The 208750-nt window shown below is 36.9% G+C and overlaps 1 protein-coding gene across 1 annotated transcript; it reads right to left on the bottom strand.

The window, feature by feature from the left end:
• Positions 1–30638: 30638 nt before the first annotated feature.
• CEP350 (centrosomal protein 350) lies at positions 30639–188874 on the bottom strand. The gene is made up of 38 exons (XM_058539963.1): positions 188792–188874; positions 167602–167687; positions 166534–166580; positions 158501–158615; positions 157502–157661; positions 153489–154111; positions 149090–149203; positions 145661–145777; positions 141628–141774; positions 139700–140358; positions 138782–138903; positions 134364–135424; positions 132805–132955; positions 131253–131425; positions 119553–119739; positions 116691–116911; positions 116037–116200; positions 112520–112630; positions 109329–109469; positions 107675–107811; positions 106722–106844; positions 102500–102669; positions 96724–96920; positions 95939–96123; positions 95283–95370; positions 86639–86785; positions 83742–83899; positions 75842–76041; positions 67076–67287; positions 64399–64543; positions 58784–58944; positions 55937–56073; positions 53012–53094; positions 49953–51958; positions 48701–49108; positions 48453–48599; positions 45784–45906; positions 30639–34496 (listed from the first exon to the last, which is right to left on the bottom strand). Exons 2-38 carry the CDS (start codon positions 167672–167674, stop codon positions 34332–34334), a joined length of 9378 nt encoding a protein of 3125 aa, XP_058395946.1. The 5' UTR covers positions 167675–167687; positions 188792–188874; the 3' UTR covers positions 30639–34331.
• Positions 188875–208750: the final 19876 nt, after the last annotated feature.

The following is a 208750-nucleotide window of genomic DNA, read 5'->3' on the forward strand; positions in this document are numbered from 1 at the left end:
ATGAAGAGATATCCAGTTGGGTAAGAATAGAGGGACAAAGGAAGTGCTATTTTCTTTTAGACAGAGTGGTCAGGGATGGGCCCACCACCAATATCTGCAGGGCCAAAGTCAGTAGTACAAATGGAGGCCCACGTATCATATGTCTACATATTAAAAATTATAAACCAAGTTAAAGTGTTGTGTAAAATTCCCATCCTTTCATCTTGACAAGTATACCTTCATAATAATCTGGAAGGCCAAATTTAGGTTTAGAGGTCTTGGGCTCCCCTGAGATGTGCACTGGAATGAGGTGGCTTAGGTAGTAACTGGGCCCTGGCTCTTGGCCCTCCTCCTACTGTTTGCACTCCAGCTCTATCCCATGCTTCAGGGGGGCTCATGCCCGCACCTGTAACATCCTGGAGCACATCTGAGCTCCATCCACACCTCCTGCAGATAGCCGCTGCTGGCTCCTCAGGAGGATAGACCTTGGGAAAAGGCTGATGCAGTCTCCAGAAGCTGGCCTGGCGCTATTGGGGCGATGAGTTCCAGGGTCTCAGGTACCCACAGTATTATCTAAGAAGGGGTGAGCAGCAGGAGCTTTGAGTGGGCACATCCCCTTGGTCTATGGGCTTCTTGCTCTGTGGAAGGGGCATGGCTGGAAGAGGGCCAGAGAGCTCAGAGCCCAAGGTAGGGGCCCTCTTGCCCCAGTCTTAATGCACTTCTAACAAGGTAACATTTGAGCCAAAGACCCAAATGAGGTATGGGAGGGAGTCTTGTGGCAATCTGGGATAAGAGCATTCCAGGCAGAGGTCTCAAGGTTGGGACTTTTGCTGCCTTCAAGTGTTCATATTCTCTGTGCCCAAAGTCTGGAACTGCATAAAGAAATTATATATTGATCAGCTGGAGTGTTAGTACCTCCTCAACTCCCTCAGCCAATTCCAGGTGCTGGGTACCCTCCCTGGAAGTCAGTCCCTGTACAGCTTCTACTACCCCACTTCCCTCACTCCCAGCAGCCACTGGGACCAGGCTTGGCCCAGGGTCGTCAGGAAAGATGATCCCATAACCAAACCTTGGATCCCAGGGGTTGGAAGGACTCCAGCGGCCAGATCAGGTGCCAGTAAAAGTCAAGCCTTCAAATTCTCTATTGTTAAGCAGTGTTGTAGTTCTCCTCTCCAGGGACCTGGGAATTAAGGAAGCAATGTCTGCTTGTTCACATATCTGTTTCAAGAGCATCAGAAACGGAGAATACAAACTGTGTGAATGGAGTAGAGAAAGTTTCTTGGCAATGGGGCCAAAGAAATTAGGACTGAGAGTTGAAAAATCTGGGCTTCAATACCTCAGAACAGGGATTTTCAACTTTTTTAAGTCTTGGAAACCTTTGTTTAAACAGACTCTTGAAAGGAAGCTTAAACAGAAAAAAAGCAAGCTGAAGGGTGTGACCTAGAGCAATGCCACTTCCTGTGGCCTATGGGCCACCATTTGAAAACCACTGGTCTAGAACTGAGAACAGAACGCTTAAGAATCATGACTCGCCCTGCTTGCTCTTCCAGGAGCTTCCTGGAATGAAAAGGTGGCAGAGAAGGAAATTTCCTCAGGAGTGGGGTGTGGAGGGGGAAGGGTGCTGAGGAAAGCGTTGAAAGTGGGGGAACTTAGGAATTCCTACCCAGGTGCCCTGCTCCCCTTCCTACATTCAAGCTGTAGGAACGTGAGTCAAGATGAGCAGATGAGAGAGAATAATAATAGTATTAGCCAATGCTTTGCACCTGCTGTTCTAAGCACTTACAGGTGTTACTCATTTAATCCTCACACCAACTCGAGGAAGTTGATAGTATTATTATCCCATTTGTACAGATGAGGAGACTGAGGTAGAAAGAGCCCTGTTGACTTTCCCACCTGTGAATCATTCATGTGTTATGCGTGAATAAAAGAGAGGGAATTTGGGGGTCCAACAACCAAAAATGAGAGGGATGGTGAGAGGAATGCAGCTTATACACCAATACAGATAATTATGGTGAGCAACAAAATAGTGTTTGGTAAAATATGTCATCGGTAGCAGAGGATTAGATGACTTTCCACTTACGCATTTGCATTCAGGATCAGAGAGGGTGTGTGCAGCTGGAAGGCAAGTGCCCAGCAACAGGAAGTGTTGCTTTGTCCCTTCAAAACTCACCTCTTGGTCTTCCAGATGAACCTTTCCCTAGCTGGGGTTGGTTAGAGTACCAATGCTGACAGTCGGAAGAGAGGTAATAAGAGTCTGTATCCGTTAGGTATGGCAGGAAAGAGAAGGCACATTCAAAGAGTTTGCTGAAGGGGGTTTCATGGGAGGACTGTCACAGAAGTGTGTGCAGGGTAAAGGGAACTGACAAGAGAGGTGATGTCCCTACTGACTGACAACAGCCGGAAGTCATTTTAGCATGCCTCCACTGGAGGAGACAAGAGGAGGGAACTGAGATGAAAACTGGTGAGAGCTGGAATCAGGGAGCGAGGCCACCCAACTGGAGCTGTTACCGCAAAAGGCCGCCACTGCCAGGAACACAGGGAAGCAGGGAAGGGAGCAGGAGGCCCCGGGAAAGCCTCACTTCCACCTTTCTCCTCCTGTCCTCCCATGTCTCGCCACTGTCTCCCATTAGCCAAACCCAATCAAAGCCAGAGGGCGAGGGTGCCCTGATTACAGTCCGTAGAAGTTGGCATCCAAGACAAAAGGCAGATTGGAGGAGGGTGGAGAGTGGAGAATTCTGTACCTAGTACAGGGTCCCTACACTTGGGCCCTTTAACGCCTTCAAAATGAGAATGGAAAACATGAAAATCCCTGAGCGTCCTTCTGTGAGTCTCTTGGGTGGGCGTGGGGGGCTAGAAGCCTACCTGACCGCTGGAGAGAGAAGGCCAGGGAACAGGGCTGCTGAGCAACTGCTTCCCAGCTCCTCATTCTTTCCTGTTCACACTTAGTCCAGTTGCCTTATTCTTTACCTGCAGAGGAGACTGAGGCCCAGAAAAGTGAAGGGTCTTGCTCAAGACCACACAGCATGGCAATGGTAGAGTCCATTTTTTGTCAGGCTTTCCAACATAGCTATTGAAGTATTGAGAAGGGGACATCTGTGAAAGGGATATTTGGGGCAGAACCCCATGTTCAGGTAGAGCTTCCCTGGTCCGCAGGTCACTTGATGGCAATTCAAAGGGAATAGGCATCCCGACCACCACCATCACACACACAAGGACAAGCTAACTATTTCAAGTGGAATGCAGATATAAGGCTATAAACTCCAGGCCTTGTTGCTTGGCCTCTCTGGCCAATGTCAGAGATGAGGGCTCTTGGGAACCTGCAAGTCATCAAATGAGGCCTGAAGTCAGAGGCAAGGAGGCCCCATTGCTGAGTTGCCGGATGGAGGTGACCAGTCTTCCCCATAGAAGGCTTCTGGGCACCGTGACAACTTTGTGATATTGTGAGAAGTTTTATTTGGGGGAACTTTAGGCTTCTGGAGTAGATGACCTAATTTAAAATATTTTCTGCCATGACTTAAGTGTGTATCCTGCAGTTCTTGTGTAACAGATAAATACATATAACTATAAAGTATAACACTATTCCTATGAAAGGGCAGAATTTATGAACTTTTTTGTTTATAACAAGAGCATTCTCAGAATGTGCCTGAAGAAAACAAGTGTAATGATGTCAGTAGATGTCAGAAGCTGCACTATGTGTGTGTGTGTGTGTGGAGGGAGAGGGGTGGGAGGAGTAGGGACAAGTTGGAAGAGGGCAGTCAACTGGCTAGGATGGAGACCCCCCTCTTCTTCCCCAAGGCCACCAGTTTTGGAACTCTCTTGGAAGATGCTGGGGTGTGGTAGATGAGCACTTGGTCTCTAGAGTTAGGATGCTTGGATTTCAATCCTTGGCAACTTCTTTGAGCTTCAGTTTCCTCATCTGTAAAATGGGCACAGAAGTTATTTTAAATGCGGAGTTCTCATCTGTGAATGCTGGGGTGATTGTGTCTTACTCAGCCGTGGTTCCACCAGTCCTCAGATTAGTCTAGTTTCACCAGTCCAAGGGTGAAAAGCAATTTTCTATTTTGAAATTATATTTGTCCTATTTCTTAAATGTTTCTTTTAAAAATGAAATGATTGGGGCTGGCCCGGTGGCGCAAGTGGTTAAGTGCTCGCGCTCCGCTGCGGCGGCCCAGGGTTTGCCGGTTCGGATCCTGGGCGCGCACCAACGCACTGCTTATCAAGCCATGCTGTGGCGGCGTCCCATGTAAAGTGGAGGAAGATGGGCATGGATGTCAGCCCAGGGCCAGTCTTCCTCAGCAAAAAGAGGATTGGCAGATGTTAGCTCAGGGCCGATCTTCCTCAAAAAAAAAAAAAAATGAGGGCCGGCCCTGTGGCTTAGCAGTTAAGTGCTCGCACTCCGATGCTGGCGGCCCGGGTTTGGATCTCGGGCGCGCACCAACACACCACTTCTCCGGCCATGCTGAGGCCGCATCCCACATACAGCAACTAAAAAGATGTGCAACTATGACATAACTATCTACTGGGGCTTTGGGGGAAAAAAATAAATAAATAAAATTAAAAAATAAAAAAAATAAAGTTGGGATCACTGGGCTATTAAAAAAAAATGAAATGATTAAAGGATCAAAGAGCACAGAAAATTTTTAGGGCAGTGAAACTATTCTGTATGATACCGTAGTGGTGGACGCGTGTCATTATACATTTGTCAAAACCCAGAGAATGTACAACACCAAGAGTGAATCCTAATGTAAACTATGGACTTAGAGTGATTATGATGTGTCAATATAGGTTCATAGATTGTAACAAATGTATACCCTGGAGCAGGATGTTGGTGGGGGGAGACGTGTGTAGGGACAAGGGGTATATGAGAATACTCTGTACTTTCTGCTCAGTTTTGCTGTGAACCTAAAACTGCTCTAAAAAATGAAGTCTGTTAAAAAAATGAGGGGCTGGCCTGGTGGCATAGCAGTTAAGTGCATGCACTCTGCTTCAGCAGCCCAGGTTTCACAGTTTGGATCCTGGGCACGGACCTACACACCACTTATCAAGCCATGCTGTGGCAGGCGTCCCATGTATAAAGTAGAGGAAGGTGGGCACAGATGTTAGCTCAGGGCCAATCTTCCTCAACAAAAAGAGTAGGATTGGCAATGGATGTTAGCTCAGGGCTAATCTTCCTCACCAAAAAAAAAAAAAGAAAAAAAGAAATGATGATGATAGAAGATGGCTAACTAAAAAAAATTATCCTTAATGGAAAAATTAAAAGTTGGCACCCTATTTGGTCCCTGAAATAGTCTGGACATTTTGCTGGCCCATAAAAATCACAAAGAGGAGTTTATGTGGTTGACTTGTTGAATGTGTAAAGGCAAGGCCACACCTGGGTGTAGGGGCTGGGTCTTGCTGTCAGAGTGAGGGCATTTCTGGGGCCAGTTACCCACCTGCAGAAAGATGTTTTCCCCAATCTGGAACGCAGTGGAGAAAAGAGGCCCTAGGTGAGCTATGCAGAGGGACTGTGACCCTCATGGATCTCAGCAGACAGCTAACAGTAATCATCTCCCAGTGGATGATTGAGGGCTTCCTATGGGCCGAGCACTGTGCTAAGTAAAGGGGTTTGGGGTGGGGGGATGGGGGTATGTCAGGGACTAAGACCCCTGTGTCCCCTCTCAAATGAGGAACAAGCACTAGAAACACATGGAGTTTAAAACTCCTCCACCTTCTTACAGATAAAGCGGATTGGAGAATGTGGCTTAGATGTGCTTCCACAGAGTGTTCCTTAAACTTCACCCTGGAATTAAACATGCCCCCCCAACACAGGTCTCTCCACAGCAGCGAGCCTGTCTGGAAGGCTGACTGGCTGGATAAAAAGACACCAGAAAGCACCTTCCTGCAGGCTGGCAGATCTCAGAGAAAGAGAATCTGGCAGGGGCTGAGCCACACTGTGGAGTCCTTTTTCCAAACTTACCAACCAGGTCACTCGTCCTCCCTCTGGGTGAGGTGAATGGGGGCCAGAGAGAAGCTGGAAGCGTCCTCCTATGGTTTGCTTTCCTGTGGGGATGGGGTGGAGTGGAATTCCACTTGTCAACCCTGGGGGTTCTGTGTGTTTTATCTCACTTAATCCTTAGAACAATCCTATAATATTGTGATCTCCAATTTATAGACGTGGTCATTGAGGCACGGAGAGCTAAATAACTTGTCCGAGGTCACAGAGCTGTAAGAGAGCCGAGTTAGATTTAACACAAGGTCTCTGAGTCTTCAAAGCTCATGCTTAACCATAGATCTGCACTGCCCTCCAAGAGGTCCTGGAGGGAGCTCCTGAGTGGTGGGCTTAAGACTGGGCCCTCCAAATTCAGCAGTGTTGGTCAAAATGGCTAAAGTACATATTCTTCGACTGTATCTATGACTTTGTTCTGTATCTATAAATATATCTCACAGCTATACTCGTGCAAACGTCTGCAGGCCTACCTCTTAGGCAGGGCCACTGGGGAGGCCACCCTGGGTCCCATATTTAGGGTGAATCATAGAGACCCACTCTTTGTGACTTATAAACCATCCTGAGGATGTCTCTATGTACAAATAAACTTTTTTTGTGTGTGTGAGGAAGATCAGCCCTGAGCTAACATCCATGCCAATCCTCCTCTTTTTTTTGCTGAGGAAGACTGGCCCTGGGCTAACATCTGTGTCCATCTTCCTCCACTTTATATGGGATGCCGCCACAGCATGGCCTGACGAGTGGTGCATCAGTGTGCACCCGGGATCCGAACCCGGGCCACCAGCAGCGGAGCACGGGCACTTAACTGCTATGCCATGGGGCCAGCCCCTGTACAAATAAATTTAATGCACCTGTTAAATCTGGAAATTTAAATGTCTGAGGCCTAGCTGTTCGTACGGGGCCAGGTCTAGCTGTCAGGGGTTGCTGTTCTCTTTCTTATCACACAGCCGTTTAAAATAGTGAGGGGGGCTTATATTAATGACATAGAAAGATGTCCAAGATACTTTAATTGAAAAAAGCAAGTGGCAAGACAATATGTATCATATGATCACATTTTTGTAAATATTTCGAAGACACACATGCTTATATATGCACTATTCTTAAATAAATGTACTTCTAAATTTATAGAAAACCTCTGGTTAACTTACCAGCATTACTTGTTGTGTTACCTCTTGAGAGGCCATGGTGGGAAGGAAACTTTTTATTTTATGACCCTGTTTTATTTGAAAACATTTTCATGCTCATGTAGTACTTTTTAAAAATCAACTTTATTGAGATATAATTTAGATACAATAAAATTCACTCATTTTAGGGCCAGCCCGGTGGCACAAGTGGTTAAATGCGAGCGCTCCGCTGCTGCGGCCTGGGGTTCGCTGGTTCAGATCCCGGGCGCGCACCGACGCACCGCTTGGCAAGCCATGCTGTGGCAGCGTCCCATATAAAGTAGAGGAAGATGGGCATGGATGTTAGCCCAGGGCCAGTCTTCCTCAGCAAAAGAAGAGGAGGATTGGCAGATGTTAGCTCAGGGCCGATCTTCCTCACACACACACAAAAAAAATCACTCATTTTAAGTGCACATTTCAATGTGTTCTGAGAAATGTATATACGTGTATAACCAACAGTTTAATCAAAATAGCACTTCTACCTCCCCATAGAGCTCCCCTGTGCACTTAGAAGTCCAGCCCCGCCACCACCCAGGCCCCAGGCAACCACTGATTTGCTTTTTGTCACTGTAATTTAGTTTTGCCGGTTCTAGAACTTTATATAAATGGAATCGTACAGTAGATACTTTTTTGTGTCTAGTTGTTTCACTGAGCAGAATGTTTTTGAGATTCATTCTTCCTGTTGAAGGTCCTCAAAAAGTTAAACATAGAGTTTATCCACTAATCTGTTGATGGGCATCTGGGTTATTTCCACCTTTTGGCTATTGTCAACAATGTTGCTACAAACATTCATGTACAAGTTTGTGTGTGTGTGTGTGAACATATGTTTCAATTTTCTTGGGTATATTCCTAGGGGTAGAAGTGCTCAGTCTTAGGGTAACTGTGTGTTTAACTTTCTGAGGAACTGAAATAACAATTCTTTTCTTTTTCATTGTGTAGTATTCCATTGTATGAATATACAGTCATGCACCACATGACAACATTTCAATCAGTGAAGGATTGCATATATAACAGCGATCCCGCAAGATTAGTACCATGTAGCCTAGGTGTGTAGTAGGCTACACCATCTAGGTTTGTGTAAGCACACTCTGTGATATGCACACAAGGACGAAATCACCTAACAACCCATTTCTCAGAATGTATCCCTGTCGTTATCCACAGTTTATCCATTCTCCTATTGATGGGCAACTGGGATGTTTCCAGTTTTTAGCTATTATAAATAAAGCAATAATGACTATTCTTGTACAAGTCTTTTTGTACATACATATGTTTTTATTTCTCTTGCAAAAAATACATAGTACCAGGCACCTAGAATACGCAACCTCTACACCCAAGAGACCTCTACTTTAGGAGTGGAATTTCTGGGTCATAGAGTTGGTGTATATTTAGTATTAGAAGTTGTCAGACCTTTTTGCAAAGTGGTTGTACCATTTTATATTCCCACCAACAATGTCTGAGAGTTCAGGTTGCATCGTACATCCTTGCCAGTATTTGGTGGTATCAGTCTTTTTTAATGTTAGCCCTTCTGGTAGGTGGGTAATGGCATCTCATTTTGGTTTTAATTTGCATTTCCCTAATAACTAATGGTTGGACATCTTTTCATGACTATTCTTAAATCTTTTTTGTGTGGGAAGTATCTATTGAAATCTTTTGCTCCTTTTTAAAGATCGGGTTGACTTATTACTGAGTTGTAAGAGTTCTATACATTTATATATATGCTAGATACAAACCCTTTGTCAGATATATACTTTGCAAACATTTTCTATTAGTAAATAGCTTGCATATTCGTTTTCTTAATGATGTCTCTTGATGAGCAGAAGTTTTTCATTTTTATGAAGTCTAATTTATCAATTTTTTTTTTTACAGTTTGTGCTTTTTTGTATCCTAAGAAATCTTTGCCTACCCCAGGTCACAAAGATTTTCTTGTATGTTTTCTTCTAGAAGTTTTATAGTTTTAACTTTTACATTTAGATCTTTGATCCATTTCGAGTTTATTTTTGTGTGTAAGAGTCAGAGCTCATTTTTTTCCCCATACAAATACCTGGTTGTTATTGCAACATTTGCAGAAAAGATTATCTTTTCCTTACTGAATTATCTTGGTAGCTTTTTCAAAAATCAATGTACCATATATATGTGAGTCTAGTTCTGGACTCTAGATTCTGTTCCATTAAAATATATATGTGTATATATGTAAGGATATACATATATATACATATATATCCCCTAAGGATATATATATACGTAAGGATTGGTATATCCTTACACCAATATCATACTGTCTTGATTACTGTAGCTTTATAGTAAGTCTTTTTTTATTGTGATAAATTCATATGCCATAAAATTCACCCTTTTAAAGTATACAATTTAGTGGTTTTTAGTATATTCACAAAGTTGTGCAACCATCACCACTATCTAATTGCAGAACATTATCATCTCCCCCAAAAGAAACTCTATGCTGATTAACAGTCACTCCCCATTGCCCCTTTCCCCCAGCCACTGGCAACCGCTAATCCACTTTCTGTCTCTATGGATTTGCTTATTCTAGATATTTCATATCAATGGAATCATACAATCTGTGGCCTTTTGTGTCTGGCTTCTTTCACTTAGCATAATGTTTTGAAGGTTCGTCCATGTTGTAGTACATATTACTTCCTTCGTTTACATGGCCAAATGGTATTCTGTTGCAGGGATATACCACTTTTTGTTTATCCATTCATCATTTTATGGACATTTTGGTCGTTTCAACCTTTGGACTGTTATGAATAATGATACTATGAACATTTGTGTGCAAATTTTTTGTGTGAACCTATATTTTTTATTCTCTTGGGTATATTCCTAGGAGTGGAATTGCCGGGTCATATGGTAACTCTATGTTTAACTTTTTGAGGAACTGCTATAGTAATTCCTTAAATTAATTAGAAAAAATCCTCTAATTTTGTTTCTCTTTTTCAAAATTGTTTTGGCTATTCTAGTTCTTTGTTTATCTAAATGAATTTTAGAATCAGCTTGTCAATTGTAAAATTTAAAAAAGCCTGCTGAGACTTTGATTGGGATTGCATTGCATCTATAGATCAATTTGGTTTGCTACATTTCAATTTTAAAATTAGCTAATTTTTTAAACGATGCTCTCTTTCTAGAGTCTGACTCATAGCTAGGAGGCAAGGGATCCAGGCTGGATTGCTGAAACCTTTTGCCACATCTTCAGGGTTAGAATGGAGCAATTTCAAGATAGCTCGTGCAGTAGAAGAGGCCTGCAGACCCTGAAGCAGGCTATCTGAAGACGTCTGCTCTGTAATCGTGTCTGTCCTGCACATTTATTACCTCATATTATTTGTTTGCTTGCTGTTAGCCCTCAGAATTTTAGTCAAGTCTTTGAAGAATCCAGCCTATCTTAGCAGTGTTAAGACAGATATTTAGTCCAGAGCTATGAGCTGGAGCCGGTGTGGTGGGGTAACTCTAGAGGAAGTGAGAGAATTTCAAAGGGATGTCAAAACTCAGAGGAAGATGACCTGAGCCTCTTGGTCAGCTGAAGGGGCTGCCTGAGATTCGGAGTTCTGTCTGAATAAAAGAGCACCTTAAGAGGACTCTTGGTTACACTCAACAAAATCCTAAACGGAACTAGCTGAAGTGGGAAAGTGGAATTGATTGCCTCAAAGAACCCAGTCAAGGGCCGGCCCCGTGGCTTGGCGGTTAAGTGTGCGCGCTCCGCTACTGGCGGCCCGGGTTCGGATCCCTGGCGCGCACCGACGCACCGCTTCTCAGGCCATGCTGAGGCCGCGTCCCACATACAGCAACTAGAAGGATGTGCAGCTATGACATACAACTATCTACTGGGGCTTTGGGGAGAAAAAGGGGAAAAAAAGGAGGAGGATTGACAACAGATGTTAGCTCAGAGCCAGTCTTCCTCAGTAAAATGAGGAGGATTAGCATGGATGTTAGCTCAGGGCTGATCTTCCTCACAAAAAAAAAAAAAAAAGTTCTCTCCTGAGATCTTGTCGTAACCAGCCTCTTTAGAGCCCCCTTTCTCCTGGTTACCAGATCTTTACCATATCTTAGCAATGTCATCATGGCAAGAAGTCTCTACCATGAGCTTCTAATTCTATGTTCAGATATATTGCCCCACAAACTGGCTTGAAAAATCTATATTCTAATTTTCCTTGTGGTATTTTCTTTGACCCACGAATTATTTAGAAGTGTGTTGTTTATTTTCTAAATGTTTGGGATTTTCCTAAATATTTTAATGTTATTGACTTCTAATTTAATTTCATCTAGGTCATATTTGAAATTTGTACAGTTTTAGTCGTTTTAAATTTGTCAAGACTTATTTTGTGGTCCTGCATACGGTGTCTGTTGGTGAACACACCACGTGAAATTTAAAGGAACAGGCATTGGACAGTTGCTGGGTGTGGTGTTCTGTAAATATCCGTTAGGTCAAGGCTGCTGATGGTGTTGTTCAACCCTCTTGTCTTCAGTGACTTTTGGTTGAGTTCTAGCAATTGCTGAGAGAAAGAGAGATTAAAAATCTCCCACTGTGATTGTGAAAGTGTCTATTTTTCTCTCCTGTTGACTTTTGCTTCACGTATTTTGAGACTCTGTTATTAAGAACATACACATTTATGGCTGCTTTTTTTGTTTGTACATTACAAAATGTCCCTTTTTATCTTTAGTAATACTTTTTTGTGTGTGTGTGTGAGGAAGATCCGCCCTGAGCTAACATCTGTCAATCCTCCTCTTTTTGCTGAGGAAGACTGGCCCTGGGCTAACATCCACGCCCATCTTCCTCTACTTTATATGGGATGCCGCCACAGCATGGCTCGACAAGCTATGCGTCGGTGCGCGCCCGGGATCCGAACTGGTGAACCCCGGGCTGCTGCAGCGGAGCGCACGCACTTAACCGCTTGTGCCACCGGGCCAGCCTCTCTTTAGTAATACTCTTTAACCTTGAATTCTATTTTATCTGTTATTAATATACCCTCTACAGTCTTCTCATGCTTATTGTTTACATGGTATATCTATCTTCTGTTCATTTACTTTCAGGTTATCTGTGTCCTCATATTTAAAGTGGGTCTCTGAGACAGCACAGAGTTAGGTGTCACTTTTTACTCATTCTCACAATCTCTGCCTTTTAATTGGAGTGTTTAGCCCTTTAACACACAAACTAATATTGATATGGTTGGATTTATATGTATCATTTTACTTTTTATTTTCTGTTTTTCCTCCCTTGTTTGTTTGTTCTTCTCCCTTTCTTGACTTCTTTTGGACTATTTGAATGTTTTCTAGAATTCCATTTTAATTTATCTATTGGCTTTTTAGCTATATCTCTTCGCAATTTTTAGTGGTAGATTTAGGGCTCTTGGTTCTTAAGGGGGAGACATTTGCCCCCAGGGGACAGTGGGCAATGTCTGGATACATTTTAGACTGCCACAAGAGGGGAGAGGGGTGCTACTGGCATTTAGTGGGCTGAGGCCAGGGACGCTGCTCAACACCCTACAATGCTCAGGACAGCCCCCTACAACCAAGAATGATCTGGCTGAAAATGTCAATAGGGCCACTATTGAGAGACAGTGAGTTATCACAGAATCCTTAGAGTTAACATTGTACCACTTCACATAAAATGCAGAAACTTTGCCACTGTCCAAGTCCATTTGCCACTCCACTGCCTTTGTCCCTTGTACTAGGGGTGGCAAACCTATCGTTAGTGGGCCAAATTCAGCCTGCTGCCTATTTGTGTACATGAAGTTTATTTGAAACATAGCCACACTCATTCATTTATGTTTTGTCTTGCTTTTGCACTACAATGCGGAATTGAGTACTTGTGATAGAAATCCTTCGGCCTTCATATCCAAAATATTTACCATCTTGCCCTTTACAGAAAAAGTTTGCCATCTCCTGCTTTATATTATAATTGTCATATGTATTAATTATATCTACTTATATTATAAAACCCATGAGAAAATGTTATTTTTTTTGCTTCAAATAGTCATACGTATTTTAAAGAAACTAAGAGGAAAAAATAGTCTTTTCTATTTATCTCAGTAGTTACCATTTCCAATGCTCTTCATTCCTTCTTGAAGATCTGAGTGTCAATCTGGCGTTATTTTCCATTAGCACGAAGAACTTTATCATTTCTTGTAGTAAAGCTCAACTGGCATGAGTTTTCTTAATTTTATTTTATCTGAAATTGTCCCTATTTGCCCTCATTCTTGAAGGATATTTTTACTAGATGCAGGATTGATGGTTTTTCTTTCCCTTTTAAAGATGTTTCCATGGCTTCTCATGAGAAGTTAGCAGTCATTCATAGCATTGTTCCCCTGTATGTAACGTGTTGTTTTTCTCTGACTGCTTTCTCTTTCTCTTTGCTTCTCAACAGTCTGACTTGGATGTGCGTAGGCACGGTTTTCTTCATATTTACCCTTCCTCAGGTTCACTGAGCTTCTTGAATCTATAAATTTCTATCTTTCACCATATTTTGGAAAGGTTCAACCGTTATTTCTTCCAATATTTCTCCTGCTCCATTCTCTCATTCTTCTTCTGTGACTCCAATTATAAGTATGTTAGATACATGTTCCCCCAGCTTCCACAGGTCTCTGAAATTTTTTTTTTTAAATTTGGTTTTCTTCTCTGTTCTCAGATTTAATTTCTATTGATCTATCTTTGAGTTCATTTAATTTTTCTTCAGTCATCTCCATTCTGCTGTTTAGCCGATTCCATAATTTTTTATTTCAGATACTATAATCTTTTAGTTTCATAGATTGTAATTTTCAGTTCTAGAATTTCCACTCAGTTATTTTTTGTGATTTCTATTTTTCTTCTGAGATTTCCTACTTTTCTATTCATCGCAGGCATATTTTCCCTTGCATCATTGAGGACAGATGTACAGCTGCTCTAAAGTCTTATTTTCTGATTCCAGCATCTGAGTCATTTTGTGATCATTTTCCATTGAGAATAAGTTACACTTTCCTGTCTCTTCATATATCAAGTAATTTTGGATTGTCTATGCTGTGGAGACTCTGGATTCTGTTATATTCCTCCAAAGAATTGATTTTTTGGTTTAGTTTGATTTAGCAAGCAATCAACTTGGCTAGACACAAGTTACAAACACTGTCTCTTGGGAAGCAGCTCAAATTTAGCTCACTTCTTCCTGCTGAAGCCGAGCTGATTTGCCTCTATACCACACATGTGTGGTTTAGGGAGCAGCCAGAGATTTGGGCAGAGTTTATACACAGAACTTAGGACTCTCATCTCTGACTCTCTCTTCTGGAATTCTTTCTTCATTTTTCAATGGCTTTTCATGCCCTAAACTCTGTCCTCTGCTTCTTCAGGCCAGAAAATACTGCTAGTTTCCCGTCAAAGTTTTAGCTGCTCTGCACACAGCGCCAACTGCAGCCTGCTCTCAGGCTAAATGCCATAAAATGGGATCTTTATTCCATATTGTTTCCCTCTTCCAAGTGTTGACTTCCTTCCGGAATCTGCCTACCTTTTCTACTCTCCAATGCCTGTGTGCAGTTCTTCTGTGTGTGTGTGTTTTTCTCTAGAGATTATAGTTCTTTTCTGTGAAGAGATGAGTCCATAGGAGCTTACTCGGTCATAGTGGAAGCAGAAGTCCAGCTTTAAACATTTAAAATTTCTTTTAATATAAGTAAGACCATAGTAATAAACAGAACTCAAACCCAAAGAAATAATTTATTCACAATAATCTTTTTTCAATTTTCCCATATTCCCTTCCAGTTCCTATCTTTATTCATGTCCAATTTTAACACTGTTATGACAATAGTACACAGACAACTTTGTATCCTCTTTTACATAGCATTATAGCCAATGGTGTGTGGGAAAATGTTTAATAACTTGCGCTCTGGGGATGGGGGTGAGACCTTCTTGGGAGCATTGCTAATTTCCCTAGTGTAAATACTCCCACCGTGGCTGATTTCACGCTACTAACATGACGTCACTGAATGTGGCGTAGGAAAGAATGCACACAATTGACTCTTTCCAGTTAGTATGGCCTGGCTCCAGCACACCACTAATTATAATGGTTGTATAATGTTCCATCATGTAAATGGATAACAATTTACTCAGTATTCCCACAACATTGAATATTGTGGTTGCTTTTAACGTTTCATAGTCGTAAACACTTATGCACATCTTTAGTGTTTGTACCTCTTTTCTCAAAAAGTTCATTGGGTCAAACATATAAACAGTTTTATGATTCATGATACACACTGTACTTTCCAAAATTATCGTGCCAGTTTATATGACCACGGCGATATGCGAGTGTACAAACTTTTTTTTTGAAAGAGTACCAACACCTTCTACCAGGGATCCCACTGTGAATATAAAATAAAAAATATTATCAGTGCATTCCCTCTCTTCCTATTTATTTATTAAAATTCTAACATAAAACTTTATGCCAGAGAAACGTTCTGGGCTCAACATTCTTTTCTCCCAGCTCCTTTTGGGAACCTGGGCCTTGAACAATGTAACAAGTCTATAGAGCTGCCCGGTAACTGGCTCATGTCATCTAGAAATATAACAAGTATATAAACAACAGAAGTGAAGTTTTTGGTAAGACATATTGGAGGGGATGTTTCCCTCTTTCTCTTTGTATTCCTTATCTAGTTTCTTTTATACGTCTTTCTCCTCCACCATTTGAATGTTTCTGTGAGATTTAAAGGAGTTCTATTCCACCTTCATTTCCCCTGATATTTTCTTTTGTCTCCTGCTTCCCATTTTGGGGGAAAGAATGGGATCATTTTCATGGCATTAGGGGACTGGGAGGAGGAGTAGAGAAGATGTTTGGAGAAGAGAACATGGTGTCTAGCCCTGTTGTTATTTTCCTGGTCCTTTCGTCTTCGGTGACCAGGACCAAATGTTGAACTCAGCATGGCTTCCCTGCCAGAGCACACCTGCTTCCTGTAGGCCTCCGATTGCCAGTGGTTAATGATGAAACAGCGTCTGTTGCTGTTACACTGAGAGGCTCTCAGCCATCCAGAGGTGCACCTTTCCCCCTCCCATCCTGTAAAGATGGCCGGAGAAGAATCATGACCCTGGTATGCAAGCACTCTATAAATGCTGGCTCCTTCCTTCCTCTTTCCTTTCCTGGGAAGCAGGCAGTCTTGCTGGATCCAGGGAGGCAGTGTTATATGGTGGAAAAAAACATGAGCTTGGAGTCAAATAGACCTGATTTGAATTCACAGGTCCTCAGCTGACCTGTGTCTGACTCTAGTCAAGGTCGTCAAGCTCTGTGATCCCTGCTTTCCACAGGGAGAATGCTACCTCTCTTTGGTCATAATGAGACTTATCTGATTTTTGTAAAGTAGCCCTTTTCCAAACCAGCAGAGTGCTTTTGCAGGGAACCTAAGTTGGAAGACTCATTGCCACTCTGGGGTAACCCCAGAGAGCATACATTCAGCAAGTGGCAGGGCAGGACCAGCCAGATAGCAGCTGCAGATATTATAGCTGGAGGAACTCCCAAGGAGAGCAGCCCCAACACAAATTTTTTACTCCCTTTGCTCTGGATATAAGGAGAGCAGACTGAAGCTTGAGCTCCTCAGGCATCTTGGGACTGGGTGGAGGTGGAAGGAATTGCTCATGCTTTGGAAGGGAGTGAACTCAGAATGCAGAAGCTGCTACTAGACAAACGCCTTTCTCTACACTCATCTCCAGCCTTCGGGAAACCTCCACCTTCCGTGGCCAGGTATCATAAGATGGACCCCACCCACTCAGAAAGAACACAACTCACGCTCAGACAGCACGTCCACGTAGCACTTTGGTACATGCTGGCTCCTTTGATGGAAGGAGGTGGGGCAAGCATGATTAAAATGATGAAGCTGAAGAAACTGAGGCTCGGGCAGGCTAAGAAAGTTACTGCAGGTTATATATCTACTAAGCAACATACTCCGGAGCCTAACCTGGACCCAACAGACCACTCGCAGTCCCAGCGCCGGGGTGAGAAGGAAGAGATGGCAAAGGCCACCTCCTTCCTGGAGGAATGCTGCTCCACTTCTGTATTCGGGTGGCTTCCCACATTCTAAGATAAACTATCTTAAATCTTTTTCTCTCTCCTCAAACCTCCAACATGCCTCCCTCTCCCCATATGCTCACATGAGACCTCACTTCAGTCATTTTGATGACAAACTAGAAGCCATTAGATGGGAACACCTTTTCCTCCCACCATCAAACTATAACCCCCTCGCACCTGTGCTCATCTTCTTTGTCTTCCTTCCAGCTCCTTCCTCCACCAACACCACTCCTCTACTTGTGCTCTGGGTTGGGCCTCTCTTATCACTGAAGGACTTTGCTCCTGATCCCTTCCACCCCACTTGCAAACCTCTCTTCTTCTCTACTAGATCGATTCCTTCAGCAAAGAAACATGTTCTCTGGCTCCCACTAAAACTGACAAAACAGAACTCCTGGATGACCGTACACCCTTTTCCAGACACGGTCCCTTTTCCTTCCTTCTCTTCACAACCAACTTTACAACAGAGTTGTCTGTATTCACTGCTTCCACTTCCTCACCCTGCCCTTTATTCCTCAACACACTCCAGTCTGGTTTCTGACCTCACCACTCCACTGAAACTGCTCGTCAAGGTTAATGACAAGCCGTGTAGCCCATCTGGTGCTCACACCTGTCTTCCTCTTACTCATCCATGTGTGGTCTTTGACACACTGAGGACTCCCTCTTTCTTGAAACACTTTGTTCTTTTGGCTTTTAAACCACATGTATTCATTTTCTATGGCTACAGTAACAAATGATCACAAACCTAGTGTCTCAAAACAATGCAAAATTTATTATCTTACGGTTCTGTACGACAGAAGTCTAACTGGCTCAAATCAAGGTGCTGGCAGCGCTGTCTTCCCTTCTGGAGGTTCTAGGAGAGAAACTGTTTCCTTGTTCATTCAGGTTGTTGGCAGAATTCAGTCCTTGCAGTTGTAGGACTGAGGTTCTGCATCTTTGCTGTCAGCTGAGGGCCATTCCCAGCTTCTGGAGGCCACTACATTCCTTGGCTCCTCCATCTTCAAAGCATGCAATGGTGGGTCAAGTCCATCTCATGCTTCAAACCTCTTCTGCCTCTTCCATCATCACATCTCTCTGACCCCCTCTTCTACCTTTCTTTCCCATTTGTAAAGACAAATGGTTAGATTGGGCCTACTCAGATAATCCAGGATAATCACTCCATCTCGAGGTCCTTAACCTTAATTGCGTCTGCGAAGTTCCTTTTGGTACATCAGGTAATGTATTCACAGTTTCTGTGGATTAGAGTGTGGACATCTCTGGAGTCCACTGTAAGGCCTACCACACTCACCTTGTTCTCCTCCTACCTCACCAGCACCTCCTTCTCAGTCTGCTTTCCTGGCTCTTCATCATCCCATGACCTGTCAGTGTTAGAAACCCTCAGCCTTAGCCCTCAGACCTCCTCTTTATCTCCTACACTTTCTCCATAAGCAGTCTCACCTACTCTTGTGCCTTTAAATTACCATCTGCAAACCAATGCTCCAAAATTTTTATTTCCAACCTTAAATTCACTCTTGAGTTCAAGATTCATCTATCCGACTCCACATTTCCACTTGAATTTGTGACTTCAATCTCAAACCTAGATTGTGCAAATTCTTGAGTTTTCTTTACAAACCCTCTTTCTCCCTGGGCCTTGGCCACGTCAGAAAAGGCATCACCCCAGCTCCTTGCTCAGGCCCCAAACCTAGGCGGCACGCTGGATTTCTGTTTTTAACTCACCCCCTTCATCCAATCAATCCGCCAGGCTCATTGACTTGCTCTCCACCCACTTCTCTCCACCCTCACCACCCCCATCCCGACACAGACCCACCACCTTTCCCCTGGACCAATGCACTTCCCTCCCAGTTGGTGTCTAGCCTTCCCTCTTACCCCTAACGCATTCTCCACACTGCAGCCAGAGCAAGCTTTAAAAATATAGCCAGACTAAGTCATGTCCCTGCTTAAGATCATCCAAAGTCTTCTCAACATAGTTACCGTAAAATTTATTGCTGAAAGTTTCACTACTCAAAGTGTGGTCCATGGACCAGCAGCATTGGCCTAACCTGGGAGCATGTTAGGAAGGCAGAATCTCAGGCCCCACCTCAGACCTTCTGAATCCAAATCTGTACTTTAGCAAGCTCCCCAGATGGTGTGCAGGCATGTTCCATTTTGAGAAGTGCACGATCTGGTGCCTCTCTACCTTTCTGACTTCTGTCTCCTATCACCCTTCCCTTTGCTAATGAATCTTCCTTCTCTCTCCCTCCCCTGCCCCAAGAAGGCAAGAAGAGTGAAGGCAGGGACGCTTGTCTGTCTTGCGCATTCCTGGGACCTGGAAAAGTGCCCACCCAAGACATATTTTTTGAATGAATTAGCAGCAAATGCTCACCCTTCCCTCTATCCCGCTCCCTCCTGTTCCCCGCTTTCTGCAGTTTCCATCCTATTACAAGCTCTGGCCTGAGGACAGATCAGACAGCCAGAGTACCTGGTTCTTAGAATTCTCCAGGTCTTCAGGAATAGCTCTTGCCCATCACCAGTCCAGAAATGAGTTTTTTTTGCAGTGCTCAATCTGTTAACAACTTTGAGGATGACTAAGTCCAAATAATAATTACGCTTAATTGATAGCACTTATATAACACTTACTATTTGCCAAGCAGGGTTCTAAGCACTTTACCCACACTAAATAAGCTCACTTACTTCTCAGTTATTCCTTATTGTAATTATCTCCACTTTGCAAATGTGGAAAACAAGGCAGAGAGACTAATGTAACGTGCTCAAAGTTTCACAAGAAGGAAGTGGCAGTGACAACCTCCTTAGACCCAGATTGGAGGGGCCTCATGCTTTAGAAAGTCCTGCTCTGGAGGTGTCCCTCTCCCCAAGGCAGAGACTCTATAGGGCAAAGGGGAAAGCCCGCACCCCTCTTCTAGACGAGGCTTGGATACCCGAGACTGTACCCTGGGACTAGAATTTCCAACCCCAATGCCATGAGTCTGCTTCCACAGCCTCTTCCCTGGGTTCATCTTCCTGGGGGTGGACAACATCCCTGAGTGAGCCCAAATGGTAGCCAAGTGGCAGCTTTTTGCAAAAGGCATGTGCAGAGCTTGCATATGCAGGCCCAGTGTCCACACACGTATGGGAAGGCTCCTAAAGAGGTATGACAGAGCAGGGCAGAGAAGAGGGGGCCGGCCTTGGGCTGGGGCCCACTTTCCCCACACCTCCTCATTCAGACACAGAACTCTGCTGAGTCCAAGAATTCTACATACAGGTCCTCCCAGGTCCTCATGAAGGTTTATGTGTCAAGATAGGAGGAGAGAACATATTTTACTTGACAGTTTGTTAGCTTGATTGATAACTTTAAAATATTTTAAATATTTAGACACGTGGTCTGTGGCCTCCATTTGTCCTCCGACCCTGGCCCCACAAATGTTGGAGGTGGCTCTGAGTGGGCACCTGGCCTGCGGCTTACTCCCCATGCTGTAACTGAGAAGCCTCCGCGCTCTGAGTTGTGCGCCTTTTCAGAGGACCCTCTGCTCCTGGCAGGCCCTGCACGGTGGCTGTCCAGTTCTGTCTTCAAGGCTCCTCCCCCGGGAGCTCAAATATTGGTCATTTCCATTGTATCCAGCCCTGGGATGCTCTCTCACTGGTGCCCTGTGAGGCTGAAGGCTTAGGGAGGCCTGCTCTTGCTGGTGTCCCAATGCTGCATGTGCCTTGGGTTCAAATCCCAGCTCCGCCACTTGTTAGCTTTGTGACCTTGGGCAAATGACATAACCTCTTAGACTATCTGTGTTCTACCGTCAAGGATTAAATGCGAGAGTCTACACACTCGGTAATGTTGCTCCGAGGCCCAGGGACAATGCCGTGTGGCTCAGCTGCCTCTCCGGGAAGCTGCCCAAGGCTGACCCCAAAGCACAGAGCTGGCAGGAACCAAAATAAAGAGCAACAGAGACCCTAATGGTGAGTGCTGGGGCCAGAGCACAGCTGAGCTGGAAGGCATGTGGGGCAGGTTTTCCCTGCAGGGCTCCGAGTGGGATTCTGTGGGCTATCGGAGCTGGTCCTGGAACATGGATGGCAGGCCTAGCTTCTGCCTTCAGAATGCTCAATTTCCTTTAAAATTCTTCCTCCTGTGAGCCGTGCCAGTCCCCAGCCTTCCCCTTTGCTAATAATGATTGCATCACACACTCACATACACACACACACACACAAATTAGACATGCAAATTGTTATAAGTTAGGTAATTTTTAGTGGCTAAACATAGACCATCATCTGACAAGAATTTCATGTTCTTATTGAGAAATGAAGGGTGCCTTTCAACTCATTATGAAACTCATCTCAAGCAAGATGTTACGGTGGGTGGGGTTGAGAAGGAAAGCATTGGGGGTTTCTAAAGAACATGATGTTGAAGCTGACATTCCTTCCTTTGCCCCATTTGGGCAGAAGTGGGGTCCGAATTCATGCACAGGAATTGAACCTACATGGTCCTAGTCGGGGCCCAGCAACTCTCTGAAGGTCTGGTCACAGTGCTGGCTGCCGACCCAAGTGGTTTTCTCTCTTCTCTGCACCAATACCTGGAAGTCAGGCTTCAGCAGCCTGTTTTCAGAAGAAATCCAGCACCCAAATTCAGGATCCGAGAGCTGATGCTGGTAGGCGTCTGTGGACAGATGCGATAGAGAGCTCTTGGTCCCAGTATTTGCATTCAAATCCAGCTCCACCACTTGCTAGCTAAATGATATTGGGCAAGTTAATTACCCTCCCTACGCGTCAGTCATCTTATCTATTAAATGGGTCTACTAACAGTGTCTGCTTCATGGGGTAATTTTCAGATTAAGTGAATTAATGTACATTAATATGCATAAACACTTAGATGCAAAACATAATGCGACTAGCAAGAGTAGATACTCAGTTGTGTTGCTTATCATTATTATTAACCATCCAAGGGGACCAGGCCAGCAACTTGGGAAATGGTGCCACCACATTACATTTTTAATAAACCCCCCAGTGGTCCTGATGCTGGCCTGAGTGTAGGTGTGTGATGAGGACATGAGCCCAGGCTGTGGGGGCTTTGTAGCCTGTGCTGAGGAGTTTGGTTCTATTCTGAACAAATGAGGGGGTATGTAAAGACTTTAATTTTGCTGTGGACAGTTCTTGGGGTCTTATCTAGGATGTGACCCGAGGCCTGAGATTGCCCTCCCAGAGGTCCATGGGGGAAGATGGAACCCATTCTGAGTCCTGAGGAAGATGCTCCAGTAGAAAGGACAATGACCAAAATAAACATCGGAAAAAAGGCTTGTCTTTGGGAGCCAGACAGACCCAGGTAAGCCCAGGTTGTGTCACTCACAAGCTCTGTGTTTTGGGGCAAGGTCCTTAACCTTTAAACCTCAGTCTCCTCATCTGTAAAATGGGGCCTACCTCATAAAGTGGTTGGGGGACTAAATCCAATGATGTACGCAAAGTACTCAGCACAGAGTAAGCTAGTGCTCAATGAGTCGTCCTAGTTATTGTTATGGTTTTTGTTAGAGAGTCTGAGAAGAACCTGGCAATTGTGAGGGTCCACATTGTCCAGGAAGGAGAGAGGCTGAATGGAGACAGGAGCAGTCCAGGCATGAGAGGGAAGAGAGAGCATTTTCTGGGCCCAGGTCTGGGTGGAATGTCTCTCAAGACTTTGGCTCCTTTCCTTGCTCACCAAACTGACTTCTAATTATAACGATGCAACTTCTGGGGTAGGAAATAGAGGGGGCATGGCCATGGATAGAAGATGGAGGTATTTTGGTCTTTGGAAAATGACACTCTCTGCTGTAAATTAGTAAGGTGGCTTTCTGGTTTATTCTTCCAATTTATGAGACTTATTCTGACTTCTCCAGAGTAACTGCTCATCTCTGGGAGACCTGATGTGTTCTAGTTTCTAAACCTCTTGAGTTGGGGAACAGACTACTGGTTGTGGTAAATTACCCCAAGTATTTAATGCCTCTTAATGAGACCACTTGACAGGGGCCAGGGGACCCTCCTTTGAGGTCTCCCACCATCCAGACATTCATACCTATGAGCACAGTTGTCACCCTACGGTTGCTAAAGAACAGACAAGAGGAATCATTTACTAAATAAAGTAAAAAAATGGCCATAATGTGGTCTCATCACAACTCTCCCACTCTATCCTCCCCATGTGAACACTACTACAATCAAGACAGCCTTCGTTTCCATTTTTACCTCATATTTTCCCTCTGCTTGAAACACCCTCCTAGACTTCTCTTCCTCAAGCCAAATGCTCAGGTCGCACTCCCTTCTGAAAGGTTTCTTTGGTACAATAGGCCACAATCGTCTCCCTGCTACTGAATAACCTTAATTTATAAGTGCCACGAGGCATATTGGCCCCAGCCTTCCTCGTCTCTGTCAATGGCACACCAGCTACCAGATGTCAGGCCAAAATCCCTCTTCCCCTCACGACCTGCATTTGATCCAGCAGCAGTCCTGTAGCCTCTACTCTAAGAGATCTCCCCTCTCTCTCCATCTCTCTCATTTACAGCTCACACTATAGTCCATGCTGCCATCGTCTCCTGTAATAGCTTCTGCATTCATTGTTCGCTTCAACACTTGCCCCATTAAAATCCATTCTGCACCCAGCAGCCAGAGTGAGGTTTTAAAAGTACAGGCTTGATCATGTCACTCCCCTGGTTACAACACTCCAAGGTGACATACTGTACCTTGAATAAATCCCAACCCATCACCATGGACTGTGAGGCCCTTTGTGGTATGGGCCAATCTCAGCGGCCACCACTCTCCCTTGCTCACACCAATGTTTTTCTATTCCTCATTCCCATCTTAGGGCCTTTGCACTGGCTGTTCCCTCTGCCTGGAATGCTCTTCCCTCAGATCTTCTCACAAAGATCTGATCTTCTCATCAGTCAGGTCTTGGCTCACGTGTTAGTTTCTCAGAAAGGCCATCTCTGCCCTTCCTGTGTAAAGTAGCTCCTGCCCCATCCCCTGTCTTACTTCACCTATTCCAGAGTCTTCCCAGATCTTATCACTACCCTCTTTATGCATTGGTTTACTTGTTTATTGTCTGTCTCCTCACGCTAGAATGTAAGCAATTAGAACAGGGACCTTGGTTTCTTGTTTTCTGTTGGGATCCATGGTACACAGAACAGTGCCAGAAAATAGTAGATATTTCTGAAATGAATGAATGGATGGATGAACCTAGTCCTGGATGGGCGTTACCTAATGCTGTCCTTATTAATACGTGTGTGTTTTGTCTCCACCCCGTATCATAAGTCATGCAAGGGAAATTTGAAGACCGTCTGACTAATGAATGAGATCAAGAATAATGGCTTCTTCTCTGGTGCTTTTAAAACTGAAGAAATTGCTCCATTCTGGGGCTATTAGGCGTATGGTCATACCCATGGGTGGAGGGATGGAGAAGATGAGCGCTCCAGGCCCTTCTGGTCATAACAGAGCACACAGAAGGGTGTTGGAATGATGACACAGCAGGTCAGCAAGTGTTACTCAGTTATACCTTTATTTAGTCACAAACTCATCATTTTGCCAAGAAAGTCAGCAGCTTGGGATATATACATTCGCAGACACTGCTGGTTGCGAAATAAACAGCCATATTCCCACTCTTCTTCCTTACCTACGGGACCTGCCTTCAGAAGCTGAAAATTCTGGATACTTGCTTTCTGAGTCTCTCACATTTCGAGTAGGGCACTGTGGCCAACAACACGTAAAGGAAGTTTGCCAAGGACTTATGGGAATAATTTCAAATATTTTCAAATGTTTTAAAACTTTTTTGCTTATATGAACCCATTTCTTGTTTGCTCGTATGAATACTTTCTCAATGAACACATTAATTTTCTAATGTCATTTAAAAAGAATTATCCATTGTAACTTCTGGGAGTAATTTCACTCTCCGATTAAAAGAGAGAATAAGATAAACAGAGGTGCTTCCCACCCTCCTCCCTTTGGACGTTGTTGTTGTGTGAGGACAGGGTCCTGGGAGCTGCTCTGGTCATCTGATCATCATGACCAAGAGAATCGAGGAGGAGTTGACACAATGCTCCAACATTGCAAAGCCACTGACCAACCCTGGCGTTATCTACCTCTGAATTCCTTGTTATGTGCGAAATACAAGCCACTGGTGTTGATCTTGTAACCGAGTTTTCTGTTTCTGCACTGGCCCCTCTTTGAAGAGCAAAACTCTTCAATGGTTCAACTTCTTCTTCAGAAACCAGCAGATTCTCCTATCTTCTATTCTGGGTCTCCCAGAATGATAAAAATAGTGCAGATACTTCTTCAGACAGCTCTCATGTTGTGTATATTTTGGGTAACTCTACTTTCAGGAAGTAGAATTAGCAAGATAATGATCTTGAAGGCCAGAAGCAGGGATTATAAATATTGTAGCTCCCGAGGAATTCTTGAGTAAATGGAGTTTTTTATCCCTTTTCTCTAAGTGAGGAAACTTAACCTTGAGACCCACACTAGGAATTTGGAGTTTTAATTCCATTTAGCTCATCTAATCGTTTGAATTAATTTTCTCAAAATAGTAGCAATAACAGTGACAGACCAGTTAAGGAAGTTATTTAGATGATTATTATTTTGAAAAATATTTTGACTGGACTTAAAATGGGTCATCATGCATGCCTCCTCGTGTTGTGGAAACTCAGAATCCTGGAATGTGTTTGGAGCTAAAAGAGTGGTTTTGAGTTTCCTGACATGCATTCTTAAGGTGGGAAGACAAGTTGCATAAAATGTGTTTTTAAATGATATTCTTGTTCAAAACAAAAGTACAAGAAAATTTGATATCTATTTGCAAAAGATGCCAGTATCATGACAACAAAATAAATTTTAGTAGGTAATAGAGTTACGGTGCCAAGAGAAACTTTGGCCTCCAGAGTGTAGTTCTACGCAAGTTGACACACTGAGGCCACTAGTTAGTGACACAATGTGACAGTTCTTTTCCCTACCCTATCCACCTACCATCAAATGCACATCTTTAATCTTTTTTCTATATGCAAAGGTACTAAAATATTTTTAATTATGTTAAATGAGTCACTTAAATTATGCATGACAGCAACACTTTTTAATTACTTTCACTCTTTCTTACTTGAAATGAAAAATATTTAGGTTGTAAAGCTGTGACCCAAATATAGCTTCTGTAGACAATAGTGTTGGAATAGTTTTTAAGTTATAAGAGGAAGGAAAGTATAATTCTGTCTAAATGTGCCTTGTGCACATTTAGCAGAAAAGTAAATGAAGAGAGGCTGAATATGTCCCTTTTGGCGATGCTTTAGTTTTTGGGAAAGAGAATATTAATTTTTATTATAAGGTGATACTTGTACATAGCAAAAAAAGGCGTTTAAATATATACACACACACAGAGTAGTCGTCAGCCTCATTCCTTTCCTCCCCATCATACAGAGGCACCCATTGCTAATCATCTCACTTCAGCATCTATGCTCTGGTCATCTTCGCCTCTGTAGTCAAAAAAATATGCTCTCTCTTGCTTGAGTCATTAGTTTTATACTTTAGCTGTTGACTTCCTGTATTCCTCAGGGTTTTCCAGAGAAACAGGACCAATGGAATGTGTGGGTGTGTAGAGAGAGAGGGAGAGAGAGAGAGATTTTAAGGAATTGGCTTGTGCAATTAAAGGAGCTGCCAAGTACAAAATCTGCAGAGCAGGCTGGCAGGCAGGTGACCCTGGGAAGAGTTGATGTTGCAGCTCAAGTCCAAAGGCAGTCTGGAGGCAGAATTCCCTCTTCTCTGTGGGACCTCAGTCTTTTTTTCCTCTTAAGACCTTCACTTGATTGGATGAGGCCCACCATATTATGAAGAGTAATCTGCTTTATTCAAAACCTACTGATTTAAATGTTAATCTCATCTGAAAAATGCCTTCATAGAGACATGTAGACCAGTGTTTGATCAAATATCTGGGTACCGTGGCCTAGATAAGTTGACCCATAAAATTAACCATCAGACTTCCTAATGTGGTAGACTTCCACATTTAGCTCTCTGACACCTCCTTTCCCTTCTCCCATCCTCTCAATCAATAATAGTGATATCACAATATTTGATATTTACATTATTGTAACTATAAATATTGTTCGTAGCTGAGCCAAGAAGTGTACCGTAATTGTTCCTTACTCATACAATGCTTTCTTTCTCCTCATTTTTTCATTACTCACTCTTCTTTGAACCTATTACTAAGTCTTTCCTCATCCTCAAACAGCTTCTCAGTTAAAAGCTTCACGTGGTTAAAAACATCAGGTTATTTATTCCCCTCCCTCCCTACCCTCCCTCCTACCTGGAGACCTTCCTTCTGGAGCTTTCTGTCCCCCTGCTCCAATTTGGACTGATGGCTCTCTAGGTGTGCAAGACAGCTGTCATCCTGGGAATGCCCTTCCAAGTCAGACTGGGAATTTCCTTCACAGTCTTCCTGGGGAAGGATCTCATCTTGTTTGTGAATCTCAAGCCTTTATCTTTCATAGTTTATGCCCTCTGAGAAAGGATGCTTGAGAAGAAAGGACTTAGCATTTCCAGAACTTTCCATATTCTACCTTAACAGTTGATTCATTGTTTGGCCAAGTATAGGCTTTGGATGAAAATAATTTTCATTCCATTTTTGAAAATTGTGCTGTATTTTGTTAAGGCCTCTAATTTTCTGTTCAGGAGAATGACATTTTTATTCCTAATCCTTTACATGCAATATTTTATTTTTCTCTTCAGAAACTTTTAGAATAGTTTCTTTACCCATGGAGTGCTAATTTATCACAATGATATGCCTTACTGGGGGTTTATTTATTGTGCTGGGCACTCATTGAACCATTGCCAACTGGAAACTCACGTATTTAAGTTCTGGAATTTTAAGTTCTTGTATAATTTCCTCTTGTTTTCTCTGTTCTTGTTAGATGTCCAATTAATTAGATGTTGGATTTCCTGGATTGGTTCTCTAACTTTATGTTTCTCTCCTATTTTTATCTACCTTTTTGTTTTACTTTCTAGATTTCCCCAACTTTAGCTTCTAACTTTCTATCGAATTTTAAATTATGGCTGCTAGACTTTTCATTGTCAAGAGCTTTATCTGTTCTCTGACTCATTGCTCGTTCAGAGCATCCCATTCCCATTTCATGCACGCAATATTGCTTCAGTTATCTGAGGATTTTAATTTTAATGATAGTTGTTTCTTGTGATGTTTTCTTCTGTGCCACGCATTGTTTCCTTTTTGTTTTTTCCTCTTTGGTTTGGTCTATTTCACATTGGTGGCTTCTCTCAAATGTCTCGAGATGGTTGACTATGTGTTCACGCATGGGTGACGTGCTAAAAATGTGAGGAGCAACTCAGTGTGCATGGCTGGGGATTTTGGTCAACTTCACTTGAAGGAGGTCAGGTAGCAAGCGAACTTTTTCTCTGGAGGCATCTCCAAATGTCGGTGACTAGAAGTCTTTCCTGCATTTTTCCAGAGGAGGGTCCTCCAGTCTTCTTCCTGGGGGAGGGGGTCCGGGGTAAGCCTGACTGGATCCCTCCACTCAGTCCACAGGCTTTAGCCTAATCCTTATTTCAGTCTGTTGCCTCGTTTTTGTGCTTTGTTGTGCCTACAGTCCTCAAGTTCAGGACCCCTCTGGTTCAATTTTTCAGGAGAGTAAATTATCTCCTGAGGGCACTGGAGAGGGGATTGGCAGTGACCCAGATCTTCTAGGTAGGGCTGGTTACCAGGGGAGTCTGATCTTTTCAGACTTTAATCAATTTCTCTGTTTTCATCCCTGTTAGGAAACGCTGTCATGCGCAGCTTCTCGCCTCCTGCATGGTCACAGAAGAATAAGCCTTGGGCCTGAACACTTCTTACCAAGAGATAAAGAGTCCTCACAGCCTATGCTGGGTCATCACCTCGTGCGGGAATACCTGCCCTGCTTCAGACTCATCGTGTACTCCTTTGTTTCGCTTAAGTGCATGTGTCAGTGGCCCCTGATCAGGCACGTCCCCAGCTTTCTGTATTTCAGACCCCACGGAGAGGGGTTGAGGTCCTTCCCCTGCAGCACAAAGTGGGGTGCGTGCAGTCACATCACCTCCTTCAGCTTCAGAGTGGACCCCCTGGCAACGGGGGATCGATGCGTTGCAAGCGGCTGGATCTTTTGCACTTGCTCTCCTCTCTTGCTGTAAGGAAATGCTGTGCCACTTGAGCCTGGGGTGCTCGTCTGTTCTCAGCAACCTTGTATCACACACTGGTCTTTCTCTGTGTGTGGCACTTATCTGCCTTTTAGCCTTGGCCACACAGCCTGGGCACCAAGTGAATGGTAAAACAATCCCCATGCCTCACACCTTTTTCTGTGGCAGTCACTGCCTCCAATTTCTGAGCTTTTCTGGGATTTTGTAGGGCATTGGCTTGTTTGTCCAGCACTAACTTCTGTATGCACTCACCATTGTAGGTCTCACCAACGTGGGTTTCACCAGTTGGCTCTGCTGTGTCAATCGTCATCCTCCTATCTACCATTTTCATATATTTTGATTCAAGGATACAGGTATTTGCTCTATTTTCCAAGATTCAACCTGTCATTACTATCGTGTCCTTAGCACCAAACACAGTATCTGGCACATAGTGGGCATTCCTATATCTGTTTTATGAACCAAAGAATTTCTTAGAATCTGCTGCAATTTGCACATCTTTTTCTCAGGATTTCTTTAATGTTCATGGTTGTATAGGGGTTAAAGGTGTAGCAGGGATGGCCAGCAGGAGGCTACTAGAGGAGTTCAGGTGAGATGATGGTGGTTACTTCTAATCTGTTGGACCAGAGATGATTCATTATCCTGAGCGCCATACATGTCTACCTTTGAAATTCTTTTATTCTCCTATATCTCTAGCTCCATTCTTCTCCAAGCTCATATTTCTAGAAATAAATTATAGCCTCCACACCTAGTCATCAGATAGTTACTCTTCTTTGTGGCCTGCTTAATTGTATGACTTTTCTGTATGTGTTATTTTGCAAGTGTGATCAGAATTCAAGTCATCTGGGAGAAAAGACATTTACCATGAATTACAGGGAAGAAGCCCATCAACAAAGAACACCAAGGTATAATTCATCAGGGAACTCTTCTCTGACCCACCCCCAACCTTGTTGGGTCCTTTTATTACATATTCTCAACCCTGTGTATGCTTCCTTTGCAGCACTTATTGCAATGTGTCATGCATTGTTTTTGAAATTATTTTTTGATGACTTGCATTAGACTTTAAGCTCCATGAGGTCAGGAACTATGTCTGTCCTCTTGGCTACACCCCCGCACTCAGCACAGTGCTCAGAACAAGAAGTTGTGCTCAACGACTGCTGAACCATCCAGTGATGAATGTCAAAACCCAGGCTGCTCAGATGTATGTGGTGAAGGCATTTATGTACAGAGTAAATAGCTCCTACACATAGCTCTCCTTACTCTATCGCCCAAGCATAAGCGTTCTGCTACTGAGTAAGCAATCAGAAATAAGTGAATTTTACGGGAACTGGCTTTCCAAACTTGGCTCAAAAGGGGAAAAGAATAAACACCGGACATGAAATTAATTTATAAATCAGTTTATTTACAGATTTTATCTTTTCTTAAAGTACATTTCAGTTAACAAATCTATTTACACAGGTATACATGGGAATTCCTCCCAGTTATTTTACAGATCCTACTTACAAACCACACCCTAAGTCTGTGCAAAGTTGCACTGGATGTGACTATTGGCTGAAAACAGCCTGATGACCAGGCTATTTACACATACACAGTAAACGGGTTTGTTTTTTCATGTCTGCACAATACAGTACACACAGGGAGGCTGGGCCTCCCAGAGAACGCTTTGCAACATGTTTACCGAGAAGGCTTTGCAAAGTCCAGAAGGAAAAGCTATTAAACATAGGTTAATTAAAATGACAGTACCTCCTTTACATCAATTTACATTTCTTTCTTCACATTTTATAATACAAAGATATTTTATTGAATTGCTGCACACCAGTTTAAGATGATTTGTAAACATGTAAATTCCTACAATTTGCATTAAACATCATTGTAGTTTCTATCATTTGCTCTTTGAATTAATGTTTTATTCACTAGTATTCTTAAGGTAGTAAAAGAAGATGTAAGTTTGAACTTGCAGAAAAGTTGTGAGTCTCTAATGCTGTGCGAGTACACACTTTATTCAAGTATTGCAAAAAGCTAAGGCCACTTTTTTCAAGACAAGAAAGTGAACAAAATTGTTTTTATCAATAGGCCACAACACTCTATGAGCAATGAAATCTCTTTTGAAAGATAATTTCTCAGAGACCTGTAGTCACAGAAGGAATTTTCTTTTCTTTTAGGTAAAAGAAAAATTACCTTCCTAATTAACTACCATTGAGCTCTTCCCACTTTTCCCTAGAGTAAAAATTCCTGTTTAGACCTGAAGAGGGAATCTATACCCTGTACTTATTTAACCCAGAGTTAAGGACTCTGGATAGCACAAATTATTTTGGACTCAGATATAAATCTGATGCCTATATGTTGATTTACTACTAAATTCGGATAGTGCTATTCTAAAAGATATTACTGCTGATGCAAAGATCTTTTTCTTAGAGGAATTATGAAGAACAACTGAAAGAGGATGGGGGTATGGGGAGAAGGAACAAAGATTAGAACGAGGGAATATTTAGATTCTTGGTTAAGAGGCAGAGCTTGATTAAAAGATCACAATATGGAACGAGTGGCTGTGTATCCATATTTATCATTCCTAATCCTAATAATAAACCCCTTTTTCAATTATATCCAAATAGTTAAAATAATAAAAATCTGCTAATTATAGATTCCTTTGTTTTCTGCTACCAAACTATGGATAATCATTTCTAGCAAGGAGTAAGACTGATCTATTCCTGCCTCTCATCTGGAACCCAGGATTCTCAAGACAGTACAGACAGCTGGAGAATGTCAGGACGGCTATTGCCACAGTCCCGGCAGCATTCTTTCCAGGGAAGTCTAAGTCCAGACTGCTGATTCCATGGATTTATATCATTGTTTTCCTTTTCTGGAATCATAATATCACAAAGAGTAAAGATAAACTTTCTTATTAAAAATTGATTTAGGTCCAAATAATGAGGATGTAGAAAAACAACCTATATTCCTATTATATTATTTTCATATTCATTTATAAAAAATTTACAGCAGCTGTAAAGTTTCAGTATCATAAGGACAACGTAATCCTACAAACAGCCAAAGGATGTAGACCAGATGTTTTACTGTCTTCCAGATAACACAAACTGAAAAGCCTTTGCTTTTCCTTGGCCACATGAAAATACTCTCTCCACACTACTGGTTAAGAATCCCAAGAAACCCTAGCTTCTCTTAGTCCATTTGCTCATTATGGCTACAAGACTAGAGCTCAACACCAAAAGCCCAGAAGAAATGCTGGCAACACACCAATGTGAGCATTTCCCGAGACCCAATCACAACATTTCAGTGCTTTCCTTATTTGTCAAGAGCTATCATACCAGTCATTGTGCAAAATGCAAATATTCCAATGATTATTTCAGTAAGTTTTTCATAATGACAAGATGAAACCAAAGAGAAATGGAAGTGTGCATAGTGAAACATTTCAGACGCAAAGGCAAGTTTGGAAGGAAGATGCAGAAATGAACGAACGTGCACACTTAAAGATTATACCATCTTTGGGGTTTTTCTAACACATTTTGAAGCTATAACATTCCAGGATATTTGTATATGTGAATCCAGTGGATGTCTATATCATGCTTCTAATCAGGACCTTCAATATTAAGGCATTTACATTCACGCCTAAGATTATCCACATTCTTCTAGATTACTTGAAGGATAGGACTGATTAAGAGAAACCAGTCGAGAAGGCAGGTACTGAGGTCCCAGGAGAGCATCACGTATGCTCTAATGTAGCAGCTGGAGTCTATATTTTTTCAGATACAGGTAATAGTTGTGAGAAGCAATGCTGCAAGAGAGGCAGAATTGAATTTTACAGCGTCTTTAAATCATTTTATCCCATTCCTGCTACCGCAGGTGATCCTGGAAAAGCTCATCTTCTTTTCACTGAATTAAACTGCCTTCTTCGATATGTATATGGGTTTGTTAAAACCATAGGTTTCCTGTGCAAAGACTATGAACCATAGAAGCTTCAAGACGGAAGTTTAACTATTACAAGACGAATCTTTCACTTCTGAATAGGGACACACATTTTCAACTGTATAATTTATCTTAAAATAAATTAAAAAGTTCCATAGCGCAAAACAAGCACACAAATAATAGACAATATCTTTGTGTCTTTGGTGCACACACTCATTTCCTAAATCATTCAAGTAACAGCGTCTCTGACTTCTTGGGGAGAGATGGGGGTTGAGGGTTTGAAGGCCAAAAGAAATTATTTCCACTTTTGCCATGCCTGGATGCCTGAGATGGTCCTGAGGATCTGTGATTCTGGGAGCAGCTGGTAGAGGTTCATAAGGAGTAAGAAAAGTGCAGGGGTAGACAAGGGGTAGAAGAGCCAGCCCTGCATCAGTCCTTTGAGCCCAGTCTTCAGTGGGACATTTCTTTGTTTTCATGCCCATATAGAGAAAACTAAAAATAATGCAAAGGTTTAAATTTCTTTAGATGGTGCTCAGAAAGCAAGGCTACCACTGATTTCTGTTAACTTGCCAGTCCACTTGGTGCTGCTCAGCTGCAATAATGGAAGAAAATGGTCTTCAAAAAGAAATAAACTCCAGAATGTGAAATAGGCACACATTATTAAACTTGCCTATTTAGAAGTGGTTAAGGGTTTAATACTGTTTAGAGACTATAATGTCCATTTATGACTTTCATGGTGTAGACCAGGATTACATTTCAACGAAGATATGACGCATTTACCTATATACCTCTCCTGCCTGACTTCACACTCAAGGAAGTGATACCCTAGTCTAAGCTAAGAGGTAAGTCTGGTGTTTTCAGCCCTCATCTGAGACCCAGTAGGTGCTAATAAGAGGTGTAGGATTATACTGTGTGTCAACAACAGGAGTGCAACCCTGCCCACCGAAAACAACCAATTAATCCAGTGGACAGTCTCTAAAGGCAAAGGCTGTAATACCAGATATACCGCACTGTCCCGTGAACTCCAAACCAGTAGTCTTGGAGGTACAAGGTCCGGAGGCACTCTTGCTATGATGGAGATGGGGTGTGTATCAGGAGGCAGAAAGGCCCAGGACTCATATTAGCACTCAGTGTTCGATTTATTTGCAAGATGTCACACAAGTAGCATTCTCCCCTGTTTTTCACTGATCTGATTCAGAACATCAATAGTATCTCTGATCAAGCTCTCAAAGATCCCATCAGCTAGCTGCATCTTCACACACAACTCATCCTCATCATAGTTCACCCACTGTGCCTCCTCTTCATGGAGCTCCTGTACCTAGAAATTAGAAAACAAAAAGGTTAGAAAATCACTGTCATAAAAAAGCTAGGAAATTAATTATATTTGCTGACTTCGTAGTCCTATCCATGGGAATACAGCCCAAAAAATAAGCCAGAGAAAAAAGGTAATTTATATAATGATATCAATACCTCTTTTAAAGTTGCAAAAACTTTTTAAAAGCTCAACTGTCAAATAAAAGTGGCTTCAGAACTGTCAAAGTGGCTTCGAATCTGTCAAAATGGGATTTGACAATATTCCAGTATTTTATACATATTAAGGATTACAAGTATGTTTTCTATGTCAACATAAGAGAATATGTATAGGAATTTAAGGGGGAGAGAAGAATGCAAATAATTAAATATATGATTTACAATTATAAAGTGCATATATCCAAAGACAATATTATATATGATTCTGGAGTATTATAAATAAATGAATAAAATTTAATATTCATTACAGTATTTTTTAAATGTACTATTACTTAAGTTTATTTTTAAAAAATCACTGTTAGGGCCGGCCCCGTGGCTTAGCGGTTAAGTGCGTGTGCTCCGCTACTGGCGGCCCGGGTTCGGATCCCGGGTGTGCACCGATGCACCGCTTCTCTGGCCATGCTGAGGCCGCGTCCCACATACAGCAACTAGAAGGATGTGCAGCTATGACATACAACTATCTACTGGGGCTTTGGGGGGAAAAACAATAAATAAATAAATTATAAAAAAAAAAAAATCACTGTTATACAATACTTGCTCTTTTTGCATTTTAGGATTTGGGATTCCTAAGGTAAACCAAAATTAATCCAATTAGAACCAAGATTTTTTGCCTGTTTACAATAAATTTTTAAAAAACCACTTATAAAAGAAACATGTTAGACTTACTATACATAATGATATTGTGAGAGGGATGGAAGCCAGGTGGAGAAAGCAGATTGTAAACTCTGATCTAGTCACAAATTCAGCAAAGTTAATTGCAGTGACGGGCATCTCAGAAGTCTAACTTGGCAAAAAAGCCATGTGACAACAAGTTCCTGACTTGCTCTGATCACAGTTTCACCTTGAAAAAGGCAGAGGAAGTGAAGAGGGGAACTTGTACTTTGGTTCCTGTTATGAGGAAATGAGAAGAGTATTGGGAGAAAGAGACCACATCACCCTGAGTTTGAGAGAGCGAGAGAGGGAAGAACAGCATTGCCCAACATAGACCCCTGGCTGGGGTTGACAAATATATGACAAGGTGGCTGCCACATTCTTTCTCTTTGAGGAGGGTTGTTTGAAGGATATGAAAAATATTCATTCCTTCATTCCCCAACTTACGCTTCATGAACAGATACACCCCCAGAAAGGGTTCTATGGTCAAATAAGGTTTAGAAAACTCCCTCTGGGAGTTTCACATTGTACATTAGCCTATTAAAGAGATGTCCATCAGTAAAGAAACTTGTTTAAATCAGAGCTTCTTATATTTATTTGATCAAAGAATCATTTTGTGTAGATGTATAAAAAATATTATTAACCTACCAAGGAAATGGTGTTCCTTTCTTATGAAGGATGCTATAAACAACAGCCTAAAGCAATACTTCTCAAACTGGTGCTGGGGGAGATCCATGTTCTGGGAAAGCTATAGGTGAGTCCCACAAAAGATTTCATATCTTCCATGAATTTATTTGTTCAAAGTTGCACAGCTTTCCTTTTTACAAGTTCTCTCAGCCTTTAGTATTAAATCTGTTCTTTGATCAATTTCCTCTCCAATAATAAAATTAGTAAGCACTGTCTAACAGTGCCCTTACAGTAGAAATATATGCTCAGACATTATCCGTTAAATCTCTCACTGTATCCTCGATGAGCCCCCACAGTACCCTTGTCAGTATTAGCAAAAGCTCTGTTCCTCCTTAAGAACAGAAACTATTTCCCTCTCAGCCGGTGAGAACTAACACCATGTTTTTGGTTTTGCTTTGGCCATCAGAAAGCACAAGGCCCAACTTGGAACTTCAACTATGGCAAATGAGGGATCTCAGCCTGCAAATCTCATTCGATTTTTTTCTTCTGGTTTTTAGAATCTATTCTAATCTATTTCACATTTCCCCTGCTCTTGCTGCTAAAGATGTATATATGTAGATTAATATATATTATATACAAATTAATTACATTAAAAAGTAAGTCTAACAATAACTTCATTTTCTTCTTTTTTTTCGGCAGGGTACTAGGCTGGTAAAAAAGAGAAATGTGGTAAATAGATTGTGGGCTGATTTCAGTACACGTATGTCAGAGTCTTTCTCCATATCCTTGTGAACCAGATGGGGAAACAGAAACAGGTCAATTAGGTGGATTTGTACTTTTTTGATTAAAGGACAAGACAACTAACAATCTGGAAGGAAGTTTCTGCCTGGAAGACTTAGGAGCTTTTTCCTCTGTGTTCTCAATCTATCTTGTTCATATTCCACTGCAGTAATTATCCTGTGTAATTGTATTCTGTGTATCTGTTCTCCCACTTGGCTGTGAGCTCCTCAAAAATTTTTTATTTATTTATAATTTCCCAGTGATCAGGACAGTGCAAATAGAAGGTATTAAATAAACATCTGGCATATGGGTTTTTTAGTGACTGATAAAGGGATGTCTTTGGCTCTGTCCAGTTCATCATCTTTAGCAATGACCTAGGATGAAAGCAGGTACATCAGTTTTAGAGGTAACATGAAGTTGTGAAATATAATAACTATGTTGGAAGAAAACACAAAAATGTGTTGGTAGCTTGGAATGATGGGCCAAATTTAACAAGACGAAGGAATTAAATAAAGTCCTATACTTGGGCCCAAAAAATAACTACAAATGCACAGGTTGAGATTTTGGTCTTGGGGTTTTCCTAAGCTTTTGTGAGTCCTGTGAGAATGATATAGCTACAACTAAACAGAACAAATGTGATTATAAACTGCATTAATCAAGGTATAGTATCTAGAAAAAGGGAGATTATATGACTGTACTAATCAAACAATACACAAAATATTATATGGTCAATTCTGAGCACTGTATTTAAAGAGGGACACTGACAACGAGCTAAAGCTGATGATGCTGAAGGGACTCAAAACCCCATCAGACAACAGGAGAGAATACCAACGCTTGCTAGGTAGAAAAAGACTCGGGTGAAACATGATAGCTGCTTCAAAGGCATGTAGAAGAATTAAAATTGTTATGTAAAGCCCCAAAGCTGTCAAAGCAAATTATAATTAATTACATGAAAACCAATTTAGGCTCAACATGAGAAAGAACTTAATCAACAGTAAGTAAAAACTCAGGAGCTATCGAGTACCTTATCAGATCTTATGTTGTAAAGGACGTTCTATCATTAGCTAGGGGGTTTCACTACAGGATTTGTCATTTTAAGTGCAATTCTACCTATAATAGGGAGATTTTCCAAGGCTACCGTATATAAAGGATATACAAAAGTTCATCTAATTACTTGTTACTCATGCCACATTACACTCTGAGATGGCATTGCTAAAAATAGCTCATCATATTCTTAGTTAACCTAAGATGTAAACTAATCAATGTCTTTGTGAAGTGGTAAAGGGACAGTGAATGAGAACAAGAGCTGAAAGAAAGATTTCTTTTTTGGCTAACAAAGGCCTTTATGTCTAAAAAACATTCTTCATATTTCACTCACCTCGAATAATGCCTACTGACACATGTATAGTTAGACTGATTAGGGACCTTCCTAGTTCAAGCAACAACAGCTAAATTATCCATTTTCTTAATCTGGAAGAAGCAATGGTTTACTATGAAATGTTTAATATAATAGTTTATCATGTTACAAGTATATTAAAAGGGAAATTAATATTCAGTTTGAGGCAAATCTCTCCACTTGTGTGGGTTCCACCCCTGTCTATTCAGGGATGTTGCTCCAGCAGTTCTCTGTCCTCCACATCATCACATTTCTCTATTGAATTTTTCTTATCAGTATATTTCTTTCAAGCTAAAAGAACCCTCTCGTCACCATTTCCCCCTCCATTTTTCCCTTTACACAAAAACTTCTTTGAAGTGTCCATTTTTGCTCTCCCTAATCTGTTTCTCATTCTCTTGAAACCTATTAAATCAAGCTTTTACCTCATCCATGCCACCAACAGTACTTGTAATAATATTAAGATCAATAAAGACCTCCACACTGGTAAATCTGATGGTAAATTCTCAGTTCTTATCTTACTTGATCAAGTAGCAGCATCTGACACAGTTGATGTCTCCCATGCCTCTCTTCTCCTTGAAACACTTTCCCCTGGCTTCCAGGATCCACACTCTCCTGGCTTTCTTCTACCTCATTGGCTCCTCCTTCTTAGTGTCCTGTATTGGTTTCTCCTCACCTTCTTAACCCTTGAAACACTGGAGTATGTCAGGAATCAATCCTTGGACCTCCTCTCTATTCATCTACACTCTCTTTCTCTCATGGCGTTGACTACCATCTATATGTTCAGCCCTCCCAAATTCATAATTCATAATCCAGCCTAGGTCTCTTGCCTGAACTCCAGACTCATATACCCAATCACCTATTCAGTATCTCCATTTGGATGTTTATTAGACATCTCAAATTTAACATGTTCAAAACAGAACTCCTGATATTCCTTCCAAACCTGCTTCTCTCAGTCTTCCTCAAATCAGTAAATGGCAATTCCATTCTTCCAGTTGCTCAGGCCAACCCAATAGAGTTAATACCTCGCTTTCTCTTATACTCCAGTCAATTTATCAGCAATTCTGTTGTTCTACTTTTTTTTTTTTATGAGAAGATTAGCCCTGAGCTAACATCTACTGCCAATCCTCCTCTCTTTGCTGAGGAAGATTGGCCCTGGGCTAACATTCGTGGCCATCTTCCTCTACTTTATAGAGGATGCCTGCCACAGCACGGCCTGATAAGCAGTGCATAGGTCTGCACCTGGGATCCAAACCTGTGAACCCTAGGCCACCGAAGCGGAGCGCACGGACTTAATCACCACTGGGCCAGCCCCTCTGTTGTTCTATTTTGAAAATATATCTAGAACATGATCACTTCTCACCACCTCCAATACAGCCAAACTGGTCGTAGCCACTATCATCACTTGCCTGGATTATTACAATATGCTGATCTCCTTGCTCCCACCTTTGCTACCCTTCCTTCAGTCTATTCTCAACACAGCAGCCAGAGTGATCCTGTTAAAATGTAAGTCAGATCACATAAGTCTGCTGCTCAAACCTTGAATGTCTGCCCAAATTATTCAGAGTAAAAGCTAAAGTCCTTACAAGGGCCTATCAGACCCTACATGAACTGGCCTTCTACAAACACAAACACATACACCAATACTCCTAGGACATAATCTCCTACTACTCTTCTGCACCCCTCACTCTGCTCCATACACAGTGACCTTCCTCCAAAATGCAAGGCCCAATGTAGCTTTTCCAGAGGATGTTCTTCCCCTGGATGAGTGATTGGCTCACTTCCTCGTTTTCGTCAGTCCTTTATATAAATGCCATCTTCTCAGGGAGGCCTTCCCTAGCCATCCTATCTAAAATTATAATCCCCCAATATTCCCTTATTCCCTCTATATATTTATTTTTCTTGTTTATCTGTTTCCCTCACTAGAATGAAAGCACCTTGCGTTTTGTGCACGAATGTATTCCCAGGGTCTAGAGTACTACCTAGCACATAGGAGGCACATAAGAAATAATTGTTGATTGATTGGATGAATTTAAATTGGCCATAAGTGGTCCTCGGCACTCAGTGGATCCTTTTCAATAATGCTTTAACAGGGAAATATCTGAATAGTTTTCTCTATCTCTTTCTTACTATTGTTATGAAGCACGGTATTTATACATACATACATCAGAGTCCCTTTTCCAATTGGACATTTTTCACATGATTTAATTCCGTGTTAATAATGATCTTGATTGGAATTGGTCAGAAAATTGTATTGAAAAACTTGACAATATGGCTGACATACAGAAAGATGGAGTCACAACATTCTGGGAGTTAAATCTACTAGTAGTGTTACAATCTTTAGGCAGAGGTGACAGTTTCTGCTTGTTCTTAGTCAAAGTGCTTTTATCCTCAAGAAGGCTAAATCAGGCATAGGTGGCTGATTAAAAATATTATAGCTGAAATGGCTTTAAGTGCATATATATTTTTAATAAAAAGATGGAATTTTTACTTTCACACTTCAAAAAAAACAAAAATCTTCATAGTTATATATCTTATAGCACCAAGTCAAATTTCTGACCCAAGTTCTAATCTACATAAATTGGACTCTGGCTGTTTGCAGACAGAAAGAGCAAGGATCAAATGAGAAAACTACTGTAAATCAATGAAAACGATTATATTAATAATATCTAACATTTTTGAGACCTTCCTATATGCCACTTAACACACATAGTATTTCATTTAGTCATAACAACAAGTCTATGAGGCTGTCACTTATAGACAGGGAGACTGAGACATAGAGCGGTAACCTATCCAAAGTCACACAGTTAGTTAAGTGGTAGAGACAAGACTGGAACCTTAGAAGTAGTCTCATTTCCACAGATCTTGCTCCTAACTGCTATGCCATATTTTCTCATTTAGTGCCACGAGAGCATTCTGGGGTTCATTACATCCAAAAATATTAAATGAGGCTCAGAAAATTACAGGGCCCTTTAAAACTAGAAATCCTAAGCAAAATTACCAATAGTCAAAAGTCTAGAAAAACAACAAAGCCCATCAATTTTATAAGAAAAGATGGCTTCACTTTATCTTCAGTATTGGGCTCACCAAAATATTAACCACTGTCTTTTCCTGTTCTTTTAAATTACAATATCCAAATACAACTTATAAATAAAATTTGAAAAACTCTTGGAGTATATTAAAAAAATGAACTGTATAAGAAGAGTAGCTGGCAACACTGTCAGTTCTATCTAGCAAAAATGGTAGAGTAAGATAATGCAAAAAAGTTCTCATATAAATATATAGATATATTGGATAAAATATAATAACTATTCTTGAGAAAGAAGGGAAATCTGAAGTGCCAGAACAAATAGGGATTTAAAAGACTGGCAAGTGCTGTAACTACTTAGGGGAGAAATTAAGGCCATGAAAGAATTAAATAAGGCCAAAGACATGTTTAAAGAAGTGCTATAGGGAACTGGAAGAACTGGGGAGAGGCAATATTCTAAGAGAAAATAGCTGAGAATTTTCCAGAATCAAGCAAAGATATGAATCTATAGATTCAATAAACACAGTGAGTCCAGAGCAGGAAAAACAAAAATAAATCTACATCTAGACACACCCAGAGAAACTGCAGAACACACACACACACAATCTTAAATAGAAACCAAAAAGAAAAGACTGATTCCTCATAAAGGACTGTCAGCAGATTTCTCAAGACCAACAACAGAGGGCAGATAAAACGACATCGTATCTTCAAATTGCTGAAGTGAAAGAACTATCAGCCTAGAATTCAATACTCAGGTAAACTATAATTCAAGAGTAAAAGGTGAAATAAAAACATTTGCAGACAAAGACTGACAGCTTACATTAAATACCTATAATTAATGCAACACTAAAGTATGTACTTTAGGAAGATGGAAAGTGAACTCAGAATGAAATAGAGGGATACAGAAACAATGGTTTTGGTACTATTTTCTCTTCTTTCTTGTACTTTTGAAATATTTAATAACTATACATGTAAAAGATTTAGAATAGCCAATAAATAGGTAAAAAAACAAACCTCATTAATAATAAAATTATATAGAGCAAAATAAGCTTATTCTTTTGGTAAAGATAAAAAAATTGATAATAGCTAGTATTGACAAAGGTGAGAAGAACCACCATCCTCTTATCTCGGTGGTGAGTATGTATAATTGGTACAACTTTTCTGGAGAACAATTTCACAACACATACAAAAGCCTTAACATTCTGAATATACTTTTAATCGGCAATTCTATTTCTAAGAATTTATCCTAAGGTAATTATTGGAAATAGGTGCAAAGAAATACCCTACTGCAAGCTGTTTATTACAACAGTATAAAAGAGCAAAAAAATTACTGACTAGTTAAATAAATTATGGTACATCGACACAATGGACTACTGTATTTCCACACACAAAAAAATGGGATAAAGTTATTAAAAATGATATAAAATAGAGAAACATTTAATTACAAGGAAAATCACCCACATTTTATTAAGTAAAAATCAGATTACAAAGAGACTATGATCCCAATTGTTTAAAAAAATTCTGTGTAGAAAAAGAGACTCTAAGTCTATATATCAAAATATTAAAAGTTATCTAGGTGGTGAGATTATCATGATTATTTTCTTTTGATTAATCAGTATTTTCTAAATTTTCTAAAATAAGCATGATTATTTTATAATAAATATGATTTTACAAACTTTTTTAAAATTTCTATTTTTGAGACCCCTTTCCTTTTGTACTAAAGGAAAAATTTTTGTTTCATGTGTTATAAAAAAAATTGTTTATAAAAAAATGCAAAAACACGGCCAGGCCTGGTGGCCTAGTGGTTAAGTTTAGTGCACTCTGCTTCAGCGGCCCGGGGTTCGGTTCCCCAGCACAGACCTACACCACTCATCTGTCAGTGGCCATGCTGTGGTGGCAGCTCACATACAAAAAAAAAAAAAAGAAGATTGGCAGCAGATGTTAGCTCAGGGCGAATCTTCCTCAGCAAAAAAAAAAAAAAAAAAAAAGCCAAAACATTAGAATCTCCAAATCTAATAGTAGGAGAGGTGATTCGTTTATTTAGCATTTCTCGTTAATAATTAACTCAAGGAACTAACAGTATCATCTCGCTAAACATTAAGAGTTGAAACCATGAAAAAAGTTACATAGGCCTAGGTCTCTCTGTAGACAGCTGAAAAATATTTTATGACCAGCAAAGGGGATCTTCACCTAATATATATTCTGTTATTGTCTCCCAATTCCTAAATTTCTTCCATTCTTATACACAGGTACCACCCTCAACCAAGCTATAATAATCTTATATTTGCAAAAGAAACATTTTGTCTAATATTTGAGAATTTTCTGATAGCTGGAGAGATGTCTCTGCTTAACTGACCCTATTTGGCACTGCTGGAAGCCTCCACCGTCCAAGAACAATATCTTGTTTTTTGGTACATCTAACGAAGAGCCACAAATCGACTTGCTTACTGTTCACTTCTTAGATATATTACCTGTTATTTCCAGTTAATAGTTCAGATCTGAAGATGGCTCCAAATTGTTGCCTTGCCCCCCACCCCCAATATATTTAATCCTTTCACTATTAAGATGACATTTGTACAACCATGTGAAGTAAAAGTTGTCTGTAACTAGCTGGAAGCCTTATGTATTAAACCTCTGCTCTCCATGTCATTTTGAACTGGTATACTATCTGTGCTAGTTTCCTCATTTACTTTGGCATGTGCTCAAGATAAATTTATCTAAGAAATTTTGATTTGATACACCTAAACAGCTACCTTTTACTTATAATGTCCTTTTAGTTGGTCTTTTTTTCTCCATACACTTGTTTCTTTTGAAGCATTCTTCCAGTGATTTTTTTAAAACTGCAAATCTGATCTTGTAATTTCTTCTGCTTAAACTCTTTGCTTTTAAGATAAAATCCCAAATCCTTAACATGGCTTACAAGGCACTGCAGTATACAGAATCTCTCTCTCCAGCTTCATCTTATGCTCCCTCCCCTGCCTCACTCTCTGCCACACTGACATTTCAACTCAAATCCACGCTCCTTTCCCATTTCAGGTCTTTGCACATGTGGTTTGCTTTCCCTGAATTGTTCTTCTCTCTACCATGGAACTCAGTTAATGCTTATTCATCTTTAAGAGCTCAGGTCGAATGTCACTTCCTCAGGGAAGCCTCCCCTGGCTATCCTGATTAGATCAGTTTCCTCTGGTTTATGCTTTTACAACAGCTCCTTATTCTTCTATTTTTATCAATTTGTAATTATACACGTGTGTATATTATATATTAATAACTAGTTTCTGCCAGCAAAGTGTAAATCTGTGAAGGCAGAGTCTATGCCCGTTTTGCTTACCATGGTAACGTCAGTCCCTAATCAGCACAATTCTTGACTCAATGTGCGCAGAGATGATTTCTAGGGGATATGATAAATTTAACTGATAGGAGGGTAAATGAATGTCTCCTGACATGCTTTTTCCTTTAATTCCGAAAGAGGTGGAGGAAGTAACATCTTGGAAATCAATAATAACTCAAACTTTAAACCACTGTAGAAACATGAGAACAAGTTCATCTTCTTGAGAGGCAAAGATCTATGAAGAACTAGATGGTTAAAATGTTGGCTTTTATTTGCTGGACAAGTCACTTAATATCTTTGAATTTAAACTTCCTCATTTGTAAAGCAGAATATTAGTCTTTCCTACCTCATAATTATTGTGAGAATCAAATGACGCATGAGAAACAATGGTAAACTGTAAAACACTAAACAAATGTTTATCTAGTATAGTTACTACTTAGTAAATGAAGCACTAGAGAGAAACATAGTTGGGGAAAACTGATAAATTTCAGCATTATACTTTTTTCATTATATGAATGTAAATATAGACCAGATAGAAAGTTCAGAATGAAAATGTTTAGAGATAAACCTGAATCAAGTAACATCTGAGATTCCTAAGGTTTGCTACGACTTAACATTCTTTTAAGGAAGAAAGGATGAAAGACTTACTACTTTTTTTTTTTTTGATAAACATTTTTCTAATAATAGAGAAATATATTGCAAAATGGAATAAAGTCTATCCAGCTAAAGTTCTAGATAATAATGATGAAATGATAACAGCTAATATTTACTGAGTTATGTGCAGGGAACTGTTCCATATATACATATATAAATACTCATTTAATCCTCTTAATACTTTTATCAAGCAGGTACTATTATTATCATCTTCATTTTGCAGACAGGGAAATGAGGCACAAAGAGGTTAGATAATTTGTCCAAGATTACAGACCAAGTAAGAGGCGGAACAGGGATTTAAACTCAGGCAGTCTGGCCCCAGAGTCTACACTGGTCTCTTTTTGGTTTAGTACCTTAAACTTTGCTGCCATTCAACTTTTTATGTCTCAAATTCTCCACACCCACAAAATACTGTTAAGCTAAACATTCATCTACCGAGTTCAAAAGAAAGCAATTTCCAAAGCTGAGGGGCAGAAATGCAGCAAATGAAGGCTTTAAGACTTTACTATCACACAATTAAGATCAATTATATTCCCTTTCCTTTTAGAATCTAACTGCATTCTGATTTTAGAAGAGATGGTCAAAATAAAAATAGCTCAGTTATACACACTGACCAGGATATGATCCACTCGGTCTCTTTTCTTTCTTCCAAATTTCATCATTTTCTGCCAATCTGTTTTATGGTTTGGCTCCTTTTTAAGACTGAACAACTTGAGTACTTCAGTTGCTATGAAGTTCTGTGAAAATAAAAAGAATGAATGAAACACAAACAACAAAGTTCCTGAGATTGAGTGCTTACAATGTAGTAAACAGATTTATGCCGACAACATATTTATAATAAAAGATCATACAAAGTTCTTCCACTTACAGTTCCACTTAGCAATTTGTAGAGAAAAGCATTCCAAATGCTCAGACTTGATTCGCTTAAAGAATTTTTGTTTTTACACAACCCATTGTGTAAAAGTAAAACCCACTGATGAATCTGCCAAGAAAAATCACTTCAGAGTTCCCTATACCCAAGAACCACCATAGCTAACTTCAAGCTAGCAAAACTACTAAGGAAAGCATAAAAAAAAATCTCTGAACCCAAAAAATCCCACATAAATTTTGGGAGCAATGTTGTGTGAGCAACAAGGCTTTGGCTGGGATAATTTATTCTGAATCACCAAGATTTGAATATGCTAAATTAAAAAAATATTAATCAACACTGCAGTAATAAAAAGCATGATAATTTTACTGCTAACAATATTTGAACTATGATTTTTAAAAAACACTGTACAAAATGCTATTTCAATAATAAAATTAGTGGGCTACATCATTGTATGTTATAATGATGTATGCATTCTGATGATTGCTAGTATATATTATGCATCTTGTCTTATTTCAACTTATTTATTCTGTTATTAACAAAATAATTTGAGTTTTTATTACTTTTATGACTTTTCTGTTAAAAAACAATGTTCTTAATGGGAGAAGGGACACATTTATGAATCAGAATCATTTGAGAAGATTTTCAAACTACCAATGTGCCCCCAGACTCCACCATACCCTGGCCTATATACATACAGACACACAGACACACATTCAAGGATGTATCAACTGTGGAGGGCTGAAAGGAATGAAGTACACAAGTTATTTTGAAAAAGTTCCCCAGGTGGTTCTGATACCCCATTCCTCAAAGTTGAAGATATTTAAAAAGTTTTTTTTTTTTTTAATGAATCAAATTAATCTTTGAAAACTTTTTTTTTGCTGACTTTAATGTAAGCAGAGATCTGCAAACGTTTTCTGTGAAGGGCCAGACTGTAAATATTTTAGGCTTTGTGGGCCATATGGTTTCTGTTGCAACTACTCAACTCTGCTGTTGTAGCAGGAAAGCAGCTACAGACAGTATGTAAACAAATGACTGTGGCTGTGGTCCAATAAAACTTTATTTATAAAAACGGGTGGTAGGCTGGACTTGGCCTGCGAGCCATAACTTGCCTACTTTTGATGTAAGTATACATTATATCTCATTAATATCTGTTGGTGTTCTGTCACTACAAATATTTTTAAAAGCTTTCTATAGTTAATAATACTGTACTGTATATTTAAGTTGTGAAGAGAGCAGATCTTAAAAGTTCTCATCACAAGAAAAAAAAGTTTGTAATTATGTGTGGTGATGGCATTGTTATCCTTTTGCAATATATACAAATATCGAATCACTATGTTGTACACCTGAAACTAACATAATGTTATATGTCAATTATATCTCTATAAAAAAAGGACTAAATTGGTCAGGCAATGCCTCCGTGTTATATACCAGAATAATGTATATATTCCTTTAACGCATTCTGATAGTCCACATACACCCCTGGATGATATAAGAAAATACACCAGTAAGATGAGTAATTGGAGGTATGCTCTCTTAAAAAAAAAAAGCTTTCTATGATCAAATAAGTTTGGGAAACATAACTCTAGAGCCTTGCTACTCAGAGTGGTCCTAGGATCCACAGCATCAGCATTACTTGGGAGCTTGTTAGAAATGCAGAATTTCAGGTCCTACTTCAGATCTACTGAGTAAGAATCTCCATTTTAACAAAATCCCCAGATGATTCATACGCACATTATACTTTGAGAGGCACTACACTGGAAATATAACCTTTGCTGAATTAAGGACACATGTGAATAGGCAGAGAGATTTCCACCAATTTGATTTTAAAGTTAGTTTGTTCGGAGTCCTTGTAGCTTCAGGGTACTTAACCTTTTCAGGGCCTTCTAAGATAACAAATAATATTTTTTATGTATCGTATTACTATCCTACATATTTCAAAAGCACATTACCAATTTGAAACCTCCAAAATCAAAGATGGAGAGGTAACAGCTATGTGTCCAGGGCTGACATGTTTGATACATGACATTTTCAAGTGTACTTCTAGAATACTATACCTATCTCTAAATTACCAAAAAATCACCTAAAACTCCTACGAGTTGCATAACTTATCTATTTCCTAATTTTTTCTTAAATATTATATATTATATATTTTATATATATATGAAATGACTGTTAAAGGTTATGTTTTGTTTTGCAAAAACTTGAGGATTCAGGATTCCCTCTCAACCTCATCCCTCCATTGCTCATGGATTCAGTGAATTAACAAATATTTACTGAATACCCATTATGGGACAGGCCTTGAGGATAGAAAAGTGGATAATAACAGAAGAGTACCTGCTTTTATAGCATTTATGGATCTGTATAAACAAAAAGCAAGTCAAAAAAGGAGATACTCTATAGTTTGCAGTTTACCTTGATTTCATCAAGGTTATTTGGATTTTTCACTCTTCGGAAATAACTAGAGTTGATTCTACATGGCTTCATCCAGACAGGTTGATTCAAGTTGGGATCCTCGGCAAATATTTCCTCAAAAATCTCTTTTGTTAAATCAAAAACCGCCTTGATAGAGAAAAATAAAACAAAATAAAATAACTAAGAATCCAAATTTCAGACAATGGAGCAAAGTTTAAAATTTAGAATTATCCTTCCATGTTACATACCTGTTTGTAGACTCTTTTACTAGTGCTTTCTATATCTAGACCCTTACTGGCACAGCCAAGCAGTTTAGTAGGAATACTGACGCTATGAAGATCATGACCTAATTCTTTCCATTTCCAAAGTTCTTCTGCTGCATTATGCACAAGAATTTCTACTTCCTCTGCAGTATGTGGGACTGCCAATAACGTTTCACACGGTTTTGGGGGAACTCTTTTAGGTTCTGCCATTAGATGTACAATTGTTTCTTCTGCCTTATTTTTTTGGATCTTGTGAGAAGAGCTCAAACCAAAGTCTTCATCAAACCAGTCTTGATCATCTCCTAACACGCTCAGGAACTCGCGGCTGATCTCAAGTTCAGCAAGTCTCTTAGCAAGCTCTTCCTGCCCACTGGCACCAAATACTGGACTCTCCTACAGAAATGGAACCATTCAAACAGAGTATCATTTAGTGACCTCAGATCACTTAACAAGTTTTTTTTTTTTTTTTTAAAGACAAAGCAAATATATTATTTGTATATTTACTATTTCTCTATAAATAAGCACAACAAAAACAATATGGTGGCTACTAATGAACAATTTAAGACAAAGCTATCTTGTTTCCCTTAATTCTGCTTAGATAAGCCTTATAACTGAATTTTTACAAAATGTTTATTGATTAGTTTTTTTTTCTTTTTTTATTATCATTATTCTGTTTCTGACGGACCTGTCTTGTCTCTGGGATATGGAAACTTCTTACCTTTGGTGATTATCTGGCTCAAGGTGCTCAAAATCATTACATTTGTTCAATTGTCCATCAACAGCCTAAACAAGTTGATGGTCTGAGTATATGTCACAGTGGATATATTTCAGTTTTACCAGAATCACTACCATAACCGGTAATCTCTGCAGGGCATCTATGACTGAGTAGATACGTGGGCAAATAATTTCATAGGCAAAAAAGACCTGGGTTGAGAACCACTGGAAAGCTCCATGGAATAAATTTGTTCAGGGAATCTAATCTGTGGACAGTATACAGGGTTTGTAAATCCAGCATAAACCTGTCAGTGTTTGTGACAACCCTATAGTGACCACTCATGACATAACAGAGGGCAGTTATACTTCAGACAGAAAAATAGCTACAAGGCCTTTAAAAACTAGTACCGTGATCTTTATCTAATAAACCATACATCACCAAAAAAACTTATCAGGAGCTACAGAATTAAAATGTACTACCAAAGTAAGGTTAATTGCCTTTTTTTCTAGATAAAATACTTACAGGTCTGGGACACATATCTGGTGAGGATATCTCTTCTTTTTCATCTTCCAATTCGGACCTTAAGAGGCAACCTGGAACACTTGGTGATTGTTCCTCAAGATTTTGGGATAGGCTTTGGAGTGGTACTTTCTTTTGATCATCGTCAAGAAGCTCTTGATTGCTAAGCTGGATTTTCTCATTCCTAGCTTTTTTGATTTGTTGTAGTTGATTGACTGTGTCCTTCACAAAGACTTTTAGTAAACTGTCTGTCAGTAAGCTGACTGTTTCTAGTTGTTGCTTTGACTTGTTTTCCTCACTTAGTGATGACCTCAGTTGGGCTTCCAATTGGTTCCTTTCTCTTGCTAAAAGGTCCAGAAGTGGGGTAGAGAGCTTTTCAGAAACCTCAGGATATAGGTTCTCTTCTTTTTCTGTAAACTGCTGTTGCTTCTTCAATTCTTCAGAAAAGGTATTGTCTAACAAAGTATCGTCTTCTACAGCAATGGAAACCTTTCCTGTGGCACCAGAGACAAGGTCTTTGTTTTCCTTTGAAGAAACCAGTAAATCCACTGAAGACTGCTGGTGAACATGGGCTTCAAGTACTCCAGAAATATCCTGTATATTGTCTGTTTCTATTTTAAGGCTTCTATCAACTGAGGCTTCTGTATCCTGCATACTAGGTAGAGATTTCTCATGAAAATATTCAACTGCATCCTTTTCTCTATCAAACTTGGAACCGTCTGTATCTTTTTGTTCTTGATTATAGTATTGATATTGTTCATCTGAGTAAGAGTCTTCATCTTCATTTATGTCTATATAGTCATCAAAGTTTTCTGGAATGTGAGATATTTTTTGAGGAGGAGCAAAAATACCATGCTTCTCTTTGCACACAAAGTATACAATGCCATCATATGTTCCATTGTTATTTCCTTCAGGTTTATCCAACTCCACTCCAGCCCAAAATCCTTTAGCAAAACTAGTCACACCTTTGAATCGAAGAGTTCCTGGCTGAACATTGCCAATTAATACCCTATCACCAATGTGGAAATCAAGTAATTCATCTGCAACAGAAACTGAAGCCAAGGAAGGGGATTCAGCTACTCCCAGTTCATGTTCTACATCACTGCGCTCCTTATTTTTCATAAGCTCAGTAGGGGACTTGAGTTCTAACAGCCTTTCAGAGTGGACACTGCTATGAATAGAAAGGCTTTTGTCACTGAGGCACTCACTGATTTCATCATCACTACCAAAGCTAGTGGCTCTACTTCTAGAGCTCCTAGTTGGCTGTGACTTATCTCTGCAAGACTGAGAGTCTTTCCTGAGCGACAACAAAGATGATACCTCAAAGTCATCTTTGTACAATTCTGCTGAAATGTCTTTCTTGAAAGAAGACACTTCAAAATCTTCAGAGTATGATATCTCTTCAGGAGCAAACAGATGTTCTGACAAAGATGAGTCCCTTTCCTTTATGTTCTTGTGTTGATGAATGTCTTTTTCTGATTGGATGTTTGGACTGTGATCCATATCTTGATCTGACTCTCTCTCTCTCATCTCTTTTTTATGAAGACTTTCAATGGCTAATCTAACTATGTCTTTCTGATCATTTACGGAATCTAAAGGAAGATCTTTCCTTGAAAGAATTTCACATGAATCTCCCTGTTCCAGGTCTAGTTTCAGTAAGACATCAGACTTCCCAGATTGTTTAGAATAGGCATCTTCAATCACTCTCGGCTCCAATTTTGTATATTCTACTTCTTGTATTTCTGATTTTTCACTAGATTCTTCTTTAACTTTGGCATCTAACACATCCAGAATTCTATTAGGGGCATTTAATTCTTTGAGGAGAGGTAATGAAGGTACATTTTCTAGAGAATCTCCAGATTCTGCTCTGGTTTTCCTTGATGATCTGAGAATTGGAGATGAAGTCTGAAAATGTTCTTCTGTTCGACTGTCCAATTCAACCACTCTCTTTGCATATGCAGATAAAGACCTTTCTGATATTGATCTCTCAGAACCTCCCAGTGAAGCATCTAAAAGGAAAAAAAAAAAAAATCACATCAAAATTATTTAATCAAAATTTTTCAATTTCTGGACCCAAAGTTTAAACAAAAGCCAAATCTTAGCAAGGAAAAACTCTGGTCAATAAATATGAGCTGTTTTGGTTCCAATATAAGGTAAGTTTTCCCTTTAAGAGAATATACTGTAGCAACAATAGATAGAACATTTAAAATGACTAAAAATTTAAAGTTTTGAGTAATTTCTTAAGTGTTAACTTGTAAAGTAAAAAATATGGATCTAAGTTTATGAAGACATTGATTTGCATGATAATTCCCAAATCATGCAAAAAAAACAGAATTGTATGATGCATATTACATACATTCTTCAAAAAGGAAAGCAATGAAAGAGGGATAAATATACTTCTATATGTACTTCTAAAACAGTGAATTTTCTTGGGGACTTCAACTAGCTCTTGAATGTAAAAAAAGAAAAAAGATCAACTATTTCTGCAAATATAGCAAATATAGCACTTTAAGAGCTAACATTGCAAAATAAGAAGAAATGAGTAAAATCTGATGAGCTAACAAAGAACTAAAAGTTTTGAATTCAAATCTATTTTGTCATCGTTGCTAGGTGGGCTTTTCTCATGCCTCAATTATATTTTCTCAGTGAATGACACTGTATTTTTAATAACTCTTATCTTTCTTTGGATAAAGTTGAAAAAAAAATGTATATAACCACTTACCCTGAGAAGTAATATAGGCTGAAAATATACACAATCAGATACAAAATCTGATTAAGGGAGAATTTAGAGATGCTGATGATACACTCAGCCACTTTAGATTAAAGTCTTTATGCCTCAGTTTTTGTCATCCATTTGGGACAATAAAGACTGATTCACATAACTTACACATAACCAATAAATCAATTTAAAATATAAAAGTAACTTAAAATATCAAATAATCTACTATCTTTAAGAAATTCATTTTTTAATCAAAAAGCTGTAGAGGTAGAATTGTGTAGGTATTTGCATAAATCCTTAGTCTGTGTAGATAAAGCCTAATTATTTTTTTCTGGTTACATACCACCATGTTCAGCAATAGACTCCAAGGATCCTCTGGAACGTTCTGACTCTGTTAGTGATTTCCAATTCTTTGCTGTTTCAGATCTGAAGCAGAAAATTTAATGAACAGAAACAAATGTATAGCTGATACTAAAATAACTGGTAAAAAAAAAAAAAAAAAAAGGCAGTCAATTCTTAGACAATTACTTCTTTCTTCTTCTCCACAGGAAGTATTCCAGCCTTTGCCACTTTCATCAAGCCTATTTCCGGCCCTCATCACTCTCAATAGATGATGTTGCCTCTTTTAATGAGAGGGTATCAGCATCAACTTTCTCACCTTCAACTTTTCCACCTACAAATTTATCTATATTCACAGCCATCTCAATCGCCTTTTCTTCTGCCTACAGGGAAGAAAAAGGTGTGCCTCTCACACTTGTTCAAAGCTAATTCTTCGAAACTTTTTCTGCCCCAAATCCCATACATTTCAAAAGCCTCACTGATGGACTCCTCAATTATCCATTCTCTTTCCTATAATCTTTAGTCTTTCAATCTGAAGTTTTTTTTTCCATCAGCTTATGTATATCTCAAGCCTCAGAAAAAAATTTCCCCTTCAATTCTTCATTCCTCCACTTTACGCAACTGTCCTCTTATTCTTTAAGTTAACAGAAAGAGCTACAGACACTATCTTCATTTTCTTGCCTTCTCTCTATTTGCTAAGTCATAATATTTGGCCTCTAATCCTACCTCTTAATAAGGCCCCTAAATGTTACTATTTTATCATATTTAGTACTTGGCTCTCTTTTATTCTCTCTGAATGCATATCCTCTTTGGGTGATGTTGCTATACTTATGGCTTCAACTACCATCTATATGCTGATCATTCCCATATATCTAACCCTGATCTCTTTCCTGGATAATTCTAATTAGATGAACTACAGGCATCTCAAAAATCAACATTTTAAAACCCAAATCATAAGCTTCCCACAAAAGAACACCCGATTTTCCATTTTCCATTTTCAAGTGGAACTCTGACCCAACCAACTACTTAAGAGAAACCTGGGAGTCATTCTAGATTTCCCCTGCTTTCCTACATAGCACTTTAATTAGTCAAGTCTACTTCTCAAATATTCCCAAAATCTATCTCGTATTCTTTATTCTTATTACTGCTGATTATTTGAGATCTGGCTTAGAGTACCGTTCTACCTGCTTCTAAGCTTACTCCTTTCTATCATTCCTTCATTTCGTAGTCAGAAAGATCTCTCTAAACACAAATCTGATTGCTTCATTCCCTGGTTAAAATCCTTCAGTTGCTTGGTTAATAAAACTACAAAACCATTGAATAGTATACTATGTAGAAATTAAACTAAAATTTACAGTTTATAATATAATGGAAAATGTATACATAACAAAAATACACATAAAATCTAAGCATAAAAAATCCTAGAAGGAAATATATCTAATTGCTGACATTTGCTATTTTGGGATAGTTGGGTATGATATGATGTAAACTTTTTTCTTTTTACTGCTTCTCTCAATATTCTAATAATAATAATAAAAGCAACTAGTACATAGTACTAATTGTGTGCTAGGCCCTGTTCTTTTAACCTTTATAACAAGTTTATTAGTCAGGTGTTGTTAGAGGGATAGAAAACCCTATTAAAAAACTGAAGCACAGAGAGGTTAAATAACTTGCCCAAAGTCATACAGCTAGCTGCTACTGGAGCCAGGATTCAAACTCAGGAAATGCTAAATTAATTGTAATGAGCCCGTATTACTTTTGTAACAAACAAAAAAAATCCCAAAATGTATTTTTAAAAAACCTTCAAAGCCTTCACATCTTCTAAAAAGTAAGACAGAAACTACTAAGAATGAGTGAGTACAAGGTGTTCACAACTTAGTTTTTTTTTTGGTGAGGAAGATTCACCCTGAACTAACATCTGTTTGGCAATTTTGCTCTTTTTTTGCTTGAGGCAGATTAGCCCTGAGCTAACATCTGTGCCAATCTTCCTCTCTTTACATGCAGGATGCCTCCACAGCACGGCTGATGAGTGGAGCAGGTCTGTGCCTGGGATCCAAACCTGTGAACCAGGGCTGCCGAAGCAGAGCATGAGGAACTTGAACCATTCGGCCACAGGGCTGGCCCCTCACAACTTGGTTTTTCTTTATTTTTCCAGTCTCTTCTCCTAACTCCAGCAACATCCTATTAAGTTCAGCTTCTACGATATGCCAAGCTCTTTCTTGCTTTTGATCATTCATGAATGCCCTTTTCTCTGAAATGTCCCCTATTTCTCAGTCCCATTGACCTGCCTAACCCCTACTCACTGTTCAAAATTTAGTTTAAATATTACACAACTTGACTTTTTATATACCATGTTAAATATTCTAATGTTGCTACTTAGTATCTTCAGTATTTGCATTTACTGGCTGCATAATATTCTACCTCTGGAAAGAACCATAATTTACTGGGCTATTCACCCTTTTGGGCATAAAGACTGCTTCCAATGTTTTATTAATATAAAGGATATTATGATAAACATATTCATGCAAATAAAGATTTTTGGTAGCCCATATTTTCTCAAGCTAGATTTCCAGAAGTGGAACTATTTAGTCAAAAGTTACAGATTGTTTTTGACTTTTGAAACATTGCCAAATTGTTTTTCAAAAGGTCTATACCAACTTATGATGCTACTACTAGCAATACTGGAGAGTATTATTTTCATTGCACCCCCAGATTTCAGGATTCAAAATATATTTTTAAATCTGTACCTTACTATAAATTTGATTTGTGATATCATACATAACAATTTTACTAGTGAAACTGAAAATATAAACCAATATTTTTACTTCTACAATTTCACAGTTACTTAAAAGATAGCTTCTACTAAAAATCTTTCCTTACTCTTTTCTCAAACAAGGCAAAAGATAGATAAGTTATCAAAAATTTCTACCTGTGTAGTGGAAGGGGCTTGATCTTGGGTTTTTCAGAAGCTGAGGAGAGTGTTTTAATCTGAGGCTTGGCTGTTGGTGATGTTTCCAAATCTCGGCTAAGCTCGGCTTCAGTTTTCTTAATGAATTCATCATATGTCTAAGTTTAGAAAAATCAGAGGAGTCACTATATAGAATTTTTAAAAACTATTTTAAATTATAAAATAGTATATTATAGTAAAATATCAAACAGTGAAGAAGATATAAAAATCTTTCTCCCAGCATCAGTCTCCAGAACTCTAGAAACAGTTACTACTTAATATATTGTATATACAATCCTTCTTGAAATAATCTATGCATAAGCAAGATATATAATTGTAACCCTAATATCAATTAGGAAATGATAAAGTCTCCATCTACAGACGTTTAATACTTATGAAGCAGTAATTCAGGCCCTGCCACATTAAAAAACTTCTTTAGCTGATTATATAATTATTCTTTAAAGGGTGTCCTAATACTGTCATAGTATTTTTAAGAGGTTTAGCCATTACACTGAGTTTCAATGGCAGTAAGCTTCTTAAGGGGTAAGCACTTAGGAATACAAATCCTGAAGAGAGAGAAGGGTATGGTTGGGAGTAGGAAAGCTCAGAATTGCAAAAAATGTTTTCTAGTTATTAGCCGATCTGTAAACAAAACTTCACTAATTTATAACTCTAATTTGTATGAAATCTAAGGGAAGCCCTCCATCTATTATAACTCTCTTTAGTTTTCTGGGCTAAAATCCCTACTTTTACAACTCTCACCATCCATGTTACTTTTCTCTGAATTCTCAAAGTTTTGACAAAGTAATTTCTGCTATTAAACATATACTACAGCTATACGGTCTAGCTAGCTAGGCATGTATGAGGACTATGACTTCCCAGATCTGAAAGCTATACTTCTATGAATGTAGTTCATCTATTAAATCTGTGATCAAATAAAATCCAGAAGTTTTTTTTTTTAACATGAACTACTATGTATTATATATTTCTTCGTCACATACTATAATTTTAAAACCTAAATACAGAACTTTCTTTTGTCTTCATTTAAACTATTTAATAAAATGTTGAATGAGATGGATCCTTAAGGCACTTCTCTAGAGATCTTTCTGGCTGACATATCCATTAATGAACAATTTTTGAGCAATGCTATTCAATCTAATAGTAATTCACTTAGCTTTCAATGGCTCCTCATTACCTACAGTACTGCTTTTAAACCCTGGGCCCCACCCTAGACTAACTAAATCAGAATCTCTGGGAGTGAGCCTGGATATTTGTATTTTTCAAAAAGCTCTTCAGTTAATTCTAATGTGTAGTCAGGTTGAAGATTACCAAACTCATCAGTCTGATTTCTAAGGTCCTGAACATAATCTTTATTTTTAAATTTTATTTCCCCACTACCTTCCAACATGAATTTCCCAGTATGGCCATTGTATCTTAACCACTTTTCTACTTCTAAACATCTGTGCAGGTTACAAGCCCTGTTCCCATCTCTGTATTGTGTACCTGTGGAAATGTCTACTTTCTCTAGATCTGTTACCAGACTTATTTTCTATGTGGAAGATAATGCAGTATAATGATCAGAGCACAGAATTTGGAATTAGAGCCAGATTAAAATCCTAGCTTTACCACATATGAGCTGTGTGTCCCCTGATATCATAAATCTCACTCAAACTCAGTTTCCCCCTCTGTAAAACAGGGATAGTAATATCCAGACTTTGTTTCTTTGATGATAAAATGAAAAATACACGTAATTAGCAGAGTTCCTGGCACATAAATAGGCACTTGAATTATTTGATGGTTAAATTAATAAATGTAGAAGGATCACATGTTTGGTGTTATCACAAGGATAATTAAAAGGAAAGAAATTTTGGCTAAACATAACAAAGAGCTTTCTAATACTTAAGAGCACCTAGGCTCCAACAATGAAACCAACTGCCTTGAAAATTTGAAATTTCCTACTACTGGAAGTGTTGGGTAAAAGTGGAATGATCTTCTCTGGTGATGTCATGAGAAGGGATTCTTGTGATGAGTAGGAAGTTCAGACCGATTCTATAATGAATGTGGTGTTTTAGGAACACTAAGCCGGCAGAATGTACATAAGCAACAGAGAAGCAACTAGAGGCAGGTACATTTAAGAGGCTATGCAGACAGTAGAGGCAACAGGTCATAAAGGTCCCAAACAGCTTGATGGCAGTAGAAACGGAAAGGGAAGAGCAAGCAACTTTATAAAAAAAAGAATCAATGGGATCTGGTCACTGAATAAATAGGAGAAAACAGAATGAGGAAGATATCAAGACCAGGTTTCCAGTCTGGGGTAGAATCAGGGAAGGCTGCTAGAGCTTGGGAGAAAAGTCAAGTTCAGAGTTACCCTTTAGGAGCCATCCAAATAGTACAAAGAGTCGTACTAATAAAACTGTGCGGTATGAAACATCATTCTGTTAAAAATTTAAAAAAAAAAAGGCAGTAACAATTCCAATAGCTAGAATTATTTATGTAACGGTTCTTTGCTTAAGAGGGCATGGATATCAATCTTTCTTTCATAGGCCTAATCTTTCTTATTTAGAAAAAAGCTTTATTTTAATACTTTATTTTAATATTTACTTTAATACTTGATATTATAATATTTAATATTTTAATTCAATATTTAATGTTCTAAATAAGAGTTTGTTTAGATAGCCTCAGAATTTTTTTTAAGACTTAGGATAAAATGTGGCACCAAACTAATATTGAAAAATCCTAATCCATTACTTTATTAACAACATTAAAAACATTTTAGGCTTCACATATACATTAGCCTTGATATTAAACCCCTTTCCTCATATGTCTAACCTCTAACTGTTTGATCAGACTGGCTTCTTGGGCTTTCAGTCTTTCCTTTTGCCTTTTCTTCTGTTCCTTCTTCAACTGGTCCACAACTGATTTTCTTTTCCGCAACTCATCCTTCAGGGCTCTGATTCTACCTTCAATGTCACTCTGGTCAGACGTGGTTTCTGAAAGAGATACAAAATCTTTTATTTAATTTTAACTTAAGAATAAAGTTAGGGCTGGCCCCGTGGCTTAGTGGTTAAGTGCGTGTGCTCCGCTCCTGGTGGCCCGGGTTCGGATCCCGGGCTTGCACCGATGCACCGCTTCTCCCGCCATGGTGAGGCCACATCCCCGATACAGCAACTAGAAGGATGTGCAACTACGACATACAACTATCTGCTGGGGCTTTGGGGAAAAAAAGGAGGAGGATTGGCAGTGGATGTTAGATCAGAGCCAGTCTTCCTCAGCAAAAAGAGGAGGATTAGCATGGATGTTAGCTCAGGGCTGATGTTCCTCACAAAAGAAAAAAAAAAAGAATAAAGTTAATTCCTTAACTATTAATGAAAAGCAGCAATGTAATCCTCATTTTAATAAAGTCAATCTAACACTTAAAATTAAGAAATTTCAGCTTCTGAAAAAAATTTATTTGTGATTTGCATTCCTCCTTTCCCCTAAATCTCTATTTGGGGGGGAGGGGTCCTATTTATTTTCACTTTCTAATTGTACTATTTGAAATTGAAAATAAATCTCAAGGCACCCTGTCTTGGTAAGATAAGTAACTGAAAGTTGAAAAACTTTCAGGTTAGTGAAATTTGGACATTCTGTAAGGAATTATTTCCTGGTGACAGGATAATCATATTTAACTCTCCTTCCTCTTAGTTATTAATAGATAATTTAATAGTTTTTACATCATATTAAAATCAAACTGGAATTTTACCATTTTAAACTGATTGTGAGTCATCAGCTAATGTCCTAATACCACATAAAAGGAGAAATTATAAGAAATATACTCTGCTGTAACCTTTAGAAGCTCTTTGTTTTTATTTATTTTTTTTTATTTTTTTATTTTTTGTGTGTGTGAGGAAGACCGGCTCTGAGCTAACATCTATTGTCAATCCTCCTCCTTTTTTTTCCCCCCCAAAGCCCCAGTAGATAGTTGTATGTCATAGTTGCACATCATTCTAGTTGCTGTATGTGGGACGCGGCCTCAGCATGGCAGTTGTATGTCATAGTTGCACATCATTCTAGTTGCTGTATGTGGGACGCGGCCTCAGCATGGCTGAAGAAGCAGTGTGTCGGTGCGGGCCCGGGATCCCAACCCGGGCCGCCAGTAGCGGAGCGCGCACACTTAACCGCTAAGCCACGGGGCCGGCCCTGGAAGCTCTTAAAATATTTAAAATACCAGAAACGAAGCTAGTTAAATCTTATTTTCTTCCCAACAGTTCATATACACATATGAACACAAAATAGACGTCCAGCCGTAGAAAAACATCACGAGAAAGACGTTTCATTCTAATAAGTTTCACACACATGCTATGAAAATAGGTATCATTTAAAGATACTGCTTATTTCGCTACATGTGGAAATTTCATAGAATAAAAATGACTGCTCCTCACATCTCCTCTTTGAATCACACAATGGTGTCAATTCCACACGCTAATGTTGAAGGACACATTTAACAGTTTTACAATAGAAATACTATTGTATACAAATCTAAAGACTACAACATTACATCATAAATAACCAGCTTTTTTTAGGTACTTCAGATTGAATTACGTAAGATCTAGTTACCAGAATTTATTTAAATGCAAAAAGATTATAGTCTTTTTTTCTAGTGTGATCCAAATATCTGGATTAGAAATAATTAAATCTAAGTTCCTGTCACTTCTATGTCACTGACTTATGGTATACTAGGAAAGTTACACTCATCTTCTACCAGTAGTGGCACCATAATGACCACTTAGCATGGGCAAAAAAGCTCACTATTTATTGGTCAACACTCATAAAATAAAGTAATAATGAAGGCCATTTTCAACTCTGGATTGATTACTAGTAATTAGTCAGGTGTCTGACCCTTACTGATTTCTAGAATTGGTGTGAAGATTAAATAAGGTATGTAAAGCATGTAGCAGAGTACCTGGACTACTATAACCTCAATAAATGGTGGTAGTATTAATACTCACATAAAATAGACACTTTTATGTAGCCACATTTTAGGTAATGTATCTTTTGGTTTAAAACTAAAAAACGTGGTGGTTAGGAAAGTGCAACTGAATATCTCCCTCATGTTTTCTTTTAATTTCTGAAGAAAACAATCAATTGGTTTCAAGGTAAAAAGGTTCTGAACCCTTAGTGGTAGGCTTTATAGAGATTCGACTGATGATTCCAGTACAATCAATCGATGACTGGGGGTAGGATTGTAGGCTGAGCTAAAAATTATAATCTTTCTAGAATGAAGTATAAACTCATACTTTTGCATCTTCTAAAGCTGTGTATTCTTTTAGCTTGATAAGCTGTATGTACTTCCAAAACTCGAGACATTACTTTGATAAAATTTTATAGGCGACCACTACACTCCTACAGACTTACTTTCAACTTTGCCAAAAAAAAGTGATTATTTTAAACTAATATATTTTAAAAACTGAATAAGCTAGCAGTGACTTTTCTAATAAAAATATCTTTACCATCTATAGTTGTGAAGATTTAATAGCAGCTGATGAGAAAGAGAGTTTTTAGATGAAAGACCTTGGGAAATGTGCATATTTTTAAGTACTAAAGAAACCAAAAGGGTACAAATGAAGAGTAATTAGAGACTAAATAAAAGTCTATGAGAGAGAATGGGAATACATTATATATCTGCCAAAATCTAGTATTACTGCATAGTATTTATCATCAATAACATTTAAGAGAATCTCTAGAAATTGTTTTTTTACCCAAGCAACTCTCTATAGAGATATATTGTCTTTGTGGAATTCTCTCCTACGGGGTTTTTTGAAAGGTGGGGGAGAGGAGAGGTGGCAGGTAAATGCTACTTTAGTTTGTTGAAACAGGTTAAGACAGAATAACCTGATAGACAGAATAACTTAATCAAAAAATGAAGTTTCTGCGGGGCTGGGCCCGTGGCGTAACAGTTAAGTGTGTGCGCTCCACTGCTGGCAGCCCAGGTTCGGATACCGTGCGCGTACCGAGGCACCACTTGTCAGGCCATGCTGTGGCGCTGTCCCATATAAAGTGGAGGAAGATAGGCACAGATGTTAGCCCAGGGCCAGTCTTCCTCAACAAAAAGAGGAGGATCAACATGCATGTTAGCTCAGGGCTGATCTTCCTCACAAAAAGAAAAAAAAAAATGAAGTTTCTGATTATTTGACACATGCTGACTATATTAATTTGGTTGATAACAAACTCGCCAACACTTAAGTGAGAAAGGTATCATATAACCCCACTACATTAAAATTTACCACTTCCATAAGTATTACATATAATGATGTCATCATGAATAGGTAGATTGCATCTATAGCTTAGAAATCTCAGACCTATTCTTCTAAAACTATTCTTACTTGAATATGTTTTATCAGTAAAACAATATCTTATAAATATCAACATTACTCCTTAGTCTATAACTCATGCAAGGATAGTTAAGACATTATTCCATTGCTACAAACGAAAAAGATTATCCAATATGGGAAAGAAACTTGAAGAAAGTCACCAGTAAGTAATGGAGCCAAGATAAGAATTCATGTTGCCAAGTATCAAATTTATGTCTACTGACATGTTACTCTGCTGGCAGTAACTTTTCACCAGAGTACATGAAAGCAAATATAGAAAAATATTAATAACTTTCAACAAATACGATAGACAACACTCTTCAACTGGCTTGACCCAGTAATTCCATTTCTAAGAATTTATTCCTACTGAAATATTGAACAAGAATATATATATATATGAAGATGTTCAATACAGCATTATTTGCAATTTTGAAAATTTTGAGAAAATCTAAATGACCATCACAAGGGAAATGGTTAAATAAATTATGGTATATCTACTCTATTAAATATTATGCAGTTATTCAAAGAAGAAGGGAGGATATATAAAAACAGGTGTGGGAAAATCCCATGATTTACTATTGTCTGAAACATTGAAAATAAAGAAGGTATAGAACAGGATCAAATACCCAAAAAAACATTTTTTTTCACTTTTCCTTTACTAAATGTCTACTCTCAAAAGAAAACTAAGGGCCAGCCCAGTGGCGTAGTGGTTAAGTTTGTGTGCTCTGCTTTGGCGGCCCAGAGTTTGTGGGATTGGATCCCGGGCACAGACCTATGTACCGCTCATCAAGCCACGCTGTGGCAGCATCCGATATGTAAAATGGAGGAAGATGGGCACAGATGTTAGCTCAGGGCTGGTCTCCCTCAGCAAAAAGAGGAAGACTGGCAACGGATATTATCTCAGGGCCAATCTTCCTCACGAAAGAGAAAGAAAGGAAGAAAGGGAAGGGAGGGGAGGGAGGGAGGGAGGAAGGAAGGAAGGAAGGAAACTAAAAATGAGCTCAAAAGGCATACACTCAATATGGTATTAATCTTCCTCAGAATCCTACATGAACTGAGCATTGTCTGTCTAGATATGCTTCCCAAGATCAAAACTCCTTGAAGTCTTTTAGAGTAGAGGCCGTTTATTCTTTAATAATCTCTATACTACAGAAATTTATAGTAGGGGGGCCGGCCCTGTGGCTTAGCGGTTAAGTGCGCACGCTCCGCTACTGGTGGCCTGGGTTGGGATCCCGGGCGCGCACTGACGCACTGCTTGTCGGGCCATGCTGAGGCGGTGTCCCACATACAGCAACTAGAAGGATGTGCAGCTATGACACATAACTATCTACTGGGGCTTTGGGGAAAAAAAGGAGGAGGATTGGTAATAGATGTTAGCTCAGGGCCGGTCTTCCTCAGCAAAAAGAGGAGGATTAGCACGGATATTAGCTCAGGGCTGATCTTCCTCACAAAAAAAAAAAAAGAAAGAAAGAAATTTATAGTAGGATACAGGTTATGGGGAAACAGATAACACTCCCCACTGCCATTTGCAGTCTATTCTCTACTCTTCCTCCTTCGAGACTTATGCTATCCTCTTCTACCACCTCCTCTCTCTCCTCATGGTCATCATTAATTCATTCAAGATACTTTTAATAAATAGCCACTATGTACAAAGCAAAGTACCTGCTAGGTCCTGGTGCTACAACTGCTAACAAAACATAGACTCTCCTTCCCAGAAGTCTATATTCTAGTAGGGGAGACCTGCTGGGTAAAATTTGGTTACAACTTACGTGCTGGCTGGTATAACAAGTTGAAGCACAGAGCGCTATGGGAACAGACAGGCAGTGCCTGACACACAGAAAAAAATTCAACAAATATCTTATGAATAAATGATTGTCCATTAACACCTGATCAGTTTGTCACATTTTGTATAATTAGGGATATAATTAATTATCAATGAAAAGCAAAGAATTATGCAATTTAATCTTGGCAAGAAAAAAGCCTTTATAAATGCAACAAAGGATAACACTATACTAGCATGTGGTTAGACAAAGCTTATTAAAGAGGAATTCAAATATAGTACAAAGAAAACAAACTCCTCATTATTAGTCTTACCTGACTGTGTCATAGATAATGACTCGTCTGACCAACTATAACAGTTCTGATGGGACTTGACAGGTAGACGACACTGCCCTCCAGTCCTATGACTTCCTTTGCTGGACTCCTGCTTTGACAAAGATGTGCAGCTTTTGGGAGGTGACTGTTCAAACAGAAAACCAAATGGGAACTGTTTTGTCATACAGCTGTAAGATTCTATCTAAAATTCAAGATACTAACCAGCTGAAGATAATATTTACAAAGAGTTTTAAATAACTCTATGACAAAGTGAAAAAAGTTTACCAATTACACAAATATAAGACCTCCATTTTTTTAAAGGTATAGAAAAAAGTTATTAAAAAGCATGCTTTTAAAGATTGTTTATAATAAACTAGGAGTGGCTATTATATAAGTGATATTTACCCTCTTATTCTTTTTAATTTTAAAAACACTAAATAGGGAGGTGCAGATATCTCTTTGACAGTGATTTCGTTTCCTTCGAATATATACCCAGAAGTAGAACTGCTGGATCATATGGTAATTCTTCATCGACGGATGAATGGACAAAGAAAATGTGTGTATGTGTATATATACACACTATTCAGCCATAAAAAAGGAAATCCTATCATTTACGACAACATGGATGGAACTTGAGGTCATTATGCTAAGTGAAGCAAGTCAGAAAGAGAAAGACGAATACTATAAGGTCTCACTTATAAGTGGAATGTTAAAAAAAAATTTATGAAAAAAGAGATCAGATTTGTGGTTACCAGAGGTGGGGGTGGAGGGCAAGGGAACTGGGTGAAGATAGTCAAAAGGTACAAACTTCCAGTTATAAGATAAATAAGTACTGGGGAGGTAATGTACAACATGGTGACTACGGTTAACACTGCTATGTGGTATATTTGAAAGTTGCTAAAAGAGTAGAGCCTAAAAGTTGTCATCACAAGAAAAAAATTTTTTTGGTAACTGTATAAGGTGATGGATATTAATTAAACGTATTGTGGCAATCAATTCACAATATATGTATGTGAAGTCATGCTATACGCCTTAAACTTATGCAGTGCTGTATGTCAATTATATCTCAATAAAACTAAAAAGAAATTTGTTTAATACTAAATAAGTACTACTTTTATGGGAAGGAAGGAAGAAGGGAGGGAAAGAGCAAGGGAATAAAACAGAGCGTAAGAAGACTGCCCATAACAGATTATTATAAAGGACATAATTTCTACCCTGACGCCACGTGGAAGTGAGAACGCCTGACTTGGTTTCTGGCTATCATCACTTCCTATCCCTGTGACTTTGGGCAAGCTTCCTAACCTGGTAAGCTTCAGAGTGGGGCTTCAAACAGTATCTGTAGAATTGTTGTTGAGGATAATCCACAAATTTGTTGTGAGGATAATCCACAAAAGGCATTTAGCATACTACTTGGCACTTGGTAAGCAAGCACTCAATAAATATTAGTTTTTACTATAAAAACCACTTTAAGACATTAGTTTTGATTTCCTTGATATATTTTCTTGTGAGGGAAAAAAACCTAATTTTTAGCATTTGATCAGATGATGGCTATCCTGAACCTCAATAACGATGCTAGGTAGAATCTAATCAATTTATAGGAAGTAATAAAATAATAAGATTGTGTCAAAATGAGTAGTTTGGTTGTAAATTCCTAGAAGGTAGGAATCATGCTATAAGTAAATTATCTATACAAAAAGCCTATTATCACATAACTAAGAAATCGCTAATGTAATTTAATTAGAAGCTTTTTATAATCTAAAAACTCTGTTTTCAAGTTTGTGCACAAAGCATTGGAATATTTTGCAACATAACATGGAGTAGCCTCTCCATTGGATAAAAAATATTTTTCCTCCAAATCCTTCATGTGCTGTTAACACACATGAATCTGACTGATTTTTCAATAGAGGAACTACAATTCCTTCTTCACATCCACAATAAAAATGAAGATTCTAACAAAGGATATTCCATTCTGAATTTAGGTGAAGTCCTTTTTTTAAACACAGAGGGGTCTTAACAAACCTTGTGTTCACTTAACATTTAATATTGTTATGCTAATCCCTTTATATACTTTATAAAATGAAATTAAAAAGAAAAACAGTTAAGTTCTGAGCTTAAGTTTTTACCAGATAGTTTTTTTCTTTTAATGAAGTATAGAATTAAGGACAATGTGGAAAACCCTCTTATTGTAATAGTGACTATTATTCTAATTTAGAATCAATAACCATTTCAGATCCGCCTTAAAGAAATAAAACCATTACTTTTATTCTGATTATGAGTTATAGAGCAGTGATTATAACTAAATTATAGAAAAGGCACACTGGTATCATATAAGGTCTTGTTTCTATTATATGATAAAACACAGATTTTAATAAGAACTTGTGCTGTTCCCACATACTATCTTTATTAAAGTAAACTTTAGAAGTTCCTATCCCCCCAACATTAATAGACTTAATAGCATATAACTTTATAACTGCCACTAAAGCTATAATTCATATATTTATAAATCTTTAAGAATCAATGAAAAGCTTTATTTCTATTCAAATGTCATATACTATATGGGTGACAGTATGGGTGACAATGTTGTCATCAACAGCAAGAATATAGTTGTCAATAATATACCTTTTAGACAGGTTTTTTTCTAAAGAAGTTTTAAGATAATAAATATACATTAACTTACATGTTTACTAGGAGAGGTAGAAGATTCCAGTTCTTGTGAAAAAACCATTTCTTCAGTAAGTATACTGTGATCTGGACTCCCTGGCTGCTCCTGAACTAAAGACTCAGATGGTATATATTCAACAGCAGGACTGCCCAATTCTTCTGGAACAGAGCTTTCACTGTGTAGATGAGAGTAGGAAGGTACTGGAGATTCTGCTTCACTCGCTATTTCTAGAAAGAGAGGGTGAAAACAAGAAAAAGTATATAATGTTGGTCAAGGGAAATGTTGGTCAAGGGAAATGTTCAACTATTACACTTTCCATTTGTTTTTAGCATAATTTCACTAGTTGCATTTAGGTATAATTTTTTAATCTCATAAATTAATGAATCACATTTACTTCAAAGTCTGTTAGTCTAAGAATTTTGGCTGACGCAAACTGAGAGAAAATATGATAATGATAACGACTGACAACTTAAGCGGTGGTGAACATGCAGAGCAATTATAACTCATATATTTGTTCAGGAGTGGAAACTGGTCCAACCACTTTGGAAAACAATTTAGTAGTACTTGGAAAAGAAGAAAACACTCTATGATTTAGCAATTCCACTTCTAGGTATACATCTTAGAGAAATCTTGTATATATGCAGCAGGAGACATGTACATGGTCATTAGCAGGATTGTTATAATAGTCAAAAACTGGAAGAAACATAAATGTCTACTGATAGTAAAATGAATAAATTGTGGCATATTTATACAAAGAAATGCTACATAGCAATAAAAATTAATGAACTAGAGCTGCATGCATCAATGGAGATACGAATTTTTATTTAGCACTTTCAGAATTTCGAGTACTGTCTCGTCTCTGGAATTTCAGTCCATTGCGGCCTTTGCTCTTTCCAGGAAAATAGAAATATGTTTGACACTAAATAGAAAATTCTCGACATTATAGTTGTATAATCTTAAGAATTTACACTGTTATCCTTCTTTGTCTCTACAGGTATAATGCCCCACAAGGATTAGGTTATATCGCACTTTGGGTCAGTACTGCTAACATTCGATACATTCAATTCTAAAAATATTACTTAAGATCCTGGGCCTGAAATCTGTAAAATAAGTTTATTTAACATAAGAAATACCTATACCCCAAAGAATGTTTCACTTTAATATGCAAGGATGACCTGACATTTAAAAGCATTTCAGTTAAAAATTTAAAAAGGTATATTTTTATATTGTGTATGTGTAGTATAATCAGATGGTTGAATGGACAAAGGAATTCTAAAAATCCTCAAGGATATTCACTTATTCCAAGATAGAATGTAGGTAAAATCTTAAAAGGTTTAGAAAATGATTTCATTTTAGGTAGTGTGGAATAGAAGAATCCTCTACATTTCTGCTTTATACCCTCCAACATCGATGTTTTATTTTTGTTCAATAACGGTAACATATACTCATTTTAAAAGTTCAAACATTATCAAAATTGTATGAAGAAAAAAATGAAAGTTGCCTGTACTACCACCTCCTGAGAGATAACCACCGGAGCTTCTCCAATCTGATGTCTTTGTGGAAGACTTCAGTTTTTTGCCTTTTCCCTTATTTTTTAAATTACAAAAGCAATACAAGAATGTAATAAAAAAACAAAAAACTTCAAATAGTACAGAGGGGGGAAAGTGATTACTTCACACACTCATCCCCAACCACTTTCACCTGCCCAATTTCCATACCTCAAAGATAAACCAATGGCAGTCAAGTATGGTTGGTGTGTGTGTCTTTCTAGACCTTTTCCTATACTCTTTTTTTTAAAATTTACTTTTTTTTAATTGTAGTAAAATACACATAAAATTTACCATCTTAACTACTTTTAAGTGTACAGTTCAGTTGCATTAAATACACTCACTGTTGTGCAATCGTCACCACCATCCATCTCCAGAACTTTTCCATCTTCCCAAATTGAAACCCTGTACTCAATAAATAATAACTCTCCATTCTCTCCTCTCCCCAGCTCCTAGCAACTAACTTGCTACTGTCTCTATGAATTTGACTATTCAAGGTGCCTCATGTAAGTGGAATCATACAGTATTTGTCCTTTTGAGACTAGCTTATTTCACCTAGCATAATGTCTTCAAAATTCATCCATGTTATAGTATGTGTCAGAATTCTCTTCCTTTTTAAAGCTGAATAATATTCCGTTGTATGTATGTACCACGTTTTGTCTATCCATTCATCTGTTGATAGACACTTGAGTTGCTTTCATCTTTTGGCTATTGTGAATAATGCTGCTATAAACATGGGTGTACAGATATCTCTTTGAGAATCTGCTTTCAATTCTTTCAGTATATACCCAGAAGTGGAACTGCTGGGTCATATGGTAATTCTATTTTTAAATTTTTGAGGAACCACCATACTATTTCCATAGCAGCTACAACTATTTTACATTCCCACCAGCACTGCACAAGGGTTCCAATTTCTCTAAATCCTCACCAACATTTTTTATCTTCTGTTTTTCTGATAACAGCCATCCTAATAGATGTGAGGTGGTATCTCATTGTGTCCTTAACTTTTGAAAACAGTTATATGTCAATAAGAGTCTAGCAACATTCACACACTTTTAAAGAAATATGGACAATACTGGCCAACCTCCAACATTCCTTTTTAAATATATCCTATATAATGTAACATAAAACCAATGGAAAAAACACCAAAACTTTGTAAAATGTATAATCTGCATGCATTGTCCAATATGGTAGCCATTAGCTACATGTGGCTATTTAAATATCAATTAAAATTAAATCCAGTTCCTCAGATCTCCTAGCCAAATTTCAAGTGCCACATCCAGCTAGTGGTTACCACATTGGACAGCACAGATACAAAACCTTTCCATCACGAAATATCTATTGGATAAATGTAGACAGACTCTAACAAACTTAATAAGTGAAAAATTAAACTTAAAATCCAGATCGAGGGCCGGCCCCGTGGCTTAGCGGTTAAGTGCGCGCGCTCCGCTGCTGGCGGCCCGGGGTTCGGATCCCAGACGTGCACCGACACACCGCTTCTCCGGCCATGCTGAGGCCGCGTCCCATATACAGCAACTAGAAGGATGTGCAGCTATGACGTACAACTATCTACTGGGGCTTTGGGGGGAAAAAAAAATCCAGATGGATTTTGATACTGGGAGCAGTAGTAGTTACACAGTAAGTAGACTCTTCAAACGGAAAGTAGACTTTCCAGTGTGTGGTTAACTTATTTACTATCGTATACCTACTGTATTCTGTTGCACAACTACAAGCACATAGTAAATACTGAATTGCTTCTTAATCTATAACCTAATCCTATCTACCATGAAAGAATTTAAGAGTCGTCATAGCTATATTTTACATTTCAAATCCAGAAACAAAAGTAGCATTTTTTTTTTGTTTTGGTGGGAGAAGATGGAAGTCATTGCATCTGCAGACTTTAAAAAATCAATCTTTGGAAAAAGTCTAAGAGTTCTTTCCTAACAATATTTTTTACAATGCTTTATGAAAGAAAGGTACATAGCTTGAACTCTTGGACACCTGTCATGTTTCCTGGAGCTCAAGCACATTTTTAATCCCTCACTGCTATTTGATAAATTTCCTGCCACAGGAGTTCCTTGTCACCCAAGATAGAAACCAGAAAATGAAATTCCCAGCCTCCCTTGGTGCTAGGACTTAGGCATTGGAACTAGGTGTCTCCAATCTGATGTCCCTGTAGAAGACTTCATTTTGGAAGTGAGTAACCTGAGGAAGAAGGCTCCACATGGACTCTACTTTAGGTGGCTTTTGGTAGTGACAGTGGATTTTTCAGTGGTTGCAAGGCTGAACCTCTGGCACAGAAGTGGCATTAGTGGGGAAATAATAACAACAGCAGTTTTCTTTAGGGCTCTGCTGAGTAGCAGATGGAGCAGTTTTCTCATCAGGTCAGTTCTGTGGTGTGATTTTGGCACTGCTCCTGGAAGCTTAGTGTGGAGCTTACCCTCCAGCCATCTCAAAAATTTTATGAACCACTGAATATCCTTTAGAAAATTACTTTTCTGCTTGGTCTGAGGCAGCTCTGGCTGTTGCAACAATGTGCCTGAATAGGTACACTGTCATTTATTTCATTATAATGTATTTTTTTTCTTGATGCCACTTTACCTTATTAAGTAGTTAAACTATTCATAACCTATATTTGATGAGATTAAACTTGCATTAAAACTGCCCTTGTTTTACCACAGTTACCCAATAATATTTTCCATGATTAAGTAGGTCAACAGTTCCTGATAAATTGAACAGCTATTCCTCATTTGCCTTCTAGCCATAGTCAGAAGTGTTTTCTATGTCTATTCCAGTCCATGACGAAACCTGAGAAATTGATTCTCTTTTCCAGGTCCTCTTAAATTTCCTTCCAAGATGGAGAAGTCTGTAGCAGAATCTGAGGCTACAGAAGGAGGATGAGGAAGCTGACACAGAAGTAAGCCTCTGCTGAATAAACTAAAAAAAATTGTTGAGAAAAAAAGGAAGACTACAGATGAACTGCATTTATTGCATCACTGGTTTTCTTTATGTATTATTTGGTATGTACAGCTAAATAATATATCACTTAGTTTTGCATGCTTTTGAATTGTCTATAAAGGGACTCAAACTACTTGTAGTCTTCTGTGATTTGTTTTGCAATTCTTGTATGTTGATTTGTATAGCTGTAATTTTTTCATTTTCACCAAGCATGATATAATACGTGACTATACCATAATTTGTTTATCCATTCTCTTATTGATGGACAGGTGGATAGTTTCCTTTTTTCTTTGCAATTTCAAATACTGCTGCTATGAACAATGTCATATATATTTCCCAGTACACAGATATATATCTATATAGGTATTTATAGATATATTTATATCAATCTACATATTCTCTCTCTCTCTCTCTATCCATCCATCTGTCCACCTATCTATGTAAAAGTTCTCTACAGAAGTAGGTTTCAGACTTTTTAACTTTAACAATAATATTTATCCTTACTATATGTGACATAATGATATTTTGTATTTTATTTCAACTTTAAACAATGCTGACTGCAATCCACTAAATGGATTTCATACATCTCTAATGGGACAACACACAACTTGAAAAACATTGCTCTAAGACAGCAGTTCTCAAATATTTTGGCCTCAGAACCACTTTACATTATGAAAAATTATTGAAGACCCCCCCAAAAGCTTTAGTTTATGTGGTTATAGATATGATTATAGCTATCAATATTTACCACACTAGAAATCAAAATGGAAAAAAATTAATATTAATTTATTTAAAAATAACAGTAATAAACCTACTACATGTTAACATAAATAACATTTTCTAAAATTTAAAATAATTACATTTTTCCAAAAAAATGTTTAGTTGAAAGGAGAGCAAGTGTTTCACATTAAATAAAATCTTTAATGTCTGGCTTAACAGAAGATAGTGGGATTCACCTATCTCCTTCTGTATTCAATTTGTGGCTATATGTTGTTTTAGTTGAAGCATACGCAGAAAATCTGGCCTCACACAGATGATACGTAATTAGAAAAGGGAAGACTATTCTAATAGTCTTTACAGATAATTGTGGATGTTCTTTTTTGATGCTACCCCAAAACCCGACAATTGGTAGTTTCCTAAATGTTAGCTGTAATGTAGAATCTGAAACCATATCAATTAACTTTTCATGATCTGTTACCTTAAAATCCATTGGTCTATCTTGTACTTTGAATGGATCTTTTATGCATGCGTGATTTTCTAAATCAACATTGATCATTTGGAAAATAGTGGTTCACTGAGTTATGAAGATCTTCTAAATGTTGACACATTTCATCACACAATATGAAAAGATGACTTTGATTAATAGCATCACCAATCACCACATCAGAAAAGTCTTTTAAGTACTGGAAAGCTTGTCAAGCTCATGGTGGGGGAAACAGCATTTCTAAAACTTCTAATTTTCGCTTGAAAACTTAAAATTTTATCACAGGCAATAAATACTGTCAGTTGTTTTTCCTGAAGAGTCAGACTTGCTTCATTTATTCTGAGAAAGTGTTTGCCAAATACCCAAGTCTGAATAACCATAGTTTGTTAGTTGCTCATTTAAGTAAAAATGGTACTCCATGAAAAAAATGGCTACTTCAGCCTACGACTCAAACAACTGGACTAAGTGCTTTTCTTCAAGACCACCATCAAGCTTCAGCATATGCAAGTGCTTTATGCATACGTCCTATTTTGTCACACAGAATATTAAAAAGATATCCTCATTTTTATTATTTTATTCACTATTTTTAATGTCTCTCCTTTCAACCTGTTTTTCAAACTAGGTTTACAATGAACATTTATACCAGCAGTTCTTTGTTCCACCTACATATCAACATACCCAACAATGCTGGGTATTGTAAATGGGTTGAATGGTGGCTCCCAAAAAGATATGTCCATGTCTTAAACCCCAGAATCTGTGAAGGTAATCTTATTTGGCAAAAAGGTCTTTGCAGATGAAATTAAGTTAAAGATCTCATGATGAGATCATCCTGGATTAGCTGGGTAGCCCTAAATCCAATGACAAGTTTCCTTATGAGACAAAAAAGAAGACAGACATGGCAGAGAAGACTATGTGAGACTGGAGTTATGCAGACACAAAGAATGCCTACAGCCACCAGAAGGTGGAAGAATGAATGAAAGAATTGTCCCCTGGAACCTTCAGAGGGAACACAGTCCTGCCAACACCTTGATTTTGTACTTCTGGCCTCCAGAAATGAGAGAATAAAAATGTTTCTTTAAGCCACCAAATTTGTGATAATTTGTTACAGCAGCCCTAAAAAATAAATACAGGTATGCACTGGTATTTCTTTACAATTTTTATGCCCTGATTACTAATGAAGTTGAACATCTTTTCATATGTTTATTGACCATTTGGAGGTCTTCATTTGTGAAGTGTCTGTTCTTTCACCTATTTTTTTAATGTGGTTTTCATTTTATTATTGATTCATAGGAGGTGCTTACATATTCTTGATACTATTCCTTTGTCAGTCATGTGTTGCAAATATCTTATTTTGTTGTTTTACTTTATGTGTATTAATGAACAGCAATTCTTAATTTATTGAAGACAAATTTATCAATCTTTCTTTTAGTGATTTTTGCTTGTATAACATGTTAAAGAAATCTTTCCCCCTACTTGATGTCATATATTCTCTTATAGTCTTCTAAAAGTTTTAATTTTCACATTTAAGCATTTCTTTCCCCCTTGAGATGGCTCTTTTTATATTGTCATGTAAGGATCCAACTTCATTGTAAGGATCCAACTTCATTTTTTCCTCCCACAAAAATTTATTAGAAAGTCCCTCCTTTCTTTGCTAGTCTGCAAAGTTACCTGTGTTGGAAGCCAACTTTCCATATATGTGTGGGTCTTTTTCTGGCCTGTTGCATGGTCTATTTGTCTATCTCTGTGCAAATATCATATTGTTTTAATCATTATACTCTCAGAAGTCTTGATATGTGATAAAGTAAGTCCTGCATTTTGTTGGTTCTTCTTTAGGCATGTCTTTGCTTTTTTGGTCCTTTGCTCTTTCATATAAATTTTAAAATGAACTTATCAGACCCTATGAAGAAATCTTGCTGGGTTTCTGATTTAAATTGTTTAAACCTACAGATAAGTTCAGATAAGTTAAATCTATCTGTGAATATGGAAAATCTTTCTATTTTGGTCTTCTCTCATGTGTCCTAATAAAATTCTAAATTTTTCTCCATAAAGATCTTGTATACTTTTTGTTAAATTTATTCCTAGGTACTTCATATTTTTTATTTCTATTATAAATGGTATCTCTTTTAAAAATTAGACTTTTCTAACCAATTTCTGCTGGTCTGTAAACATGCAATTGAGTTTTGTTAATGGATTTTATATCCAGCAACCCTGCTAAACTCACTTATTAATTCTAATAACTGACATGTAAATGCTGGATTTTCTACCTCTATAGCCTTATCATCTGTAATAATAAGAGTTTTGCTTCGTCCTTTCACTCCTTAGAAGAAAATGAGCATCTTTGACTAATTTCCAAATTCAAAAGGAAAGCTTTCTATGTTTTATCACTAAGTATGATGCCTGTTATAGGTCTGTTTTTTTGTTTTTGTTAATAGATATCCTATATCGAATAAAGAAAGTTCCTTTCTACTGCTACTTTGATCTGAGATTTATTTGTTTTATTACAAATGCTTTTTGGATTTTATCAAGTGCCTTTTCTGAATCCATTGAGATATGTAATTTTTCTCCTTTAATCTGTTTAAGTAATTCACCACATTATCAATTTTTTAATATGTGTTAACCCGCCCCCCCGCCACCCCGGGTCATGAAATAACCCGTTTCCATTTCATGGGATTTACCCACTTCTTCTAAGTTTTCAAGTATATTAGCATAAAGTTATTCACACTATTCACTTATCTTTCCAATTTCTCTAGCATTTGTAGTTACATCACCTTCTTCACCCTTAATCATTCCCGTTATTTTTTGCTGAGGAAGATTCGCCCTGAGCTAACATCTGTTGCCAACCTTCTTTTTTTTTCGTATGTGAGCCGCCACAACAGCACGGCCACTGACAGATGAGTGGTGTAGGTCTGCACACAGAAACTGAACCCCGGGCCGCTGAAGCAGAGCACGCTGAACTTAACCACTAGGCCACTGGGGCTGGCCCTATCATTCTCATTTTTTAAAATAATGAAGTACATCTTTCAGTTATGTTAGGCTTTAGTTTGTAGTCTGAACAGAGTTAGTATTTATTACCTTTCTGTTCTGTTCTCTGGTCCTCCAGTTCTTTCTTAGGAGTTTTAGGTTTTATTAATTCTTTGTCCCAAGCAGCCAAAGCTTGTTTCTCCATTTGACGAATTTCTGCTTCCTCTGCATCTAAACGTCGCTTCCACTCTAGTAGCTCCTCTGCGTGTTGTCGCCGTTGCATTAGTTTTTGCTCTCGCTTTGTCAGAAACCTACGGTCACACCACGAAGAACAGTGAGAGGACAAATCTATAGGCAGAAATCACTTTGAAAGCTCTATCACTCATTGCCTTATGAACAAGCTGTGTAAAAACAGGACATTCATACTACTCCTCTGAGAAAAGTCTGAGATAATAGAAGCTTTGATGAGTCAACTTATTCAGAAAATGAGAGAATTTATGTTTTGCTTCTAATTGTAAGATTAGCAAAAGAAAAATAGTGGTAAATTCAGAAAAAAAAATCTTCAGAATATCTTGAAAACCACAACTGATAATACTTAACTTATATATTCATTTTTCATAGGTGATTCTTTTTCATAACAGAAGATATAAGGAATTTATTGTGAAGGCTCAGACCAGAAAACACACAAAATCAAAACAATAAAGATGAAAACAACAACAAAAAACAAACCCCAAAGCCCCCAAACAAACAAGCAAAGAAAAAAAAACATGTTCATGTCCCTTCCTGACTTGTATTTTCAAATTCAGTCTGGCTTTGCTTCAGGTATAGTGAGTTTGGTTCCCATTACCTAAGAGATGCAAAGTCAGGTGATAATCTGTTTTTCCTGGAGAGAACACTGAGCACCACAGTCAGATGCCTTATGCACATAAACATAACTCTTTATTTACTTGAGTAAAAGGATGCATCAAATGCCTCAAATTTCTCAATTTAACCTGATCTCTGAAATTAAATAGCCCAATATATCTTAGCTTCAAAGGGTTAGGAGAAATTACTAATTTAGGAAAATTTATTTGAGCAATTAAAAAGCTACTATTAAATTCTCCTCAAATGTAGGTGCCACAGCTAAATAAAAGGTGGGCTGTTCATATTACTGGTGTTAGATCTGCAGTAGTAGCTAGTCGACAAAAACGCATTCACGCATCCAACAGACACTTAATAAAAAGCACAAGAACTGTCACTCCACTTCTTGAACAATCAGCAGGTCAAATTAATGTGGAAACAAAAAGGTAAAATCTCTGGGACATTTGACGAGAGGCTTCCAGGCTGTTAGAAAAAAAAAGCAAACAAAACAAACAAAAAGAACAGAGCATGCTCTATCAAAGAGTGCACTGAAAAAGGTGCAAAGTTACCTGACCAACTGGTTGTAGATATACAGCTGGAATTTGGGATGAAGGTTGGGAAAACAGACACTGAGAGAGGCCCAGTGATGAGACGTAAAGACAGAGAAGAAGTAGTGAACAGGAGAGCAGTGTCTACAAAATAAGGAGGAAGATTTTAAAACCAAGAGATCAAGAGGCAGAAAGAATGAGAAGGGGGAAGCACAAGAGCAGAGTGAAGAACTTTTAATACGCTTCCTGAATAACATTATAAGCTCCATAATTAAAGCAAGTGTTACACTGTGTGTGACACAGAAAACATGTACTTTTATAGATCTTACCAATGATTTCTGAATAAACATGTCTTTCTTCTCAGATGTTGCTTAACCATCATCTATACTTTCAGGTAAATTTACTTCTTTGTGAATAAACTAATGAGAAGTACGGTGTGGAGCTATACAGGTTTTTCCATAAACTTGAACAGAGTACAACAATTATGGCTGTGAACCTAGTATATCAGCAATTCTATATACATACGTAATCCTGAGCAACTGATTTTTATATCTGTACCTTGTCATATATTTTAAGCTTGAAATTAAATCAAAAAGCACTACATTTGCCTTATTTAACCTTACCATCATGACCTAGTTTGAAAATAATAATTTAGAAAATCAATTTATAGTAAAAATACCTTGTTCACCTCTACAACATAAAATTTACTGCTAACAGGACCTACTGGAGGTATCTTGCTTTATATTTAACAAAGGCTCACTTAAATAATAATATTGAAATACAATACTCATTCTATAAAATATCAGGATGCATAATTAGGAATAAACTAAGCTAGTCCCAAAAAATACTGCCAGTAATAAAAAAAAAAAAAAAAAAAGTGATGCTGTGGACAGTTCAATCATAAGGTTAAAGATGAAAATTACATATGTTAAAAACCCCACTAGTTTCTCTTCTTTTTAAATAGTAAATAGATCATTATGTATATGAAAGGATAAATAAGTCTAGTTGGAAAAGTTAACTCTCTTTGACAGAGCATGCTTCTGTTCACATGCACACAACAGTAACTTGTAGATCAAGGCAACATTTATTGCCTTGGAAGGGCAAGGAATAATATCAGTATGGCACAGAAGTGAGAAAATCTAGGTATAAATCCAGCCACTCATTTGCATTTTAAAAAGAATGTAGAATCTTGCCTACACGTATAGCTTTAGATAACAGACTATTTCGATGTCTGTTTCCCCACATACAACTCAATATTTCACCTTCCCTTCATTTACTCATCCACATACACACACACATACACACTCATATCTGGATTGCCTTGATTTTCTACACTGAAGTTCAAGTAAAAACAATTTTGCCAAATTTCAGTAAGACACTGCAATCTTCCTTGCCATTCTTTATGAATGTATAATAAACTTATTTTGATGCTAATTATCAAAATATTATGCAAAAACAAATGTACTTGGCAAAAGATCCAAAAATCTATTCATAGCATTCAAATATCACCCACCCTCTTAAGTGTATAACTGCTAAATGCATGCATGACCTAGTACAAAAAGTAGAATATTGGAACATGTAAAATAAACTGTAAAAAAATACAATTTAAATTTTTTTGTCCAGCCCAATACAGAGAGTAATTTTCTCTATTAGAACAAGTACTGATCATTTATTTTTCATTTATAAAGATTATTAAGCATATTCAAAAGCTCTAGGTTAGAAATGAACATCAAAAGAAATGGCTAATAGAAAAGAAAATAGTTTAAGAAATAGGGTAAAAGTTTAACTTATAGCTAGAACTTCTTCCCAGAAACATATATTCCTTATTTAATATACATACATTCTAGAAATAGAGTGTCCTTTACAAGTTGAATAAAATAAAGTTGAGATAAAAGAAGCAGCACTTCACACAAGAGTTAACAATCCTTCAACACTGCTGCATGAGTAAGAAATAAAATTTGTGAACGATGGAGAAATAAATGTCTACTAATACACTTTATGGTTGGTGTCAAGACATTCCTCAACAAGACCTCTGATGGTAACAGAACACCGGACTAGGATTAGATATATAAAAGACTTAATTTAGTATGGAAATCATTATGTTCCTATAATGTTTAATCTTAAGAAATTCATGAGTAATTAATTCACTTTTAAAGTCACACTTTCACACTCTAAATTTGAGCTGTGCAGCTGTTCAACTCCAGTAATCAGCCATTGAGCACTTTCCAAGTTTCAACAAATACTATTTAGAAGGGTGAGTTTCTACTGAGATAAGTTTAAGTCATCACTGTAGATTTTTTAAAAAACCTATGAGGTTGAAAGCAGATATGCTAACTTAATACAACTTTAACTTTAGCTGGCTAAAGTCCAGAAAGCAGGGTTCTATTTCTAGTTCTGCCATTATGCAACGTGTGTGACCTGGGACAAATTACTTAATCTCTGTGGGCCTCAATTTCCTCCTGTAAAACCAAAGGAGTATACCAGATGACCTTCCTAAGAGCTCTTCTAGTTCCAACATTTTATAATTCTTTCTCTATGCAAGTACCTCCTCACACTTTTTAATACCTCAACACACTGCAAGACCATGTGACATAAATGAGAACCTTTTTTTTCACTGAGCTAATTGTAGACTGTGTTCCAACAGATTATAAAACCACACTATAATTTGAAAGAGCAAAATTATGATCTAAATTTTAAATGAAACTTCCAGTTCTAAAATCATTTGATTCTGAAAGATATTAAACAAAATAAAGAAAAACTTAATACCTTAAATCATGTTAAAATTCTTTCTGGATCTAAATTCTTTAATTCTACATTGTTATAAGTAAAAATGAAACACAGTGCTTTAAATCTTAAAATAGATTAATTCTTTCAAGTCCTTAAGCATTTTTAATGATATTCAAAAAGGAAGATAAATGAGGATATGGATGGTATTGACCTAAAAGAAAATGCAGTCTAGTATTTTTTCCTACAGTAAAATCTATTCTATTACTTAAAATTGTCTAAAAATTTTCATATACTTAAATAAATAAAACAGCACAGGTACAATATTCCTAAACTAGAAAGAAAATAAAAACACATTATCAGATTACCAGGATTTATTCAGCTGCTACACTTAGTCTAGAACCCTAGGAAAATTCTATTTCTAATTTAAGGCAATGATATTTAACACATTACTTAAAATTCTAATTAAAATGTCTTCTTAAATTGAATATCAAAAGCCTTCCCTTGCAAATCCTTAGCTTTTTAAACTCAGCAGATTAATGGTGAAGATTTCAATATTGATCAGACACCATAAATATTTTTAGACAGAGCTATGTCATACAATATTTATCTGTTTAACTTTTTGAACATTTAAAACCAAATTAAGTTAATTTGTTCCTTTAACAGTTTCTAAGCTGAGAATACTTAAAATATTTGAAAGGAATGTTTCAGAAGTTTTGTGACTATAGTCTTCATTTTTCTATGCTACCTTGGTCTGCAATGGTCAAACCAAAAAACAACTATATTGTGGGGTTTTTTTTTTTCACTTCTTCTAGGTTATAAAGAACTTTCTAACTCAAAAACACTGAACACTCACCCACGAAAATTTCCTTGATATACTCTTTTCAGTAAAAATTTCTTCCTCTTCTGAATTTTCTTAGCAATTGATTTATATACACTTCTCTAAAGGAACCTGACACTTGTTCTTTCTTCCACCTAGACTATAAGCTTTTTGAGGGCAGGGTTTACGTTGGATTCATCTTCATATCCCTCAGAACCTAGCACATTTACAAATTTCCCAATAAATAATTGCCAAGAGAATAAGTATATAAGTAATCAATAATATGGAAGAACAAGCTGCTATTAACAAATTAAAAAAAAAAAGCACTGTTTCCTATTTTAACACTTAAAGATGAAGGTAAGACCATTCTTTCAGTGTTTCATTTGCTCAGAAAACAATTTTCCTGAAATGGAACTGGCAAAATAACAGGAAAAGTCGATTGCATGGTGTTTTTTTCATGAATATCTATTTCACAATTATAGGCAATCAAGTTAATATTGTAAATAACACCCCTCACAGTAATAAAAAAAACTCAGATTTTGTTTACCATTATTACCAAAAGACTGAGGGCTATTCAGTCTGTGGTTTTTGCAAACATATTTTCATTATTATTAATCTTTTTCATAGTTTAAACTTCTTTTGCTTTTCACTATAGTAGAAATGGAAATTATTTATAAAATGTCAACTCAATAAAGAGGTCAAGAAAAGCCACAGATTAAAAATGTAAATTTTAACAAAGGCATTATTGTCTCCATAAAACATTAAAGAAGGAAATCTTTCATTGTAGCCAAGAATAGTTTGATCACTTCAGAAAAATATTTGTCATAGAACCAGAGCTCAGAAGGTTAACAATAAGCAGTAATATATAATGAAAAAGTTCCCCCAAAAGTTAGCTAAACTTAATGAGAAGGATGACTACTTTTTGACAGGTGTTTTATATCAATAAAATAGGAATCTCCTGGAAGACTGCCTTTGCAAATCTACAGAACAAATAATAGTGCAAAGGCTCAAATGATTTTGTTAGTAGGTGTCTACTGTAGCAAATGATTACAAAATTAACTACTTATTTATTGAGCTGACATTCCAACATTGTTGAAGGAGATTTAATTCTAAAGCTTTGGTGATCTGAATGGTATTTAAAAACTAGTTTTCACATTACTTTGTTCTGGAGATCAAAAACTATTGCATAACAATAATTTTCCTTTTTAATGCACGGCTAGTTTTGGAAAATACTCCAGTTCATCCTCAAATTTCAGCACCATCATCCTAATATTAAAGCTAATTTCTTTGCCACCACTGTCCTTACTCCATCCCTATCCACAAACACAACTGCATTGCTTCAAACAACAAATCAAGAAGTCACTGAATGCTTCAAGATCTCTGTTTGTACAGTTTGTATAGTTCTCTTTGACAAACTTCTCAAAAATTTACTACAGTAGTTGACAAAGGAAGGTAGAACAGTAATACAAAAATTGAGAAAAAAATTAAAACTTAGAACAAAGTCAAATTCAACCTTGAATTTGTTATTTAGGATTTTTAAAGCTTTAACCAAATCTGAAATAAACACCACATAAACTGACTAACCTCACCGATTAGGATTTGCAGTTTCTTCTACAGATATGATGAAAATTATTAGAATATTATTCACGGAGACCAGCAATGAAGATCTTACTGACATAGACAAGCAAAGGATCAATGAAGAAATTATCCCTGAAGCTGTCTTTCGTCCAATATCTACCATTCTAAGACATTTGGATGCAGATATAAAATGTCAAATCAGTTAACAAAATTTATGAGAGAGATTATTCTGAATGCAAAGATCCCTGGAGCAATAGGGCATGCCTATACCGCTATTGGAAAATTTTATCAGGAAACAAAGAAAGCATCTTTAGTCTAAATTTCAATAAATTTTTATTTGAAAAAGACTGAGTCTATCTTATGGAAATCATCCAAAAGGAATATTCACACATTTGTAAACACTTGGTTTCATCCTCTTTTATTTAAAAAATTTGTATTTATTTTTAAAAATATTTTTGTAATCAATTTAGGTATTTTTAAGCTATGAAATATCACTTTTAAGGTAATGAAATACAATTTCAGTTAAGCAATGAAGGGCCAATATAGAACATTGTACCTACAGTAAAAAAGGTTTGACTTACAACTGCTTCACTGTTCAGAAACTAATTAAATCAAGGTTGATGTCTCACATAAATACAGAGCGTTATTAAATTTGGTGATGTGTGGTACAATGCCAAAGGATATCAAGATACAACTTCAGTTCAATCTGTGGTTCAAATTGCTAACTTAAAATAAATTAGCAGTCAATAAAAATTTTTAATGGGTCCCTCTTCCATATTTAAAGAAGGTAGAGGTTATAAAGTCAGGGATAGGGTCCACGAGCAGCTAACTTACAAGTGTATTTAATTAAATGTATACCTAAAAGAGTAAACTCTCACATAAATGTCATTTTATATGGTCAAAGCTGACATACAACTCAGCTACATCTAAGTAGGAGTAGCTTTCTTTAAAAGAGCCTTTAAAAATTACTTAGAAATGTTTTAGACGAATGGTAGACTGCTAAATCATTCAACATCCCAGGAGAATTTCAGTCTTTCTGGTTTCAACTGAGCAATCCACACTTACTCACAGGTTAAAATTTCACTCTTCTATCTGAATAAGCCTGAAAGCTGTCAGAGCCACAGGATGAGATCTCAGGATATACCATTCATTGCTCCCCCAAGTCAGTAGAAATGTCCTCAGATTTCAGAGAAGGTAAAAATTTCACACTTACTCATAACTTTTAATAAGAGAAAGAAGAAAACATTATCATGGGTATATGTGCAAATACTACTTTGTTTTTAGAACAAGAAACCCCGCTGTATTAAAAACAAAAAAATTTGTTTTATAAATAAGATCTATAGTTAAATGACTTCTAAGTTGATCTAATAATTCTGCTAAAATGCTACTGAATCCATAAAATATTATGTTGTATCAATCTAATCTAATGAAGTACATTAAAAATATTATTTGTTGTTACTACTTTCAATGTAAACAGGAGATATTTATAAATATGAATTACTTTTCATCCATGCGGCTTCTCATTTTCTTCAGTTTCTGCATAATGCTGCTAGTTTCACTGCTGGAGATTGAAATGGGGGAAGGACTGCGGGTCTCCAAGTCAGTTGGACCAGGACTGGTTGCCTTATTATCCTTTGTACCACCATCACTATGAGAGTCCTGCAAACAAAAGGGGGTACAGTGTCATAATTTTATTGGAATTTAAGATCTCAAAGTGATTTTAAACACTGTCATTTCAAAATTAAGTTTATCCTCAAAACAGTATTTGTGAAACAGCTGAAATTAAGCTATTACTTAAAGGACAAAATTATATCACACATTTAAAAATGACTAAAATACAAATTTTATGTTATATGTATTTTACATAAATTTATATACAATCACAAAGTGTAATAATTTTTTTAAATGTAAAAAAAAATCCAAAAAATTTCTTCTACTATAAATCTAGTATCTCAATGTCCTAATTTTTTAAAATTGAACCACTCAAAAGGAATACAAAATTAGACACTATAGCTATATAAATCATACGTACAAACACAAAGAATAAAGGGAACACCTAACCTATTTTAATCATACTGAAGGATGGATCTTTTTCCTTTAAATATTTCCTAAGGAAAACAATATTTTCACAAATTAAAAGTGTACAATGAAAACATCTGGGAACTATTGGTTTAATCACTATATTATTTCTGATGAGCAAAAAGTAAAACTTTAATTGCTTAGTAAGTCTTTCCCACAAATAGTAATTTATTCTCATAACTTTTCAGGGACAATCATGACTGTTTTTATTTTGTGAACAATACAAACAAAGCAGAGTATTTCTCATTCCCTTTTCCCTTCCTGAATGATTCAGTCTTCAAGTCATTAGATGGAACAGAACAATGTAGGCGTCCATGCAGGGGTGGAGGGAGACAAGGTAGCCAAGAGTGGGGTGTCCCAACCTGAGTGGGATGAAGAAGGCATCTAATGCAGGAGGGTGGCCTGTGTGGGGAGACAGAGCCCAAGTGGGGCAAGAGGATGTCCATATGGGAGTGTTCCTACACGGCAAGTTATAAGCCCAAAGAGAGTGAGGTGGCATTCCTACAGAGAAGAGAATCCAAAGAGGGTAAGGAGGGTATAAAGAAGGGGCAAGGAGATGGGGAATAGCCTGACTTGGGAAGTCAGAGCCCAAGTGGGGTGAAAAGGGCATTCACATGAAGAAAGGGGTGGCTGTGGTTATGGGAGATGGGTTACATAGGAGGAATGATCATATCATTAACTATATTAAGGGAAAGGGTAATCAGTTATCTGTCAGAGAAGAAAGTTCTCTGACAGAGAACGGAAGGATCAGTATGAACTCCTGATTTATCAGCATGAACTCAATACAGACACACTATATGTATTATACATACACAAATAAGTATACATGTAAAATGTATGTATTTATCTACATTTATATATATTTATATATTCGTTAAATTTGTTGCTTAGGAGGCACAAAACCTGAATAGCAATGAGCATGCCTAGCACCAGGTCTTGGTTTCTAAATAACTTTCCTCCTTGGAGAAACGGCTGATTCCAAGGCTGGGGCAGGTTTAACTACACGATGACCCTGAAACATCTTGTTCCAGAAAACATAGACGTGCTCAAAGACTGATAGGGACATGTCAAAAGGACACAGAAACCTGCTTGAAGAGGCTCCCAATGGCCCAATTTGGGACAAAGTGAGCATCAAAACAAATAATGATAGTAACAGATTGTAATGCTGAGTAAAATAGGAATCCATGAGTCAATCCTGATATAAATAAAAGAATAAATTTAAGTTTGATGAAGAACAGGAATTTATGCAGTTTCAAAATACCTCCGTGCAAAGTACTTATTAATTACAAAGGGAAAGAAAGTAACTTTACAGTGAAATCTGGTAGATACCACCTTAATCAAGTTAACATCATCAGTAATGGGATAAATCAAAATCAGGGGCCACCTGATCGAATACAATGAGAAGAACATCACATCATTTCTGTGATATTGCTGCCAAAGATGCACAACCTGAATCTAATTATGAGGAAACATTAGACAAACCCAAGTTGAGGAACATTCTACAAAATAACTGGCATGTAATTTTCCAAAGTGTTAAGGTCATAAGAGTCAAGGAACTTTTCTAGACTGAAAGAGACTAATGAGATATGAAAACTAAATGCAATATGTGACTCTGAACTTACCTTTTGATATAAAGAACATTATTATGAAAATTGGAGAAACTTGGAGTCTGCAGATTAAATGGTAGTAATGTATCAATGTTAATTTCTTGGGAACATACTCTCAACTAAGGAAAACATAGTTCTTTGTGTTTGAAATTTTCTATAAATTTGAGATTGTTTCAAAATTTAAAGTGTATTTTAAAAATCAAAGCAGAGAATATCAGAGATGTACTTAACTATACTGCTATATAGTCTGGGTTTCCCAACACTACAGTGATACTTTACAGTATCTTAGAACAGGTCCAAATTTGGTTTTTGTCTGACTATCTCCTTTGAATCTTATATCATTATATTAATATTGGATAGCTGCAATAAGTAACATATAAAGAGCAAAAATAGTCTCTCCCATTAATTCTGAAGAATATATTTGGATTGATAAGCAAGAGCAAGGCTCTCTGTCTCAACTGAGTTTATAAATGGAAAATATTTTTAAACTAATTTATGAACCATGTGTCCCTTTCAAAACTTGAGTATTCTATGAGAATAAAAATAAAAACACTCACTATACATAAAGGCACATACATAGAACTTTATCCTAGTTCATTATTGTATCACAGTGTTAGAATGAACATACCCATCATATTAGAAGATGAGGCAGGGTTAGGTATTAGCAAGAAACAGGAGGCAGAATATAAAGTAATAACTTCATGCAATTTACCAATTTATTCTCCCCTGCAGACTTTAACTTCTCCTGTAGTTTAATGGTGGTCTGTCGGATCCTTTCTATCTCCTCCTGCTGTTTAAGAATCAGTTGTCTTTCCTTCCGAGCCGCCTTATTGGCTTCCTGAAGACGTTTAATTTCTGCCTAAGGTTTAAAGAGTTAGGAGAGGGACTGAGAATTGGAGGAGACGAGTCCAAAGCAATATTTTAAAAAGAAAATCCAATCATCACATATAGAAAAAATAAATATAGTATTTCAAGATAAAAGTAATAACATTTAAAAGTTTTAAAGTAGTGAAGGAGGAAAAAGTCACATAACTCTATCACTCTAAAATAATTTAACATGATCCCTTAATTTAAATAATTGTAATTATAACAGACTGATAATTTCATATCTTTTTTAAATTTAATATACCCTTCACATTTTTCCATAGTGCTACTCCATCTTTACACCGTCTAAAAGTTGCGTATCAAGTAAACTAATTAATGTAACCATTATCCTATTGCTAAAGTGTTAGGCCCCTTATTTTTTACCATCTCAAATAATGCTTTAATACCTATAATTATTTCATACTATGGATTTGTTCTTTAGGAGAGATTCCAAAAAGTAGGACAAACAAGGCAAAGAGAATGAATCATTTTATAGCCCTTAAAATAATTTTAAAAATTGTTTTAAAAAAAGAATTGTCTCCACTTAAAACGCTACCAGATCATTTAAGACTACACTGCACCAAACTCTCTCTGCATAGGATGTTATTAATTTTTCTGTTGCTAATTAAATGGGCAGAAGATGATACACTTCACTGTTAATAACTGTTAAAATTTAACAGAGACTGTTTTTTCTCCAGAAATTTGTTTTAATCTGTTTTCTTATCAATAAAACATAATAAATACATTAATAATTTGTTACTTATAATTTCTTTTAATCATATTTGATTTTTTCAAACTATCTGAAAATGCAGAAAAGTGTATAATAAACATCTAATTTCCAAAATCCCAGATTGACAACTATTAATATTCTGTCATATTTTCTCCTAGTCTTTAATTTTGTAAAGAAAGAAAACATTACAGATAAAACCAGTCTGCAATTCCCTGCCCCAACGTCTTAGAGGTAACCACTGTCATGGTACATATCTTTCCAGCACATTCTTTTTAAAGTCTTCTACAAATATTTGTACTTATCTGCAAAAAAACATGTACTATTTGATGTGTATGTTTTTAAATATTTTATAAATAATATCACACATACATATTTTCAACTATGCTTTATTTACTAGACATTGCTTTTGATATCTCTCTGTGTTGATTTACACCTAAATGCTGCATAGCATTACATTGGAGGTATGCACATTTCATTCATCCATTACCCCTATGGTTGGATAAGATTGCTGTCTACTATTACAAACAATGTTACAATGAACAGCCTTCCACTTTTTGTCTCGTTGGGCACATGTATAAATTTCTCTGAAGTAGCAGTTCTTGAAGTACTCCAAGTTCATGGGCCTTTGGGGGTCCCCGAGATTGTTTCAGGAGACTCTCAGGGTCAAACTATATTCATAATACTAAGACATTATTTGCCCTTTTTCACTTTCATTCTCTCATGAGTATACAATGGCATTGTATGCATTTTTAAGAAAATAACTATATTTTCCCAAAGAAAAAAAAAAAAATTTAGTGAAAAGAGAAGTACTTAGATTTTTGCAAATTTCTTTATTGTCTGGCTTGATTTTTTTTTTTAACATCATGCATTGGTCATTTGGAATGTTAGTTCATTTCCAAAATGTTAGTTCAATCTTCTAAATGTTGACATATTTCCTTATACAATATCAAAAAATCACTTTCACTAATATCACCACTGATCTCAAAAGAAAAATTCTTTAGTGTTGGGTGTTAGAAATTTTTCAAAATTCTGACTTTTGATTGAAAATTTGAATTTTATCATTGGCAGCAAATACTGTCAGTTGCTTTCTTTGAAGTTATAGGCATACTTTGTTCATTTTTGAGAAAATGACTGTCAAATACCCAAATCTGAATAAGCACAGTTTAAGTAATTTTTCAGGTAAACAAAAAGGTATTCCATGAAAAAAAGTGGCTAGTTTCAGCATGCAGTTCAAACAACTGCACAAACGCTTTTCCTTGAGTTAATCACTGTACTCTGGTATCTAGCAAAAGTGTTCAATTGTGGGCTTCCCATTTCTGTCACACAGAACATGAAAAAGCACTCGAAGCTCAACACTCAATAAAATTAATAATTTTTACCACTTAATCAGGACATTCTTCAGTGAAACTAGCTTTTTTCAGCTGCAAGTGTGTGGCAGTGAAAAATACAACTACTAGTACACTTTGGTGCTACTGCCCCAATTCGTGCTAAGGCACCAGCAGTTTTACCCATTGTCTTTGCACCATTTAGTGAAAATGTCAACACATGAGAAGAGCAAATTCATATCCCACTATCATTATGAATATAGTTTTGACCTCCCTGACCCATGAAAGGGTTTCAGGGACCCCCAGAGTTCCACAGAGCACATGATGAAAATTGCTACTAGCTTAGGCCTGAATTTCTGAACCAATTAATGTATAAATTCACCCAATCTGAGCCTAGAAGAAAGAAGAGGGGGATTTCTGAAAGGGATTCTAGGGGGAAAAGGTTTGCTTCTCCCTAAGAATAAGTCATAAGGTTGTACAAACAAATCGTTCACTTTAAAATGGTTAATAGTATAAGTGAATTATTCACTTTAAAATGGTTATTTTATGTGAACTTCACCTCAAAAAGAAAGAATAAGACACAGGAAAATATGTTTTTTAGATACAGTTGTGCAAAGATATGTGGCCAAATTGCTTATAGCCATCTTACTACCAGTCAAAATAATTCTTATTGATACAACTGCAATAAATATCTTATACTTTGGTGCTTTTATTTCTGTAGGGCAACTTTCCAGAGGTAGCCAGTTGGATCAGAGTATTTTTCGCACATTTACTTAAAGAACATTCTGAAGTACTACAAACATAATATGCAGAAAAATTAGTCACTTAAACACCCACCACTGGGATTGAACAGTTTGCCACATTTGTTTCAAATCTCTCTGTTTCAACATAAATCATTACAGATGAAACTAAACCCTACCCCAATCTCTTCTTCCATTTCCTCCCCAGAAGTATATCATTCCTACATGTGCTTTTGTACTTTTTGATGCATGAGTAATTCCACAGAACATATATTACTGTTTGGTGACTTTTAAAAACTTACAAGAATGATGCCAAACTATACATTTTCTTTTGCATCTTGTTTTTCTGTAAAAACGAATATTATGATTTTTGGTAAATGAAGATCTACTGCTGTACTGTTCAATATGGTAGCCACTAGCTACATGTAGCTACTTATATTAAGATTAATTAAAATTAAATGAAATTAAAATTTCAGTTTCTCAGTTGCATTAGCCGCATTTTAAGTACTCAAAAGCTACATGTGGCTAGTAGCTACTGTATTGTATAGCAAAGATACAGAACATTTACCATGATTTCAGAAATCTCTCTTGGACAGTGCTGGTATCTAATGAATTCATTTTCCTGCAGTATTATATTTTCTTGCAGGAACATGCTTTGTTTCATCTATTCTCTTACTGAAGAAATTAAGCTGTTTCCATTTTCCCCTGTACATGTGTGAAAGTTTCTCTAGGATATATACCAAGACATAGAACTGCTGAATCATATATTATATGTGTCTTCATCTAACTAAATATAGTTAAACTGCTTTGAAAGTAGTTACACCAATTAACACCCCTACCAGCTACACAGAACTGGAGCAACAAAACTGGAGACTTAAGAGGCTTCAAATTCACAGTGTCCCCTTCAAAGTATTTGCCAATTCTGAAGCAGCACAGACAGAAAGCTAAGGAGCTAAGCCAGAAAACTCTCAACAGCAGAACAGAAATCTTGTCTCTTGTGCTGGTAAAACAGGTTTACCTGACTTTCAACTGAAATCCCTGGCGGGTGACAACCTAGGGTCAATGCAAAGCAGAAGCAGACTGAGGCTTACCAACTCTGCAACCCAATGCTAACCCAGCCAGTCCTTAAATGGATTAAAGTGAACAGCAGACCACTCTAACTGCATAGCAGAGGAAAGGATAAACTTCTCTGGGGGAAGATAACATCATCTGGAGCCTTTGTAGTTATTTACACATGGTGTCCAGCATTCAGTAAAAAATTACTAGGCATGCAAAGAAAAAGGATCATACAATAACAAAAAATAAAAACCGACAATAGTAGCAGATGCACAGATGTCCAAATATTGGAGTTAGCAGACAAGGAAGTTAAAATGACTATGAATAATGTGTTCAAAAAAAATACAGGAAAAGATAAAAAAAAAGATGAAAAGGTAGAAAATTTCAGCAAAGAATTAAAATCTATAAAAAAGAACAAAAGGGATATTATAGAACTAAAAAAGAGTCAAAAAAAGAACTCATCAAGGGCCAGCCCCGGTGGCCTAGTGTTTAAGTTTGGCGCACTCTGCTGCGCCGGCCCAGGATTGGTTCCCTGGCGTGGACCTACACCACTCATCTGTCAGTGGCCACGCTGTTGTGGCGGCTCACATCCAAAAAGAGGAAGATGGGCAGTGGATGTTAGCTCAGGGAAAATCTTCCTCAGCAAAAACAAAAGAAAACACAAAGAACTGATCAAATGGATTTAACAGTACACATGACAGTGAGAAGATATAACTGATGAATTCAAAGACAGGTCCATAAAAACTTTCCAAATTGAAGCATAGTATTTTTTTTTATTGTTTTAAAGAATGATATCAAAACAAAACAGAGCAGAAGAGAGATGTGCTAAATGGTCAAAAGGTCTAATGTATGTCTACTTGGAGTCTCTGAAGGAAAAGGAGGAGGGAATGGGGCAGAAGCAACACACGACGAGATAATTTTCAAAACCTGATGAAATACAACAAACAACAGATTCAAGCTCAGCAAACCCTAAATAGTATGAATACAAAAGAAACCACACCTAGGCACATCATAGTAAACTGCTGAAGAATCAAAGACAAATTTTTTTAAATCTTAAAAGTAGCCTTCAAAAGAACAAAATTAAGACAGTCAACCTCTCCACAAAAACAATGGAAACCAGTAGACAATGGAAAATAATATCATTAAAAATGCTGAAAAAAAATAATTCCATAGCTAGAAAAAATACTCTTCAAAGATGAAGGTGAAACAAGCACATTTTCAAACTAGTAAAAACTGAATGTGTTATCAGCAAGCATGCAACAGAATATTAGATTCATCAAAATTAAAAATTGTGTGCTTCACATGTATTGGAAGAATAAACATAGTTAAAATGTCTATATTACCTAAAGCAATCTACAGATTCAATGCAATCTCAACCAGAATCCCAGTGACATTCTCCACGGAAATAGAAAAAAGAATACTAAAATTTATATGGGGCAACAAAAGACCCCGAATAGCTAAAGCAATCCTAAGAAAAAAGAACAAAGCAGGAAGCATCACAATCCCTGACTTCAAAAGATACAACAAAGCAATAGTAATCAAAACAGCATGGTACTGGTACAAAAACAGACACACAGATCAATGGAACAGAACTGAAAGCCCAGAAATAAAACCACACATATACGGACAGTTAATTTTTGACAAAGGAGCTAAGAACATACAATGGAGAAAGGAAAGTCTCTTCAATAAATGGTGTTGGGAAAACTGGACAGCCACATGCAAAAGAATGAAAGTGGACCATCTGCTATCGCCATTCACAAAAATTAACTCAAAATGGATCAAAGACCCGAAGGTGAGACCTGAAACTATAAAACTCATAGAAGAAAATATAGGCAACACACTATTTGACATTGGTAATAAAGGAAGCTTTTCGGATGACATGCCTACCCAGACTAGGGAAACTAAAGAAAAAATAAGCAAGTGGGACTTTATCAGATTAAAGAGCTTCTACAAGACAAACAAAACCAGAATCAAGATGAACAGACAACCCACCAGCTGGGAGAAAATATTTGCAAAACATACACCTTACAAGGGGTTGATCTCCATAACATATAAAGAACTCACACAACTGAAAAACAAACAACCCGATCAAAAAATGGGCAGAGGAAATGAACAGACACTTCTCCAAAGAAGATATACAGATGGCCAATAGGCACATGAAAAGATGCTCAACATCATTAATCATCAGGGAAATGCAAATCAAAACAACACTAAGATATCACCTCACGCCCGTTAGAATGGCTATAATCACCAAGACAAAAAACAACAAATGTTGGAGAAGATGTGGAGAAACATGAAGCCTCATACACAGCTGGTGGGAATGCAAACTGGTGCAGCCTCTATGGAAAACGGTATGGAGATTCCTCAAAGAATTAAAAATAGAGATGCCCTAAGATCCAGCCACCCCACTACTGGGAATCTATCCAAGGAACCTGAAATCAACAATCCAAAGAGGCTTATGCACCCCTGTGTTCATTGCAGCATTATTCACTATAGCCAAGAAGTGGAAGCAACCTGAGTGTCCCTCGACCGACGATTCAATCAAGAAAATGTGGTATATATATACAATGGAATACTACTCCGCCATAAAAAAAGACAAAATCGTCCCATTTGCAACAACATGGATGGGCCTGGAAGGTATTATGTTAAGTGAAGTAAGCCAGAAGGAGAAAGACAAACACTGTATGATCTCACTCACATGTGGAATATAAACCAACACATGGACAGAGAAAACTGTGTTGTGGTTACCAGGGGCAATGAGGGTACGGGGTGGGCACAAGGGGTGAAGGGAGTCATATATATGGTGATGGACAAACAAAAATGTACAACCCAAAATTTCACAATGTTAAAAACTATTAAAACATCAATTAAAAAAAAATGTTAAAAAAAAAAATTGTGTGCTTCAAAGCACACTATTAAAGTGAAAACACAACCCCCTACAATGAGAGAAAATATTTGTAAATCTAGTCTTTATTCTACTTTACAAACAGAAAGCTACTGTAACACTGTAAAAAGTTATTTACCTATTTTAACTAAGAAAGAATTTTAAGTTATTTTTCTTTTTTTTTGTGAGGAAGATCAGCCCTGAGCTAACATCCATGCCAATCCTCCTCTTTTTGCTGAGGAAGACTAGCCCTGAGCTAACATCCGTGCCGATCTTCCTCCACTTTATGTGGGACGCCGCCACAGCACGGCCTGACAAGCGGTGTGTTGGTGCACGCCTGGGATCCAAACCAGGGCCGCCAGCAGCGGAGCGCGTGCACTTAACCACTATGCCACGGGGCCCGCCCCAAATTTTAAGTTATTTTAAAACCAATTTTTTTCTGGATTAAAAAGACATAACTTCTTCTTTCAAAAAAAAATCAAGTTCAGCATTTTTTCAAGTTCATATGATCAGCGATGTTTCCTGGGCAAACTTAAAATTATTTAAGTAATAATTCAATATATAACTCAAATGATTAAGTGCACAGATCATCCAACACGGTAGCTAGTACCTGGCAACAGATCAATAAGGTAAAGAAAACTAGAATGCTTACCAGGCACTGTGAAACACATTTTACATATGTTACCTCACTTAATCCTCAAAATCACCATATGAAGTATAATCTCACTCCTACAGATGAGGAAATTAAGTTTTAGAGAGTTACTTAACCTTGACCATGATTACAGCTGCAAGTGACAAAGCTGGAATTCAAATAATAACAGCTAACATTTATTAAGCACTTACCATTGTGCCAAGGTCTGTTCTAAGTTTATCATTATACATAAACTTATTTATTCCTCTCAACAACCCCAAAGTATGCTGTCATTATTATCCTCAGTTTACAGATAAGGAAACTGAGGCACAGAGAAGTTAAATGACTTGTCCATGGTTATGAAACTAATAATTGGTAGATTTGGGATATTAACCCAGGCGATCTGACTCCAGAGCCTGAATTCTTAACCACTACAGTATGCTGCCTCTCCAGGATTCAAATTCCAGGTCTTTCTAAATTCACTAAGCCAAAATATTAGTCAATTTGTAATTAATATGTCTTGAAAATCTATTTGGGGAAACAATGACCAAAAAATTAATCCAAGGCGTAGTGGTTAAGTTTGCACGCTCCGCTTTGGCGGCCTGGGGTTCTCAGGTTCGGATCCCGGGCGCGGACCTACACACTGCTTACCAAGCCATGCTGTGGCAGGCATCCCACATATAAAGTAGAGGAAGATGGGCACAGATGTTAGCCCAGGGCCAATCTTCCTCAGCAAAAAGAGGAGGATTGGCAACAGATGTTAGCTCAGGGCTAATCTTCCTCACACACACACAAAAATTAATCCAAAGAGACTCCGTTATAAATACCTTAATTTTTAAAATAAGCATTTCAAAAGACTATTTTATTTTATATACTAAATGAAGGCAGAAGGTTTGACTCTGTATTGTATTAAGCCAGCAGTGACACACAATCCTAATTTAGGAGAAACACGGTAGATTACCAAGAAACTCCTGTAATTATAGCAGTATAGGCATAAAGAGTGGTAAACACCAACTAAATCTCATTTAAGGCGGTGTATGAAAAACAGATTAGGTAAAATAATAGATTCCACAATCTAACTTCCCTTATGATAAATTCTCTTAAAGGAATGTTTTTCCTAACATACCTTTTCTTGCTGCAACCTTAAGAGCAAACCACGTTGTTTCTTCCGGAGTGGGGGCATTTTGTCATCTTCTCCTTTGTCTCGTAGATGTCTGCAAATATTTCCCATTGAGACAAAGATTAAATTTCTATTCTAATGTCAAGAACTCTCAACCACTAAAAAGTCTCTAAACCAATTAACATTTTCAAATGTGGAAACCAGTTGCTGTAAGCAGCAATTCCTATCCCGAGAAATATTTTACTGTGTATATAATATACGCAAACTTTAGACTCTGTCTTTTAAAGATAAAATAGTTTGAACAGCAACTAGAAGGATGTGCAGCTATGACATACAACTATCTACTGGGGCTTTGGCGGGGGGGAAGATATCTAAAGATAAAATAGTTTGAGAAATTTACAACATAGTAAAGGATTTAAGTATAAAATGACAACATAAGAGTTAGTTAAGTGATAAAAGAGAAATGCAAACAACATGTTAAAGGAGTAGGAGGTCTTGAAACCAACATGATTTAAGGATGACTGCCATATTTCTAGCTTGAGAAAGTGGGTTGATCAAATCAAATTAAATGAGGAAACAAAAATATCTTTAAAAACAAAGCATTTCCTTTAAATGAAAGGAGAAGTTGAACAGTGAAAACTATGTTCTCTGAAAGAGCTTACTTTTTCTGATGCTCTAGCCAGGCTAATTCAGCCTTAGTTTTCTCCTTCAAGGCCTTTTCACGAAGACGCAGGAGTGAAGACTGGTGAGCTGCCCTCATTTCCTCTTCTTTCATATACTGTCGAACCATTTCCATAGTAAATTTAGAAAAGCTATCTTGTCCTCCTGAGAATGGCATACTCAGCTCCTAAAGTAGAGAATTTCGAGATTATCACCATCTAAACCTTTTGGAACTTAATTTCATTAAAAGAGGTATGCACTTATAAAAATAAATTATGTATATAAAAAGCCTGCCAACCATCTAAGAGAACATTCTTCAAAAAAGGCACATGAGAAGGAGTAACATTCATCTGCTAATTTATTTGGCCAATAAAATCTTAACAAACAACTATTGTAAGCTAGTTACTGTCCCAGGGATAAAAAACAGGGTACGACTATGTCCCTGTTACCCAAAAGGCTTACAATTTAGTAAGAAGAATGATATAAATGTAAATTTTTAAATAGAATAAAGTGTTATAAGAGTGAAGAAAGTCAAAAAGCTAAAGAGGTGACTTTGGTTCAGATCCTCAACAGCCTTATATACCATTCCAAGGAATAAGTTTGTATTCTATCTTGTGAGGAAAGTAAAGCCAGATTCTATAACAAAAATACAACGTAAAATTGATATTTTAGGAAAATCATTCTGGTAGCTGACAAATGAGCCCAAGTACAAAATGTATCTCATGCCTTTGCAAGAACACATCCACAACTATTTATGAAGAATCTCCACAGGTAAACTGAAATACACCTTGGCAGAAGACAGTGTAGTCTTTTCTGGGGAAGTTTCTTCATCAGAGTCATCATGATGGCCTCTTTTCTTTTCCATGTTAAATCTGCGATGACTCTCAGAAGGTAGTAAAGATCGAAATGATTTTTCTTCTATTTCATCTTCTGTCATGGATTCATCAAATTTCAGGGAATATTCTGTTGCAACAGAAGTTGAATCTAAAAGAATATGGAGCAAGTCGATTTTATCATTGTAACAGTTTACAGTAGGTATTCAATTAGTAGCCCTTGCTGCCTCTTTATAGGACAATCTAACATAAACTCATTGAACTGATCACTAGCAATTAATAGACATGAAATAATAAACAATTCACTTAACTTACAAACAAGAAAAAAAAGTCGAAAATATCTAAAAATACTAGTACAAGAAATATGGTAAAAGTGTAAAGTACTTCATATACAAAGAGCTCTTGCAAATCAATTAGAAAAACCAGTAACAACTCTAAAGAAAAACGAGAAACAGTAATGATCAGATGCTTCACAAAGGCCAAAATAAAGTAAAAAAAAAGAAAAAGTTTAACATTACTAGCAATGAAAGAAATGCATATTAAAAATTTTCTAGAACTCATTAATCTGATGCTTAATTAAAAACATAACAGCTCTTTTAGGTTGGTTCCTCTGACCACACCCTCTGGTGTGGTCTGACACACCCCCAGCCCCATCCTTTTGTTTACTGAACATCCTTACTTTCTGGTACTACAAGATGCTCCAGGTTCATTTTGTATTTTCCCTGCCAGTCCTAGAAACAGTCATTCCTCCAAAGAGCCCCGGTTTCTTTTATTGGAGAATATTTAGAAACCAGTTGGGTACTGGCTGTCATTGTTACTACTGGCATATTGTTGCTTCTTCACTCTATTAGTGGACAGACCTGGGTAATACATGCATGTATACTAACCCATGTACACACACCTGTTCCTGTATCCATCTATCCAAAGATGGATTCATGCTGATGGTTCTGACTCTAATCCAGGACCACAGGGTTCATTCTAGTCTTCCTTTCTTGCGTATCTGTAACTTCCCTCTCCAACACCAAGACACCTGGCTCCCACTATCCAACATCCATTTACTTATTTGTTCAACCCCAATATACATGTAAAGAACTGTTATAACCCACATCCCTGTGAAAAACAAGTTTACCAACTAGAATACAGTGTTTATACACTGTTCCTTTTTCATTTAGGTTTACAATGTCCACTCAAAAACACCATTTTCCAAAGTTACTTAGGTCAGCTCCTTTTTCCTCCACCCCCTTCGGTGTCGTTATGCCATATATTTGTAATAGAGTTAGGTTCATTTGCCACAGGCTACATTCCATCCTGAGATCCCCAAACATCCTGGTTGATGGGTGTGTATTTACTTTGCACACATTAAAGTTTACTCTTTCTGATTTAGTTCTAGGGTTTTGACAAATGCGTAGCATCAGACAGTACATACAAAACCATACAGAACTACAATACCTTACATAATAGTTTTACACTAAAAGTTCTCCTGTGCATCTACTTTGCAGTCAACCACTTTCTCTTCCACCTAACATCTGGGAACCATTAATCTGTTTTCCATCCCTATAGTTTTACCTTTTCCAGAATGTCATATAAATGGAATTATAGAATATGTAGGCTTTTGGGGCTTGCTTCTTTCAATTAGTAAAATTTACTTAAAACTCATCCATGTTGTTGCATGAATCAATAGCTTGTTCCTTTTAATCGCTGAATAGTATTCTATTGTATATTTACCAGTTTGTTTATCCATTCATCTCATAAGACATCTTGGTTCTTCCAGTTTTGAGCCATTATGGATACTGGTGTTATGAGCATTAGTACAGGTTTTTGTGTGGACATAAGTTTCCAAACCACTTGTGTAAATACCTAAGCATGTGACTGCTGGGTCATTATAGAATACTGTGACAATGTCTTCCAAAGTAGCTGTACCATTTTGCATTCTCATCAGCAATGAATGCAAGTTTCTGTAGCTCTGCATCCTTGTCAATTTGTTGTCAGTTTTTTGGATTTTAGCCATTCTAATTAATAGGCATCTGGTAGTATCTCATTGTTATTTTAATTTTCATTCCCTAATGACACATGATATTGAAGACCTTTTCTATGTCTATTTGTCATTTGCATATTTTCTTCAATGAAGTGTCTGTTCAGATTTTTTGCACATTTTTTAATTGGGTTGTTGATTTTCTTATTGTTGAGTTTTAAGACTCCTTTATATATTCTGGATACAAGTCCTTTACCCAATATGTGATTTACAAATATTTTCTAATAGTCTGTGGCTTAATTTTCATTCTCCTAGCAATATCTTTCATAGAATAGAAGTTTTTTAATTTTGACAGAGTACAATTTACCAATTTTTTCTTTCATGGATTGTACTTTTGGTAATGTACCTAAGAAATCATTGCCAAACCAAAGGTGACCTAGATTTTCTCCTATGTTCTCTTCTACATATTGGTTTTTTAATGGTTTAATTCCTTTGGATCTTGGTTCTTCTCTGAATTCTAGCTGCCTTAGCCTCTCTAGGCTCCTAACTCCATTTCCTTAACTCAGGGAGACTGCTGGGCTCCACGCTCTGTGGTCTGGAAATTCCCTCTAGGTAGTAAGCCGGGGGCAATCACAGCGCTCATCTCATCTATATCCTGTCTCTCATGAATCAATATCATTCACTGCCTAATGTCCAATGTCTCAAAAATAGTTATTTCGTATGTTTTGTCTGATATTTTAGGAGGGAGGGTAAACCTGGTCCCCTTCCTCCATTGTGGACAGAAGTAGAAGTCCAAGCAATTTAATTCTAAATTGTTTAAAGAACTTAAATATACCAAAAAGTCACAGTTCGTGACATTTCAAATTAGTCACTTGACAATTATTTATTTGAGGTTCACAGACACTATCAATAATTAAATGTCATCAGTAATTTAATTACAAACACTATTATTAATAAGATAAAATTTAGTAAAGGTTAAATTCTGCAAGAAAACTTCTATTATTCCTCTATTATTTTCCTATATTCTTTATTTCTCCCATGATGTGGAAGTTGTCATTATGAAGTCTGATCCTAAAATGAATTTCATTAGTCTTTAATCCAGCAGTCCACAAAACATTTTTGATCGTGTATATCTATCAGAAAAAAAAAATATGAGCGTGCCTCTCAATATTTATAAACTATTGTATTAGTCTGCTTGGGCTGCCATAACAGAACACCACAGACTGGGCAGCTTAAACAACAGAAATTTATTTTCTCACAGTTCTGGAGGCTGGAAATCCAAGATCAAGATGCTGGCAGGGCTGGTTTCTGGTGATACCTCTCTTCTTGGCTTGCAGACTGACGTCTTCTGTGTCCTCACAAGGCCTTTTCTCTGTGCTTGTGCACTCCTGGTGTCTTCTCTTCTTATAAGGACACCAGTCCTACTGGATTAGAGGCCCATCTTTATGACCTCATTTAACTTTACCTCCTTAAAGGCCCTATCTCCAAATATAGTCACACTGGAAGTTAGAACTTCAACATATGAATTTTCGGGGGACACAATTAAGTCCATGACATTCCAGCCTCTGGCTCCCCAAAATTCATTCCTTCTCACATGCAAAATACATTCACCCCATCCCAACAGTCCCAAAAGTCTTAACCCATTCCAGCATCAACTACAAGTCCAAAGTCTCATCTAAACATCATCTAAATCAGGTATGTGAGACGTATGTGAGACTCAAGGTATGATTCATCCTGAGGCAAAATTCCTTTCTAGCAGTGAACCTATGAAGCAACAAGACAAGTCATGTGCTTCCAAAACATAATGGTGGAATAGGCATAGAACAGACAACCCTATTCCAAAAGAAAGAAACTGGAAAGAAGAAAGGGTGACAAGTCTCAAGCAAGTCCAAAACCTAGCAGGGTAAATTTCATTACATTGTAAGGCTCGAGAATAATCCTCTTTGGCTCGATGCTCTGCCCTCCAGGCCCACCAGGGTGGCCACCATACTTTCTAGGCCCACTGGGGTGGCCATTTCCCCTCACCCGTGAGTGGCAGCCGCACCCCCTCAGCCATAGGCAGTGGCCTTGCTCCCGAGGCCCTGCACAAGAGCAGCCCAGACAACTGAAACCAAAGAGATGGCCTCAGTCTCTGAAACCAATGAGGGGACAGCCTTGCCACATGGGCCTGTGTGCTCTGGGCCTGTGGTGGCAGTGGCTGCTCTGCTGATTTCTGAATCTCCTTCAGGGTCATTCTTGCCTTTTCTTGAAGGATAAAGCATGTTCACAGCTGGATAGCTCTATTGTCTCATCCCGCAGAATCCCAGAAATCTGCAAATCTTCCTATATTTCATCCTATGTCTTGTCTTTTATTCCAAACTGGCAGTGTCTCTGCTGGTATGATCCCATCTCTATTCCTGGCTTCTGCTGAGATGGCTGATTAAATCCACTGGTAATCTCTTAATGGAGTGATTGTCCAGTCACATCCTTGGTATTCTCTCCAGAACAGCTGTCTCATTTTTCACAATATGGATAGGCTAAAAATTTTCCAAATCTTCAAATTCTGGTTCCTTTTTGCTTTATAATTCTTTCAATTTCTCTCTCCTGTCCCATTTTACTATAAGCAGTAAGGAGAAACCAGGCCATGACTTCAACACTTGCTTAGAAATCTCCTCAGCTAAATATCCAAGTTCATCACTTTTAACTTCTACTTTCCACAAAACACTATAACACAGTTAGCCAAGTTCTTGGCCACTTTATAACAAGGACTGCCTTTCCTCCAGTTTTCAATAACATGTTCCTCATTTCCATCTTCATCAGACTTCACTGGAATCACCTTTAATGTCCATATTCCTACCAACGGTCTCTGCAGGGCAATGTAGGCTTTTTCTAGCATGCACCTCAAAACACTTCTAGTCTCTACTCATTAGCCAGTTCTAAAGCCACTTTCACATTTTTAGTACTTGTTATAGAGCACCCCTCTTCTAGGTACTAAGATCTGTATTAATCAGCTGGGGCTGCCATAACTACAGACTGCTATACCCACATATTATATTCATTATAAAATTTACAAACAAATATTTTAAAAGAATAAGAAAAATTTAAATATTTTCTTCATGCACTCCAAACACTGCCTTGCCTATTCTGCCTATTCTAGACTATCAATCAAAAATACTGCTTAAGAGCCAGTTATTAAAAAAATAAATTCTAGAATGGAGGCTTTTAATATTCTGACTTAATGTCTTAAAGGTGCCATTTGTTGCCAGATTCTGTTTTGTTTATTACGTTATTTACTACCCATTATTTGATAGAAGTACAGCTTTCATTTATGATCTAGGAAAAGTAATACATTTTAATCTAGTTATTATATCTGATGTTATCATTATTTATAAGAAAATGTATCCTTATTATAATGTTTAAAATTTAAAGTTCTAATAATATATTTTCTCCTTTATATGATTATGTTACACGCCTATAATAGGAAAAAGTTAGTTTTTCAGTGTTGAGTATACATTTTTCATTCACATGTATGTTCTCCTAGATTTAGTTCTGCCTCCTCTTAGGATTATGACACACAATCATTTAAAACATTGGCATGGGTTACTAGCACAGTGAATGGCCATGAAATAGTTTCACCTGGATACATTTACTATCAGACATATAACCTGGTGATTACCACCATGTTCTAATTATATTAACTAGCTCAATCACAAATATCTCAAAGGGTCTGGAACCCACCCAAAACAAATAAATATACATATATGTGCAAGAAAAGTTACCTTTCTCATCAGGAAGAGATGGTATGCTATCACTTCGCAGAGAATCATTCGCAGCAGTCTGAACCTGTTCATCAATAGAACTCTCCAACTTTTCACCATGAAGTTTCTTCTCATTTTCCTTAGAAGATGGAACTGAAGGACTTTCTTGACAGCTGCTACCACTACTACTTCTGTTTATGGAGATTATGGAAACAAAACAAAAAAAAGGTGACAAAATAAGGATCATAACTTCAAAGTAAACTTATTTAGACAAAGAAATGGGCCTTATGATCAAGCTATAAAATGATGAAAGATGTAATATAAAACATAAAAATGCTAAGTAGACATAAGTCCGAGAAGAAACTGCTTTAGGAAACATGAGTAGGAAGGAGGAAGGTTTCACTTTTAAATAATCATGATGGGCAGCCACTACTCTCAGGCTATCACTCTCCTTTATTCTTTTATTTTAAAATCAAGCTACTGGGAAAACCGGCTTCTACTTGCTGTTTCCACTTCCTTACTTTTCATCAACATCACAATTTATTACAATCTGCTTCAATCCCAACTACTCTACTGGAACTGTTCTTGTAAACTATACCTGAACTCTAATTGCGAAATCCAATAGATAATTTCTTTTTCTGCAACATCAAATGACGTTGAGCTCTATCTCCTTCTTTAAAAGCGTAAAATGTTAACATGAGGATAATTGGATGAAAGATGTTCGAGAACTTTGTATTATTCTTGCAATTTCTCTATAAGTTTGAAATTATATCAAAATTAAATGTTAAATAAAAGAGTTCTCCTTATATTCCCTGTCTCTGCTCTCACTTGCTTCTCTTCCTTACCTCCCTAAACAAGTTTTCCTGTGTTTCTTTCATTTCCTTTTAATTTTTCTATCTTTCCTTAAAATGACGGTGCTTCCTAGAATTTTGGTTTTGGTCCCTTTCTGTTTTATGTTACATACTCTCCTTGGGCAATCTTATGCATCCCCATAATTCAAACTACTATCATTTAGATTGAGCCTCAAATCTATATCACTAGCTCTGCCCGTCCCTTGACTTTAAGCTTCAAGTTTCCAAATGCTTAGTGAACTTGTTTTCAAGTTCAATGTTTTCCATCCTCCTCCCTTGCTTGCCTTAGTTTATTCATTCATTTAAATATATATATTTGTTGTTAGTGCCGTTGAATCAATTCCAACTCCTAGCAACCCTGTACAGCAGAGCAGAACCCTGCCTGGTGTTTCTCCACCATCCTCTCACCTTCTGGCGCTGTATCAGACAATGCTCCACTGCTATTCATAGGGTTTTCATGGCCAATCTTTTTGGAAGTGGGTGGTCAGGTCCTTCTTCCTAGTCTTAGTCTGGAAGCTCTGCTGAAACCTGTCTACCACGGGTGATCCTGCTGGTATTTGAAATACCAGTGGCATAGCTTTCAGCATCACAGAAACATGCAGTTGGCCAGAGTTAAGCCAAGTGAGAGATGGGTGGTGTGGTTCCCTGACCAGGAAACAAACCCAGGCTGTGGTGGTGAGAGTGCCAAATCTTAACCACTAGACTACCAGGGCAATTATATATATATGTATATATACATACACATACGTATATGTATGTATATATACATATACGTCCATCAATAAAATCGATATATTTTTTAAAAGCTTACTCAAGCTTGAGTAAGCACAGGAATTTAGAGTTCTTCTCCACCTTTTTTTCTGCCTCTATATCATACATGTATATATATATGTATATATACATTTTAGGAGCTAATCACGAGCCAGGTTTTGAGATCCTCTGCATAAACAGTTCAAGTATCATTTCTGCCAAGTTGCTTGTGGACCCCTTTTCCCACTCCCAAGGAAGGTCTGGTCTCTTCTGTCCCTGTGTTGATACTACTTTTTGTGTATGTTTCTATGATAGTATTTATGAGAATATCATCCAATTATTTGTCTGGTTTAATAAATGTTTTTAACAGGATAAATCATATAATAAAGCTGTAAGGTAAAAGATACAATGCAGGAGACAGCAAGTACTTTGGAGTCAGAAGGATATAGGGTTAACCTCAGTTCTTCCACTTAGTAGTTATGTGCCAAACATTCACTCAATAAACACGTAGTAGATTGCCTACTGTTGCTAGGCATTTTGCTAAGTTCTGGGGATACAAGAATGACATGGTCCTCATTAGAATGGCTATAATAAAAAGACAGACAATAACAAGTATTGGTGAGGATGTGGAAAAATTTTATATTCTTGGTGGGAAAGCAGAATGGAGCAGCTGCTTTGGAAAAGAATTGGGCAACTCTTCAAAAGTTAAATAGAGTTACGATATGACCCAGCAATCCTTCTCCTAAGTATATACCCAAGAGAAATGAAAACAGACGTCCACATGAAAACAGCTAAAAAGTGGAAACAACCCAATGTCCATCAACTGATGGATAAATAAAATGTGGTATATCCATGCAATAGAATATTTGGCTATATAAAGAAATAAGGTACTGATATATGATAGATGAACCTTGCTATCATTATGCTAAGTCAAAAAAGCCAGTCACAAAGGACCACACACTGTATGATGCCATTTTCATGAAATGTCCAAAAGACAAATCCATAGAGAATAGAAATAGGAAGTAGATTAGTGGTTGCCAGAGGCTGGGGAAGAAGAGGTATAAGAAGTGACAGCTAATGGGTACAGGGTTTCTATTTGAGGTGATGAAAATGAAGCCCTCAAAGAACTTCTAGTCTAAATAATCGACAAGAAAAGGAATAAGGATATAGAAGGTGGTAAAGGCTGTAATAGTTATATTTGGAGTATTGTGGGAGAACACAGAAGGGATATCTAAAGCAGATCAGGGGTGGCACTGATTCTTGAAGGAGAAGTAAAAGTAAACTATATGAAATGGAGGGGCGAGGGTCTATAAGAAGGCACATCAGATGTAATGGCACAGAAGACAAAGATAGCATGGTTCTTTTAGAGATCTGAAGTAGTTAGAATTAGTGGAGTTTGATAAGAGGGGAGATGCTGAGAGACAGGACTGGAGATGGACTAAAGGCTCAACAACAAAGGGACTTTCATGTTATACTAAGTGGCTCTGAGGGAATACTGAGGGTTTCAAACAGGTGAATAACCAATTGGCTGCAAATTTTAGAAAAATCACTCTAGTTACCACGTGGTTAATGAATAGAGTGGGGAAAGGTTAGAGGATGGGGAAATGTATTAGGAATCCACTGCAGTAACTCAGATGATGGCCTAAATGAAGCGTCAGTGAAGGTTAAACGAAAGTCACATAGTTCTAGACACATAGTAGGTGCTCAAAAACTGTTGGTACTTACCTCACATTAATTTTCATGTGTTTTTAGTCTCATGATTTAATATTTTTTTCTTTTTTTTGTGCAGAAGACTAGCCCTGAGCTAACATCTGTTGCCAATCCTCCTCTTTATGCTGAGGAAGACTGGCCCTCCGCTAACATCCATGCCCATCTTCCTCTACTTTTTATGTGGGACACCTGCCACAGTATGGCTTGATAAGCAGGCGTAGGTCTGTGCCTGGGATCCAAACCCATGAAGCCCACGCTGCCAAAGCAGAGCGTGTGAATTCAACCACTATGCCACCTGGCCAGCCAGTGATTTAATTTTTTAACTGAGGTTTTTACTACACTTTGACAACATAGGTATCCTACCACTAACAGTGCTGGAAAGTAGCCTCTAAAACCTTCTAATCCAAGGACAGAATCATAATTGAAAACTATAGCTGTTAATACTGTGCCAAGTACCAATGAAAAGTACTCAATTTTCTTTTACAATGATAATAATTAGCACATACAGCAATGTCAAGAAATATGGATGTCAGTAAAGCAATGTGCAATAAACATAGGCTTCGGGGCCAGATAAACCAAGGTTCAATTCCTTGGTGCGCCATTATCTATGTGACCTTGGGTGAGTTTCTGAATACCTCCCTGAGCCTTTGTTCCCTAATCTATAAAAGGAGGATAACACCTGTCTTAGAAAGTTGTTATGAAGATTAAATGTAGGAAAAGCAACTTATACAGTGCTTGTACGATGTAAGCTCTCAAGGAATGGTAGCTATATTATTACATGGAACAACTACTTTGCAAATCAGCTAATTAAATGGGGGAAGGCAGAACTTGGAAAGGAAGACACTATTTCATTTAAAGAAATGAGAATAAAAATTAAAAGAAAAGCAACGTCTAAGCTATTTATCAGAATTTACTAAATCAAACTCTTTCACCTTCTATCATGATTCTTGTATCTTGAAGACTCAGAATAACTATCATATGAAGGGGAATACTTCCGATGCTTTGCGTCAAGGGTCTCTTCTTTACTCTGAGAGAGTGAAACAGATTGACTTTTCCTAAAAAGAAAATAAAAACTGACTAAAGTCTCTAATAAGAAAAAAATTTTAAATACCGTTTAACATTAATATGAGATAAAATCTTGAATTCATAGAAATTATGAAGTCATTGGTACAAAGTATTTGAGAAAGGGCATTCACTCATAGAAAAGGGTGTACAGCACATTAAAGAGTATCTTCTCATAAAATAAATATGAGAACCACAAATCACCCCAAGTATCAATGAATGTTGAATCGAGACTTAAAATCTATGAATTAGAGACAGTCAAAATGTGATGTAAAAAAAGACACACACAAACATGATCACATTATCCAGCCCTGCCTAAAATACTCCCTGATGACCTATCATTGCTCGTAGAATAAAGTCCAAAACGCTTAAGGTCTGCAAGGTCCTACCATGATCTGATCCCTGCATCATCTCCTACCATACTCCCCTTTACTCTCTGCCTCCAGTCACACTGGTCTTCCTTCACTTTCTTTTCCTACCTTTGCATGTACTGACCTGCCTGTTCTTTACCTCCTTTACATCACTGACTCCTTTTCATCCACTATATCTCACCATAAGCTTTACTTCCTCAGAAAAACTTTCTCTGATCTCCTTGGACCCCCAGGCTGTTCAAATTCCTTTCTTACGTATCTCAGAGACACAGGTTCCTTTTTTCATAACACTTATCTCAGTTTGTAAGTGTTCATTCACTTAAGTGAATATTTGATTAATGTCTATCTTCCCTACTAGACTGTATGCTCATAACTATATTCCTAGTACCCACAATAGTGCCTGGGACATAGTAAACACTCATTACATATTTGTTGAATGATAGAATACTAACCTATCTGTTTCAGCTCTGGTCTTCAGTTGTTTCACCAAGTCTGAAGTGTGTTGCCGCTGGTGGTCATAGAGCGTTGCTAGTGGAGCTCCTGAAGCAGTGATGGCATCTGAGATATGAGTTCGAGTCAACTCTGCCATCTAAATATGAACACACACAAAGCAAAAGTAGATGTAAAAAGATAACGTCACAGAAGAACAGAGAGGGAGCATAGAGTCTTGGAAAGATCACTGGATTAAAAGCAAGCAAATTCTGCCATAATAGATGAAATATTGTGGGCAAGGCATTTAAACTCTTTAAGTCTCAACAGCTTCCTTATAAAAATAAAGGGTTGAACCACATGATTTCTAAGGTTTCACCCAGCTATAACAATCTATGAATTAAACAGAAAACCTTCAAGTCATATAATAAGCCATAGTAAATCAAAAATTAAATCTTCCTTCAAGAATCAATTCAATTACTACTTCCTATCTGAGTCTCTTCTGATCAAGAAAGTGAAGTACATTTTCCCCACTCTTAGCCACTACTGCAATTGCTGCATGTATTATTCATATCACGGCCTTGATGACTTGAAGTGTTTTTGAAATCTTTGTTACTTGTTACTTGTCTAAAATTTTCTTGAGAAAAGAGACTCTACTTTATACTTATTTGCACAATCCCATTGTACCCAACACATATAGTAGGTTCATGGCTTTTTAATAACAGAATCATTTCACAAACAGTTCTAAATTGTAACTGCTAAAACAAACTGGAACTATATCTATAGATTACGACATCCTATAGAGAGACAGAAGTAAAACTATTTCTGGCTTTGTCCTTGGTACAGTAAAAGAAAAGACACTAACATCACTCTGGGTAAAAATGAAACATCTTCATACAAAGCAGATCAGTGGCTCCCTGGGACCTAAGCTGGGGACTGACTACAAAGGGGCACGAGGGAACTTTTCAGAGAGTTGGAAATATTCTATTTCTTGCTTATGGTAGTGTTTATAGGGATACAAGATAAGATATAGAAATATATAGCTATATATATATCGATATATATATATAACATAGCTATATATTTGTTAAAACTCATCAAACTGTATACTTAAAATGGATGCATTTTATTGTTTGTAAATTATACATCAATAAAATCGACGTATTTTTTAAAAGCTTACTCAAGAGCAGGAATTTAGAGTTCTTCTCCATCTTTTTTTCTGGCTCTGTATCATTCACATATATAACACACTGTAATAAATGGTGCCTCTTATTTCAATAGGGTATGGCCCCCACTGAAAGTCACTAATTAAAAGTATGCATGTGCGGGGCCAGCCCCATGGCCTAGTGGTCAAGCTCACTGTGCTCCACTTCGGCGGCCCGGGTTTGATTCCTGGGTGTGGACCTACACGACTCATCACGACTCATCAGCGGCCACGCTGTGGTGGTGACCCACATACAAAATAGAGGAAGACTGGCGTGGATGTTAGCTCAGGGCAAATCTTCCTCAAGCAAAAAGAGGAGGATTGGCAACAGATGTTAGCTTAGGGCGAATCTTCCTCAGCAAAGAAAAAAAGTATGCATTTGCTAGATGTTAGAAACCCATTAGTACAAAGACCAAAGTTACTCAGATTAAATAAAAAGAACTAAAAAGAAAAAGGTTCTCAGTGTCTCTTACCTCACAGATTTGGCGTGCTGCATCTGTGGTGAGGCGAGCAGCCTCTGTTTGCTGAGCAGCTATTTTACAAGTTGCTTCCTGCAGGACTTCAGTTACATCCCGTTGTGATTTAACCACCTGCTGTAACGATTCCGCGTGGACCTGTAAATAAAAATGGGTAAAAAGAGAACTTATGTCTCAGTCTCTCCCCATCCCAAATTAGTTTTTATTTGTAAATTTGTTTCATGGATCAAATCCCTTGTAAAAAAAAAAAAAAAAAACTTGACTACTCTTTGGATTTCATGTCTTAAAATCTACAATTAAAATCTTCATGTTTTTTGACATTACCCTGATACCAAAATCAGACAAGGACAACACAAAAAAAGAAAATTACAGGCCAATATCACTGATGAACATTGATGCAAAAATCCTCAACAAAATACTAGCAAATCGCATACAACAATACGCTAAAAAGATTATACACCATGATCAAGTGGGATTTATTCCAGGTATGCAGGGATGGTTTAACATTCGCAAATCAATCAACATGATACACCACATTAATAAAATGAAGAATAAAAATCACATGATCATCTCAATAGATAAAGAGAAAGCATTTGACAAGATACAGCATCCATTTATGATAAAAACTCTGAATAAAATGGGTATAGAAGGAAAGTACTTCAACATAATAAAGACCATATATGAGAAACCCACAGCTAATATCATCCTCAATGGTGAAAAACTGAAAGCTAACCCTCTAAGAACAGGAACCAGACAAGGATGCCCACTGTCACCACTCCCATTTAACATAGTACTGGAAGTCCTAGCCAGAGCAATCAGGCAAGAGAAAGAAATAAAAGGGATTCAAATTGGAAAGGAAGAAGTGAAACTGTCACTATTTGCAGATGACATGATTTTATATATAGAAAACCCTAAAGAATCCACCAGAAAACTTTTAGAAGTAATAAACGAATATGGTAAAGTTGCAGGATACAAAATAAACATACAAAAATCAGTTGCATTTCTATACACTAACAACGAAGTAGCAGAAAGAGAAATTAAGAATACCATCCCATTTACTATTGCAACAAAAAGAACAAAATACCTAGGAATAAACTTAACCAAAGAGGTGAAAGAGCTGTACACGGAAAACTATAAAACATTGCTGGAAGAAATTGAAGAAGACACAAAGAAATGGAAAGATATTCTGTGCTCTTGGACTGGAAGAATTAACATAGTTAAGATGTCCATACTTCCTAAAGCCATCTATAGATTCAATGCAATCCCTATCAAAGTTCCAACAACATTTTTCACAGAAATAGAACAAAGAATCCTAAAATTTATATGGAACAACAAAAGACCCCAAATAACTAAAGGAATCCTGAGAAAAAAGAACAAAGCTGGAGGTATCACACTCCCTGATTTCAAAATATACTACAAAGCTATAGTAACCAAAACAGCATGGTACTGGCACAAAAACAGACACACAGATCAATGGAATAGAATAGAAAGCCCAGAAATAAACCCACACATCTATGGACATCTAATCTTTGACAAAGGAGTCAAGAACATACAATGGAGAAAAGATAGTCTCTTCAACAAATGGTGTTGGGAAAACTGGACAGCCACATGCAAAAAAATGAAAGTAGACCCTTACTTTACACCATACACAAAAAATTAACTCCAAATGGATTAAAGACTTGAATGTAAGACCTGAAACTAGGAAACTTCTAGAAGACAACATAGGCAGCATGCTCTTCGACATCGGTCTTAGCAACATATTTTCAAGCACCATGTCTGACTGGGCAAGAGAAACAAAAGGAAAAACAAACAAATGGCACTACATCAAACTAAAAAGCTTCTGAACAGCAAAGGAAACCATCAACAAAACGAAAAGACAACCTAACAATTGGGAGAAGATATTTGCAAACCATACATCTGATAAGGGCTTAATCTCCAAAATATATAAAGAATTCATGCATCTCAACAACAAAAAAACTAACAACCCAATTAAAAAATGGGCAAAAGACCTGAACAGACATTTCTCCAAAGAAGATATACAGATGGCCAACAGACACATGAAAAGATGTTCAAAATCATTAACTATCAGGGAAATGTAAATCAAAACTACAATGAGATATCACCTCACGCCCGTCAGAATGACTATAATTAACAAGACAGGAAACAACATGTGTTGGAGAGGATGTGGAGAGAAGGGAACTCTCATACACTGCTGGTGGGAGTGCAAACTGGTGCAGCCACTACGGAAAACAAGATGGAGATCCCTCAAAAAATCAAGGATAGAACTACCGTATGATCCAGCTATTCCACTGCTGGGTATTTATCCAAAGAACTTGAAAACACCAATGCGTAAAGATACATGCACCCCTGTGTTCACTGCAGCGTTATTCACAATAGCCAAGACTTGGAAGCAACCTAAGTGCCCATCAAGGGATGAATGGATAAAGAAGATGTGGTATATATACACGATGGAATACTAGCCAGCCATAAGAAAGGATGAAATCCAGCCATTTGTGACAACATGGATGGACATTGAGCGTATTATGCAAAGTGAAATAAGTCAGAGGGAGAAGGTCAAATACCGTATGATTTCCTTCATTAAGTAGTAGATAATAACAACAATAAACAAACACATAGCGACAGAGATTGGATTGGTGGTTACCAGAGGGGAAGGGGGGAGGGAGGAAGGCGAAAGGGATAATTCGGCACGTGTGTAGTGATGGGTTGTAATTAGTATTTGGGTGGTGAACATGATGTAATCTATGCAGAAATAGAAGTATAATGATGTACACCTGAAATTTATACAATGTTATAAACCAATGTTACTGCAATAAACAAAAAATTAAAAAAAAAAATCTTCATGTTTTAAATCTACAATTTAAAATCTGGAATCTTAAAATCACTGCTGGAGTTTAAGTCTTAACCACTGTTCACAAGTTGTTGTGTCTGTAGACAAGTAACCACTATATACTTGTTTCCACTTCTCTAAATTGGGGATAAATCTTGACTACTTAATTCCAGAGGACTGATACAAGAATCAAATGACATGAAATTAATCCATATGGCATAATGTACTAAAACATTATTATTTATATCTTTTTTTATTCCTATATAATTAAAAGAATACTAAAGTAATTTCAAAAAAAATTTAGGTTTAAAGAACCAGTACCTACTGCAAAATAAGTTACCTGAGCTGCTTTGTTTCGGGTTTCTTCTAATTGTCTCTGACACTCCAGAGCCTCTTGTTCAGCCTTCAATTTCAAAAGGGCCAAGTCTCTTTCATGGCGTTGCTGCTGTGCCTTTGAAATAAATGATCAACTATTAATTCTAAGATACTAAACTATTTTAATACAGTGACTATATTAACACAATGCTATTTTTCTAACACAAATCTTTTGAAGCAACCAATCAGAGCCTAAAGGAAAGAAAGCAAATAGGATAGACATAAAACATTTACCATTTATCAAAATGTTTAGTGACCACCTACTATGTGTCAAATAATGTAGTAAAATTTCCAAAGCCTATAGAACTAAGAACTGATACAAAAAAGCTGGTTTGAAATCAAAAGTTATCATACCTAACTCTTTGAAAAGAATTAAAAAGTCCTATGTGTAAAAATAAAGACAATGCTTCACACTTCACACTTTGTGTGTATGTGTGTGTGTGTGTGTGTGTGTGTGTGTGTGTGTGTGTGTGTGTGAGGAGGATCAGCACTAAGCTAACATCCGTTGCCAATCCTCCTCTTTTTGCTGAGGAAGACTGGCCCCGGGCTAACATCTGTGCCCATCTTCCTCTACTTTATATGGGACACCGCCACAGCATGGCTTGACAAGCAGCGTGCTGGTCTGCACCCGGGATCTGAACCTGCGAACCCTGGGCCGCCAAAGTGGAGCATGCGCACTTAACCGCCACGCCACCAGGCCAGCCCCCAACATACTTCACACTTTTATGATTCCTTTATTTTGACTTTGAAGAAGCAGTTTCATAAAAATGTTGCCCCTAAAAAAGTCTCCTTTTCACCAGGACCCTTTCCTACCAGTATTCCATACAATGCTATCTATAAATTTATATATTTTCATTTCTTCTGGAATAGTGCTAAATAGTATAGGTTCTCTAAAGGTGGGAAGGCTGTATATAAAGCCACGTAATGCCCTGTCCAAATCTGGAAACCCAGAATTATAATAATATCCCTAAAATGGTAGAAAATCTCAGTGCTTTTTCAGATTTGAAAGTAAGAAAGCATTGCCACTGCAATGGGGCCATTTCCTCAATCCAGTGATTTTTAACGAAGTTGGTATCAGTCCCTTCCCCACTCTCCACCAGAGAGCATTTAGAAACGTCTCAGTTTTTGCTGTCACAACGACTGGATAGCGCTACTATTACTTCTTGGGAGGGGTGGATAAATGCTGAACTCCCTGCAAAGGATGGGACAGTTCCACACTAAGAACTGTCTATAGGTATTTTGGGAGGAACAACTAGAAAACAGAATTGAAAAAAATATTATTTATGATAGAATCAAAAGACATAAAATATTTAGGAATAAAATTTAAAATGTGTAAGACCTCTACACTGAAAATTACACTCCATGAGAGGAATACTGAAAAACCTAAATAGAAAAATAGAAAAACACCAACATGATCATGAATTAGAAGATGCAACATTGTTAAGATGTGAATTCTCCCCAAACTGATCTACAGATTCAATGCCATTCAAATCAAAATCCTACCACGCTTTTTTTTTTTGTAGAAACTGACAAACTGATTCTAAAGTTATGTAGAAACGCAAAAAACCTAGACTAGCCAAAACCAACTTGAGAAAGAACAAAGTTGAAGTAATTACACTCTGATTTCAAGATTCATTATAAAGCCATAATAAAACAGTAATAGATCAATGGAAAAGAACAGAGTCCAGAAGTAGACCTACATATAAATGATTACTTAATTGTTGATAAAGGTGCCAAGGCAATTTAAGTCTTTTTGAGAAAATGGTGCTGGAACAACTGAATAACCATATGGGGGAAAAGACGAACTTTGACCACTTCCTCACACCCCATAGTTAACTTAAGATGATTCACACACTTACATATAAAAGCCAAAACTACAGAGCTTTTGAGAAAAACACAAAAGAATATCTTTGTTAGAGTATCTTAGTATTTTAGAGGAGACAAAGATTTCTTAGAAAATAAAAGGCAATACCATAAAAGAAAAAAATTAAAAACTAAATTTCATCAAAATTAAAATATTCTGCTCTTCAAAAGAGACAGTTTAAAAAATGAAAAGGCAAGCCAAGGACTGGGAAACAATATTTGAAATATAACTGAAAAAGACTTGTTTCTAGAATATATAAAGCACTCCTACAACTCAATAATTAAAAGACAAACAACCCAATTACGAAATAGGCAAAAGATCTGAACATTCACCAAAAAAGACATAAGAATGGTCAATAAATACACAAAAAGATGATCAATCTCATCAGCCATAAAAGAAATGCAAATTAAAACCACAATGAGATATTACTTCGCACTCACCAGAATAACTAGAATACCGAATAATAGCAAGGATATGGAGCAACTGGAACTCTCATACATTGCTGTAGGAGGGTAAGATGTTACAACTATTTTGGAAGACAGTACGGCAATTTCTTATAAAGTTAAACACGCACTTATACTTGACCCAAACAAGTATACTCCTAGGTATTTAAGCACTAAAAATGAAGATATATGTTGTATTTTATATACAACATATTACTGTATACAGAAAGCTGTAAAAAATGTTCATAGCAGGAATATTTACAATAGCCAAAAACTGGAAACAATACAAATGTACATCAGTAGCAGAATGAATAAACAAATTGTAATATATTAATTAATGGAATATTATTCACCAAAAACAAAACTATGGATACAACAACACAGATGAATCTTAAAAATATTATGCTACATAAAATAAGCTAAACACAACAGAGTACAAAGTATACTTCCACTTATATGAAGTTCTAGAACAGGCAAAAATAAACCATGATGATAAGTATCAGAATAGTAATTGCCCCTGGGAGGAGGAATTAAATGAAAAGGGGCATGGGTGAACTTTCTGGGGCGATAGAAGTATTCCGTATTTTGATTAGGGTGATTGTTACATGGTTACATTGGTCAAAACTCATCAAACTATACACTTAAAATCTGTGTATTTTATTATATGTAAATACTACCTCAGTTGGAAAAAAAAAAAAAAAAAATCCCAATAGCACCCCCACCAAGGAAGACTGCTTAGACCTTCACTGGATTTTGGTTAGCTAAGGAAAAGTCCACATTATCCTGGCTTTATCAAATACCTGGATCTTGGAAACTTTTCTTTTTGGTACAAATAAAGCATTAAAAAAAAACCTCAGTCATCTCTGAATTGTCAGTGAAAAGAGAAAATACTGAGAATTCTGATTAGCTGATTTTCACAGTCATAAAAAAGCAGAGAACACAGAAAATGAAATATTTGAGAGAGAACGATTATATTATTGTTCTACTGCCCAATACCGCAAGTTTAATTTTCTATATGTTAGTTTTTCCCAGGGTTATTTATAGGTGCTGTATGGTGAACTATTTTTTTGTACTTGGCAGGTTCAAGTTTTTTTTAATTCATCATTAAGACTATTTTAAATAGCAAAGAAAAGAGAAAAAACACAGAAAGCTAAAGAAGAAAACTCCACAAATACCTTTATGATCTGAGCCAGAGACACACTCTCCTGCTGAGCAAGCGAAATGCCTCTAACTCTTTCTACATCCGATAGTTGGCGTACCGACTCCTCAATGGCACTCAAGTAATCGAGTTCTGCTATCATACGATGCTGGAGGCCAGCAGGAGAAAAGCGCTTAGAACCTGGAGGGCATAACAATTGTCAAATATAAAAGTTCACATGAAATTACATCTCAGATTTCTAAAATTCATTTCTCATTTTAAGAGCCAAAAACAAGTCTGCTTTCCTTTGTAGGAAAGACAGTGACTTATTCGTACAATGTATTTTAATAGTTACTTCTTTTGTGTGTGTGTGTATGTGTGTGTGTGTGCATGCATGTGCATGCACGTGTACATACATATATATACCTATAAACACTTAGGGGTACACATATGGGATATATTTTTCAGGTGTGTTGGACTAATGCTGGCAAGATGGAGAAAATCACTATAGAATCTCTCATAATTTTCAATATTTATTTTTCTGCACAGTTTTTGTTTACTACTTCAAAAAGTAATCACATTTGCTGGAAATAACATTTCCCTATGGTTCAACTGAAAGAAAAGAACTTTTCAGAAAAAAAAAATTAACGTATCTTATTTTTTTAAATTATAAATGCACGGATCTACTTGCCTGGTGTTGAAGTCATCTCTGTAGTTGTTCTGCTGGCAGCCAGGTTCACATCAGTAAAAGCTGCATTAGGCTTAAATCCTGTTACAGTTGGAGGCATTATTACTGAGGATTTAGATCTTTCTAATGAAGTTCCTGGAAGGTCAAACTGCGTCAATTTCTGGGAACTTGGAGATAGGGGAGAAGTTGGAGTTTTCTGAGATCTTCCCTTGTCTGATGAGACACTAGAAGTTTTGTTTCATAAAGACATTAGAGAAAGGAAAACTACTTCAAGAACCAGCTAAGTTCATAAGAACAGCATGCATTACCTTCTTTATTAACATTAGCTTTAAAAAGCTGTGATTCAGGCATTTATTCATTCAACATAGTCGCTATGCCGAGCGAATGACTATGAGTACTCATCTTACTGCTACATTTACAGTGGTGAACAAGCTAGGCACAAACCCTCTCAAAATAAAATGGAAGAGGCGTCTCTTGATTAAACTGGCACTTAACTCTCTCCTTTGCAATGCACTTATATCATGAATCACTGATTGCAGTATGAGGCAAAATCCTCTAAAATACTTAGACCTTATATAGCAGAAAAATTACAGCCATATATAAAAGGTAAGGTGAAGCCTATCTGATAAAAAATGTCTTACTTTGTCTTTGAAAGAGAATAAAATATCATTTTGTATTAAAAATAAGGAAATGACAAAAACTACTCTTTTATTATTCCTCTTAACCCGAGTCATAGCAAATAATTATTTTCATACTAACCATCTCTAAGTACTTTATATATGTCCATTTATTTCTATCTACCTTTTAATGCTATAGTTCTTTCCTGAACTTTCTAATAAGAAGTAACCTCTCCTAATAGTTTGATTGGAACAATTCTTAAGGCATTTATTTCAACACAAGGCACATGTCTAGCTCCTCTTCGAGAAATTAAGCTCACTAACGGTATTGTTTCTCATAACAAAAAGCATGCTGCCTTGTGATAAATATTTATTTATTGAATTACTCAAAGATACTCTATAAAGCATGTTAGCACAGTTAACATATTTCTAACATATCGTTTTAATAAAATTATGCAAGTTTTCAAAGGTAAACATTTTTCTTACACCCAGCATGTAAATATTTGAATAAAATTATTCATGAGAGGCACTTAGTTGTTTACAGTGGCCTTTAATTTTCTATTGATTATTTAGAGAAATACTGTTTTTAACAGTCTGACAATTTCACTTATGGAACACAAAAAGAATTATCATTACTTCTGTCTCCTCCTAACAGGTTTCCAGGAAAGAATTCCAACATGACATCGAAACAAGGTACTCTGTCTGAATCTCAACCTTATGGTTTTACAAGGTGAATTTATATGTGCTCTGTAGAGAAGATTCACCTAGACTAGCATTTGCAAAAGTATGTTTCCAATGATGTTAATAAGTTTTCCAAAAAATAAAAAGGAAAGAAAGAGGAAAAACTTGGCAACAGAGTGTCTATAGCCAAATAAGTTAAGAATAGATGGGCTAAATAATTTTTTTAAAATCTAGACTCCTCCTTATAAAAGCTTCAAATTATTTTATCCACCGTAAATCTCCGTAGATGAGGAAGGGGGGGTTCAGATTACAGTATGGTGCATTTATCAAACTTATTTGGCTATGGACTCTGTTTTAGAAATGTTGAACTTTGTAGATTTTGCCAGTTAAATCATCAGAGTATCTCTAAAGGAAAGGTAAAGTTTTCTGAATTCAAAATCACTGACAAAGAAACTAAAATTCAATTCTAAATACAGCAATGATGATATTAATGATACATTATTTGCAACATGAAAGCACTAAAAATGATTATCTGTAACACTGTACTAGAAAAAGCACATAGTCTTAAAAGAAAAAAAATAAATCCATGTCTTCTCAGAGCTTAAATTTCCACAAGGACAAAGCCAGTGCAGCAGATAAAAAGTCATGTGGACAAAGAGGAGAAACTGTACATGAAGAAATAACTGAAGGTTATTTGTAAGCAACAGGCTAAGTGCATAATATATGATATTAAAAAGAAGAAAAGAATCCCACAGAGTACGCAAGCTCCATAATCAATGTAAGAGTGAGTTTTCAAAATTTGCTTGAGTCATGTAATAAATTGAGCAGGAGAGGGGCCAGCTTGGTGGCGTAGTGGTTAAGTTTACATGCTCCGCTTCGGTGGCCTGGGGTTCGCAAGTTTGAATCCTGGGTGCAGACACTATGCACCTCTCATCAAGCCATGATGTGGCGGCATCCCATATACAAAATAGAGGAAGATGGGCAAGCGATGTTAGCTCAGGGCTGATCTTCCTCACAAACAAACAAACAAATAAATAAATAGAGCAGAAGAGAAAAGTTCAGAGGAAGAAATAAACAATGAAACCAAAGGATGCTAAGTAGTTGTGATGAAAGAGTGGAAAAAACATTTAAGAAGCAAAACGTATAGACACAGGAAATGAGATAGTTTGTGGTAGCCTAGAGAAAATACTTCAAATAAAGTTAAGCTCTTAAAGTTGATCTGTGGGGTAACTGTGAGCTCCCCAAGTACCCTAAGGAAAGTAGTGATAGTAATAAGGTAACAATTTTTCAATAAAATTTGGTTTAAAAGAATTAAGAAAACAACTTTGGCAATGGCATTCAAAACAGAAAGGTGGGTTGTGCTAGAGGCAGAGAATTCCTGAGGGAGAGGTTGTTAACACTTTAGGTGAGAAATGACCATATTCTAAAATATAAAGACTAGAGTTACAAACAAAACTAAGAAGTCTATTTAGAAAATATGAAAATTTATAAATGGATTCTCTGAACATCAATGATATTGTAACTTTAATTAAATATGAATTACAGTATAAAATTTACATTACTTTACCTCACAGAATGCCCAGAAAGATCTTCCAAAGTGCTATCCGTGTCAAGAGCCTGCTCATAATCTTTAACAGAAAGTTTGCTACTGGTCCCAGATTTCTTTCCTTGGTGAGCGCCACGTTCTGAGCCAGAGTGTACTTTTTCCTCATCAAGAAGTGAGTTCTGAACATTTCCAGTGAGTGAATCCAGCCCTGTAAAGCAAATTTCTTATAAAGCTGATTCCCAATATTAGAAGTTACTGAGAGATAACTGATACCTAAATTTCAATGAAATTATAAAAAGTGCAGGCCAGAATTTTTTTAAATTGACTTATTTTTAAAAATTGTTTTTCATATCTAAAATAAAGCAGTTTATCCTCCACTTCCATTTAAGGAAAGTGACTTTTTCTTCCATTAATACCCCCCATTTGCTATTAAAAAATAAATTGTTCTTAACACATGGATAAGGAAAACAGATTAGTGGTTACCAGAGGGGAAGTGCAGGGGGGCCAGGGGGAGTTGGGGCTAGAGCGAAAGGGTTGGAGCACATATGTATGGTGACGGATAAAAACTAGACTATTGATGGCAAACATGATGCAGTCTATACAGAAACTGATACATAATATCGTACACCTGAAATTACACAAAGTTATAAGCCAATATGATCTCAATAAAATAATTAAATTTTAAAAATAAAAAAATAAATCATTCTTAAATCAAATGGTAAAAAGAGACAAGCATATTAAACAAGAATTAAGTACTACTCTATCCCTATGAAAAGGTAACAAAAAAGAAGTTTTTTAAGGATAAAATCCAGAGCTGGGAGACAAATGGTATCAACTGCAAAGTGAACTACAAAATCCTTTTGAAAAACTCTATGGCAAGAACTAGGTAGCCAGATTCATAAAACTGTTCATATTGTCTGACTCAGAATAATCTCACTTATAGGGATATCTTAAAAGGACTATTTAAATAAACGAATATTATGCAGATATTCAATGCATAACTTTAAAAAAATTGCAACCTACAGTTCCAACAACAGAAGAGCTATCTAAATTACATAGATGACAGTAACCTAAACATTTAAATAGCACTTTGTAATTTAAAATGCACTCCATATATATTACCTCATTGCTCTTAACATCTTATGAAGTCGGTACTGTATGCTCAATTTACTGATGAGGTAACAAGAGATCTATGAGGCTAAATAACTTGCTTAAGGATATCCAGTCAATAGCATAAATAGGACATAAATCCAGGCTTTATGACTCTTAAGTCTAGTGCATCATTCACCTTAACGATATGTTTCAATAGCAGCATGGGAAATATTTATGTTAAAAAAAAGAAGCAGAAAAAAGAATTGTATGTACATTTTAATGATAGCTAAAAATTTTTTAAATGTAGATATATGGTTAAATATCAAAAGAAAATGGAAAAGTGAAAAAAACAATGATGCTGTACACTCATGTTCATAGCATCATTATTCACAACAGTCAAAAGGTGGAGCAACCCAAGTGTCCTTCAGTGATGAATGCATAAACAAAGTGTGGTACATATATACAATTAAATACTATTTAGCCTTAAAAAGGAAGGACATTCTGACACATGCTACAACATGGAAGAACCTTGAAGACATGCTAAGTAAAATAAGCCAGTCACAAAAGGACAAATATTGTACGATTATATATTTATATGAGGTGCCTAGAGTAGGCAAATTCAGAAACACGTAGTAGAACAGTTGTTACCAGGGCCTAGGGGGAGCAGAGAATGAGTTATTATTTAATGGGCATACAGTTTCAGTTTGGGATGATCAAACAGTTGTGGAGATGGAGAATGGTGATAGTTGCACAACAATGTGAATGTACTTAACGCCACAGAACTGTACACTTAACAATGGCTAAATTTCCTAATCAAATTCATAGAGACAGAAAGTAGAATGGTGGCTGCCAGGGCGTGGTGGTGAGGGGGCGGGGGGTGATGAGGGAGGAATGGGGAGTCATTGTTTAATGGGTACAGAGTTTCAACACGGAATGTTGAAAAAGTTCTAGAGATGGACGGTGGCGATGGTTGCAAACGGTGTGAATAAACTTAATGCCACTGAATTGTACACTTAAAAATGGTTAAAATGCTAAATTTTATGTTAAGTATCTATTACCATACAAAAAATTACGCTATATTATGCTGTAGTGATAGTAATAAGGTAACAATTTTTCATTAAAATTTGGTTGGAAAAAGGAAAAATGAAAACAGTCATAGCATATGAAACATAATAAACCCAACTAGCAATCAAAGAAATGCAAATCATTTCAATGAGATGCCGTTTTTCATTATTAGATTAGCAAATATTTTTGAAGTAATGAAACCTTGAGAGTCACTCAGCACACACAGGAAAGGATACTCATACACTGTTTTCATAGGAGTGCAAACTAATACATCCTTTCTGGACGACAACTTAAAATATGTATAAAAATAACGTTCCATCCCCTGACTCAGAAATTCCACGTCACTCATAGTAATTCATCCTAAAAAGCTACGTAAAGATGTGTACCATGAATTAGATATGCTGATTGCATTATTACAATGCGAGAGGGCACACAAATAATCTAAGGGATTATTAATCGATTAGAAAGGATTCTATAATCTAAAATCTATTTATGCTCCTTAGGCTAGATGCAAGTTGTTAATACTGGCTACCTCTAATTTTTCTATAATAAAGATACATTCTTTTATAATAAGAAGAGTTTATTCATTTAATATTGCTCTTTGAAAATAAAGACACAATTTAAAAATTGCTCTTGATTTCAAACAACTAGACATTGTAGACAACACAATGGTCTAAGTAACAAAGACCTAAACTCCAATCAAGGAATCCATATGCAAAGGAATGTTGCCCCTACTTTAAAAGATTGCCAAATGAAAGTATATTTATATGTTTTAAAGTTAAATTAAGATAGAAAAAATTTTTTCCGATGATTACTTTAATCTACCAACTACTTTTTAGTTGAAATATGATTGACATACAATATCCTATTAGTTTCAGTTGTACATCATAGTGATTCAATATTTATATACATTACAAAATGATCACCATGCTAAGTGTAGTTACCATCTGTCACCATACAAAGTTACTACAATATTATTGACTATATTCCTTATGCTGTACATTACATCCCCATGACATTTATTGTATAACTGGAAGTTTGTACCTTTTAATCCCCTTCACCTATTTCACCTGCCCCCACAACTACTCTCCCCTACTGGTAACCACCAGCTTGTTTCATGTATCTATGAGTCTGTTTGTTTTTTGTTTGTACGTTTGTTTTCCTTTTTAGATTCTACATATGAGTGAAATTATACAGTATTTGTCTTTCTCTGACATTTCACTTTGCATAATACTCTCTAGGTCATCTATATTGTCACAAATCGCAATATTTCATTCTTTTTTATGACTAAGTAATATTCCATTGTGTATATATACCATATCTTCTTCATCCGTTCATCTATAGATGGACACTTAGGTTGCTTCCATATCTTGGCTATTGTAAATAATGCTGCAATGAACATAGGGGTGCATATATCTCTTTGAATTAGTGTTTTCGTTTTTTTCAGATAAGTACCCAGAAATGGAACTGCTGGATCATATAGTAGTTCTATTTTTAATTTTCTGAAGAACCTCCATACTGTTTTCCATAGTGGCTGCATCAATTTACATTCCCACCAACAGTGTATGAGGGTTCCCTTTTCACCACATCCTCACCAACACTTGCTATTTTTTGTCTTTTTGATACCATTCTGATAGGTGTGAGGTGGTATCTCAATGTGGTTTTGATTTGCATTTCCCTGATTATTAGTGATGTTGAGCATCTTTTCATGTGCCTGTTGGCCATCTGTACGTCTTCTCTGGAAAAATGTCTGTTCAAGTCCTCTGCCCATTTTTCAATCAGGTTGTTTTTTTAGATGTTAAGTTGTGTAAGTTCATTATATATTCTTAATATTAAATATATAATATTTAATTTGGATATTAAATATAAACATACAGCCTTATCGGCTGTATGACTTGCAAATATTTTCTCCCATTCAGTAGACTGCCCTTACATTTTGTTAATGGCTTCCTTCACTGTGTGAGAGCTTTTTAGTTTGATGTAATCTCATTTGTTTATTTTTGCTTTTGTTGCCCTTGCCTGAGACCAGTCCAAAAAAATATTGCTAAGACTGATGTGAACAGCTGACTGCATATGTTTTCTTCTAGAAGTTTCATGGTTTCAGGTCTTACATTCAAATCTTTAATCCATTTTTAATTTATTTTTCTATATGGTGTAAGATAGTGATCCAGTTTCATTCTTTTGCATGTAACTGTCCAGTTTTCTCAACCCCATTTATTAAATAGACTGTCTTTTCCCCATTGTATATTTCTGCTTCCTTTGTCATAGATTAATTGACCACATATGTGCATGGGCTTATTTCTGGGCTCTCTATTCTATTCCATTTGCCTATGTGTCCGTTTTTGTGCCAGTACCATGCTATTTTGATTACTATAGCTTTGTAGTATAGTTTGAAATCAGGGAGCGTGATACCTTGGGCTTTGTTCTTCTTTCTCAAGGCTGCTTTGGCTAGTCAGAGCCTTTTGTGATTCCATACAAATTCTAGGACTCTTTGCTCTAGTTCTGTGAAAAATGCCACTGGTATTCAGATGGAGACTGCACTGAATCTGTAGATTGCTTTGGACAGTACGGACACTTTAACAATATTAATTCTTCCATTCCATGAACATGATATATTTTTCCATTTATTTGTGTCGTCTTCAATTTCTTTCCTTAATGTCTTATAGTTTTCAGAGGACAAGTCTTTCACCTCAGTTAAATTTATTCCTAGGTATTTTATTCTTTTTTATGGGATTGTTTTCTTAATCTCTCTTTCTAATAGCTTGTTATTAATGTGTAGAAACACAATTGATTTCTGTATATTAATTTTGTTTCCGGCCACTTTACTGAATTCATTTATTAGCTCTAATAGTTTTCTGGTGGAGTCTTTAGGGTTTTCTATATGTAGTAACATGTCATCTGCAACTAGTGACAGTTTTCTTCCTTTTCAATTTGGATGCATTTTATTTCTTTTTCTTGCCTAACTGCTGTGGCTAGGACTTCCAAAAATACATTGAACAAAAGTGGAGAGAGTGGGCATTCCTGTCTTGTTTCTGATCTTACAGGAAAAGGTTTCAGCTTTTCACCACTAAGTATGGTGAAAAGTTCAACATTGATGTTAGCTGTAGGTTTTTTCATATATGGCCTTTATTATGTTGAGGGACATTCCTTCTATACCCACTTTCTGAGTTTTTTTAATCGTAAATGGATGTTGAATTTTTTCAAATGCTTTTTCTGCATCTATTGAGATATGATTTTTATCCTTCATTTTGTTAATGTGATGTATTACGTTGACTGATTTGAGGATGTTGAACTATCCTTGTATCCCTGGAATAAATCCCACTTGATCATGGTGTACGACCCTTCTAATTTATTGTTGAATTTGGTTTGCTAATATTTTGTTGATAATTTTTGCACCTATGTTTACCAAGGATATTTTTGTGGTGTCTGTCTTCTATTGGTATCAGGGTAACGCTGGCCACATAAAATGAGTTTGGAAGCATTCCTTTTAGTTTTTTGAAATAAACTGACGAGGATAGGTATTAACTCTTCTTTACATGTTTGGCAGAATTCACCTGTAAAGCTGTCTGGTCCTGGACTTTTGTTTTTTGGGAGTTTTTAAATTACTGATTCAATTTCATTACTTATAATTGGTCTGTTCAGATTTTCTATTTCTTCATGATTCAGTTCTGGAAGGTTGTGTATTTCTAGGAATTTAACCATTTCTTCCAGGCTTTCTAATTTGTTGGCATAGTCTCTTACAATTCTTTGTATTTTTGTGATATCAATTGTAATGTCACCTCTTTAATTTCTGATTTTATTTATTTGGGTCCTCTTTTTTTCTTGATGAGTCTGGCTAAAGGTTTATGGATTTTGTTCATCTTTTCAAAGAGCCAACTTTTAGTTTCATTGATCTTTTCTATTATTTTTTTAGTCTCTATTTCATCTACTTCCACTCTGATCTTTACCTTTCCTTCCTTTTACTAACTTTGGGCTCTGTCTGTTCTTTCTCTAGGTCGTTTAGATGTAAGGTTAGATTGAGATTTTTCTAGTTTCCTAAGGTAGGCCTGTATCGCTGTGAACTTTCCTCTTAGATCTGCTTCTGCTGTCTCCCATAGATTTTGGAAAGTTGTGTTTCCATTTTCACTTGTCTCAAGGTATTTTTTGATTTCCTCATTGACTCATTGGTTATTTAACAGCATGTTGTTTAGTCTCCACCTGTTTGTGTTGTTCCCAGTTTTCTTCTTGTAACTGATTTGTAGCTTCATATCACTGCAGTTGGAAAACATGTTTGATATGATTTCAATCTTCTTAAATTTATTGAGATTTGTTTTGTGGCCTAACATGTGATCTATCCTGGGGCATGCTCCATGTGCACTTGAAAAGAATGCATTCTGCAGTTTTGGGATGGAATGCTCTGTATATATCTATTACGTCCATCTGGTTTAATGTGTCCCTTAAGGCCAATGTTCCCTTATTGAATTTTCTGTCTGGATGATCTAGCCACTGATGTAGGGGTGGTATTTAAATCTCCTACTATTATTGTATTACCGTCAATTTCTCCCTTTATGTCTGCTAATATTTGCTTTATATACTTAGGTGCTCCTATGATGGGTGCATAAATGTTTACGGATGTTATATTGTCTCTATCATTATGTAATGCCTTTGTCTTTTGTTACAGTCTTTGTTTTAAAGTCTATTTTGTCTCATATGAGCACTGCTACCCCAGCTTTCTTTCCATCTCCATTTGCACAGAATATCTTCTTCCATTTCTTCATGTTCAGCCTGTGTGCATTTAGATGTGAAGTATCTTGCAGACAGCATATAGATGGGTCTTGGTTTTTTAACCATTCAGCCACCCTATGTCTTTTGATTGGAGAATTTAGTCCATTTACATTTAAAGTAATGATTGATGGGTATGTACTTACTGCCATTTTTTTAGTTGTCTTCTGGTTGTTTTTGCAGTCCTTCTCTGTTCCTTCCTTCTTCTCTTGATCTCTTTCCTTGTGGTTTGATGGTTTTCTTTATTGTTATGTTTGGGTTGTTTTCTCTTTATTTTTTGTGTATCTATTGTAGGTTTTTGGTTTGTAGTTAGCATGAGGTTCATATATATCAACCTATATATATATAATTCTATTTTAAAGTGATTGTCCCTTAAATTTGAATGCATTCTAAAAGCACTACAGTTTTACTCCCCTCCCAATGTTTTATGTTTTTGACGTCATATTTTGCGTCTTTTTGTGTATCCCTTAAATACTTATTGGAGTTGTAGTTGATTTTACTTTTGTCTTTTAACCTTCATACTAGCTTTTTAAGTGGCTGATCCACTGCTTTTACTAAACATTTGCCTTTACCAGTGAGATATTTTTCATTCAGGTATTTTCTTATTTCTAGTTATGGCCTTTTCTTTTCCACTTAAAAGAAGACCCGTTTTAACATTACTTGTAAGGCCAGTTTAGAGCTGATGAACTCCTTCAGTTTTTGCTTGTCTGGAAACTCTTTATCTCTCCTTCAATTTTGAATGATAACCTTGCCAGGTAAAGTATTCTTTTTTTTTTTTTTTTTTGGTGAGGAAGATTGTCCCTGAGCTAACATCTGTTGCCAACCTTCCTCTTTTTGCTTGAGGAAGACTGTCCCTGAGCTAACATCTGTGCCAATCTCCCTCCATTTTTTGTATGTGGGATGCCACCACAGCATGGCTTGATGAGCAGTGTGTAGGTCTGCATCCGGGATCCGAACCCGCAAACCCTGGGCCACCAAAGCAGAGCATGCGAACTTAACCACTATGCCACCGGGCCAGCCCCCAGGTAGAGTATTCTTGGTTCTAAGATTTTCCTTTCAGCAGTTTAAATATATCATGCCACTCCCTTCTGGCCTGCAAAGTTTCTGCCGAAAATTCAGCTGACGGTCTTATGAGAGTTCCTTGTACAGTCATGCATCACCTAACGACAGGGATATGTTCTGAGAAATGTGTCGTTAGGCAATTTGGTTGTGCAAACATCATAGAGCATACTCACAAAAACCTAGATGGTATAGGCTATGACTATATGGTACTAATCTTATGGGACCACCATTGTACATGCAGTCTGTCATTGACCAAAACATTGTTATGTGGCACATGATTCTATGTGACTTGTCTACCAACTACTTTCAACTACTTTGGGAAGGAATTTTTATACAGAGCATGCAGACACTCTTTCACCACCAGATGGAGTATACACAACAAAAATTACACTGCTTTTAGAACTTGAGGATGAAGGAGAAACTAAGTTTAAGATGATGCTGTGGAAAGTAAAATATATAGGTTTTTTTTAAGGCATTGTGACAGGGGATCAGGGAAACTGAAAGCCACAAAACAGTATCTATACTTCATCTAATTACATTTTAGATTATAATTTTTAAAACCTATACTGAATCATATTGCTTATACTCATATTCAATATATCATGATATTTTAAGTTGTACAGTATATTGTAGCAGAAAGTAAACTAGATTTGGGAGTCAGAGGTAAGAATCCAGGCTTTGCCAAGTTAGTGACCTTAAGTGATACATTAACATAACAAAGCATCACAGTTGCAAAATAAAAGAATTGAGCGAGATCGGCATTTCCCTAAATGTATTCAGCTGAATTTTAATGTCATAACGTGCTGTGTGAAGAAATGATTCTGTGGTCAAATAAATTTGGTAAATACTTCATACTACAGCCTCATCATCATCCTACAATAAATAATGTATATTAGCATATTAAAAATGTTGATGAATCCTGGAGGAAAGAAGTCTGTTTCACTCTAAAAGCATTTCCCAAATTTATGCAACCATGAAGCTCTTTTATCCTCAGAACACCTACGAAACAGCCTATCCAACTGAATCAGTATTTCACAAGAAAAGACAGACTTTGAGAAGTGCTGGTAAAATGATGTCTAATGTTCCTACCGAAGACTTTCAGAACACTTCTAACCTGTAAGAGAGTTATACTAGGTTAATGATTAAAAAATAATGTCTCCTGGCACTCTCATACTGGAAGTATAAAGTGGCACTAGCTTTCTGAAGGGCTATTTGGTAAAATGTACCCTAATTTTAAACACGGCATATTCTTTGCCCCATTATCTCATTTCTAAGATTTTCCTTTAAAGGAAAGAACCATGCATTTATAAGAATATTCAATGCAGTAGTATTTTTTTTTTTTTTGAGGAAGATCAGCCCTGAGCTAACATCCATGCTAATCCTCCTCTTTTTGCTGAGGAAGACCGGCTCTGAGCTAACATCTATTGCCAATCCTCCTCCTTTTTTTCTCTCCCCAAAGCCCCAGTAGATAGTTGTATGTCATAGCTGCACATCCTTCTAGTTGCTGTATGTGGGACGCAGCCTCAGCATGGCCGGAGAAGCAGTGCGTTGGTGCGCGCCCAGGATCCGAACCCGGGCCGCCAGTAGTGGAGTGCGTGCACTTAACCGCTAAGCCACGGGGCCGGCCCCAATGCAGTAGTATTTATAATGGAAGAAAAATAACCTAAATGTCCACCAATGGGGAATTAGCTAAATAAATTACAACATATTCAAATAATAGAATCCTAGGTAGTCATCACAAAGAGTAATCCATAATTACTGAAAGAGAAAGATATCTGTAACCACTGACAGAATAAAACAGCATGTATAAAACGTGATCCCTATACACATAACAGTTTCTTATTTACATATGCCTACAAATTGTCTAGAAGGATTCTTACTAAAAATGTTAACATTTCACACTAATTTCTTTTACTAAAAAAAAACAGAAAACAAGTGTTGGTGTGGATGTGGAGAAACTGGAACCCTTGTGCATTACTGGTGGGAATGTACAATGTCACAGCTGCTATGTAAAACAATATGGCAGTTCCTCAAAAAATTAAACATAGAAATACAATTTGATCCAGCAAGTCCACATTAGGGTGTATACACAAAAGAACTGAAAGCAGGGACTCAAACAGATACTTGTACACCAACGTTCATGTCAACATTATTCGTAATAGCCAAAAGGTGGAAACAACCAAAATGTCCATCAACTGTTTAACGGATAAACAAAATGTGGTATATACATACAATAGAATATTATTCAATCTTAAAAAGGAAGGACAGACATTCTGACACATACTACAACACGGATGAAACTAGAAGACACTACGCTAAATGAAATAAGCCAGAAACAAAAAGACAAAATATTGTATGATGTTGCTTATAAGAAGTACCTAGACTAGTGAAATTCATAGAGATAGAAAGTAGAACAGTGGTTAGCAGGGGCTGGGGGAAAGGAGAAATGGAGAAGTATTGTTTAATGGATACAGAGTTTCAGTATGAGATGATGAAAAAGTTCAGGAGATAGATAGTGGTGATGGTTGCACAACAATGTGAATGTGCTTAATGGCACTGAACTGTACACTTGAAAATGGCTAAAATGATAAAATTTACGTTATGTATATTTTACCACAATCAATAAAATAAAATTAAAAAATGTTAACACTGGTTACCTCTAGGTAGAGGGATTACAGGTGATAATTTTTAAATAGCTTTCGATATTTACTGATTTCTCCTCCTCTACTTTTTTTTTTTTTTAATTCACTGAGCAATTTTTTACAATTAGAAAAAACAGTTTTGGAAGCAAAATCATTCCCTAGAAGCCATCTGTGAGTTTAAGAGGTCTTTGCCTAATTACTATATCTTCTCATCTCTAGGCCTACAGAGCAAATTACAGTCAAGAGTAGAAGGAGACTGCAGGGTATTCTCAATCACTCAAAAATAGTTAGTGCCCAACAGCTACTGTGCTAAGTACTGGGACGTATACATTATATTTGTTAATTTCATGTAAGCTTCAAAATTACCATATGAAGCATCTATTATGATCTTTATTTTATAGATAAGGAAATTTGAGTATTATATTTAATGATGCTCAGAGATGTACATGATATACTATAAAGTTTTTTAAAAAGCAGTTACAAAACAATATGATTTCAATTCTGTTTTTTAAATCAAGATGTGTGTCTGCAAGCATGGTTTTATGTTTTATTGGAAAAATAGGCACCAAAAATGTTAACAGTAGTTATCTCTGAGCAGAAAGATCAATGGGGATTTATATTTCTCATACGATTGTTTACCTACAATCTTTATTTTTTTATCATTGCAAACGTATTCCTTTTGTTTTGTTTTGTTTTTTTAATTTTATTTATTTATTTAATTTCCCCCAAAAGCCCCAGTAGATAGTTGTATGTCATAGCCGCACATCCTTCTAGTTGCTGTATATGGGACTCGGCCCCAGCATGGCTGGAGCAGCGGTGCGTAGGTGCGCGCCCGGGATCCGAACCCGGGCCGCCAGTAGCAGAGTGCGTGCACTTAACCGCTAAGCCACAGGGCCGGCCCTAAACGTATTCCTTTTGTATTAAGCAAAAGATTTATAATGTTATCTATCAAAAGGTATTGTAATGATAAATATGAAAGCTAATTACATATTATCATAAAGAAATTAATCTAACTTCTTATGAAATCAAATCATAACTTTAGATCACTACCACAAAATCAATAGTAAGAGAAAAAGTCACCATGTAGAATTCCACTTACATTCTATCTTTTCCTTTTTTCTTTTCTTTCCTTTAGAAGAAGTAGATGAACGAGACGATGTAGCAGACTGGACCCCTGATGAATGCTGGGAGGTAACATCCACAGAGGAAAGATCATAGGCAGACTTCCTGCTAGAATGGTCCTCTTGAATGCCTAAATTGCTACCACCAATACTGTCAAAGAGTAAGTAGCAGTGATTAAAGAAAGAAATAAAAAGTCCTAAAAAAGAAGCTAAAACTATAGATATTTTAAAATCTATTTAACCACGAGAATATAACTATAATCAAAGATGCCTTCCACTTTTCGTTTTTGTTTTCTTACTACTATAAGCCTGGACTGTTCCCTATGGCTCAATTTATTACTGAGAAAAATCTCAGGGAGTTGTTTATTGAAGTGAAACCAATAAAAATGGATAATTCAGACCCATAAAAGAAAAAATAAAATGTTGGATACTGGAAAATGGGGCCTCAATTTCTATTCAAATTTATAACTTAATATGTTCTACTTCAACCCAGAAATAAAATGCAAAAAGTCATATTGATTGGTGATATTAAATGTCACCACAATTAAATCCTTCAAGTTTTTATTTAAAAGTTTAATCTTCTCTTTAGAGCTCAGAATTTAAAACAGCTATAATTTTAATAACTTATTTTCATTAGTCAACTAGATACAACTAATTCTTAAAAGATCATCCAATAATTTTATGTGGATCATAATTTGTAATTTGTGAAGAAAGTTATACTGAATGTGAGTAAATTACAGATTGTTTTACACCGTAACAAAATTCAGGGGAGAAATTCTTTCTAGCCAAGTTTGATCTGCTTACTAAATGACTTTGTGCAAATAATTTAACCTCGGTGCTTCAGTTTCTTCTCTAAAGTAGAAATAGCAACAATAATACTTACCATATCAGGCTATTAAAAGAATGAGTTCATACAGGTAAAACTCCCTCAGTCATCTCAGTGCCTTGCACATTAAGTGCTCAATGAATATTAATAATATTTTTATTTTTCAAAGCTTTGCAAAATTTTAGATGTTATCCCAACTATAAAAAAAATTTACTGATTACTTGGGATCACAGAGTCAAGAATCTATCTGGTCACCCTCAATTCTATCACAGAAAACGATTTCTTAATCTTCTTACATTAGTATACCATGGATACTATTCTCTACTAGGGATTCACACATTGATTTAACAACTTATATTCTGTTTACTATGTGCCAGGTCCTGTTCAAAGTACTTTGTATTTCACTGAATATTCATAACACTCTATGAAGCAGGTACTATTATTTTCCCCATTTTATAGAGAAAGAAACTGAGGCACCGGGATGTTCAGTAATATGCCCACAGACAAACAACTAATAATAAGAGACAGGATTTAAATGCAGGCAGTCTGGATCCAGAGCCCATGCTCTTAACAACCACTATGCTATGCAGCCTCTACATGTATATTTAAACAAGCAAAATTGAACTGATATTCAGACCACAGTTCTCATTTGTACATTTTTCTCACTCCTCAGATTTTATTCCATATTGTCAACATATTCTTACTTAAGTTCAAGAGAGGATTTTTTTTCTGTCAAAGTCCCACTCCCTGGAGAGGAGACAAAATCATCTTCATATGAAACACTACTTAGAGGGGTTGTAATGGCATTCAAAGGCCGCAAAGCTGATGTTCCTCTTTCCAACCTGTCTTCAAACCCTGTCAAAAGTAATAATTGAAATGCGTTTTAAAACTAAAATTAAAAAACTACAAAGTATTCTACAACATGAGGATTAACAATATGGATTTGGGGACACTTTAGTTTGCTTTTATTAGTGCTTCTTTTCAATTTACCTTTATATCTAACAATACATTTTTAACTTTCTATTAGGAAAATTCTCAAACATACATGAAAGTAGAGAGAATAGCATAATGAAACCAATGTATCCATCACTCAGCTTCAATAATTATCAATACATGACCAATATAGTTTTAATTAAACTTCCTATTCCCCTCATCTCTCACTTCCCCTACAGATTATTTTGAAGCAAATCCCAGACAACATATCAACTCTGAATACTTCAGTATAACTATAAAATCTTGATGAAAACCTAATAGAAAAATTTAAGAACAAACTCAATTTTCTTAAGAAAAAATGAAGGTGTTGATTTAAAAGCACTTTGCTGTCATCAAAAGAACTTTAAAATCCAAAGAGCTTGAAAATTACCACCTATAGAAATAAATGTTAAACAAAAGAGATCAATAGCACATACAGGTCTGCAGAAGATCATAATGAAGTGGCTAAATAAGAATTCTAGGAAAATGCAGTGTGATACCCAATTAAGCATAAGATGAACAGATGAAATCAATTCATTTGTCAAATAAGTTGTTTACTACATAGAATGGAAATTAAAAAACCACAGCATCAACAGCTGACTTAAGGCTCAGCCTCATTCTCCAACCTGGAAATTCTAAGGTTCTGTTAGCATAAGATGGGTAGAATCCACCTATGGCAGGAAGAACAGAGAAAGGGACTTGAAGGAATTGAGCCCATCATAGAAAAGGAAAGTTGTGTTGCAGGATTTCAGGGATAAGAAGGGAACTTCAGAAGTTATTGTTTCAGGATCCAAACATATAGCTACATTACTGTCCAAAGTCTGATTTTTTTCAAATTAGTTTGACAAACAATAATAGAAATGTTATTACAGTTGCCCCTCTCAATTCTTGACCACTATATTCCCAATGATTCACAAATCACTGTATTAAGAAATATACTTATTTTCTATCTAAACATATAACTATGGTCACAGAAAACCTAGTATACGCTTGATACACACCAATCCTGAACATCACCTATGAATTTCTCTAAATTAGACCAAAATTTATACAACTACCAACCAACTATTCTTTTATGACAATAACTAAAAAATGAAATTAGTGTTTAAGACTAAATTACAATACTCTCCAGTTGAAGCTTGCAGATAATTTTAGATTAATTTGGACAATAAGTCTCCATTATCTTCATAATGAATAATGAAAATTTGTACTTAAGTATTATCTTGTACAGAATTATGAAATAATTTATCTTAAGATAACATACAAATATTACAAGGCTTATTTTTCTCACCTTTTCCATATAACTGATATGATTTTGTAAAAATATTAATGACACTATGTGGACTTCCCTTTGCCAATTCTTCCCATGGTCCTTTGCTTTGTGTACCACCTATGTGCCCAAAAAGTGGCAAGAATTTTTCAGCTTCCTTCTGAAATTCTTTGATGGGTTCATAAGTATTTCTTTCTCCAGCACAAAATTCCTTTTCTTTTAAGATTTCTGCTACTTTCAAAGAGGGCCGTCCATCTTGGCCTCCCTCTTCTTCAGACAGACTCCCTTCACTAAGAAGAGGCCCCTCACTCACTGAATCTGTGCTAGAACCAAGAGACAGTTTGGCTTTGTCTTGAGAACAAGCTTGCATATCAGAGCTAGAAGAGTCGGTCTGCCTCTGACACAACTGTGCCAGCAGCCCTTCTGGTTTGGGACCAGGGGATCTCATTCTGAAGCTTGATATGGCACTATGGGGTCTTATCATCTCAGGAAGCTTTTTAAATTCACTAAGGTTACCTACACCAGGAAGATCATCATCAAAAGTTGCATTAGATACACAGGTTCCCAGCATCTTTTGAATTCGGGCAGAGAAAACATCTTCAGTATCCTCTTTCACAGGTGGACTTATAGCCTTGGTCCAAGGTCCATCTTCTTGTGGTGTTTGCTGCACATCATACTCAGTGTTCCATACTGACCCATAATTAATGTTAGCCCCAGCTAATTTCTTGGCTTCACTTTCAATCCTGCTGGACAAAGAAGCAGCTGTTGCTTTCAAGGCTTCAATACGATCCAGTTTACTCTTATATTGGCTGGCACTAGGTTTTAACAAGGCATCTGGATGAGCAGCTGGTGAGGTCAAATATGGTTGAGGTGTAAAAGTTAATGGCCCTGAAGCCATATTATGATTCTTCCTGGTTGGTAAAACAGATTCAAAATCTTTATGCAAAATTCCTACATGCTCTAGACTCAAGAGATGGGACAGTAAATTTCCAGCTGTTCCAACAAGAGGCTGTGGCTGAGAATGGCGGACTCGTGGGCTCAATCTGTCAGGCTGCATCCATGTAGGTTCCATCAAGTCCCTTCTGGAAATAAAAGTCCCAATATGTTAGTTAACACAGCAACTCATAACTAAGCCACTATTTTTTTTTTAAGTTTTGTTTTTTTCCTGATTATAAGAGTAATGCATATTCATTGCAAAAAAAAAAAAAAAAAGGACAAAGAGGGTAAAAAAGATAAAGATCACTCATAGCTAATCAATAAGAAAGAGGTACTATTAATATTTCATTTAGAATTATATCTTTCCAAACATTTTTCTACACGTGTTGTGTGTTAGTGTTGTTATTTTCACAAAAATGAAATCTTATCACACATACTGTTTTGCAAACTGCTTTCTTCAACTAAGACATCATATTTTTTAAAGAGAAGGCATTATAACCTTTAAAAATCTATGGACAAAATTCTTTACAACATTGGCTCTACCTTTCCCTTTAAAAATAATATTACATAAAAGAGAAATGTTTAAGATTATTAAATATTAACATAGGTATGATATATATTATTCTAATCAACAAATACTTAATAAATGTTGAACACGTTTAACATTGTACATACTAAAGAAATAAGGAGATTATTACAATCTAGTTCCAAAAAAAATTAATGAACGTCAAACAATGACTACCAATGCAAAACTATGAGTACCAATTATAAATATACAATACAGGGTAGGTTGTCCATCAAGTCTAGACACAGAATAAAGATGTCCTAGATGACATTATATAATTCACCTATGTTTTCAGACGATGAACACCCTGTATATTAAGGGATACTACAGGAAGATTAAAGGCTGATAACTATTAAAAAGATCCTTAGAAAAAATAACATTAGGTTTTGGCCTTGGTCTTGTCCAAAACTTTTGGATGATGACATGAAAATATGCTTATCAAATCTGCAGATGAAAGAAAGCTGGGAGGCATTGGCTAACCCAACAAATTATCGAATTATGATTTAAGTTATTTGGACAGGCTGCAACCTTAGACCAAACTAGAATGGATAAATGTGAAGTCCTACCAATTAAGTTCAAAAAATCATCTGGAGGAGGGTAATCAGGGTGATAGGGAATTGAAAAGCATGTCATGCAAAGTTTGCTTGGTGGTTATGTTATAGCATTCTTTTATACTAAACGGCCACTATGAAAACGGAATGAAGGAAGAAAAGACTAGTGCATAGATTCCATGCCACACAATATAGACTATTACAAATGCAATGCATGAGGTTATTAGGAGCCAAACTAAGCTGGTAGTAATGGGAATACAAAGGAAGTTATCGAAATAAAAGATATTGCTGAGTTTTCTCATTAAACTCATTGCTGAGTTCAAATTTTTTATCCAACATCTCTAAATTCAAATATCAGAATGCCAATTTTGTGGCAGGCACTATGTTGATGGTAGAGGAACAGAGGGAGACAAAAATGGAAAGACTTAATCCTTACTTGTTAGTTTCTCAAGATCTAGCAAGGATGAGAGACTAATAAATAGCTAATGTTGTAAGTACTAACACAAAGATATATAAAGTTCAACAGGGTATAGATAGGTAACAATGAACTCTGCTAGCCAAGGAAAGTGACTTTTGAGCTGGATCTTCAAGGTCTTCAAGGTCAGATATGTAATTTGGAGTTTTCCAGGTAACTAACACAGAATGATGGGAAATGAAGGGCAAGGAAAAATAATCCCGTGCTTTTATGCATAAAGTACCTGAGATATGTTAAAACAATTAATAGCAACGGGGAAGCTAAGGAATGGGTAGAGAGAAAGTGGAGGCAATAGGTTAGATAACACAAGTCAGAGAAGTCTGATATTAAAAGAAAGGAGAGGAACATGTGCAAGGTAATAAGGTCCAGGAATGGATTTGTTTTATGTTTGGTTTGTTTTTAACATTGGGTAACTTGTTTAAAGTTAGAAGGAAATTCAAGGAAAGGTAATTGAAGACACGAAGCCAGCAGGATATGTCTGACAACAATAATGGGAGTGAGGTGAACTGGAGAGTACCCCTACCTAAAGGTATTCAAATGCAAAAAAATTTTTAAGCTTATTTATGCTTAAAATTTGAAATCTATTTATAACCTTAAATCATATGAAACATTTCACTTATTGGGAGGCAGTGTGCAGAGTGTTAAAAGTGCAGGCTTCTGGAATCAAGACTGCTTAAGTTCAAACCCATATCCACCACTAACGTTTTGAAAAAGTTAATTAAATTCTAGGCCTCCATTATCTCTTCTGTAAAATAGGAATAACAACAGTGCCTAACTTAAGGAATTACAAGGATTAAGTAGGATAATACATGAAAAATACTTAGATCAGTGCCTGGAACCTAACAAGTACTCAATAAATGTTAGCTATTTTTATTAATATTATTATTCTCTCTTGAGGTGGGGGGCACGAAGGGGTGAGAGGACCACATGTATTAACCCAAAATTGGAAAGTGATTTGATTTTTATTTGTGCATCCTCAAAGAAGAGTTTGAAAATCTTTCTCTTCCCAAAATGGCTATTTTGCAGTATAATTTATAACCATGTAATCTCAAAATCACCTTACCTTACATGCACAGTTTTTTTTACTTTATTGCAAATAATATATTACAGCAAAAAGAAATTTTTTAAAGAAAATATAAGGTAAAATAGCCCTCGATCACCAATTTGAAATCAAACCAAATCCCTTCTTAGTCCTTGTTCATGTGTTCACATACATATCTATATACAGCTTTTGAGAGGTTAAGATGGATAAATTGGTATGAGTCATATGAAGAAATTTTGAATAGTAATGGATACAGAAATGCCCTTTGAAAATTATTCGCTACAAATAATTTATTATTATTTTTTAATAATTTTATTTATTTATTTATTTTTCCCCCAAAGCCCCAGTAGGTAGTTGTATGTCACAGCTGCACATCCTTCTAGTTGCCGTATGTGGGACGCGGCCTCAGCGTGGCCGCGGAAGTGGTGTGTCGGTGCGCGCCCAGGATCCGAACCCAGGCCGCCAGCAGCAGAGCGCACGCACTTAACCGCTAAGCTACGAGGCCGGCCCAACTACAAATACTTTAAAATATTAATTTCACTGTGATTCATTCATCCAACAAACTTTTACTGTGGGTTTACCTTAGAGAAGGCAAGAGTGCTTCCAATCGCAGGTGATCCCAGGGGCAACTGACATTTACATTGGATATTAAAGGGTAGGTAAAAGTTGAATGATAGAATAGGGCACACAGTAAGTATAGATTTACACCATGCTTAAGTATCCATCAGAAGATATTAATGAATTTCTAAATAAACCTCTTGTTCACACAGGTCAGTCAACAAAATTCACTTGAGCATAAACCACTATACTAAATTTCATGAAGTTCTTTCAAGAAAGAACCTTAAGCATCTTTCATTCTCCCCTTTTTACCTTGCAAGAGGCTGTGGAGGTTCTGACAGAGACATGTCGCTACTGGAAGATGCACTTGGGGGACGCTCCTGCACTTTGTTTTCTTTGTCAGATTCTCCAGATGGCTGATACCCTGGTCTGGTCTAGGAGGAAAGGACATCAAATTTATCTGACTCCCATCACAAAGATATATTCAGGAAGTACATAAGATAAATATTAAGTCACTTCAACTTTACAAAGATCATGAAACGTAGGGCCTTTTCTCTCTCAAATAAAACCAATTCAAATTTAGTTTGTCTTAAAAACAGCCATTACGATTAACAGCAAAATTACATCTGAAATCCAACAAGAAGACCTAATACTAACTGTATAATTTGGAGGAAGTAATACTCTTTCTAAATCTCAGTTTTTTCACCTAATAAGTAGAAATACTAATAGTACCTATCCTTCTCAGGGTTATGAGGTTTTACTGAAGCTTAAGCCTGTAAAGCCTTTAAAACAGTATGCAGCACACGGCACGTACTCAATGTTATTCTTATTATTCTTAAAAACAATAGCAGTACTCATAAAATTATCACACTAAAGTAGGATATTCTCTAATTTCAGCATATATCACAAAACTAGGCTTTTTATTAACATAATCTAATTTTATTTGCTCAATAATAAAATGAAAACTAGGCAAGGATATAACTAATAGCAATGATGAGACAAAAAGAGTCACTAAATCACTTTAGGAAACCCTCATTGAGCACTTACTTTCAATCATGTTTATCAGTTACTCTTCATATAAAAAAAATTTCATGAAAGGCCATCATTATTATAAATATTGTTTGAGCATGTCTGAATATTAGGAATAGTAGGTAATTTTTAAATAGTATAGCAAATAAGTTTTTCCTAACAATGATTTACTTCCCTTTCTATTTCTGTCACTACTACTACCTGTGTTTCCTGCGTAACATGCTGATAAGTTGGCTCTTCAAGCAAAGTCTTTTCTAGTAGCAATTTGGAGTAAGTTTCCTGCAGTCGCCTAGCTGCTGATGGCTCAGAAGGAGGCACATTTTTTACTTTAGTAAAGGCTTCTTTCTGTTTCCGGTAGAGCTCCTGTAATCGTTTGTTCTTCTGCTCAGTGGCCTCCTTCTGAGCCTTCTTCTCTTCATTTTGCTTCCTTTTCCTTTCCTCCTGCTGTCTAACAATGTACTGTCGCACCTCATCTGTGTCATAGTGGCGCTTTTTGGAAATAATAGGGGGATCTTCATTAGCTGTTATTTTATCAGGTTTTCTTTTTATTGGGCTATGACTCCTAGGAGCTTGTACTGGTGCTGATGACTTCTGATTCTGTATCTCTCCTGTCTCTTGCCTTGTAGACCGAGCTGTAGAATCCAACTGTAGGTCATCAAGAATTCCACGAATTTCAACAGGTAAAAAGTCCTTATTTAAGGCAGGATTTTCCTCCTGTTTATTGTCTGGAAGAGATGGAGCTAATTTCTTTATATTATTTTCAGACCGAGCTCTACTTCTCGAACGTTCTGAGTTTCGTGGAAGATGTCTGTGCGAAACATCCAACCTGGGATCAGATTCTGCTCTTCCAATATGACCTCCTGCAAAGTATAAACTGTTAGTGATGTATTAAAATTCTATACTCATTCCTAAGATTTATTGCACTAAGGAGAAAATTATGGAATTTCGCTTTACCTTAAAATCAAATTCAAACATTCTATAAAGTCTTCTAAAGAATATTATAGAAGAAAAGAAAAACATCTTTTTTTAGCAGTAAGAGAATTTCAATCTTCTGAAAAACTATACTTCCTTGGCATTTTTTAAAAATGCATTTTTTAATATATCTGAAATAAGGACAGATCTTGTTGATGTGAATACTTAACTATTAATATTAATAGAGAATTACTATATCTCTCCCACATGCATATTTAATGTTACTATTTCTCTCCCTCCCCAGACACCTAAAACAGTTGTTAAAAAACCAACAATGTTAAGCTGCCACAACTTTCCAATGAATAACAGAAAAAAATAAATATATAGAAAAACAATCATTTTCCCATCTGAATGTTTGTTGATGTGGCTTAATTTTAGACTGAGAATGCACATGAGTTTTTTTAGAAGCTAGATGAAAGTGAAGAGGAGCAAATACAAAGTATATATTGACTTCTACGTACCAAATTATAGTTACAATTGTATTTCTTACTGAATCCATCCCAGAAGCACAAATTAATTGAGGAAAATTTTGCTACTGAAAAGGAAAGCTAGCCTGTAAGTATTTATATTTCATTTCCCAAAATCAGTGTTCATGAAAAAGTTACTAGTTATTTCAAATAGCATTCAAAATATTTCGAAAAGAGAAAAGCAATGGACTTCAGGGTCAAACTAAAGAGTTGTGGATCCTAGATCAAATTTTGCCACTCACTGACTGTATACCCTTGAGAAAAATCACTTCTCTCTCAGGGCCTGTTTCCTAATCTGTCAAATAAAATAACGCAACCTGTGACTGTCTACCTGTGTTTGTGTATGTAGGGATAAGACGTTGGACTTGATTCTCTTAAGGTCCCTAAAGGTCTAACAGGATTTGATTAAATGATGCTTTGATATTCATAATGACAGCTAAATGTAATTAATATAACACAAACAGAATTCTTAATAAAGATCACCATAATATCTATATGTGGAAATTATCCACAGACAAGCCCAAGAGAACATTTCTTTTTTGAGCTACATTCACAATTATAAAGCAAAGTCTTAAAGCATTCTCAAAAGAGTATTTTCACCTTTCCTAACTACTTACACAAACAACTTTATTGCTTGTCTCAACAATTTTAATTATCGAGATAACTTAACTTAATAATTTAATTACTCACCAGATTTGGTAGTTCTTTCTCTTCCACTTCTGTCACTTGATGCTGTTCTTCGCTCTTTTTGCTCCATTCTGGGTGCAGGTCCCAGAATCTTCTTTACTAACTTTTGTCCATCTCGCCAAGAAGACGTACTTATCAGACGACTGCTACCTAAAATATATATATAGGGTTGAATTTAAAACTTAAATTTTATCTCTAAGAAGTATATCTACTCAACCACACAGATTTTGTAATTAATCTTATGCTTACCTTATGCCAAAGTCAAATAGTTTACAATCTAACTTTATTTTTAACCCTAAGTTCCCAAAATCAATTAACAGTTTGTTTAAATCTTGATTTAGTCACACATCTCAAATAAGTGTAAAATGTTTTGAAAGTTAAGTACAAAGTATTAATGATTTCTGAAACCTCAAGAACTAGGGAAATGATTCCATCAATTTTGGCACAGAACAAAAATATGTCTTACTATAATAAGTGTTTAGTTTACCGATACTAGCACAGTACCTGGCACAGAGTAAAGTGTATGTTTGCTGAATGAACAAATGACTTAATCTAAGTATAAGAAAAAAGTTTGAAGAAACATATAACAAACAGTTAACAGCGATTACCTTAGAAGGGGATGATATTACAGGGAATTTCACATTTTACAGATATATGCCAAAACTACAAACTATACATAAAACAAGGATATTCAAAAAGCAAAAATCAACAACATTTTAAATTGCTCTCATTTTAAAACCTCATAAAAATAAAAGTATGTTCCAATAAATACAGCTGCTTACCAAGAGAAAAACTTTTCATTTACTAGTTTCAGATTGTAAAAAAATTAAAATCAGACCATCACCTAAAAATAGACTAACTTAAAAAACAAGAAATGACGTGAAAGACTATTGACAAAATAGAAACCATAAAAAATAAACAGAAATATATAAAAGTATTTAAATGCAAAGTAATATAAGAAATAGAATGAAAATAAAAATAATGAAGGAGCATTTTAAACCTAATTAAATTAGAAAAACATACTTTTACATTCATAGTGAAAGCTCATAAAATTACAATAAAATCATTCTACTTATACATTGCTTATAGAAATATAAGTGGCGGGGCTGGCCCCATGGCATAGTGGTTAAGTGCGCACGCTCCTCTGCTGGTGGCCCAGGTTTGGATCCCAGGCGCGCGCATCAATGCACCGCATGTCAGGCCATGCTGTGGCAGCGTCACACATAAAGTGGAGGAAGATGGGCGGGATGTTAGCCCAGGGCCAGTCTTGCTCAGCAAAAGAGGAGGATTGGCAGATGTTAGCTCAGGGCTGATCTTCCTCACAAAAAAAAAAAAAAAGAAATATAAGTGGATATAGTTTCTTTTAAAAAAAAAACACAGTATTACGTGTTAGGGACCCATCAAGTGCTCATTCCTCTTGATCAAATACTCCAAGTAAGAGAAATATATCCAATAGAAAGAAACAAAAATGTACACTGTATAATTTTTCATAATATCAGAAGTAGCCTAAATATTAAAGAATGGTAAATAATTAAACTATGTTTCTACTAGGTTGAGTACTATGTGACCATTTCAAATTATAATTTCCATAAGAAATAACAGAAATGGTCTCGTGGTAAGATGCTAAGAGAAAAAGATTAAATTTTATGTATACAATGATTACAATCACCCACAATTATGATTTTAAAATTACCATAAAGAAATACACAAAATAATGTTAGTACTTTATTTAAGAAGGGCAGTGGTTTTATCTGTTTTCTTCTATTTTTCAAGCTTTCTGTGATGCTATTTCATTGTATTTATAATAACAGACATTCCATTTAGAGTTTCTTTTAAAAGGGCTTTAGTTTAAAAGTTTAAATGGAAGCATAATTTTAATGAAATTATAAAGAATCATGAATTATAAATGTGTGCTGTTTACTTTAGAAATGTTTTTGCATCTTCTTATTAACCTTAAACAGTCTAAAATATTTAAAAGGTTTTAAGTCTATTTCTCAATCTACGTATAAGCAACTTTATGTTCTTAAGCAACTGAGAGAACAGGATTCTCTTCAACTGCAGCTTAATTTTCTGAATCAAAAGCAAGTAACTACAGGGCTGGCCCCATGGCATCGCGGTAAAGTCCGGCATGCTCTACTTTGGCAGCCTGGGTTCGCAGGTTCGGATCCCAGGCGCAGACCTACACCACTCGTCGGCGACGCTGTGGCAGCAACCCACATACAAAATAAGGAAGATTGGCACAGATGTTAGCTCGGGGCTAATCTTCCTCAAGCAAAAACAAAAAAACAAAGAGGAAGACTGGCAACAGATGTCAGCTCAGGGTTAATCTTCCTCAGCAAAAAAAAAAAAAAAAAAAGAGAGAGAGAGAAAAAAGCAAGCAACCATGAATATACTGGGTAGTTATTTATAAATATTGGCTTCTGACTATGCTGGGTGATTATTTCTAAATTCTGGCTTTCTGGAATAGTCTCGTGCAGTCATTGGTAGAAAAAGAGGATTTTCACTATCGATAAACCATAATACAGCTTTAGCACACTTAATGACTCTGTCTCGGTCATTGTCACAGTGCATACATGGGAATCAGTCTACCACAAAACTGGTTAAATACAATCCAAGATCAGTGTTTATAAGTTATTGTGGTCCCAGTGCTTCATTTCAAACCATGCCCCGAGAACAGTATTATTTAATATCACATGAAAAATAATACTTTTGTCTATTTTTTAAATGTAAGAATTAGTTTAGTTTACATTCAGATAATTTATGTTCCTATAAAATTTTACTTTTTATTTGTATACAGCCAGGGTCATTCTATTATGACATCTAGAGTTAACAATGGATGCCACAAAATATGTTATTTGTCACTCTATTGATTTTAGTCTATGACCAGAAAAACAAGTGCCTCCTCAAAAACCAACGTCCCATCACTCCTGCTCCATGTTCCCATAAGACCTTGTACATCCCCTACCATACATTCATCACACTTTATTGTAACTACGTATCTACTGTTTTCCTGACAAGATTATAAATTCCAGGAGTGCAGGGGCTATGTACATGCTGATTACCACTGTATCGCCTAAGCTTAGCATAGCACAGTGCCTCACATATAGCAAATGCTCAAAAATATTTGCATAATGAACGCATATATGAATGATTGATTCAGAATGTCTCCAAACTGAAAGTGAAAAGTTCCCAACTTTCTCCACTCTCTCGGCCCAAATTATTCACTGACATGAATATGACATACCAAATAGCCATTTACAGTATAGCCAGAAATAATAATAATTATTATTAACAGAATCATACCTAACATTTGAGTGCTTACCATGAGCCAGGTACAACTCTATTGAGTGCTTTTAGGTATTAACTATTTTAGTTCTTACAACAACCCTGTGAGAGAAGTAATCACTGCTTTCCTATATACAGGGAAAAAATTAACTCATTTACCAAAGGAACAAAGCTAAAGATGGCAGAGCTAGGTTATAAACCCAGGCAATCTGGATTGAACCTTAAGTATTAATCACTATGGAATTAGGGAACTCTCTTTTTCCCAGTCTTGATCTATTCGGCCAGCCTGACCACTAGTGGAATGGACTGCCATACTTCTCTTATGCAACATTTATTCTCTTAATGAGAATAAGTGAAGGGACTTAGTAACAGTCATAAGCAATTCCTTTGTATATAAAAATTCACTACATAAAAATCATTACCTTTAATCTGGTTAATTTCTATTAAAAATAATGATGGAAAAAAATTTGAGGAGGGTGATAAATGTGTTCAGTATCATGGTGAACATATGGTTTCATGGGTATATACGTATATGAAAACTTAAACTATACATTCTAAATATGTACAGCTTATTCTATGTCAGTTATACCTCAATAAAACACACATACACAAAATAGTGATACATAAAATGTGTTGAATTTTTATATTTGCCAGACAATGAGAACATCTGGTTAACAAATATTTATTCCCACTTAGATGCCACTTCCATAATATGTAACTTTAGGATAGACATGATATTGAGAAAACTAACCTGTTTTGCATTCTGGACTTGATAACTGTGTTGTTACCTTTTGGACTTTTCGTACTGGCTTAACCACTTTCTTCTCTTTACTTTTTTCAGCAGGTTTCTCTTTCATAGAGATATCATCTGAAAAGCAGAAACATTTACAGCAAGTATTATAATGATTCCTACCCACCCATTCATCCTTCTGCGAGTATAAAAAAATCACTATAAAGTATATGATTCAGGCAGGGAGAAAGAAATCTTCACTGAAGCTATTTCTATGACCCATAAGCTACCAATGCCAATTCCTCTTATCGAAAGGTCTAAAGACTGTCACTACTCCACTGTTAGGTTCCAATTCTTTGTTATTTATTTCAGGAAACCCTTGAGTCATTTTTACAAACTAGAAGAAGCTGTAATAGTAATGCTTTCCAAGCTAGGATCATATCATTTATAGAATCTCAGGGGTGAGCACTTTCACAGATTCCTATTTCATTTAAAAAGTCCCAAGTAACTGAGATATTCATGAACTTCTAAAATAAAACTTTATAAAATACTTAATATAATAATCCTAAATTGGGCTTTTTTATGGTTATGCTAGTGAAATATGTCAAGGCATTTCACATATAAATTACTATTCAATAATTTTAAAAATTTCAATCTAGGGAATATACTGACTATATAGATAAATTTGAAAATTAGCGGATGGCCCGCGGGCGCAAGCAGTTAAATGCGTGCGCTCCACTGCAGCAGTCCAGGGTTCGCCAGTTTAGATCCCGGGCGCGTACCGACGCACCGCTTGTCAAGCCACGCTGTGGCGGCGTCCCATATAAAGTGGAGGAAGATAGGCATGGATGTTAGCCCAGGGCCAGTCTTCCTCAGCAAAAAGAGGAGGATTGGCAGATGTTAGCTGAGCGCGCTCTTCCTCAAAAAAAAAAAAAAAAGGAAGAAAATTAACCTCAATTACAGATCTGAATAAATGTAATTTAAAGTACATATAGAGCTCTGCATTCTGGGCAAAGTCAAAGTAAGTGTAAGTGAAAGGCCCTAAGGCAGGAGCATATCTACTGTCTAAGAAACAGCAAGGAGGCCACAGTAAGTGAACAAAGAGAGGAGTAGTAAGAACTATGGTCAGAGACATAATTGACGGCCAGAAGAACTTCAGGTTTTACTAAAGGAGGAGATGAGAAGTTTTTGGAAGATTTTGAGCAAAGGAGTGATATGATCTAAATTAAATTTTAACAAGCTTACTTTAGCAGCTGTGATAAAAACAGACTCATTAGAAGAAGGGCAGAAGCAGGGAGACCAGTTAGAAGGCTACTGCAGTAATACAGACAAGAGACTATTGGTGGCTTGGACCTAGATGATAGTGACAGAAGTGGGGAAGGGGTCAATATTTTAGATATATTTGAGACACTATTAGATATAAGGTATGAGAGAAATGGGGGGGGGGGCTCAGGGATGACTCAAGATTTGGGGCCTGAACAATCAGAAGGACAGAATTAACTGAGATGGAGTAAGTGTAAGGGGTGTGTCATGACCCCATTTAGTTAGTTGGCTCACTCCATTTTGGATATATTAAGCTTGAGAAACTTATTATATATCCAAGGGGAGCTGTGGAGTTAGCAGCTAGATATAAGAGTCTGAGCTCAGAGAAGTCTGGGCCAGAGACATAAATTTGGGAATCACCAGCAACAGAGAATATTTAAAGCCCTGAGACTAGATGAGCCTGCCTAGTTTGTATGTAGATAAATAAAAAGAAAAAAAAAAAAAGGAAGAAGAAAAAGAGAGAGAGAGGAAAAGAAAAGAGAGAAAGAAAGATGGATCCAAGCACTGAGACCGAGGCATGAGGGAGTCAATCAGGAAAAAAACAACTTAAAAAGAGGAGACAGACTTAGGAGGAAAACCAAAAACTTATGGGATCCTAGATGTCAAGTGAGGAGTTTCAAGGAATAAGTGATTAGTCATGTCCAATGTTGCTGAGAGATCAAGTAAGATGACAAATGAGAATTAAACATTGGATTTAGCAATGTGGAAGTCTTTGATGATCTTGATAACAGCAGTCCACAGAGAGGTAGGAGCAAAAATCTAATAGAAACAATTCAATAGTAAAAGGGAGGAGAAAAATCGGAGACAATGAGTAAAACGCAACTTTTTGAAGTTTTGCTATAAATAGAAGGAAAGAAACAGGGCAGAAGTTGAAGAGAGTAGGGCCAAAAGAGGGGTTCTTTTATGATGGCTGAGATAACAGCATGTTATCAAACCGTAGGTTCATGGGCATGACTTCGCAGAGAAGGAAAACTTGATGACGCAAAAGAAAGAAAAGAGGGCTGAAGAAATGTCCTTAAATACACAAGACCAAGTGGAATCTAAAACACAAGTAGATGGGTTGGTCTTACCTCTGAGCACAGAGTTCATCCACCACAAGAGAGAAGGCAGAGTATAACAGGTAGACCTCTTTAAGAGTTCTTTTACATACGTCATTCTACTAGTGTTTAATGATACTGCTCTATGAGGTATACTGTTATTATCCCTATTTTACAGATGAGAAAACCAAGGAAGAGAGGTTAACACAGGCAGTATACACGGCTAATAAGTGGCAGAGCCAGAATTTGAACCCTTGTAAGCTGATTCCATAATCTTTGCTGTAAACTATCACACTATACTTCCTCTCCACATAAGGAAAAAATTTCTGAATATAGCGTTCCAATAATAATAGTAGGAAAACTGAACTGGACATTTAATGCCACAAAATTCATTAGCAGACTCTCTGTGGGAGTTTATTAAAAAAATCTCGGCTTTCGAGTCAGACAGAGGTGGTTTTGAATCTTGGCTTCAATTCTTAACTACTCTATGGAACCTTGGGAAAATTACTCTTTGAGCTTTCATTTCCTCAATTGTAAAAAATACAAAAGACTAAGTACCCTGCATCCTGCCCAAAATCATACTAGGTGTTCAACAAGTAGTAACATTCTGAGTATGACCTTCTTATTTCCCTCTTCTAATCTTCCATAAGTTCCTCCTATTTCCAATTCTCTAACATTATTCCCTTTCTATAATGTTCCTTTTTCTTTCTGCATTTTGCCCTCATGTTAGTATTTTCTTACCTGCTACCCGCCAAATTACTGACCATTTCAAAAATTTCAGAGTTCTAGCAGAAGTAAACTTTAAGTAGATTCTGCTATGTTTCCTTCAAATCAGAGAGTTCTGACTCAAAGTCTCTCAATTTAAAAATAGCCTAGTTTCTGTCTCATCAGCCATGTATGTTAATTTTAACCCTGGAGCAGAGCCTAGAAGCTAAGAGAGCCTTATGACTGAAACCACCACTACTTTAGTATACCATGCAGTTAGAAAAGGGAACTATCTTTAGTTTGGTGACAATCTTATGTTTAAATATTATAAATTAGATAGCATGTATGATAAAACATTCAAAATCTAAGAAAGCTCTACTCTCACCTGCAAAGTGAAGTGCTAAGTCTCGATACAGTTCTCTACTCATGTTTTGAAACTCAGCCTCCTGCCATACTTTCCCATCGGGTGTTCGAATCTTGGTCTCGGAAGGACTGAAGCCTAACACATACCAACAATACAAAACATTCTTATCAAAGTTGTTGTATAAGTTTTGTTTTACTCTTTCTTAAGTAAGATATCATTAACATACTATAAAATTCACTCTTTTAAAGTGCACAACTCAGTGGTTTTTAGTATATTCACAAAGCTTTGCAACTATCATCACTATCTAATTCCAGAGCACTTCATCACCCTGAAAAGAAACGCTGTACCCATTAGAAGTCACTCCCCACACCACCCTCTCTATTCCCTGGCAACTACTAATCTACTTTCTATCCTTATGGATTTGCCTATTCTGGTCATTTAATTTATTCATATAAATAGAATCATACAATATGTGGCCTTTTGTGACCGGCTGCTTTCACTTAGCATAATGTTCTCAAAGTTCATCCACTAAATAACATGTATCAAAGCTTTATTACTTTTTATTGTCAAATAACATTCCATTGTATGGATATATCAACATTTGTTTACCCATTCATCAGCTGATGGACATGTGGGTGTTTCTACTTTTTGGCTATTATTAATAATGCTGCTATGAACATTCCTGTACAAGTTTTTGTGTGGACATATGTTTTCAATTCCCTTGGGTATTATAAAAGGAGTGGAATTGCTGGGTCATATGGTAACTATGTTAAACTTTTTGAGTAACTGCCAAACTGTTTTCTAAAGCAGCTGTACCATTTTATATTCTCACCAGCAATGTATAAAGGTTTCAATTCCTCCACATTCTCACCAACACTTGTTATTGTCTGTCTTTTTTATTATAGCCACCCTAGTAGGTGTGAAATGATATCTCATTGTGGCTTTGATGTCTGTTTCCTTAATAACTAATGACATTGAGTAGCTTTATAAGCTTTTAAAAGACAAATGCATAATTAGCTACCACATAATGTGTTGACAAATACTATTTGGAAAATGTAAGCTAAAGTGAGATAAAGCAATACATATTTGTTCAAAAACCCTAGAAATGAAGAAGCACTAAATTAAATGATAAAAGAATGTCAATCACAAATTATGGATTTCAGAGATACAAACTATCCTTCTCAAGACTAAGAGAGAGACAATACTACTCATTCTTCTTTTCTTTGAAGACAGGCACTATTTGCTATCATCTGTCTGATTTTGCCAATGACTGAACAAATGGACAAGCTACTGTCTACAGAGGCAAAATGCACCCAAAATGTGGAAAACAGGTCTTTAAAACATACTTGTTCAATTTCTCAACAAACATTACACATGTGCTATTTCTTAGGAATTATCATTCTAATTTCCTACTTCAAACTTATCACTACACTTTAAGAAATACACTGAACTTGAAATGTTATTTTGCAAAACAATAAAATAATGAATTTGTATGATAATCCGGGTAGCATAAAGATTTATATTTTCAGATAGGCTCAATTTATCAAATAATTGGCAGCCAATAAGTATTTGTAAAATTAAAATCAATGTAAAGAATAGGCTGGAGTCAAAAATTGTTAAAAGCACCTTAGAAGTGTTAGATAAAATGTACTGGTAAATTAATTACATGCCTAATAGAAAATATCTATTCAGCTCTCAGGCACAAAAGCATAAGCTTAATTTCACCTGACATTTGTGGCAAGGGGCACAAAATTATGCCTATACCTATATAAGGAAAAAATTTACAAACAGTGCTCAGTCTACTGCAAACTGTAGTTTGTAATAAGAAAGTGTGGCAATTCCATGCAAATCTCTCTCTCTCTCAACTTTTCTCTTCACTATCACCCCCATTCCATCTCTCTACATTCAACCTTATCACTTTTTCTCCTCTCCTCTTTAGGAAACATATAGGAGCCTCTCTTTATATTTGCATCTTTACTTGTAAGTTAACTTTAAGAAGCTTTCAATATCTACATCAGTTTCTCTCTCTGTCCCCTAGTCTTTATTTCCATTCTTTGTCCACATTTTTTTCTTACCAATTGCATTTACTGAATAGAATAAAAAATTTACTGTGCACTTACTTATGTCCAAGACACTGTACTAGGCTCTGAAATAAAATAACGATGACCAATAAAGGCTCCTAACCTTCATGGGCATTTATACCAGGAAGAAAAAGATACGCAAACAACTAAGTATAAGACAAGGAAGAATCACATAAACACCGTTTGTGTTCACTACTTCAAATCTTAAAGCAGAATCATAGAACACTTCCTATGTCTCCTTTAAAAAAAAAACACAAAAAAATATAAATGAAAAACCAAGGTTTAGAATGGGTTTAGTATGCTAACAACTGTATAAAAAAAGAAAGAAAACACACACACACACTCTCTCTCTCTCTCATTTGTTTGTGTATGCAAAAATTATCTCTGGAAGGATATACAAATTGTTAACACAAATAACCTACAGAAAGGGGACCAGGTGTTTGGAGCATAAGAGTGATAGAGGTTTTCAAGGTACGCCCTTTTCATCTTTTGAATTATAACCAAGTGACTGTATTACATATTCAAACAAATGAAATTAAAATGTCACTTTAGAATACAGTATATTAAAGATGCTTTCAATTTACACTGCCAAAAAGTTGGCAGAAAAATAGTTTTTCACTGTTGGGAGAAATAAATTCATTGCTCAGGACACTGGAAATCAGATTCTGTTATGATTTCTCAGATGTATGCTACATTTCATAAACTAAGCCCCCAAAAGTTGTATTTATAAATTATTTTAATATGAAAGATAGCACATTAAAAAATTAGTAAGTGAAAGGAATATGCAAAATCCAGTAACCAACTCAAAGAAAGTTATATTTAAGATTTTCACTCTGGTTCTTTAGGGTTTTGGTTTTTTTTAATTTTTTGGTTTTTGTATTATTAAATAAAATATGGATTCAAACTGATCATCTTCACTTTGCCTTAGTGGAATACCTTTTGGAATTTCAGAACTTTGACTTCTAGAATGAACAAACTTTAAATGTACAATTTGCATTTAACAGGTCTAACAGAAGTACAGCAAAAGTTTTGGACAGTCACTATCTCAGAACCAACAATAACATTTTGACCCCACCATTTGCCATTTGCTCTGCCAACAACATGAATAATTACTACATGGTACACATATGACTAGGGGATATGAAAGAATTTTATTGATAATACATTAGATCAATCCTGGAAAACAGAGCAATTTTTCAGTATTCTAAAGGGAACTGTTCATAATTTTATCATAAATTAGCTAGAATGTGAAGTTTCCATCTTTCATCTAATTTGCAATATCAGTAGCAAAACACAATAAGCAACACAAAATAAAAGTGATAATTGCTCAAACTGTAAAAAGGAAAATTTGTTCTGGAGAAAAAAATGACTAAAAACACCTTAGGACTATAAAAAACTATGAAACTGGTCAGAGAAAAATTAGGTAGAAAAATACTAAACAAAATTGACTACAGCAAACCTGTCCTAGTTTGTAATAACTTAACAGAATAAACAAATCTTGACAACATTTTGATCTTCATACATTTATCTAGAAAGACTGAACTTGGAAAACTATCCACAAAAAAGGCTACAATTACGATGGCAGAAGTTTTAATGACAAAAGTCTAACACAGACTAACCTGTCACTGAATCAACTCTTTGTTAAAAACTTTACATGGATGACCCCATGAAAATAATTTCAGGAACATAAAAATATAAACTCCTTGAAACCACCATATATAAAATCTTGAGTTGGCTAAAAACAAAAATTCTTTCTGAAAAGCATTTTCTCAATGGAAATCTATCAATGTTGGTAAAAATCTGATTTAAATATTTACTTTCTTAAACAAGGGGAAAAGAACCCTTCGTGTCAAAACTTGAAGGTTAAAATAACAGGATCAAAATGTCAGTGTCAAAACAGTCTGTAAGCAAATATTAACCGGAACTGACTGAATTATCTGTTAAATATTAATTTTGAAAGAATTCCTAATAATAATCCAAATATAATAGAATAAGAGAAATATTCTTTCAGTTCTCTGATAATGGTACTAATTCTTATTTTCTCTTTTGTTCAACTTGTTAAATGCTCATATAGTGGTTCTCAAACTATAAGAATCTCCTGAGGGACTTGTTAAAAATTCTAATTCTGGACTCTATCCTCAGAAATTCTAATTTAGGTCCAGTGTAGGATCCAGGAACCTGCATTTTTAACCTGCACCTTGAATTAATTCCTTATGCATTTGATTTGGGAATCACACTGTGTTCTAAAGATGATCCTCTCTATTCCAACACACCCTAGGGAGAAAGGGGCACAAGGAGGCAGGAAGAGAGAGAGAGAGATACAAAAATTGATTACAAACCTTTATATGTTGGAGCAGGTGGTGCTGTTGCCACTTTTCTGACTTTTGCTGTCACTGAGCTATCAACATTAACAACCATTACTGGATGGTCAATATGACCCAGATTCTGGACCCGGCCATTTGTTTCTTCTGAGTGTTCCCACTGTTTCCTAATCCGCTCCTTGAGTTTTTCCAGTTTGGCATCATGTTGTCGTCGCTTTAAGATATCTAATCTTTGGGAATTAGAAGTACTAGCAGAAGATGGAGAAGAGTCAGTTAGCCGTAACACTTTTGGATCAACATCACGGCCCATGTTACTCACAGAAGCCTTCAAATTGTTCTCATTTCCTTTTGCTCTATTGGGCTTTTCTTCCTCAGTTCTCATAGGAGCTGCCATTTTAATCAAACATTCAGAATTTTGCAATGCATCAATTATTGGTCGATCATTTAAAAATCTAACAACTGTATCACTGATGATAGGTGATTGGGAGCTCTCAAAATCACAGCAACGTATATTCTGTTCTTCTCGATTGCATATCATCTGGTTCCCACTCTCAGGCTTTTCTTCATTAACATCCACACAATACGCATGCTTTGACTCTACATGGCTGGGACTTATATTAGAAGGTGCGCCATGGATTTCCCTATTATTGAAAAATAATAAGCTTTGAATAAAGAGTACAAAAACCAGTCAAACTGAAATCAGTCATACAAACTGAACGGAGAACTCAAAGCTAACATTAGAGACCCAAAAAACCTAGAAATTCCAGTAGATTAAAAATAACCATTATTAATATTAAGGCTCAATGGCCCCTGTATCAAGTTAAATGGCAAATAATCTAAATTATAATCTGCATATTATAAAATAAGAAATATGCAAAAGATGTGTAGAGAGATTTCCTTAAGAACCTCAGAAAATAGGATTACAATCTGACTTTTGGATATTCATTTGACACCTATTTCCAAATGTATATTTTACTCCTTTATGAAATCTTAAGTACTAGGAAAAAAAGTCCTCAAATACTGGCAGCATTTCAATGTATAGCTTCTAAATGACGTACCAAATTAACAAATAGATTGGGAGTAGAAATAAAGAGGAGTACAATAAATATTTTCCTCCAAATAAATGTGCTTATTAGTAAAGTAAACCTCTCTGAACCAAGACCACTTTTTTGGCAGCTTCAAAATATGTAAAACATGTCTAGAAACTCTGGAGTAAGCAAAGAAGACTGGGCACAGCCAAAGTACATATCACAAGGTTCATATTCTCTATTCATAAAAACACAAGCAAAAGTCTTCCTTCAGAGACTATTTTTTATTTTACAAATCATTCTAATAAGTTATATTTTAGGAAAAGGGGCAGTTTATTAAAAGGGAGGTTAATGGAGATAAATACACCTCAGCAGTGAGAAGAGCACACGAATCAAGAAAAAATACCCAACAAAATTATAAAAGCAGACATAAGAACAATCTGGATCTGCAATGTCTGAAAGAATAGACACTAGCCACATGTGGCTATTGAGCACTTGAAATGTGGCTAGTCCAAACTGAGATGTGCTATAATGCAAATTACATACTGGATTCTAAAGATTTAGAACAACAAAAAAGAATGTAAAACATCTGTGTGTGTGTGTGTGTGACTACTAAAAATGTTTAAATTACACATGTGGCTCGTGTTAATGGTTCTATAGTACAGGACTGATTTAGGTGTTTAATATAAAGACATAAAACTCTAAATACCACAGAATTCTTAAAGCCACGACTCTACACAGCATAATATGGTAATCATACCTATTGTGAATACATGAGTGTGTGCAATTTCCTAAGAAGAAAGACTATAGCTTTCATCAGATACTCATTGAGGTCCATGACCCAAAAAACATTAGACCCTGTGCTGAGTGGTTGATTATTGAACAAGATGGGGAATGAGAACTGAATCTGTAGCTTCCACTACAGATCAAGACTAGATGTCATTATTTTCACTGTCTTGACCAGACTGTAAGAACTCACAGTTAAAATGATTTAGGTCTAAAATTAGCACATATAGAGAATAAAATAAAGCATAAAATGGTAGGTTACATATCATGTCTCAATCTTAAAAAGAGAAGGACAACTGACCAAAAACAGGGTAAAGTAATTTCACCGTCTTTCTTTCGTTCACTCACTCATTAAAGATTTACTGAATACATGTAAGGGTGTTCACTATACAATTCTTTCAAATTTTCTGTAAATATGAAAATTTTCATAATAAAATATTGGGAAAAATACTTATGGAATATTTACTAAATGACAGGCATTAAAATAATACTATGAGAATAAGACAGATTTATAGCCTTACATAAACTAATGTAATGGGTAGATATGGAAACAAAATATAATGTAACATGAAAATGCTCTAACAGAGGAAGTTATATAGTATTATGGGAGCACAGAGGAAGATGGAGGATGGGGAAATGGAGTGGGGTAGAACAGATCTGGCAATGTTTTGTACAGAAGGTGATAAAAGATGAGTTTTAAGCGATGAACGGAGTTGGCCAGGTGAAGGGCATTCTATTCACAGCTATCCTATGGGTGTTTTTTCTCTTCTCAAAAGATATATAATTTACACAATTTTAAATATCAAGTATTATTCTTTGCCAGAAGAACATTAGAATATAAATAAAGAGTCAGTAATCTAGTTTCAATTCTGATAAATGATTAGGTTAAAAGGCAAGTTGTTTAATATTTGTGTGGTTAAACATTCTGAACTCTAATCGATTATTTTTCAAATTTTTCCTTTCTCCTTCTTCTAAACTATGGATTTTTACACAGATTAAGTCCCTGGCCATCTCTCTATATTTTTTCATCATTTTTTTTTTTTGCTGAGGAAGACTCACCATGAGCTCACATCCACTGCCTCTCTTCCTTTTTTTTTGTTTGGTATGCGAGCCGCCAACCACAGCATAGCCACTGACAGACGAGTGGTATAGGTCTGCACCTGGGAATTGAACCCAGGCCGCCGAAGCGGAGTGTGCCAAACTTAACCACTAGGCCACTGCGGCTGGCCCATTTTTACATCATTTTTATCACTTCAACACTAGTGACAACTCTCAAATTTATATTCCCAGTCCTGACCTTTCCACACACATTCCTACCCAAATTTTCAAATGCCTACTGAATATTTTCACTTACATATTTCAAAATTGCATCACATTGAACATACTGAAAATTGAACTCATAATCAACCTCCATCTCTCAAATTCTTATCTCAAATTTAAGAGTACAAACATATACCCAGTACTATCAAGCACCATCATGAAACTTCTTGATTTACTGATTGACACTTAAAAATACTAAAAATGCTTATAAATGAAACCAAGAAATATGAGGTCCAGTGTTTATTACTTATTACTATTTACTATACTAAGAGCATTAACACATTTATATCATTAGTAAAATGTCCCACAAATACAAAATTCTATAATTTTATATGTTGAATATCCTAAATTATCAGCTGACAAAAATGCAAAGCATTTTATATTACCCATACTATCAAAATTCATATATCAATCTTGAACATCTGACTGAGTAGGATGCTGAAAGGAGCCAAAGGCAACAAAGTAAAACAATAAACCAACTCCCATTCTCAAGAACAAAGAAATTTTAGGTAACTGATAAATGCTACCAAAAAAATGAGAATAAAACTAAGCTATACGAAGTTCATTATGTAGAACACCCAATCTGAGATATGAAGGGAAAAAAAGCCACATTTCCAGAGACTGAATAATTTGTCTGTAGGAAACATATTTATTACAATGGTGGTGGCCTGGGGCAAGTATTACTACTTCTTCCCCCTAAATATTTAAGCTGTAAAAGGGTAGAAAGTCAGTATCTCATAATATAAAAGATTTTTGCTTTATCTTTTTGGAAAGTGAAAAAAGTAATAATAATAAAGTCAGAGTACTATGAAAAAAACTCAGAAAACAAACTATAATCTTACTGTAAATACTACAGGCTAACTCTACTTGACAACTTTTTTTTTTGTAAACACTAACCTGTAAGAAACCAAAGGTTCACGAAATTCTACACGATTATTTCTCTTTACATTACTCTCCAGGGTGGTAGCTCTGAGAGGACTACGAGATTTCTCTTTTCGTGATTTAGAAGATTTGGAGGTTGGGGCATTAACCCAAGAATCATCCAGGTATCTACCATCTGAAGGAAAAAGAAATTTGCAAGAACATGTGATATAAAATGCAACTGTCTCTGAATTTGGCTAGTCTCTAAGACAATAACTTAAGTATCTATTATTTCTGGCATCTTTAGTTGGGTATATATAAGCAGAGGGAAAACATTCAGGTTAAATTATTACAGTAACTCAATGTATAGAAAGAGACTGTAGTCTGAGTAAACAATGAAAAATAAAATTCTACACATAAAATTCCTTTTTATCAAAGGCTGTCACTCACTTAAAAAAAAGTATCAGATAAAATCCAACAGACTTACAGGTTAAAAAAAAAAAATCACAGTTTTGGTGGAAAGTACTAATCTGCAGGTTTTAGCCCACTAATTAAGATACCACAGAATTAAATATACAAAAGAAAATATTTTGCATTGTGCCAATTTATGATAGTATCTGTAAGACAGATATTCCATTTATGATTTTAAACTCCAATAAAAAAATATAAATCTTAAGTCAACTAAATTTCAAAGTGATATATGTGTGAATTAAAAAAAAAAGACATATATAACCCCAGAGGCTCAAAATCAAATTTTCATCACTAAAACAAATGAAAACTCACTGTCAAAGGTAATGCAGTAGTGCTAAGTCCCTGATCAAAGGATGGTGAAAACACCATCTACAGTTACTGAATATGAGGCTGCTTCATAACTGCTCAATACCAAAGAAAAAAACCTAAATCCTAATGAAGTATAGTCTCTGACAAAAGAGTAAGCAAACATATGGGACTAAAAGAAGAAATTAAATTGAAACAAAACTAACAAAATATTTATATTTAATATATTTACATCTTTGGAAATAACTTCATACATACCTTTTCTACTTATTTTTCGGGTAGCACTTGCAGAAGATTTCTTGGTATCCATGACAGAATCAAACACAGCTGTACTTGTAGGGGCTACTTCTAATTTGTTTTCAATGTGTCTCAGCTAAAGTTTAAACACCATTACAACAAACAGGTTAATTCTGTAAATAAACCAGCTACCACTGATTTACATGGTTATTTAAAACTATATTGTCCACCAATACCTTTCTCCAAAGTAGAAAAAACTCAGGAATGCTTTATTTTAATGGAAAAAAATAGTTTTTTCATTATTTACTACTTCAGCTACATTAACAACTGGCACAATGCTGCCCAAATTTGGACAAGGAAATCAAAAAGATTCCGAAGAATATCAGCGTTCCCATTTGTCTTGTTGACCTATTTTTTTTAATTGTTGAGTTTTTTTAAGCAGTAAATTTTCTGACATTATATGCTGCATATCATTGTGCTATATAGCTTGTGCATTTTACATGCAAAAATGAGGAAAGAATGATTCAGCTGGACCAAAATTTAGGACTATTCAAACAGCCACAACTTTTTATAGTTTTATGTCTATAAAATAAGTTTCACAATAAGGACAAAATTAACAAGATAGAAATCAGGTTTCCATACACTTTACAATGTAACTCAACTTTTGGTAAAACCACCCATGTTCTCAATGATTTTAAAAGCATTTTCCCCTAAATAGTAGAGTATTACAAGCTTACAGGAGAAAATAGAAAAGATATAAAAAAATAAAATTAAAGTCATCAAAATCCCACTATAGAGAGATAAAAACTTTGTGTAAAATTTTGATTTCTCTTTTTTCAGATTTTTGCAGTGCAACGTACCCACAAAATTGGAATAAGCCTTTATATATTAATAGTTCTGTATCAGGCTTCCCCCCCATTTATATTATGAGCCCCTTATCATCTTGAAAAATTATTTTTAAAAACCCAGTAATTTTGAAAAGCAACCATTAACAATTCAGCTCTAAATTAGTTTAGTTCTAAATTAAACTGGGAGATAAAAACTATTCCTACATTATCTATAATGCTCACACAGAAGAGAGAGAATATATTTTGCTGTATTCATGGGGCCAAAATTTGACCCTGCATTATGACCAAATTTAGGCTATAGTACCTTTTCCAGATTGATTTTCAAACCAGTTCTAAAGATTAGGGGACAGAAAATACCATACTCAGCAAAGAAATAAGTGATTCAAATTCAGGTAGAATACAAAAGAAAACAAAAGAGGACATATTAGAAGAGTAATTTGCCCAGAGAGCAAAAGAAAAGAAAAAGGAAAGAGTCTCCCTTTGAAGGGACTATGCACTACTTGCCAAGTTTATATTCCTAAACTCCAGACAAGAGTGGACAGAACACAAATGAGAACAGGTTGCCCACAGTCATTCTTCTTCAGTAATGCTGAGAGAAAACAGTCTACTATTGCCACACAAAGAAGAGGTAACTCGCAGGACATTTAAAGAGAAGCTGTTCCTTTCATTTCCTCTCTGCTCTAAGCCTTCCACATAGCCCCACCTTCACAAATTCATTCTATGTTTTAAATTTTCATTTCAACATACCAAATGAGCAAATTTATTAAAGGAGAATAAATAGCACAAATTATTTTAATATTTTTATATGCCATATTGTTAATATTCCTGATACCTAAAGTAGCATCTTGATTATTCCTTTACTATTTAATAATTGTCATTATTGTTCATTTTGTAATATATGGTATATAACTTCTTACCAAAATGTTTAACTTTATTTTCCTATCAAAAAGACAATATAGAGTGACGTCAGCATCATGGCGGAGTGAGCTTTCCCGTGAATTCTTCCCCCACAAAATACAACAAAAGTAACAGCCACAGACAAACAACGGAATCCCAGACAGTCAAAAGCTGGAGCGGAGGGATCCACACTGCCGCACATCTGAGAGCGGAACGTGCTGGGCCCCCGGAGGAAGTGGGGAGAGGTAAGGAGAACTCCGCTCCCTCCCCATCAGATCAGCGATCCGGTCCGCGCGGCTCCCAGAGAGGGGGGAGGGGCGGCCCTCGGCGGGAAACTGCAGCTCTTCGGGCGCTCTCAACCAGTGGGAAACTCCCGCACAGAGGGCTCAGAGGAGCCACAGGGCTACCATCAACATCTGAGCAACCCAGAGAGCGGATAAAGAGGGGCAAACGAGAAGCCTCCCACGTCAGGGACCCAGAGGGCAAAAGAGAGAGCTCCCCCCTCCCCACAACCCGGAGTCTGCAGCTCGACCAGATCTAGCGGTCCGAGGCAGACCTGAATAAATTGGACTGGACCCGTGGATCGCAGTGGGGAAAAGAAACAAAACAAAACAAAACAAAACTGCGGATCGCAGCAGAAAAACTGGGGCAGAGCGCAGGGGGCTTAGACTACACAGCCCTTCACCACCACACAGTGGCGGCAGGTGGAAAGTGCAACCAGAGACTTCCAGGATGAGGAAAACCAAAACCAACACAGGAACCACAATGCAAAAATATATGAAATCACCAGACCAGAAACAAAATGACAAGCAACCAGAAATCAACCCCGAAGACACAGAAATCCATAAACTAAACGACAGAGATTTCAAAATAGCTATCATAAAAACACTCAACGAAATACGAGACAACACAGACAAACAATTCAATGAGATTAGGAGTTTCTTCACAAAAGAGATTGAAATCATAAAGAAAAACCTATCAGGGCTGATGGAGATGAAGAACACAATGGAGGAGATAAAGGAGAATCTGGAATCTTTAAAGAACAGAGCTGACAATATGGAGGAAAGAATTAGTACTTTAGAGGATAGGAATACAGATATACTCCAGATGGAAGAAGAGAGAGAACTAAGACTAAAAAGAAATGAAGAAAGACTCCGAGAAATATCGGACTCTATTAGAAAATGTAACATAAGAATTATAGGTATTCCTGAGGGAGAGGAGAGGGAAAGAGGAACAGAGAGCCTATTCAAGGAAATAATAGCTGAAAATTTCCCAAATCTGGGGAAGGAGCAGGAAATACCAGTAAGCGAAGCCAACAGGACTCCTATATATATTAACAGACAAAGGCCTTCACCACGACACCTAGTGGTAAGGCTAGCCAGGGTCAACGACAAAGAAACAATATTAAGGGCAGCTAGACAAAAACAAAAAATAACGTACAAAGGAACTCCCATCAGGCTCTCAGCGGATTTCTCAACAGAAACTTTTCAGGCTAGAAGAGACTGGAATGATATATTCAAAATACTAAAAGACAAAAACTTTCAGCCAAGAATACTCTATCCAGCAAAAATATCCTTCAAATATGATGGAGAAATAGTAACTCTCCCAGATAAACAAAAGCTAAGGGAGTTCATGGCCACGAGACCGCCACTACAAGAAATACTCAAGAAGGCCCTCAGGCCCGAAAACAAGAAGAGAAAGGGAACACAAAGCTTGGAGTAAGGAGAAAAGTAGGCAGACAAAATCAGAGAAATAGTAGATCTTTACCGGAATAGGTTAGCAACCACTTAAATACTAAACTCAAAGATCAAAGGAAGAAATTCACCAAAAATAAATTTAACCTCATCACTGTAAACACACAGCCACAACACAAGATAGAATAAGGTATAACAAGAGCAACTTAGAAGGGGAAGAGGAAAGTGACTGAATTGACTTAGTATAAGGAAATAGGAGGCTATCAGATAATGGACTATCTCATACAGAAGATTTTTTGCCCAAACCTCAAGGTAACCACTAAACAAATAATCAAATTAAAACCACATATGATAAACAAAGAGAAAACTAGAAGAATCATAAGACAGAACAACCAAACTGAATTGGCAGTCCAAAACAAATGGGACAAGAAACAAAGGAAATGCAAAAGAACCAGAAAATAAGTGACAAAGCAGCAACATTCAACCCTCATATTTCAATAATTACCCTAAATGTAAATGGATTGAACTCTCCAATCAAAAGATACAGAGTGGCAGAATGGATTAAAAAGCAAGACCCAACAATATGCTGCCTTCAGGAAACACATCTTAGCACTAAAGACAAGCACAGGCTCAGAGTGAAAGGATGGAAGACAATACTCCAAGCTAATGGCAAACAAAAGAAAGCAGGTGTTGCCATACTCATATCAGACAAAGTAGACTTCAAGATAAAACAGGTTAAGAAAGACAAAGAAGGGAAATATATAATGATAAAAGGGACACTCCATCAAGAAGACATATCACTTATAAATATATATGCACCCAACATAGGAGCACCAATGTACATAAAACAACTATTAACAAACCTAAAAGGAGAAATCAACAACAACACAATAATAGTAGGGGATCTTAACACCCCACTTACAGCAATGGATAGATCATCCAGACAAAAAGTTAATAAAGAAATATTAGACTTAAATGAAAAACTGGACGAGATGGACCTAGTAGACATATACAGAGCACTCCACCCAAAAACAGCTGACTACACATTCTTCTCAAGCGCGCATGGAACATTCTCTAGGATAGACCATATGTTGGGAAACAAAGCAAGCCTCAATAAATTTAAGAGGATTGAAATCATAACAAGCATCTTTTCAGACCATAAGGCTATGAAACTGGAAATGAACCAGGAAAAAAAAACTGGGAAAGTGACAAAAATGTGGAGATTAAACAACATGCTACTGAACAACCAATGGATCATTGATGAAATTAAAGGAGAAATCAAAAACTATCTGGAAACAAACGAAAATGATAACATGCCATATCAAACCATATGGGATGCAGCAAAAGCGGTCCTGAGAGGGAAACTCATAGCGATACAAGCCCACCTTAACAAACAAGAAAAAGCCCTAATAGGCAACCTTAAATTACACCTAACAGAACTAGAAAAAGAAGAACAAACAAAGCCCAAAGCCAGCAGAAGGAGAGAAATAATAAAAATCAGAGCAGAAATAAATGATATTGAGACCAAAAAAACAGTAGAAAGGATTAATGAAACAAAGAGTTGGTTCTTCGAGAAGATAAACAAAATAGACAAACCCTTAGCCAGGCTAACTAAGAAAAAAAGAGAAAAGGCTCAAGTAAATAAAATTAGAAATGAAAGAGGAGAAATTACAACGGATACCATGGAAATACAGAGGATTATAAGAGAATACTATGAGAAATTATATGCCAACAAATCGGACAATCTAGAAGAAATGGATAAATTCTTAGACTTATACAACCTCCCAAAATTGAACCAAGAAGAAATGGAGAATCTGAATAGACCAATCACAAGTAAAGAGATTGAAATAGTAATCAAAAACCTCCCAAAAAATAAAAGTCCAGGACCAGATGGCTTCTCCAGTGAATTTTACCAAACATTCAAAGAAGATTTAATACCCATCCTCCTCAAACTATTCCAAAAAATAGAGGAAGATGGAACACTTCCTGAATCATTCTACGAGGCCAACATCACCCTGATACCGAAACCAGACAAAGACAATACAAAGAAAGAAAATTACAGGCCAATATCGCTGATGAACATTGATGCAAAAATCCTCAACAAAATATTGGCAAACCGAATACAACAATATATTAAAAAGATCATACACCATGATCAAGTGGGATTTATACCAGAGACGCAGGGATGGTTCAACATCCGCAAATCAATCAACGTGATACATCACATCAACAAAACAAAGAATAAAAACCACATGATCATCTCAATAGACGCAGAGAAGGCATTTGACAAGATACAACATCCATTTATGATAAAAACTCTCAATAAATTGGGAATAGAAGGAAAGTACCTCAACATAATAAAGGCCATATATGACAAACCCACAGCTAACATCATACTCAACGGGGAAAGACTGAAAGCCATTCCTCTGAGAACAGGAACGAGGCAGGGCTGCCCACTCTCACCACTCCTGTTCAACATAGTACTGGAGGTTTTGGCCAGAGCAATTAGGCAAGAAAAAGGAATAAAAGGAATCCAAATAGGTAACGAAGAAGTGAAACTCTCACTATTTGCAGATGACATGATTGTATATATAGAAAACCCTAAAGAATCTGTTGGAAAACTGTTAGAAACAATCAACAACTACAGCAAAGTTGCAGGGTACAAAATCAATCTACAAAAATCAGTTGCATTTCTATATGCTAATAATGAACTAACAGAAAGAGAGCTCAAAAAGATAATACCATTTACAATTGCATCAAAAAGAATAAAATACCTAGGAATAAATCTTACCAAGGAGGTGAAGGACCTATACAATGAGAACTACAAGACATTATTGAGGGAAATCAACGATGACATAAAGAAATGGAAAGATATCCCATGCACGTGGATTGGAAGAATAAACATAGTTAAAATGTCTATATTACCTAAAGCAATCTACAGATTCAATGCAATCCCAATCAGAATCCCAATGACATTCTTCACAGAAATAGAAAAAAGAATACTAAAATTTATATGGGGCAACAAAAGACCCCGAATAGCTAAAGAAATCCTAAAGAAAAAGAACAAAGCAGGAGGCATCACAATTCCTGACTTCAAAACATACTACAAAGCAATAGTAATCAAAACAGCATGGTACTGGTACAAAAACAGACACACAGATCAATGGAACAGAATTGAAAGCCCAGAAATAAAACCACACATATACGGACAGCTAATTTTCGACAAAGGTGCTAAGGACATGCAATGGAGAAAGGAAAGTCTCTTCAATAAATGGTGTTGGGAAAACTGGACATCCACATGCAAAAGAATGAAAGTGGACCATGTGCTATCGCCATACACAAAAATTAACTCAAAATGGATCAAAGACCTGAAGGTGAGACCTGAAACCATAAAACTCATAGAAGAAAATATAGGCAACACACTATTTGACATTGGGTTTAAAGGAATCTTTTCAGATGACATGCCTACCCAGACTAGGGAAACTAAAGAAAAAATAAACAAGTGGGACTTTATCAGACTAAAGAGCTTTTATAAGACAAATGAAATCAGAATCAAGATGAACAAACAACCAACCAGCTGGGAGAGAATATTTGCAAAACATACATCTGACAAGGGGTTGATCTCCATAATATATAAAGAACTCACACAATTGAACAACAAAAAAACAAACAACCCGATCAAAAAATGGGCAGAGGAAATGAACAGACACTTCTCCAAGGAAGATATACAGATGGCCAATAGGCACATGAAAAGATGCTCAACATCACTAATCATCAGGGAAATGCAAATCAAAACAACACTAAGATACCACCTCACGCCCGTTAGAATGGCTATAATCACCAAGACAAAAAACAACAAATGTTGGAGAGGATGTGGAGAAACAGGAACCCTCATACACAGCTGGTGGGAATGCAAATTGGTGCAGCCTCTATGGAAAACGGTATGGAGATTCCTCAAAGAATTAAAAATAGAGATGCCCTATGATCCAGCCATCCCACTACTGGGAATCTATCCAACGCACCTGAAATCAACAATCCAAAGAGGCTTATGCACCCCTATGTTCATTGCAGCATTATTCACCATAGCCAAGAAGTGGAAGCAACCTAAGTGTCCCTCGACTGACGATTGGATTAAGAAAATGTGGTATATATATACAATGGAATACTACTCAGCCATAAAAAAAGACAAAATCGTCCCATTTGCAACAACATGGATGGGCCTGGAGCGTATTATGTTAAGTGAAATAAGCCAGAAAGAGAAAGACAAACACTGTATGATCTCACTCATATGTGGAATATAAACAAACACATGGACAGAGAAAACTGGACTGTGGTTACCCGGGAAGTGGGGGTGGGGGGTGGGGGATGGGCACAAGGGGTGAAGGGAGTCATATATGGGGTGAAGGACAAACAAAAATGTACAACCCAAAATCTCACAATGTTAGAAACCATTAAAATATCAATAAAAATGTAAAAAAAAAAAAATAAAAATAAAAAATAAAAAAAAAAAAAAAAAAAAAAAAAAGACAATATAGAAAAAATTTTAGTCTATTCAACCATAATAGGAAATCAATTTTAAACCAGAAAGAAATAAATGGAAACTATAACTACTTACAGCAGCCTTGGTCTGAGAAAGTGCATCCCACGATGTGGTTATATCTGCTGGGGAACATTGATATTTACTGAATCAAAACCTTTGAAGTGGACCTCAGAATCTGCATTTTAATAAGTTTCCAAATACACTCAAAAGTTTGAGAACCATTTCATTAGGCAGAACTATTCCTCAGCAAGTACTTTATTATATTGAGCCAAAACACGCTTCTTCTCCATTCTTATAAAGCCGAGCTTCCCGATATATGGTTTAGTATTATATTTAGACACTGATTCCATTAGTCCTTAGGACAGCTGCACTAACACCCACATCTACACCCTCATCAGACATCTCCAACATTAAGCAGTATCTTCAGTTTACCCCAATGAGCTGAACAAATACAAAATTTTGTAATGTACTATATTTCACATTACGATGTGAAAAGATTAAAAACTACTCCAGACTTTGATCTACCAGTAGAAACAAAGGTAAAATCTATTCAGTCTTTAAGATAACAGCCCTTCAAATAGTATAAGACCACGTATTTCCCTTGAGCCATCCTTCTCTCAGATAAATATTTTCATTTCCTCCAAATGCTCCTCATGTGACATGATTTCCAGATTCCTTACAAACCCATTAATCTTCCTCCAGATGTTTTTCAGTTTGTCAATGTCCTTCAAAAAATACCATGCCCTAAATTAAAGTTACTGCCAATGCATCATTAAAAAAAAAGAGTTCAATGTGACTATTACTTGTTATCTGTGCACTATACTTCTATAACTATATTAGGAACATATTATACCATTTATTGACATTAAGTCAGAATCTCTAAGAAACTGTATAAAACTAATTTTTCATATACCGATTCTTTTTTAAAAAGGATTCTTTTCCTTTACAAAACAGTTCACCATAGGACGTCTTTGAAGGCGAGGTATCTTGTATATTTAAAACGAAATTAAATTTTTAAAATTATTTATTTACTTTTTATAAATCAAAGCATACATATAATTTATATTTATTGATTAGCCCAAAATTTTATACACATGACCTAAACAAGGGAGTTGTTCAGTTTAAAAAAAAAACAAATCATACCTTGAACAGTATCCTTGCTTTGAGAGTTCCTTGTATTTGGTAAAGGCACCTCTTTTGATTTGCTGCTCCTCATCCTGCCAATTTACCTACAATCACATCATCAGCATTCACTGAACATCAATATTATAATATTAGTAAAGAAAATGCCCTGACTTATCTTGCCTTTCATGAAAGTCAGAAAAGAATTTAATCATCTTTAAAAGTTATCTTTATACCCTCTTAAGAGTTTCTGATAACCAAATAAGTTTATTTTTTCTTGGAAAATTAAACCATTAAAATTTATATCATGACCACCTCACACAACAAGGGCAGCTACTATCAAAAAAAAAAAAGAAAGAAAGAAAGAAAAGAAGTGTTGATGAAGATATGGACGAACTGGAACTCTTGTGCACTGTTTGTGGGAATGTAAAATGGTATAGCCACGGTAGAAAACAGTACTGCAGTCCCTCAAAAAACTAAAAAAAAATTTACCACATGATCCAGCACAAAAGAATTGAAAGCAGGGTCTTGAAGACATATTTGTACACCCATACTCATAGCAACATTATTCACAATAGCCAAAAGATGAAAGCAGCTCAAATGTCCATCAACAGATGAAAAGATAAGTAAAATGTGGTATATACATACAACGGAATACATACAACTCCACGGAATATTAGTCTGTGGAGTTGATTCTGACTCCTAGCAACCCTGGGTACAACAGAGTGGAACCCTGCCCAGTCTTTTTTTGCCATCCTCTCATCATCTGGTCCTATATCAGACAATGTTCCACTGCTATTCACAGGGTTTTCATGGCCAACTTTTTTGAAAGTGGGTGGCCAGGTCCTCCTTCCTAGTCTTTTTTAGTCTGGAAGCTCTGCTGAAACCAGTCCACCATGGATGACCCTGCTGGTATTTGAAATACCCATGGCATAGCTTTTGGCATCACAGCAACACACAGCCGCCACAGCATGACAACCATTGGACGGGTGGTGTAGTTCCCTGACCAGGAAACGAACCCAGACCCCGGCAGTGAGAGCACTGAATCTTAACCACTAGACCATCGGGGCTGGCACAACAGATTATTATTCAGCCTTAAAAAGGGAGGGAAATTTGGACATGCTGTAAACAGATGAACCTTGAGGACATTATGTAAGTTAAATAAGCCAGTTACAAAGACAAATACTATATGATTCCACTTACATAAGTACCTAGATTAGTCAAAATAATAGAGACAGAAAGTATAATAGTGGTTGCCAGAGGCTGCGGGAAGGGAGAAATGGGTAGTTATTAATGGGTATAGAGTTTCCGTTTTACAAGAAGAAAATAGTTCTGGAGATGGGTGGTGATGATGGTACACCGAAAAATGGTTAAGATGATCAATTTTATGTTATGTGTATCTTACCACAATAAAAAAAATGCAAGGAAAAAAATTATATCATGACTCAAAGAGAAAGATCATGATCTGCTTATGCTGACTAGACAGCTTGATGATAAAATCATATTTTGCTATGAATACAGAGGAATTATTGTTATAAAAGTCACATAACACAGAAAATTTGGAAAATACAGGTGGGGAAAACTCATCCCTACTCTCAAAATCATAACATAATCATTATGTTTTGCATAGTCCCTTCTAGTCTTTCGTTTTTTTACTGTAATCACTGTAATTTCAATTTTGTGTCCTACTTAACAGTTGGATATTTGTGTGGTTTTAAAATATATCCACAAACTCTTTGATACTCCTTTCTTCGAGAAGGAGAGCTTAACTTTTCCCCCACTGAATGTAGGCTGGACTTAGTGATTTGATTTTAACAAATCAAATGTGGTGGAAGTGACAGTGTGCGACTTTGAAGACTAGGTCATAAAAGGCACTGCTTGTTCTCTCTCTCTCTCTCCAGGATCCAGCCGCCATGTCATGAAGACAGTCAAGCAGCATTACGAAGGGGCCCATGTGGCAAAGAACCGAGGCTTCCTACCTACAGCCATGTGAGTGAACTATCCTGGAAGTAGAGTTACACAGCAATAGATTACCAATACAATATTATGTCTCATTTTCTCTATTACAAATAACACTGAAATAAACATATTTGTGTATACGAATTTTTGCTCATTGGATTATTTATCTAGGATTTACAAAGTGTGTTAAAACTGAACTAAAGAATGTGAAGAACATGCTGCTCTTGAGATCCAATGATGAACTGTTTCCCAACTTACAATAAAATGAGCCTACCAGTTTTATTAATGTCTTTTAATACTGAGTATTATCGATTCTTTTTACTTTTGCTGATTTAGAAGAAAATGGTTACTTTCATTTGAATTTAGTAGATTGCTAGCAGGACTAAAAATTCTGCCATAGATCCTCAGCTTTTCATTTGTGAATTTTCTTGTCCTTTGCCCACTTATCTACCAGGATCTTAATGCTTTTCTTACCAATTTGATGAGTTCTTTTTTTTTTTTTTTTTTTATTGGTGAGGACGATTCACCCTGAACTAACATCTGTGTCAATCTTCCTCTATTTTGTATGTGGGACGCCTTCACAGCATGGCTGATGAGTGAAGTAGGTCCATGCCCGAGATCCGAACTCGTGAACCCGGGCCACTGATGAAGAGCGCACGGAACTTTAACCACTCGGCCACCAGGCCAGCCCTGATGAGTTCTTTACATGATAAATACATTAAACCTTTATTATATTTGATAAAACAATTTTCTTCAATTAGTCATCTGCAAAGGCAATTCAGTATATTGAATATTAAAGACCTAAATTTAAATTTAAGAAAAGGAAAAGCCTACCTACTAAGTCCAAATACATAAAACTAAAGGCATAATTAATTTTTAAGGGAGTTAATTTCACCTATAGTAAATAATCCTGGTTTATAAATTGCTTAGAAAAAAACTCCAAAAATGTTCTAAAATTTTTCATAGATTGTACAATATGGTTCTAAGAAAAGCCAATCTAGATTTTTAAAAACAGTCACACAAAGATGGTAGAAAAACTAAAATCAACAAATATGCCAATAGCTTAAAATTTTTCCAACCATAAAAACTTTAATCAGAGCTAACACAGTTCAAAAAATTAACTCATTTTACTTTCCTTCTCATAAAGATAGTTTTGGTCTAGTCAACTGTCAAAATGGTAACCAAACAAACAGCAGTGACTCTATATTACTAAATCTGTCAATGATTAGACAAAAGTTTTCTTTGGGAAGACTTCATTTTAAAACGAAAATAAATGCTCAAATATATAGTAATCAGCAATTTTCCAAATGGGATGGAGAAATAGATTAAGTTACCAAAAACTGCAAACATATTCAGAATCTCTATGGTTAGGGGCTGACACCAATAAGGCTGAGAGAGTGTAAATGAGTAAAAAGAAAAGAATCTATATCTGCTTCAAAATGAAAACCCTATTAATGGTCCATCATCTTCAAATACAAAATACAAATGACTAATCGTTAGGAGTGTGACATTTATGTAGAATTTCACCCTGTAAATAAATTATAGTATATTCACCATTTAACAATGAGAATCAACTAATTACAACTACATGCAACAAGATAGTTGAACGTCACAAACATGTTAGGTGAAGAATGCCAGAAATAAGTGTATGTGTTGTATAATTCCATTTTTATACAGTATCAAATAGGCAAAAGTAATCTACGGTGTTAGAAGTGAGAACAGTTATTGCATAAAGTTTGAGGGGGTGACTAGAATTGGAGCAAGGAAGGCTTCTAAAGTACTGATAATATTGTTTATTGATTTGGGTGCTGATTTCATAAGTGTGTCCAGTTTATGAGACTTCATCGAGCTGTACACTTATACGCTTTTTCAATGTAGATTATACTTCAATTAAAAGTATTTTCAGATAACATGAAAGAATTATATCCTAGCTTAGGTTTATAATTATATTCAGTTCTATAATATGTTTAGTCTCACGGAGCACCTCAATTTTTTAATAACCCCCCTTTCAAAACCCCTGGTTATCCCATGCCCACTAAGTGAGTAATATTAATAGAATGTATTTAAGTAGGTCTGTTCTTTATGTAAAAATATATAAAATATCACTTTTTATAAAAATAAAAAAAAGAATTACTAAGGAGCAAGTACAACGAAAAAGTGTCTTCACAGAAAGAAAAGAGGAGCCGGCCCGGCGGCTTAGCGGTTAAGTGCGGGCGCTCCACTACCGGCGGCCCGGGTTCAGATCCCGGGCGCGCACCGACGCACCACTTCTCCGGCCATGCTGAGGCCACGTCCCACATACAGCAACTAGAAGGATGTGCAGCTGTGATGTACAACTATCTACTGGGACTTTGGGGGAAAAATAAATAAATAAAATTATAAAAAAATAAAAAATTAAAAAATTAAAGTTATTTTATGAATTGGTATTTTTCATGGCGTAATAGCTAACAGCCACACTGTCAACAATTTTGACATTCAGGAAAGCGTTAACAAATTTTCAGTAGCCTGTCAGACTACTTTATTTTCTGAGACATTATCTGTCAAGGTCTAAATTTAAATGATCATCAATCATCCACAAAACAGACTTTCTTATTTACTGTGTTTTAATTTACTATAAATAGTTAAGGTATACCAAAAAGTATAAGAAATAATATAATACACACCCACGTACTCACCTCTCAGTTTAAAAAATAAACTATTATCAATTTAACTCAAGTCCCCCGTGTGACTGTCTCTACTCATATCCATCTCCCTCCACCCAGAGGTAATAACCACTATCCTGAACTCGATATTTATCATGTATATCCCTTTGACTCCCAACATTTTTCAAAAGTCAAAAATGGCAATCCTTCCTATTCAACACAAAACAACTGATCTCAAATTATACCTTTAAAATGTTCCTGAAAAGGTTTGTTAAGTGAAATTGTGTATGAATGTACTACAGATGTTCAATCACTGTGCTTGCTCACCCAAAGTCCTCTTTCTAAAGAACAACCACTCCCCCCCATCCACAACCCCGTCCCCTCTACCCAGCTATAGCTGACTGGATAAGGAATGAGGAACTGATACAAGGGTGGCTTGACCAGTCCCTGGCAAGAAGAGATCTAAGAATTTTGTAATGAAATGTTAGGCAACTACATCAGTGAACTGTGAGAAGCCAAGCTGAAAAATCATGACAAAAAGCAAGAGGAAGATCAAAGGAAAACAAATGGAGAGACCATGTGGCCTCCACAAAAAGGAAAAAGATGGCCTTGTTCTTGTCTGTTTTCCAGTTCCCATTATACCAGTACCTCATTTTCCCCCTTTGCATTCCTTGAGGGCTCTCTGAAGCCTTACAACAAACTTCCCTTTATTTCCGGGAAAAAAAAGATAAAATTCCACAGAAAAAGAGGATCCCATGAAATCATTCATTTCAAGCTTCTAAATCATATACTTAGAAGAAAAAAGTTATTTAAAAAAGATATATTTGAAATTTATTTATTTCAAATATACTATAGAAAAAATGTATCAAGAAATATATTATTTTAAACAAGAGAGAGAGAACACAGAAAATTTCAAAAACTCAATGACAGTTCCTTTCAGAGAGGGTTATCTCTGGTCACCAGAAAACATTTTTTTTTAATCCACTAATGAAATTTAGCCTTTATCTTTCAAATTCATTGTCTTATATATAGTCCTTCAACTAAAAAGTCTACTTTCTAAACCAAAAATCTAAAGTCTAAAAAATTATTTTTCCTGATTTACGGGTTTTTATGAAAGTCTCAGAACTAAATTTAAACATTAAATATATATATACACATATGTCCAGAAAATCTAGGAAATATATCTTTCTAGTAACACAATTTTCCAGTCAGGTATAACACTAGTCTATTAACATTTGGGGTTTCAAGCTTTCATCTTGAAACTCGCACTACTCCTGGGATCAGTAAAACATATCTCCCCTATTTCCCTTACCTTTTAATTTCTTTTTTCCTTGATTGATGGTTTCTCTACTTTTGCCCAATTCATCAATGGTAACATTTCCAAATGTTCCATTCCTAGACCTCTTCTTTTCTAGCTCCCTCTTCCCAGGCAATCTCATACACTTTCATGGTTTCAACTACTTCCTAAGTGTCATCCTATTTCTGTTCTAGATCTTTATCCGAGCTCTGGACCCAAGTTTTCAGTCTATTAGATAGTCTACTTCAAAGTCCCACTGGCACTTCAAATTTATCAAGTTCAGAACCAAATTCATTATCATCTATCTTCAAAATTGTTCCTTCTTCTTGTTCTCTTAGCAAATGGGATTATCAGGCATCCAGCTCATCTTTGACATTCCTGCCTCTCCCTCACTCCATCATTTACTGAGTTACCAAGCCAATACTGTCTTTAAGATGTTTCTGTTATGATATATAAAATATGCCTTCATAGAGCTGTTGAAAAAAATTTTTTTTAGTATTTCTCTAATTTCTCTCTCTCTCTTCTCCTTGCCTCTGTTCAGAGCATCATCTTTAGCCTAAATTATGGAAAAAGCTTCCTAAATTACTCTGCTCCTAATCTGTTCTCCCTACTGCAACCAAAGTTATCTTTCTAACACAAAACCTAGCAACTCTCCTTTTATAACTCTTCACTATCATCTATGGGATAAAGTTCCAAACTCCTTAGCATGACAGAACTCAGAACCTTTCACAACCTTAATTTATAGTCTTACCTCTTGCTATTTTCACTGTATACCAATTGTTCCTGTCAAATAGCCATACCTAGAGTGCATTCTGTGAATATCTAGAAATCTTGATTATCTCCGTATCTTCTTTTCCTAAGTTTTCTCTGGCAGTAATACCCTTCAAGGCCAAACTCTGTCATCTCCTATAAATCTTTTCCAGACTATCCCTTCACAGAATTACTACTTTATCTGTTTCCCATAGCATTCTGTTCACTTTTTACAGCCCTTATCATTATACACACACACATCATTCATTCATTCATTCAATGAACATCTGTTGAGCACTGAATGCTCACAATCTAGTAGAGGAGACACACATATAAACAGGATACAATGTGATGAGTTATATAATAAAGTTACAAATAGCATATATGTATCAGTCTCCCCACAAGGCTGTACTGTCCTTAAGGAAGACATCTTATTTATCTTCATATCAACAGAGCCCTTCAATGAACAGATAAGCAAATTGCAGTGTTGGAAGCTGTTATGATCTCACTTTAAACAGAAAAGAATTAAAAGGAATCAAAGGCGGGGCTGCCAGTGAAGGGATGAATAGGTAAGGGAGTGGGGTAAATTAACAAAAGTGACAAGAAACATGATCTTAGAAGCAGAAGAGGTGATTAAAACGCCAGGCTGAAAAACTACTCATAAGAAAGGAAGAGGAACACGATTTACATACATCACTAGGCTAGTAAGCCAGGGAAAAAAAGAAATGGAAAACAAAGGAATGGAATTCATATACTGTTTTGCAAGTAGTCTGTAAGAATATATGGTAAAATAAACTAAAAGGCACACACACAAAAAGCATAATTGACCTTGCTGATGATAACAGGGCAAAGAAGAGGGCTACAGGTGGCTATATAATAAACTAAATGTATGATGCCATGGAAACAATGGGAGTCATTCAATAAAAGCACATCATCACTAATGTGCAATGAATCAGAAGACTGAAGCAAAAGATAATGCTACTGCTCTGGCTATAACCAAGTAAAAGCCTTATTATGATTAGGCCAAAAAATAGTATAAGAACTATATATAAATTGTATTGGAGGTTCATTTACTCACTCTCTGAACACAAATAAGGTAATGAGCAGTTAAACTGGAGCAATAAAACACTGCCATCTGGAGTCACTGAACAGCCGAAACTACTCAGAAAGGGAAGACATTTTTCCCAGCTACTCACCCACAGCAAAGATTAATTACTAGACTCATGGCTTCAAACTCACAAAAAATCTTAGTGTTTCTCAGAGGGGAATGGTGTGTCCCCAGGTGAACAGATTATTTGCGGGAACTAGAGGTACCACTGCTAATTACCAGGTGACAACTTGGCCAACACATGTACCTTGTTAAGAATTCTGTGTGTTAGCAATCAAGTTCCCTGATTCTGGAAGTATGGTGATGACATTGAGTGCCCATCCTCAACAGACCTGAACTCGACCTGATCTATACTGAAACCCAGAAACAAAGATTCCAAGATGCAAGAGTCTCCAGTTGACAGTAAGAAGCCAGAATCCAAACAATGAAATTGAAATAACTGGAATTAGAAATCTAGGCACACTGTCCTAGATCATATTCAATTAATTCAATCAGGAAACTTAATGTATTCCTTCTCCTAAAACCCACACCATATCATTCCTTCTCCTAACATCCTACAGGTTAAAATGAGCTGAAAGGGGAAGGTGAGGTGGTTCTTCTTCTTTTTTTTTTTTTTCCGGTGAGGAAGACTGGCCCTGAGATAACATCTGTTGCCAATTTTCCTCTTTTTGCTTGAGAAAGATCACTGCTAAGCTAATATCCGTGCCAATCTTCCTCTATTTTGTATGTGGGATGCCACCACAGCATAGCTTGGTGAGTGGTATGTAGGTCCACGCCTGGGATCCGAACCAGCAAATCCCAGGGCACCAAAGCGTAAACTTAAGCACTACGCCACCGGGCCGGCCCTGGGAAAGTGAGGTTCTTAATACTTTTTTTCCCCTATTATCATCTCTAGTTTTTTCATTCACTAGTATAGTCTCACTTAAGAAAATCTGCTTAAAATTAGGGAAACATTTATAATCATTCTTTAGAAAACAAATCTGGTATGGTCGCTTCAAATAGTAGTAGTATATTTTCCTCTTTTTCCCATTCACCTATTTTCTTCTATGATATTTATCCCTCTTACTTCTTTTCTGTTTTCCATATTAATCTCTTATCTGACTTCCTCTCCTCCCGTTCTCATCTTTAATTTCCTATTTTTATATCTACTATTCATATTTATATTATACGTGTTTATGATTAACTTTCCTAAATCTAAAAAAGATACTATCTCTATGAATAAACCTACAACATAATAAAATTTCTCTCAAAACTCAAAAAGACCTTTACCACATTGAATGAGATATCTGATATATACATATGTACACACACACATATGAATACACATTTATTAAAACATTATGATAATATGCTTGACTTCTTTTTAAAAAATTTGGGCACACGATGTGAACTGCTATTAAAGACAATGCACAAAATATTAGTCTTAAGATGCCAGTATAACATGTCAAAATGCACCTTTAGCCATAAAGTCATCTGTTCACTGTTTAATCCATGGCAAACAGGGACACACAGAAAACATCCTTTGCATTTAAATATCTTTTAAATACAATACTTTAAAATCATTACTCCCCCCACTCAACTTCTGTAGCTAGTTTTTAAACCTATTAAGATAACTCCCAAATAACCCATACATACATCCCCAATCATTCCCATTGCAAGTGAGCTTCAGAGCCGCCACACAATGCCTTCCTCCAAAGCAGCTGCAGAGTTCTTGTCTCCTGAGCCTGCTTTCTCAAGCAACTCTAGGAGAATCACCTGCATAACACGTTAAAAACAGATGCTAAGGCTCCACCCCTGAGAGATTCTGAATCAGTGGGTCTGAGAAGAGGCCAAAAACCTGTATTTTTAAAGGTCAACAAGGAGGCCAACAAACAGGCAGCTTTGAGAACTACAGCTCCAGAGAATATCTTCAATTCTACTCTTTGAAGCCCGAAACCTCCAAAAACACCTGTGATTCCACGAAAATGAGCATCAGTGGAGAGAACTCATCTTGTTCCCCAACAACCTGAGAACATCTCTCTTCCGAAGCTCCAGACCACTTGACAGCAACAATCCCTTTAAATCAAAAGCCAAAATTACAGACCTCTAATTACAGGCTGCGGGGTGACCATGGGGGCAGTTAAGTTAATAATCATAGCTACCATTTTCTGTGTTCCTTCTATGTGGGCCAAGGACTGTATTGTTTTCCACATATTATTTTCAATCTCTGTCACAACCCATGAGGCAACTATCTGTATATCCATTTTACTGACGAAGAAACAGTATCAAGACAGACTATGGAATTAGTCCAAGGTCATTCAGCTAAGAAATGACAGCAATGGAAATTAAATCTAGATCTCTCTCTCTCTTTCAAACCTCTGAAAGCCTTTTAATGGTTATTCACATGATGCCTCTCATAATATTCAGACTCAGCCACCCTCTATAAACAATCCCCTATCCTCTCTCATAATTTCATCATAAAGCACCTTGCTTTCCCATTTAGATTCTATCCTCTTTACAACTTTTGTTTCATTAAACAGAACTTCAGTGCATTTTAGCATAAAGTAACTTCAGTGCATTTTAACTTCTTCAGAGAATGCTCGTTTAACCTACATGCCTTGACTGTTAGGAAACTCACACCAAAGGACAGGGATTCCTCACAAATGTCTACAGATGAAGCTTTTTATTCTCTCCTCCCTCCTAAACAGGGCAGGTAAGATGTTTTAGCAAACTCCTTGTTCCCCACATTGATGCATCAGACTATATTCTTCCACTCATGAAAAACCTTTTCCTCAACGTGACCCATGCTATCCATTCATTCAACAAATATTTGCTGAGTGCCAAATATGTAGTACGAATGAATAGTGCTAAGCAGTGGGTATATAGCAATGGAAAGAATAAACACTCAAGGAGTCTAAAGGCTTGCTCAGAAGGTTGATATTCAACAAATATTACAAATGGGATGAAAATAATTAAGGAAAAAAATGCAAGTGCTATGGAAGCATATAACAGGAGAAAGTCATTTAATCTGGGAAGCAGAGAGGAAAGTGTCATCTAATCTAAGACCTAAAGGATGAACAAAGGAGTTGGCTATGGGTAGGCAAGAAAGAGCTTTCCAGACAGTAGGAACAGTATGTGGAACGGCCCTGAAACAAAAAAGATATAACATAATTTAAGAAACCAAAAGTCTCATGTGTTGGAGAGGGAAAATGGGGAGAGACAAAGCTGGAGAAGGAAACGAACAAGATCATCCAGGGTCTCTGACACAATTACGTTTGTGTTTTTAAAAGATCAAGAGTTGGCTACTCCTCTCCTAGCACTGACCATAGTTTTCAGAAACCAATAACATAGAATCTATATCACTCTATCACACTTTTTCTCCTTACTATACTGCATCTTAAATTTCAGAAAATTTAGGAATACTTTTATTATTCATTTAAGTGACTCAAGAGTTTTATTCTAATGTCCATTTTACAGTGAGTTTAACCGGCATCTTATAGAGAAACAAGTCATTTCATGTAAAAGTCAAAGCATAAACAATACTGCTTCGTCCAGATTAAAGTCCAATATCACCAGGACTAAAACAAAACTACTATTTGGCATGATTCTATTTGCAGCATGTAAAATATAAATGAATGCTCAAAACAATAACCAACTTCCAAAGTTAGCTAAGGAAGGCTCTAACTTGCCAATAGAAAATGGAAACAGTTTCACTAAAGCTATAATAAGTGATATAAAAGGAATCTGGTTAAAATGATATAAATAAAAAGCAGAAGTACCTATAAATCAAATAAGGATGCAACTTTTAAAAACTATTTGCTTGATAGCAAATGTAATCTAAAGCCAATGAGGAGTCCACACTTCAAGTATCACCACAATATTCACCTCATAAGAGAAGTACAATGGCTGAGAGAAAATAATAGCCAAGAAATTCAAAAGAATTATATTTACTATTTAAATTTTTTATTATGCAGGCTAACAGTTCATAAGTAGGGAGAATGGGAAAAGAACAGAAAAAAAAACTTTTAGAGGAAAGGAGCCATAAGAATGCTTCACCTGTTTCAAGATCTCTCCACCTCCAGGTTCTCTCAAGAAACTTCAACCATCAATTATATTTTCTCTCATGTGTATCTCTAGCCTCCTTCCCTCACCAAGATTCTTCCTATCAGCATTTATACTTAATCAAGTCTTCTTAAATTAAAACAAACACACATACACAAAAATCCCTCAACTCAGCACCCTCCACCACTGCTTTTTCCTTCAGAAACTTCTCAAAAGAGTTGATTGAATACACTCAGTCTTGATTTAAAGATACTTTTCAATCACTCTTCAAGCAATTCCAATGTGGCTGCCATCACCATTTCTCCACAACAGCAGCTCTCACTAACACCACCAAAGACCTCTTCATCTCCAAATCTAACGGGCGTTTTCAAATAACAAGTCCTCAACCTGCCGACCTCTTGGCAGCATTCCTCACAGTTGACCACTCTCTTGAAACCCTCTCTTCCCTTGGCTTCCATACACTCCACTTTGATTTTTCACCTCCTCTCTAGTTCTCTTTCTTAGTCTCCTTTGCTAGCTAGTCCTTCTCTTTTAAAGCCTGAGGTTCAAGAGCATTTGACCTTCGGCTCTTTTCTTTTCCAACACCATACTCTGGGTGACCTGACCCATGCCCAAGGCTTCAAATACCATCTATATGCCAATGACTGCCAAAACTCCAGTCCAGATCTTAGAGATATCCTAACCCACATATCAAACTGCTTATTCAGAAATCTCAACGGCACATCAAACACAACATCTCCAAAAGCCAACTCATGATTATTCCCAAAAAACAAAGTATTCCCTATCTCAGTACAGTTGCACAAGCCAGAAATATCCACCACAGGTGATCATACTATATGAAGGACCTCTAAGGTCCTTTTCTACTCTGAATTTATAATCTATACCACCAGTTCTCAGAGTGTGGTCCAGGGATCTCTAAAGGTCTATGATGAGACCCTTTCAGATGGCGTCTTTGAGGTCAAAACTATTTCCATAATAATATTAAGATATTATTTGTCTTTTTCACTCTCATTCTCTTATGAATGTGTATAGTGGAGTTTTCCAAAGGCTACATGACATATGATATCACAAGAGATTGAATGCAGAAGCAGATATGAGAATCCAGATGTCTTCTATTCAGGCAGGCATTAAAAAGATCTGAAAAATGTCAAACAATCCCACTCTTCTCAATGCATGTTTTTTTGTTTTGCAAAATATAATTATTTTTCATTAAAAAAGTTATTTGTGAGGGGCCGGCCCGGTGGCGCAAGCGGTTAAGTGCGCGCGCTCCGCTGCGGCGGCCCGGGGTTCGCTGGTTCGGATCCCGGGCGCGCACCGACGCACTGCTTGGTAAGCCATGCTGTGGCGGCGTCCCATATAAAGTGGAGGAAGATGGGCACAGATGTTAGCCCAGGGCCGTCTTCCTCAGCAAAAAAAAAGAGGAGGATTGGCGGATGTTAGCTCAGGGCTGATCTCCTCACAAAAAAAAAAAAAAAAAAAAAAAAAAAAAAAAAAAAAAGTTATTTGTGGGCCGGGCCTGTGGCTTAGCGGTTAAGTGCGTGCACTCTGCTACTGGCGGCCTGGGTTCGGATCCCGGGCGTGCACCGATGCACCACTTCTCTGGCCATGCTGAGGCCACGTCCCACATACAGCGACTAGAAGGATGTGCAACTATGACATGAAACTATCTACTGGGGCTTTGGGGAATAAAAGGAGGAGGATTGGCTTCCTCAGCAAAAAGAGGAGGACTGGCATGGATGTAACAAAAAATTTAAAAAATAAATAAATAAAACAAGTCATTTGTTAATATGATATGGGTTTATTGTTACTTTAAATAAATTAATAAATATATTTAAAATTTCCAATACAGTAAATATCAACAGATATAGCCCACATAAAGAAAAGCTCTTTGAGTTTTCAATAACTCAAGAGTATAAAGTGGTCTTGACATCAAAAAGTTTGAGAAACGCTGATCTATACCTACAGTATATACACAAATAAGACATAAGATGACATTTTGAAATAGCCAATTTTCAAGTATCTTCTAGCAGTAAATTTTCCTTTCACATTTATCAACAGTGCTCTCATTCAGTCACATAGACTCATTCAGTTCAATTATTTATTGGGCCCCTACAATGTGCCATGCCCTGTGGGTAAAAGATGAAAGAAATGACTTCATTCTGAATCTCATAGAGAATATTTTCCGTACCTTTGCTACATTTCAGTTCTCTCATCTCTATCAGACCCTACATAACAACCATCTCCATCTGAAAGGTTGAGAAAAGACAACCTTGCAATAGTCATACTAGTTTCAATATAAAATGGACAAAATTAGTAGGGACCACACAACAAAAAGTGGAAAACATTCCAGCTCTAAGTCAGACCTATGACACTGTTCCAAGTAAATTCTCAGAATATAGGCATGGGTTGCTTAATGAGAGGGATACGTTCTGAGAAATGCATCGTTAGGCAATTGCGTCATTGTGGGAACATCATAGAGTGTACTTACACAAATCTAGATGGTATAGTCTAGGCTATATGGTACTAATCTTACGGGACCACTGTCATATATGCGGTCCGTCATTAACCAAAATGTCGTTATGTGGTACATGACTGCAATATACAAATGACCTGAGAATTTAGCCTCACCTCTTTTTACTTACAACACACAAACTTCAACAAACTGTAATCCAGGAAATCCAAAAGAAAACTATGTAACATCTGGTACCAGTTTGGCCTCTGGAGTATAGGAGGCAGGGTGAGGATCACAAAAGACACAATGTCCCCCACTGATATGAAACTAAGAGCTAAACTAGAGCCTGACTAAAGGTAAAGAGAACTGAAGACAACAAATAGGACCTGGAATAACAAGAAAAAAAAAAAAAAAAACAGAAATAGGAGCCTATACTTTGCTTACCCGCTATCTAGCTATCCTGAATATTGACTCTTCTAAATAAATTTCAAGGAATATATCCCCATAAAGATGTCTTATAGTTTGCAAGTCAGGATTATTTTTTGCCCTGAAGTGTGCAATTTTCACTGCAAAAGCTTCCCTGATAGCTAAGAAACTTAACACTGGTTAACTCAGAGGAGATGGAGTGCGGTTCCATGATAGGAAACCGATTTGTCAGTGGGTATATTTTTGAATTTTTTAAAAGCAGATGCACTTATCACTTTTTGAGGAAAGAAAATAAGGAAAAATAAATAATTTTGAAAAGTGTCCTTCCACATTCAGTAACTTAGCTAATTTAGAGGCTGTTAAGGAAACAAACACAACTAAATTTTCTTTCATTAGAAGCCTTTACTGACTCCTTGATGCAGTGTAGTTGCTCCCAATTTGTGAATCCACAGCACTTTATCATTCCTCTTACCTCCTGTACTATTATTTACATATCTGTTTCTTACATGGGACTGTGGGAATGATATTTTATTCCTCACAGTACACAGCACACACTAGGTGCTCCAGACCTGTTTGCTGAATGATGATGGTCCCAATGATAAGTCTCAGAATCCATTCTTAAATGCAAATAGGCAAAAAAAAAAAACACAAACCACAGATTATTTCATACAATATGAAGAGGTTAACCATTCCTGAGCAGAAAATTTCTTTCACGGTAATATGTAAAAAAAAAAAAAAAAAAATAGTTATATGTGTACATATACGTTTCATATTTTAAAACAAGCCCAAAGCTAAAAAGAAATTCTTTAATACTCAAAGATTTAGACATGAAAATGAATTGAAGCCTATTAACTTGTGGCCAGTGCTATTAGTCATGAATGATTTTTTAAATCTAGTTTTAAAAAGGAAGGGACGCCGCAATTCCATAAGCAGCTTCTACAAGTCCACTTACAACAACAAAAACTTTAAGTGGCTAACTTTTTTTAAAAACTGACCAAAACCCAAACTTCTCAAAGATAAATCGGATTCTTCTGTTCACAAAAATATCCTTCTATTTGTTAAAAAAAAAAAACAGAACTCCTTTACACTGTTATTTCTCTATAGTATTTAAAATAAATCATTATAGAAAAATGTAGCATCTACATTTTTTCAGAGATGTATCTATTGTATAAGCATAGTCCAACTTTGTTTATAACTAATCAGAGAACAAAGCAAATTAAAGCTGGAAGTTAAGGGTCATCTAGCCTCACGTTTTTCAAACATGTAGTAATGACCCATTCATAGGTCAAAAAAACCCAATCTGGTGGGTTGGAGCTAGTATTGTTTCAATGAAACCAAACAGAACTGAATTGAGAATATCAGGGTATCAAAAGTAGAAGGGTATTGTTTTAGTAAAACTTTCATTCCATTTTATATATAAAAATATACATATTTATGTATATTGTGTCACCATGAAAAACATACTTCTTACTGTAGTGTCCTAGTCAAAAGAGGTCAAGAGATTCCCAAGCTTTCTCAGCTCACAGAACCTTTAGTCTCTCTCTAATTTTTTCATGGTGCCCCCAGGCCAAAAAACACCTAACACTTACAGTTATTAGGTAGTTAGGACCATACAACCTATTTACATACTGACAACTTAGTAGCTGTTTGAAAAACACATATAAATTGAAAAAATATTTTATTACCAAACAACCACATTACTTATTGATGGGATGTGTGCACCTAATACACATTACACAACTTCTCAAATCTTGAAATCACTTTGGACACTACCACTTTCACTTACTGTTTCACATTGATTTTTACACAGTACTTGCTTTTTATCACAGCAACCCTCCAAAACCTAGTTTTTTGAAGACATACTGTCACAGAAAGGAATGTAGCACAATCTCATGTGCACTATCTCAAACTAATCGTTTGAGCAGTGTCCCACAGATGTCAAATATTACTGTGTTTCCCTCGAAAATTTAAAAATATCCCACAGTGCTTGTGTGAGTTCACTATGGTGCTCCAAGGTACTTTTGGGCACAGTTCAGGAATCTTGAGTTTAAGAAACACTGATCTAACCTACGTATTTACTTTGTAAATTAAGAAATGAGCTTTAAGGTCACAAAGCTAGCAGAAAAATAAATACATTTAGTAGGAATTTTCATAGATTAATTTTAACCTTTCATCAACAAAAGTTTTGAAATAGAATCCAATTATGTGATATCTGGCTGATGAAATCTGTAGATCTCTGAGAAACAACTCCATTTATATGACTGTATAATTGAAGAAAAATTCTGCTCCAATATTTTCTTTTTTAGGAAAAAGCTTTCAAAAATTATAAAAGCGGGACTTACAATAAACAATACAAAAGTGTCTTAAGTAAAAAAAGGAAAGTTATCTACTCCCCCAGGGATAACACTGCTAATAGTTTAATGTCGATTCTTACACATTTTCCTTTGCACATACAAAACCAAACTACATTTCTTTGCCTATGTGTGTGTTTGTACAAAACGAATCATATTCCACAGTGTAGTACAACCTATTTTTTCAATCATATTATGAACATTCTTCCATGTCAGTACATAACAGTAACTGCAAACATTTATGTGGCGCTTACTATGCTTACCTAGGGCTTAAATATTAACTCATTTAATTCTCACAACAGCCCTGTCAGATAAGAACTATAATTATATCCACTTTATAGATGAGTTTAAGTAACTTGCAAATGGTCACAGCTAATAAATGGTGCCATTAGGGTTTGAACCCAGAAAGTTTGCTGCATGGTCCCTGCACTCAAGGATAAGCTCAGTTGCTTCTCATGAAGTAAATATAGAAATCCCTCAACCTGTTAACAAGTGCATAATATCTCACAGCATAAATATACTATAATTTTAACAATTCCCCTACCAATGGACAATTAAGACATTCTCTGTTACTTATAAATGTTCACATTTATTTGTAATAATCTAAAATGAACATCCTTATAGATTTGTTCTTGGGCTCTAGTGTTAAAATTTCTGTAAAATAACACTCCTAAAAATGAAATTATTCTATCAAAGAATATGTGCACTTTTAATTTTGGTAGATAATGCCACATGTCCTTCGAGAACATTGTTCCAGTTGTACCAACTTATAGTCCCAATGACAGAACAGAGGGTTGAGATTCATTGTTAACAAATATTTTTGACTCATGAAAAGACAGTCCTATTTTCAGTTTTTTTTTTTTTTTAAAGATTTTATTTATTTATTTTTCCCCCAAAGCCCCAGTAGATAGTTGTGTGTCATAGCTGCACATCCTTCTAGGTGCTGTATGTGGGACGCGGCCTCAGCATGGCCGGAGAAGCAGCGCGTCGGTGCGAGCCCGGGATCCGAACCCGGGTCGCCAGCAGTGGAGCGCGCTCACTTAACCACTAAGCCACGGGGCGGCCCTGTTTTTCAGTTTTTAATTAACACTGATGTAGAACAGATGGCCAGGTTGTTCACAATTATCCTCTGATCTGATAATTATCTGACACTTTAAACAAATGTAAACTTAGCAGCTGACAGTGGATTCTTCACCCAGTTATGAAACCAACTATAGGTAAGATATTTCCCTATATGATACTCTGTTTATGTATAAAACGTGGGAATTAAACTAGTCAGCCTTTAAGATTTAAAAATCCTAATACTGTAATTAAGAGTAATTACTGTAATTTCCTCAGCAAAAAGAGGAGGATTGGCAGGGATGTTAGCTCAGGGCTGATCTTCCTCACAAAAAAAAAAAAAGAGGAAGAGTTGAGATGTGCCTAGGAACTATGAACTAGTGTTTTGTTTTGTTTTTTAAATATTATACCGAGACCACACTTTAGTCAATTTATTCAACCAATATTTATTGAATTTTTTGAATTTATTGGTTGAATATACATTGGTGGAAGTTTATTATGTGCTAGGCATTGGGTGCACGGTAATCAATAGAGGATTTCTGCCATCATGAAACTTACAGACTAGATAAGAAAGGCAAATAATAACCCCAAATAAGCACTAGTAAATGTAGAGTTATACTTGTGGTAACAATAAACAAAAAGTATTAGTGCAGGAAAAAACTATGCAATCTTTTGTTTACTCAGGGTTTTTGGACTATTTATGACACTAGAAATTGTCTGACATGGGGAAAAAAGAAAATTATCTAACAACCGGTCCCACACTGCAGAAACAGCAATCAGAAGTGTAGATGGTGATTTAACTTTTTAAATCATCAGTTGTCTCTACAATAAAATCACCAAGTTGTTACTACTCAGTTATGCTACTATGTGGCTTGAATATCTGCTTTACATAACCAAGAGTATAAATGATTTGAAATACCAAAGATGACAGAAGTAAGTATCCAAACAAAATGAGTGATGACAAATTAACTACAATTTCTTAGGAACATTATTCAAGCAAAAAGTACATACAGAACTAATGCAATCCATTATAATAATTCATGACTTGTTAATAATTAACAAAATGCTATGAAAGTACTAATGCTTTTAAAGAAGTGACAATCATCAGCATAAGGAGCAAGTGGCATGTCAAAAAGAACAAGAATAGAATTTTTTTTAGATTTTAAAAAACCAAATGTCAGAAGTATCTACATTAATATTCAATTTAAAATAAAACTAATTCTAGGATGTTAACTAGACTTATTGTGGTGATCATTTCCCAATATATACAAATAGGGAATCATTATGTGGCACACCTGAAACTAATATAACGTTATATATCAATCATATCTCAATAAAAAAATAATTGAAAATAAAACTAATTCTCAATCATCTGCAGAAATAACAGCAGCATTCACAAAAATAAACGAACTTACTTGTGTGTCAATTTCCACAACTGCAAAGTAAGATATTTGCCAAACCTACTCACAAAATTGCTATGTAGACTAAATAAAATAATGTATGTGGAAGCACACCAAAAAATGACGTCAGTTATTTTAGACAGCAGCTTTTTTGCTCTCACTATAACTTATACCAATTTAACAAATAAAATTGGTTAGACAGGGGCTACATCTCTTTTTTCTGTCCATGATATGGTAGAAGCGTTATAAAATGGGCAAAAGACTGGCAATCCGAAGCAACAGAAGAAAACTCAAAACTCCATAATTCATAAATTGATTACCCCACAGGAGGTTGGCTGCTGAAGTATTAACGCTCCTCCATAACACTACACACCAACAAATCTCGGAAAAATCTTTTCACATATGTACGAAATTGTTTACATATTATAACTCACCATCACTACAAACAGGAAGTACTGCTACTGACTATGAAGATGAGATACACATGTATTTATCCACACATACAATGTATTCCAGGTTATGTTTATTTTCTGATTAAAGTATCTTAAATCCAACGCAATGACCGTTCCAGGGTTCAGATATATTTTATTACTCTGCATGGCGTTTGTCAATTTAGCACACCAAAACTAATTATTACACTCCCATGGGTTTGAAGAAACTTCTACCATAGGTCTAACAACCAATTCCCCAAAGTCACAATCTCATTTTATTAGCAGCACACTGCCTTATTTAAAAACAATATTTTAAACTAAGAAATTTTTTAAATGGAGAGCAGCTTTCAGTATTTTATCACTGCCTCTACAAACCTTCTCAAGTTGTTACTAGGTCTGCCTAAGATAGCCTTTTCTTTAAAACCCTTAAAATACAGGAGGAGGTATCGTGTTAACATGGCAACATAACCATTAACGACTTTTCCAAATTCAAAACAAGGATCACCAGCAAAACAAAACAATCAGGTGGAGTACATGGATACTGATCACTATTCCTGGCCACCTGTTTTTTCCTATATGAAGGATTTGCTACTACACTAAAACCACATTAAAATCTATATGTGCGACTTCCTATCCGAAAACTAAAAAACCAGCCAAATTCCAAACCATGTTGTGACATTAGCTAAATATTATTTAGCACGTTGGGCTATATTTAAAAAGAGGGCGGGGAAAAATGCTACGTAAACTTTCAAAGCGTAAGGCTTTTTAAATCTCCCCCTACATCATTTGTGAATAAATCAGTAGACTACATTCAGCAGCTGCTAGACTGGAACACAAGATCAAAGTTTTCCCTACGTTTAGGAATGTTTATCCCCACCAAAAAGGAACAGAAACTAGTCATCCTTGCCACTGGAGCCAGTTGCCCGGAATTTCCCCAAATATGCCTGATCTCCAATGAAGAAGGGACACTTCTCTGGAGACCAAAGGAGAGAGGCATCTCAAATCTTTTGCAGACGAGAGGAGGGGCGGGGGAAGCGGGGGAGGACCGGCAGGTAAGGAAGGAAATCTCGTCTTCGGCAGGCACCGGTGGGACCTGAAACCGAAGTCGCAGGATGGCCCTCCCCGCAAAGCCTCAGGACCCAGTAAGGTTCCCCGAGGGCGAAGCCAGGCTGGGCCAGGGCTCCCCGCGCCCCGCCCCACCTCTCTCGCCACCACTGGGGACCCGGGACCGCGGACAGAGGCTGCGGAGGCTAAGAGAGCGTCCACGGTCCCAGCCAGGTCCTCCCGCAACTCACCTGAGAGTGTCGCCTCCGCCCTCGGCTCCCACGGTGCATCCCGCAGGGCCTGGCGGAGGGTACAGTGACGCCGCCCCAACCTGCCCCAGGGCTGCCGGGCCTGGCCTCCCCGCTCCGGGGACGCACCGGGTGCCCGCCTCGCACCGGCTCCCGAAATCCGCGGGTCTGCAGAGAAGGAAGGAGAGACGGAAAGGCTGCCTCCCCTCCCCCACAACAAGCTACCCCCTGAGCTGCGGCTCTCTGCAGTTCCCTCTGGCGCAGGTCTGGCCCCTCTCCCCCCGCCCGGGAGTCACTTCAGCAGCAGCGGCCCAGTCGCCATTACAGCCCAACAACTGACACGGAGGAGGAGCGGCGCCGGCGGCAGCGGCGGCGGCGGCGCGAGGCAGGGCGGGAGCAGTAGGGGCCCGGGCAAACATCGCGAGAACTATGCCCAGACGGTTCCACAAGAATGCAACCCTTGGTTAGGGCCATGTTGAGTGTGGCCAAAGGTGAAGGCGAGGTGAAACGAGGAGAGGAACCTCGAGGGCGCCATGTTTAGTGTGGCGAAGTTTGAGCCTTGCAGATCTCGGGAGGGGCCAGAGTAGATCCGCAGCGGAGACCTCCCCCCAACCCCGCCCTCTTTCCGCTGACGCTAATTGGGCCATCTGGCTGCGCATTTCACCTCCTAGCCGAAAAAACAAGCTGGGGGTTTGACAAAGATGAACTCGACGTCTGGAAATTGCAGCTTCTCAGAGTTTACGACAATTCACCAATTGTCGTCCAAATGAATCTTTACCCCAGTGAGCTTTAGAGTAATTGCAGCTCTGCGGCTGCTGCAGTTACCCACTGCTGTCACTGTGGCCGTGTTATTCGCAAGGGTTGCAATTCTGTTCAGCATGCACTCTGTCTAGTGGCTTAAGATGCCAAAGCAAGCAAAACGGAGTTTCCTCCAGTTAGGTATTGGCATTGATATAACTGTGCTTTGAGAAACTCTGCGACCAACATATCTTCTAATACCTTTTTCCTCTCCCCGGTCTCTGCATGGTAAATTCTGTCATCTGTCAAGACAGCTTAAATGACATCTCTTCCGCAAATCATGCCACCTTCCTCTCGGTGTTCATTGCACACAAGGTCTCTACCCATTACACTCCTCCACCTTCTGAACTCCAATAGCTATTTAGCCAGAGACTGTTTCTTATTTTTAAGTATCTTGAGGCTACGTATCTTGAGTATCTCTCTATACCCCAACAGGACCTAGGACGGTAACTAGGACATTGTAGGTGCTCAATAAATGCTTGTTGAGTAGATCGTATCAATAAAAGCAGGAGGCAGTTACTGCACCCTCTTTGTAGGGCCTATAGCTGTGCCTGAATAGGAAATAAGTGGATGTACAAAAATCCCGCACGTATGTTAGATGTGTACTGTGTCTCCAGGAAGCTGTGCTGGAGGGAAGAACAGGTAATGTGGGTATCCCAACGGTGCAAGTGGTAGCAAGAAAAACAACATAGGAAAGAGTTATTTAGGTTTTCCCCACTCTTTCGGTGAAAAGGAGTGGGATAGATGCTTTTCATATGTTACTTTACTGAATTTATACAACCATCTTATTAAGTATTATGCTCACTTTTTTAAAAAGAGGAAATGGGTTTGGAAAAACTAAGTAATTTGCCCAATATTATAGCATCAGTAAAAGGCAGATATAAGATTTGAAATCTCCCTTACTCCAAAGCCTATTGATACTTTTCTACCTCCAGGCTATCTCCTGGGCAACAAAGAAAACATCAAAAATTCCTGTCACCACGCGGGGAGCAATGTTACCCTCACATCAGCCTATGCACAGTTTCCACCTCCATACTTTGTGCTAATCCCTGCCCTCTCTCTTACCTCCCGAATACCTCTAACACATCAACCTCTCTTCTTTTCAACATCCCATAACTCTTACTGTTTATACTCTACATAATGGCTTCTGAGTATATTAAGTTTTGTACTATTTTCTCGTAGTTTCATGAGAGTAATTAGTCTCTGGAACAATATTGGAAGCTTAATGAGAAAAGGTTTGTCACCCTTCCCAGTAGTTTCCACAGTACTAGGCACATAATAGGTGGGCTCTATTTTTTCTCCTACTTCTTAGTAGACACTAAGATTGGATTTTTCTGCACTTTATAGTCTTCACTGATTACGATGACTTTGACTGTCAACCTTCTTTGTATAACTGGATCTTGGCCCCAGACTTGACTAAATCTCCAATTGTCTGTTACTCATCTCCACGTAGATGTAGAAGTTACCACCACCTCCAGCTCCCAAATTAAGTATATCATTTTCTCCCTCCTCAATCCCACAAAGCCAGTTCCTCCTCCTGCCCTGTTGTTCTGTTAATGGCCATTGCAGAACTCCCTTCGGAGAACAGAGAGGCTCAAAAGTTTAGAAATATTATATACTTTTCTCTATGCCTTATTCCTACCCAATCAGTTATTAAGTCTCTAAATTCCATTGTTACATATTTCTTTTATCTACTCCCCTTTTGTCCAGTTGCACCTCTGCTCTTCTAATTCAGGCTCTCCTTTCTACTGCCCAAAAGATTGCAGTTGTCTTCCCAGAGTTCAGCTTGAATTTTGCCCCTGCCCTCGTCTGCCTGCCAAGGTAAGTAAGAATTCCTCACCTCAGTCATCAAGGCCTTTCTCGATATGGCACCAGCCTAGCTTTCTATCTCCCTAAAGTAAGACAGCATGAAAAAGTAGAAAGGGCAGGAATGTGGTGTCAGGAAGACTCCAGTTCAAATCTTGCCTGTCACTTAGTTGCCCTGTGACACCTCAAAAGCCTTCATTTTATTGTCTATAAATCAAGGCTAATGATATCTACTCTGTAGAGTTGTCTTAAAAAGTAGAAATAACATCTGTCAAGAGCGTGATACATAAAAGATAGAAATAAGCAGTGGCTATTATTACTTCCCTAATTGGATGTATGTTTGGGCCAAACTGGATCTCAGAAACAGCCTGCTCATCCCTACCTCTACACCTTTGTCTCTAACCTGAAACACAGGTCACCTTGGTTCACAATTTCAGCCACATCCTTTAAGTACAAGCTCAAAAGCTACCTACTCCAGGAAGAATTCCATGACTGCCCATACTTTGCAGATCCTCTTCCACCCCTGAGTTCTGCAATGCTGTGTACCTCCCTTAGGGCCATATCTACTATCCATAGTTCTGCCTTTATCCTGCACATCCTTGTCACGTTAGACAGTAAAGCCCTTTGTCTCCTTCATGGTGGATTAAAAGCATGCACTCTGGAATCAAAAAGGCCTGGATCCAATCAAGTAACTTTGGTCAAGCTACTTAACCTCTTTGTGCCTCAGTTTCCACATCTGTACAGTGGAGATTACAATAGTACCTACTCCATAGAGTTTTGTGAGGATTAAAAGAAACAACACATGTAAAGGAAACAGCACAGTACTTAGTACATAGTAGGTGCTCAAAAATGTTGGTTATTTTCACTACTATTTTATAAACTGAGTAGGTGCCTTGCATCAACTAGGCATTCAAGATTTGTTGAATTCAATTGAGTGTTTGTTGGATTTAATAAATTTTGGGTGAAAAGCTACATGTTCTCTCTCCTGAAAATGTGAAATTTGGCATTGATTTCCAGACATAACAAATTGGGAAATGGAGAGATACAGCTATGGTGATGTAATGATGCCATTCACTGTTTGAGGTCACTTGAATAAAATTATGTCAGGATTAGGTAAAGACTTTTCTATTGAAATGGCAAGCCTAAATGCCAAATCTGATCTGTAATCTTGTCTACTACCTTTTTAATAATAAATCCAACCATTCGGATTGCAAATCTAACAAACTATGCGATTCTAACAAACTATGCAAACACCAAATTTAGGGATGAGTTTTCTGGTTACTTTCTTTCTCTAAATTCAATCTTTTGCCTTAGTCTTGAACTTGTCTAGGGCATTTGGTGTTCTGATGTGCAGAATTATGCAAACATTAAAATTTATCAATAAGAACTTTCTTTGACAAGGAAATAGAGACAGAGGGACTGGCCTGGTGGCATAGTGGTTAAGTTCGCACGCTCCGCTTTGGCAGCAGGTTTGGATCCCAGGTGCGGACCTATATACCGCTGATCAAGCCATGCTGTGGCAGCGTCCCATATACAAAAGAGAGGAAGATTGGCACAGATGCTAGCTCAGGGCCAATCTTCCTCACCAAAAAAAAAAAAAAATAGAGACAGTCATTTATCTTCATATATATAAATACTTGTGTGTGTGTGAGTGTGTGCATAAGCACACAAGCCAAGGAAATATTGGTTAGAGAAGTCTCTGTGACATCAAATCCAGAGAGCAAAAGGAGAATAGAAATATTTATAAAGGCAGCATTTAACTGTATTTGTTTTGTTTTGTTTTTTAATTTTTATTTATTTATTTTTCCCCCAAAGCCCCAGTAGATAGTTGTATGTCATAGCTGCATATCCTTCTAGTTGCTGTATGTGGGACGCAGCCTCAGCATGGCCGGAAAAGCAGTGTGTCAGTGCGCGCCCAGGATCCGAACCCGGGCCACCAGTAGCAGAGTGCACGCACTTAACCGCTAAGCCACAGGGCTGGCCCGCATTTAACTGTATTTGGACTGTAACAGGACATTAAATTGGAATTTTGGGAGTAAGTTCTGAGACAGGCCTCCAAGAACCACATTTTCAAAGGAGTAATATGAGACCAGTTATGTGACTCTTGGACCCCTTACATAAGATCCTTCAACTTGGTCACTGATATGAAAGGATTGAGAGACTGTAGATTCAGAAGATTTGAGAGGAAGATTTGTTTGGAAACAACAGGCAGTGGGTGCGGAGGTAGCTTCTCCCTTACCTCAAGCTAGTGAGAGGGGCTTTGAGGAGACAACATGGAGAGCTCAATGTGTGCGTCAGAATCTGGAAGCCGGGGTAGCCTGAGGCTAGATTCCGGCCTGGAAAAGGTACGGCAGCCTCAGGATCTGAGTAGAGGATGGTGCTGGCCAAGTTAAGTGTTCTTGCTCCGAAAAGGGAGTCAGAGACTAGTGAATCTCAGGGCCCAGATGTGGGACCTGAAGTAGGAACCCATGGAAATAGTATTCTACTATTTGAGTTACGAAAAGGTGGGGTGATATATAATATTTGCTTGTACATATATATATAAAATATCTCTACAGGGATGCAGAAGAGACTGCTAATACTGGCTGTGTATGTAGAAGGAAACTGATGACTGGGAGTAGGAGGGAGATTTATCAGTCATACTCTTTTGTAATCTTACAATTTTGAACCATGTGAACGTACTAACCATTCAAAAGTTAATACTTTTAAATAAAAAATAGGCATTTTCCTAAAAGGGAATTAAAATTGAAGGAATCTTCGCAAGAGGGTGGCCTACCAGGATGATTGGAACACAGAAAGAAGAGTATTTGGCTAGGGGCAGAAGATGAGGGGACATTGGGAGTGGCCAACTGAAGGAGAGGCAATGCACACATCCAGGGAGTTGTGGCTGCAGAGAACCTTTAAAGGCAGGAGAACAAGGCAGGAGAATCTTTAAAGAACCCAGGGAAATACTCCAAGAGAAAGAAGTGGCTTTAAACATCTACTAAGCCTGGGGAAAGCAAAGCCACCTTACAACAGTACCAGTCAGATGAGAATGTTGTTGTACCCCTTTCAGCTCTTCCCTGCGTCCCCAACTTCCTGCCTTCCATCCTGGGCAGGGCAGAAGTTGAAATTAGCAAACTTGAGGAAAGGGAGATCATCCAGACAGAAAAAGCAAAAAGAACCATGCCCATCCCTGGAGGGAGACAGCACAAATGCAGGAAGCATTTGAATGCTGATTAGTATATTGGGCTGGACATTCAATTGCTGAATTAACACTATGTTTGTTAGCCGATGTGATATACGACTTTCTATTAACTAAAATTGATATATACAGTGTAATACCCTTCCATAAAGCTTAAAAACATGAGCAATATTGGTATAGATTATTTAGGAATATATACAAATGTAGTAAAATGTTTTTAAGTACCAAGGAATAAAAAATACTAAATTCAGAAATGTGATTATCTCTGAGGGAGTGGAAGGCGAATTAATATACGGTAGGAGTGAACACGGGGAGCTTCAACTGTGTTGGTAATGTTTTATTTCTCAAGCTAAGTGTGGATACACAGATGTTTGTATTATTGTTCTTCATAGCATTTTTGTTTTCAAAATATTAAATAATACAGTTTAAACATAAAAATAAATAAGAATTTTAAAATCCATGTGGGGGATGGGAGGAAGAACAGCCAAGATGAAAGAGTAAAAGAGCACAAGAGTGAATTTTCACCCAGTAGAAATGATATCCTACTGATTCGGGGCTCAAGAAACTCTTCAACTTTGTGACACTAGACAGAAAAGTACAGTCATTCTTTGTATCAGAGTTTAAGCCAAGGAAAGAGTTTATATCCAAAAAAAACCAGCAGCAATTTCTTTGTGGGTAAATTACGCACAGTTCAAGTAGGCAACAACCACTGCCTAGGTGATGCTAGTGTAGAATCAACTGGACTCATCTCCTGACTCCAAGCTCCTGTTCCATACCAGCCCAGAGAGGTCACCTCATCGCCTCGGCCCAGCCCCTCCTCTACCTACATTCCTATGAGAGGAAGAAGTGTCCGTGAAAAAGCAGCACAGCTGTTCCTAAGTAAAAAGAAACTCCAAGATAATGCTAACATTGTCCACGTCTTGATTAACTCAAGCCAAAAAATTACATTGTCTTCTATGGCATCTATTAATTGCATTCCTATTACACTCTTTTGTCAAAAACTCTCTAGGCCTAAAGCTCACATGAAAAATTCTTGGTTTAACTTTGGATTTATTTTATGTGACTTAAAAAAAAATCAAGATACTAAAATTGGAAAAACTGGAAATTAGGTTTTCAAGTGTACATTTCTTTAGTAATAGAATAGCTATTTCAAGTCAAGAAAAAAAAAAGAGTGGTCAATAAGTGGATCCACTCAAAAAGTAGAGCATCAAATATCAGTAATTCTAAATGAATAAAAAATGTATTTCAGAAGTTTAAAACGTTAATGTGGCAGATAGTATTTTCCAAAGATGGCTGCACCAATATATTGCATCCCACGTGCTCTTCTTGTAATGTGATGTTGACATTCCTCCGTTGAAAGATGGGGTCTCCTCCTCTTAAACCTGGATGGATCTCTGTAACTGCCTCAACCAACAGAATACAGCAGAAGTGATGCAGTGTGATTTCAGAGGTTAGGTTAGAAAAAGCAATATAGATTCTGCTTGATGCTCTGTCTCTAGGAACACATGCCTTGGGAATCCTGATAGAACATGAAAAAGTCCAGTTGAGGCTGCCATACTGGAATACCACACAGAGTCAGAGAGAGAAAGACGCCCAAGGAGCCCCAGGTAGTCCTGCTCCCAATTATTTAAGTCTTTTCAGCATTAACCACCAGACACATGAGGGAGTGATGATTCCAGATGATTCCAGTCCTGGTCTGTGTTAGTCAGGGTCTAATAGAACCAATAGGATATGTAAATATATATATTATATATATATATAATTTTACATATATATAAATATATATGTATGTATTTTATATATTTAGGTATATTTTATTATATATTTTATATTTATATTTTAATTATCTATAGATTTATTTATTTATTTATTTTAAGGAATTGGCTCACACAACTATGGAGGCTGGCAAGTCCAACATCTGAGGGTAGGCTGGCAGGCTGGAGACCCAGGGAAGAGCTGATGTTTCAGCTTGAGTCCAAACATAGTCTGCTGGCAGAATTCTCTCTTCTTCATGGAACCTCAGTCTGTTTTCTCTTAAGGCCTTCAACTGATTGGATGAGGCCCACCCACATTATGGAGGATAATCCACTTTACTCAAAATCTACTGATGTAATGTTAACCTCAGTTTAAAAATACCCTCATAGCAACATCTGGAATGGTATTTGACCAAATATCTGGGTACCATGGCCCAGTCAAGTTAACACATAAAGTTAGCCCTTAAGCCACCCCAGCAAACACCAACTGACGCAGACACAGCAGCCTCACCAAGTCCTGCCCAAATTGTAGAGTCGTGAGCAAAATATTGTTATTTAAGCCATTAAGTTTCAGGATAATTTGTTGTGCAGCATTAGTAATTGGAAGTTAAATTTGTAAACATTAGTCAGTCTATTTGTATATGCATTTGTTATGTCATTCACTTTTATTTTCACATTTCTTTTAGGCAAGAGTGATTCTAAAACTTTGTAACAACCAGTAAGGTTGGGAGCCGATAAGAATGGAGCAGGGTCAGAGGTACCCCTTTAGGGCCAGGTATAAACTCCTTAGATGTTAGATCTTGGGAATCAGTTTGCCGAGGGACAGCAGCTGTTTAGGAAGCAGCGTGGAACTATTTTAATATTTAAACAACCAAACCAACACAGACCAGTTAGATATCAGCTGAGAATTAGGTAAGATACCTTATGGTAGTGTTTGCAGTGAGCTTTGGCCCATTTGTTTAGTCATCCTAATGGCCCTAGAAGAAAAACATGGCAAGAATTTGCCATGCACATCCACAATGCACTAGACCACCTCAGCAGAGTCTTTTTCACTGGACAAACCTGCAGGCATAAGTCTATGCCAAACAACATTGTGTTTCTCAGAATGGATGCCGCTCAGTCCTGAGACCATGACTCAGCTCAGAGGAACTGCCCTGAGATTTTGAGATTCCGTGAGAGGGCACATGATGAGGCCCACTGCTGGTCAGAAATACATAATGTGGAATGCACCTTAAAGTTCTTTGAGGATTCAGCCATTCACAGTCACAGATAAAATGCACCAACAAGGCAACAGTGTTGCCTACCTCATCAGAAAAGAGGAACTTGGGATTTGAGCTCATCTGTGGCTCAGAATCTCATTCTTCTTAAGTGTGAAAAGTTACCTGACCATTGCAGAAAGCCATAGCTGGAAGAAAAATTCTAATGAGACAGGGACTAGTAAAACTAAAACAGAGCGCTTTACTTCACTAATATTACTTAGAATCTCTTGTTGAGTAAATATTAAAACAGATTGCTTCTGCCTTATTGCTGGGTAAAAGATTTATTACTATCTGGGAAAGTCAAGACATCGCTCTTAGAAAAGAGATCAGAGAGATTTTCAATGTATGTTGCAGCTAAATGAATTGAGTAGCAAACAAGCCCAAATAAGCACAAACTTATTTTTGCATGGTATGGACATTGATTTTCCAACTTTAAAAAAGACCTTATAATTCCCGCTCCAAATAATCTATAAATACGGTTAACATTAATTTTGTACAAACCAGTTGCTGAGAATGAAATCCTTGTGATAAACTACCTCAGGCTTTATAAGGGCTTGAAACTCACATGTTTGGGTAGCAGGGCATTGTTGATCCAACCTACAGCTGATTCCAAATCCTCTACTCACACCGACTTGCCCTATGACTCCAGAACAAGGAATTTAACCTGGAGGCACCTAGTGTTAGCAGGGATTCTGGTTTTAGGGTATATATCTTCTTTTGAGGTATAAGATATGACTTGAAGATTTGATGGAACTGTAGGGAAAACAGTTAAATCTGTGGTAGGACCTATACTCTCTCCCACCCTGTTTTTGAGTTATTAGTTCATAGTGGTTGGTAAAGTCGCTAGGATTTAGGAAGTACCTCCTGTAATGTGTACAGTCGACATGAAAAGAATAAACATGCCCTGTGTGAACATGCCCTTCTTCATGATCACAAATAAAACATAAACCTGTTTAACACAGTGCTATGCATTTAGCTTTAACACTTAATAAAAAGTCATTGAATGGATGAATTCATTCCATCAATGAAGTAGATGAGGAGAACCAGCTGGAAATCTAAGGCAGAACAAAATCCACTTCTTAAATATCTGGTTATTCAGATCAAAGTAGCATTCTTCGGATTGAATTACCTGGAAAATTGCTTCAAATCCACATTTCACTTTTGATGGCTAATCCCTCCTTTAAGATGAGTACAAAAGTGCTCTTGGAATAGAGCCAGGCAATGGGGTTAGTGAGTTTCTTACTTCCTCTATTTCTAGTAAGGTCAAAAGCAAACTAGGATTTAGCACAAACCTGAGACTGACTTTATTCATTTGTTTTATAGAGGCTTCGAATCATAGATTCATTTATTGTAGCAATTGTGAGACGTTGGAAACAATGGGTATATCTCAAAATGTTGTTAATAAAAGCATTGTTGAGTGTGAAAAAGCAGCTGCTTAAAGGATGTCTGCAGTCTGACTTTTGTGTAAATAAACAAAATAATTCTATATGTATTCTGTGGGTTCATGTATATGTACAAGTACATAACAATACAGAAAAATGATAAACTCTGGTGTTGGGGAGCATCTGGATTAGGGTGAGGCTGACGTTTGATCACTTTATTGCTATGATTTGCTTCTATCTTGTTCGATTTCCTCAACAAGATTTATGAAACAACCAATATATTTAAATCTAAGTACTAAGTCTTTCCCATTTTCCCCAAATTAAATTTTATAGTTAAGAACAAGAGTACTTGTGAAATGTGGATTTTAAAATGTGTTTAAGCTTTAAAAATTATATTTTCCTATATTTAATTTCCATGAACCATCAAAGATTAGTCTCTTTTAATGTTGAGTGCCTTTTTTTCTTTAGTATTTTCCCTATTAGCATTTCTTTTAAATAGCTTAGCTAACAGACGTGGTAATCCCTTTACTTAAGAAAAAGGCAACCCCTTTTTCTTAGAACACTCTTAAAGAGAAGAGCATCTCTCTTTAGAGCACCTCTGTTTCGATGCTGATTTATGGACTAATAATACAAATGAAATATGCAGGGGAACATCCTAAGCAAGACAGCTGCAATTAAAAAAAAAAAAGGCTGAAGAATATAAGAATGAAGTTATATGTAACCAAACCAGGTTATATTTTCCAAGGGGTGAACCACCCTATTTACAGGCAGTGGAAAGTTTTAAACTCTTGACAGGAGACTTTCTGTGGCCCTTCCAAAAATAGAAAAAGGCAGCTGGATACCCTGCCTGGAAGAAGACCCACAGGTTTTAATGAGGCTTATTAGCCACTAAAAACACTTCTGGAATCCCAGGATTGGATGCTCCCCACCTGTTGAACAAGAAATAAGACCAAGTGAGCCTTTGGTTACAAACCCTACTGTGTTAACAGAAGGCCCACAAAATATTACAAGGGGGCAAAAGCAGCTGGAACTCTCTGACAGAAAAACTGACAGGCAGCAATCAGTGATGGTGAAGAGGTAGCTGGCTTTGGAAATATAAGTGATTGCATACATTAAGCATGAATTGAAAAATTTGTACAAAGAAAACATATATACTGTTCTAACATATGCTGATCTTTATTTTATATATAAAAGGTTATAACTAATACATATGTATTTTATAAAACTAATATATGTATTTCTATAACATGTCTGTAAATAACTCATGTGTAACCTCTAATAACCTCAGTGAATCACCACATTGTCTTGTTTGATTCTCATGAAACCCTGTGATGTATTACCATCATCCCTCTTTCACAGATGAGGCAGCTGAAGCTTGGAAAGGTGAGGTGACTTGCTCACCGGCACAAGCTTGGAGAGAGGTAGAGCAGGAACTGTATCCTGCATCTTCTGAACGCAGAGTGAGTATGTGTTCCACCGCACAGCGTGGCTGCTCAGAGCAGTTAGATGATCTTTAGAAAGAACACTGGGATGTGGATTTCTGTGCTTTTGCCAATCAAAAAAGATATGAGTGGGCCGGCCCCGTGGCTTAGCGGTTGGGTGTGCGCGCTCGGCTGCCAGCGGCCTGGGTTCGGATCCTGGGTGCTCACCGACGCGCCGCTCCTCCGGCCATGCTGAGGCCGCGTCCCACATACAGCAACTAGAAGGATGTGCAGCTATGACATACAACTATCTACTGGGGCTTTGGGGAAAAAAATAAATAAATAAAATCTTAAAAAAAAAAAAAAGATATGAGTGACTAAGTGAGAAAGAGTTCTATTTGCTGAGTTCATGATCCCTCTCTTTCCCACCACTCTCTAGTCACCTTTTAACTAGCCCACATAGGTGATGAGGAAAAGATGGGTCTGTCTGGATGTTTATATGCAGTTCTCTGCCCTAAATTAACTTGATTTCCTGTCAGTAACTCTAATCCTGAAAACTTATTTTTCGTCCTGTGAGTACAGTTTACTTTTAGCACAGGTATTTAATAGAAGAGAAACAATTTATATTTTTGATTTTTGTTAGAAGTAGTAATATCGACTACGTGCTGAAAAGTTTGTGTTTATCAAGCAGACTATAGAAGATTTATAGGAGCTTGGAGATTAGGACAAAAGTGAAAGAGAGAGTAACATTCCTAAAAGGACAATAACCGAGAACAACCCCTTCCTCCCATAATATGTTCCCAGAGAGATTACAGAATTTTCAGGGACAATTCTAAATTGAGTGGGGATAGAAACTATAGAATAGTTCCTAGGCATCTCCTGTTCATGCCCCACTCTATCAAAAACAATGTATGACACACACATAAAATAGCCATTGGGACATTGGACATGAACTGATATTTCACGATGGTTCTCTATTAGATACCAAAATGGATTCTACTAAATAACCTAAACCTAATGTGGATACTTTTTTGAAGCTGGGAGAATTTATTTTTAAATCACCTCTTAAATTTCTCCCACAAAAATCTACCACGACTTACAACAAAAGCATTTTCATTGAATTGTTTACGGAAGATAATACCAGTTTTATAAGTACATTTAATACAAATTTACACCAATAAATGTCTTTTGGTATCTGGAAAGCTGACCTGGTGATATGAACAGAAAAGTAGATTAGATTCCTGAAATAAATTTCTGGTTCCATCACCGACTCAGTGTACATGCTTAAGCAAGTTATTTAGTCTCTTAGTATTATAGTTTCTCCACCTATAAAATGGGGGTAATAATATTTGCCATTAGGTAATGTCAGCAAAGCACTTGGAGAACCTCAGATGAAAGGCGCCAGAAGTATTTTGTTATCTGAAGCATGACCTCATACTGTCTGAAAAATGGACCTTACCAGCCTTGCAGATTATCCCAGCACCTTACTTCCAAACTTCTCCTGTTCAGCCACTTTTTGGCTTTATTCATTTCTATTTATACTCTATATATTTTAACTTCGTTGTGCTGGTTTAGTGCTTTAATTCGTTTCCTGTTCGGTTTTTCTGTTTGTTTAAACTCACATGCTTATGATTAAGATTTGAAACAAATAAAGCACTTAACTTTCTAATTATGGGAGACAGGCATAGGTATGAGAGTTATATTAGCCTTATCCATCCATCCCGCTCATTTGAGTTATTTATATCCTATTTCATATTAAAAGGTCATTTTTAGCATGCATATATATTGATATCCCTCCCTGTACACTTTGTGAAAGATTTAAGGCAGATGTTGAGACGGCTGTAAATTTTGATGTTTGTGTCCCTTTTCTAGAGGAACAAGATAACATGATATAAGGGCCAAAGATTCGTTGCTTAGAACTAAATCTGAGCTTAACCTATAGTCCAACCAGCTAATACACATTGATCTCCTTGAGAAAAATGGCAAAGGTCAAAGGGCTTCTTCAAGAATAAGCAGATGACTCAAAGAAAGCAGAGCTGCTGATTCAACAACAATTAAAACTTAGAGGTGAAGTCAGAGATAGGAAGTTGGCTGCATTTCCTGAACACGAAAGCACTTCATTCCCTCTGTGTCTGTCAACTTGCTTATCCAAGGCTATTTCAGAGGAGCAAAACTTTGGTCTTTGGAACTTACCAGTTAGCAACATAATATCTAATTCTTTGGGACTATTTCCAAAGGAAAAGATTTCATTGGAATCTGCCCACTAAGATGTTATATTTCAAGTGGCAAGTATTACACCACTCAAACACTGCTTGAGTCATCTGTTGAACAATGGACAGATTATGGACTACAAGAGATAAAGACTCTTTCAGAGGAGACATTAAGCAAAATGCTCTGGGCTTTACAGTATTTTCAGAACTTATAACCTTTGCCAATTTTATAGAGTCAGCATTGAGAGAGATTTTAAATATTATCTAGTTCAACCTACATTCAGGTTAAGAAATCAGAACCACAGTAAGCTTTTGTTACCAGAAAGGTATTCTTCCTAATAGAGTTCCAAACATTTTTGCCAGGTTTTCTCTCTATAGAGAGGTGTAAATTTCATCAGATAATCAAGTGATCCTATAGGTCAGGTGCTATGTTTTCCTAACTTATATCCATTATATGTTTAAGGTGTATAAGATACGGTTTAATATCATTTTCACTCCTTTTTTTTTTTAAACTATTTATTTATTTATTTTTCCCCCCAAAGCCCCAGTAGATAGTTGTATGTCATAGCTGCATATCCTTCTAGTTGCTGTATGTGGGACGCGGCCTCAGCATGGCCGGAGAAGCGGTGCATCAGTGCGCACCTGGGATCTGAACCCGGGCCGCCAGCAGCGGAGCGCTCGCACTTAATCGCTAAGCCACGGGGCCGGCCCTCATTTTCACTCCTTAATGAATAGATATTATGATGGGATGGAATGTAGCATGATGGTTAAGAATGTAAGCTGTGGAGTCAGATGGTCTGAGTTCAAATCCTGTCTCCACAAGTTACTAATCATATAGCTTTGTGTCTTTGTTTCATCATCTAAAACGGAGAGAAGGTAATAGTATTTACTTCAAAGGATTATGAAAATTAAATGTGATGCTATATGTACGGTACCTTTCATGGTACCTGTCACATATTAAGTGCTCAATAAACATTATTGTTCACTCCATTTATACACTAAGCTTGGAGTGTGATACAGGTTGGGGTCTCTGAGAAGGAGATTCTGAGACAAAATTTAGTGTATCGGGTGTTTACTAGGGAATGCCCTTGGTATGAACCAAGGAAGGGAGTGGGGAGAAGGAAGCAGGTTGGAGGAGAGGGAGAAGTCACACTATAATACAGGTCCTATAGCCTCAGCCAACCCCATGGGGAAGTTCTGGAGTGCAAATGGCCCATCCAAGTTGCACTATGTTAGGCTGAGAAGGCTGAGCTTTTGTATTCCCTCAATCAATCATTGGATGTGCACCACTCTCCCCCTCCCCTGGCATGACCTTGGGCACAGTGACTCTCTGCAGTTAAGGGAATATATGAAGGCTGTCTGCTGAACACACTCCCAGCTGCTCGTGCAACAAATTCTTCCTTGTAAGGGGATCTAGGTGGCACATCATGTTCAACACTGGGTGGTCTGTGCAGCACTTGGAAAATAATCTCAACAAATTACAGTTGCTTGAATAAAAGTGAGGTCTTGAAGGATAGGAGTAGGACAGTGAAACTGAATAAGCCATGGAAATATGAGGGAAAAGCTATATGTGTGTGATGGAAAGCTTTCTCCTTCTTTATAATGCCCCAGATTTTTGGAGACAGCAGATTCTAGTAACTGGAAGACCTTTGTTTACTGAACATTGTGATGGGTTGGAGTCTGTAATAGAGGTGTAAGCTGGGAGAAAGCCCAAATACTCTGCGTACTAAGGGTCACCTAGGAGGGTGGAAATAGAAGCCAGCCACAGTTGATGCCACACAGAAAAGGAGAGGAGAATTGTTGGTAAGAATTTAGCTGAACAAAAGAGGCTAACACTGTCCTCTTTGATGCGCTCAATACTTTCTAAGAGCTTCGCGTGTATTGAGTGACCTAATCCTCACAACACTATAAGATAGTAGTTACATTATTTTTCCCATTTTAGAGAGGAGGAAACTGAGGCATAGAGGAGTAATTTGCCAGTGTCATTCAGGGAGAAAGGTGGGGAGCTGGGATTTGGACTCAGGCGGTCAGACTCCAGATTCCAGACCACAGGGGCTGTGCTCTTAATCATACTTTTCCCTCTGTCTCTGTGGAATTGCCAATGCTTTTGATGCAAATAGACTCTTTCTCAGGAGTTCAAAGAGGTGCTGTTTTTGCACTAAGGCTGAGAGAGGTCAAAAACAGAGGCTGTGCGGTATGCAGGGACAGCTAACACCTAGGTACACGTAGGTATTTCGAAAAAAATGAACTGTGAGTCAACACTTCAGGCCTTTAGTTACAAAAGCATGATGCCAGCGTACGCAAATATGAGTCAACGGGCCCGGCTGTGATGACTGTCTCACTCTACTCAAAATTCTTCAGACCCTTGGTATGTGTGCAATATCGGATTCCACAAAGCTGAGCAAGGAGGAATGAAAGGAAAGAGTTTAAAGGAGAGCCACAAATAAGAATCTACAGGTTGGAAAAACACTTGAACCTGTATAGAGCCTGAATATATTGGGGAAAAAATACCATATATGGGGTTCTAGAGACTACATACATAATGGTAAGAGCAGATGTTCTACAGCCGGACTGCCTGGGTTCACAGTCACTGCTTCACCACTTTTTACTTGGGTATTCTTGAGTGTCACTTTACCTTTCTGTGCTTCAGTTTCCTGTCTATTAAATTTGGATAACAGTAACACACACAGGGTCACTGTGAGCGTTATATCAGCTAATACATGTAAAGTGTTTGAAACAGTGTTTGGAGCATTAATAAGCACTCAACAAATAGCTAACAAAAAATAGAAAAGGGTGAGGGACAACTTAATACATACTCAAATTTAAAGATCTTTATTAGAGGATCTTATAAAGAGAAAATAAGACGAAAACAAAATATTCTCGTTGTAGACAAAATAAGAGGAAGTCCATCTAAACTACGAAAGATTGAGAGTGAAAAAAAGTTTGCCCCAAGAAAGGCACACAACTACCACGGGTGAATGTTCTCTGTAGAGGGCTGTGCAGCATGGAGTAGATGCTCTGTTTTTTTTTTTCAGATTCTCTTCTTGAGTTTAGCCTAAGAATGGTGCTCTCTAAAAGTAGGAAAACAAACCTTAAAAAATCAAGTTTGAATCTAGGGTACATGGTCACCTACCACCTCAGTTGCCCAAGAAACAAACTGAAAACTAAAGAAAGCTCAATGTTCTTTTGAGGGACTTGTAACAAATTAATAATAGCCATTGTATATTAAAATGGTACCTGAAGTTTTGATACCTCTCCCCTTTTTTCAGACATAGAAAACACAGAAGCAATGGGAAGAAATCAGAACACATTTGTAGCAAAGCTACAAAAAGGACTTGCTCAGGTCTAATTGATCTAGAGAGAGCCAAGACCAGGACCCAGATTTTAATACTTTAATATTGTTTCCATTACCTTTAATTTCTCTTCATTGATTTTTTTTTAAAGCCAAAATGAAATGAACTAACCAGTATAGCATCATGTTTCATAAAGGTCTTTATAAATTTGCAGATACATTCAGTTGTCCCTTAACCATATCTGCCCACTCCTTGGCTTGACTTCAGGAGCCTGCCCTACCCCATCCCCACCCCATGGTCCCTATTAAGGGAGTGACCTAGGCAGCTATGTTTAATCATATATTCTTTTCAGGGATCATCCACACACTGGATTGAGCCCATGAGGTTCACCACCTTGGTGTGTTTAAGTCACAAAAGGGAAGTTGCTAAGGCATAATAGCAAGCCATAAGTAGAGAGGCAGAGAGAATGGCTGCTGAGTTCTCCATGCAGAACAGCCTTCACAGTTCCCATATTTTCCTGTCTTGGAGTCTGAGATGTATATTCTTAGAACACCCACCCCACCTCTCCTTTTCTCTTTTGCTGGTTAGATAGGGTTTTTATTTCCAATCAAACAATTCCTGACTAAACATGTGACTATCTCTACTTTAAATTGTTAAAAAAGTCAACATAAAGACATGCAGAGATAAGAATTTAGTCTACCACTGCATGCTTAGTATTTGGGGAGAGTAGATACATGAGCTAAATAGAATGAAGAGGTATTTTTAGTAGTACAGCACTTTGAGGAGTCCTCTATGAGGTATTTTCTCCGTAACATTTCAATTACCAAACCATGTCATTTCTACTTCTCAAATATTTTTCTTATCCATCTTCTCTCCACACCCATCGCCAGCTCTTATCTGAACTATAATACCCTCCTAGGCAATATGAAAAGATATTAAGGAAACTTGGTAGCTCTTTTAAGAAAACTCAAATTCTTGAGCGTCACTTTACTTTTCTGTGCTTCAGTTTCCTGTCTATTAAATTAAGTTTCCTATTTATTAAATCTCACTGTGTAAAGACCTCATTGCCTCCCAGTTTTGTCTCTTAACATTCACCTTCTCCTTGAGGACCTCTCACTAATGATCCTTGCTTGCACCAGAAAAGGTTCCGTTCCTCTTGCACAACCGGGATTGGTCCTCTTCCTCTTTCCTTAAATTACTCACAGCACTACTGAACCCAGACTAAAAGTTATACAAAGCTTTAGGAGTAACAGAAAAAACAAATAAAACACTGAGCAAGATGCAATTTACCTAGTTAACTAGGCAGGGCTTGCAATTTTTATTCAACAAATATTTGAGCACTCTGTGTGATTACCACTGTGCATATATTGATGACACTCTCCTGCTCACAAGAGGCATATGGTAGCGGGAGTGGGGTAAGAGAGGATGAACGAGAGCATAAAGAAGGGACACCTAAACCAGTGTTTGGGGGAAGGGAATTAGGGGAGGTCCCAGTGAAGTTCTGCCTATAAAACTAATAAGGCCTTTAAGAACAAGTAAGAATTAGCAGAGAATGAAAACGGGGGAAGGGAGAGAGCAGGAAATGAGGAAGTATTCCAGAAAAGTCCAAGAATGTGCAAAAGACAAGAGTACAGTATGTAGAATGGGAGGGGTTTCTCCCAGTTTCCGCTCAGGTGACAGGCTATAATTTTCCCTACCATCCAGAAGAAGCTACCAGCAAACCAGAACTTCTCTGAATCCAGGCCAAAGCGAGAGAGATATTCAAGGCAGGAGTTTCCTCTTTTTCTAGTTGATGACAACCTTCCCAGTTTATTTTCCCAGACTCAAAACTCACATCTTCATCCCAGGTGGCTAATGCCAGTAGAATCCTCATACCATAGACTTTTACTCTATGACCTTGGTAAGGACAATATAGCAAAATAGTCCGTTATCTTTGTGCATTCAATGAGAAATGCTTCCTTGCACTGCCAACGTCAAGGTCATTTTCTGAAGACCTAAGGTCGCTGGAAACTGGGTTTTACATCATTACTTTAGGCATAACTAAGGGTATGAACTATGCAAACTCTTTCTAAGTTACAGTTCTCTTCATAGAATGAAAATGAAGTTTACTTCCAATCTTTGTTTTGAGGATTGGAGGGTTAGAAAACTTCCTTAAAGATAAGAAAGTCATTTAAAAAAGGAAGCAAATCAAGTTTCTAGAAATTCTAAGACCAGTACTGCACTGTGGTTTTCCCTGGACTGATGCTCTCATCCAAAGTCACAATGTGCCTAATTTCTAGAGACCCTAGTTCCTATTTTCAAGCTGATGACTTATTAAATTTTCCCTTCCAAAGGATTATAACAACATGAACAGAAAATAGAATGTCTTAGGCAGCAATGATCTAACATACAGATGCTCTTGGGCATGCGTTTTTTTTTAAATTATTTTTTTCCCCCAAAGCCCCAGTAGATAGTTGTATGTCATAGCTGCACATCCTTCTAGTTGGTGTATGTGGGATGCAGCCTCAGCATGGCGGCAGAAGCAGTGCGTTGGTGCGGGCCTGGGATCCGAACCTGGGCCGCCAGTAGCAGAGCCCGCGCACTTAACCGTTAAGCCACGGGGCCGGCCCTGAGCATGCATTCTTAATGGGGGCAAAAAGTTCTTGGGGGGCATAAAAATCTTAACTCTTCATATGTATAAAGCACAAAAATATATAGTCTATAAATAGATATACAGGATGTGTGTGGTATTAAAATTTCATAGGGGTAGACAATTAGAAAAAAATATGTATCTAAAAAGGTTCTTCAGCAGGGCTGGGCTGGTGGCATAGTGGTTAAGTTCGCACACGCTTCGGTGGCCCGGGGTTCACAGGTTC

The sequence above is a fragment of the Diceros bicornis genome, chromosome 4 (genome assembly GCF_020826845.1).
Source record: "Diceros bicornis minor isolate mBicDic1 chromosome 4, mDicBic1.mat.cur, whole genome shotgun sequence".
In the NCBI taxonomy this organism is placed as follows: Eukaryota; Metazoa; Chordata; class Mammalia; order Perissodactyla; family Rhinocerotidae; genus Diceros; species Diceros bicornis.

Excerpts from the sequence above, each read along its gene's own strand:
- CEP350 (XM_058539963.1), bottom strand. The coding sequence starts at position 167,674 with ATGAGGAGCAGCAAATCAAAAGAGGTGCCTTTACCAAATACAAGGAAC. Across the intron at positions 135,425-138,781 it reads CCTCCACAGCCTCTTGCAAG|AAGGGACTTGATGGAACCTA; the intron begins GTAAAAAGGGGA and ends TTTTATTTCCAG. Across the intron at positions 109,470-112,519 it reads CCCGAAACAAAGCAGCTCAG|GTCCACGCGGAATCGTTACA; the intron begins GTAACTTATTTT and ends TTTTATTTACAG.